The sequence below is a fragment of the Equus caballus genome, chromosome 23 (assembly GCF_041296265.1).
Source record: "Equus caballus isolate H_3958 breed thoroughbred chromosome 23, TB-T2T, whole genome shotgun sequence".
NCBI classification, from domain to species: Eukaryota; Metazoa; Chordata; class Mammalia; order Perissodactyla; family Equidae; genus Equus; species Equus caballus.
In genome coordinates, this window is record NC_091706.1 from 35,484,589 (window position 1) to 35,746,927 (window position 262,339).

Genomic DNA, 262,339 nt, shown 5'->3' on the forward strand with positions numbered 1-262,339 from the left:
CCTAACCCAAGAATATTACCAGTAAGTTACACCTACCATAATCTGGAGTTAGCTTTATTTTCCAACTCCACTGTTGTATTATATTCTATTATGTGACTATACAGCAATTTATCCATTTCCTGTCAATTGTTTCCAGGTTTTGCTCTTATGAGCAGCACAGAGCGACCCTTCAGCACTGCGTTACTGCCTGAACAGAAGCTGTTCTGTTACTGGCCTGACCACCCTCTCTTACATATTTCTCAGGCACATTCTTGCAGATTCCCTTACATGATTCTGGCTGAATATTATACTAACATCTCTTCTCTCTCACCAAAACCAACCTGTACCCTATAAGGCTGGCTTAATCAAGGCAGGCAACAGGTATTGCTGAAACAGTATGTAGTGTCAATCAAAGTAAAAAGAGTTTTACACAATGGTCGAAAGTTGAATGCACCCGAAATGCCCATCACCGGATGGACTGATAAACAAAATGTGGTATAGCCATATAGTGGAAAATTATGTCACAGTAAATAAGGATGAAGTACCGATACCTGCTACAAACGAGTGAACCTCAAAAGAATTATGCTGAATGAAAGAAGGCATTCACAAAACACCACACATTGTATGACTACATTTCTGTGAAATGTCCAGAATAGGCAAATCTGTATAGACAGAAAATAGATTAGCTGTTACCAGGGACTCCTGCAACCAAAGAGAGTGACTGCTAATGAGTACATTTTGGGGGTGATGAAAATGTTCTAAAATTGATTGTGGTGATGGTTGCACAACTCTTTAGTGAATATACTAAAAACCGTTGAATTGTACACTTGAAATAGGTGTGTTGTATGGTATTGTCAATTTTATCCTAATAAAGCTGCTATTAAAAAAACTTAAAGGTTCATTTGTGCCTCAAAATGGGGTGGTGCCAGTGTGCATTTGCAGAGAAGCACTGCCCTCTGGTCCTGCCTCCAGCAGCTTGAAGTCCTGGCCTTCTGAGCGGAGTTAAGTTAGAATCCACGATTTCCTGATTAAGCCATGCATGGCCATGATCATAAAGATTACAGCTTAATAAAATCTTTGCTTTAATCTGTTTCTATGTTACTTTTCAGCAAGATATCTATCCATGAATTCTATGGAGTTCTGCCATTTTCTTTTCTGACTCTAGTAACTGGACAGAATTTAGCAAGCATGTGACTGAAGTGGTGAGGGTTTTGATTTATTCAGATAGATGGCTTGCAACTTTCGCTCTCCCTGAATGTCTGGGTATGACTGATTTTACTTTTCTTTTATCTTAACACAGGACTTACCAATTTTATTCATTCTACTTTAAGTGAGCCGTTGTTGTTGCTATTTAATCCAAAATACCTTTTAAAAAAAGTAAAAAATTTTTCTAAGTGTAGTATTGTAGAATCTACTACAGTTTCTAATTTAACTTTAAAATTTCCTCAGTTTTCAATTTTGTTTAGTCTCATTCACTTTATGGTAAAACAACCACCATAACAGCAATAATAATAATAATGTGTGGAGCCCTTACTGTCTGATGGGCCTTGTGTTAAAAGCACATTGAATGCATTATCTCATTTAACTTTGCAAAATAAACATTGTTCATATGCCCATTTTATAGACAAGGAAAGCGAGGCTTGGGAAAGTTAAATATTTTGCTTGAGGTCATTGAGTCAGGAAATGGCAGCCCTGGTGCTCAGTTCAGATCTGACTGACGCTCAATCCCATGCCCCTCTAAACCAGGGATCTGCAAACTTTTCCTGTAAATGGCCAAGTAGTAAATATTTTAGGCTGTACAGGCCAACAGACAAATTCGAGGATATTTCCTAGGTACTTCTATAAAAGAGAAAACAAATTTCCACAAATTTTGAAACTTGAATTTCATGTAATTTTCACGTCATGACATATTCTTTTATTTTTTTCTATTAACCTATTACAAATGTATAAACCATTCTTAGCTTGCAGGCTGTACAAAAGAGGCATCGAGCTATAGTTTGCCAATTACTGATCTAAAATAATATGCACTGCCTTGTTAAGGTGAATTACATGAAGCTTTGCAAAAATAGCTCATCTCTGCTATTTTAAACTCAGTTTGTGAATCATTCACCATTGCAACTAAACCCCTGCCCTCAAAGAGTTAGGTAGCACAGTTACCACTGTACTAATATTCAGAGGAAAGTCTGAAGCTGAGAAGCTTATACTGTGTCTCCAAGGGCACTGATACCTGGCCTAGGAGAGACTCCATCTAGGCAGCACTCCAGTCTCTGCACTGTGGCAGGAACCCTTGTAGGTCAGAGCAGAGCAGAGCAGATAAGCGAGCTGTCTGGATTCCTGCAGCTCAGCTTGTAGCAATAACCCTGCCATGGAGTGGAGTCAAGTTGGCCAGCCTGCAGGCTTTGAATAGTGGTTTTCTTTTTAATTTTGTGGGAAAGTGAGTTACAAGTGACTAGACCGTAAGCTAAACCTTATTAATAGCATTGGTTAATAGCTTAAGATAATGAATTCAAATAATATTACTGACAGCCTTTGAAATGAAAGTCATACTCTCTAAAAACACTAAACTGTACCTATTTCACCTACCAGCTACCTTCAATATTCTGGGGAAGGATATTCTCCACAAGCAAAATATTTAACTTTCCCAAGCCTCGCTTTCCTTGTTTATAAAATGGGCATATGAACAACGTTTATTTTGCAAAGTTAAATGAGATAATGCATTCAATGTGCTTTTAACACAAAGCCCATCAGACAGTAAGGGCTCCACATGTGCCATGTGTGCCATGACACAATTCCCTATTCCTCCCCTTTGCCTCATTTTCCTCCTTTGAATAGTTAGACAGTTGCCATGAGAAAAAGTAACGACTGTAGCTATATCCAAATCAGAGGAAAGCTAAAAATAATGCTAACTTGGTTTCGTTTTTTTTCCTCTCAATTTTGCAACTTCCTGCAAAGGAAAGAACACACTAGTGGCCAGCAACAGCTATTGGTTTGGAGGAAAGGAAACTGAGGGTTTCAAAATTAAACCAGTTCCTCTTATCAGGCTGTAGCTGGTAAATAAACAAACAAATAAAATATTTCTTAAGTGCTTAATATTTATCAATTCATTTGCTATTTTGCGTTAGGCGCACATAAATTTAGTGAGAATATCTCTGAAATGCCAGAGGTCAATGTCTTTTATTCTTGTGAGTGCTTTAGTTAAGATAGAATATCAATATTCCAGTATCATATAGTCCTCTGTTAAGATAGAAAACCATTGTAAGGACATGAAATACTAGTCCTTCCCCAGAATATTGAAGGTAGCTGGTAGGTGAAATAGGTACAGTTTAGTGTTTTTAGAGAGTATGACTTTCATTTCAAAGGCTGTCAGTAATATTATTTGAATTCATTATCTTAAGCTATTAACCAATGCTATTAATAAGGTTTAGCTTACGGTCTAGTCACTTGTAACTCACTTTCCCACAAAATTAAAAAGAAAACCACTATTCGAAGCCTGCAGGCTGGCCAACTTGACTGGTGTACTTATTCTTTCTAAAATATACTATCAGGCAAGGAGCAGGCGGTGAGCAAAACTAAAAGCATAGTGTGCAATGAATGATTTATGTTGTAATAGTTTAGGAAACAGTCTAAATAATATCCTCTTCTTGTCACTAGAAATTTAAAAGCGACATTTGTGGCTTTAAGTTTCACTTTCTAACTTTTATAGTTTTAGGGAAGTGTATGCCAAGATCCACAGGCACCTGCTCATGATTTCTGAAGTGTAAATAAAAGACACAGAAACAAAAATAAAATAGCTCCATTCTTCCTTCCTCTTGCTCCAAATCCCCTCAAAGAGTATTTAATTGCACTTAACTGAAATACCATGCTATCAGCAATGCCAGGTCTTCCTGGCTTCAACACCAGTATCTGTTGAGTCCCATAGCTGTCTCTCAATTAGGCACCACAATTTCACTTAGGGAGGAAGATTCATGAACTTTCTTTAGGCTGGTTTACTCTCTTTCCTCTTATTATTTTAACGTTTCCATTCTGCCCTTGAGTCTTAGTGTAGGCTGCTCCAAATACACGGCAGCGGATATTTTCAAACCACCCAGCCACTTCTGTCACCAACCTACCGCCCCAAGTAACTCAAAGGAGTTTTCAAAAGCACTTTGTTTCTCAGAGTTGTTTTTTAGTTATGTTAAGAGATGCAATCACCAACCACCCTGAACCAGTCCAAACCCCACCACAAGAGCAACACCTCTGCACAGATGGGCTGAGAAATGTCCAAAAGTTACGTGTACTTCATTTTAATGTTAAGATCCCCACCCCAGGAGGGGCTTATGCCTTATTAGCATAACATGGGATGAATATTTGTAATTTGATGAATATTTGATTTCAACTTACCAAGTGAACCCACTTTGGTTCAGTAACACTTCCATATCTCAGAAGCAATAATTCATAATCATAGTTAATCACATAATCTTCCTTCAGGGAATTTCTTTCACATCAGCATCCTTCAGCACACTTACTCCTTCTACCATTTTTGTGTGTGTGAGGAAGATTGTTGCTGAGCTAACATCTGTTGCCAATCTTCCTCTATTTTATGTGGGATGCTGCCACAGCGTGGCTTGGTGAGTGGTGCTAGATCTGCACCTGGGATCTGAACTGGTGAACCCCAGGCAGACGAAGCAGAACATATGAAATTAACCATTACACCACCAGGCCAGCCCCGCTTCTACATTTATTTTAGCCATCCTCCCAAATCTATGTGTATGATAATTGGAAATTTCCTGAATTGGGTACTGTATTACCTATCCCCTCCTCTTTTAACAATAGTTGAACCTCTGATTTTTAAGCTAGGTCCATGGCCTCCAGGATAACAACTAAGCTTCCTATTCTACCTTGTAGCTAGGTATGGGTCATGTAATGAAGTTCTTGCTAATGGACTATATGAGAAGTGCTGTGTGGCAGTTTCTTGAAACCTATCGTCCTTCATCTTGCTGCCTGGGATGCAGCAGTGATGGCTGGAGCACTTGTTGATTACTGAGACTGTCAGCCACACCCTAGAAGTAGGGAGCAGGGACCTGGAAGCAGCCTGAACGCGGAGGAAGGCGTGGTATAGAGCTGCAGGAGAGGAAAATGAACTTTCATGTTGTTTAAATTTATGCTCATGCCACTGAAATAAGTCCTAATCAATAAAAGCTTTTATTTGTTTAACCGTCTTTAAAATAATATAAATAACACCTGAATGCATTCTAATTGGAAAAAATTCAAACAGTACAGAGGTACGTGGGGTAAAAGTGGAGGTCTCTTTCACTCTCCTCACTCCCCTTCACTGGGGTTATACATCCACTGTGGGCAATTTCATGACAGTAGTCCAGAAGCTTTTTTTGCCCAATACTATCTCTGCCACTGTCATGATAGTCAGACATTTTTCTCTGCATTTGTATACAGATGTAGCTTTTGTTTTTAGTATAAATAGGAACGTACAAGTAGGCTTTGTTCTGGGACTTGCTTTCTTCGCTGAACAACATGTGCTGATGATTTCTCCATCTCAATAGAGTTAGAACTACATCATTTATTTTTAATCACTTCATGGTATTCCTTAATAGAGATATATTCTAACTGTTTCATCATATCTTTGTAAGAGTCATGTAGATTGACTTGGCACCTCTCCAACACAAGCTCAAAATGCAAATTCAACAGATTCTCAAGAAAATACTCTGATAAGCTAAAGCTTGTACATTTGGCAATAAACTTTATTCCTACTCCACCTTCGTATTTTAGAGTTGTTAGCTTCTCTTAGTAAATTAGCTTAGTTCAGTTGTGAAATATTAAGGTTTAAATTCAGTTAATTGTAATATTAATTTCTTGTCAACAGTTCTGGGCTATTTACAATTAATGTGATTCTATGCACATACTGTATTTATTTTACAACAGGTCATATTTTAGATTGTGTTCACTATGCAAAAATTTACATATGTACTTCCATAATTCAATTGTAGTTAGTGAGTTTTTGGCAGCAGTGTACAATACATGGATTAAAATTCATTTATGAGCTGCCACTTAGAGAAAAATGTTTACATATTGCAGTTTGATTATAATATTGCCACTTTGTGCTTAAGATATAAGTTAAGTCTTCAAAGTCCTGAGTCGCACTACTGGCAATTATTAGTAGACAGAATATTAATCTATATATTTTTACATCATAATGGTTCTTTTTACTTCGTACATTTTTGTTTATGAAATGCTCTAAACCACACAAGCTAGTGATGATGATGGCAGAAGAAAGCTTTAGCATACTTCCTTATGCACTAAGTACAAAGTATATAGAGAAATGGTATTTATATAAATATGTATAATTACTGGAACATAATCACATTGTTAACATGGTTTGCTTTGAGGGAGAGGAGATAGGGAAGGTAATATGAGTGGCAGACACAAAGGGGAGGGAGAAGCAAGCCATCCCCCTAAAAAGAAAAAAAAAAATGCTTTTAAAAATAGCGTGTGTAAAATACAAAAATAAAAAACGCATTTATGAAAGAGTCCTGTTTAGGTAAAATTGTATATGAATATTTGTATGCGTATACTTATGCATGTGGAAAATTGTAATAGAAGGAGCGAATAATATATGTATACTGACATAGAATAACAGTAATAAATGTTGGGAGGCGATAAAAGCAATTTGCTCATAATGCATGCAGTCTGATTCCATTTCAGTAAAAACCAAAACAAAAAATGCCTTTATATGTACAAGTATATATGAGTGGGTTTATATGTGTATATGTATGTGTATGCTGACATATGCCCGTGGGAGCAATATGTTTGGAAGGATACATGTCATTGTAATAGCACGGACTACCTCAGGGAGGTGGGCTAGGTGACAGGGGCAATGGGGAAAGAGGAGAAATGTTTACCTTTTGTTTTTTAGATACATCTTTATATATTACTGGTTACAAAAGACATCCACAATTTTTTAACAGGAAAATTAAGCATTTTTCAGTAAATAAGGTATGTATCAACAACTTTTCTATGGAAGTCAAATTTTAAAATATCTATCAAGATATTAATTGTACATGCCTTTTGACCTAGAAATCCTACTGATAGGGGTTTACCTTACATGTATGCATATGCAGACATTTATGACATTCACAGTGGTATTGTGTTAAAGGTACAATGTTGGAAACATCCTGACTATCCACCTGTAGAGGAATAGCGAAATAAATTTGGCTCATTCATACATTGGAATGCTATGGTAGAGTAAGGGTTTGCATTGTATTTACATAGGAAACTGCTAGAAGTGCCTTTATTTTGAACAGCCTCCATGAAAAATTTGGACAGAAAGAGTCTGAATGAAGCATTCTGATTAACAAGAGAACATAGTCTATAAGGCAATGTATTTTATTTCCACAAGTGTGGTAAATTTATGTACAGCTTAATTGAACACATTTCATTTCCTGTAACATACATACCCTATAGATTAAGCAAACAATTACGATTTCCTTTAACCAACATGTTTATAAGCTCTGTGGTCATTTCGTGCTTTAAAGTTAAAGATTACAATCCGGGAGATTAAATAAAAACTTTGAAGTTAACAATTCACCTGCCTGGAGAGCTACTCTCTCTTTTTCAGTAAACATTGAAGAGAGGAATTATTTAATGTTATAACAGAAACAGAGCACACAAATGATAAATATTTTATAACAGTGACAGAGCAGACATAGCCCTTTGCCCTGCCTGGACAGTGCCCTTTGTGCACTGTTCTTCTGTGGTCACCTGAATGTGAACATTCATTTTATTATCTTTACAGTGCAGAATAATAGCCAGAACAGGACTTTGAAATCTAAAAGAGTTGGGATCAATAAAAGCCTGTCTTTCCAAGGTTTGCATCAAATATCGTCGTGACCCATAATTTCTCTTTCAATAATAAGCAAAACAGAATCAAAATTTTAGGTTTAAAATATTTTATTTCACTAATACAAGAATCACTAAAAAGATATGTTTTTAAGTAGAAAAAGAAAAACAGAATAGTATGTAGAGTGTGGTTCTGTTGGGAGGGGAGGAACAGAAAAGTGAGAATGGTTAATATAACAATCTCTATTTTTAGCACTTCATTTAAAACTGTGTTCACATCAGTGTATTTTATTGCTTATTGCTTTCTGAGCAATAAGTAGAATTTTGCTCATCAATTCACCATTAATTTCTTATCAATCCATTGCTATTTTCCCCCCTGAAAGAGAAAACTTCCTTTTAACTTAACGTATCATTTTGAAACTGTTTCAAAATAACAAAAGTTACAAAAATAGTACAGAGATTCCCACATGCCCTTCATCCTATTTCCCCTAATTTTAAATATCTTACACAATCACAGTACAATTATCAAAAGCAGGAAATTAACAACCACGCAATACTACAGACCTTACTCAGATTTTGCCAGTTGTCCCACTAACATCCATTTTCTGGATCTGGTATAGGATCTCACATTGCACTTAGTTGTCTTATCTCCTTTGTCTACTTTAATCAGGGGCATCGCTCAGTCTATCTTTCATGACCTTGACACTTGAAAAGTACTGGTCAATTATTTTGTAGAATGTCCCTCAACATGGGTTTGTTTTATGCTTCCTCAGGATTCAACTCAGGTTATGCATTTTGGCTAGGAATACCACAAATTGATGTTGTTACTCTGTGCATCACTGCAGAAGGCACATGATATCCATACATCACTTTATGAGTGATGTTAACTTCAATCACTCGGTTAAAGTGGTGTCTACTGGGTTTCTCCACCATAATGTTACTATTTTCCCCCATTGCAGTTAATAAGTACCTAGTGGGGAGATACTTTGAAACTATGTAAATATCTTGTTTTTCATCATACTTTACCCCTCTAATTTTATCATACATTATTCTTTTTCAAAATTTATTGAGGCATAATTTACCTAGCATAAAATTCACACATTTTAAGTGTACAATTCAAGAGTTTTAATACATTTCTACACTTGTGCAACAATCACCACAATCTAGTTTTAGAACACTTCCATCATCCCCAAAAGATCCTTTTTGTCTGTTTACAATCAACCTCCTCTCCACTTGAGGCCCCTGGCAACCATTGATCTGCTCCATGTCTTTGTTTATACAATACACTGATTTTTTCTCATTATTTATTTGCTTGATTTTTTATCCTTGTTCATCTGCACATGAACAGACAGAGATAGTTAGAAATGAGAAGACTTAAATCTAATACGTTGTTTGGTATTTGACACAGGACACTGACCTGCCTGGAAGTCGAGAGAAATGGCAAGTCATTCGTTGACATCAGATTAAAAATGGACTTTGGATATTCCATATGTTAGCAGGATCTGAATGATCCAGTTGCTTTAGATCTTCAAATAATTTGTAAAAGTTATCCCAATTAAATTCTTTCTCTCAATATGTAAAGTCAAAGGCATAATCTTTGAAAGCCTTTAAGAACTAAGTAATTTTGATATTATCATATCAACATGCCCTGGAAAAACATTAAGATTCGGAGGTTTTGTTTCTTTCTTTTGTTTTGCTTTGCTTCAGCTTCTTAGTTTTATAGATCTTCACTCCTAGGTTTGCTGTTTAAAACTTTCATCCAGAGCCAATTTTACTAACCCAGTGCAATATAATTTCAAGGACATTATGTCTTTCCTATACTCTTCTAACGAGCATGAAAAATCTTCATCATTTTAGAGCTGCCCACTGGCAGCATATGGGCCAAATGTAGCCCACAGGTATGGTTTTTGTAGGAAGCAATTTTTAAAAAATCAGGACATTTTGATTTTCAAAAATTTGTATATCTGGCTTCTCTTTAAAAATCCTTAAATCTAGTGACACAGTGCCCATGTTTCCGTAGCTGGAGCTAAGCTATGACATGCTACCTGAATAGAGCGCATGGTCTTCAGTTCATCACGTCCCCAGCTGTTCCCTATTCACTGTCACCGAGATTACCTCCCTCACTCATGCTCTGTGACTGGTCCCATTGTGCATCTGAGTTTGCTTATCGTAGGTTGAAACCTGAACAACGGTTGCTAGTTTTTTTAAAAAATTGAGCCATACCAAACAGACTAAAGCTCACTAGTCTTTATTGTATAGAATGATGACTTTCTTTTTTTTACATAACCACAGATTTGTATATAGGAAAATTTAACTCTTTTTCATCCCTCACCTACACATACACACAATACGTACCACTATCTCTATCCTCAGACTTCCAATGTGTTTAGCTTGGTTAGATTACTATTTATTTGCACATTATTATGACATGTGTAAATAATATTCACACTGGAGCCTTATATTGTCTCACGAGAATTTTTTCTTCCCTACTCAACTTTTCATTTTCTCTGAAATTAGTACTTTTCTTGTTTTCATTCTTTTAGTTTTGTTTGCTTACTATTATATACTTATCACCAACTCATCTCAAACTCTTAAACACTTGTTTAAATATCCTTTTCATATGTTCAAATGGATCAGGTATTCCTTTAATTTCACGTTCCTGAAGACATCTACCCTGGGATCTTAGGACACCTTGCTCTCGGACTTCCAGCCTCTAAAACTGTGAGATAATCCATTTCTGTTGTTTAAGGCTCCCAGTGTGGGATATTTTGTTATGGCAGCTCTAGCAAAAGAATACACCAGTGTTTCAAACTTGTACAATAATGCACCTTGGAGTGGGTCTATTATCTGGGCACTGAGTAGCTCTTACAACTGCAAACTCGTGTCCTCTCCTTGAATTTTCTGGAATTATTTTATTGACGATTTCCTTCCTTCTGTTTTCTCCGCCTCTTTGTGGAACTCCTCTTATGCAGCTATTGAACTTCTTACTGTGGTCCTCGAATTTCCTTTTCTTGTTTTTACCTCTTATTTCCCATCCTTATGTCTTTGTGCTCTACTTTCTGGGAGAGTCGCTCAATTTTATCATCCAAACTTTCTTTGAATTTTTATTCCACTATCGTACATTTTTTCAATTTCCCAGAGCCCCATTTTATTCCCTGAATGTTCCTTTAAAAAATAACATAAGAGGCCAGGCTGGTGGTGCAGTGGTTATGTTCTTACGTTCCGCTTCAGTGGCCCGGGGTTCACCGGTTTGGATCCAAGGTGCGTACGTGGCACCACTTGGCACGCCATGCCGGGGCAGGCGTCCCACATGTAAAGTAGAGGAAGATGGGCACACATATGAGCTCAGGGCCAGCCTTTCTCAGCAAAAAGAGGAGGATTGGCAGCAGATGTTAGCTCAGGGCTAGTCTTCCTCAAAAAAATAAATAAATAAAAATAGCAATATTCTTCTTTCACGGGTGCGATATCACCTCTTATCCTTCTGTGGATATTGATAATAGTTAGTTTTCTGATCCCATTATAATCTTGGTTTCTTCCAAGTTGCTTTGTTTGTTTGTTTGATTTAGTGTATACCTTTCAGGTTGATGATTTTCCATAGATGTCTGATAATCTTTGGTTGTCAACTCAAATTTAGGAGTGAGGTACCAAAAATCTTCTTAGAAATTCTAATCCATTGGGCAAGGCTTGTTGACTGCCGGCTTCAGTTTTGGGCCATCTGGCTGGGCCATTTCGTTGGGGCACTCTTGATGTTGGTATCTTTATGTCTTTCCTCTCCAGGTGGTCAGATACCAGAGAAGAACATTCCAATCTCCAGTGCTCTGAAATTGGAATGGAGGTAAAGACTTAGCATTTTATTGGGTTATAAATGTTTCCAGAAATGTTCACTGAAACCACGCCTCCTGTGTACAGTACTGAATCCCATCCCCAAGTGTGCCAAATGTTCCCTGGAAAGTGCTTCTCTCTATTTTACCCTATCCAGCCTCTGCCAAGCTGGGAGAGGGACAGTTATCTGGCTTTAAAGGGTTGGATAGGGGACCTAGGGATCAAATCACTTCTTAGACTTACAAACCAGTCCTCCTGTTTTTAGCCTCACTTTTAGCCCCATTTCCAGGGGTACTTGACATTCCCAAGCCTTTTGGGAGGTCTGTGGTGCAATCAGGTACTGTCTAGCTTTCTCCAAGGCAAGTTTAAGGATCATCTTTCTCAGAGCTATTAAATAAGATACCTCTAGTCTATATGGCTTCTAAATTCCAAAATCTTGTTCTTGTCTTCTCTCCTAATCTCATTTTCATTGTGGGTTTCTGCCTTAAAAAACAATTCCTTTACTGTCATTTTATTAGGTTTCAGGAGAAAGCCAAAGTAAACGCATTTATTCAATTGATCACTTCTACTCAGAAGTCAATTTTGCATTTTTACAAGGGAACAAAAAGCTAGCTCAGGAGTGTCTGAGGACAAACAGACCTGCTTTATGATTTTGCTACTGGCCATCCCCACACTCAGTGTATCTGGTCAACAATTGTGTCCATGGAACAGAAATTACAACTCTAACTGGTGCTTTTATCTGAGTAACCACAAGTTCATCCACTTTTATTTATTTATTTATTTTGATGAGGAAGATGGTACCTGAGCTAACATCTGTCGCCAATCTTTCTCTCTCTCTGTTTTTTTCCTCCCCAAAGCCCCAGTACATAGTTGTGTATCCTATTTGCACGCCCTTCTAGTTCTCCTACATGGGACGCTGCCTCAGCATGGCTTGATAAGGGGTGCTAGATCCACACTCAGGATCTGAACCAGTGCATCCCAGGCCACGGAAGCAGAGCGTGCAAACTTAACCACCATGCCACTCGCAGTCCCCCAAGTTCATTCACTTTTATGGTTCACTTGTCAATTGAAAAGGAAACTCTAACTGCCAGTAGCTTTAACTATTGCCAAAGGGATCTTGTAAAACTCTTCCTATTTTCCTGGCTTTAGTCTTTGAATACTAATTTTCCCCCATCCTTGATTTTCTTTGAAATAACAAAGCCTACAGTTTTTGAGCATGTGCTAGGCATTGGGTTAGGCACTGTTACATGCATTATCCCATTGAATCCTCCCTGGGACCCTATAACGTTCACATTATTATCCCTATTTTACAAACTGGGAAACTGAGGCTCTAAAAAGTTAAAGATTTTATTCAACTTCACACATCTATTAAATGGTGAAGTTAGAGTTTGAATCCAAGCGGGCCTGACTCCCAACCTTTTTCCACTCCACTACTCTGTCTTAATGACAGCTTCTTTCTGGGCTTCTTGAGTGTTCATTGTCATGTCTCCGGCTTGTTTAATTATGTTCCCTTCTCCTTTTGCAGTCCACTCCATGTACTATATGCCCTACGTCAGTGAATGGCACCCAGTTGCTTCAGCCTTTGCTAATGTCTACACCACCCTCCTTCTACCCTATATGTGGCTACATTCTTACCCACCATAGACATCACTTCCTTGGGGAAACATTCCATGACCTTCCAAGGATCGGTTTGGTGCCTTTCATGCGTTCCTATAGCACACACAGAATCCTATAACACATACAGAAGCAGTGATTACCCTGTCTAGAAATTACCTGTTTATTTATCTATCTCTTAACTACATTAAACTATAGGCTCCTGAGGACTGTAGCAATATTCGTCTTATTCATGTGACGTGTCTATAGCCTAGTTCAATGCCTGGCCCATAGCAGGTGCTCACTAAATATTTTGTTGAAACAATGAATAAATAAATGAAGTTAAACATATACCTCTGTCTGAATGAAAAGATTTCCTCATTTTAAATAGTGCTCCAATGGTTTTTTATTTTTATGTTTTTGGTGAGGAAGATTGTCGCTGAGCTAACATCCGTACCAATCTTCTTCTGTTTTGTATGTAGGATGCCACCACAGCATGGCTTGTTGAGCGGTGTGTAGGTCTGTGCCCCAGATCCAAAACAGTGAACCTCTGGCCACCGAAGCAGAATGTGAAAACTTAACTACTATGCCACAGGGCTGGCCCCTCTAATGATATTTTAACAATGTCAAACAGAATTTCATAAAAGACAAGTCTTTGTTGCTTTTCATTTATTGCTCAAAACACAGATAATATTTTAACTCCAATCTTTTAAACTGTAGTATGAATATTAATCCATGAAGTAAACTCTGACAAGTTCTCAAAATACTTATTGAATTTTACCGTGTAATTTTAAAATGTGAACTTTTATTTAAATATAAACTGAAAGGTCATCTTAGTCTCAGATAAAAACCTATCATGTTTTGAAGCCTTCCATTTTAATTGAAAAAATTGTGCTACATAACTATAAAGTCCAATGCAAGAAATATTCAGAAAAATATTTTTCATTTCCAGTTGTTACTGTGAATGGATCTGTTGTAACTTTTCTTGGGGCCTATGTGATAAAACTTCTTATCATAATTCCTGAGGAAATAGAACCTCATACAACTGTTATCAGAATTTATGCAAAATGTTTCTCAGAAGATGTGGGGTTTTTTTCCAGCAAACAATCAAATTAAAAGTGCAGATTCATGGGATAAAATATTTAAAAATGGGGTGAAATAATAAACTGTTTTCCTGACAGACCCTAACCTTGTACATAGCTTTTTAAAAATTGCAAAGAATTCGACTGCTTTGTCCTGACACCCAATGCAAGTCTTTCGAGCGACTGAGAGTCCTCCTGTGGATTCAAGTCGGTAGGAGAGAAGGTCTGGGGAGGCCACAGGCAACCTTTGAGCTACCATTTAGGAAAGTGATTCAATGGTCAAATATTAACTGTCCAGGTATACTCATACTACAGCCTTATGTAATGAGAAGGAACGGCCTCCAACGAAAGCCACAATATGGATGAATCTCACAAGCATAACGTTGACCAGACAGAAAAGATTCCACATATACAGACTTCAAAAGCAGATCAAACTGATCTATGGTGTTAACAGTCAGGATGTTGGTTACCCTGGGGAGAACTCGACTGGGAAAGGTTACAAAGGGGGCTTCTGAAAGCTGATATTGTTTCCTTTCTTGATCTGGGTGCTTGTTACATGGATGTGTTTACTTTGTTAATTTTATCAAGCTATACTTTCATCATTGTTTACTCAACTCTGTGTATATATACACTGAAAAAAATTGCTAATTAAATAAAGCATCAACTGTACCATTTTCCAACAATCTACTCTTGTCTCTAAGAGCTCTTAATATAGCAAGGAGAATGCTCTGAGCTATCACCTCCCTAAATGTGGCTTAATGGCAGGATATCTAAAACTATAGCAACAAGATGCTGAAATATACGTTTCACTAGGATAACCAGATACAACAAATATGATATTCCAAAATCAGATCACCATATGCAGAATTTACCAAGGAAACTCTGAGAACCATTTCCATGACTCTTGGATCCTACAAGATTTTTGAAGACATTTTACTGGAGAGGATGTTGACAAGGAGAGTTCCCCTTTCTGTCTATTGGGGTGGGCGATGGTAAATGAGGAGGGGTGCCATTTCCTTCCAAGGCTTCTAAGACACCTTTCAGAGAGTTTGAAACGACAATTTTCCTGCAGCTAAGAGATGCAAGGATGCTGCCTGACTCCTGACCAAGGATACTAAAGCGGCCCCAGCACCAAAATAGAGATTGTGTTGGGATCAACAAGGATTGCCAGGCTAAGGAGTTTATTAGCATTTTCAATGGATCAGCTGTGGGCCACATGGAAGAGATCCAGCCATGGGTCATTTGGGGTCATATCCAGTAGGGTCACTTAGAGAGCAAAGTACACTAGCAACAGGAAACTGGAAGGGGGCTGCACATGAGTCCCAGGTGAACACTAGGAATAGAAATAGAACCAGGTAAAATGACCAATAGGAGATAAGTCTCCATGAAAACAGTCTTCCAAAGGACCCAAGAAAGCCTCAAGAAAAGAGTCAGCTTTGATTATCTGCCAGGCTCAGAAAGTGTGAAGCCAGTTTACAGAAGTATCAGTTCTATAAGAGCTTTCTTGTACCTTTTCATTCCTCCAGCCCCAAGAGGTCAGAAACTGGCTAGCCAGCTGGGGTGAGAGAAGAAAAGAGAAGTGGCTCAGTGGAGACAAGAAGCCAGCCATGCATCCTTCCCCTTCTTTGCCACCGCAGGCTGCCAGCCTGAAGCACACCCCAGCTGGGGGAAGATCTTAGAGATAAGATGATGTTTTGATTAATATCTTGGGCTAGACATTCTGGCCTTGGACTTGAAAATATGTTTGAAACTAAGAACTTTTACCTTAGAGTAAGAGAAAAGTCATGGGACCTGCCCACATTTCCATATGGGATTGGCAAGGATTATCCCCAGTGAATGCACTTTGAAGAGGCAGTGGGAAACCATAATAAAGATGTGTTTTGATTCCATCTACTAGTCATACATCCACTGTATGGGTTACATGGGAATTTATATTAGTATACTCAGTTTTTATTTTTGCTTTTTTTAAAGATTGGCACCCGGGCTAACATCTGTTGCCTATCTTCTTTTTTTTCTTTTTCTTCTTCTTCTTCTCCCCAAAGCCCCCCAGTACATAGTTGTATATTCTAGTTGTAGGTCCTTCTGGTGCTGTGTGGGACGCTGCCTCAGCATGGCCTGATGAGCAGTGCTAGATCCACGCCCAGGATCCGAACTGGTGAAACCCTGAGCCGCCAAAGCTGAGCACAGAAACTTAACCACTCAGCCATGGGGCTGGCCCCATCAACTCAGTTTGTTTTTTGGGTTTTTTTTCTGCTCTATCTCCCCAACTGCCCCCCCCCATACACAGTTGTATATCTTAGTTGCAGGTGCTTCTAGTTGTGGGATGTGGGATGCCGCCTCAACGTGGCCTGATGAGCGGTGCCATGTCCACACTCAGGATCCGAACCCTGGGCCGGCGCAGCGGAGTACGTGAACTTAACCACTCGGCCACGGAGCCAGCCCCCAACTCAGTTTTTTAAAAGTCTCCTGCTGAACAATGATCTAGTCCTGGAAAGAGAACCATTTCAGGATCCTAAATTTACAGCATGTCTGCCCGTGTGGATTACCTAATTTACCTGCCATTTCTTCAAGCTATCCCTCTCAACTCTGTCAAAATAATCCAAGCTAAAACTCCAACTGATAAAAACTTTTAATCTTATACCTTTCTGGGATATTTCATTTTGTTGGATGACTCTCAAACAATGGTTCTCAAACTTTGGTATGTAACAGAATCACCTGGAGAACTTGGCAGACATACAGGGGTCTACGCTTCGTCCTACTTCAGTGAGTCTGAGCCTCCGTGTTTGTTCTTAGTGCTCTCTCCAGGTAATTCTGATACTTCCAATGTTTGAGAACTTTTGTCTTAAAAGACACAAATTGCTAACGGGCAGGTCATAGGTTTGGGGGCAAGGCATTCATGTCGACTGGATCTAACATCCATATTCTATGACGTACTCTCCACCAGCACTACGCTGCTATACCACTATAAGAATTAGCGTAGATCACACAGTTGAATTGTGCCATGGTATGACGTCCAGTCTATGGTCTACCCAGTCAGTTGTGTGCAAGGACCAGGGGCCATGGAGCCAGGCAAGTCTGGCCAAAAAACCACCACGCAGCTTGCTTTTCTCTCTCCTGAAAATGTCCTGGTGCTTGTTATGGTACCTGAACTGTTATGGTGATAGGTGGGGGCATGGAGTGGGCTGAAGTGAACTGGGAGGATATTGGAGAACACTGATACGGGGAAAAGCATTTCAAAAATTCACGTGAACTTAGGTCCGATGCTGACAGATGTTGGGCCAAAAAAATTTCGAAAGATTCTATAAACCTCTCTGGTTTCTGCCCATCTCCAAATGGCTTAAGGTATTTAGGGAGATTGCAGTTACTTAAAGAGAGAGACTGCACTCTGCCAGCAAATTACTTAAAGGGTGAATACAAATCAATAAGAAAAACTCTACGGCTTTAATAGAGAAGTGGGACAAGATAGAAATAGGCGTGAAATAAAAATACAACTATGTAGTTAACTATCATCGAAAAATATTCAACTCATCTAACCAATAAACACATAAATTAAAAAATTTCTATTTTTAGCTTACTAAACTTGCAAAAATGAGAAAAAATAATCTCAGTGTTAAGGAAGGTACAGTGAAAGAGTCTCTTCCACATTGTTTATAACTTGGCCTCAACTAACAAGAGCCAAAATTATATTTGTAATTTTTATTTTTTGTCTTTAACTTGTCTTGAAAAATTTTCAGATTTACACAGCAGAAACGTCTGCATACTCCTCATCTAGATTGACTGTTTTTTTAATTTATTATTGTTATTTCAATCTTATGTTAATGTTATTCATATTATCATTATCATCGTCACCATCATTGATGACCATCTGAGAGAAAGCTGGGAACATCATACTATTCTACACCTTTACCCTGAATAATTCAGTGTGTATCTCCTAAGAATAAGGACGTTCTCTTATGTAACCACAGCGTAAATATTAAATTTAGGAAATGTAACTTTGATACAATACCCTCGCCAAATACGCAGTCAAGATGCAGATTTTGCCAAATGCCCCAGTAACATTCTCGATAGTATTTTTTTTCCGTATCCAAGATCCACTCCAACATCTCTAATTGTCTTTACTTGCCCTGTCTCTTTAGTGTCTTTTAATCTGTGCCAGTTCATCAGCCTTTCTTTGTCTTTCATGATACTAACCTTTTTTAAAGATTGGCAGTTGTTTAGTAGAATGGCCCTCAATTTAAGTTTGTCTACTATTTCCTCAAGATTAGAGTCAGGCGTTTTTTTTGGCAGGAGTTTTATAACTTTTGACCTAATAAATTCCACTTCTGGGAATCTGTTATGAGGAAATAATAGTAAACACGGAAAAACAATTTATTTGACTTTAAAGTAACACAAATAGCGAATAGCAATAAAACGACAGCCCACATGCTCTGAGAGCATACTCGATATCTAGCAATTTGCTCTGTCCTTTATGTGCATTATCTTACTTCATCTTTTCACTAAAACAGGTATGCAGCCTCTGTTCACTGCCTACCCAACAACTCTTCTCCCCTTTGTCCCTCTTCTGTTTCGGCACCTCAAGAGAACGAATCAGAGTAGTTCTAAGCCAATCACGATTACCCACTCCTGTCTCCAGATACTCTTTCCCAGCCTCCCTTGCAGCTGAGGAGAAGCATCAGACCCATTTCTGGCCAGTGAGCTGTAAAGGTCAGTTTCCTGGAGGACTTCTGGGAAAGGCAGAGCCTCACGTGGAGAAAGCCTTGGCCTCCTTCCGTCTTCCTTCTTGGAGTGCTAGTGTGTGCTGCGGCTGCTTGGAGTGATGGGAGCCATCTTGTAGCCTTGAAGTCATAAGAGTGACAACTAAAGACCTAAGTGCTGAGTATGGCAGAGTGGAGGGATGGAAAGAACCTGGTTAACTGATGGCATTGTTGAGTTGCTGACTTAGTCCTGGACTACCTTCCTGTGGTCTACTTGGATAATACACTTAGAGATTAAGCCACTTTTATTTGGACTTAGTAACTTGCTTTTATAGATATTTCAGATAATGATAATATAAATAATTACATGTCACTTACTTTAAGAGTTTTACATTATTTAATCTTTATAACGATCCTGGAAAGAGGTGCCACTATTAACCACATTTTCCAGGTAAAGAATGTCAACCGCAGCCTGGAATGGAAGCTCACCACTGAGTCCACCCAAGTGTGGAGCAGAGCCCAACTTTTCCTTCTGCAGGGTCAGCAGAAACTGGGCGGAGGAGAAAGTACAACATTTAGTGGATGCCTGGGAAATTGCCAATGCATAAGAACAAACCAAGGGATGAGTAATTGATTCTTTGTTTAGGGAGAAGAAAGTAAACTGATGGGAAAAAGGATGAATAGAGGGGTCTGAGAGCAGTCAGGAAGCGAGCCAGGAGTCAGGAATGTGGCAGGGACTGTGTGTACGCGGGGCACCCCAGCAAGGGGCAGAAGTAACCAGACCAGAGCACCAGCACCTGACTTTCTCTCCCCATAAATCCTTCCTTTCTCTATGGAACATGACTTTGGGAAAACTGCCTAAATCCTTCTGTCAAGAACTATTTATTTCTTCATTAGTGTCCAGTGTGTGTGCTCAGGTTGAGGAAGATGGGGATGGCAGTGCCAGATCTAGGAGGCCTAATCCTCACCATCCTGTGCCATACTCCACACTTTGTCATTGTGGACTGCCAGGTGACAAGAGGTATCCCCAAGAGACAATCACCTAGACGCAGACACCCCAATCACCATTTGGTGGTTTTCAATACCCTATGGGACAAAGTCCAAACTCTTTGTCAGGACCTCACCCTCAGGCCCTACCCACCTTCAAAGCGGCACTTCTTGCCACCTCACTCTGCGTGGCCCCTGGGCTCCCATTGTACTTTTAATTCCTAGGATGGGCAGTGGTGTCTCCTGGCTCCCTGCCTTTGCACATAGCGCTCGTTCTCCCTGGTACATCCTGAATGCACGCTTTTCTGCTTGGCGAATGCTTCCTTGTCATTTAAGACCCAGTTCCCATGTCAGCTGTGGGGGTAAAGTCATTCTTCCTCCACGTCAATCTCTCTGCCAACACCCTCTCCACAGAATAAATCATTTCCTCTCTGTGCTTCCTCGCTCCCACAGAGTTTTGTGCAGCAAAAGTTTTCTCATTGTCACATGAAACTCAAGCCTCTTCTTTCCTTCTTTACAAGTGTCTCATTCCTGGGAAGTCAGGGAACAAGTTTTGTCAATTGTTTTCCCCTAATATCATTTAGTACGGAGCCTGCCCTTGGTAACCACTTGGTAAATGTTTAGGGGATGAATAGAAGGCACATCCATGATAAGGAGAGAATTTATTCATTCATTCATGAATTAATTGAAGGTCCTTCTAGTTATAAAATGCTATGGTAGAAATATTCCTATTGGATGTGAAATAGCACTGTATGTTAGAATATGGTCTAAATCCAAAATTTAAAATACTAATATATAAAGTATACATATAAAATATACATAATATGTGTGTGTGTGTATATATATCCCACCATGATAATTTTTAAGGAAAAGGAATACTTACTATTTGCATATTTACAGATTTCTTGTGACAATATAAGGAATAAAGTGGAGAAAATTAAGAATCTCAAATTCTAATGTCTGAGCTATAGCTGGCTTTAAATACCAACACTCAAATCTCAAATGTTTCTGTACCTGTCCACAGTTATAAGACAACAAGAAAAATATCTACGTGCTAGTAATAATCCATGTGCTATTTCAAATTTTATTTTTTTTAGGAAGATTAGCTCTGAGCTAACATCTGCCGCCAGTCCTCCTGTTTTTGCTGAGGAAGACTGGCCCTGAGCTAACATGCGTGCCAATCTTCCTCTACTTTATACGTGGGAAGCTTGCCACAGCATGGCTTGCCAAGCGGTGTGTAGGCCCACACCTGGGATCTGACAAAGCGAACCCCAGGCCACTGAAGCAGAACATGCGAACTTAACTGCTGCACCACCGGGCCAGCCCCTAGTTCAATTTTTCAAACCAAGAAATAAATACAAAACAGAGCTGGAAGATATTCACAGAAAGGCACAACCGAAATATTCAAGAAAATAGAAAAAGACTCTTACTTCCTTCTGAAAGCCACGTGAAACTTGGCCATTCCCATTCAAGTTCACTCTAACAAGTATTTATTGAGTGTCTGCTCTGTGTTCAACACTGAATCAGTTATTCATTCATTTATTCAACAAGTACTTATTGAACACTTACTATGTGCTTGGTATTGTTCTAGGTAATAGAGATAGAGCAGTAAATAAAACAAAAATTCCTATACTCGTGGAACTTATATTCTAGAAGCACAATAGATGGTAAACACAAATAAAATATATCGTATGTCAGATAGTGATAAATGCTATGGAGGAAAACAAAGTTGGAAAAGGAGATAGGAAGCATCAGGACCAGGGAAGGGGGTACTGGAATGTTAAATAGATCATCATGGAAGGTGTTATTTGAACAAAATCTGATGGAGGTCTTGAATGGTTTGGGGAATAGGAAAGGAAATGCACAAATGATCACAATTTTCTCTACAGTCCTATGGACCTCTCATTCCACTAGGCTGTGTTTATTGGTGATGACCTATTTAAGTAATTAAAGGGTGCTGACACAGTGAAAGAGATACTCCTTTAGGAAGAGGTGGGACTTGACAACTTGACTCAAACTTTGACGTATGGAGAGAGACTAGACGTGATGTAGGGTGTGGATGGCAGGAAGAATAATGTGAGCAGAGGAGGCCCCAGGCAGAGAACACTGCCTTCTCCAGGAGCAAATTGGAGATCTTCTATGCTTCAACAGAGAGGTGAGGGGTAAAGCAAGTTACGTGAAGTGGAGAAGCCACTATAAGCCAGTTGGAGAAGGTCACACATAGTCATAGAGGCTATGGCGAGCCACTGAAGCTAACTTAGCAGGAAGAAACATGATGAAAGAAGTATTTTAGTAAAATTAGTACAGTGGTAGAGTCAGATTCAATCAGAATAAGGAGAAGCTACAGGAAGAGAGGCCATTTAAAATCTTATTTTTGTTATCCAGACATTAATTTATAAGGGCTGGGCCAGAATGGAAGCACAGGGAACAGTGATATTTATAAAGGGATAATGTTTCTAAAGAACAAATGACAGGCCTTGGTAGATGATTAGATCTGAAGGGTAAAGAAGAGGAAGAAGTTAGAGCTGACACATTCATAAAGTTCAGAGAGAGGCGAGTGGATGGTGTCATTCTAAGACTAAGGACTCTGGGATACAAACAAGGTGTGACTCGCTCAGGATCACACAGTGAAAAGCTGAAGCCAGAACCCAGACTTCCTGCTTTTCCCCCACTAGATGACTCCAATGCTCTAAGCCTGACTAATGGGGAAATAGTGTCACCAACAGAAATGGGTGATTGTGGAGACATAGTGAGTTTACGATTGAGTAGAGGAGATGGAGAATTTTAGACTTTGATTTGTGGAGTTTGAATATATTCAAATGGGAATATCTGGGAGACAGGCAAAACTTTAGGACTGGAAATGACTCTGCCCCTTATTAGTTTGGGGAAGTCACTTAACCTCTCTGAGCCTGTTTTCCCAGTTGCAAAGTGAGGATAATCTTATTATTTAATAGTTGTTATTAAATAATTAATTAATATTTGTAAAGGGCTTGGAACAGGTCCTGATACAAGGAAAGTGTTATTTGATTGTTTGTTAAATAAAATAAGTAAGATGCAATGTAAAGAAAGAGGTTGGCTTTCCAGGAAGGTAAGAAGAAGAAGATGTGGGGAAAACCAGGGGAAAATTTGGAATGATTGACATAATGTCTGTCAAAGAAGTCACAGGAGGAATTCTATGAAAGTGAAAAACAAAAACGAATGCCACAAAGATGCAGAGAAAGAGGATGGCCAAGAGAGGTCATAAGTGGGAGGAAGGAGCCTTCCAGAGTGTGCTTTGGACAGAGGGGTGATGAGGAGAGAAGCTGGCCCACAGGGAACGAAGACGTAGTGAGAACATGGAAGCAAGGCACGTAGCTATTTTTGAAGTTTGCCAGTGATCTGTGGATGTATTCAAGAGCAGATAAAGTTTAAAAATAGACATTTGGCTAACACAAATGTGTTAGTGGATAATACAGCCATGGTGAATTGTTAAAAGGCTGTTAAGGTAATCTGGAGTCCTTTCTAATCATGGGGGAACTGACTGCACAGATGATGACAACGCTGGCCTAACCTTCAGAGTTTGGTGCCACATACTAAGTTAAATGCAGTATGAGCTGACATAAGATGGGAGATTTTATGATTCCTCCTCCCTCCCAAAAAAACGTTTCCTTGATTGCAGATTCTGAAAATTTGAGATGCTCTCATTACACTTTGTATTTGTGTGAAAATCAATATATTTTTGCTCTGTATGAAAGTGTGCATCACAAACATTCAGAAACTCAGCAAAGCCCATCTGAGACCCTTAGTACACAGTGGACTGAAGACTCTGGTGTAAAGAAATTTTCTACGAACCATCCATTTGTTCCCAACTTGAAGAAGTACTCACAGAATTGTTCTCTTAGTATTTTTCTATCTAAATGTTTGTTTATAAATCCCAGTTCAGCAAATCTGCTGAGGAGAATTCTGAAAGTCAGAAACTCCACATTTCAAAAAGCTTTCTTTTCTTTAGATTCTTTTCATAGTCTATGTAACTTTGGCCTATGAACTTCGTCTTATATGCTTAAAGGCATTGACATTGGGAGAGGCGGGAAGTTACCTAACCAGCTCTGAAGAATTACTAAACTCTCTCAGGCAGCCAAAACCAGAGAAAAGAAGGCCATCAGGAAGGAACCGACTTCAGTCGTTAGGCCTTTTAGTATTAGGCTGCAAATTGCAAACCAGCACTGTCCAACAAGAATATAATGTGACCCACATATGCGAGCTACATATATAATTTTAATTTTTTTTAATGCAAGCCACATTTCAAAGAGGGAAAAACAAACAGGTGAAATTAATTTTAATAATATATTTTATTTACCTAATATATGCCAAGTGTCATTTTAACATGTAACCAACATAAAAATTATTAACAAGATATTATGCATTATTTTTTCTGTACTGTCTTCAAAACCCAGTGTGTATTTCACAAATTCAGCACATCTCAATTCAAACTAAACATCATTTCGAACAGTCAATAGTCACATGTGGCTAGTGGCTACCACATTGGGAAGTAGTGTGACTCTGAACCAAAAATATCTTGCTTTAGTATTTTTTTAAGGGCAAGTTGACAGAGGCATGAAGAGTGCTCCAGTTCAGCAAAACTTAGAGCAAACCACTAACTTGAAATAAACACGGACTTTTCCATTCCAGTGAGCATTGGGACTTTTCTGATTTTTCTTGAGTTTGGGGCTGGGCTTCTTAAGAAACTTCTTAGTCTGAAACTGAAATGAACAGGGTTGCAGCATATTCTTGAGTCATAGGAAAACTGCGTGTAGTGTTTCCCCAAAGAAAAGCATTTATCCTTAGGGCGTAAAAGGGAAAAATTTTTTTTGATAACTTATGTTGATTCCTTGGATGGATTCATTGTGTTTAAGGTGCCTCAGGAAGGATGACGGACATATCGTTTGCAAAAGTTCATTTGTATCCTGAAGTTTCCCCCGGTTCGTTTTTTTTTTTTTTTTTTGGTTTGTTTGTTTTTTATCATCTGCCTTCTCCCAGGCATGATGTGAACCCTTCATAAGGCCTAGAGGAGAGAGTTCCAGGGTAGGTTTCCCCACCTCGCCAACTCTGCGGAGCGGGCGGAAGGCGCGGATTCCCCCTTCTTGCCCACGCGCTCTGGCAGCTTCGCAGCCTCAGGCAGATGGAGTTTCCGGCCTCGCTCCGTGGTCGCCGGGTCACCCGCCCGCGCTCCTTTCTGCCGGAGGTCAGGGCCCCGGGAAGAGCGCGCCGGCGGCCCGAGCATCCGGAGGGCAGTTCCGCAGGGTGTCCACACCCTTCTCGCCCGCGCTCGCTGCGCGCCGGGCCGGGCGCCGGTGGCTGGGCTCTCCGCCGCGGCCCGGAGCTTGGGCCCTCCCCCGGGGTGATTTCAGCGCTGAAGGTGGAAATGCGGAAGTTTCCAGCCCCGACTGACAGATGAGGCTCGCGTCCCGCGCGGCATGCGCTGCAGCGGCTCTGCGGCTCGCCGGGACCCCGCCGTCCGCACCCCGCGAGCCTAGAGGCTGCCGAGCCGCGGGTGCGCCATGGCCACGCTGCCGAGCGCGGAGCGCCGCGCTTTCGCGCTCAAGATCAACAGGTAAGACGCGCCCCGGGCGCCGGGGACTCGCGCCGCACCGCCCAGCCGGCCGACCGCTGCGCCGGGGCCGCTCCGGGGGCCGCGTCTCGGGGAGTCTGCACCTGAGACCCGGGCAGCGCCGGTCGGTCACCTGGACTCGCGATGGCCCGCGGCCGGGCTCTGCCAGCTCCTCCCTGAGAATCCCACCCTCCCGGTTGTCCGTCGCCACCAGTGTCCCTTCCCCGAGCCACCTCTCGGGCCACCTCCCCAACCCCGCCTCGGCCGCGCCGCCCTCGGGGTTCTGACAGGTGGAGTGGGAAGGGCGCAGGGTTGGCTGTGCTGGGCACCCCGGGAATTTCTTACCAACTGCGCCTTCCTTTGAGGGGCCTCTGAGAAGGAGGAAGAAAAGAAGTCATTGAAATGAGAGTTTTGCTTGGAGGCAGCTCCACAAGACTTGGGTTTCTGAGTAGGGCTCTTTTCCCTCTCGTTTTATTTTTCCAGAAAAAGTTTGGCTCCTGCCGACATCGCTATTTTTATTCCCTGGTCCAAAGGAGCTATGAAGTGGAAAAAGTGATTTTTAAAATTCTCCCTTTAAATAAACAAAACGGAATGGCCTGTGGCTGACGATTTTACGTTTATAGCACTCCAGCAAAGAACTGAGGACATGGATCTAACGCACCATCCAATTCATAATCAAAATTGCACAAACTAAATGTAAGCATGCTTACTGCTCAAAGTTCTCACCAGAGGTGCTTTAACTGCAGTTTTTCCTCCACTGAAAACTGCTGACAAGTATTTGGCGACATTTTTGTCTTGCCCTGAGAAATCTAGACTGTCTGGTTAAAAGATAATGTGACACTTGTCCTGAAGGGTCAACTTGTTATTCTGCTGCCCTCGCTGCTCCAGGATTTGTTAGTCTTGTTCTGCCGAGCCTGTGAAAGGCTGATTCCACAGTACATTTTTGTGCTGCTTGTGTGTGAAGAGGTTTGAGCAGCGAGGAATTAGGAGCCCAGAATAATGAGGCGGTAAGAACTTCCAGAGGGCGTACTGAGCTTTATTGGTGATTTTATTTCCACCCGCTGTGTAGCTGTGAGCAAACCGTTTCTCTTGCTTTAGTATTTCTTTATCCTTAAAATGAGTTAATTTATTAGCGTTTACTGTATATTAATGTTGGAAGCCAAAAGGTACTAGTCAACAGGGATCCGCTGTTGGGGATTTTTTTCTGCATTAGTTTCATGGCTGTTGCATGCCAGGAGGGGCAATTCATGCTGTGGGAGATCAAACTGAAGTTGCTGAGGGAGGTACCATTTGCCATAGCCACTGCTCTTCCATCCCTGTGAATTTTAGGTCAGGAAGTGTGTCTCGGACAGAAAGATGTTAGAGATTGTGGGTTGGGTGGAGTTAATCTGGGGAGAGCAGCAGGACCAAAACATCCTACAGGCAATCTTGACCAGGGATAAACATGGTACCTACCTCTAATGACTGTTGGGAAGATTAAGGGAAATAATATGTACAAAGTGCTTATAGTGGCTGGCTCAAAATAAATGTCAAGTAAATGTTAGCTATCCTCATCAACGTTACCATCAGTTTCATCATTGGCATCATCATCTCCATTATCATCATCTTTGAGATCCTAAGAAAGAAAGGTAGGAAGGAAAGCTGAATTTGGAAGACTTCCCATATAGAGACCAGTTTGGGCTGGGAATGAGATGCCAGTGGCTGGCTGGAGCTGTCTTGGGGCAGATAGTCTCCCTCATGTGTCTTTCATCTCTGTGCTGAGAATACGAAACACACTCAGTGGAACTGAATGTTTGATGGAATTGGACCAAGAAGAGCCCCACTCAAGTTCAGTAAAATATAAAATGTTCCTTAATCCTCAGGAAAGAATATGGGTTGGACATTGCTGTTCTAGGGGGTTCTGTTTTCCCTTTTGAAGCGTTTTTGTGTGTTGGGTTGGAGAATTATGCTAAGGAGCTTGGCAGAAATTGATGTTCAAAGGAGTAGATCAATAAGGACATACCTGGTATGAATTAAATAATAAAATTCACCATTTATTGTTCACTTTCTATGTCCCAGACACTTTGTTATATACTTAATGGATTGCATCATTAAATCCTTACAAAAATCCTGTGAGACTCATGCGAAGTCTCATACAGAAGAGGAAGATGAAGCTGGAGATGGAGTTGCACAAGGCCGTGTAATTTGTTCGAGGCCACACAAACAGCAGTGGCAAAACTGGGATTGCAAACTGCTCCAGAGACTGTGCTCTTAATTGGGCATGTGCTATTTTGATCCATGTATCTTAAGAATTTCCTTTAAAAGCAAGTAGGGAATTAATTTTTTTTTAAATCATCATTTCAGTAGCAGCCTTGGCAAATTTTTCTATGGTCTGATCAGTGTTTAATGTTTAGAAAAAACTAACAATGTGATGTTTTGCAATTTTGAAGTTGGAAAAGAAGATGCTTTCCCTTGCATGCCTACCTACTATTTTTTTAAACAGATCAACTTATGAAAGTAAGACAATGTTGAAAGACGGCCATTGGTACATTCAGCATGGGCTCATATCTTTTTACCTTCCTACTCAGAATGATACAAACTATCCCTTAAAAATGTTTGTGGGGTCAAATCAATGTGCCTCCTGTTAAGAAAATATTTGAGTCTGATAAATTAAAAAGTTTTCATTGTAAAGAACTCCCTTCTGCCTACACTAACCTCGAGAAAGAGTGAGCAGACTACCTCGCAGTAGGAAAAGAATGTCCCCATTGTTCCCAAATTCTGTGGCTTCCTGCAAGCAGCAGGGGCAAGGCCACAGTGCAGGAGGAACCTGGGAATGCCCACAGGTATCCATTCCCCGGTGATGGCCCTGGCTCTCTCCTACTCTCATGAAGCCCAAATGTCCATGTGCTGAAAGTCATCATATAGGACTTGTTTTGTTTTGACCAACAAGTGTAACTGTATGGCTTGTTACAGTTAAACATTTCTCTAGAACCCACAGCTCAGGGAGACATAAGAGAAAATATCCTTCACTGAATTTTTTTGAGCTGCAAGAATAAAATTTAATTTCTTATAAGTGTTATAAACTTGTCTTTATTTCAGGTTACTTGTTGCTGACTTCCTGTGAACAAAGGAAAGACTAGATCTGAATTAGGCAGTTCATAATAATGTTTGCATTTGGGATTTCAAGCCCCACTGCCTTAAATGTCATAATATAGTGCTTCTGTGAGCACCAGGTCTTATCAATTACCTTTTTTTCTTACTGGCATTTAGTGCTTTCATAGATTATAGAAGTTATTACTAATATTTTTAAAATTGGTTAAACAAAATCTTGGTTTCTTTCAAACACAGAATAGATGTAGAACTTGATCAAATATTAAAGTAAAATAAGGACCTTAGGTAAAGAGAACAGAAGTGCAGAATGCAGAAAAAACATTAATGATCTCTGGACCTTCAGGATTGAAAGGAATAAATAATAATGGCTTATGCTTATATAATGCTTACTGTATGGCAGGTACAGGTCTAAGTGTTTACATATCATAACTCATTCACCCCTATGAAGTAGGAACAATTGCTACTTCCATTTTGCAGATGGAGAAACTGAGCACAGAGAAGTTATGAAAATTGTCCAAAGTCACAAATAGCTAATTAAGGGCAGAGCTGGGACTCAAATGCAGGCAGCTTTGCTCCAGAATCCTCTCCCTTAACCACTATACCATGCTGGTTAAAGTATACCATCTCAGTTTTATTTTAAGATAATAATAAAATAAGTAACATTTATTGACTACTTACTGTATGCCAAGTATTATGCTAAGAACTTTATGTGCCTTCATTTCATCATTGTAGAAAAAAAGTAAAATATTAAGCCTAATAATCATCATTAGAGAGTGATTTTGTGGAAGATTAAAAGCAAGGAGCTAAGAAGACAAAATAAAGTTAAATAAAGATTGCATTTAAGAAAACCACAATCATTTTGGGCGTAAGTACCAAAGCAAGATGAAGATGTAGAGATCTTCCTGAGAAATATTTGCTAATTTTGTCTGAAAAGATGATGCAAGCATAAAAATATATGTATTCATATGTATGAATATGTGTCTGCAAAGAAACAATGCTATTCTTTCGTAGCGATGGTGGATGGCAGAGCGGGCTGGTGGTGCTTTGGGAATTGCTTCATTTGTCTGCTGTGTTCTACACCAAAGACCAATAGAAGAGGCTTCAGGCAATCAAACTCAGAATTTTGGTCTTTGACCTTCAGAATCATTTTCTTCTAGATTCTTGGAAAAGCTCCACTTGAACTTTAGCCTCTAGTGCTATTGAAAGAACCCTCTGCCAGGGTGAAGTTTTCTTTAATTGGAATTCTTTGAGCTCTGACGATTCACATGTATGTGTGAAGCTAATGTTTACTTCTACTTGGACCTCTGGAAAGAAAGTGTAATTACATCATGTGGTTACCTAGGGAGAGAAGGAGAGCTCAGGGGACCAAGTCTCCTGTCTTAGCTCCCCACACAGAGCTAGTGATGGAATGGGATGATGTTAAAAACACCTCAACTTTCCATCTTCTTGAACAGGGACCTTGAGAAGGCAGAGATGTGACATACAAGACTGCTTAATTCTTTTCGATGGCAAACGGCCAGGTGCTTATGCATGTTTTGATCAATAGTAAGGGTTAAAGCAGCAGGAATGTGCTATCCTCTTCCTACAAGTGTCCAGTCTAATTTCTTACCAATCAGCAGCCGCAAAGGTTCTCTTGGCTTTAGGGAAATACAACAGAGTTTATACAGTTGTGATTAACTGTGGGCCCTGTGCTTCTGAAGTTTGCACTTTAGTGGTATGGTTTGCTGCATTGACAACTTGGGGTACATAGAATCAAACCAGCTTGCTATCTCTGAAAGTATATATGAAGGCATATGTTTGCAGGGGTTTAATGAAATCAAACAAATTGGTAAAGTTAACGTAGGGTATAAAACCATTATATTGTGTCCCATTGCATTCAGATCAAATGCAGAATTAGAAAAGCAGAAATGGTACTGGCAGAGTTTCTTCTGCCCACTATTCTTTCCTTATGTTCATCATTAAAGATAGGAAAGTACAACAAGCTAAAATTTCTGCCACCCATAAATTATAGCTGTTAACATTTGATGTACATCCTTCCAGGCTTATAAAAATGAGATCGTATTGCACATACTGCTTTATGGTCTTTTTTTCAATTTAAAAATATGAACAACTCTCCATGTTAATCAATGTAGATCTGCATTATTAATTTACATAGGCTGTGTTAAATTATGTTGATTGGATATACGATTCATTGAATTAATTCTTTATTATTGGGTCTTAAGATATTTTCCAGTTTTTCATAATAATGTACAGAGCTTGATGGAACAGTCTTATACATACATCTGTATGTGTTAGTACAAATACTTCCTTAAAAATTTTTAGGAGAGGAATTGCTTGGTCAAAGGTCAGAAACGTTTTTCAAGCCTTCGATACACATGGCCAAAATGTCTCCCAGAAAAGCTATACCTATTTACACTCCCCCCAGTGATCCCAAGAGTCCTCGTTTCCTCACATTACACCCCCGCTGGGTTTTATCATTCTTTTAAATCTTTATTTGCAGTCGTGACCCCTTCTCTTAAATATCTCTTACCTCTTCCTGTTTAGCTTCTCTCCCAGATCCCTGCATGACCTCTGAAGTCATTCTTTGGGCATGAAAATAGTCATGCTTTTCTCCTTTTTCCTTTGCCTTATATATAATTGAAGATGGTGGTACCTCCGTCTTTCTCACTTTCTGCCTCTGCTCATTGAATATATGGGTTAATGATAAAGATAGATTGTTCCAGCAATTAGTTCTTTCTTGATTCTGTTTTAGACTCCAGTTGCCACGCTTTCACTTGCTTTTTACTTTGCTAAACAATCTAATCCGATCTACCTCTCCTTCACATAAATTCTAGCCCTTTTAAATAAAATGTCAAATAGAAAAAGCAGAATCCCTTTCCATTCAAAAGAAGGTTCCAGATGACATAACTCACTGTAAGTGTTTTCCCTTGGATCAGAACAAAGAGAGATGGAAGTCTTTCACACTTTTGCGAGTTCCTCTTCCTCTGGTGTTAGCTTTGGGGCTAACACAGCATATTAGTTTCACTCTGCTCAGAAACCTCAACAAAACGCTTCATGCTTTCTCCTGTCATTCTCCTCAGATAAAATTCATTGTTCTTTCATGTGAGAGGCCAAACATAAAAATAGCAACAGGTTACCTAATGATACTGAAGCAAAACGGGAACAAGATGAAGAAATGCAGAACTGTAATCAACCTCTTCTTTCTCCCATCTATTGACTTTCTGGCACATGAGTGAGTTAACAGGCCTGCAAATCCTAGGCTGGTTAGTTTGATAGTTTATTCATTCATTCATTCATTCATTCACTCCAGCTATTGAGGGTTTCTATGCTCTAAGTGCTGCTCTAGGCACTAGACAAGAAGTCATGGCCTTGCCTGCAACAGACAAGAGATTAACCCAAAATTATGGGCTGGAAAAGGAAGGAGACTTCCCTTGCCTCCTAGCCCTCCATAATGGAGGTTGTGCCTTCAAAATGGTCATCTTTAGGGTTGTGCCACTTCTTTTAAGGATAATAGCATTATCCAAAACATTTTTGGAGATCCTTTTAGAATTACTCTCAGAGACTGGATTACTTTTATTTTAAAGAATAAGCTCAATGGTATGAAATCTTTTTCCTTTAAGGGAGAATTTACTTTTTTTCTTACTTTAAAAGTTTCACAAATATGGAAAATACAGACGATAATATGGCAAGCACTTGAGGGTCCACTGCTCAGAATTGACAATTGTTAACATTTGGTGACTTTTGCTTTTGATATTTTTAAATGAAAAAAGATACAACTAGAATATACAACTATGTATTGGGGGGAGCTTTGGGGAGAAGAAGAAGAGAAAGAAAAAGAAGATTGGCAACAGATGTTAGCTCAGGTGCCAATCTTTTTAAAAAAAAAAAAGAAAAAAGAGTACAGATAAATTTGAAGTCAGCTTTTGTTCTGCTCTTTGATCCTTTTCTCCCTTCTCCTCCTTCAGAGGCCAGCACTATCACTAAGTTGTACTTTTAGTGTGTGTATGTACACATATCCATAAACAGTATATTGTATGGTTTCTGGAATGAGCCAAAGTTATTAGCAGTCAAGCAAGACTATTCAATTAGGTAATATCAGTCTGAATTAAAGATAAGATATGACTATAAAAGAATGTAGCCGTTTTTTAGATGCCTCTTCAAGTGGCTCTGAAAGCAATTGCAAAGAGGAGTTGCAAAAGTAATTTCAGGAAGACAGCTCTATCAGAATAAATTGCATAGCACTTCTTGTGTGAAATTATTTAAAGAAACCAGTTAGTTAGATGTGTACATTCTGGTAATGTTTCTCAATCGCTCCTGACATTATAGTCACATTACTCATTTCCCAGAATGGCCAGGAAATTTTTCAAAAAACTTTATTTTCTCCGTCATATAAACGTACCCATGATTTGCATTTGACCTGAGATAAGCAGTTGAGTTGATAACAGGTTTATTTTTAAATAATATGATTAAAAGCACAAAATAAAGATTTTGTCTTCTAGCCTGGACATTTGATTAGGGAAAGTATGTAGATTAGCAAAAGAGGGTGTGGTATTTGCTCAAAAGTCTGTATGTAAATATTTTGGCCTTGGTGTAACTGAATGGTTGGGCTGGATTCTCCCCTGTTTGTTGAAGGAGATGTAGTCCGTCCATTGCACCATACCTCAAATTAGACAAACTAGGAAGAATGGCCTTAGGTAGAAATGCTTTTCCCCAAATCTCTGCTATGCCTTGCTGCCACACAGGGCAGTACTCAGTACACAGCAAACACCTTCTTTGGTGGAAGTGTTTGAGTTCTGTGTACTCAATTCTCTGCTGTGTACAGTGAGCACTCAGGAGAAGCTGGGTTCTCATCAAGAAGTTACCATCTGGTGTCCAGGGTTGTTAGGGGGGCAAACTAGAGTTGCCTAAAAGGTGCTAGTCATCATGCAGTAATTTACACTAGAATGTTCCATCCACTTTCCCTTATGCCAGTAGAAAAACTCAGGTTCAAAGTCCACTAAAAATACAGTTTATCCAGTTTATCCTGCTATTTAACGTAAACGTTGTTTCAAGGCGAAGGTGGCCATCTGTTCTCTGTGGGAACAAGATTGTCATCTCCCTGTTGACGTTCTGACTAGTTTACTTCACCTACTACTATTGTACTCTTTTAGTCCAAATCACCACCTGTTCTCATAGTATTCCCTTAGAAGGGGTATCTGATTTACTCTTCTATCTTGTTCCCTATGCAGTAATTTCATTCAACTCACAAGAATTTCTTTAATTGCCCATGACTTTCTCTAGGCATATGAGAGACAAATGAAAACAAAGACAAAACCCAAAAACAACCAGGATGTGCCCCCAGAATTCAGCTGGAGTGAGCGGGTTGACATAAGAGAACACAGGAGGTGGTGTTGATTGTGCGGCTGGGTGAGAGTTGAGGGCAGGAATGTTGACAGAACTCAGAGAGGAAGGCGTGGAAGGCTGAGGGGTGAAGAGGTGAGGCTTCAACCAGGGCCTGGAGGACAGAGAGCTGACTGACAGATGAAACCGATGTACTGGGAGAGTCACTAGCAGTGTGCAAAAGTAGTCAGGGTAGCATCTACAGATGCTTCAAAGGGAATCAGCTGGACTTGAGAAGGAACTAAATATTTATTCATTTGCTCATTTCATGAATATTGATTGTAGCCCACTATGTGCCTGGAAGTGTTTGTTCTAAGTACTGAAGATAGACCCATGAGTAAGACAGACAAGGTTCTTGTTCTAAAAGAAGTGATTTTTCCATTGAGAAGACAATAAAGAAATAAACCAGGAAATATCAGATAAAATAAGTGCTGTGCAGAAAATGTAAAAGGGCCATGTGCAAGTGTGTGGATACTTCAGACAGAATGGTCAAGGAAGGCATCCCTTGGGAGATAACCTCTGGGCCAGGACCAGGCTGAGGAATTAGCAAGTGCCATGGCTGGGGCAGGAGTAAGTCTAATATGTTAGAAGAAAAGAGAAAGCCGGTGTGTCTGAAGTTGAGTGAATGAAGGGAGAGTGGTAGAGACGAAGAGAAAAGTAGGCAGGAACCAAATCATAACAAGGCCTTATATGCCATGGAAAAAGTTTAAACGTTGTTCTAAGTGCAATGGGAAGGTTTTTGGAGCAGAGGCATGAGGATGATGTAAAGATCACTTTGGTTACCACATAGAGAAACAAGAAGTAGAAGCAAGGAGAGCAGCTGGGAGGTCATGCAGCATCCACTCTGCTTACCACATTGAGAAACAGGAAGTAGAAGCAAGGAGAGCAGCTGGGAGGTCGTGCAGCATCCGGGGGAAAGATGGCAGCAGGACTGGAGAGTGAGAATAGAGGGAGAGATGCAGTCAGCTCTGGGATATATTCTGGAGATTGAGGGGACAGATTAGATGTAGGGTGGAGGACAATGAGGGAAATAGAGAAATCAAGACGTCTCCAAGGTTGGAGTTATGGATGGATATTGATGCTTTCAAGAGAGATTGAAAAGACTGGAGGAGCAGGCTTTTAGAGTGAATCAAAGGTTTAATTGGGGACATATGAAGTCTAAGATGCATATTAGAAATTCAAATAGAATTACCTACTATGCAGTTTTATTTAGGAATCAGAGACTCAGAGGAGAGGTCACAGCTGGATATTTAAATTTGCAAGTGATTACCATATAGATGATGTTTTAAAATAATGGAGGAAAAGAAAATATTGAAATTATCTTCATAAGTGTTTTTACCAGCCACAAAGCTATATGTATAGTATGATATCATTTTTATTGAAAAATAAATATATGTATATCTCCCTATAGAGATAATAGATCAAAACATATGATAGGGAGGGGACCAGAAGGACATAGGCCAGCATGTTGTAAGTATTATACTTTGGTAGTAGGATTATTGATGATTTTTGTTTTTTTGTATGCGAAATGTGTATATATATATGTATATTTTCGAAGTTTTCTTCAAAGAGTGTTTTTGTAATTGGGGAAAGTAACATTTATAAAAGAGATAACATCAAGATTTCCATTCTAGGAAGACTGGATAAAGATGGTGCCAGTGAGAAATTATGGAAATTAGGAATTAGCGTTAGTTCTGGGAGGATGATTTTGTACTTCTCTTATAGAGTTTTTAAGAGAATGTAATATTCTGCACATTGACATATATTTGTTCTCCCTCCTTGTGAGAGGATTTTACTTTTCACTTTGTTGAAGGTGATGTGGTCACTTCGAGGTGAAGCTTTAAGAGCCAGCCTGGGCTTTGTCATTTCATCTTTTCCTTATTCTGTACAAACAGCACCGTTCCAGACAGAGGCTGATGTGTCAGCCTGCATCCTGGAGTAAAGACAGTTAGGGCAGAGCCACAGCTGCTCTCTGGAGGTCTTTGTTTTTATAAGCCACTAAGATTTTTAGATTATTTCTTATCACAGCATAACCAAGCCTACCCTGACTAATATATATTTCTATTGGGCAGCTCGAGATATAGGCTTGGGGCTTGAATGATAAGACAGGATGCAAAATATTGATTAGGAAGTCATCAGTGAGGTGGGGATGAGAATGAAGAATGGACACATTTTCTAAGTGGGAAAGTAAAGTGGGAAGAGAAAAGGAATGGACCTGGGGAAAGAGTCACTGCCGTTTGGTACCAGAGGGAAGAACCACAAAAAGAGAGGAAGAATTTGGCCAAGATCTGGCAGACTGGGGTAGTATTAGAAAAGGAAGCTAACAGGGCAGTTAAAAAAGTCAGACGCCAAATTATGAGGACAAAGAAAGAGCCATTGGATTTGCCTTGGCGGTAGTCAGCGTAAACCTCTGAAACAGCAGTTTTAGTGGAGCTGGGGGAAGGAAGTCAGATTTCATAGGGTTATGAGGGGAGTCAGTGCAGAGGAAATGGAGGAAGCTAGTAGAGACCACTCCTTTAAAAAGTTTGGAAGAGGCAGAAGAGAAATGGGACAACGGTGACCAGAAGGTTCTAACTTTCACACAGATATAACATGCAATGCTGAACAGAGGATGCTCTGATCTTACAGAGAAAGCTCATGTTTTATTCCCATAAAATAACTCTTAAATGTGGATAAAGATATTCAGAATACCCGATACTGTCATAATGTATAACAGATTTTGCTTTGCACTAAGTAGCATTAAGACTCCAACAACAAGTAAAATATTCTATTTAGATATTCTCTTCCTGGGAGATTTTGAAACTCTCATTGGCACTGTCATGTATTATCTTTAAGAACATGATAATCCTTTCTATTTTATTATCCCTATATTTATCTTTATGTGTTTGAAGTGCAAAAAATTATAGCAAAGAGTACCGATACCAGTTATATTTTGCTCTTTAACAAACCACCTGTTGTGGGTTGAATAGTGTCCCCCCCCCCAAAAGATTCCTAATCCCTGGTACCTGTGAGTGTCATCTTATTTTGGAAAAAGGGTCTTTGCAGATGTAGTCAAGTTAAGCTGAGGTCATATTGGATTAGGGTAGGCCCTAAATCCAGTCACTGGTCTCCTTATAAGAAAAAATTCAGAACCACTGAGATAGTAGAGAAGAGGCAGTGTGAAGACAGAGGCAGAGATGGGAGTTATGCCACCACAAGCCAAGGAACACCAAGGTCTTCCAGCAACCACCAGAAGCTAGAAGAGACAAAGAAGAATTCTTCCCTAGAGGCTGCAGAAGGAGCATGGCCCCACTGACACCTTGAATGTGGACTTCTGGCCTCCAGAACAATGGAAGAATAAATTTCTGTTGTTTTAGGCCACTGGGTTTGCGGTAATTTGTTATGGCAACTAGGAAACTAATACACTACCCTAAAGTTTGGTACTTAAAACAACAGCAATTTACTATTTCTCATGATTCTGTGGGTTGGCAATTTGAGTTGGGCTCAGCCAGGCAGTTCCTGCTGGTCTTGCTGGGGTCATTCATGTGTCTGCAATTACCTGGTGGCTCAAGTGAGGCATTTAAGATGGCGGGGAGCCGTCTTAGGAGCCCAGATTGCTTCGCTCACAGGTCCAGGGCCTTGGTGCTGGCTGTCCCTCTTTACATGGTCTCTTATCCTGCAATAGTCTAGCTTGATATTCCTTAAATGGTGGAGGGAACGTTCTAGGAGGATGAAGGTAAAAGCTGCAAGGCTCCTTGAGGCTTAGTCTAGAATTCATACATAACTTCTGCCGCATTCATTGGTCAAAGAAGTCACAAGGAAACCCAGCTTCAAGGGGTAGGGAAATAGATTCAATCTATTGATGGGAGGAGCTGCAAAATATTTGGCCATTTTAATCTATTACAGCACCCAACAAAGAAAGTAATCATATCCCATTTCAAACTTCACATATTTAAGCAAAAGTTCTTGTCATTCCCTGCTCAGATCACAATACCCATTTTGCTGGTAGAGAAACTGAGAACAGATTAAATTGACTCCTTTAAAGTTCCCAGTGAGTCATACTTTGTGAGAGACGTTTTTGGCCCATGGAAGACAGATATATGTCTGGAAGAGGTAACCGCAGCCCTGCCTGGAGGCAGGTGAATGAACTTAATCACTTCTTGGGTTTCTCTTAAATCCCGTAATTGCTTTGAAGGAGCTCAGATTGCAGAGCTGTCTGGTTCACAGATGAAGCAGTGGTTTGAGGATATCAGGGAGAGAAAGTGCTTGAAAATTGCCATGTGTCACTCAAAGGAGCAGGATTTGAGGCTAAATTAGATGACTAGGAAAAGGGTCAGTGAGCTCTTTATCCTCAAGAGTTACTAAATGGACTTAAATATTCAGTGACTGCTATGGTCCAGTGTAAGTTGTGCTCTGGGAAGAACCAAAGTGAGTAGAAGAAGAGAATGGAGCAGGGAGGCAGAGAGACCAACCTGTCAGGAAGATATGTGCTATGGGCTGTCTTAGACGGATCACCCTTGAATCAGTTAGGGTTGCTTTTAGCTGCTGCAAGGAACAGACCTCCCCACTAAATAGTGGCTTAAACGAATTAAGGGTTTATTTATTTTTCTTACATAACAAGAATTCCAGTGTTTGGCAATCCAGGTTTGGTCTGATAGCCCAAGATATTACTGGAGAGCCAGGTCCCTTTTGTCTTTGTGTTCCACCATCCTTAGCGTGTGGCTTTCATCCTCATGGTCACAAGATGGCTCCTAAAACTCTATGCATTGAAAGAATATTGAAGACAGGAAGAAGAGGAAAGGCAAAAGAGGCATCCAGCCTACTTTGCTCCCTTTTAAGGAACTTTTCCAGAAACTCACATGATGACATTTGCTATATATCTCATTGGTCAGATCTGTGTTACCTCTACCTACAAGAGAGGTTGGTAAATGTAGTTTTTATTCACCCAGCACATTGCCATCTCCAACAAAATTAGGGTTGAGTTAGAAGGAAAGGGATAATGGCTATTGATAGGCAACTAGTGGTCTCTATCATAGCCCCCAACAATTGCTGGGGGTATGAATTAGTGACAGAACTTCCATTGTGGCATCATTGTGCCTCCACCCCATTAATACTTGTGGCAGATTCACGCGCATCTAATTCTAAGACCCTGGCCTAGTGAAGAGTGATAACCAGGCTTATAGGTCCAGTATTAACCAAGGTAACTTAGCTTTTGTAACAAGTAATCCCAAAACCTCAGTGGATTAACCCCATAAAGACTTATTTCATATTCGTGTCACAGTCTGACACAGCTCAGGTGGCTCTCCTCCAACCAATGACTCAGGGACCCAGACTGCTTCCACCGTCTTATGGCTCTGCCATCTTGTGACTTTCAGGTTATTCTGGCATCATGCAGCCAGTGGCCAGGAAGAAGAGAGAGTGAAAGACTGAGCATCCAGTTCTTAAATACCTCAACTCAAAAGTGGTACACATCACTTCCACTCACATTCCATTGGTACGGACCACTTCCAAGGTCCATCTATATGCAAGGAGAGCTAGGGAATATGCTTCTTGTCTGGCAGCCACATCTAGCAACTACTCTTCACTGTGAAAGGGGACCATGAATCTTTGGGGGTCAACCAGTCATCTCTGCCACAGGGTTCCAGTCACAAAAAAGGAGCTATTAACAAAATGTCAATAAACATATATGCAGGCCTGGTTTACTGTGCTGTTGGCAGATAGATTAAAAACATGTGGTCTAAGTCACAGGGATATGAATGTGGAGGCTATAAGGGAAGCAAAAACCAAAAGTTTTTGGCTGAAGTACCTGAGATTGTAGGAGAAGAAGTAAAAATACAAGGCATCATTACCCTGTGGGGCAGGGTAGCTCATAGTAGAAAAAAACAATTTAAAATCAAATTGCCATCGAGGACACGAGAAGTGCCATGTGCAGCCGAACACTTTCTAGAAACCCCACAGATTGATAAGGAGCCAAGTTACTCAGCTATTTTTTTTCTGAGAACAATTAGTTTTAAAATATTTTAGGAAAAACCACAAGATTAAGATATGTGGAAAATCCACAAAATAACAGCTTTTGAGTGACTCATTTAGAATTAGTATTTTATTTGACAAGTAACAAGATGTTTCTGATCTAAGAGAAGGAAGCATTCTAAAACATTCACTCCCATGTATCCAGCCTCCCCTCTGTGACAGGAGAATTCTTTGTGGGTTTTTCTTTTTTTTTTTTTTTGAGGAAGATTAGCCCTGAGCTAACATCTGCTGCCAATTCTCCTCTTTTTCCTGAGGAAGACTGGTCCTGAGCTAACATCCTTGCCCATCTTCCTCTATTTTATATGTGGGATGCCTGCCACAGCATGGCTTGATGAGCAGTGAGTAGGTCGGTACCCGGGATCCAAACCAGCGAACCCCGGACCACCAAAGCAGAACTTGCGAACTTAACCACTGAGCCACCAGGCCGGCCCCAGTGACAGGACAATTTCAGTGAGAAGCTCAGTCACTTTACTCTTCATGACTGGTTCACTTTGGGTCTGTTGAATCCTCTTGTTTTATGTGCCTTTTAATCATTTTCGTAGTCTGTGAAATCAGTCTTCCTCATTCATGTGTACAGTTGTAGTAATAACAGCTCACGAAGCCCTCACTGCAGAGAAGACAGCATAACCTTCAAGTTGGAATCTTGGAAGCTAACAAGTCAGATTCCCGTCCCCACTCCACTGACTCAACGGAAGCATCTTTCACAAGTTCTTTAACTTCCCTGAGTCTTGGTTTTCTCCTCTGTAAAACAGAAATAGTAATAATACCAACGTCACAGGGTCAAATGGAATAATACATATGAAAGTGCCACATAAATCAAAGCACACCACACACGCGTTAATGAAACATCTGTAGAATGGGGATAAGAGCCATGTTTCTGCGACTAGTCAATCAGGTAACGTACGTAATACACCCAGCACAGGGTCTTACACTTGGTAGATGCTCAGAGAAGAAAACTAAAAGTAAATATGGACAAAGTAAAATACACTGGAAATGAGAGATGGAGAAATGTTACAGACAGCCCTACAACAGCCCTTAGCTGAAGTAAAGTTTCGACTAATTTACAAAACCTGTCCCCAAAATTCACATGCACACGCACACACTTAATGATAAACTTGCAAGGAAAGAGATTTAAAGGCAAAAGGGAGATTTGGACCTAAATTTTCCCATGACCTCGCATTTTCTGAATACTGAAAAATGATAGAGGCATACTCTTTTATAGAAAATCCTGGCAGTTACGAAAGATGACGGAGGGCACATGGTAGAGCCACGTAAGTCATCCATGTCACATGATCACCATTAATGTTTCTATGGGGGTTGGGAAGGAAAGGAAATGTTGAAAAAGTAGCACCATTGAGAAGAAGAGGCGATTCATCCTGAAGAGCAACTCGAGTTACAGATTGGAGACCTACAGACATGTTTCCTATCCTTTCCTAAAATGAAAAATGGTGTCTTGTTACAAAAGCTATATATGTGAATTATAGAAAAAGCAGAAGTACACATAAGTAAAAATTTTTTACGTTTTTAAAGAAAATGATTTCTAGTTCTCTGACCTAAAGTTAATCGCTTTTAATAGCCTGATATATATATTTTTCAGAAACGTACACATACATGCATGTTTTCTACAAAATTGGAAGCATGCTTGTATACTGTTTCATAACCTGCTTTTTTGGGGGGATGGGGGGATGAGGAAGATTGGCCCTGAGCCAACATCTGTTGCCTATCTTCCTCTTTTTTTTTTCTCCCCAAAGCCCCAGTACATAGTTGTATATCCTAGTTGTAGGTCATTCTAGTTCTTCGGTGTGGGATGTGCCACAGTATGGCTTGATGAGTAGTGTGTAAGTCTGCACCCAGGATCCCAACTGGTGAACCCCAGGCCGCTGAAGTGGAGTGTTCAAACTTAACCACTCGGCCATGGGGCCGGCCCCCTGTAACCTGCTTTCTTTTATTTGAAAATATATCATGAACGACTTTTTATGTCACTAAATATTCTTGCATTACTTTTCTAAATGAATGTATAACATCCCATTGTGAGGATAGATCATAGTTTATTTAACTAATTCTCTGTTGAGCTACATTTATTTCCGATATTCACCAGTAGAAACAGCACTTCACTGAATAAATGTATGCATTCATCTGTACTTACATCTTTAATTATTCTACAGGATAAATGCTAGAAACAGAATCACAGACTCAAAGGTATCCATTGATATAGAGAGAGCTGCCTAGTTGTTCTTCTGGAAGGTTTTGCGTGATGTCTGTCTTTAAAATGAAGTTTACAAATGAAGTTTACAAAATATTTGAAAAATATGGCATCCCTGAACTTTACTTAATTCTTGGAGACAGTTATTGAAATATGATTTGTATTCAAATACGTATAAACTGGTAAGGTCTTTTATAGATGCCTTCAAGAAAAAATCAACCTCAAAAGATTGAACTGAAACCATTATTATGATTGACTCAGTGAACCTAAAGGTAAATTTGATTTGGACAAATACTATTAATTCATTAAGTTTCCTTGTGGCCACAGTTTTTAAAATAAATGGTAGGTAAATTTTTTAAAAAGTGTTTTTAGTTTTCTGAGTTTTCTGATAATTTGGTCCTCTTTGGGGCCATCCTCATATGAATTGCCAACATTTCCAGCTATACTCGAGAATCTATAAACTAGCCCTCTTAAGGCAGTTAAATGTATATTTTCTTGAAGAGAGTAAAGTTATATAGAAGTGTAATGTCACCTAGAAAAAACTATTCGTTTATTATTTACAATTTCTTTTGTATTGCCAGGGTTACATACTATTTACATTTGTTTGATATTTACTTCTCTGTTGTATCCCCTTATTAATTCATTAATTAACTAATTCATTCATTCATCCATCTATTCATGTGACAAATATTTCTTGAGCACATACAATGTGCCAGGCACTCTGTTAGTCTTTGAGGATATAGAAAGACCCTGCCCTCATAGAACTTGGGTTCTGGTGGTGGAAACAGATAAATAAATGCACAGATCAATGTATAATATCATGTCAGATGTTATGGTGACGGATGGCAACTAAACTTTTGGTGGTGAACACAATGTAGTCTATATAGAAGTCAAAATAAAATGGTGTACACCTGAAATTTATATAATATTACAAACCAATGTTACCTCAATAAAAAGTATATATATATATATATATATATATATATATATGTAATGTCACGTGGTGTTAAGTGCTGTTAAGAAGAATAACACAGGGTGAGGCATAGGAAGACACTAAGTCATTTTGAAGCAAATATTTGAGCCACACCAGGGTTCACATGCCCATTTTACCACTTCCTACCCAGCTTTGAGCAAGTTACTTAGCTTAGCTCACCTCACTTTCCTTATCTGTTAAATAAAAAGATAATATTCTATTCTATAGAATTGTTATCAGGATTTAATGAGACTATGTGGAAATTACTTAGCATATGGGTGTTCAATAAGTATTATTTCTCTTTCCTCTTATCTTTTGGAAAAGGGAAAGTGATTTGTTATAAATAACTGAATTCTTGAGATTAAGAAATTAGCAACTTCCTTATTCCATATTAAAGGAAGTGCTGGTAAATTCTTTGAAAAGTGTTGTTTTGTTTCTTGAGCAAAATTAAATAGCAGCTGCTCCTCTGCAGAGAAGGGCAGCTTGAGCCTCCGCATCAAGTAGTTCCGACGATGCAGGCTTTCGTTTGCCACTTCTCAAAGACAGCTGTCTTGGGCTGCTACACGCAACCTGCAAGATCTTAGAAGAGCTGTACATTTCATCTCTCTGGGTCTCAGTTTCCTCCAGATGGAGTTATATTAGCTGATTTCTAAAATCTCTTTCAGAGCTAACATCGCTTTGTCTGTCCTTTTATAAATTCTTCCCCTGCTAGATCCACTTGAAAGGATGACTGCGGGGCCCCAGACTGTCCTTGAGAAGAAATTTGGGACCAAAGCCTATCAAAAATGGTAGCAACTTGCCTATGACTTTTTTCAAAATTCTGTTTTACTAGGAAAAAATGGAAAGATCAACTGTATAACTTGTCTTCCTTGACAGAGGAAGACTGATATAAATTAGGAGAAACTAGGAAACCAGTGGTATATTTCTTGTCACGTAAGAAGGAAAGAGACACAATGTGATCACTAATAATTATTTTAAAAACTTAATTCTTGCATTTATTGAGCACTTTCTCTGTCCTTCACATGCATTACCCTGTATAACTCTCATACCAACCTAAAAGTTTAAGGATGTTCTTATTATCCCCAGGATGTTGGTTTGGAAACTGAGTCTGAGTGAGGTTATGCAGTTTACCCAAGGATGGGGGGTGAAGCTGTTCTGAGACCAAACTGGTGCTTTTAACTGCTTGCTCCGTGTTATTGCCAGCCATTGCTGCCAGCAAGCCAACTTTCTTGCTGAAATAAGTTTTCGTCATGGCCTAGCCATGGAATTTGTTGAAATTGTTCTTTCCATAGGCTGTAATATGTTTAGTTTCGCCTCAGGCGGGTCAGAGGATTAACTTTCAAGAGAGATGGACCACGTCCACTCTAAACACATCTAGAGGTAGGCTTACAGCATCTGAAAATCCTGTGGCCGTATCTTTTCATCAGAGCTTGAATACGATTTTATGGGTTTTTTCTTTCTTTCCATTAGAGTGCGCCAAAACGGGCTTGATTTTTCTCTGAAATAAGCTATGAAAGAAGATGTATTTTCAACCTAAAGATTCTAAGTTTTATTCACCCCGCCCCATTTTCAAAACTAGAAACAATTCACCAAAACTGCCCAGCCTTCAGTGGCTTAATCAGCTCGGTGGTATAACGCATGAAACTGGAATTTCAGATGGAGGAGAAAGTGTTTGGGATGTCGGGAGGTGACTTCTCCGTGTTTTGGTTTAAGAAATATATTTCCATTCACATCTTGCCCCTTCAAACCAACGCACGTTCCCACCCCTGAGTGCTGCTGACATTGGGAGCCGCACTGCCAAGCCCCAGGTAGACAGTCACTGTGTGTTCATTCTCTGGGAAGACGTCACAGTGTGGAAAAAGAGACTCTGTCCTCGTGATCAGACTTGGGTTCTAGTCTCTACTACCAGTGAAATTCGAGTTTCAGATACAAAGAAGAAAGATCTGATTGGTCCCCTGACGGTTCAATATTTCCTGGTTGACACATGTTTTGTTTAATGTCGAGATTCCCAGGGTGCCCCAGTTTGGACCACCACTGTGTTCCCAACTGCAACGCTGTGTTTTTCCTTCTTCCCTACCCTTCCCCGATGCCTCAAGTGGCTCCAGATGACCTGGAGTGGGTCGGGGTGGAGGTAGGGGGTGCAGTGACTCCATACATCTCATTGCCCAAATCTAGATGACTCTGACACCAACATGTTTCCCATCCCACCCTCTGGAAGAGTATGTCAATGAAAGAGGCCTCTTGGCCCACAATCCTCCTTTCTCCCCATAACTGTGTCATCCATCCTCAAAGACAATCTGTGCTACCTACTATTCCAAAATCTTAACTTGGTCTTTAACCTTAGCTTTCGAAGTTTTTTCACCACAGTCTTTGGAAGGAAATACACTACATTACAATCCAGTATTCTCTCTCTCTCTCTCTCTCTCTCTCTCTCTCTCTCTCTCTCACACACACACACATACACATGCCGAAACGAAAGTTTCAAGAAAACATATTCAACTTGTACTATTTCCAGTGCACCTTGATGTTTTCTATTCTTTTCTGTTCTATTGTATTTTTTAAAATGCTGGTCCAAGCCCACTAAATTGATCTCAGAGTAAACTTTAATAGGTCCTACCCCACCTTTTATACACACAGAGCACTCTCTTCTTCTCCTTCCTAGCACTTATCACAATCTGTAACCCTAAATTCGTGTGATTGTTTATTTAATGTCCCCCTGCCCCACCTGCCGCTAGTAGACTGGAGGCTTCAGGAGGGTGTGTTTTCTTCACCTTTACGTTCTTAGAGCCTAGCACAACACCTAGCATGTAGTAGATGTTTAACAAATATTTAGTAGAGAATTAATAAACTAATTAAGGTGCCAGCTTTCCTCAGGTCTTCATGGTTCTTCCGTAGAATTCCTTCACACGTCTTAACGCTTTGTTTGCTCCCAGCTGTGGAGGTTTGAATCTCAAAATTACTGGCGATGCTCCCCCTCCATAGCTCCTCAAGGCTGCACTGGTGTTTCCTTCCTAGTCCATCTGTGGTCGATCATGCCAGTGGGCCAGTGCCTTTGGAAGAAGGCTGGCTGCTGCCTCACCAAGGTCTTGGGGGCAGGTGCCTCCCTCCAAAGGGCTGATGGAAGGGCTCTCCACGGCCAGGGCAGCCCTCTGGAAGTCACAGCACACCTGGGTTGTCTGACTGCTCGCCTCTTGTTTTGCCTGTATTAGGTGAGTTTATCATTCTAGCTCATCCACCCCTTGATGCTGCTGTGCTGGTTCCTGACTTCATGTCTCGGGCCCCTAAGGCCTCACTTAGCCATCTGTCTACAGTGCTGTAGGCTATCTTCAGCTAACAGCATGGGTTATTTAGCCTTCTAGATATTTGCTTTTTTTAATAGGCAGCTCTTAAAGAAATCATAATCCATCTCTAATGATCTCTAATGATGAAATCATTAGCATCTTGAAAAACAGTGAAGAAATTGGAAGATTCTCTCAATAGCACCCAAATAAGGCTGACCTCCACCCTACTCCTTTCCCTAGCAGGCTCTGTTTGCTCTGTTGCTGTGAATAAAGGAAGAAACCATTATCTTGAAGCATCTCCTCTGTGCGGGGTATCAGGCGCTTCCCCCGATCTCTCTCATCCTCACACGGTTTCAGGTCATTGGCAGAGTAGGGTTGCATCCAAGATCTGTTTGATCAGCTGGACAGCACCAAGATGGAGATGCTAAAACCTCAAACTCATTAGAACGAGTGATATGGGACTTTGAGATAATTATTCAGACAATTTAGGCAAGCAAACAAACAAAACAACTAAAAGGGGAACCCCAAAAATGTTCCCTTTTGACCTATTTTTTTATCTGATAGAAGCAGGAGAGGCACAGGAAATGGACTGTAGGAGAACTTAAGGGATTATTTCCTATGGTAGAAAGAATGACAAATACATGTTTTAAACCTTTAGAATATACCTATAAAATGATTCTGTTTTCTAAGTGGTCTTGCTGTTGAATCCAGAAATTGTAGACATGTAATTCACTGGTAAATTACAAGTTTTTAAATAAGACTTTCAACAAGTCCAAGAAAGTTAGATAAAGGGTGGCGCCACAGAAAAAAAATGAGATTTACCAGCATTTTTTCTCTTTAAGATGAGTATTGAATTTAGAATTTCTTAATTGGAATTGAAGCTCACATGTGAATATTAAATAGTTAAAAGGTTTTAAATGACCTGAATATTCTCGCTTGACACTTAGTAAAAATATTTTCATGCTTATGGCCAAAATAGAATTTAGTCACAAATTAATTGGTATTCACGCTTGATGTATAGAAAGAAGTGTGTTTCCTTACTTATCGTACTATTAATTTAAATTTGCTGTTTGTTTTTTAATGTCTCTTTAAAGTCAGCTGGAGAAACAGATTCTGAGTTGCTATTTTATATCTTTTCACTGCTTCCACATTTTGTAAATTAATCAAATATGGCAAGTTAATGAGCCTGTGGAATTTCCTTCAATTTGCTAATCTTTTAACTGAAAGGGTATTTTTGACAGGAAATCTTTAATGGTGTCCAGTTGTCATTTTCTAAATATTCAAACAAGTTTTATGTCAGAGAAATCTTTGTTTCAAAAATGTGGCAGTCTCTGGGGAAATAAGTATTTCCAGTTTAAGTTCTATTGATAGTATTATCATTTATAAATAAACTAAAATAGTTCTAATTCCATTCTGTTGTCTCAATGTAAATTCTATTAAAAAGTTCTTTTCTGATCCTCTCTAAATTAAAAAAAAAAGTTGAGTAAACAAGCTGTGCAGACTTTGTGTTGAAACTTCAATACCTTCAAGAAAAAGAATCTTGGAGCCAGCCAGGTGGCGCAGCTAAGTTCGCACATTCCACTTGGGTGGCCCAGGATCGCCAGTTAGGCACCTGGGTGCGGACCTAGCACTGCTTGTCAAGCCATGCTGTGGCAGGCGTCCCACATATAAAGTAGAGGAAGATGGGCATGGATGTTAGCTCAGGGGCAATCTTCCTCAGCAAAAAAGAGGAGGATTGGCGGTGGATGTTAGCTCAGGGCTAATCTTCCTCAAAAAAAAAGAAAAGAAAAGAAAAAGAATCGTGTATTTAGTACAATACAGATAATCTGGTGGGTGGAGGGCTGCATTTGAGGTGATTGTTCTGGGGAATACCAGCACTGAGGTGTGACATACTGCCACACTCACTTTCCACTTTGGGCTTGCGTCCCTAGGACCCCAGAAGGGAATCCTCAGTTCTCTTGCTTTGGTTATTTTCCCCTACACTCTACTTGGCCTGTGCCTTTTAGGCAAAACTGGTCAACATTGCCCTGTTCTTAGCCTCCAACACTGAACTTTCTGTCATCATATAGCCTGACTCATTACCAGTTTTGTTTGGTCAATTTTACATTTCTTCCTTTCAAAGAAACACCATTCACCTATGTCAAATGCTCTTTTTTTACTTCTATTCTCTGGTTCAACTACCAGAGCCTGAAGAAAACTGGGACGTAAGTCATGTTGCCTTTAGATTCTCCACCTTCCTATTCCCTTCCCTCCACGGCTCCACCCACTTCCAGCATGTTCTGGGATGCTCATCTAGATGTGGTCTGTGTGGGTTCTATCCATACCTGTCTTTCTTCGTCTCCCCCAACCACTTTCAAGACCGGCCCTCAGCTGATCCATCCTTCAACACAAGTTGGTTTATAGCTGGTAAACCCGGAGTGGGTTGTTGCTCATAGACTTAGTTGCATTTTTACTGAGATAATATTGTTACCAAGGGCAGGGTCGCTGCCTGAGGAAGCAGAACTAACTCTGGAAAATAGGGACTTTCTGGAAACATAATAATCTATGGATGAGCATTTGTGGCCTGATATGGTTACTTTACTCTATGGGGCAGAGTAAGATGAAGGCAAAACTGAATGAGACTTACAGAAGGAGGATTGCCTCACTGCAGACAGGTAGCGGGGAGGTCCCACGCTCCCAAGTTGAACCCAATGCCCCATCTGCTTATTGCTCTCTTTGTACCTGGTTGTCTTTGTAACTATTGTCACTGCTGTAAACACTTTCCCTACCCGGAATCTCACAGGACCCAGTGAAGGTATGGAGAAAGGACCATTGAGAAGTTGCCCAGGATCTTGGGTCAGTGCCAAGGAATGGCAACCCTTCAAGTCCAGAGATAGCCCTATGGCATCACTTTCAGGAATGGAACTGCCTCACCAGAGTTCACAGCATCCCAGATTTGCCACATTGAGTTCTCCTCTCCAACAGTAGACTCTGTAGAGCAGTGCAAAGACAAGTCACTATCCAAGGCTTAGCCTGCCTCTCACCGCATCCTGTTCTTCCACAAAGGGAAATGGGAAGAGAAAAGTCTCTGATGCTTTATGTCCTGTCAGCACCAATCTAACAGCCTCGATAAAATTCCCTTCAAAAATGTAACATATGATATCAAACCTTTCTTCTCTGTTCCTGGTTCGTTAGAGTGTATCACGTCTGCCGTGCCATTTTTGGCCTTTCAAAGGATATACTGTTACTTTTAATTACAGCATCAAGACAATTCATGACATCCTGAAAGTTCTATAAAGTTGCCATTGGCTGTCTCCCTTATTTTAGAACACAGGTTTTGTAAGGAGGAGCTGTGCCTTGTGACAATGTAAACTTCTTGACTGTATTCCACATATTAAGGATCTTTTAAATTGTCATTAATGACCTGGCACAAGCATTTACCATATCTTTAGGAGCATGTAGGGTTCAAGATGTGAAGGCAAGTGAGGGCTGTGTTGTTTATTATTAAACTGACAGGAAACAGCCAAGGCTCATGTGCTACTGTTTGCAGTTGGGCAAAAGAGGATAAATTAATTGCTTTATAGAAATTCCTTTCTGCATTCTTTAGGGAAAATTTTTCCATGTGACCTAAATGATCAGACTGGGCAGTTTGGGGCTCAACAGCTTTGACATTGTCCCTTGAAGGAATGAAACAATTAAAGCAACTGATTTCCTCTGAGAAAAGGCTATTTATAATAATCTGTCTACTCTAAAAAATATTCACAGTAGACTCATCGCAACAAGACCCTCTAACACCACATAGTACTGGGTTTTTCATTGCTGAGATTCTCTTTTTTTTTTCTTTAATGCTTCCCTAAGTTTTAGGAACAAGGTTTACTTACCTAGAGAAACTATTGACCCTTCTACACTGAATCTCAAATTTATCCAAGTACTACCATTTGGGAATAAACAACACTTAAGTGGCCTAAGAATGAGAAGAACCAGTTCAAGAAATTGAGGACAATCAGCTGGTAGAGTTGAGGGTGTGTGTATAGTCCCAGGAAGGGGTTTCATGAAGAATGGAGAAGATCAACAGTGTCTGACACAACAGAAAAGTCAAGTTAGTACAGGACTGGAAAGAGGTCATTGGCCGCCCAATGAAAGGTCATCAGTGGCTGTACCCAGGGCAGTTTCTACAGAGGGGTGAGGGTGGAAGCCTGAGAACACCGGATTAGGGAGTATGAGGGAGTGGAGGAAGTGGAGGCTTGGTGGTCAGGGAAAGCGGAGAGATAAGGAGCTTGAGGATGAAGGTTTTCTTTTCTGATAGGACTGAATTGAGCAGGTTTCTAGGAAGAAGCAAGGAGTTGGCGGATGGAGAGGGCTGGTCAAGATAGTGTATGAAACATTTGAGGTGCAAAGAGCTTGAATAAAAACTTGAATGAAATTTCTCTTCCAGGTACCTCCTCTGCCTTCCCCATCCCACATCCCAGAAAAATATTTGGTGCATTAACAGATTTCAAAACTTCAAAGGGCTTCGCTTATGTTGTGCTTGATACTTGTTCCTTGGTGAAACATGAAGAGACAAAACTACACAAAAAAGAAAATCGTAGTTGATGAAAAATCAACCTTCTGTAATTGCTCTTAAATCTTTTACCCATTGCTAACGTGGGTATTTGAATTACGTTTGGAATATACTCCAAGCCTACTTACCCATGGAAGGATTAATGACATTGGAGCTGGGTTCAAAGTCTCAGCAACAAGCCAAAACCTGTTCTTTTCAGTTGCCAGGGCAAAGTGTAATATTCCTTCCTCGGAAAGCTTTCAGATGTTAAGCTTTCCATGGCTAAGCTGCTGGAAAAGGAAAACGCCAGAAATTTAATTCCTACGGCAACTTTCTTATGCAAGTTCCTTAACCTTTCTTAGCCTCAGTTTCAGAATTTGTAAAGCAGAAATAATAATACTACCTCATAGGGTTGTTGTGAGGATTAAATGGGCTAGTTATAAGAGTGCCTGTCAGACAGTCAGCACTCATTAAGTGGGAGCTCGCCTTGTTAATTGTAGCACTAGTAGTAGTTATGGTAGCAGGCTTTTCTGGGTTGTAAGGATTATGGAACTCTCACGTTACCTCTGTTAATGGTGGATTATTTTAAGGATACACCACAGAGTAAAGAGAACAGGAAACTACTGAGCCAGCAAATTGGGTCTGCAGATCCAAGGGCAGTTCTTTTTTTTTCTTTTTCTCTTGCCAACATTTACAAACTGCAGATTTCACATGATAATCTAGATTTCCAGTAACACTAGGCCTGTACTCCTACATGGCAGTGATAGCCTGGAGCTGAGTAGTCCCTCACATCTCCAGATGGATCTGTGATCCTGGGTTTGCCAAGGTTAGTGCCCATCCCTGCTAGTAGGCATAGGCCCAGGGCCTCCATGTAAGGCTCTGCACGTTGCTCACTGCACAAGGCACCCAGCTATGGGGTCCAATAGAAGTTGAATTCCTACAGTCTGCCAAGGGCAATTCTTAGCCTGGCAAGCTTGGGACTCAGGGTCTCCTTCTTTCCTTCTTTTCTCTAGCTGCTCCTCCTTCCTCTTCTGCTAGCCCTGTTGACACCTTTCCATCTCGTGGCTTCTGCTCATTCGTAGCTTCTTCTGCTTTACAGCTTCTGCCTCTGCCTCCTCTCTGTGTGTTTCCGTGCTTCTGCCTGCTCCACCACGCTTGGCAGGATCAACTGTTTGCCGGAGATCATAGGTGATGAAGCAGGATTTGACACAACGTTATCACTCATTGGAAAACAATTGCTATGTAAGTTAGCATGAGTACGTTGAACATAATTTCTTGTTAGATTTGCTTATTTAAAAAAAAATCCTATATAGACTTCCCTGCATAAATTAGGGCAGGCTTTATTGTTGACTTTTATTGTAGCCAATATGCATTTAAACTGACTTGTTATTTCCTAATATGAGGAAAACTGGGATCCCAGGGTGTCCCAAGACACAGAGTGCTTTATTCTGTCCTTGGGACAAGGGTTTGATTCAACATCATTTGTCTGAGACTAGCCTTGAAAGCCTGAATTTTACCTTCTTTCTCTCCATCCCTCCTGGAATAGGCCTGGACCCCGTTCCCACCGTGGCTTTTTGGTACTCCTTATCTTCCTCAGCCCCCTAGGCCTTCAGGGGGTGCTCTGGGCTTCACTTCCTCAATATCCCTGTATGAGATTAGGTGGAAAGGGATTAAGCTGATATAGTGACCTGACACCACAGGAGGTTAGGTTTATATAATCTTCTCTCAATGAACACTTCCTATATGCTTCAGAGTGGTGGGAATTACAAGCATAGCCATTGGTCAGGGACTTTTGCCCCTTTAAATCCTAGCACATAGATTTCTGCCCATTGTGCCTACTTAGAGCAACTTTTCTTTAGGAAGAAAGACCATAGTCAGCTTCCTTGGGCATTAAGAGAACTGAGTTCTCATCCCAGCTTTGCCACTTGTGAGACTTGTTAGCTTGTTAGCTTCAGACAATCCCTTAACGTGGGTGAGTGTTGGCTTGGCCCTTAACCTCCCCAAGCATCGTTAACTTGTCTTGCCCTCTTCATAGACTCCGGATGGGGAAAGGGAGCCTTCATAAGGCTCTGAAAATTATGCTAAAATAAGATATTAGTAAAGCTGGAGACAAGTTCTGCTGCCTTCTTGTGGGGAACACCTTGCCCTTGACCAAAAAGGATGTCACAGGAAGAGCTGCCTGGATGTTGGCTTTGTGCCCACCGTGTGGCCTCTCCACCATGTGTGATGGCTTCACTTCAGAAACAAGTTTTAGGTTTTTTTCTTTCTAAAATCTCATTCATGTTAATTACCATGCATTAACTTCACCTTCGCGTGTTTAGTGCACACTCACCTGATACAAAAACATTTGAACACCCTCAGGAATTATAACTACACACTCACGCATTGAGGAAAGAAGGTGCCGCCAAGATTTTGAATCGTGTTCAAACGCAAGAGGCTTTTAAAACACAAAGTATTCTAGAACTGCAGAAAGTTAAAGCGAAGTGTTCTTCCCTTGTTAAAGGTGAAAGGTAAAGCCATTTTTAAGAAAGTTCTTTTGCATGTGTGTTGAATATTAGGGAACTGCATAGGAGAGCAGTTCAATAGGAACCATGAGATCAACAGTAAGATACATTCTTAATGTAACAGCCAGCCCCAGGGCAGAATTTGCAAACCCTTGTAGGCGTCCGGGTGGCCGAAGAAGAATTTGGTCAGCAAGATCTCACTGAGAGATGCAATTCCATTCCACAGTTTGTTATGGATTCTGAACAAGACCGTCATTCTAAACCCTCATCGACTCTGCAGAAAATATGAGGCCAGAAAATGAATAACTCCTAACTCTTACGATTTGGTTACCGGCCAGTATGCTGGCTTAGCTGAGTGCATGCCTTCTGAAGCAGAGCCTGTAATTATTCAGCATTTACAGTGCAGTTCAGCCTACTTACATGAGCAATATTACCTTTCTTTTTTATTTTTTCCAGTGAAAAATCCTTCTCTTCCTTCTTTTCTGCTTTCTCTTTTCTTTTTCTTAACTTTTGTAATCTAAACTACCTTGAACTTGTTTGCATAGTGGTGAGGAGGAAAATATTTACTTAGGGTATCCTGGGAACCTTGACCTTCCTGCCTTAGGGATGAATCATTCCCCTGCTGGGGGAAGTGGCAAGTTACAGACAGAACCACGTGGATACATTCTCCTCCTAGTACCATCCGAGTGAGCACCATGTGTTAGTACCTGAGAGTTGGAGGTTGGTTTAATAGTGAGCTCGGTTTCTCAGCTGGTCATTAGCTATGAGTTCATAAGACACTGTTGCTTGATCTCAGGGTGTGCATAGGTGGACTGCACTTGACCCCCTTGGGCTGTTAAAAATGCACATTCTGGCTGTGCTCAGGCTCCTGAATGAGAATCTCTGGAGGTGGGGCCCAGACATCTGCACCGTTGACCAGCTCCTTAGCTGATTGTTATGTACACTGAAGTTGGAGGGTCACTCCTGGAAGGAAAAGGATTCCAGGACAGGATGGCCAAGGAGTGTTCAAAGTTCAGTAAAGTTAGCCTTGTTGGTGTGGTATTAACTTGAATATCAGGAAGTTTTATGTTAAAGTTTTCTAAAAAAGAAAAAGAAAAAAAATAAACAGTCTCAATACATAAAAGGAAAAATTGTCATATATACTCCCAATTATAAATACCCTGCATAAAATTCTCGGAGTCCAAACAGAATGTCTTTAGATCATCCTTATAATTATTTTGAGACTCTTTTGACTATTTTCACTTTAAGATAGCTAATAAGGGAGAGATCATCAATTAATGGAAGAATAAATTTCTTTATATACAATCTTCACATTTGCCATATAGCTCAAAAAAAAAGTTCATGTAACTTTGCCATTCACGTCCTCTAATCTGTTATCATTTCTCAGTCTTAGGAATAATTTATACCCATTGCCATAAATTTTGCTATACTTTTGTACAACATGTCTAGTCATTTTATTCTAATATTACACATGGGGAAAAATACTGCATAAGAAACTTCTTCTCCCCAACATTAGATGAGCTGGTGTTTTTGGCCAGTATTCTTAACTTAAAATACCTTCTTGGTCCATAACTCAGGTTTCACAATTTCGCCAAAACAAATGCTCTAGTAATTTTCATGTGAAATAACTGTTTAGTGCACAGAATGTACTCTCATTTATTGGGAAGTGAGTTAAGGGATTTTTACTTCTGCATAGACCACGTTAACATGACCAACACTTTAGTAAGGGATGAATAAAGGAAATTATTTTTATAACTAGGTTAGATTTTATTAAGGGTACATCATCAGGATTTTTATGGCAAGTTGGATGGAACACAAGATTGAGGCTCTTTCTCTCTGAGGCCGGCAGGAAAGAATATTTGCAGAAATGATAAAGGACATGGTGGCTTCCTGGAAAATGTTGGTGGAAGACTGGGCTTTGCTTCCAGAAAAGGATGAGTGTCAAAGTTCAGTGAGTGTGACTATGCCTGTCCAGGCTAGAAAAAACAACCTGGGAGAGGAAGACTTGGCTCCTTAGGTCAGAGCAGGCTCTGCTTCAGAACTTGACCTGGTTACCCGGTTCTTCTCTGCTTCAGCTTCCTTTACTGTAAAATGGGGGTATGACTTATCCCATGGGAGAACTGTTAGGAGGATGTTTTTGGCTTTGTAGAATGTGTATGATACTCGGAACTTATAAAGATATAAAATTTAGAATCTTCAGGGAGATTTCCTTTGCTCTATGAGTGGCTAAACTAGGTTAGTTGAGGTAGGGTCTGGCTACCTCTCCTTTTTGAACAATTTTCCCTCATTTCAGCCATCTCCTCCCCTCCTATGAAGGCTCCAAAAGATTCTCTTTCCTCCAATACCTACTGTCATGAAACACAGAAGTACCACGAGCTGAGAGCTCACTGGACAGGGCAAGGCTTGATACAGACAATGGTGGCAGAAGCTCCAGCATCAATGTACATTCGAATATAAGCTTCAGAAGGGCAGAGACTTTTGTCTCCTTTCCTCACTGTAGAACCTGGAACGGGTGGGTGCTCAGTAAATATGTGTTGAAAGAATAAATCAGTGTCAGATTTCTGGGCTTATGTCTCATCTTTCCTTTCTCTTCTTCTTGATTAAGAGATTCTCTTTATGCTACAACTTTCCTGACTTTGCTCTTTCTCCAAAACATTCCCCCTTCTAGTCTCCACGCCCCCTCATTTCAGAGCTTTTTCCTACAGTAAACAATAGTTAACCATTAATAGCTTAACTTAGGAACAGTGCAGTTTCTCTGCTTTAAGAAATGTTGTTCCCATCCTCCAATCTGAAATAAATTTTGAGAAAAGATGGAGGTGGTTTGGGACTGGGGGAGAAGGGAATGGGAGACGTGGTTATGTTGGGGTGCATTAGCTATTTGTACAAAGTGGCATATTTTACTTAAATCTGGCTAAGTAGGAAGTATAAGCATCACTAAATGAATGTCTGTTGGTATCTTGATCTTCAAATTAGCTAGCTAGGCAGGGTTAGTTAGGCTGAGGAAGGGTAAACAGATGGCGAAGTCCAAAGTCTCTGAAGGAAGATGAGTAAAAGTTTGGGGAAGACTGCAGAGAGAGCTGGAATTCATCTGCTCACAATAGACCAGCGGTTCTCAGACTTGAGCCTGCATCAGAATCACCTGGAGGGCTTGCTAAAACATGGATTACTGGGTCCCACACCAGAGTTTAGGATTCAATAGGTCTGGGATGAGGCCCAAGAATTTGCATTTCTAACACATTGCAGGGGACATTGATGCTGCTGGTCCAGGGACCACACTTTGAAACCATTGCAACATGGGGCAAACTCGAAGGTACAAGCAGCTTTACGGTCTTTAACTTACTCCAGTTGTCCGCTACAGGTTGAGACTGTGTTCACGGACAAACAAGAGCCCTCTATCAGTCACCTCAGCAAATTCCACAATTTAATGAAGGAAACTCACAAAAAAAGGAGAGAGTTGCAATCACCCCATTTCATTTTATAGTAAAAGACATTTGTACTTCACAGCTGTGATCACCTTTGGGTGGCAGAGGCCAGAAGGCTCTTGGGGTCTTACTGAAGCCACCTCACTAAGACACAGACTTAGTACCGGTAATTCACTGCCCTGGTCAGCACATCTGAAAAGAAATAGCCCCATCGATACAGCCTTGGATGAAAGTACAGCATGTGGCCGCTAAATGGCCAAGGAGCTGGCCATGCCCAGGACAAATAACTTAGATGAATCACAATCAGAGTGGAGAAACGAGGTGCTTTTTATCAGTAGCACCCAACAATGTCTGTTGAATCCAGGTGGATCAGGCAGTGGATGCAAGGACTCAAAGTATGCTGAGAACACAGTTTTATTCAGAAATTCCAGGAGACTTAGACATAAAATAATAATGATGAAAGGAGCCCTCAAGAGACACTTAAGGTGTTCAGGCCCATTCCTGTGTCTCAGCAGAAGAATTTAAATTATTCAGAAAGCTGACAACATAGTAGGTTAAAAATATGTGTGCGTACGTGATTTCTGTCATAAAATTCTGGCAAGCACGGCACAAACAATTTGGAAAAAGAAAAAAGAATAGATAAAACCTGTTATCCTGCCTCTCTAACATAACTGCGAATAGTACTTCCTTTCAGTCGTTTTCCTACCACATATTTTTAAATAGTGTACTTAGATTTAAACACTTTTTTTAAGGCTTGTGTAATCATAGTAACTAAGAACATGGTCTTTGGAGTCAGATGGCCTCGGGTTCAAATCTCGACTCCAGACATTTCCAGCCCTGAGTTTTGCATTTGTCAGATGGGGAAGATAAACTCAGTTTGTAGTGCTGCTGTGTGGATTCAATGAAACGGTACACATCAAGCACTCAGCTCAGGGCTGGGCGTGGTGTAAACACTCAATAAATAGTGGCATGATTTTCTGTTCTCACTCAAAAGCTGTGTTGACCTTCGATAATCCTAATAATTGAGAAGTTTTTCTCAACATCAAGAAGTATACCTATTTTTATTTCATGAGTTTGGCAAAATTTCATTCCATAAATTCTTCTGTGGTTCAGGCGCCACTTTCAAGAAGATCTTCTTTGACAAGCTTGTTAAGAGCACTTGTTACCTGGGTTTGTCTCAGAGATTAGACTCTTCAAAGATGAGTCAAAGCCAAAACATACGGATGACCTTTTGGGCTTAGAGCAAGAGGCTGCCTCAGTTGCTGTTTAGCTAGGTGTTGTGGCTTTGCTCCAAGACCACAGATTCTGACCGCACCATTGCAGGCACCACACACGGCCATCTGGATGATGGTTGCTAGGGAGATGGGTGAGAAACTGGGTGGAGAGGTGCAGATCTCTCACCCCTACTGGAAAAACAAACCGAGCTCAGGCCTGGCCAGATTTACATATGCAACCTGGACCTCTCATTTCTGCTCCATTTCTGTTTTTCCAACTGCTAACTTGACCTCCGCTGGAGTCCTATTTGGGACTGCAAATTCAGTATGTCTAAACCAAATCTTCAGCCTAACAGAAGGTGACAATACTGTCCTGAGTTTTAAAGTTGCCCTATAAATGAAAGGATTAACTTTATCAAATAGCAGCTTCCTGCCCACAAAGGGAAGAAATGAGCTCCTCAATGAAGACCTTGGTTTCGCTTATCAGATAAACAGATTCTTGACACTATGGAACAGTTATAGATAACAATAAGCAGAATAGCCACTCAGTTCATTAACTCCTTAAATTTGATGACACCATTTTGTACATTCTCTTATATTGCTGGTTAGAATGTTAATTGGTAAAATACTATGAAGGACAAATGCACAAACCCTTTGACCCATCAATTCCACTTATAGAACTTTATCCCACAGATATATTTATAAATGCATGAACTAACATATGTGAAATTTGCTGAACATTATTTTTCTTTGCAAAAAATTGGAAACAACAATGTTGTTTGGAATGTAAATTGCTACAGCCACTATGGAAAACAGCATGGAAGTTCCGCAACGAATTAAAAATAGAAATACCATATGATCTAGCAATTCTACTTCTGAGTATTTGTCCAAAGAAAATGAAAACACTTATTTGAAAAGATATATGCACCCTGATGTTCGCTGCAGCATTATTTACAATAGCCAAGACATGGAAGCAACCTAAACCTAAACCTCGTCCATCAAGGGAGAAAGAAAATGTGGTATATATATGCAGTGGAATATTATTTAGCTATAAAAAAAGAATGAAATCTTGCTATTTGTGACAACATAGATGAACATTGAGGGCAATATGCCAACTAAAATAAGTCAATCTGAGAAAGACAAATGCCATATGATCTCACTTATATGTGGAATCTAAAACAAAACAAAATAAAACACTGAGCTCATAGATACAGGGAACAGATTGGTGGTTTCCAGAAGTGAGGGGTAGAGGGGATGGTGAAATGGGGGAAGAGGATCAAAAGGTACAAATTTCTAGTTATAAAATAAATAAGTCATGGGGATGTCATGTACAACATGGTGACTATAGTTAATAATACTGTGTTGCATATTTGAAAGTTGCTAAGAGAGTAGATCTTAAAAGTTCTTATCACAAGAAAAAAAATTGTAACTATGTATGGTGATAGATGTTTAACTAGACTTATTGTGGTGATCATTTCACAGTATATTCAAATATCAAATCATTATGTTGTACACCTGAAACTAATGTAATGTTATATGTCAATTATTCCTCAATAAAAAAATGGAAATAACGAAAATGTGTAAAAGAGACTAGTTAAGAAATTATTGCCCATCTATATAGTAGAATACATATGCAGCTGTGGAAAAGAATGAGGGCATTCTTATGTACTGATCTATTAGGTGAAAAAAGCAAATGTATATCACCAGTGAATGGATAAACAGATTGTGATTTCTACATACGTCAGATCAAGTTTGTTTATCATGTTCAAATCCTATATATCTTTAATTTTTTTTATTTACATGTTCTATCTCTTAGTGAAAAAGGTACATTAAAATCTATCACTATAGTGGATTTGATATTTCTCTTCTGCAGTTCTTGCTTTATATATTTTAAACCTTTATTGCTTGGTACATACATATGTAGATTTTGCTCTGTCTTTCTGGTGGATTGACGTTTGATCATTTAGGAAATGTCCTCTTTATTTTTAGTCATGCTCTTGCCTTAAAGTCCTTTTTGCCTGGTGTTATTATAGCTGCACCAGCTTTCTTTTGGCTATTTTTGCATAACTTTTTTTCACCACTTGGTAAACGATTTATCTAGGCACTTACCCAAGAGAAATTAAAGACTACGTCCATATAAAGACTGCTCATGAATGTTCATAGCAGCTTTATTTGTAATAGCCAAAAACTGGAAATAACTCAGACGTCTATCACCAGGTGAATGGATAAACAAATTGTGATAGATCTATGCAATGGACTACTCCTCTATAATAAAAGGGATGAACTATTGATACACACTACAATCTAGATGCATCTCAAAATAATTATGCTGAGTGAAAGCATCCAAAAAGGAGATATATTGTACGATTCCATTTATATAAAATTCTGCAGAGCAGAGGAAACCATCAACAAAACAAAAAGACAACCTAACAATTGGGAGAAGCTATTTGCAAATCATATATGTGATAAGGAGTTAATATCCAAAATATGTAAAGAACTCATACAACTCAACAACAAAAAAACAACAGCCAACAATCCGATTAAAAAATGGGCAGGGGCCAGCCCCATGGCTAAGTGGTTAAGTTCGCACACTACAGTTCGGCAGCCCAGGATTTCACTGGTTCAGATCCTGGGTACAGACATAGCACTGCTCATCAGGCCATGCTGAGGTGGCGTCCCACATCCCACAACTAGAAGGACCCACAACTAAAATATACAACTATGTAGTGGGGGGATTTGGGGAGAAAAAGCCAAAAAAAAAAAAAAAGATTGGCAACAGTTGTCAGCTCAGGTGCCAATCTTTAAAAAAAGAAAAAAAACTGGGCAAAGGATCTGAACATTTTTCCAAAGAAGATTTAAAGGTGACCAACAGGCACATGAAAAGATGTTCAACTAAATATTAGGAAAATACAAATAAAAACTACAATGAGATATCACTTCACATCCGTCAGAATGGCTATAATTAACAAGACTAGAAATAACAAGTGTTGGAGAGGATATCGAGAAAAGGGAACCTTCATACACTGCTGGTGGGAATGTAAATTGGTGCGGCCACAATGGAAAACAGTATGGAGAGTCCTCAAAAAATTAAGAATAGAACTACCATATGATCCAGCTGTTCCACTTCGGGGTATTTATCCAAAGGACATGAAAACACAAATGCAAAAATATATTTGCACCACTATGTTCGTTGCAGCATTGTTCACATAGCCAAGACTTGGAAACAACCTAAGTACCCATCAATGGATGAATGGATAAAGAAGATGTGGTATATATATATATATATACACACAATGGAATACTACTCAGCCATAAAAAATATGCAATCTTACCATTTGCTACATGAATGGACCTGGAGGATATTATGCTAAGCGAAGTAAGTCAGACAGAGAAAATCAAATACCATATGATTCCACTCATAAGTGGCAGATATAAGCAATAACAATAACAACAAACTCATAGATACAGAGATTAGATTGGTGGTTACCAGAGGGGAAAGGGAAGAGGCAGGAGGGCAAAAGGGGTAGTAGGGAACATGTGTATGGTGACGAACGGTAATTAGTCTTTGGGTGGTGAACATAATGTAGTCTACACAGAAATCAAAATATAATGATGTACTCCTGAAATTTATGGAATGTTATAAACCAATTGTTACCAAAAAGAAATTCTAGAAAATGCAAACTATGGATTAGTTTGCATCAAAAAGCAAATTAGCGGCTACCTGGATCGGGGGAGAGGAAAGGTTGAGAAGGGGCATGAGGAAACTTTGCGGTTGCAGTGATAGTTTTATGAATGTGCACATGTGTCAATCTTATAAATTGTGCACTTTAAATATGTGCAGTATATTGCATGTCAACCATACCCCAATGAATCTGTTAAAAAATAAAATATGTCTCTTGTAAGTAGCATATAGGTTTTTAATGTAATCTGATGATCTTTGTCTTTTGGAGAATTTAATCTGACTATATTTAATGTAATCACTGATGTATTTGAGTTTGTGTAATTCTACTGTTTCTTTTCTATTTTTCAACTTGTCTCTTGTTTCCATAGAAATTACAATACATACTTGACTTAGAATTCTAATATTAATTAGTACTTTTACCATTTCCCAACCAATGCAAGAACTTTAGAACATATGAACTCTATTTACCCCTCCCGCCTTTTGTGTTATCATTGACATATATTTTAATTCTACATACATTTTAAACTCCACATTATTATCATAATTATAATTATTTTGTATAGTCACCATCATTTAGATTTACTCACATATTTACCTTTTCATTGCTTTCAGCACTTCTGTGCTTCCATCTGAGATTACTTTCCTTCTGCCTGAAAAACTCTCTTTACTATTTCTTTTAGTATGGTTCCGCTGGTAATAAATTTTCTCAATTTTTGTTTATCTGAAGAAGTCTTTATTCAACCTTTTATTTATGAAGAATATTTTCACTGGGTAGAAAATTCTAGATTTGTAGTTTTCAGCACTTTAAAAATGTCATGGCATTGGTTTCGGGATTTTACTTTTTTGCTTGAGAAGTCAATTATTAGTCTTATTATTACACTTTGAAGTAATGTGTCTTTGAAAGTAATGTGTCTTTTCTCCCGATGTTTTCAAGAACATTTAAAAATTTCTCTGATTTTCAGCAGTTTTACTGGGATGTGTCTCAGTTTGATTTTCTCTGTATTAGTTCCAATAGGGGTTTGTAGAACTTTATGAATCTGCATCTTTGCTATTTTTTCAACAACATTTCTTTAAAGATGACTTCTACTCTTGTTTTTCTCTCTCCTCCTCTGTTGGGACTTCGGTTTACATATGTTAGATCTGTTTCTTTATGTCTTAACTCACTTTTCTGGAGAAATCCTTTCTTCTTTAAATAGTTACAAACAAAAAGCACTCGATATTTCCAGGTGTTCTTTTAGGTGATTCTGCTGCCTCATCAGTAGGTGGTGGTTGTGTCAGGAGAGAAGCTAACTTACATGATGACATATAAGGGCTGGGGACATGCCCTAGAGAGACGCAGAAGACAGTGAGTAATCCTTCTCTAGGCTTCCTGTGGGAACCCTCAAACACGTAAGCCATCTAATAAATATTCTTCCGTATTCAGAGGAATTTTCCAAGTGAAAGGGATTTGGGACTCCCCTGTGAGGAAGAAACATAAGTTCCACATCTTGTTAATAAGGGGCAAACTTCTCTTTATAGTCATGTTTCCACCTGTTGAATCATCTTGACTGAAGTTATACAGTTATGGCATGTCTGTTTATGAGAAGAGATGGAAAATATGAGAAACTCTAAAACCTGAAATGTCTATCATAAAGCCTCAGGCTGACGAACTTCTGAGGAATTCATTCTAGACTTCGTTGCTCAAAACATGTATATGTAAGGATGGAGTTCTACATATATTTGTAGTTATATATATTATATACGTTATATAATTTGTGTATATGTGTGTGTATATATACATATATATGTACACATACAAAATTTGCTATAGAAATTCATTTTGTAGCCTATTAAACTTAAAAGTGTACTTTAAGAGAAGTATCTGAGTATGCATCTCAGAAAAAGCCTTAGATCATTTTTATGTGGTCTGCTCCAGGAACTACTACTCCCTCTCGAGCCAGCCCTGTGTTCTTAGACCTTATCTGTACTGTGCACTGGATCCAACCTTGTGTTATTTACATCATTCAGAGCTGGTTGTTCTATATACAACACATTTTAAAACCTTTGTTATTGTTTTTATACTACACTGCCCTAATCTTATAATTCAGAAAGTTTGGAGGGTAGCATTCTTTCACTGCTCACTTGGTGTAAATCACTTCTACTCCTGAACAATGGCTATTTTGCAAGGTTTAATTATACCGTGTGCTTGTGGCTACATCCACATACATGCCACCCACAATTGTCTATAATTATTATTTATTGCTAGCTGTGTACTTTACCCTTTGTGTTTGTTGAGTGTTTCACAGTCAGGTCTTAGTTACTAAGAGTAAATTGTATGTTTTCTTTTCTTTATTTCGCCCCTTTCACTATTGTTTAAAACATGTCACCATTCAGGAAAACCCTAAAACTCTTTAAATATGTATAGGCAAGGTTTTTTCTTGAATCACTTGTAAAATGCTTCCAACCATTTTGGCTGCTGGCCATACCAGCATGCAGTGAAAGAATTTTCTTGTAGGGATAAAGCCAGAGAGAAGCCTTCCAGGGCTGTTTGGTCCTAGCACAGCTGCTGGTGTAGATCACAGGCCTGATTGTTCCACTTAGAGATTCTTGAACATCTTTGCCAGTTAGAGCTGGAAAGGTGCCCAGGAGATCATATAGCCCAGCCCCTTCATTTTACGTGTAATGAAACTAAGACTCAGCCTGGTTAACTAATGTACTTGAACTCAAACAGCTGGCAAATGGCAAGGCTCAGGTCTAAGTCACTGAATTTTTCGCTCTTCTTTTTTTTCGCTCTTCGAGCTACATCTGTTGCAAAGGAACAGGGCAGCCTGAAGGTTAAAACACTTGAAGTGAAAGTATGGAATTCTAATGTCTAGATGTCTTGAAATGGTAAAAGAAAAAAAAAAAGAAAGCTTGAGATGCATTGTCCTCTTTTCCATCAGCCCCGCTCCTACTGATTTTTTTTTCCAAAATATGGTTCAAAAGTCCCCTTATCCCAGAAGCCTCCTAAGCGTTCCTAGGCTGAATTAGTAACTCCCTTCCCTTTGCTCACAAAGCACTGTGCCCGTTCCTGTATTATAATACTTACCATATGTATTGTAATTTTTTATCCAGTTATCCTTCTGTCCTCCTTCCTCCCACACACTGGGCTCAGCTTCCAGGAGCAGCAACAGTATCTTCTTGGACTTCAATCCCTAGCACTTGGCAGAGAGCCTGGCACTTTGTCTGCCCTCGATGTTTTATGAATGAATGAATGAACCAACCACTCTCTCAAAGTCATTCACTATCAGTGAATCTTAAGCTTTATTGGGCATAAAAATCACCTGGAGTTGCTGGCAAAAAATGCAGTGTTCCAGGGCACACCACAAAAGATGCTGATTCTGGACTAAGGTAGGGTCTAGGAATCTGCATTTTTATTAAGCAGCTGATAATTTGATACAAATGGTCCATAGACCACATGTGGCAAGCTCTGCTCTTTCATTAGTTCCAAGGGTACTTAGTCCCAACTGTATATACCACAATTATCTGTCCATCTGAATAAAAACATAGAGCTTGGCTACCCACACCCTTCTACCATTCTGACTCCTGAGTATGGCTATTGACATTTTAAACAGACCCCAAGTCTCCCTCCCAGGAAAATTTGTAGAAATAAAGGAGGTAATATTTATAAAGCATTTTGAATGATCAGAAGAAGGGTATCTTAGTTCATCAAGGAAATATCATGATATAAATCTACATCATGAAAGTTCTCTTAGACATGTTGAGTTTGGTCTGAGACTCAAATGCAGAGGAAATAAAACCCACATACAGTGTCTGCATGGACCCAAGCCTGTATGAGCTCCTGCCCTGGCTGCATTCTCTTATTTGTGTGAGCAGGCTTCCCCCTTCATAGGGCCAGTGTAGAGAAGAGGGTTGATTTAGACACGGGGATGCTAGATGTTCTTTTGTGAGTGAAGTTCCCTATCAGTAAACTTGATAGCTGATGTTTACATATTTTTTTTAAATTCCAAGTAGTGCATCTGTGCCTGCATGCTACTTTATATGTACACATCTTTTTTCTGAAATGAACTTAAGCAACTTTACAGGAGAAAGAGCTTTATGGGCTAGTTATTAAACTACATTTATTTAACTATGAAAAGGATTTTTGATCCTTGTGGTATATTTGCATACGTATTGTTAGGTATTTGTGTTCAATTCCTCATATTACTTTTTACCTGCCACTTATTTTGTATGCATGTTTCCATGGTCAACCTAATTCGCAATTCAAATAAAATCGTATTTCACCTATTTTATGCTATTGTTTATCAGTGTTCTCCTTAGTGTTGGATGCTTTGGTTATTTTCAATTATTGCCTATTATATAGAGTTCTTCTGCTCATTTTGCTCAAATTATATTTTTGTTTGTATGAATTCCATGGGGTATATTTTTCAAAGTGAGATGATTAGATAAAAGAGTGGTGACAGCTTTATAGTTCGTGTTGCTTATTACAGTATTACTTTCCAGAGACCCTGAACCAATATACAACCCCACAGCGGGGTAGGGCATGCTGGTTTTCCCGCAGCTTGGCTAAGATGTAATTTTATCATTCCAGCCTCTTTTTGCTAGTTTGATATGTGTATAGCGCCTCTTCAGAGATATTTTATTTTGAAGTTCTTTAAGTGATACAAAGCAATTTTTTTCCATGTGGGATGATTCATTATTTTCCCTTTAAGGAGAAACAATTCATCTCCACATTTGACAGTTTTGAAGGGACAGGCTTAATTTCCTTTTGTAGAATTGATCCTGTAGGGATAGGAAATAGGATCCGCGTTAGGGACTGGGGCGGGCTCGACGTGTCGGGGAAGATCAGTTGCATAGCTCTGAACGAGGAAACAAACGGAGAACTGCAGCAGAAACGCCAACTGACCCTGTTTAAGAAGGACTGGAGAGCAGAGATGTTCTGATTTCATGGTGAAAATAGTCTTGGGGCTTTGGCGTAGGACGACAGATTGCTGCAAAAGGAAAGCAAGAACCTATCCTTCCTGCCATTCTTTGATTCTCTTACAATGCCACTTCCTCTCCTGAACATTTCCAGATATCCTCATTTCAGGTAGAGCCCTCTGGTCTAGGACAGGAAGGTTTTTAAATGGCCATGAAACTAAAAAATGTTATTTGAGAGGAGCTGGAGGCAGAAGTCTCAGGAGCAGTCAGTCACGGCTGTGAAAAAAGTCAGCTCCATCACAGAAAAGGGCCTTGTGCTTGGTTGTCTCAGCCCTATGTGACTAAGGTCATCTTCTTAAGTAAGCAAATAAGTGGTCACCGTGCTGGTTTGGTTTCCTGTGATGCCAAACCCAAGATACTGTGTTGCTTATGCAAGACGGGGCTTTTGTTTTGGACAGTGGTCTAATTTATTGATTTTTAAAAAATTGGTGACTAGCTTGTAATGAAAATCATCCTATTGAGCACTTGGAATCAATTCTGAAGGGTTTCCTCCATTCCCTGCTGTTATGCTAAATTTGGTAATTTTTGACTTAATTCTTGTGTCAGTAGAATAGTTACACACACACATCTGTATCTATATCTATGACCATCAGTTTTATTTAGAAATAATTCACATACCACATTCACTCATTTAACATGTACAATTCAATAATTCTTAATCTAGTCACCGAGTTGTGAATCCATCGCCACGATCAATTTTAGAACACTTTTATCACTGCAGAAAGAAACCCCATTCCCATTAGCAGTTGCTCTCCATTTGCCTCCAATGCCCCCAGCCCTAGGCAACCACTAATCTACTTTCTGTCTCTATATAGATTTGCCTGTCCTGGACATTTTGTATAAGGAATCATACAATATGTGGTCTTTTGGTTTAGCTTCTTTCACTTAGCATAATGTTTTCAAGGTTCATCCATATCGTGGTATATATCGGTCCTTCTTTCCTTTTTTATTACTGAATAATATTTCATTGTGTGACATACCACATTTTGTTTAGCCATTCATCAGTTGATACACATTTGGGTTGTCTCCACTTTTTGGCTATTATGAATAAAGCTGCTATGAACATTCATGTGTAAATTTTTGTGTGGAAGTATGTTTTCATTTCTCTTGGATGTCTACCTAGGAGTGGAATTGCTGGAATATATGGGAACTCTATGTTTAACTTTTTGAGGAACTGCCAGACTGTTTTCCAGAGTAGCTGCATAATTTTACACTCCTTCCAATAAAGTATGATGCCCCAATTTCTCTATGTCCTCACCACACTTGTCATTGCCTATCTTTTGTGTTGTAGCCATCCTGGTGGTTGTGAAGTGGTATCTCATGCAGTTTTGATTTGCATTTCCCTGATGGATAATAGCTTACTCCTTATCCTAGTATTTTCTTACACTTAAAAAAAAATTAAATAAGGAAAATGTCTCAGGAAATTAAGGAGTACAATTAGTATGGGCTGCTTTAACTTCCTCTGGGATCTCATGCATCACTGCATCATAATATAAGGGGCCACCACTGGCATGCTTGTGCTCCAGTCATTTTCTTCCATTCTTGTATCCATTCATCATTCAGAATTCTGGGAAGGAGAGAGAATTGTCCTGTGTTGGGTTATGTGCCCTCCCCTTTGACCCGTAGTTATGCCTAGTCAGCGTACAACGTGAATGTGTGAATCCTGAAAGGAAATTGAAGTGCTCTTGGGTTGGGAGAATGGATGCCACAGTTGGGACCAGAATAGGTTTCCTGCCTCTCACCACATTGCCAAGTTTGGGAGCCGAGCAGACAATGTCAGAAACCTCATCATGGGCCGGCCCGGTGGCACAGCAGTTAAGTGTGCACGGTCTGCTTCTCGGTGGCCCAGAGTTCGTCGCTTCAGATCCTGGGTGTGGATATGGCACCCCTTGGCAAAAGCTATGCTGTGGTAGGCGTCCCACATATAAAGTAGAGGAAGTTGGGCATGGATGTTAGCTCAGGGCCAGTCTTCCTCAGCAAAAAGAGGGGGATTGGCAGTAGTTAGCTCCAGGCTAATCTTCCTCAAAAAAATAAAATAAAATAAAAAAAGAAATCTCATCACACAGGGTAGTTAGTAACTATGCCCTAGCACACAGTATAGTGGAGGAAATATAATGATTTACTTATAATATTTAAATTTTATATTTTAAAATTATAATTTTTAAAATTTATATAGCCCTTTGTTGGGTACACAGCATGTTTCAAATATATGATCTCATTTGATCTTCAATAATCTGTTAGTTTCTAGCTATACTCTATAGTGGCCTCATTGTGGTTTAAATATTCTTGGGCACTAGCCTAAGAATCCAACCACCAACAACTGATTTAATGAAAATATGTGGTCTGAGTTCCAAACAAATGACTAACAAATGAGAGCCCAAAAGTCAATCTGCTTCTAAGCCAGGGAGTCCCTGGTCAGCAGCTCATGCCAGCAGGTGTGAGTACACAATGGAGAACGACTTTCATGTGCCCGGTTCCTGGCTACCAGGGATGTTGACTGTGGGCCCAGCAGTATCAATATGGGTGACTCAAAGGATCACTCCGCTAGGAGCAGTTTGGAAAAAACACAGTCCTTGGAACTCCAGGTAGCATCTAAGGTGCCTGCGAGGAGGTAGAAGTGTTCATATAACATCCTCTAGCATTTTCTGTTACAGCAGGCAGCCAACCAGAAGGGTCCAATTGCTTAAAATGAGAATGGCTGCATCAAAATGGCAGTTCAGGGTTTAAAGGACTCTAGTCAGAGACCAGATGTCCTCATGCAGAGCAATGCCTCTGAATGGCCTGGAAAGAAGGAGTCAAGTGCCCTGGATCTTTTCCTTGGATCTCAAACTCTTCCTTTTCCTAATGTTGGGCAAGAACCAGGATTGTAGGCATCCCAGCATCCATGAACTTCTCAAGAGTATATATGATCAGACGAAAGCTTCAGTGTCCACTCACAGGCCACTGAGAACATTTTAGTCAGTTCTGCCAATCGCCAGCCAAGGCATAAGTTTTATAACATGGTGTCAAAGATGGTATCTGTAATTGTGATGATTTCTTAAAATAACCACTTCATTTAGATTTTTCTATTTTAACCTCAGGTATTCTTCAGCGGAAATAAGGAAACAGTTTACTCTGCCGCCAAATCTTGGCCAGTACCATCGACAGAGCATAAGTACCTCTGGCTTCCCCTCTCTTCAACTAGTAAGTATGAGTTGCGGGTTTGCTTAGAGAATGGTCAAGTGCAGAAGTACCCAGGGTATGCTTTTGCCTCCTAATTCTCCTTACATCTTCCCACTGCCACCTTACCCCTCCAGCCACCAGTTCTTAGCTCTGTGACTGCTTTTTGACATTAGCCAATTTCCCTCTCTCCCTCCCTCAACTAGGGCTCAGAGTGCAAAGTGGACCTCCACGGGTGGTGGTTCTGAAGTCTCTGGACTTAGTGAACTTCCAGGCTACTTGATTTCACCCAAATTATGGTTCATATTTGGGGGAGGGGGGAAGGATTAGCCTGGAACCTTACTACCATTTGTAACATGCTTTTATTGGAAAACTGTATTCCAAAATCTGAAAAGCCAAGTTACAAACCTTAATTTTTTTAAATCGTTTTCTTGGAAGCGTAATTTACATGCAATAAAATTCACTCATTTTTAGTGTACGGTTTGATGAATTTGGCCATTTATAGTCATTTAACCTCTACTCCATCAAGACATAGAGCAATCTCTTTGCTCTAAAAAGCCCTATCACACCACTTTGCAGTCATCTCCTCTCCCAACCTGAGCCCCTAGCCCTGGGCAACCACTTTTGTCATCATAATTTTGCCTTATCTGGAACTTCATGTAATTGGAATCAGACAGTACAAACCTTCATTTTTAAAACACACTCTCTTTTTTAAGTTGAAGATTGTGTACATTTTTATATTAACAGCAGTTGTCGAGCGTGCATCTATGTATTATATGATTTGAGGATTAAATGCCAGAATATGTCAAGTGGGATAAATCTGACTTAAATGAGATGGTTTGTAAAACCAGAAGTGGGTATTTACTTCCTTTGTGAGAGAGCTTACGGCCTCCACTCTACTCACTTCCTCACGCTAGCACAGCGATACTTTCTTGCTTGTTCTAGTGGTTATCTGGAGGAGTTAGGTTATTTTTTGTTTCTCACTTATTACTTCAAAACCACTTCTGCTCTTAGAAATTCTGTAACCTTCCACTCGGTTTCCTGTAGCCGCCATTTTGACTCCTGTAACAATTTACACGCCGTGTAACTGTGTATCTTTTAAAGGTATGTTTATTGGAGTAATTTGTGATTATTTCAGTAGGATAATTTGGGTGTTGTGTCAGTGATGAAACAATAGTCCTAAAAAATGTATAGAACCTTTTACTGCAAGACGCAACTTGCGATGACATTCATCAAAAAATATTTATGACTTCGGTGGCTTGCTAGACTGCACTTTTTATGTATACTTTCTTGTCTGTGTCAAAATTGCAGATTATAATAAAGCACATCAAGTGCATGATGTCCATGCTTTCAGAGATATTAGATAAGCTTTAAACCATGAGGATTAGGTGTGCTTTTTGGTTTAATTTGGTGCTAATATACATTTCATTGAAAACAAAAAAAAATTATTTTTACATTTCTGACTCAAATTGTATTCCAAAATCTGCACAATTCAGTTAAAAAGTTACTGGATACACTTTTATATCTTGAACAAGAAGGGGAGGCGTGGTTGGCTTCTTTCTAAGTTAAGATTGTGGCTTTCTGCAGTAGCTGTCTGGAGAAATAGTGTGGACATCGTTATTCAGAGGCTTTAAGGAAGTTTAGCCAGCAAGCTTTAACCCCTTCTCTGCACGCCAGCTTTGACCTTAATGCCGCAGGCTTAAATTTCTGCAGGAGAAATCTTTTTTTTTTTTAAGTTACAAAAAAAAAAAATTGTTTAATATTTTCAGGTGTTCTTTTGGTAGTTATGCTGCCTCGTCAGTAGGTTTTGACAAAAGTGAGTTTTGGTGAATTATTTCCTTAGCTAGGTAGTTAAGTTAACATGTGGCTTAACTTCCAATTTTCTAACAGAAGATATCAAAGTAACAAAAATATTTAACTACATAAAAATCACGTGTTCCTATCGGTCATAATTTATTCCTGGTTCTATCTGCAAATGAATACCCTTTAAAATATATTGCTCCTGGTTGTTCCAGTTTAGTTTTCTGAATATCTTTTCCCAGATCTCTTTTCCAGCTTCAGCACAGTCTATTGCCCCTGTTCCTTCTCTTTAATTGATGGAAGAGCAGGAGGCGTGAGGGAGCCAAGAGGCCTGAATTCATTTCTCCTTTTTTTTAACGGATGGTCTGCTTAGGAAATCACCCTAGTGTTTACCTGCTTGTCATGTTGTAACCTCAGAATGAAGTGGCCGTTCTTTCCCTTGTGTCGTCTTCCCGGTTGAAGGTTCCTCCAACAGAAATCATCAATTTACATGGTGATTTCCCTCTACCTTACGAAAAATTATTTCATTTCGTAGAAAGATAATGGGAGAGGAGTAGTTTATCATCCAAAGACTCTCAACCTGAAGCAGCTTTATAAAACTTTTTTTCATTGAGAAGCCATACACTGTTCATTGTATTATTTTGGACAATTAAAAAATAAGATTAAGAGCATTTTGACCTTTGTTTCTCTTACCTTTGTTTATATAACCACCGTTTCAACAACTCCACATGCTGATACAAATGGTTGTTTAATTTTTAAAAATATTTAATTGATGCCAAGTTATTTAAAACCCAATCCATTGTAAGTTTGTCGTTGTTTTGTGAGAGGTAAGAACTTGAAGTCAGATGGATCTCTGGTGAAGCATGACTGCCACTTATTAGGCGTATAATTTGAGGCAAGTTACTTAACCTTTATGAAGGCTTTAGTTTCTTCATTTGCAATATTGGCATAATAATGCTACCCCATTAGGGTTAGTAAATAATGATGTAGTAGTTGCTGCGTAAATAGTGGCTAATGTTGCTGTCTATGTATTTGGCACTATGGAGACACTGTGGGAGGTTAAAAGGAGATGGGAGGTATTGAGTCTGGTAGGTGTTCAGAAGAGAGAAAGATCCATTTTATAATAGTAGGTAAAGGCTTCGTAGAGTAGGCTTAGAAGACCTGAGAATGTTCTTGGCCCTAGCTACCCATCAGATCGCCCAGGACCTTTAGAAACATACCTGTTGCCAGGTCCACCGTAGAACAATTAAATCAAAATCCTAGAGATGGGGCCCAGGCATTAGTATGTGAAAGTTCCCTGGGCTTTTATCATATGGTCCAGGTTGAGGATCCTTTAAAGAGCCTACATAGGTAGAAGTATTCCAAATAGTAGGAAGAAAATACAGAAAGGTAAAATTTCTTTTGTTGTTCTGGTTGCTTTGAATTTCAGAAAGTGTGGTAAGCAAGGACCACTCGCTAACTCTATGGACGGAGCCTTATGTAAATATAGTGGCTTCTGTCATAAATCTGATAAATCAAATGAGAGGAAGGGTGTGTTTGATTTTGTTTTGTTTTGTTTTGTTGGGTGTTTGTTTTTTAACTCTAATTGTAAATGTTAGTGTGGTGATTGTGTATACATGCATTTTCAAAACAGAGAAAATATCCATAAATTTTGCATTTTTGAAGAGGATTCACCATTTACGGTTGGTTTTTTAGACATGATGACAGAATGTCTTCGTCCTATTTGACATTCCTGTCAGAGTCCTTTGTGACCAGTGCCAGAGAGAGTGGCCTTGTATGTAGAATCGCCCATTGGCCTTGGCATTTTCCACTGCCACAGCCAGTGCACAGATTGGCCAGACAATGTCAACAATGCATGGTTGCAATGCCAGAAAATGCCCTCCCCTGATGCCAACCACATACCTAGGTAAACAAGTCTACATTTGATGTCGTCATTGAAATGAAACTGTAAAACACTAAAACTATTTTCTGAGTATTCAAAGTAGAAAGGGGAGTGAAACATACAAGAGAAGAAAGTGTTGGGAATCTATGCCTTGAGGTAGAAAGGAGGATTTGAAACACTGTGCACATGGTTAATAACCTTAATCTACATTTTTATAGAGGGAAAAATCCTATTTTTAAAGATGAGAATGGAAAAGTTTGAAGTGAAATGGAATGAACCAGCTGGACCATAACAGCTCTGGCTGAAGAGAAGGATGTAAAAAGCCACATCCTGGATATGTACCAAACGCCATGGTTACATGACATGTTTGTATGTAACATTTACGTAAAAAAAAAAAAGAAGAAGAAGAAGTAGTCTCATACCTTAGAAAGCCTTCATTTTTGCTGTGTTTAAGCTTCTGTGAAGTAAAGTAACCTTTTTCTTTTACCACTAAGGATAATCTAAATGGCAGATCACTTGATATATGTGGTCCTCTTATTTTTCTGATGCTATTGTTCTTTTGTGTTTCCATCTTTCAAAGAGTTGGGCTATTCGTAGGTTTCACTGATTTCACTGGAGGAGACATGATGGAAAATGAAGATCTCAACATAGCTTTCATGCAAATTCACAGTGGAAGATAAAATAAAGTGTGGCACCCTGCATGCAGAGCAGGAGTTTTGTTACTGTCATTGTAAAGCGGGGGAATCAAATACATCTTGGTAAAAAGAGATTGATGGCCATGATGGCATGTCAGCATTTTCCACTCAGTGGCATCAGTGGAAGATTGCCATTGGTGGAAGCAGGGAAGTGTTGTTTAATCTAAGCCATGAAGTACTTTGAAATCACTGAAGCCAGAAGGATCTTACTTTCTTCAGCTCTGCTATATTTAAATAATGGAGAGCTGAGAGGATTGTCTTAACCATTCATTTGTTCAAGAAATATGTATTGGGTCTCATTCTATACCAGGAACTGCTCTAGGAGATGGGGATATAGCAGTGAGTATAACAAAGGGTCTAGCCTCATGGAACTTACATTCTGGATTGCAAGACATCGACAAATAGGTGAATGTAGACTATATCAAGGGGTAGTAAGTGCTTTGAAGAATGAAACTGGGGAAGGGAATAGAGAGTGACACAGAAGAGGGCCTATGGGGTCATCTATGGAGGCTTCTATCTGGAAAGGAGACACTTGGGCAGAATTCTGAATGAACTTGACAGGTATGTGAAGGAAGAGTATTCCAGTCAGAAGGAACAGCCATTGCAAAGTCTTCAAGGCAAGAATGTGTTGCACGCTCCAGAAACAGCGAGGAAGTGGAGTGTGAGCTGAGCAGAGTGGGTAATAGGAGATGAGACCGTGAGAAAGCAGGGCTTGGTCGTAGACCTCAGAGATCACGGAAGAACTTTGGCTCTTAGTCTGATTAAGATGGAAAGCCACTGGAAGCACAGGCCCAGCATGCTGTGACTTGTTGTAAAGATTGCTTACAGGGTCCTTTTTATAAGGCTCACTGATGCTGCTATGTGGAGAATAGACTGGAGTAGGGAGGGCAGTTAGGAAGTTGTCATAATAACTCAGGAAAGTAGGGTGGTGCTTTGGTATAGGGTGGTGGCAGTAGAGGAGGTGAGAAATGGTTGGATTCTGGATATATTTCAGAAGTAAAGTGGATAGGATTTTCTGATGGGTAATATGTAGGGTATAAGAGAAAGAGAGAAATCAACATTGCCTCCAAAGTGTTTGCCCTGGGCAGCCAGTGGGATGGAATTGCCACTTGCCGAAACGTGGAGACTTGGAAGATACGAGAAGAGCAGACTGGCAGGAAAATTGAGTTTGTCTTGAATTTATGTTTGAGTGGCCTATCAGATCACCAAGTGGTGATGTTGAGGTATAATTGGAAAAATCAACCTGCATTTCAGGGCAAAAGTTCAGGGCTGCACATATGAATTTGTAATAAAAAAAAAAAAAGAGAGAGAGAGAGAGAAGGTATTCAGAGCCTAGGCATGGATGAGATCATCTAGGAGTAAATTCAGATTGAGAAGAGAAGATCTTTTAGGACTAAACCCTGGGACACTGCATAGAAGGAGGAGAGCCTAGAAAAAGTGATGTTCCTAAGATGGAGTGACCAACTGTTCCAATCTGCCCTAGACTGAGGGGTTTCCTGGTATGTGGACTTTTAGAGACAGAGACACACGGGGACAGCTGGTCAGCTTCCAAGTGAAGAAAGTGCTTCAAGGAAGAGGAAGTGATTAACTGTGTCCAAAATGCTATACATAAAGCAAGACTGAGCAACAGCCATTGAATTTGGCAATGTGGAGGTCTTGGGTGATTTTGACAAGACTTCTATTGTGAACAGCCACGTAGATTTGAGAACCACCCCCCCTCCATAGGGGTAACAGTGTACAAGGGTACAAGACCAGTGCAGGTCCTTTGTAATTACCTGTGTGATTTGGGTCAAGTCATTTAACCTTTCTGTTTTTCAATATCCTTATTTGCCAAATGTTGTCCAGATTTGTTGTTTTAATCTGCCACCAGCATGCTACCTGCACACTACACTGTGCTAGAGCCACAGAGATTAATTTTAAACAGATATGGTTCTGATACTGTAGGAATTTTCTATTTCAGAACAAATCTAATCCTACTCTATGTCAGAACTAGCCTTTGATGTGCATTAGGAGTCAAGGAAAAGCTCAAACTCCATTAATTAAAAAATGAATATTTGACTGTGAATAAGCTTTTAGGGTATGTATAATTTTGTTGTGTATTTCTCATCTTCTATTGACCATGCCTCTGAAAAAAATAGGTAGAAAGAAAGACAGCACAAATCTTCACTAGAGAAGGGTTGAAAAATTGGTTGAGGGCTGCAACTGTGTCTCCTCAGCCTAGTGCTGGACTGATGTAGGACCCCAGTGAGTATTTGTTGGATGAATGAAAGTAGGTGTATTCGTGTGGGTTCAACCAGAGCAGCAGAGCCAGTAAGGAATACTTATGCATGCATATTAAGGAATCGATTACAGGGAATTGGCTGACCCCCTGGTGGTGGCTGGCTAAGCAAGCCTGAAGTCCACAGGGCAATCAGGAAGGCACGATCACAAGCAAGCTGGAACCCCAGGGGCATGAGCTGGAGCTTAGAGTCTCTGAACTTGGAGAAAGCCTCCACTTCTTCAATAAGGCATCCAACTGATGAAGTCAGGCCACCCAGGATAATTTCTGTTTTGATTAACTTAAAGTCAACTGATTAGGGACTTTAATTACATTGATAATATCCCTTCACAGCAACACCTAAATTAGTGTTTGATTGTATCAATAGAAGGTGTGTGTGTACTATAAAATAACTGCAGCCTCCCTTCCATCCTCCAACTCTGGCAAGAGAAAACTCTTGTAGCCCACCTTGTCTGGAAGCATGCTAGGAAGGGAATTCAGGAGTGTGGTTCAGCCCAGCTAAATTGACACACCACAAAACCATCACCATAGATAAAGCCTGGTTTAGGATAATTTGCAGTCTTAACTTTTGGGGTTTTTTAAAAGGAGTTTTTAAATTTTTTGATTATTTGGGGTTTTTCTTACATTATTTTTAACAAATGATAAACGCAATGTGATGATACATGGTATAAAGTGAACTTCTTAAAATTACTTTGGATCATACCATTTAAAGTAGTCTTCAGTCTCCACTGACTAGGAGACCACATGTAGCTCAGCAGCAGAGAAAATAAAGTAGTTAATTTTTATGTTTGGCTTCTAAGTGCCCAGGGGCCCAAGTCCTGCATTAGGGACTGACTTTACAACATGCCCCCACCCCATTCCCAAACTTCATTCCCCCACGAAATGCAGTGCCACTGTCACTCTCTTCAGTGTTTGTTTTCTCCCTTTGCTTGTCGCTCAGTGGGCACAGTGTGTGTTTGTGTGTGTTGATTCCCTCGTAATAAAACCTGCTCTTGAGATTAAGACTTCAGATAGTTTAGAGAACAGAAATCTTTTTTGGTTCCTGGTTGTTATTTGAATTTGCAAAAGGAACAACTTGCTTGGAGGCCAGGTTAACAGTAGTTGGAGTCTCCACCCACTTGCCAACGGCAAAGCAAGACTAGTTTACATCATATTTGGAATGAACAGTTTCCTCCCTTCTTGGTCTCAGTATAGAAAGTGTAGAAGAGACTAATTATTACAAGCCAGCTTGTGTGTAGCGCTAGAACCATACCCGCTATTATTACAGTTTGCGTTTGTAATCCATTCAGTCCTGAAATAGATTCAGACCTCAAGCATTTACGACTTTGTGATCAATTGTGTATATTGCACCAGGCATATTGCTGCACAATTAGTACACAGTGATGATACTGTGTTCTTTATCATAGCTCCACCTCCAAAGGTAGCATTGAATGTGGCAAATTCACCATCTCATGGTTGACTAGAGATCCATGGAAAGATGCATGGGAGTAGCTACGTGTACTCTTCTGTCTCCTTAGGGCCCAACTCAGTGACTTGCATTCAGCAGATGCTCAGCAAATGATTGCTGAATGAGGGAGTTGGCCATCCTTTTCTCCCTTGGTTCTTGGACAGGCTGGCCTGTAGGTAACAGGTGCTGCTATCAGCCAGGATTTTCATCATTTGTGGCTTTGAATTTCAGGGACATGACAAGTGTAATACTTTGGCTGCATCTGAGTCTTTTTCTCTCTGATGATTTCACACAAATGCCGTTTCTCTGTGGAAGCTTCTGCTTCCTAGTTAGTAGTACTAATGTGCTTCACATTGCTTCCAATGGTGCTTCAGTATAATCTTTAAGTGTATATTTCCAGTGCCTCTGCTTGAGGAATTGATATTCTTCATGATAAATTTACATTTATTATTCCATTAATTAATTATTACTATTATTACTTTGAGCAGCCAATCTCATGAGCTCAGAGTGGAACTTGTGGGTAGTGGTAACTGTAGTTTTTGACTCCCTTCCAAACACACTTGCTATTGCCTTGGGTTTTAATTATTTCTGGAAATACAGATTCCCTGAAAAGCCCACAAGAGAAAAGAAAATAATAGTGGTTAAGAACGTGAGCCAGCCTAGGTTTGAATTCCAGATGGGCTACTTCCAAGCTGCGTAACCATGGGCAAATTATGAAATCTCTAGCTATCAATGTCCTCATCTGTAAAATGGGGATAATGAGTGTATACCTTGCAGAGTTCCAGTGAAGAATAAGTGGGATAATGTGTATAATGACCTAGCCAATTTCTTGATACATGGTAAATGCTCAATAATTATTAGTTCAATGGGTATAAACTTTACATAATAAGCTTGGGCATGCAAAAAATGCAGTTTTCTTCATTTCAGATTGAAGTCATTTGAGTCCCTGACTCTGAACTCGGTGCTGGCTGGGGATAGGGAGTGGGAGAATCCACTTTCTCCTTTGCGGTTGGTCTTATGTAGGTGTCTGCAGTAGACTTATCTGTTCTGTGCATAGACGATGCCTATCATCCCCTCTGGTAGAGGTCCACAGTGTCCTTTGCAAACTCTGTCCCCACCTGGCTCCTGCAGAGGCTGATCTCAGCTCCCTGGTCTTATTGCTTCATTTTGAAAGGCACCCCGTAAGGACTATGGTCCTCTCCTTAGCTGACCTCCAGGTCCCCAGTCAGAACCAAGGGAAACTTCCTTGCCTATGTCACATCACGTGGGAGGTGTGGGGACCTAGAGGAGTGTCTTTGCTCTCTCCTGCTGAAGGGTGTCCTGTTGCCTTCTCTTTTGCCCCTTTTGGCCCTGCTGGTGCAGGCACTATGTAAATCCGCCACTTTCAATAATCTCAGACCAGAAGGATGGCGTGTATTTGCTCAATTCTTGGCTTTGTCCTCTCTCTCCAACATGTCACTCATATCTCTTCTACCACAAGAGACAACAGGGGTAGGGAGGAGATGGGGCAAGCCACATCTCCATTCTCTAATCTTGTTTCCTTTTGCCTCTTCAACAACACTTTGTTCCTCCTCTCCAACCTTACATCTAGTCTGGTGTCCAGTTTCAGGGTGATGAAAAGCTGCTTTTTTAGCACTTCCTGTGGATCTGTCCTTGTTTCATACCAAGGCAGTGCAAGTCAAGAATCTGGGGTGTTTGTTCTGTTGGTCCATTGGGGGTCAGAGGTAGAGAACAATACCTGTTTGGGCCGATGACCCCAAAGAGTCTGTCATAAATGAACACCATGGAGCTGCTGCTGTGGTTATGATGATGATGATGATACAGCTCAGCTTGATCTAGGTGATTCTTTTACTCTCTTAAGGCAGTGGCTCCTAAGTCTTTATATTTCACAGGCAATTCACAATATTTGTTGAATTTCCAATTTTTATTTTATTGACTAAAGAAAACTATTTTTTGAATTATCATCTACTTCTATCATTTCTTTTATCTCCTCCCTCACCCACTGTGGAAGGATATAATTAAAGAGCAAAAAAAAATCCTCTTAAAGCGAGTACATTTAAGCCACATGAAACCTCAGCCGGTTGCCCTTAGTTTTCTCATATAACTGCAGTCAAGTGAAAATGTCTTCCCGACCAGCACCAGTCAGGTTTCAGCCACCAAGTCTGGTTCACTGTGGGCTGTGACTACAAAGGAAGTGCTTTCAAGAATTGACCTATAGGATAACTCAGGCCAGAGGAAACCCTGTGCCTAAATACTCAGACAGAAGGAATGTTGAATTTGCCCGAATTTCTAGAAGATTGCCTCAAACTCACTACTTCAGTGTGTTTGGGTAAACATGGCCTCAGAGAGCTTTTGCAGGAGAAATTATAAAAATTCAGCAGAGCTCTGTGATCTCATTTTGGATCTCCTCAGGATTCCTCATCAAGATACAATTAAGCAGAGAAAAACTCTGCCTTGGGGTGTGATTTTAATTACTCCTCATGTTCTGACTTGACTTTCCGTGCTGCATTTCTTTTCCTTTCCATGTCACTGCTTCTGTGTTTGACAGCTCCTCTAAAGACAGCTCTGCTTAGTTGTACATAAGAGTGAGACACTCACTGTGTGGAGAGGGGGCGAGGCAAACGCCTGCTATCGCCTTCGTGCTTGTCCTGAAAACCCTGTGGGAATCTCCTTCTTCTTTTCCCTCCCCTTCCAGCCTCAGTTTTATGACCCGGTGGAGCCGGTGGACTTTGAAGGACTTCTGATGACACACTTGAACAGCCTGGATGTGGAGCTTGCCCAGGAGCTGGGAGACTTCACTGAAGACGACCTGGACGTGGTGTTCACCCCAAAGGAATGTCGCACTTTGCAGCCCTCTTTGCCGGAGGAAGGGTAAATCGTTTTCTTAAAATGTAGATGGGATTGTGGCTGTTATGACTGTTATCAGTCGGGGGGAGATGCCCTAATACTGTGAGTTGTTTTAAAAATAAATAAAGTTACTCAGATCCATTAAGATATGCAAGATGACTGTATGGTACTATCACCTACACATAGATAACTTTTTAATTGGTTTGACCAGAGTGTGGGGACTAACCCAGCTAAAGGGATGCAGTGAGACAAAGTGGAATGCTCAAGAAGAGGTGAAGAGTTCAGGCTCTGGAGCCAGACTGCCTGGGTGTCAGCTCAGTGACCTTGGGCAAGTCATGTGACCTCACAAAACCTCATTTTTCCATTTGTAAAAATGTCAAGATTTTTCATGATCATCGCAGAAATGCCTCCATTCAGAAGCATTTTAACTGTCTCCATGTAAGAGACTGGATCAAATCACAAACATAAGTTCAACCCACATTTATTGAGTATCTACTATGTGCTGGGTACTGGGATAAAAAGATGAATAAGGCCAAGTCCCTTCCTTTGAAGGAAGTTTTGCCAGGTGGAAGAACAATGGGGAGAGCTCTGTAGAGCAAATATATGAATAGCTGCTTGGGGCTTGAGTTTCTACAGTGGGTGAGTCTGTATGTTTATAGATGCGGGCATTAGCTTATGGTGTCAAACAATGGAATTAGATCTAAATGACACTGTTGTTACTTCCATAGTATAAAAAGCAACATCTCTTTGGAGATTTGGAATGCGCTTTTATTTGCACTCATTTTCAAAACAAAATTAAGATTCACATCCTCCTGGACGTTTTCAACCTTCTCATCTTCCCCAAAAAGTCCCAGAAAGGAGATCATGAAACACAGTCCCTGCGCTCATTACTCTGGGATATTCCAGTTCTGTTTTGGATTTTATTTCATTGCACTTTAAGGTTGGATGACGTGATATGGTATTATTATGACTCTTTGCTCTCTTGTTTAGGTAGTTCTCATTCACACAGGAGAGCTGACCATATGCTCAGCTCTAACATTTCAAAAATACTCACTTCCTAGAAAAAAAAAACCATTGAGACCCTGGGAAAACATTTTCTGTTGTTGGCAGACCATTTATTCAGGTGTGACCTTTAACAAGGTAACATCTATTATTTTTCACCTTTGATAGACAATCATTTAATTTGATTTCTTTTTGTAAAATTTTTGGGTAATTGTCTTCAAGTGAAGTCAGAATCCTGGAAAAACTTGTTTAAAATTCAATAAATGTAGAGGTTGAGAGATTTTTATTTTTTGAAATTTGATAGAAGAGGTCATTTTTTTCATGGTGTCAGTTTTTGAGTATAATATTGCCTTGTCACCAGAGGTTATAACTAACACACTTTCTGTCTGATGACTTTAAAACAATCTCTCCTATTTCAATCGCTGCCAAAAAGTCTCCTGTGGAATTAAAGCCCAGGAAGGTATCCTCCTCCTCATCAGAGTAAACAACAACCAACTCCTGTGGAACCCGAGTGCCTAGCCCAGCACTTGGTGCTGAGCTGTGATGGTGTGGTGGTCCTAAGCCTGCACTCATACGTGAACTGCCTGGGTTTGAGTCCCTGCTCTCCCACTTGCTGGGTGACTTTGAGCAAGATCTTTAGCATCTCTTTCCTCTGCAAAATGAGAATAATAATAGTGCCTGCTCTATGGAGCCGAGTGAAATTAACTGAATTAAGCCATGTAAAGTAATTACATCAGTGCCTGGTGCATAATAAATGGTGCCTAAGTGTGAACTATCATTATGTTGGACTTCTTATGTGCCAGGCTCTCTTCTAAGCACTTCACACACTAACTTATTAATCTTCATCACAACTCTCCGAAGGAGGCACTCCACTGTTGCTATCACCACTTTAAGGTGAGGAAATGGGCACAGAAGGGTTGAGTGACTGGTCCAAGGTCACGTAGCTCAAAAGGAATGGGGCTGGGATTTGGGCAGCCAGGGTCCAGGGACCACATGTCTCACTTTTATAATATTTCATCTAATACTAACAGCCAGCCCACAAGGTGGGTCCTGTTCTTATCCCCTTTTCACAAACAAGAAAATTAAAACTTATAGCTTCTGGACCTGTTTATCTCTAGTCGCAACACATTTGGAAAACAGCAAGGAACTTTGCTACTGTGGGGAATTCATTATTTCTGATTTCAAGACTCCGAAGCACTTGGAGACTATCTCTCATGAGCTGCTCCTGGGCAGGTAGACAAGAACCAGTGAATTAACAATCACTGGCCAGGGCCAGTGCTTGTCAGCTCTCACAGCCTAAGACAACTGTTTTCCATAGCTTTCAAAAAGGAAAACATGCGTGTCCTAACAAGGTTACACATGAGCAAAACGTGTGCCCAAATTACCCCTGTGAGGAATTGGTATTTGTGCTTATTTTTCTTGTTTTGTATGTGATTACAGCTAGTTCTACCTATCTTATGTCAGAATGCCTTCAGGAATAGGTATAGTTTAATATAATTCTCTATCATAAAGAAAACCCACAAAGCATAAAATGCCACTGTGTTTGTCTCATCAAAGTAGAAATGCTACTGCCTCCGGAATACCTCAGACGCTTGAAAGAGTGGGTCAGCATGCTGTAGCGTTCTCATTCGACGTGGATTTGAAATCATGCTGTTCTCCTGGGTGGAGAATAAGGGATTGTTCTGTTGTTTTCACCCAGTAATGACATGTTTTTATTTCATTTTCCACCTCATTAGAGTTGAACTGGATCCACACGTCAGGGACTGTGTTCAGACCTACATTCGGGAGTGGCTAATTGTGAACCAGAAGTAAGTTCATTTTTTTTTCTCTTACATATATATTTATTTTATACATTTTTTTAATTAATAAAATTTTTTTAGAACGGTTTTAGGTTTACAGAAAAATTGAGTAGAAAGTACTGAGAGTTCCCATATTCCAACCATCCACCCCCAAAGGTTTCCCCTATTATTAACATCTTAGGTGGATTTTTTTTGCACATGTCCCCAGATAATTGTGAATATTGATTTTAGGGTTACAAATAAATTTTAGCGAGTAGACGAATTTGCAAATACAAAATCTGTGAATAATGAAGATTGACTGTATCTTGTCTTATCCCCTGCTTAAAAACTTTCTGAGACTCTCTACTGCTGCTATATCAGATATAAACTCCACTTGCATGCCTTTTAAGGGCTTTAATAATCTGGCCCCACTCAGTCTACTAACACTTATTTCCCTTAACTCCTGGAGTCATTTTCTTTCTCTGGGCCTGCCTCTTCTCCCTCACTATTACTCCACATAGCCATCTCAGTCCTACCTCTACACCTTTGATCTTGCTGTTTCCCGCCTGGGCATGCCCTCCCTTCAACTACCTACCAAACCCGACCTATGTCTTAAAGGGCAGATCAAATTTCTTTTTTCTTTATGGAGCTGTCTCTGACTGATTTATCCTTTCTTGGTTGGATCTTACTTTAGTGTTCTTCATTTGTTACAATTGATGAGCCAGTATTGATGTATTATTAACTAAAGTCCAAAGTTTACAATAGGGCTTATTTTTTGTGTTGTACTTTCTATGAGTTTTGACAAACGTATAATGACATGTATCTGCCGTTATAGTATCATGCAGAATAGTTTCTCTGCCCTAAAATTCCCCATACTCTACCTAGTCATCCCTCCCTGGCAGTCACTTATCGTTTTACCATCTCCATGGTTTTGCCTTCTTTCTCCATGTCTTTTTGTGGCTTGGTAGCTCACTTCTTTTTTTGCTGCATAATATTCCACTCTATGGATTTACCACAGTTTGTTTATCCATTCCCCTATTGAAGGAGAAAGTTACATTTCAAACGTAAAGAATAGAACTGTTTTGTTTTGTTTCCATTCTTCTGAATTCTTAGGGGAAAAAAATAAATAAATTGAAACTTGGCCTCACATTCAAAGGTAACATTTTAATTTGTGACCAAGAAATAAATTACTTGCTAGCCTTCTAGTCAAAAAGGCCCTTCTCTCCTGGGTTAATTAAACATTCCATGACATTGTCCTGAGCTTTTCATCCCAGTGCCACTGACCTGGACAGCACTCTCTCGTGAGAAACATCTACACACAGTAAATTCTCAACCTGTATGTGTGTATCTGTTGGGCATCTGGATGGGGGTGTCCACAGATTGGGGGCATATCCCACTAGAAAAGTATCAGAGAACCTTTGACAAGACATAGTAGTTTGAAATTCTGATATCCTCACCTCTTCTATAGTCCAGTAAGAATTACTGTTCATACTCATCCCATAGGATAAATGATGAAAGACTTTGGGGATTGGGTTTTATCCAGCTCCTGCAAATGTGCTATTGAATTTGTGCTGATGTTTTGTGGAGTAATGTCAGGATGCATACTATTTTCAATAGCTGAGAAAGAGAAAGTATTGCTTATAAAAAGTAATTAAGAGAAAGTTAGAGGTTAATCCATCATCTGTCCTAATTTCTAATGCGAATGGAAAACTAAGTTTGCCAGGCAGTCAAATAAGGTTATGCTTTGCTGGTAATAAATAAAAGATTTCAGAACAAGTTGTCCTCAAGCTTTTAAATGTTATAATTAGAGATACTTTCTGGATATTAAAGTTCTAAAAAAGTCTGAGAAGGAACAATAAATAGAAAGGTCCATTTTACTACATTTAGTTATTTTCTCTTTGGGACACTGCACTTTTTCATTTCTCATGGCAATTCCCATCGGGATATTCTTTTTTTCTCTCTCTCTCGTACAAACTCAAAAGAAAAAAGGACTCTTTTTTAGGATACTCATTGTAGAAATTTTAGAAATTATAGGGAAACAAAATGAGAAAGCAAAAATCACTCAATTTCACTACAGACAGATAACCACCATTAACATTTGATGTGTGGCCTTTGAATCCTGTTTCTTTGTATATAATATTTGTATAAAAACTAAATCAGATTATAATACTATTTTGTAGCATGGTTTTTCAGTCTTCAAAGTAAGTGGTGAATATTTCTCCTTGCTATTAAATATCTTTCCTCAACACAATTTTTAATTGTTGCATAATATATTTACACTAAAATTCCTATAACCAGTTTTAATGTTTAGGTGATTTCCTGTTTTTCAGTGTTATACCCAAATACAGCAACATTCTTGTGCACCTCTATGACTCGTTTCCTTTGGAATAAATTCCTTTAAGAGAAAATTCTGCATCTAAGGGTACGCACAAATTTAAGGGTTTGGGAATAATATATCAGAAAGATTGTCAACAATGTATGCATGAATCCTCAGGAATATTGATATTATCATTTAATAAATTTCAAATTTTATTTGTAAAAAGGCTGTCTTTTATTTACATTTTCTTTGATAATTAGATCAGGAATCTTTTTCCCGTATATTTGTTGGCCGTTTGTAATTTTTCTTTGGTGTTCTGCTTATTCATGAAATTTGTGCATCTCTGTTAATGTGTTTGTCTGGTGGTGTTTATCTTTAGGATTGTTTTTATTTGTTAAGGATATTACCCTTTGTCTATCATATATTATAAATTCCTTACCCAGTATGCTATTTGTCTGTTAATATTGTTTATAATTTTTTAACATTCAAAATTACTTATGTAATAAAATCTATATTGACAATTTCCCTTATAATTTCTATTTTTGCTATCAGGCTTAAAACTTAATGCACAAACCTAATACTATTTACTAGGAATTTTGGATTAAAATGTGAATCCAGACCGTTAGCCACTTGGTGGTTGTTCTGTTCCCTTCTGTGTCTTCATTTGTGTTTATCTCTTCTGTAGGAACAATAATTATCCATATATTTATTCTATGCTAGTTTTTGTGTCTTTGTTTTCATAAAAAACAAAGCAATATCTGTTTTTACTGTATGTTTGGCAACATACTGGAGATGGGGATTGCTATTGGCCCCATTCTCTGCACTCTTGTGTAACGGACCAGTTCCCTTTGAGAAGTTAGCTAATGGACACATAGAAGTGTGCAACTTCGAAACTCACTGCCAGTTTCTGGCAAGCTTTGACTAGTGTTTTACTGAGAAAGCACCTTTTTCTACCCCACAGTTTGATTCTTTGGTACTGTGAATCTGATACTCAGAACATGAAAGCTTCAATTCCTAGCACACACTCCTCCCAGAGATCATTCTGCCCTTATATGCATTTATAATATTTACTTGTGGGTGGAATCCAATACACTATTGCCAGATGCCCTTCACCTCTCAAACCTACAAGATTTTCGGCTCAGTTGATTTCTACGAGTTGTTTCTATATGGTTGCAAAATTATGGTAGAGAGAGGACAGAAAGGAAGGTGGTGGTTCTGGTGGTGGTGCATATGAGCGAAACCAAGTGGAGCCTGTGAGTGGCTTCATAGAAAAGCCACTACCATGAAGAAGGAGCATTCAGACTTCTGGCCAGTATAGACACTGACTGTTCAGGGCCTGGCAGGAAGGAAAGTACAAAGTGCCTTCCTTTGGGTTTCCCTTTGGGGAGACAAGCGAGGTACATCCTTCTCTTTCCAGCTCCATCTGGTCCACAGAGATTCTGTCAAGGCTCAGGCATTAAGTTATCTGTTAGTCTGGGTGAGTTTCCATTTTTCTCTGTGACTTCATAGGCGGTTTACTGAGAGGTTGGAAGAGGATACAATGAGGGTTGCTGGCCAGTTGTTAATTAGTGATTAATTAGCTCTCCTTTGAATTTATTATTTTATATGTCAAATAATGCATGCTTGTTTTGAAAGAAATCAAGTAATATAGAAGTGTATTAAGTAAAAAGCAAGTCTCTTGCCTCACTACTCACTTGCTACCCGCCCTTCTCTTCAACCCACTCTTCACTGCATAGAAGTTGCTGTGTAGGCTTCCAGATCTTCTTTTCATGCCCTCACAAATATATATATGGATATTTATATTTTATATAAATATGTATGTATGCAAATACACATTTGTAAATATGTATATCTGTATTACATGTATATACATAATATAATTTTTTTCAATAATATCCTTGACATCGTTCCATATCAGAGATCTATCCCTTCCTTTTAAAATGCTACCCGGTGTTCCAGGGATGACGGAATGTATCATAAGTTATTGACTCTTTCTCTATTGATGGACATGGCAGTTGTCTCCATTTTTTACAATTGTAAATAATGCCACAATGAACATCTATGTATATTTGCCCCTACACACCTGTGAATATTTCTAAGGTAGAAATGGAACCAGTGTAAATGATACATTCTGATAAATACTGCCAAATTCTCCAGAAAAAGTTGTGCTAACTCTCCCCATTACCAACGGGGCATGAAACTGCCTTTTCCCTTCATATCTTTGCCACCTGGATATTATTAATTAAAATAAAATTTAAATTCCTCCAATCTTATTCTAATGATCATTTTAAACTAGAAGCTATTATATCTACTTTCTGAATACTGTTTCCTGTCCCTGAGTTTTCTTCCTTTATCTATTCCAAAATCCCAGTTAAATATACACTTACCATACAACCTGAAGTCCCACTCCCAGACATTCACCTGAGTGAAATGAAAGTCTACGTTCATATAAAAATCTATATGCAAATATTTACAGAAGTTTTATTTGTAATTGCCAAAAACTAGAAACAACCCAAATTGTACTCAGTTGGGTAATGGCTTGGGTAGTGAATAAACAGACTGGTATATCCATACAATGGAATACTACTCAGCAATAACGTGGAACAAATTACTGATACATGCAACAACATGGATGAATCTCAGAAGCTTTATGCTAAGTGAAAGAAAGACAAAAAAGATAACTGCGTAATTCCAGTTATATGACATTCTGGAAAAGGCAAAGCTATAGGGACAGAAAAGAGATCAGTGGTTGACAAAGTCTGGGGGGTGGAGAAAGGAGTTGATTGAAAAAGGGCGTGGGAGAATTTTGGGGGTGCTGGAGCTATTCTGTCTCTTGATTGTAGTGGTGGTTACAAAACTGTATGCATTTGTCAAAACTCACAGAACTGTAATCTCAAAAGAATGGATTATAATTATACCTAAAAATCAATGGATGGAAATCTAGGATAGTGCCTGGCATTAAGTAAGTACTCATTAAATGTAAGGTCTATTACTTTGCTCTGGTGAATTATATTATTTTATAGAATGATGGTCTCTCTGAAGCAGGAGTAAGTGAATTCAAGTCCTGGCCCCACCACGTACTTGCTGTGTGACCTAAGGCAAATTATTTCTTTATGCCCCAATTTCCTCATCAGGAAAATAGAAATTAGAATAGTTCCTACCTCATAAGTTTTGTTGTATGCAATAAATAACATACGTAAAGTACTTTGAAGATTTCTTGGCTTATGGCAATAATCCAATAAATATTAGCTATTATTTATGGTATTCATTAAGTACTATTACAGAATATGGCTCTATTATCCCTGCCCAATTGACAAATAATTTAAATTAAATCAATTGGTAGGATCTTATATGCAAAGGAGAAAAACAAGGGACAACTCAGTATTGTTGAAGATTTCTTTTAATTTAATGACCCAGGGTAGATTTCACATCGTAGGCACTATAAGTTATATATTTGTGGAATAAAGATAAGATTTGGAAAATCATAAGACTTGTGCTTTAGGACTTATCTAGTTCCAATTCAGCCTATCCAAAATATTCCTTTCAAGTGAAATAAGATCTTCTGAAGACTTCAGAAAAAGCACTTATATCAGCATGTCAGAGGAATGAACCAAAAACTTTGTCCCATATATTTTAATGCACCATAGGGGGAAAAAATTACTTTCCTCTGGAGGGCCATAGTTAATGAAGCCACTTCACCTTCTATGGACATGTCTTTGTCATCCATAACTACGCAGTCAAGCACTGATTTAGTTAGCTCTTTTATTCCTCAATTATCTCCTTGCTGATATTACATTTCTCGATAATATCTAGGGATAGTCTTTTATGTCCTTGCTCTCTGTGATAATGGCTTTGAATCCCACTTAGGGGGCAGGGGAGTGGAGTAATGGCCACTTGTGTTCCCTCCCACTCTCATAATTCTCCAGGCATTTGCCACTCAAGTTCTATAATTGAGACTTTTAAATCAGACAAATAGTGCTGCCCATGAAGGAGAGAGGAAAGTTTTATATTTTCTTTTGAATTTAATAGGAAAGATTAAACTACAGAGAAACACAAAATGCATGAGCTCCTTTTGGAGGAAATGTATTTTCCTACTTGAAATGCGTGTGTTGCTTAGACTGGAAGATGCCTTGAATGAACTCCATTCTCTCTTTCGTGTCTATCGCACAGTTTGGCGTCCTTGCTCTAAAAGTAATAGTGCTTTTCTCTCCACGACTTTTGAAAAGGGCCATTACCTAATGAATAGAATGTTGCCATGCTTACATGTTTATCTCATGTCATTTCCATATATTTGATAATTTTGTATGGATTGATGTTTGCTGGCACCTTTTGGGTCATATTAAATATTTTAAGCATTATTCCCTCTGTCATTTTCTCTAAATGAACTACGGAGTGATCAACTTAAGAATGTGTTTGATGTCTTGGTGGAGAGTTAGAACTCTTAAGTAATTAAAGTTGTTTATGTGCTGTTTATTCTTGGTGTATTATCTGAAGCGACAGTGAAACATTTCATGAGTGTTATGAACAGCATCAAAAAAGCCCTTAGACTTTGTCTTTCATCCTGGGTGATTAAGGTAATTCTGAGGGAAGGTCGTGTTCAAGGAGAGCTGGGATATCAAGGAATGGGGTATCATCTGTTTTATTACTCCATATCTTACTCCCAGTGAACTGGTAAACAATTAAAATTCAAACACATCAGTGCCTATAATTCAGTTACTCCCAAAACACCATAAAAATGTCTCCCTGATCAATAATTGCTTATTATGACATGCATTTGTTGTGCTGGCTGGCAAGGTGCTTAGCTGTTTGCTTTCTGTAAGTGTGGAAAGCAAGCCAGGCTCAGCAGTCAATGCAGTTACAGAGAGCAATCCAGCTGCGGAATTCACTGAGCTGCTCTTGACCTGTTACGCACAGACTCCCTTCCCCACAAATCCCCCCACCAAATGAAGCCCAATTCACAGGCCAGTGCTTTCCTGAAGCCTTCCTCGACCTGGCCAGAAGTAATTGCTCCCTTCTCTGAGTTTTCAAAGCCTGTTGTTTGTATTCCTCCTGGAAGCTTTTGTCATGCTGTACATTACATTCTAATTACTCCCCTGCTAAACATGTGATCTTTCTCACTAGACTATGACATCAATGAGGACAAGGACTCCTTTAAAGCTAGGATTCTTGTGTATTCCTCTTTGCATCCTCCTTAGTGCCTTATTCTCAGGAGACACTTTATAAACATTTGTTGAATGGAAGAGTGAATGACACTAGCAAGTAAATATCCATAGCGTGTTCCTCTAAGACAAGCGTGCTCGGATCTCTCAGACCCAACATCTTCTTTCTGCGTGACAAATATTTTGTAATGCCACCTTTGTAACCCACAACTTTCTCATTTTTAGAAGTCAATAAAATGTCTCAACTGTTTTATAAAGGAGAAATAAACAAATATATAAACTAGCGTGTATGTAAATATGCAGATGCTTGGCCACAACTATACCGGAGAACATATTGAAAGAGCTGTTTGCACCTGCAGGAAGAATCATTGTAAATATAGCACCTACAAGAGCAGACTGCAACAGGTGTGCTGTATAGATGACTCAGATACCGCAAACAGCGCTGCTATTAGTAATGTGATTTTTCAGAATGGGGGAAACTCTTGGTAGAGCTCTAATCAGCACAAAGTTTAATTTCCCCTACATTGATATGGTAGTTGTTTCCCTGAAAAATTCAGTGCAAAACTATTTTGCATTTATTTGTAAGATGGGATAGAGGTTTGGCTCAGATATTTACAGACTGGTTTTTCACCTCCATGAATGTTCACAGGACTTTTGATATTTGTGTTGGATGCGGAATTTGGGATGATCCTTTGTTGTGTGTGATGCCCCCTGTATTGCCCAGGCATCGAGACAATCGAAAGTGGAAACATGAATTACCCTCATTGAGAACCATTGCTACTAAGACATCAGAAAATTGGAATCCCAAAATCCAATCCAACCATAGTTTTAGCAGCACGCCTGGGAAAGGAAATCCACAAAGACTTCCTGGAAGGGGTGAAATGAACAAGTTTAATCAGGACAACAGCTTCATTTAGGTGTTTATTTGTTTTTTGGGAAAATTCTACATGTGAAATCCTAAAGTGAGCACTTTTCAAAGTTCTACTTTTATTTTTGGTAAGAAAGTAAATTTCCCATATAAAAATAATTTAGTTCAGCAGAAATAGGATGGGAGACTTTAAATGCAACATATCGATAAAATAAGGGTATCTAGATCTATAATACATGCATTGGCATTGCATCTAATGGTATTGTCATTGATGCTAATAGTAACAGCTATCATTTGTTGAGCTGGTGTATGATTGTCTTGGTCGAGATTCCCTGGAAACTGAGCCTGCCACAGGGATTCAGGTGCACGTGATTTTCAAGAGCATGCTCTTTAGGAAAACTTGTCAGGGAGTGAGGGAAGCAAGATAGGGAAGCAGAAGGAGTCAGCTAAGGATCAGGGCTCAGATAAATTCTTGACCTGATACACAGGCTGCTCTGGAGGGATGACACTGCAAAGTTGTCCCACTGTCCCACTTGAGGCAAGGGGTTGGCACTGTTGTACTTCTATACTAGTCAGGTGTTGGTTGCCACCACTGGGCTAGAGTGGGAGATTGGGGACTGGAAGGGGGAATGGATTGCTCAGACGTCTCTGGGCATGACGGTTCCTACACTTATAGCAGTAGAATGGATGCACGATTTGGTAAATGGGACCCACTAACAGTCTTTATTTCAGTTCCAGACACCTAACATATGCTATTTTCCTTTTATTTTGGAACAATCTCAAATTTACAGAAAACTTTCAAGTATAGTACAAAACCTTTCCCCTCCTCCCCCAAACCATTTGAGAGTAAGTTGCTGACCTAATTTTCCATTACCCCCGAAAACCTTAGTGTGTAATTCCTACAAACAAGGCCATTCTCCATCATAGTTAGTATACAGCCATCACATTCAGCAAGTTAACATTGATTCATTATTACCATCTAATCCTCAGACCCCGTTCAGTTTTCACCAAACGTCCCAAAAATGCCCTTTAGAGCAAAAGGATCTAGTTCAAAGTCATGTGTTGCATTTAGATGTCGCGTGTCTTTAGTCTTATTTACTCTGGAACACTTCCTCAGTGTTCCCTTGACTTGCATGACCTTGAGATTACAGGCCAGTTATTTTTTAGAAAGTCCTTCCATTTGAGCTTGATTATTGTAAATGCTCCATTCCTCATCAGGTTTTCAGTTTATTTATTTGTATCAATATGGAATCATAGTTTCCTATTTTATTCAGTATGTTTTAATCCATTTCTATAATTTATTTTGATGCTCAAGCTGTCCTCAGTTTGACCAGTGTGAATCCCTTCAGTGAACTCTCACACCTTTTTGATATGTCCCCAGCAGTCATTGATCACATCTTTGCTTTCTGCCACAAGATATTCCAGGAGGATCTTACCCTTTCCTTGCCTCAACCCTGGAATTAGTCTTTTCTCCAAGAAGCTGTGATTCCTTTTAGTGGAAATGGTACTTAGAAGCCAAAGTGTAGGTGTTGGATGTGCTCATTGTTATTAAGGTGTTGCTCCTCCCATGTCTTCTCAGTGACCAGACCTAGAGTGTGTGTGTGTGTGTGTGTGCGCACTGAAAACCATGAGTTCTTGTTGATGCATGCAATCTCAATCCATCATCACAGTATTCATTCTCGTTTTCTTCCTCTCCATATTCTTAACTCTCTTCTCAGTGAAAAATCTGGTTCTTAATATGATTCCTTACTTGATTAATCTCCCTGTATGTAACCGTTGCCAGCACCCTCCCCATCCCCCACACAAGGGCCCTCCTCCTTATATTCTGACTCTGACACCCTGCACCAGGCTTGCCCCTCCTGCATGGATGTCCTCTTCAGCCTGCTGTGACACTTAGTGCCAAGCCAACACTCCATGGGGACATCCTTGTCACGTTGCCTTGGCTATTGACACCTCATGACGGGCTTTTCCTCCAAGTGCGTGCCCTCTTCATTCCACTCAGAATGTCTACTCGTTCTCACATGCCGGGCTGCCTCAGGCTTGGATGCCCTCCCCACACCATATGGGGTCTGCTTCTCCATGCCAGGCAGCCCTTTTATTTTTATTTTTTTATTTTATTTTTTTTTTAAATTTTTTAAAAGATTTTATTTTTTTCCTTTTTCTCCCCAAAGCCCCCCAGTACATAGTTGTATATTCTTCGTTGCGGGTCCTTCTAGTTGTGGCATGTGGGACGCCGCCTCAGCGTGGTTTCATGAGCAGTGCCATGTCCGCGCCCAGGACTCGAACCAACGAAACACTGGGCCGCCTACAGCGGAGTGCGCGAACTTAACCACTCGGCCATGGGGCCTCCCCAGCCAGGCAGCCCTTTTACATGTGTGCCCTCTTCACCCTGTTTGGCCTTCAACTTCCCATTCTGGGACTCCTCAGCTTCTCCCCACCCTGAGGCATGGATGCCTACCTTGTTCTGATGGTTTTTGCATCAAATTGTACAGGAAGGGACAGGAAAGAAAGGGAAAAGGTATGGGAAGGAGAAGAGGAAAAAGAAAAAGAGGAGCATGTATTATTTTCCAGTCCTTGCGATAGGCCTTCAAAATGAGCAACGTTTCCTTCCATTTCACCCTTGAGGAAACTCAGAGAGATTAAGTCTCTTGCCCAGGGTCTCATGGCCAATACATAAGAAGCCAGTCCCTGAACCCAGGTCCTGGACTCTAGAGCCCAGATTCTGTCTACTCCACCACACTGCCCCTACAGAGAATGCTCTCAAAATATGTTTAGTCTTTGTCCTCAAATGTGTAACAATAGTGTTTGAAGAAAATGAACGCAGCTCTCTTGAGAAGCAGTAGATTGTGTTCATTTCTTAAGAGTTGCCTCTCCACCACTTGGTTGCTTCCCCATCTCTCTCTTGTCTGCAGATAGGCTCAACAGGAACATGGCTTTCTTTGGCTCAGTTGCCTGGGTTGGGCAATGAGGCTGGGACTCTGGTGGCACTTAGCCAGCAATCTCTCTACCTACCCAGTGGTGGTTTCTGCCTTCTGTGGCTGGCGCTTCTGGAATGAGTCATCCTTACATGCTTGCCAACCCCTGTCGTCTCCTCCCCAGCCAGCTTTACCCTTGCTGCTGCAAGGGAGCTTTGCAACTTTCTGAAATTTTAAAATGGAGAAGTAGAGGTTAAATCTAGAATGAGGAAGGAGAGAGAGGTTTGCTCTGGTTTCAAACGTACAGTCATGGAATACGTTAGTCTTAATGCTTTCCATGCCCAAAATTCTGAGGCTTGGCACGTATATTGGTTAGAATGTGAATACTGCAAAATGAACTTTTAACATTGTTCTGTAACTCAGTTTTTTTAAATGCCCATTTGTCAATGTCTTTGGGGTCCATGGAAAGAATTCCAGAAAACATTCTAACAAAACAGAGGACAAAAAGGAAAGCATCCATTTGCATCAAGTAGCAAAAGAATGATAGCCAAATCAATTTAATTTCTCCCAAATTTAAGCATCTTTTGAGAAGAAAATTGATATGAATATTTTCAGTTGTCATGTGTGAACTTTTCATTGTGAAATCTTAAAGATGGAGGAAATACCCTAGAATTCACCTCATGTCCATGCCTCACCTATTAAGAAAGAGAGGCGCCAAGAGAAGTGACTTGAGGATGACAGAGGCAGGCTCACAGCTGTAGTTGTGTGTGTGTGTGTTTGTGTTCACTTCTAAGGAAACAGTCGTGGAAATAGGTGCATTTTATGAGACAAGAAATAAAGCTAAAGCAGATAGAGTTCTGGTTGCCAAGGCACATAAGGGCTTAAGCTTGGCTGCTTCTTGATTCTTATTTCTGGGGCTCTAGCAGCCTTCCTTGTAAGGAGACATGTGACAGTGAACCTGTGACATCGATACCCTTTGGAGTGTACAAGCCCTAAGAAAAGCAAAGGGCAGATACTGAAGTGTGATATTTGAATTTTAATTCACTGTTTGCTTTCGATTATAGAACGAATTTATGTTAATTAATTCCTTTGGGATTTTTCCCCTAAAAATTAGATTTTTCAGGAAAAATAATCAGTGTTTCACTGTGTCGCAATTACAGGAGTAGTATAATCTTAGATTGGAACTTAATATTTGCTACTTGTTTCAGTTGGGTGGTTTTTCCCCAGGATGTTATATCACATGCACCTTTTTCTTTGAATCCTTAGGGAGAGTCCAAAAAAGTCATTTTATGCATTAGGAAAGCCTACCCATCCAGCACACACATACACGTTGCTGCCTAAATTTATACTGGTGAAAATAACTTTAAAGAAGCCAACATGTTTATGAAATCCCATGTGGGGCTTTCTCTCAAAGATCTCTGTTAATAGAAAATAAATATTATAATATAAAATAAATTTTACTCACACATGTATGTACTCCTTTTAACACTGCCATTTGCACACTTAGAGCAACTGGAACCAAAGTCATTTTCTTAAATATTTTAAATAGTTGTTGCTTCCAAGGAATTATTTAAAAGGGTACCCCCAAATTCTTCTTGTTAATTGATGTTTATGAAGAACATGATTTATATTTTAAATTGTGTTTACTTTGCTGCTGTGTAGGGATCGCAAGCCAGAAATTATGCTGGATGTTTCTCTTGAAATCCTTTCTAAATGTTTAGTCTTATTTCCTTATTTAGAGTGCACCTTAGTCATTTACTTGTTTTTTCAGTTCCCCAATTTCGCCTGCTGTTCACCCAGCCCTGTCAATGCAGCTTTGGTCAGGGCAACGTGAACAGCCAGGATGTTGAAGATGGCCATGTACAATAAACCTTGACTTTTATTAGTCACCAAGACTGTCTTGTCTCTCTTCTAGGCTATTTCTTGTCTCCTTTTGCTCAAAACAAATTGCTCGTCTTCAGAGCACAATAAAATCCAAGGACAGAGTCTTGCTCTCCCTCAGATGATACTGGGACATCTTATTTTTTCTTTAATTAATTCAATCAACTAAAATTTATTGAATACTTGTTCTGTGCCATTGTGCATAACCCAACACTTCACTCCTCCCAAAGAGTGATAAAGTCTGTATTAGGATCATTGCTACTAACTCTCCTACATTTCCTGCTTTGTCTCTCTCCCATTTGATCTGCCTAATAAATCCTAACCTCATTTCATGTCCATCTATCAATGTGCTCAATGGCTTTTCTAATAGTGTGGGAAATCAAACAAAACAGGTGCAAGTTTGTGTGGTTGACCTTGCCGCATGTTCTCCAGGAAGCCTTTGAGTCATAAAAATGGGGAATACACACATTGGTTTCTATAGTTATTATTTGACAACTTATATCTATTGCTTTTTTCATAATGGTCTAGTTTCTTTCTCCAGTGACAGTGCTAGACATTATATTTTAAGCTCTTTCCATAGCCACGCATTTTTTAAACCCAGTTTCAATGGAGTGTATGGAGTGGAGATTGAGAATGTTAGCAAAGATTTTCAGTGTATAAATCATTTATTTCTATTTTTTCTTAATTATGTCCTGCCTTTTTTATTCATTATTAAGAACATGGATGTGGAGATGAAATGTTTGCCTCTATTTTTGTCTTCAAACGATCTTTATTTGCTGCTTCTGCACATTGCTAGATTTATTCCAGCCTCTTACACTAGGGTCATAGTTTAGCTTCAACTTGGAGCCAAATGCCCTACAGCTGAAATGACCGCACCTCTGAAGTGGCATTTTCCCAGGCCATTCCTTGCCTTTAATAATGAGCCAGCCAGGAGGCAAGCTGGTGTCTCATTACAAGAGAGCCTTGTGTCAGGGCTGGTGCATAATTGGATGTGAGGAATTACAATTGGTCATCTCTTTGCAAGATCTTTCAGCACACTGTCTATACTTAAGCCATTACTTTTATTTTTAATTTAATGGTTTTGCACGTCTCTCTCTCTCTCTCTCTCTCTGAATTATATAATAACAACAATAAAAGAAACCAAGGAAGTTCGGAGATTTGCGGCTTTAAAAAGACTGGATCCCGAAAAGATTTTCACAAGACGCTTCAGAAACAGACGTTTGAGTCAGAAACCTTGGAGGGCAGTGAGCCCAGTGCCCAGGTATTTCCTATCAACAAACATGGTTACCAGGTTACTGGGCTGTTCTGCCCATGGCATGCTGTCAATTGATTTTTTTTTTTTTTAATCTAGAAGAAAGGCTAGACTGAGATCGGTAGAGTGGGAGGAACTCCACTGTCTGAGTCAGTGAATTTTTTTTTCAAACTTGTTTGTAGCTACAGAAATTGGTGTTCAAATGAAAACCTAGAAGCTCAATAATTAAAATAGATAAAAGTGGAGGGGTTCTAATTGCGGGGAGGAGGCGTTGGGCCATCCCTATAAGGATTCTTGTGGAGACTCGGTGGTGCCCCTGAACAGGCTGCAGGATGATTAAAAGCTTTGCACTGACTAAGACAGACTGCCTGGGTTCTCTTTGTGACTCTACCTCGTACTAACTCTATAGCCCCAGGCAGGATTAGTAAAGTCTCTGGGCTTCCGTTTCCTCCCCTGGAAAACAAGGATAGTAACAGTAACTAACTCATGCAGTTGTTTGAGTATTAAATGAGTTAATATGTGTAAAGCATTTAGAATAATACCAGCTCACACTTAGTGCCCAGTAAATGGTGGCTACTGTTATTGTTGTTGTCATTATTAACATTATTACAGGAGGATTACCGTTTAGTAGTCAGTGCTCTCTCTCCCTGTGTTCACAGCAGCATTATTCACAATAGCCAAAGGTGGAGACACCAAGTGTCCGTAGAGAGATGAATGGATAAAGAAAATGTAGTGTATACATACAATGAAATATGATTCTGTCTTAAAAAGGAAGGAAATTCTGACACATGCCTCAACATAGATGAGGCTTGAGGATATTGTGCTAAGTGAAATAAGCCAGGCATGAGAAGTCAAATACTATATGATTCCACTTATATGAGGAACCTAGAGTAGACAAATTCATAGAGACAGAAAGTAGAATGGTGGTTTTCAGGGATTGAGGGGGGTGGGAGGACTAGGGAGTTGTTGTTTAATGGGTATAGATTTCCAGTTTTGCAAGATGAAAAGAGTTCTGGAGATTGGTTGCGCAACACTGCGAATGCACTTAACACTGCTGAGCCGTACACTAAAAAATGGTTAAGATGGTAAATTTTCTATTATGTATATTTTACCACAATTTAAAACAAAATTTTGAAAAGTTAGTAATTTAGTTCAACCTGCCTATTTTATAGATGAGAAAAATAAAACAGAGAAGAGGAAATTTGTCTAAGTTTGCACAAAGACTTTTTCTTAAACAATATAGTTTTCAGCTTTCAAGTGCCCCCACAACACAAGCATCTCCCCAAGCTGAATATAACTAGAAAGTTTTAAAATAATACCTGTTTTCCAAACAACATAGTCTCTACAGCCAAGCCAACTACTTAATCTGAGCTCCATAGAAGAATCAGCCATTAATTTTAGAGCTGACCATGGCAGGCTCACTGAGGCCTACATATATATCTGTATTCTGTACTCTATGGGAAATTTAAGGGATTTTTCTTTGGTAATTTTGACTAAGTTCAGTTTTCACTGTACATGATGACCAACTAAATTGTTCCTTGTAACAGTCAGAAAGAAGCCACGCTAGGTATTTCCACAGAAGAAATTTAACATAGGGAATTGGTTAAACAGTTTTTGGAGGACTGAGAGAACCAAAAAGGAAAATGGAAGCCATGCAGAAATGGTACCTGCAGGAAACCGTGCATCCCCCTGGGACAGCGGTCCAGGGCAGTGGTTCTCAAACTTTAGCTTCATCAGAATCCCCTGGAGGGCTCGTTTGAACACAGATTGCTGGACCCCAACTCAGAGTTTCAGATTCACTAGGTCTGGAGTGGGGCTTGAAAATTTGCATTTCTAATTAGCATTTCCCAGGAGATGCAGATGCTGCTGCTCCTGGGACCATGTTTGAGAACCACAGGTCTAATGGGAATCACTTGGAATTATCAGAACGTAGATGCTCACAAGATGGGCCTCAGAGCTAGGACTCAAATCTCTGAGGAGGGAGCAGGGCCTAGCCTGTGGTATTATCTCAGGATCTCAGAGGAAAGATCTCACAGAGTCTGGGAGTCTGAACTCTGACCTCCTAGAAGGAGGAATTGTCCGGCTGGTTCTGGTACCTCCAAGGAGGTAAGAGGAGGATGGTCCTGGAAGTGCAAAAAGAAGCTCAAGGCTAGAAACCAACTGCCGCTACCAAGGTGAGAGGAGCTGTCAGCACAGAGGAAGAAGCCAGTCCCTTCTCCCTCCTCCAGCCATCCACTCTCTCTAGCACCCCTATTGGCAGAACCTAAAGGGAGCAATGGCAAAGACAAAATGTGATTTGCTAAGACCCGGGCCCAGCATGACAAAGCAGAGTATAAAAGTGTAAATTTGGAGCTGAGAGACAATAGGTGGATGACCGGCACACCCATGAAGCACACTCGTTCCTCCAGAGGACTCAGTTAAGTCCTTGGCTGGGTGTCAGAGTCAAGTTATACACATGTGTGTTTAAGTATTAGACTAATACTCATCACAGAGAGATGCTCAAACTGTGAGATGACCAGCAGCATCTTCCATTCCACTCTCATTCTTGCGCCCCTTCCTATTGAGCGGAATGGTGAGGCCCAATGCCTTAATTTACATGAGTTAAATATATATATGATATGACTCTACGATACACATATATTTCATAAAGATTAAATCATATACATAATATTATATAAATTCCTTTTTCATATTAATAATACAATCTGCTGTGATCATCTTTCTCTTCCAGTGGATACATTTTTTTTTTAATGGCTGCGTAATGTTCATTGTATGAAAATTCTAAAATCTCTTAATGCTTCCTCTTTCAGAGGGGCATGTAGGTTGTTTCTATTATTTTGTTATTACGAGCAACATTTCAGAGATGCTCTTGTCCTCACATCTTTGTTCACTTGTCCAGTTATACCCTTAGAATAAATTCTGGATATATACATCCTCTCCAGATGAAAAATATGTATATCTTTAAGGATATATGTATATCTTGACATCCTTCTAAAGAAATTGGAAAATCCAGTTCATTTTCCCAAGGCTCTCATATATTCTAAAACAAACAAAAGTGTTAATAATTAAAGTATAAATATTGATTATTGCTAACACATTCAGTTTAGGTAAAATTTATGATCTAGCAGAGTAGCATTTTTATGAGATAGATAGATGGCACAAAAAATATATATTGTAGAGGGCCGGCACAGTGGCATAGTGGTTAAGTCTGCACACTCCACTTTGGTGGCCCAGAGTTTGCAGGTTCTGATTCTGGGCACAGACATACACACCATTCATCAAGCATGCTGTAGTGGCATCCCACATGCAAAGTGGAGGAAGTTTGGCATGGATGTTAACTCAGAGACAATCTTCCTCAAGCAAAAAGAGGAACATTGGCAATAGATGTTAGCTCAGGGCCAATCTTCCTCATCCAAAAAAAAAAAGTCTATATTGTAAAGAAACTGTATAGTAGTATGTCCATTTGGTAGAACTTTAGGATAACATTTACCATTAATTGTATAGATGTTTATAATAGAACCATCTATATTCTTAGGACATATTGTTGATTACAGTTATATATTCTTTGCCAAGTCTTTGGCTGGTATGCAGTTCCCAATTTCCAAGACATTCCTAATGGAATAAAACATCCACTTTGTGACTGATTTAAGACAGTTTTTTCCGAACACACCGCAGCTAAACGTGGACCCTGCTCAAATAGCAAATTCTTTTGCCTTTCTTTTGTTCTGGTGCTTATTGGTCTAACTAAAGTCCCGTAGAAAAGTGTTCCCGTGCTCACACGGGAACACTACGTCTTTGGAAACATGGGAACATTATGTCTTTGGAAACATAATATTCAGCTTTGGAGTTTATATAAAGTTTAGTTTGGAAGGCTCCTCACAGATCATCTTATTTTCCAGTTTCAAAAACCGAGTTCTGGAGCTGAGATTCGGATGAGGTCCTTCTGTTCCCTAGTCCCGTCTCCTTTTGGCACCACCTTGTGCAGTTCTGTTCTGCTAGGGCCTGAGGCATGAGCGAGCTTCATCAGAGACTTGGCTCCCAATCTCCAGAAAAGAACACGTCAGTGCTCTTTTCAAACCTTCGCTCACGGATGGGTTTATCTACCTCCGATGAGTAATTACCTGCTTCCAGGTGGGAAGAGGATGTTTAATTTTTGGATACTCAGGCCAGGACACTAGGATGTCATTCTTGTCAAACGCTCAGCCTGTTCAGAACCTCCTTGAGGCGGATTCTGTCGCCCCACCTTAGAGCAGTCTTGAGACGTCCTCGATGCTTTAGTTCTCATTTTAGACCCCCGCTCTCTCTCACAAAGCTGTCTTTTCTCACAGACAGGCCCCCGCTGCCGCTTAAACGTGCTGTGTGATGTGTCTGGAAAAGGTCCCCTCACTGCCTGCGACTTTGACCTCCGCAGCCTGCCGCCTGACCAGCGTCTGGAAAACCTCCTGCAGCACGTGAGTGCCGAGGACTTCGAGAAGCAGAATGAGGAGGCCCGCAGGACCAATCGGCAGGCCGAGCTCTTTGCCCTTTACCCATCAGTGGATGAGGTGGGTGCGACCATCTCCATGCTGGAGAATGTCAGTGAAGACACAGAGAGTCTCGAGGAAGATACTATTACTGTATAGCAATGTCCGGATGCTTAATTGTATGATTTCTGGGGCTTTTTCACTGAGGCAAGCCTGTATGATAGCAGAGCCAATTACCCACCCTCATACAGATGAGATTCCAATAATAACTAGAATTTTCATAACACTTTAGAAAACACTTTCACTGATATTGTCTCATTTAGTCCTAAAAACATTTCCGGGGTCTACATGCAGTAATCCCACTCAGCGAGTCAAACCATTCTGTTATTTGGCGGTGTGTTTACATTGAATCCATCAAGACATGTATTACTTAAACCTTGATGTTCGTTAGTGCTTTGTTAAGATTTTTTTTTTTTTAATGGTCGCTATGAACAACCTGAGAGACTTGCTTTGAAAACATTCCAGGCTGACATAATCATAGCTGTGCTCCAAATGCATAGAATCTTGGGACCAGGATTATCCACTTCGTTATCTATTGGAACTGATCCAGAACAACGTGACAGGTTGGGCTTTGCCTGTGGTCATTCGCTGGGGCACTTCAGATGGGATGATGGATGACCATCGTTCAAGCCTGTGTAGCTCCTTATACTTTCTATGAGTCTCCCAGTCTTCTCTTGTGCATGTTAGAATATCGTTGCTCCTCGGTCTTGGCAGAACAAATTACTGTAATATCTCCACTGTCCAAATTTTCTTAAAAGTTTAGTTGCAAGAAATAAGATTTGGAGAAATTTTGTGTAAAAGATATGCCATCCATCCATGCCTCTAAGTATTGAAATTTGATCTTTGGATCAAGCAAGACCGTTAGGGACTCCGATTCTCACACTGTAAAGCCCGCCTCCCTACCCCCGAGAACTGGGTCCGCTGACTTGCCCTTTGATGGGCTGACCACTGGTCAGCAAAAAGGACAATAGAGGAAACAGTAGTCCTGAGTATGATATCATGTCCACTGTGAAAATATTATTAAGGACATTGACCTGCTCATCATCCAGCACCCGCTTCAATGAGGATCCAAAGGGAAATTGTCCTTCAAGCCTTCTGACAAAGAAGAATTGTGCTTCCACTGGGAAAATATGTACACTTAGAGATTCTGCACATCTTGTAACTGACTCTCCTAAATTCTTTACTTAGAGTCAAATTTCTGTTCACCTCTGCTAAATCTAGTGGCTTGCTTATTGGTGTCCTGAATTTACTTCAGCTTTCTTTTTTTTTTATCCATATTTTTCCAGCCACCTTGGTTTTCTCATCTATTTATTTTATTCCCAGGGGCTTCAAATCCTTTTTTTATTGTCAGTGGCCACAAATCCTTTTCTGAATGAGGCAGATTAAAAATAAACATGAATAAGGTGGGCAGTGTTATCATCTCCATCCTTCAGATTGCAAAGTAAGAATCAGAGAGGTTAAATAAGTTATTCAAGATTCAACAAGCAAATTAAATTATAGAATGAGGCTCCTAACTTATTAACTTCAAATTTCATGTTTGCCTAGTTATCTGCATGTCTACCTGGTGTATATTAGTACAGGTAATGGAAATCCAAAGATGTTATAAACAATCACATCTTATAACTTTTCAGTTTCCATCTATAGCTTTAAAACTTTTTACCAGATTTGTCAAGAAATATTAAATGTGACTGATTTGACCTTCACTTGCGTTCCTCTTCCAATTCCATGGGAGGGTGCCAACATGTAAGAAAGAGACCCAAAGTGGACACCAGAAGAGAGATGACAGTTAAAAGGTGAAGAAAATACTTCCAGAGAGGCATCAGCTCGTTAGTCTCCTCATGGGATTAAATGGGAGGATATCCACTCTTGAACTGATCACAAGAATGACTCATAGACTGTTTTGAAGCAACTCTGTTTTATGGTCTTTGAAACACGGCAGAAACTCATGTTGAGACTGACAGGTGCTATAATCCAACAGAGGTCCTAACGGGGCCTGCTTTATTAGTGGAGGGGAATGCTTTGTAATTAGTGTACCAGTTATTTGTAAATTGCTATGTCTAAAGTGCTTGAGGCCCCCTATACCAGCCCTTGAAGATGTTGAACACACAGAGGTTGCATTTGTACTTGTAATTTGTACTTTCTCCAAAGAAAGTCCTGTAGAAGAAAGGTAAATTTCTGGCCTACCATGAAATGATTATGAATATCGATTTTTTGACAAAACATTGATGAAATTATTTATATCATCATTCCTTTATTTCCCGGGGAGAAAAGTTGACTCTTCCATCAAACTGGGTACAGATTTACCAAGAAGGTGAACTTTTCTGCTATAAAACGTTATGGTTGCTGTGGGGTATTTGGCGGGAAGCTCCCATCATTTACAGCCCAGGAAAATACAATTAGACTGCAGACCACTCACCAGTGTTTCGATAGCCTACTGCAAGAGCAGGAATTAATGTTTTCAGGCACTTATACTGTTGAACTTAGCGTACGTGAATATAATTAAGATACTGTGATAGTTCAGATTTGCATATGAAAAGTTACAATGGCGACCTGATATTTCTCTTTAAGTCTTTAGTCCCTCTGTGGTAAAATAGACAGGTATATCTCTTAATTTGTCATTCCTAAGCTTTCCTATACTTAGAACTTTAGCAAGTTCTATTTGGACTTGTCTGTATAAAACCTATAAATTCAACCCAAATCTCTGTCATCTGTTTAAGAAAACAGTGAACTGAGAAAGGTGCTCTGCATTAGGATTGATGGCTTACAGCCTTAAGTGAGCTATCCTGACTCAGATCTCAAGGCTGAAACTCACATATTTACTAGGAAAGCCCTTGGCAGGAGAAATATTAGGAATGTGTACTTAGAGCCAGCAAAAAAAAAAAAAAAGAAAACAATAGGTATAAGATTTTGCGATGCCATCTGGTGGATGTTACTAAGCCATATCCATTTTCACATTTCCTTCCTTCCTCCCTTGGTCTCTTTGTCTTAAATGCTTGGCTTTCTGGAAGGAGAAAATGTTTGCTGGACATGCTGACTTGGGAGCTTGGCGGTTGGTTAATAAACTCTCTTATAAAGTCACTGTTATTCTACTATTAGAAATAAACCAAATGCAAGTTGTCTTGAGCAGTGGATGGCAGCCTTCCCTTGCCTGGGTTAACTCCAACTGGAATTCTTCATGGAAATTCACTAATGATTTCTTTTCCAATGTGATTAATAGGAGGATGCTGTGGAAATACGTCCGGTACCAGAATGTCCTAAGGAACATCTGGGCAACAGAATATTGGTCAAGTTGCTGACCCTGAAGTAAGTATCAGCAAATATATTAACCACCTCCCTGAGGTTTGTCTTGTCTGTTAGACACAAACTGTGTCTTTATCACCAGAGCTTGCATGAGGGAGGATCTCCCAACACTGTCAGCAGTGGGCAGCTGTGAGGCAGTGGAAAGAGCAGAGTTCAGAGTCAGCTGGACTCAGATTCTATTCCTACCAAGTCTTGGACAGTCTTTCTTTTGTAATAGGGAAGGCTAACACTAAAATTAGGCATGGAAAGTAATTGAGCGAAATGGCCTACATTAAGAAAAATTTAACAGTGAAAGCCAGTGGTGTGCTGGAATCAGCTCTAACTCCTGCGAGCTGACTGTGCGCTTCTCTTCCTAACTCTTTATTCAGTCAAGTCACGTTGGTAGCTTGAAACTGGCCATGGTAGAAGTATTTACAACATAGAAAGCAGAAAATGCTACAAATTAGAGCCTATTTTTTTTTTCTCAGAGACTTGTTTGCTAAACATTTACCAGCACGCCACTGTTGAAACACAGTGAAAAATGCAACTAATACTCAAGGCCAGGGGACAGGAGGGAGTAGTGGGGACTGTAGCAAACTACCTTTAGGGCAACGCCCACTACTAGCTAGGGCAGATTCTTGCCATTCAAGTAAACAAGCCCATTTTGGTCAATAGTCTGATTTTTTTTAAGAGAAGCTGAAAATCCACATTTTTCTGTATAATTTCCTGACTTCTTAGATATTTTCTTGTTTCCTTTTTCAGTATCACACAATTCAAAGCATATCTGCCATCTGCATTCATCTGTGAGCCAATTATTTGCCACATTTACTTTAAAGCAATTCTCTCCAAACTTTTTTTTTTTTTGCTGAAGAAGACTTGCCCTGAGCTAACATCCACTGCCAATCTTCCCCTTTTTGTATGTGAGCCACCACCACAGCATAGCCACTAACAGATGAGTGGTATAGGTCTGCCACGGGAACCAAACCTGGGCTGCCAAAGCAGAGCACGCTGAACTTAACCACTAGGCCACTGGGGCTGGCTCTCTAAACTTTTTGATTGTTTACTTTTACAGTAAAAAAAACCCACATGTCCTCTATACGTGTGTATTAATTTTGTACTTGCATATTAAATATTGTATATATATTATGAAACATACATACATGAGAAATTTTAAAGGATGAACCAAATAAATCCAAATAAATCGTAGCATTTTCTTCCTGCTCTCCCATGGATTGTCTTGCCTACCCCTGGAGTGCTCGCATACCTCTCATTTCTCTTTGCCAACTGCTGCTTTTGAGAAGTAGTTCTTCCACTTCTTCAAAGCACAGACTCTTTTGAAAATAATAGGTCATCAATGCCCTGTGGAGGCAAAGGTACATAAGCATGACATTTTTTTCGTCCCCTGTTAGGAAGGTCGTCCATCTCTTGAAGTCCATTCATGGACCTCTAGGCAGCACCTAGTTTGCAGTTAGGGCATCTGTGGATTCAGGCTGTGTCTCAACCCTGGGGACTCCTCTAGGATTATGAGTTGTCCCTTGTAAAGGAAGTTGTTAGACCAGTGGGTGTCGAAGTTCCTACCTGCCGTAAACTTCTGATTCTAAGGTTTGGCCTCCGCAGCTCCTCCCCGCAGGAGGTAAGCCAGCAGGACTGCACGCACACTTGTGGGGGCTCTCTTGAAGTTGCAGCCCCCTCCTCTAGCCAGTCCTCCCAGCAGGGGAGAGAAGCAGGGCCTTTGGTCTTGTACACAGAGAGGAATAGTCTGTAAGCCAGCTCTGCAGCAAGGAAGGCTACAGAACGGCCAACTCCAGCCCCTTTGAGCTGACCCGGGGTGGGAACCCCCAGCCCGTCCGCAGGAGGCCTGAGTGGAAGTGGCAGTTCCATTCCCCTCTGCGTTGCTCAGGAAGTCCCCCCTATTGTCTGAGGCCCTCACCATCCCCACAGGAAGCACACCAGGCCCCTTTCAGATGCAGTCACCGTGCCCTTCAGGATTGGAGGAATTCTCCCCTCTTTCTGTCATCTTTCCAATAAATAACCAGCAGCTGTTCTCACAGGTGGGAAAACGCGGCCACTGAGCTAGATGTGTATTATGAAAAAACAAATCGAGTCACTTGGATTTCTCTTGATGAAAATTGTGAAGTGTAGCTTCTAGTGATTTCTTCCTGCAACTGCCAAAGCAGAAATTAAGTAGAAAGGAGGTGTTTGCTCAATGCACTTGGCCTGCTCAAGTGTCTTAAGTAGTATTCATGCCAACATATACCTGCAAGAGGAACGACGACCTGAAGACACTGTCCTAGCTAGAAATGCTTTGAATAACTGGATAAAGGAAAGAAAGCAAGTTCTCAAAGGTGAACCTAGAATGTTAAAATATGAATAGTAAAAATTTGATGATAATGTTAAAGAAACTCATTTCCCCATTGACACTGACATGCAGAATTCTATTCATATGACTATCGATTTTATCAGTTAGAGAGTTTTTAAAAAATTGTTGAGATCTGTAATGGTCACTGTTTTCTTTTGCGAAATCTTTAAAGCCTCAAGCTTACGGAAAGAATTAGGCTGGTGCAGATGCTGCAAATGTTTGTAGCAGCAAGGAAAAAAAGAGATGACAACAAAGTATTTTTCTGTTTTGTATTTTAAGAGGGGAAATATTTCGATGTAAAACTTAATACCATCTTATGCAAAGTACCCTCGGCTTGAAGGAGTCTTCTTGGTGGTGAAACTTTAGTGTGTGTAAAATTTACCCAGGAAGCTTGTTTTAAATACAGATTTGGGGAGACCTTCCACCACCATTTCACCCAAGAGATTCTGGTTCAATAGATCTCAGGAGGAACAAAGAAAGCTACATTTTGACAAATTCCTCATTTGCTTCAAAAATGCTAATTTCTAGGGACTAACTTGGAGAAACATTGGAGGAAAAACTCAGGTTCTGTGATCAGAAAGGGCTGGGCTCGAAACCCAAGTGTGCCAGTTCCTAATCTTGTGGGCTTTGGCAAATTACTTTATCTTTCTGAACCTCAAAAATGAGGATAAGGTCTGCATCATTCTATTGTTGTGAAGCATAAAGGAATTGACATGTGTAAAGCATTTATCACAGCACAATTGTATGCGACAAAGATTAATTCTCTTTTGCTTTCTCTCAACCACAGAGAACTTAACACTCAGTACCTACCTAAGTAGATCACAACAATATTCACACAGTTAAATACAGATCAACCATGCCAGGCAGTAGCTGGTGAGCCTAGACATAGTAAAGCCCCTATTAATGTGCTACTACCTAATGATAAAAAGAATAATCATAGAATCCTTGACACTGTTTGTTGTGGCAAAATATACATAACATCAAATTTACCATCTTCACCTTTTTTCAGTGTCTGGTTCAGTGGCATTAAGTACATTCACATTGTCGCGCAACCATCACCACCATCCATCTCCAGAACTCTTTTCATCTTCCCAGACTGGAACTTTGTACCCATTTAATAATTCCCATCCCTCTCTCCTCCTGGTAAGCACCATTCTGCTTTCTGTTCCCGTGAATGTGACTACTCTGAGTGCGTCATAGAAGTGGAATCACACAAGACTTGTCCTTTTGTAACTGGTTTCATTTAGCGTAATGTCGTCCAGGGTCATCTATGTTGCAGCTTGTGTCAGAATTTCCTTCCTTTTGAAGGCTGAATAATATTCCATTGTATGCATATACCACATTCTGTTTATCCGTTCCTCCTTCCATGGACACTTGGGTTCCTTCTACCTTTTGGCTATTTTGGATAATGCTATTCTTGACATTGTTTTTAAAGTACAGTCACACACATTATCTTTCACGGTCCTTGCAACAGTCCTGGGAAATGGGAGGAGCAGATGTCTTTTCCTCATTTTACAGATAAATAAATGGAACTGGGAAAGGTGAAAAACCTAATTAGGATCCCAATTAGCAGGCGGTGGGAGAGGGACCAAAGCCCTGTGCTCTGTGAGTCGGCCATCATTCTCAACTGGCTCATTTCCAAAGAAGCCATTTGACCAAGTGACTCTTGTCTGTGCTTACCTCTGCCTAAATATTCTTCTGAAAAGGTCTTCTTTTTAGACAAAGCTATCCAATGATAAGATCATCCTCTCACACACACCTTGAAACAAAATTCCGCCTAGTTTGCATGACTTCTGTGGGAACAGTGGTCCAGGGCCTGATTACTGGTGCTCTCAGCTGGCAGTGTCCAAGGTCATGGCAACTGTTAAGCAGAGAAACTTGGAAGGTGCACATCTGTGTTTCAAGTGCTCCTGTAACATGTGGCAGGATTATGCTTTGGGGATGCGTTCTCTTCAGACCCACCATTTCAAGGGAGAGGAGCAATTAGGGCTAACAAGAGGGCTCCTCTTTCAGGCTCTCCTTGGCTCCACCCACTTCAGTGTTTATCGACAGTGCTCAGTCCCCTGCCCCGCCTTCAACTCAGCACGTCCCCCTGGCAGGGGAGTTAGAGAGGGCCAGACATTTGCCCATGTCACAACCCAACTTTCCTCTGATGGTCCCAATGAATTCTAAGGAAAAGCAACTGAACTTTTTTTTCACTAGCTGGAAAGTCGCATCCCTTAGAATTGAGTAAGAGGGATTCCTATTCCAGCACTAAAACGTAAACTGTAAACAAGACCTTTACCTAAGACAGAGACTCTACCCTCTGAAAACACAGCAGCTGCGGTGATTAGAAGCGCCATGTTGGATCCATTCTACCCTACTCTCTGTTGCAGGGCCGCCAACAAGAGTTTTTTAAGAGAATGTGGCATCCACCATGATCTCAAATGATTAGGAATCTTCATGAATCTCCCATATTTGTCCATTAACATCCTAGTATGATTCTCATATGCATGGAGTTATCCAAATATTTCTGGAAACTATTTACATTTTTAACCAGTTTATAGATCCAAGCACTTCCAGAAAATTCAAAATTACCTCAGTTAAAACCATATAGATTTTTCTCTGTTTCTCCGACAGGTTTGAGATTGAAATTGAGCCTCTCTTTGCCAGCATTGCCCTCTATGATGTCAAAGAAAGGAAAAAGGTAAGAAAGCAAAAAATAACCCATCCCTGAGGGCACACATATTGTTCATGATTCTTTGGGTTCATGTTTTTAAATCTCACCTCTAATGCAGCTAAAACGCTCTCAATTTGAGAGCAAATGACCTTTGATGTGTCTAGTTCTATTGCCTTTGCAGTTTTTGAAGGAATGATCTGGGAACATTAGTCATTTATGTTCTTTGGAGAATCTTTACGGGAAAGGCCTGCTGGAGATGGTGGCCTGGTTGGGATAGAGAGATAAATGAAATAGCCGTGTATGAGATTACACGTCAAACAAAGCGATTTAAGTACATTTTTAACAAGCTCAGATATGCATGTGATGTTTCCTTGGTTTGGGAGTTTTTGGCATTGTGAAATAGCCTCATCGTGAATGGAAGGCGTCTTGTGCAGTAAAAGTCCAAAATTGCCACAGGGTGAAGACTTCACCAACTGTAATGTGCTTTTAATTGAAAAGAACTCAAGGCCCTAAGACTTCTCCATGAGTGTTTTAATGTTTATTTTGTGACTCCTAGAGGAGGGCGAAAACAGCAAAACCAGAGAGGGATGGTTCTGCCCCCCTTTACCCACAGCCATTCAGCGTTTAAGGAAGTGTGTATCTCTTGAGTAAATATTAATAATCACTGAGATTTGCATTAGTTAGGGCAGGTTAACTGCTACAAAAAGAGACCCCAAATTCCATAGTGGTTCTCCAACTTGGGCATGCATCAGAATCCTGGAGGGCCGGGGCCAGCCCTGTGGCGGAGTAGTTAAGTTTGTGCACTCAGCTTCGGTGGCCCAGGGTTTCGCAGGTTTGGATCTAGGCCATGTTGAGTCAGTGTCCCAAATGCCACAACTAGAAGGACCCACAACTAAAACATACAACTAAGTTCTGGGGGGATTTGGGGCAAAAAAGCAGAAAATAAATAAATAAAAAGAAGATTGGCAACAGTTGTTAGCTCAGGTGCCAATCTTGAAAAAAAAAAAAGAGATCCTAGAGGGCTTGTTAAAACACAGGTTGCTGCACCCCACCCCAGAGTTTCTGATTCAGTAAGTCCAGGTTGGGCCTGAGAATGTGCATTTCTAACAGGTTCCCCAGTGGTGCTGAGGCTGCTCATCAGGGGACTACTTTTTTTTTTTAATTTGTCACTTTATTTTTTTTCCTGCTTTTTCTCCCCAAATCCCCCCAGTACATAGTTGTGTATTTTAGTTGTGGGTCCCTCTAGTTGTGGCATGTGGGACGCGGCCTCAGCATGGCCTGACGAGTGGTGCCATGTCAGCGCCCAGGATCCAAACCAGTGAAACCCTGGGCCACCGAAGCCGAGCACGCGAACTTAACTATTCAGCCACAGGGCCGGCCCATGGGGACTACATTTTGAGAACCGCTGGCTGAAAGAAGAAATTTCTGTCTTTGTTTCTTAACAATCCAGGGTGGAGGATACTGGGTCAGCAGTGGTCTGCTCCACTGAGTCATTCAGGAACCTAAGCTGGCAACAGCTCCTCCATCTTTAATATGTGCTCTCCCAATGTCACTCTTGACACTGCCATTGCAGCTCCCAAAAAAGGGAAAAGATGGTGATGGAGGCCACACTTCATTGCTCACAATTCATTGGAAAGAATTTAGTCACATGCCTACTCCTAAGAGCAAGGGAGGCTAGTGAATGTAGCCTCTGCCTGGGCAGCCAGTTTTCAGCTATAGCTCTATGAATGGTGAAGGGGATACCCAGCTATATAGTGGCTCTTAAGCAACACTTCACCAGTGAGCCAAGGACCACTCATCACGTCATGCTTTGGCTCAAAATCTCTAATGAATCCTCACTACCTACAACATTAAAAACAAACTCTTTAGCTTCCATGCCTGCCTTTCTTCAGGATGGCTCTCATCTGCTTTCTTTCCTCCAGAGCCTATGCAAAGTCAAGCTGGATTAATCTCTGTTAACTAAACTACTCTCTCCCTGTACACCGTCGCCCTCCAGCTCTGCCTACCAGAATTTTCTTCTAAGGCCCATCCGTTTCACATTCCTCCTCCGTGAGAAGCATTCCCGATCACACCAACTGGACGTCATCTCTCGCCCTCTGGAATTTCCACAGCATTTTTTTGTATGAGTGTAGTCACTCATATTTTACTCTGACTGTAGATAATGACATATTTGCCTTTTCCTTCATTCTTGATTGTAAACTGAGGGCAGAGGCAACGTCCAGCTCTACTTCCTTGCAGTGCATAGCACGTCACTGATATTCAGGAAATACTGGTGAGTTGATAAAAAATTTAAATGTTTCAAGGAACATCTCTCCAATGGCTCCAAAATATCTAGAGATTGTGACAAAATATGTATCAGATTTTCCAGCAGCCACTAGTCATAAACCACATCTATGATTACACTTATTCCTTTGGCGAAATTTCTTTGTGGTTTTTTTTTTTAAACTCGTTACTAACAACTGCAGACCATGAGCACAACAGGTCTAACTTATTTTTCATTTTGCTGCTCATTTACAGATCTCAGAAAATTTTCACTGTGACCTGAACTCTGACCAGTTCAAGGGATTTCTGCGTGCTCACACGCCTTCTGTTGCCACGTCAAGTCAAGCGAGATCTGCGGTGTTCTCGGTCACCTACCCGTCCTCAGACATCTACCTGGTAGTCAAGGTAGTTGAACACGACCTCATTTGCACATTCTGGTGCTCCTGTTGTTGCATTATTCCCCGCGCATGTTGGGGGTGAAAGAGATGTCAGAACGCGTCAACGCATCCTCCATGATGTTCACTTCATTTCCTTCTTGACTTACTCCTTTTCCTTTACAAGCAAATTGTGTCAGATACTAGAATGAGTATGGGGTTTGGAGTCATAAAGTCCTAGGTTTGAATCCTGGCTTTGCAACTTGGTGGTTCTATGACTTTGGGCAGTTACCTAACTTTTCTGAGACTTAGTTTCCTCATCCATATAGTGGGGATAACACCGCCCTCAGTGGGCAGTTGTGATTACAGAATAAAGCCTGGCACGTGATAGGCGCCCTTCCTCCTAACCAAGGAAAGTGCCCTCAGCTGTCCAGCTCCGGGAGGCTGCTGTGGAGAAAATCTCGGATAGGGTTTCCTAATGATGTTCGTGTTTTCCCAGAGACCTGTAGTTAAATGTCCCAGAGTCCAGGCTCTGACAGTCTGAGGTGTGGGCTCTAGTCTCCAAGTTTCACTCTCCCTTTTCATCACCATCTCACAGACTGAGTAGGTCTAGTGAGAGTCAAAATCTGAGGGGCAATTATAAGTAGAAGGACCTTTCATTCTTACAATCTTCACTGTTGTAAGAAAACCAGACTTTCTCTATACACCAAAATGGCTGGTTAGAAGTTAACAACAAACATTGAGTGTTTTACCTACCTGAAGCCAAATAATCAGTCTCGTTGACTCTTTACCCAAAACTGAAAAAAAAAAAAAAAATACAGGTGTTTTGATTTCATGTACACCCGGCATTCCAGGCTTGGAACCTTTTCTAGTCACCACAGTGTTCTAGGTCCATAATCTCATTGATTCCTGCATGATCCCATGGGAGCAGCATATAGATTCCAAAAACCTCAGGCGACTTGGAGGTCACTTAACAAGTGGCAGATGTCTTTCCATTCCAGCTTCCTTTACACCATTTTACAAAGATTCGGAAAGGTCACTATAGCTTGAAGGGAACTTATTTAAGTTTATGGAAAATATAGTTAAAATTCTATTGCTAAAAGACGCATCTATTGTTGTCAAACAATGGGTGTCCTTTTCATTGCGATATTTCTTAGACATATAGAAAAGTCAGCTTAAGGCCCATCTAGCAGCCCTGTGGTTAAACTTAAAATTGGCTGTCAGCCTGGAAAACCAAAGAAGCCAAAACTAGTTCTATACATCCAAATGTTTCTTCAAACTCCACTTCTCAGTGGATGACTTTGTTTTGGCTAACCCATAGTAGTCTGCTAGATATCAGCAGCTACTTGTGGGTTACTGTTTCTTACTAAATATATTCCAGAATTTTCAGATGTGTAAATGGATTCATTTGGCATTAATAAACATTCTCTAAATTGTCTGGATAGAGTTAGAAATTTAAATCTACTCAGTAAGACAGTCCCTAGTCTGCTTCTGATTTATTTTTCTTTAATGCCATAGTTGTCACTTCTTTCCCTCTAAATATATAGTAAATGGTGTTACAATATTTAGCACGTTCAGGCAGATGCCGTTCGATCAAGAGGGGCTTCTTTCTTTCTTAGTTTTATTCTCAAACTGAACACCAGGCTCTTAACTGTATTTTAGGTGGAGTTAGCTAGTTTAGGTACGGCATGTAATATTTGCTTTAAGGGCTAATTTCAGGCTTAAAGGTTTTGTTTCTCAATTGAGGGAGGGAGAGTAAGGATGAGAGTGAATCTGATTTAAAACTTTAAAAATAGACGTTCCAGGCATTGAACCAGCCCCTCCCCAATAGGGCAGAGAGTAGCCTCTTTATCTTAAAAAAATTCCCAGGTAATTCTGATATGCTCCTTTCCCTGCCTGCCATGGCTATGAGGACTCACACTTCCTTTTACTCATAAACCGTGAAAGACCATACAGTGGGCTCTCAGAGTAGCCTGCGGCTCCTTCTCATGAAATACCTGCAGTTTCTCTTATCCAACTTGCTGAAGGAAGTAGTATCTGCTGGTCTGGTCGAATCTGGCCTCTCCTGCTTCCAGGTTCTGGAGAGCCCTCTCCTGTGGGTTCCACACTATACGCTACCAGTGCATTAAGCCATAGCATTCCCATTCCTCGCTTTAGGGTCCTAATTAAAAGGTTCTTTATCTCTATTCAAAGTTCATTTTAAAGACCACGTTTTTGTCTATTGACTTCGTGGAAAAATTAGCTTCCTTCCAATTGCTCTATATGCTTCTGACTATGAGCATCAGGAGAAAAGGACCAGGTTTTTCATGTTCACCACCTTATCTCCCCAGCAGACACCACATGGAAGGCACTCAACAGATGTTTTTTGAATGAATGAATGGTTTTTGAATGAATAAGTGAAGGATTGCTGAATAACAGGAATACCATTCAGTCTCTAGCGCAAGTGTTATGCGTCTGTGTTCCCAACCCGGGATATCTCTCAGGGGGCTCAGCTTTGTCTTCATGCTGTGACAATTGGAAGGGTTTTAAACTTCCTTTGTGAGAAGAGGGACTTCCTGCTTGTAGTCTCCTTGAGACAGATGTCCATTGAGCAACCCCACGCCACTTCCTTTGAAACTCCGGTAAACACCCTCCATCACTACGGTATTTCTGATTTAAATTCTTTGCACCTGATAGAGCCTATTAAGACTGTGTGCCTATTGCAATATGTTGACCCAAATTTATTCTTCAAGGATCACCCCGACTAATGACACAGGCTAATGGGACTTAATCTACTGGTTTTTGTCTTCAACATCTAAGTTAAATTAAATTTTCTTTGAGCAGAGGGTTAGGAAATTTCCAATTTCTGCTTCTCTTTCTCTTAAACATGGTGCCCAGATTTATGGCCAGCCAGATCCTTTACCTGAAGGAAAATGGAAGAAGATGCTTGACAGTAATAGCATTCATTCATATGACCAGCCAGTTAGCAAAGTAAAAAGCTGCCCTAGCTTACTGCTTTCAAGTTCCTTCCCAAGTCTGTTAAGTCAAGAGAAGCAGCCCTAATAGGAAATACAGGGGAGACAATTATAGATAATTTATTCTGTTCATTTATTCATTTTGTGGAAGGTTTTAGTCCCCAACCTGACTTTTACAGTGGCCATATCTCTTTTTTACATTGTAAGCAATAATAAAGAAAATGAGCTTTTCACTTCCTACATATGTCTCATGGGTTTTGTTTTATAAAATAACTTTTATTGCATTTTTTATTGTAGGCATAATACATGTTTATTGTTTAAAAATAGAACACACACATAAGCAATAGGAATAAAATAAAAATAGTACGTAATCCCCCATACAAAGATAACTACTGTTAACATTTGCTGTGTATCTACTATCATCCTTTTAATATGCCTTTTTTAAAAAAATAAAACTGTATAGTACTCTTCAGACTAATTCTTTTAATCAAAAAGCATATATCCTGGGCATCTCCCAATGTCATCAAATGTTTCATAAAACATCATTTTGATGGTTGCATAGATTCCATTATATGGATGTGATTTTTGTGCTTTCTTTTAATGTTACTTTTGTTGGTAGATTGAAAAAGTCCTTCAGCAGGGAGAGATTGGAGACTGCGCAGAACCCTACATGGTTATCAAAGAAAGTGATGGTGGAAAGGTATGATATTTTGAGTATTGCTAAATGATGACACCTTAGAATAAGCAGGTATTTTTTCAGAAGTGTTCCACAAAATAGTACATGAGGTTTAATCCATAATATGTCCCCATATGAGACACTAATAAATTGTATTTTAGAAAAAGAAGAGAAACTGGTCATTGATGATAACTTTTTAAAGAAATAAAGGATTGAACTCAACAAATGATGATGGACACACCAATGTCTAATTACAAAACTTGGCTAGGACAAACCCATATTCCCCTTGTCTTGGTTCTGAGGCTCTGACCCAGCTGGTTGGGAGGGCCACAGCGAACCCACGAAATTGAATAGCACCAGAGCTCTCCTGGCCTTCCTCAACAGCATGGGCCACTGTCCTTTCTGGTATGGATATTTGGATATTCGCTGAGATGACTGTATGTCATAAATTCATCAATACAACATAGGTATTAAGCCTATGAAAAGGACGTCTTTTCTCAGCCCACATGCAAAGGTTTCCAATATGATTTTTAAAACATGGCCTTTCTGGAATAAGACTTGCCTAATCAGCATCATACTACGAGACTCATAAGTTTCAAATAAGATTTATTGAACTTGGGACTTTGGGTGTTTTTCAAATCTACCTTTTATTCTGAACTTAGAAAGAACACCTTGGGAGTGTTAACAGGCTAATAAGGAAGCTGTTAGGAAGCTTTATAGATCTTTCTGGAGTCTTCCAAGGCAAGTTTTGAAAAACAGGCTCTCTTGGGAGCTTGGTAGATGATATGCAAAACTTTTCATCCTAAGATTCTCTCATGTCAATCCAAGTCTTGTAGCTAGCCCTAAAAGAGGCGTTTGTTGGTTAGCTGATATAATGAGCCTTGAACCTTTTTTCTCAGCTGAAGGTGTATTTAATAATTGAATGTAGCCTTTCTTCAAACTTCTCCTTTTCTAATGTGTATGTCCTGATCAGCTAGACCTCTGGCCCAAGTTGTGTCGTTTTTCTGCCTAGTCCCTCTTTTTAGTCAGTAGGTGGGGATTTTGAGATGGCTGTCATATCTATGGCAGAGGCAGTTGGCTTGGTGCTGGTGCCATATTGTTTGTTTCTGCTTGTGTCTTTCCATTCTCCTCTAGAGTAAAGAGAAGATTGAAAAACTAAAGCTTCAAGCTGAATCTTTCTGCCAACGCTTGGGGAAATACCGGATGCCCTTTGCCTGGGCTCCCATAAGCTTAACAAGCTTCTTCAATGTCTCTACCCTGGAGAGGGAGGTAACCGATGTGGACTCCATGGTTGGTAAGATTTTCAACTGCAGTGGGAAGGGGAGGGCTCCCCAGAGTTCCAACTCTGAGGTCAACTGCTTATTAGTGGGGCTGGAGGTCCAGTAAGGTGTTGGGGTGGGAAGGAAGAGGGAGATAAATAGGATGAAACACGATTATGACTGGATTCCAAATGCTTGACTGTACGGTAATCCCCGAAACAGTTATGAATGTTTGTGGAGCTTAAATATACTCTTACAGTAAATTTTTAGTTGGGATTTTATGGACAGTTTGACGCTTTAAAAAATTAATTTTCAATAGCCACCTCCTCTTAAAAGTAAAATTCTTGAAAATAACAAGAAAATGTAATAACCATCTATAGTGTGTTAAACGAAAGCACCGTGGTTGGCTCCTGACCACAGTTGGCTCCTCAGCATAAGAAGAGCCAGTGTCACGAGGGCTTCAAAAAGCAAAACTCAGGTTCCCCAGCAAAATTTCCAGTCCCTTAAAGTTTATTTTGCCAAGTGCTATGAAAAAGTAGATGCCAAAAGAATATCTAGTTACTGTTCCAATTTATTCAGCATATTTCTCTTTTTCGTCACCTCACCCTTGATCTGAATCATTAATTTTCTAAACAGTCTGGGTATGGAACTGTTCAGGAGAGTTACTGAGGTTTCAAGTCGACCCACCCCCACCTGTGGCAGAGTTTCTATTTTCCTAAATGTCTTTGGATCCAGCAAATATTTGTCTACAGTCACATTTTCTCGTGACATTTCTCGTGCATTCCTTAGCTCTGCCACTTCTGAAATGTTGCCTTTAGCAGAGGAGTGGACGAAAGGGTATTTTGTTATTGCCGCTGCTATTCTTGAGTTACTGTTGTGTAATTACCAGTCAGAACTCCTAGGTTATTTCTGATTTACCTCACTTTAGTGCATCCTGACCTTCACACCACAGTGTTTTTTTTTTTTAAATGCCAACTGTTATGTAGACTCGGGTAGCCTTGTTTGAAAGAGTTATGCATAGAGCTTAGAGGACATCATAAAGGCATAGGGTTTGCTGGGGCCTCCGAAATCTTTGTGTCAAAGATAATTAACCTGACTACAGAGGCTGACTCTTAAGAAGCAACCAGAAAATGCAGTGTATTATACTGAGGCAGAATGGCAAGTTTAGGTAGGCAATGGTAATGAGAAGTTCCAATTCAGCATCATAGCAAGAATTAAGGATAAAAGAATATTCAGAGTTGCCAATATTACAGTTCTAAACAATTTGACCATTCACAACAGAACCCCTGAGTTTTGCAGTGTAAAAGCAAACAAGATCCCCACCTAAATCTCCAAAAAGGGTAAGAAACAATCAAGCAGAGCGTCAGGGTCCCCGTCCGGATTTGAGTGTGACTCAGGTTTCCCTTTAGGCAAGTCAGCGAAGGCAGAAGCTCGGTTCTGCAGCGTGGTCCATACAGAAAGAGCAGGAGAAAGCTCAGATTCAGAATATACTCCGGCTGACCCCTAGTGTGTTTGGGTCCCAATCCCAAATGCCTTCAGGGGCATTTGAGTGCTTGCCTCTCCCGATGGAACGCAGATGTAAAAATAAAACAAAAGCAAACACTGTTGACTAAATAGAGCTTATCTGCAGACCCTGTTCTGGCTGCACTTCTGGACTCCTGCTGGGTGGCATCTGGCCCACCCTGACCTCTATGTGGGAGGGGACTACTGCTGTTCATGGCCTGTCCACTCCAGTCAGAGAAGGATTAGGGGCTCCAACAGGGGGACTAAGAGAGATAGGACCAGCGGAGGGAAATTTTTATTTAAAACAAGGATGGCCATGTTCAATGTTCTTGCTCAGTGACTTTAAATACACATATGGTAAAGTTAATAACCGCTGCGTATTCAAACAGAAAGGCGTACATCAGAATGACAGTTGTTTTCCTTAAAGGGAGAAGCACTGTGGGTGAGCGGAGAACTTTGTCTCAGTCTAGAAGGCTTTCTGAAAGAGCCCTCTCCTTGGAGGAAAATGGGGTTGGCTCCAACTTGAAGACCACCCCCATAACCGTTAGCAGCTTTTTCAAACAGGTATCTCTCCACACTGCAGGGTGTCTGGATTCGTCCCCATGATGGCATAGGTGTTGGAGCCCAAAGGGGGCATTGACGTAGTGATTAAGAGAACAAGTTAATTAACCTCACCAAGCCTCAATTTCATTATCTGCAAAACAGGGATGGTGGTGCTTGCAGTTGGGAGGGTGAGATGACATGAGGCATATGCAGCTCTTCTCAGAGTGCCTGCGATACAGCAAGTGCTAAATGAGTGTTAGCTTTCTCAATTGAGAGAAGGATCTGTTCCCATTAATACAAACTACCCTATTTGAACTATCACAGTCAATTCACTTATTAGGCTAAGGAAACAGTCTGGCTGAAACACTGTTTCCCCCTTGATCTCAAGGTTTCCTGGCCTGGCTGTTGTCCTTCTCGCCTCTCTTCCATGGGCAGGCTTTCCCGGGCTGCCCACTTGCTCATAGAGGGCAACCATTGCAGATGGCGCTCTTTGTTAGCTCAGTGAACATTGAGGCCTTAAAAAACAGACTTTCCTAGAGTAATCAAATTCATGGGACAGAAAGTACAATGACAGAGAGTGAGGTGATGGTTGCCAGGGGCTGGAGGAAGTGGGGAATGGGGCGTTGTTATTTAATGGGTGCAGAGTTTCGGTTTTGTAAGATGAAAGAGTTCTGGAGATCGGTTGCACAACAATGTAAAGTACTTAACACTGTTGAACTGTGCACTAAGGAATAGTTAAGACGGTAAAGTTTATATTATGGGTGTTTTACTACCAAAAAAACCAACCAAACAAACTTGACTTAGACTTGGTTTGATTCTGTTTTAGAAAATTTTCCATAGCTCACATAGTCTTCGTGGGGCATTTCAAGGGGTTATGTTAACAAACCAAACGCAGAAGGGATGCTGAGGGTCTGTGCACCACGCCACATAATAGAACTAGCATGGGACAGGAAGGATTTCTGTTTGGGATGCCCCCCTTCTGATTGTATTACCTTCAGGGGTAAAGTGCTTGACTTAATGAAGTCTGAGTTTTCTCATCTGTGCTTGGGAATAAAACATACTTATCTACCTATCCCCTTACCAGGCTGTTGCAAGGATGAGAGCTCTCGCCCACGTATTCCTTGGCAGAGCGCCTGTCCCATGACAGCACATGGAGGGTGGTATTTATGCTTAGCCTTCTTAGTGAAGACAAATGTGAAGAAAATGAGGATAGGAAAAAGAGAGAAAGAGGCTTTCTCCATCTTCAAATCTTTGAAGAAGGAAGTAAACTTATTCTGTATTATTCCAGGGAGTCAAATAAGCATCCGGTGGGTTTAAATTATAGGAGAAGAAGCTCTTGGCCTAGACCTCTAGCGGTAGAACAGGCTTCCTTAGCATGCAGTGGACGCCCCATCCCCAGAAGGATTGATGAGTGGCTGAGTGACAGTGAGTCAGGAGTGGTAGAGAAGGAATATTTGACAAGAGGTTGAACTAAATGATTCCAGAGTTACCTAAAATCCTAATTTCTATGAAAGGCATGCTAGAATAAAACTTAAAGATAAAAATCTTCCAAGAAATTGTTGGTCCGCACCCCAGGGGTCAATGGTGCTTCTACACTAACCCTGACTGTTTTCTCGGCAGGAGGGAGATCGCCTTAGTGATGAAGATTTATTCAAGTTTTTAGCTGACTACAAAAGATCTTCATCCTTACAGAGAAGAGTCAAGTCAATTCCAGGTGTGAATGGCTTGTCTTTATCCTCTTAAGCTGTGCCAAAACCATGTATGATTAGACACGTTATCTAATGTTACACTTTATAAAACCAGGTTTATCAAGTGAAATGTGGGATTTTTATATCAGGAGTTGAGAGTTTGAATTGGTCTACTTTTTTTGAAAATCTATTAATATTTTCTATTTCAATTAAAGGATTGATTCTGTAAGTAAACATCATGCGTTAGGTCTAGTTTCTCAAATAATCAGATAATTGTTTGAACAGAGAAGCCTCTTTTATCAAGTAAAATACAGAACTCTTAGTGTACAAAGAATAGTGACAGTGAGATGCTTTGGTAGAAGATAAAGGCACCTTATCCTCAGTTTTAACAGCCCCTGTTGTGCTTTCACAGCACCCTGGGGTAGCAGGGAACCCAGTTTGAAAACCACCAATAGCTACTTAACTATGTACTATTATAGTGTGGTAGTTCTAGAAGGGACTTTAAAGATCCTCTAATGTATTTCTACTCATTGTACAAGTTCTTGCTTTTCAATTTTGAGAAACTACATCTCAAAAGTTGGCATGACTTGCTTTTTCTCCACCTATTGGAAATTAGCTGGGAATTCTAAAACTCTTACACTCCCACAACTTAGCCTTATTTTCATCAAAGAAATACAGTACAACAATCTTTCTTGATTCCCTTGTAACATGACAATGTCTTTACTAAAACAGTCCTATTTTCTCTCTTTAGGCTTGCTCAGACTGGAGATTTCTCCAGCTCCAGAGACAGTCAGCTGTTGTTTGACTCCTGAAATGCTACCAGTGAGACCCTTTCCTGAAAACCGGACACGTCCACACAAAGAGATTTTGGAATTTCCAGTCCGGGAGGTATATGTCCCTCACACTGTGTACAGGTGAGAAACAAAGGCTCTTGGAAAACCATTGAACCCACATTTAGAGTTTCGTTTGGGTAATGCTTTCATCATCCTTCAACGTATCTTCCTACGTCTGTGGGAAAATGAAATACGATGTTTGCATACCTATAGATAATTGCTAGATTTCTTTCTACAATGGTTTACCTAATTTTCGTTAACAAGAAAGTATTACTTCAGTTATAATTGGAACTTAGGAATATGGTGGGCGTATTCCTTCCAGAAATAAAAAAATCCTCCTAGGCATTACCTTAGTTTTCCTATGTACAAGAAGGACGTATTAGGGAAAGAGCAATATAACCAAAAATGTTCTCAGTGTCTAAAAGACCTGTTTTTAGTTCAAGGCCAGCTCTAGCCAATAGAATTTACAGAAATGATAGAAATGTTCTATATGTGTGCTGCCCAACACAATAGCCACTAGCCACATGTGGCTATTCAGTGTTTGAAATGTAGCTAGTACAATGGAGGAACTGAAGTTTTAATTTTATTTAACTTTAATTAATTTTAATTTAAATTCAAATAGTAAAAAGTGGCTGGTGGCTAGCAAATTGGACAGCAAGGAGCTAGCCCATGAAGGCCTATAAGGTTAGGCCTCTCCAGTTTCTCGGAGGCCCTTCATGTGGGGGCTGGGAGGGAGCTGGTCACCATGCATCTGCCAAAGGCATTGCTACTCACATACTTGTAGTTTTTATTTTGAAAAGATTTTTTTAAGTGAAGAGATGAATGCTATAACAAACACCTTTCTCCATCTAGAAGTTACATGTTGTTTATTATATCTATATATATTTACACACACTCAATCACAATACATACACAATTTTATACACACACACCTGTAATCATACTGATTAAGTTGAAGTCTCCTTTATCCTCAGTCTCCAGGCACAGACTTCTACCTTGCCTCGCAAACATCACTGTTGTCATGAACTTACGTGTGTCCTTCCTTCCATTTTCTCTGGTTTTACACATACACACGCACACACACTCATATGTATGTACGTATCTGAGAACACTTAATACTATTATTTTTATATATTTAAAATGTACATAAATGGCTTCACATTCTTTGTGTTATCCAGCACTTTTCAACTAACAGTATGATTTTTTTCTTTTTTGAGTATGACGTGGATTCGTGCATTTTATTGATTCAATGTGTTACATTCAGTTACAGTCATTATCCTTTTTAATGACTCAGGTTTTCACAAATTTAACCAATGGGAATTTCTTAACAGTATATATTTTAGAAATATTAATATTGATTTATAGAGAGCTTTGTCATTCTTTTTAATTGCTGTATAATATTCCTTTGTGTGAAGAGGCCGTGTTTTATTTATTTCCTATTTTTCTATTGATAGACATTTGTTTTTTCCAATTTTGAGCTATTACAAACACTGTCCAGTGAGAATTTTTGTCTTGTCTCTCTGTGCACATGTGTGAAAGTTTTCCTAAGGAATATGCCTAAAAGTGAAATTACTGCGTCACACATAATACAGATTTTCAGATTTATTCATACTGCCACTTGTTTCCAAAATTGTACCGGTTTGCAATGCTTCCAGCAGTATAAGAGAGTTCTGATTCCCCCAGATCTTCACTCAGTGCTTTCCAGTATGATGTATGTGTATGGGGGACTGAAATGCAAAGAATTTCAGAACTCACCTAATCCTAGCACCGCCACCCCCACTTTTCCAGATGCACAACATTGAGACCCAGACAGGATAAGTGAGTGGTTCATTGAGGTCAAAAGTTACTGTAAGATAACAACAAAAAAACAAACAACCCGATCAAAAAATGGGCAGAGGACATGAACAGACATTTCTCAAAAGAAGATATGAATATGGCCAATAGACACATGAAAAGATGTTCATCATTGCTAATCATCAGGGAAATGCAAATCAAAACTACACTAAGATATCACCTTACACCTGTTAGATTGGCAAAAACATCCAAAACCAAGAGCAACAAATGTTGGAGAGGTTGTGGAGAAAAAGGAACCCTCAAACACTGTTGGTGGGAATGCAAACTGGTACAGCCACTATGGAAAACAGTATGGAGATTTCTCAAAAAGTTAAAAATAGAAATACCCTATGACCCAGCCATCCCATTACTAGGCATCTATCCTAAGAACCTGAAATCAGAAATCCCAAGAGTCCCTTGCACCCCTATGTTCATCGCAGCATTATTTACAATAGCCAAGACGTGGAACCAACCTACATGCCCAGAAACTGATGATTGGATAAAGAAGATGTGGTATATATACACAATGGAATACTACTCAGCCATAAAAAAAGACAAAATTGGCCCATTCGCAGCAACGTGGATGGACCTCGAGGGTATTATGTTAAGCGAAATAAGCCAGTCAGAGAAAGACGAACTCTATATGACTCCACTCATAGGTGGAAGTTAGTGTATTGACAAGGAGATCTGATCGGTGGTTACCAGGGAAAAGGGGGGGTGGGGGGAGGGCACAAAGGGGGAAGTGGGGTACCCACAACATGACTAACAAAAATGTACAACTGAAATCTCACAAGGTTGTAATCTATCATAACATTAATTAAAAAAAAAAAGTTACTGTAAGAAATACAGACAACCATCTGCACAGTTAGAAATGGACCTCTTCCTTCCAATATTGGCGAAGTACACATGCATTTCCCTCATTTAATCCTTTCTGAAACAGCTCTTGGTTTTCCATTCTCATTCCTTAAGTACAAACTCAGCCCAAGTCCCCCTCCTAGATAGATAAGCATTCCAAGGGGGTAGTAGTTTCAGTTCTCCATTCCCTAAAGGGAGATGAAGGCATGATAACGTTTGCTTACGGATGCTGTGTTTGTATCTTTTTAGAAACCCTATCCTATAATTGGGAAAAAAAAAAATGCTTGTGGCATTGGGATAAACTTGCCCCAAATGAATTCTATAGTTATTCAACTTCCCTTCAGCATTTAATCACCCATGGGAGGCGTTTACAACTCTCTGTACTCCTTGCTGCAAACATTATCCCTTAATTACATCACAGCAGGACTCAGAATGCATTAGTGCACGAATGATTCAGAAACGGAGGAGTGCTAAGGAGGACAAGTCTGGACGGATTACTATGGACCCAACTTGGCATCATGAAAAATAGTCCCACAAGTGCAAAGTCAATATTCTTTAGCTCTACTGTACACTGTAGAAATGCCAAGGCCATCCCATTAAAAACCAGGTCTCTACTCTTAGCATGATAGGATCAAACGCTTCCCTCCAGTTTGGTTCTAGCATCCTTTCTTGGCACCCAGGCCACCATATTTTATAGCTCATTTAAGGAAGGAGGGGTATAGTGAACTTGGTTCAGAATTTTACTTTGTGAAAACATCAAGGAACTTAGGGAGAGAAACTTAGGGAGCATCTTGTCTGAATCTCTTGTGCTGTTGTTAAATTTTTAGTATTTCTTCTCTAGTCCTTGTGTGCTTTATAGTGGTTTTGATTAGGTTGGTCTTGACAGTAACCCAATCCTAGACTAATTCTCCCCTTTCCTACACCTCAACTCCCATTTCACAAAATGGAAATGGAAGGGGCCAGCCCGGTGGCACAGCGGTTAAGTTCGCGCATCCCGCTTTGGTGGTTCGGATCCCAGGCACGGACGTCCATATTGCTCATCAAGCCACACTGTGGCAGGCGTACCACATATAAAATAGAGGAAGGTGGACACGGGTATCAGCTCAGGGCCAATCTTCCTCAGCAAAAAGAGGAGGATTGGCAGCAGATGTTAGCTCAGATCTAATCTTCCTGAAAAAAAAAATGGAAATGGAAGACTCAAGTCAAGTGTGAACCCCAGATCAAATTGATAAGTTGACTGAATTTGCCTTTGGTGACCTAATCTTTTCATTTCTGTCAGTTTTCCCCTTTTTGTTTCTTGCCATCTCCCCCTACCTGAAAACACTTGTAACCTCCTGGCTTTTCTACATGCTCCCCCACCCCACCCTGCAAGTCAAAGCCGCTATCCAAGCAGAGATCCCTAAACTTGCTTACATTATGGAATCAATAACAGGTGTGGGCTGAAGTCTTCTCTCTCCCAAGAGGATTGTTATTTCAGTAGAGACAGCAATTCCTGCTTCTTTTAGGAAAGTTTTCTCTGATTTAGTTGAATCCGGGATGTCATTCTAAGGGATTGGCATGGGAGTAACTTTCCCTGTTGACACTGCCATTTCCACGGCTCCAATCCTGGTCACAGCTGTATCCCTTTAAGGAAATCAAACTAATGAAAATTAAGATTTACAGAGCAGATAAATTCGGGGATAATTGTCTTATAGAGGATTCCCTTCATGAATTTGAAATACGACATGAAATTTTAATCTACCCGGAACTTGTGGAGAATACACCTGTTGGGCCAAGCAAGGAATGCCTGCAGTGACAAAGCTAGGATTCGAATTTCAAATTTGTGTCCTTTTAATATAAACAGCAGAGCTCCCGTGGGTGGAGGGAACTATTACACTGGTCTAATGGCGGATGTTATCTGGCCTTGAGTGTGAGTGGTGGCCAGAGTCACACACTGCAGGATTTTAACATGGGCGAGGCTTCAATTTAACACCGTATGAGTAGAACTCAGCCTCCTTTTGCCTCTCCTAAAGGAGCATCTGCCATGGTGCCTCAAATAAAATAGCTTGGGATATGCCGAAATTGCCTTCCTGCCCTCCGTCTCCCCATCCTCCCACCTCTTCAAGTGACTCCTTCGATCGTTCTGCCCCTCCGGGCGCCCTCAGTCAGGTCTGCCAGCTTGTACCTCAAGGGGCACCGTTCACCTTGCATTCTCTGTGGATGCTGTCCTGGTGCCTCTGCCTTATTCAAATTTCTTTAAGGAACAATCTGGATCAGTGACAGGGGCGCTGCGCCAGACTCCGGAAGTGTCCCCGTGAGCCAACGAGGGTTGGTCATTCATAAAAGAAACACTCAGAGGAAAGAAATGAACTTCTAGAGCCTGAAGTGCTCATTCCAGGAATGACCAGCATCCTCCAAACACCCCCGCACTGCCACGTGGCCACGTGCAGCCTCTGTGGGTTAGAGGCATGGAGTCAGACAAATGTTCCCAGAAGCAGACCCAGGCCAGAACTTTTTCAAAATCACAAGCAGTAGGACAATAATTCTGAAAGCAGAGCAGAACAGCTGGAAAAATTAGGTTGATAAAGAGGATTATCCAAATCTGAGTTTGGCATTCCTTTCTCCGTGCCCAGATTAAGAAAATACTCGTTGTTAGCCCAGGAGCACATTTGAACCAACTCCTGGCTTATTTTCCACACGGCCCAGTGGTTGGTAATGGAGACGCCAGCTGCCTTCTGGTGGCAGGCAGAATGAAAACAGCACCGGCTGGGGCCAAAACCCAGGGAGACCTTTGAGGGCATTTTATCCTGTGGCTGTTAAGGGGGTTGTGCGGAGATCACAGGCGCTGAGGTTGTAATGAGCTTGTTAAGCTCCTCGCCATCCCCTTAACTGGTGATTACATTAGAGAAAGCCACATAAAGTGCGTTTTCATCTCTCATCCCAGCCCCCGAGAGCCGCTGAGGTCTTTTTATCCAATTATCAGACTCGCCGTGGAGGACCGTGCTTGCCGAGAACAAGCATATCAGTTAGAACATGATTTCTTTGATGGATAATTAGCTGTTTTCAGGCCTCCTCCTATTTAGCCGAATGTTCTCAGACCAGAAGTCTGCATTCTCAAAGCTCGCCTGGTATCTGGTCTAACAGGGAGGTGCCTCCCATATCGCAGTGGAGTTTTGAGGAATACTACCAGACTTGCATCCTACGGGGCAAAAAGAACGGCATAGGATAAATGTGCGAGCTCATCTTGAGTAGCTGTCGGGAAGTTATAATTTAGTGAGTAGGATTTGTAAGGAAAGGAATAAACCAGAAATAAGTCTGAACAAGGTGGTTAGGAAGGTATCCTTGAGAGGGACCTAATTTGGTCCAAGGAGATGGACTCCCACTGTAATCCTGGTTGGCTCTATGTCCAGACTGGATCGTCTCAGTGCTGGGGTGGGAGTAGGGTGTGGTTGTGCATCGGAGTCCATTGCGGAGCTTTATAAATGTACAAGTGCCCAGCCCCACCTGGAGGCTCCCATTCAGGAGGTCCGGGGGGTACCTTGGGGGTCTGACACCCTCCTTTAAGAATCAAAGCTTCCCTTCCCTTCCATGGAGTTCCTCGTAATGAGTTCCTCTACTCTGTGGAGTCATGCAAAGGTCCACAGTGAAACTCAAGGGAGACAGCCATGCAGCTTCATCCACCTGCCTTGGGAAGCAGTCCCCATATATGCTGGGATCTCAGGTGAGATGGATTTGGCAAAGAGCAAGTACTTGTCTATCAAGAATCTGTAACACAACAGGAAACCTCTCCACGTGAGGACAATGTTGTTTATGGCATAATACTCCTCAAATGCTATAAATACTCCAGTGTTATTGCTGGTTAGTGAGTGGTGGTTTATGATGATTGGCCCTGGTCTGTGTTACCATCAAAACAATGTCTTACTTAAATAACTATGACAACAGTAACTCCCTATTCTTATTTCTTTAATTGTTTGAATTTTATTTATTTTGGGATGGATAACCTATTCTAATGGCTCAAAATTTTTGAAGTACAAAAGTGCAGAGTGAGAAGTCTACCACTCCTGACTTCCAGCCATTCAATTCCCCTCCTTGGAGCCAGGCTTTAAAATATGTGTATTATATATATACATGTATTTTTTTATTCATTTATTTATTCCACAAATATTATTGCATGCCTACAATGTGCCAGGTACTTTTCCAGACACTGGAGAAATAATCATGAACAAAACAGATGAAAATCCTGTAAATTTCACAGCTCAGTCCTATTTTTGACAATTAGAGGCAGACATTTTTACCATTTTCTTATGTATCCTGGCAGAAATAAACTATGTACAAGCCAAAACAACCCTGAATTTTACCTTTCCTCATGCAAGTATAGCACCAGCTTCACACTGTTCTGCACCTTGATTTCTTGTTGAACACTCGGTTGTGGAGAGCACTTCTGTATTATACAGACAACTGCCTCGTGCTTTTGAATCTCATTGTGTATCATGATTTATTTAACACCATACTGACGAGCATGTAAGATGCTGCCAATCTTTTGATATTACAAATCATGTTATGCTGAAAAATCTCAGGTAACCTGTTACACATGTGCAGGCATATTTATTGGATAAATTCCTGCTTTTCACCTTTTAAAGGAATGTTTAAAGAACTCTGTCTTAAGTCTAAGCCAGCCTTGAAACCCAGTCCTTGGTTTTACTAGATTTAGCAGGCAATTGCTTGTGGAACACAAAGCTTATTATAAACTAACGTTTTATTTAGGAACAGCAGTTTAACGCAGGCAAAATCTAATCATTTGAATTAGCCAAGAAATGGAGACAAAGGCAAAATGAATTCCTGGTTCCTGAATGGTCCAGATGATTTAGTCCTCATACTTGACTTCGCTGTGGCGAGTTGGTCTCAATAATAAATCAGGAACACAATCCCCATTTTCCTGATAACTCGCCCCAAAACCCAGCCGTCCTCCTCCTTTTAGAAGAATGGAAAAATTCAGGAGGGAGTCGCTTACCTAAGTTACTCAGCAACCTTGCAGGTTTTGCAAAGCTATTCTTTCAGTACCACATTCAGTCACTTGAGGGCACACTTCGCTCACTTTCTAGATTTAGATGCGCTTGGCCGTCTTTCCATTACAAAGCAGTCATGATTTATTAAAGGAAAACAGACATTTTATTTTTGCGCTTGAAGCACAGGACCAAAAAAAACTGAAGAGTATCTCAGAGTCCCAAAAGATGGCTGTGGTTGTTTTTTGCAAATGAATTTTATGCTAACCTGTCAGCTTCTGCTTTCTTTCGTTAATGAGCCATGACTTTAGAAATCTGGAACTTTTTTGGAAGATGTAGTGGGGAGGAGGATGGAGAAATGTATCCTATGATGGAGGGAGAGAGGGCGAAATCTCGGTCTTGGAGGGTGTTGTTCACTGTACACATTTACGCGTTCACCAATCCTCCCTCATAGACAAAGCAAGAGAACATGGGTGAGGCAGGAATGAAATGGTGTTCAGGGGGTTCTGCATATGGCGTGGCACTGATTGCACAAGTCACAATCTCTCCTCAGCCTCTTTTATCCTCTTGTGGTGGACCCAAGTGGACTCATTCCACTTGAGTCCACCTTGCTTTCGTGTTACTGCCCGTAAACAGCTGTCCTAACAAAAAATCCTGCTCCATCCCTTTGATGGTTGGGAATGTCATTTTTTCCGTAGATCCTCTACCTAGAATTTAGCAGGAAGGTTCCAGAAGCATCCTGTTTTTACATGGGAGTGTAAGGTTGGTGGGGGGCAGAAGCAACAGAGAAATGATGGTGAAAGTAAGGCAAATCTGGGCCTGTGTCCGGTTATGATGGTGAATAGTTTGCCTAGGTTAGAAGGAGCCTCCTAAAATTCAAAAAGCCTTCTTTCTTTGACTTCTATACTTTTGTTAGTTTTTTAATTATTATTTTAAAATTAAGTCTTTGAAGTGACTTGTCTTTTTTTTTTTTTACTTTTTTTTTTTCTGCTTTATCTCCCCAACCGCCCCCGTACACAGTTGTATATCTTAGTTGCAGGTCCTTCTAGCTGTGGGATGTGGGACGCCGCCTCAATGTGGCCTGACGAGTGGTGCCATGTCTGGGCCACCGCAGCAGAGCATGCGAACTTAACCACTCGGCCACGGAGCTGGCCCCGTGACTTGTCTTCTGACAAGAGATCTTTCAGGGAAATGTTACCTTTTATTTCTTTTGCCATTTAGGGGAGAAAAATCTTCCTTACTTTTTACTTTTCCATCCTTAGTTTTGACCTTTTTGTGTACTTTATAGATCCCCAAAGGTCAGCGTTCATCCACTCTTCCCCTGAAGTGTTTGGCCATCTCTAAAGCAGAGGTATTTTAACAGCTCTCCATTAATGGATGTCCTATGGTTTCAAGGCCTTGGACAGGCTGCCCTTGCCCTCATTCAGCAGAAGTCAAAATGCCCTGGGGCGAAATGTTAGATGCTGTGTCAGGGTCTTCCCAGGGGAAAAGTGGGTTTGGGTGAGAGCAATGCAGGCTGGCCCCACAGCACAGAGTACAATAGAACTATGAATAGGGAAGGACTGAGTTTGGAGTAAGGTAATTTTTCAAAAACATGGCTAATCAGACAGATGTCATATATCTTTTATCATTAAAAAATGAATTTCATTTGTCCACTGACCTGAACACCAGAAAGGTTATAAAACTTCCAAAAAATGTGCTGGTTCTGCCTCATTTGTTTTACGTTTTTTGTTTGACAACCTTCAAAATGTAAACTGAGACCCATGCAACTGTGTGGACATATAAATATTATGGTTTAATAAGGATAAAATTAGAGGAATGCAACTTAATGGCTTGTTTCAATAATTTTTAAGAGATTCCCATGCCAGGCTAATAATTATACATTTAGCAATAAGACTATCTCAAATCCCATTTCTCACCTTTTCCTAGAGTTAAGTTTTTTAATATTGAGCCTGTGGTTCCTTTTGTGTCTCTCCACCTACTTGATGGGGTGACCTGGGTCGTGTTTTCTATCAGAGTTCCAGGACTAGTGCAGCAGCTTTTCTGAAATTCCCTCCCTGTGTTCACAGATAGGAAGCAGACCAGTTTCTTCATCTTATTAATAGACTTACGTTTCTGTTATGCCAAGATGCCAGTTAATGTCATCAAGGATGACATGCACAAACATACCAGGTACTCTGTTAAACTTTTGAGAAAACTTTAAAAAGGAGACACACTCAGTAACCTTAGAATTCTGTCTCATTCTTCAGCTCAGAACTGGATGAATTTACCTCCCAGAGCGGGGACGCGGGAGCTATTCTTCCATTAATTTTACCCTCTTCCTTTTCTCCCCTCTCATACAGATCTTCTGAGCTTACTCGTCCTTCACTTCACTCCCCTTACTGTTAGGGTGAGGACTTGGCTCCCCTCGTCCCACCTCTGCAGAAATCTGCCTGTGCTCCTCAAGCTCGGCTCATCTCGGGCTCCGAGTTCTGTTCTCTCTTGTCCTTCTTCTTGCATCATTGGCCTTCACATTCCCTAGTTGCAAAACTTTTTACTTCACAATTGTTGAGCTGAATGCTGCCAACGTACACACCATCCAGGACACTTCGATGCTCCTGTAATTCTTTCGTAACATCAGTGAGATATTCTTACTGGGGAGAGGAAGAGGGAAGGGAGATGACCCATCGTAACCAGCCAAGCCATGGGGAAAGGAATTGGTCAATGGCTGCTTCCTCTTTCACAGACAACAAACATCAAATTAGTGGTCTCTCCTTATTTTGTGAAAAAGAAAATTAATAGCACTTATGCTCTCAAACCCCCCCCCTCCTATAATATTTTGAAACCAGTGAAATTTTGTTTAGACTGAACATAAAGAGCAACCTTTATGGGGCAAAAGAGTTTTTCCCGAAAGGGATACTATACTGAGCCTGAAGACAAGCAGCTCTGGTGCTCAGGAAAGGACACAGGACCAGAGCCAGGAGGTGGGGCCTCAGTTTCTTCCTCCGTAAAATGGGATAAACCTGTGATATTTGGGAGATTAATAGAGACTTTACACATGAAAGTGCTTCATGAAATGGAAAATGCTCTACAGTATACATGTTGTTATTTAAGTTGCGTATATGCTGTGGATCCCTGACCTGATTATAAACTCCTTGCAGAGACTCATACTGATTCTCCCTTTGGGACCTAACACTGTTTTGCAGATGGTCGAGCTCACTGAGTAAATGTGCTTTGGTATTGGCATGTGGAAGGGAATGAGGCCGTTGATTTTGCTGATTTTCCCGGTGTTTTGCTCTGGTAGGGGTTTGGTGGCACCATGTGGCCACCAGGGGGAACCAGCTGCACCCCTGATTTCTCTTGAACCCTGAGATGCTGATTCTCTCCTTGACAAGGTCCTGGCAGGCCTGATTTGCTGCCCCACCGTGCCTTGTATGGTCTGTCTCTGCCTTAGAGTAAGCTTTAACTAGGGAAGGCATTACTCTAGTGAGAAGATTTTGATATGACCTCATCCTTGGGGATTAGGTTGGCCCTGGAGAAATCAGTCTTTCTATAGTCTTGTTTTGAGAGTGAGTTTAGCCTGGTCTTGTGCAGGTCAGGAGGGCAGACAGCTCTGTGACCAGCTTCAACACCCGTCTCAGCTGGAAAAGAGAGCTTGCTATTTCCCTCATGCCCCTGTAGGGGGCGCCTTTCTTACTCATCCGTCTCCAAGGCGTGAAGATTGTCTCCAGTTCTTTCAAGTGCCAGAAAGAAGCTGTCAGTGGAACTGCCCATGGGTAAATCATGTAATATTTTTTGATAATCATATTCTAGTCTTTCTTCACTGTTTTCCCTCCCTGGTCCTGGAATTCAGGCTGGGCTCCATTTGACAAGTTATATTTTATGCAGATGAAGCTGACTCTTTGTTTGTAGGGTCTACTCAGTAGGCAGAGCAATAGTCACTGAATGGGAATGATAAAGTGGAACAGAAGGGGAACTCGTGAAGGGTAGAAAGTTCTCCTCTTTATGCCCAGGGTCTGTTTACTCATCAGGACAGGATGCTGGCCATGGTTTCTGGATAAAGATGTTATGACAGCAGTTCCCCGGCCAACTGTCTAGCAACAGCCAGTGTCTCCTGCAAACCCCACATTTTTATACTGTACCCAGTGTTTCTAACACCCATGTAGAAACGCTAATGGTAGTTAGAACCTTATGCAAATCAGGATTTGTCCAGAAATTTAACATTTACCCATTAAATGATTCCACAGTACCTCCCAGCGGTTCATGTGTATGTTTGGTGGATTTGGGGTGTGTGACTGTTTGAAGAAGTAAGTGGAGAAACAGCAGCAGCAGAAAGAGTAATATTTGATATTGCTAAATATAACCCCCAAGGCAGGCCTGAGCAGACGTGGGTGGGTGGCCATCTCCAAGATGGATGAGACCCTGGGGAGCAGGCCTTAGGGCCGTGCTGCTCCTTCAAGGAAACTGGTTTCCGCAGGAACTATGGCACATGGTGTGAGCACAGAATCGTTGTGTTACTGAACGTGGTCCTCCCCATGACACCCTTGAGGGGAGAGGGGCACAGGAGCCCAGAGAGGGAGACGCTTCTTCTATGTGCTGTCTAATGTCCTCTCCCAGAGTTCAGTTGAAACTAAGCCAAACTCTAGCGTGAAATTCCATATCCCAGGTCAGCAGCCAACCAAGTACTGACTCTGTGTGTTTCTGGGTCAGGGAGAAGTAACATCTGCAGCAGGGACTGTTACTCAACCCTCTGAGTGGTCTGGGGATGGGCACAGCCCTGTGTGGACTTGTCACACTGATGCTAGTGTGAGGAGTGAGAAGACATCCGTTCTCCTCCTTCATCTCTCTGTCGTGGGACAGATACCTTTCCTTTGGAAACCTTACACGCCTAGCAATCCTTGTCGCCCTGTGAATAATGTTGATGCAGTCACCTAACCAGTAAGTTTGAGCCCTGACCATATGCCAGGTGCTCTGCTTGGCTCACAAAGAGACAAGGAGCAACTGCCTTTCTTTGTAGGCAAACCCCAGCCTCCTAAGAGACACCAGAACCTCTCACTCCCACTCTGATCTACTGAATGACATACGTGCAACTGTCCTGTGGCCACCTTGAGATCTTTGCAAGTTCTCCCACCTCCCAAACCCAGACGAGCCTTCTCTCTCACCAAGTACCCACAGCAGGTATATGTTTATGCAGGTCGTTGGGGCATCTGGACAATTTCTTTCCTGGTAGGTCTGCTGTTTCCCCCATTACTTTGTTTTCCAAGCTGAACCAAGGCTCTGATGATATGAAAACCCTCAGGAAGGGTAAGGCAAGCATTTTAATGATAGTATTGTCTTATTCATTAGCCGCATTTTTGAATGGGTAGAGGACTAATAAAGACTCAGCCCCAAACTGAAAGGAAAAAAAAAAAAATAAGCTTCAGCAACAGCAAAAATTGGAAAATTTCTGGTATGTGTATATGTTTTTGTCAGCTGGCAGAGTTGTTTTAGGAAACTATTTGCAAAGCCTGGAAAAAATGTGCTCCCTCTGTCCCCTGAAAGAACGTGCAGGTCGCTTCACGTCAGCCCTCCATGTGACAGTTCTGTCTGGTGGTCTCTAAAAAAATGCGGCCCAGGCCAGATTTGGCATTAAATTGGCATTTAATATCTTTAAACTTGAATTTTAGGTTTTTTACAAAGCCAAATAGTATTGAAATGTTTGTTTTTACTTGGGGGGGAAGCTTCCGTTAAAATTTTGCTGTTTTAGGGGGAAAGGAAGGATGTTTGTAGTAGGGACTTTTTAGCATTCTTCTTATCTTTTATCTGACCTGTCACCAGCCTCTTGAAGAGACATTAATTAATTCAGTTAATAGGATCAAAACCAAAAAAAAAATTATTTATTCATGTTTTTACTAATTCTAAAGTTTTTCTTACATAGTCGAAGATTGGATTGACTTCAAAGAGGCTATTTTGATAAGACTATTTTCCTGTAGGTAGTCATTCTATAACATTCCTTAGACCAGGAGAATAACCCTGAGATCCAGTTCAGAGGAAGAAATTTTACAAGGGTAAAGCCATTTTTTAAAGGAATGTCATGTTTAAATATCAGTGAATACCTGGCTTATACTTTTTAAAAATGTACACACTTGTTTTAGTTATCTGGTGCTGTGTAACAAAAAAGTTTGCAGCTTGAAACAAAATGGTTATTATCTCACAGTTCATGTGGGTTATCCGGCTGTGGCTTAGCTGGGTGCCTCTGACTGAGGAATCTAAGGCTCCAAAGGCTACAGTCAGGATGTCAGCCAAGGCCCTGATCACCCCCAGGGTCAGCGGGGGGTGGATTCACTCCCGAGCTCACTCATGTGGTCGTCAGTAGGATTCAGTTCCTCTTGGACTGTTGGGCTAAGGACTTAGTTCCTCACTACCTATTGGCAAGAGGCCTCTTTGAATTCCTTGCTATATCGATCTGTCCATAGGGTAGCTCACAACATGCCAGTTGGCTTCCTCAGAACGAGTGAGAGAGAGAGAGAGAGAAAGCAAGATAGGAACCAGCCTTTTTGTAACCGAATCTAAACATGGCATCCTGTCACTTTTGCAGCCCATGCTTGTGGGGAGGAGATTACACAGGGTGAGAATACCAGAAGGTAGGGATCATTAGAAGCCATTTTAGATGCTGCTACTCCAGATCTTAGCCACACTACAGAAAGTGGCGGGGCTCCCGTTGTGTGAAATTGAAGGAGTGTGGGGAGCTGGGAGGGTGACCGAGGGAGAACACATTACTTCTGCGCATGCTCAGCACAGGGCTGGCTATGGAGAGTCTTCCAGTCGCCCTGGTCTATTTCTAGGACATCGGCGACACATCGCTCCCCAACAGAAAAATAACCACTTCTTGACAGACCCTCAAAGGTGAGAGAGTCCCTCTGCCTGCCCCTCACTAACCCATACTCCAAAGAAACAAGCCTGCAATGTGGACATTTTTTTTTTCACCTAACTGAAAGCAGATTCCTCAAATTTTCTTAGATTCACTAGTGGGGAAAAACCTTAAGCTGAATAGGGTCATTTTTCCCCTTGCCCAGCACCCCAGCACTTATCTACCCCGCTTTCCTCTAACACCCCACCACACACTCACCTCCCAAGCGTCTGTAAATCCGTACATATATAAAGTGTGCATCAAGGCCCCTGAGTGAAATAGAAGATGTAGCTGTGGAAGGGGAGTTTGCAGGATGTCTGAAAGGTGTATTGCTAAAGCACTTCCAGTCTCAGCCTGTGTAGAGTAAAATGCATTCTTATTCAACATTTTCTAGTCATCAAAAAAAACCCCACTGAAAATAGGGCTCTAATAAACCAACTGGGAGCTGCACCTATTTAACAAATTTCTGAGCCCTCCCTATATGGGAATCACAAAGAATATTCAAATAACTTGGACCTGAAAGCCACAGCATGAGTTCCATGGGGGTGGCTGGGAGTTGGAAGAGATGGTGTTATCCAGTGGAACTTTCGCCTGTTTTGTCAGTGTCAAGTTTAAGAAAGTTCCAGACAAAATTATGGAATAAAAAAATTTGGATTTGAGTTCATTCCCACTTCCCCTCGTTTTGTCCCTCTCCTTGACACCCTAAGTATCCGCATCTTCCCCAGAGCAGTGCCTCGTGGCTAATAATTACCATCCTTTTTATCCCCTTTTTCCACTCACACCTTCAGTCCATAAATCCAACCTCTTTATAAGAAGGAAAGGAAGTAAACTAATTCTTACTAATGTGGGAGTGAATGATATGTAAACCATCGTTTAATACATGATATTTAATACATTAAATCTGCTAAGCAGTGTTTCAAAAGAATATTTGGTAACATGAATATCTTAATTGGTAAAGTTTCAGTGAGTTCAACAAAGTATGGTTAAAAGAAAAGTTTTAAGCACGGTTGGAGAGAGATTTATTTTTTTCTTAAAGCTGCCAGTTTTCTCCAGCAGGTTTCAAATGCTTATGAATTGGGGCTTCTTTTCAATAGGAATCTGATCCAGATAAGACATAAGATCCTAAACATCCCAACTTTCCCTTTGGGTCTTTTGCTACTGAAAACTAGTTGGACTTTTCTTAAACAAGCAAGAGGGGTTTAAGGAGAGCTCAGGTGCTTTCATTTGTCGTTAAAAGGTGGCGTCTCTTCACCCAGCCTGAGGTCCTGCTTTATTTAACAGGAGGGATGCTGGTTTTCCAAGCTCTCCCTTAAGAGGAACTTTGATCTGTCTCATAGAAAGAAGGGATGGGAATTGATGTAATAGGAAATGTGCTCTGCAGGTATGTGAGCATTTAGTTGTTTATGTTCAGAGACAAATTACTAGTAGTTATAACAGTTGTACTATATAAAAACGCCATATCTGATGTTCAAATGGCAGTTCACCGATTGAGAAAGCAGAGATTTTTTTTCCCAAAAAAAAAAATCTTTAGAAGTGGTATAATAAGAGGTATTGCTGCTGTTTTGTTTTTCTCTCTTTCTCATTTGACTTCTGTTTATGAGTGCAGTTTTTTTTTGGACATAAGACTATAGAGGGAGAATATTGGTCATTTATTGTAGTGTTTGTAAACAATTTGGTAATATTCTGTCTCTGTCTTCTTAACTGTGTTTGCTTTTTGTGGGGGCGGGGGTAGAGGTCCCCAACGTTCTGAACACAGTAGCAGCATTTATACAGAACATTGCAGCCTAGCCCAAGGAGCCCAGAGGTCACTAGGGGGCCAGCGACTGGAACAACACGCCCGGTGACTGCTTTTAATCTTGTGCCTTGTTGAAGGGCAGGCAGCTTTGCGTGGACTCTGGTGCCCTAGAACAGGATTCATGCTTTTTTTCTTGCTCTGATTTCTGATAATGGAACCTTCTCTTCACCCTACACATCAGGGGTTTTCTTTCCATTTCGATTTTTCACTGATTCCTTGGTAAGTTTGTACTTTGATCTAACCTAAAGTATTAGAGACAGGAATAAACACAAATCATGTCATGAGACCATATACTGACAAGACAGTACTTGGCAAATGTTTTATTTTGATGCATTTATTTATAAACCTTCCTGTTCTAAAAAGTATCTGAGGCAGCTTATGGAGATTGTATAAGAAGGTATAAAATATCTGAGTGAAAGTTAAATAAGGAGAGGGAAATCAATCTGAACCTGGGTAAGTTTAATACACAGACTGTATCTTAAGGTCTTGACAGTGCCTTAAAAAATCACCTGCAAATCTGACTTTGAGCTTCCTAGCAGCCAAGCGAAAAAGGGAATCACATTGAACTACAAGATTCATATGTCTGCCAAATTAAAAACTGACCATTTCTCTTGGATCAGTGCTTCTCAAACTTGCAAGTGTATTTGAATCACTTGGGTGTTGTTAAAATTCAGATTCTAATTCAGCAGGTCTGTGGTGCGTCCTAACTGGCTCCCAGGTGATGCTGATGCTGCTGCTGCTCCCTGGACCACTCTTTGAGGAGCAAAGCCTTAGCTCACTCATAAGCAAGTATTTAAAATATGAAGCTACATTAGGTTTGCAGGTTTCCTAGGTAATTCTAGAATGCCTCAAATATTTGAGCTCTGAGATTTCTAACTTTCATTTGCTCTTGGCATATTTAAAACATCAAAACCTCTATTTAACACCCAGGGACAGTACTCACTCATCTTCTAAGTTAACTATGTTATTTCAAACCTTTTTTAAGAATCTTATAGTTTGTTTAGGGGGACCTACTTTAGCGCTTGTAAATAACATAATAAAAGACCACATTATATTAAAGTAAATCTGACTGTTGGCCGAAGAGACTGTTCACTGTTGTTCCTAGAAGCAGCAGTGGTTATGGGCACGGGATCTAGCTTCAGGGCACCTAGATTTGAATTCATTTGCTGTGTTACCTTGTGCAAGTTACGCGTCCTCTCTGTGCCTCAGTTTTATCACCTGCCCAATGAGGCAAATAGTAGTACCTGTCATAGCTGCTTACAATAGTGCCTGCACATAGTAAGAATTAAACAATATGAGCTATTTTATTACATTTAAAATAAATTTGCCTGGCATTGAAGTGTACACACAGATTAAAGACAGATAAAGGGCGAGCCACCGAGACACACAGAGAGACAGAGACAGAGAGAAATTCCCTACATAATATATATCATTGATTAACATATATGGTCGATTCCCTAAATAAAATATTAAGATTTCACAGTCCTGCAGAGTGCTTAAAGTTGCATTTTAAAGTACGCTCAGCTGTTTCACACAATCCTGATAGGAAGATAATCTTCATTTGTATGATAATTTGCAGTTTACAAGGCACTTCTTAAGTATCATTGCCTTTGAGACTTAACTCCAGCATTTTTATTACAGATGAGGAAAATGACTTGTCCACCTTACATTTGTAGGGCATTTTGTAGTTTGTTAGAGAACGTTTCCATCCATTGTCTTATCTGGCGAGGGCCGCTCATCACATCTCTCCGCACAAGCCCATCTTCCCTGGTATAGAAGCCACTGAATCACAGGCATTACTGATATTCAAAAGACAGTGGAGGGAACCCAGGCCACGAAGTCAACAATTTTTTCCTTTTCATCTCCTTTTTTCTTTTTTTAAAAATCATGTGTTTGATATTACTACTTTATTACAGGTTCTGTACTAACATAGCAGAAAGAAAACCAAAACTGACACCAATTCCATTTCAAAATTAAATTCCTTTTTTCATTTCCCCACATATTCAGTGTTTGAGTATTTACAGCCCCTCATACATACAGGTTTACATTCTAAATTTTCACTCAACGTTTTACTATGAGTATAAGCCATTTAACTCACTTCCATCTCACTTTCAAAGAGATACATAAGCACCAAGGATTGTTTGAACTTGAACAACCACGGTTAATCTTTTGGCTCCCTTTGGGATTTCCAAGGCGCTGTAATATTCTCAGAGTAGAGAAAGCCAGGTTTCTGGCTTTGTGACGTGACTGAGTGGTCCTCCACGTACTCCTTGGCAGGTGTGGGAGTGAGTGACACAAACATGTTTTTATTCAAAACATGGTTTACGTTGCCATTAACCAGCAATGGAAGATACATAAGCATTTGTATCACAAAGAGTTAATCTGCACCACCACTCTTCTTAACCAGGCTTTTTCACAGGAGAAATAACCCCAACTTCACGAATCTTACCCTCGTATCCTATTTTCCAATCTGTTAAAATCATGGTCAACTCAAATTTTCAGTAGTGATCTACTCACCATGATGTCTTCCATCACCTTTGTCAGAGGAAGCCCACCTGCCTTGATGAACACAGCATCCTCCAGCTTCTGCTCCAGCAATTTTAGCTTCTCATTAAATTTTTCCCTGTTCTTCATCCCTGCAACCAGCCGACACTGGAGCTCAGCAGCCAGCCAACGGAGGCCTTCGTTCCTCTTATCCAGCTGCTCAGCTCTCCTCTCGAGGCCCTCTCTCTTTCTCTCCTGCTGACTGACTTGTGTCAGCAGCTCAGCTAAAGAGGTGTTTAGAGTTTCCACTTGTTTAAACAGGGAACCAATGTACCTTTTGCTATCATTCACTTGCTCCTTGAGCTCCGCTCCCAGCTGTAGAAGCCCCTGGGAGAGAACATTGATATCATCTTGGCAATAAGTGACACGAGCAGGTTTTTCTCTTTGTTTCCTTGCACTGGATAAAGAATAGGCTAAACTGAGGAAAAGCCAAACTGATGTTTTTTGCATTGTGCCTTTGGAAGATTTCAAGGTCCCTTAGGTTGACCTGTTTTCAGCAAATGAAATAGGAGATGGTCTCGAGATGGTAAAGAGAAGAAAGAGTTGGGTCAACAACTGGATCTCAGAATGACCAAATTCCACAAGTTAACCTCTAACTTCCTGAAGCTGCTCAATTACAGGGGTTTAAAAATAAGTTAGGGGGATGTTTCTGAATCCGTGGAAAGAATTTGGAGTTTCCAAAACAGTTTGTAATCAAAAGAAGCCGTCTGAAGTGGCTCCGGGAAGAAAATTATTGATAAATACCAAATGTCCTGTTCTATGTTGGGATGCATCCAACTGAAGAAAACCATTTTTGTCTGCATTCGGGGAAAGAGGAGGGTGTCCTGAACGCCTTGCACACACACTGGACCTGTAGTTACTAAAGGAGCTTTCAAAACAGCTTTGCCATAACAAGTGGTTCCTGTTTTGCTTATGGGCTATCTTCTCAAAAAAAATTAGGTAACATAATTCTTCGGATTTTCTCTAGCTAATATGATGCACTTAATGTATCACATGTAAAACAAATGAGCCTGTTTATCAGTTTGTTAATAATTACTCTTATCTGCTTTAGGCTCTGTGGGTTACTAACCAAGCAGACAGATCTTCCCTCCCAAGAGGAAACGTTGTTATATCCTTATATTCTTTTCTTAAAAATCTTGCAGATTTAACAAAACATATGACAGTATTCTTGCCAATAGGAAATAAGATGATCCTTGGGAAAAGCATCTTAAAAAAATTTTTTAGGCAAAGTCATTTATCCTCCCTGGGAGTCAGTTTCCTGACCTGCAGAAAGGGATGTTGGACTCAATTCTCTAGAAGTTTCCTTCCAGCTCTGGGCTCTGTGGAAAGTGCATTCAGTATGGGCAGAACATTGAATGCCCACCGTGATGATATTTAAATACAGGGGTCAGCAACCTCTGGGGAAGCAGTGTGCAAATGGTTGACCATTGTTGGGGGGTGTGGGAGACAGGTAGGCGGTGCCCCTGTATTGGGACATAGGAGAGGAGTGTGGTGGCAGCGAAGTTGCTTATCCAGTCTGACAGGGCTACTCCTGTTGTGATTTACCCAGCTACTTCAAAGCCTTTTCACAAACTCTGGCTCTTTGTTTCTTCAAGCCCCGCATAAAGAAAGGTTGATTGGTATCTTTCCAATTAATTCAAAGATGAAGAAACCGAACTATATCAAAGCTAAAGAGATCCTTCCAAAAGTATCCTGCATTGCAGCGGGGCGAAATATATGAAGCGTTCGTCACAGCTTACAACTGAAAAAGAGGAAATAACCTAAATGCTTCTTTTTGGAGACTAGTATAAATTATAGTACCTTCATAATATGGAACATTGTGTGGTCATTGAAATCTTGTTTATTAAGAATATTTAGTCACGTTGGGAAATGGCCATAATTGGACAGTATGACATAGAAACAAGATAAAGCTTTGTATATACGGTATGATAAAAATGTTTAATGTAGAGAGGGAAAAAAGACTAGAAAGAAACGTCCTACTCTTAACAGGAGTTTTCCTCAGTGCAGTGGGATATCAGGTAGTTGCTATTTTATTCTTTTCTGTACTTTTCAGTATTCAAGATTAAAAAAAGGGATATATATTATTTTCATAATCATATATTACTTTCATAATCATATGCATATATGATAATCATATGGTTATAACAGAGAGAGAGTGTATGTGTGTTAATGGAGTGGACCAATTCAATAATGTGGTAGGAAAGATCTCTTTGAGGATATGACATCTGAGCTGAAACCCAAGAGATGAGAAGGAACCAGTCACTTAGAGAACTGGGAAAACTCTCCCAGGCTGGGGGGACAGCTGGTACAAAAGCCCTGAGGTAGGAACAAGTTTAGAATGTTTTAGGCCTTGAAAAAAGGCCAAGGTAGGGAAGTGATGAGTGGGAAAATCAGAGAAATTGCCAAGGGCCAGATCACGTAGGGCCTACGATAAGAAGTTTGAGAAACCGTTGTAGGGTCCTGACATAATCTATTTTACAATTTTGAAAGATTCTTCTGACCAATATGTAAGGAGTAGATTGTAGGGAGCAAGTGTAGAAGTCAAGAGATCATTTGGGAAAGCAATGCAGTGATCCAGGTGAGAAATGAGGGTGGCTTGGAGTAGAGAGTGTAGGTTGGGGTGTGTCTCTGACTTAGCTCTGTGAAGGAAGTAATCATCATCTAGCTATCAGTAATTAAGTTCTTACTCATTAATGTTCACTACAGCCCTATGAGGTAGGTGCAATTATTAGCCCCACTGGGGCTTTGAAAAGGCTAAGTAACTTGCCCAAGGCCAGCTCTCTGGCTCCAGAGCCAACATCCTTAACGGCTGCCCAACACTGCTGCTCAGTAAACATCAGCTGTGCTAATGGGGGTGGTGCCAGCGCAGATGAACAGGAATGAGCAGAGAGGGGTCTATGTCCCACACACATCCTCGTACCCTGACTATGAACTGCCTTCTGTCATCATTACTACATCCATGACCTCTCCTGATGGCATCTGAGGTTCAACTCTGTCTACTTGCATCAAGTTTGACAGAGCAAGATTTGGAAGGTACCACTGAGACAGCCATTGATAGGTTCAAAACAGCACTGAACCGGATCCTATGCCTATTCTGTGGCTAGCTCACAAAGCGCACTGTCACTTTACCTCTCAGGGGCTCAGGTTTCTCATCTTGAAAAGTGCTTCCCATCTTGCACACCCCAGAATCCTATGCTAATCCCTTCTTTGTGCCTGGGGAGGCCATCTACACTTTACTGGCAAGTGAAGCTTGTTGAATATTCTGCCCATCATCTAAATTTAATTAACTTCCTTTTGATAAAATCATTGTCTTGTGTTTATCTTCTTTTTCAATTGAATGTAAGAAGTAGTCATCATAGTTGACCATTTTCAGCCAGTTATAACCCTGTTAAAAGAGGTCAACAAGAGGACAGAATGGTAGCTAGAAAGAGCTGGAAACATAGGCCAGCAGATGGGGGGAAATGGCAGTTGCTGCTATGCCAGGGTAACGATACTCCTTGTCAAGAGGCAGGATGGCCTAGAGAAGTCACAGGACACAGCAACTCAGATCTGTTCCCAGCACTGTCACCCCATTCCACCTCCACTGAGTCACTCATAAAGACCAGGGTAAAGTAAAATGTATGAATGCTTTTCCTCTGCCTCCGTGGCCTTGGAACTTGCACATGCAACGTGTTCTCGACAGTTCCAAGTATCATTTTTCCTCCTGGAATACCTGAGAGCATTCGTTATCGTGGAAGATATTTCAGTAGAGAATCCTTGTGCTTTGATTGATCCTTCCTTGATCTACGGTGTTCTTCTGTAGCCAGATTAGTTTATTTCAATGTTTTCCCAAGTGATTGCTCAGAATATTAAACTCATGAAATATGCCATGAAAGAATAAATAAATGAAATTATTTCCGAGGTCAAAACCTTTGGGGAAAGGAGCAGTCTTTCTACCTCTAAGTGATTCACAAGGCGCATTAACCTGTTTATCTTGGTTTACCACCATCTTTCCCAAAACGGTGTTTGGTCACCCACCCCCGCCCCCTCCACTTCCCCACACACATGCTAATTTTTGCAAAGCACTTGAGTTCTGTGGAACAGACTGGGTGACGCTGGTTTGTGGTGTGGTTTTCAGTGACCACTAGGCTAATGGAATTAGTCTTAGCTTGATACCTGGTGTAAGACTAAAGGTTTTATGACACTCGGTGAAATAAGTATCTTTGTTTTTAACGATGATAAGTTGCATGAACTATATTACAGAATAAAATTTCAAACTCACTCTGAAGGTGAATCTAAACCGGAATATGATAAAGAAGTAAAAGATCCAGTTTCCAGGACTAGGCCTTCTAATCTAGCACACGTTTAGCTCTGAGGATTGCCCCCATTGCAAAGTGATCAGAAATCTTCTCGATTCCTCTTACCAGACCAGAACAGGGATTCTTACCATGAACCCACCTGTACCTGGTAGTCCATGAGGATGCTCGCAATGGCGCTCCCTTGCACATTAGCTTTGTAACGTGGCTGCCTCTTTATTTGCACATCTGGTACTGAGTGATTTCCTTGAGACAGTCTGCGTGGTCCATCAGAAGCAAGCCCCCTCAGCCCATTCATTTGGTCTTGTCCAGGGTTGTGGCTATCAGTGTTATCCCTGCTGATATTATCATAGCAAGGAAGAGCTGTGGGGTAAATCCATGGATTTATGCAAACAGTGGTCCAAAAAGACCATTTTCACACACACGTGCGCACACACACACGATGGCAGGATCAATCTGGTCATCACAACGAAGGGGTTAGAGTTGGCACAACAGAGTCAGTGGTGGCCTAGTCCTTCTCTTTCGGATTTCCAGTCCCTGACTACCCCAGACCTCATCAATTAAACAGATTTAAATTTTCCATCGTCTGTCTCATATTTGAGTATTGACTTCACCCTTTTCCAATGGAACATACTTTACATTTGAATATGGACCCAGTAGGTGGCATTGACTATATCTATTAAAGATGGAAACTTGCTAGGTATAGTTGCATGGATCTGTAGTGCACAAATTCACGTGTATAGATCAGTAGTTCTCAAAAGGGGGAGATTTTGCCTCCTCCCCCAGGGAACATTTGGCAATGTCTGGAGACATTTTTAATTGTCACAGCTGAGTAGGGAGGAGATATTACTAACATCTAGTGGATAGAGACCAGGAATGCCTCTGAACATCCTACAGTGCACAGGACAGCCCCACAACAAAGAATTGTTCAGTCCCAGGTGTCAGTAGTGGCGAGGTTGAGAAAGCCTCTTGTTGATTAATATGCAAATCCTTATAAAGTGTTATGAGAACCTACATTCACTGAGGGAAAATCTAGTCACCTGGCCCTCCCTTTTAGTCGCTGCTCTCCTGGCATCTAGTTTACACAAAGCTTGTTTTGTCATCTTGGAAGCCTTTGGGGCAAGAATGTGTCTGTTTAGGGAGAACGTGTTACCTAGGAGTTAGAATAGTGGACCAAGAGTGAGGAAGACAAGACATTTTCCCAAAGAACGTGACACTAACTAATTGAACCAGCCTTTGGTGTACTGTTGACACTCAACTGTTAATGAGACCCAGAAAATTAAGGTAAGCTTGTCCCTGAGAGATGCCATGAATAACACATGAAAACTAAAGTATGAAAAGGCCATTCTTGTCATTTTAGTGGAAGTCTTATCTGAGAGAATATAGCTTAGTGGTTAAGAGCATGTGTCCAGGCTGCCTGACTTCAATTCCTGACCATCATTTCCTAACTATATGATTTGGGGCAAGTTATTTAACACCTCTGTATCTCATTTTTTCCTCATTTGTGACATGGGCATGATGCCAGGATAATAGTACCTACCTATAGGATAATTATGAGAATTAAATTAATAGATATGAAATATTTAAAACATTGCCCAGCTCAGGATAAGTACTATATAAATGTTAGTATCATTATTGTTTCCTTAAGTCAGGATTATGATTCATGGGAAGTATATACATTCATTCTTTTGTTCAGCACCTACTATGTCCCAGGCACTATTCTGGCTGCTGGGGATATATCAGTGAATCAAAAACATGAGATACAAATCCATGCCCTGGGGAGCTTACCTTTTAGCGGGATATACTAGTAATGGTGAAAAGAGAAAGAAAAGATACACAAAGTTATAGTTAGCCTAGTATCTGTCCTATAGGTGTCGAATGGATGGATATATTATTTATATTGTTGTTGTGTTATTGTTATATAGCTAATTGGGCTTGGAGTCTTGAACTGTCATCTTAGATAAGAAAAGAAAGTTGAACCAAGACAGAATGACATGCCAATAAGAAATTGAAACTACTACATAATGATTAGAAACGAAAAAGAGGAAGAAAGGAAATTAAGCCATCATTTATGGCCATGAATTTTCTTTAAAATGAGCTGAAAGTTTTTTGCTTTCTTGTCTTTGTATCAGACATACCGTTACCTCTAGGCAGGCTGCCACATTCTGGGGCATTAATCTTCTCAGCTGTAGCAAACACATCTTTGTAGGCAGCAAAACAGAGAACAGTGTTGGTTATTATCAGATGACCGCAGGTGAAGAGGAAGAATCGACAAAACTCACTCCCTCCTCCAAAAATAATTCACTTCTGGAAGGAAAACCTCCTTCAGAATAATCACCTCATGAGCACAGGCTGCAGCGTTTGCTGAAGAACTTGCTTCAAACAAACTGTACACCTTATTTATTGGTTCTTCATCTTCTCTTTTCCAGAAACCTTCTCTATGTCTACCCACAGAGGCTGAACTTCGCTAACAAACTAGCCTCTGCCCGGAACATTACAATAAAGATCCAGTTCATGTGTGGAGAGGATGCTAGCAACGCTATGCCGGTAAAGAGGGAAATAAACATTTGCTTCAAACCAGGGGGTGCTGAACGTCCCTTGTCAATTCGCGCGGACCAAATCCAGGCTCATCAGTGTACAGAGTATGTCTATTCATACTGATGCTACTCAGCATGTGCAAAGGCCTTTGTGACTAGTCCAGTCTTGGTCCCAGGATACTGATGGGGAAACGGGGTCAGGCTAAATTGAACTTCTCTTTCCTAACGTATTCTGTAATGAGCTGTAAAATTTGGAAATACAGTTCATTTTAGAGGACTGAAAAATATCGTAAAGTCTTTCCGCACCACCCTAACAGCATAAGAAGTAGAGAGGCAGGCCCAATGTGTCCGCCATGTTTGCTGTATTTCCAGATGTGCACTGAGTACACATCTACCCAAGCCCCCGTCCACATCTGGAGATAAAGCACCACCTAGCAATGATAAACACACGCCATCTCAACATCTTTTAGGAATGGCCCTTCATCCTGAGGCAAAATATAAATCAAATAATAAATATGTAATGCAGTGTTCTCTGAGGAACCCAAAATGCCAGAATTTCTATCTTTTTAACCAACTGCTACTAAATAAGATGGGTGGTTAGCTATCACTATTTTCCATAAGTTGTAGAATTCAGTTACTATACCTTTCTACTGAAGTAATTTTTTTCTAGTGCTCCCATTCTTCAAATATCTACTTTTTTTCTTTTTTTAACCATCCTCCTAATGACCGACTTACCTTTGCAATGCAAGGTATCCTCTTGTAACGGTGGTGGGAGGGAAATCCTAGAGGAGGACACCCCTGGTTCTCTCTGCTCTGCCCCTGGCAAGTCTGCCAGGTCCAGCTGTGCAGGTCCTGAGTGCAGCCAAGGTCCCCAGGCAGGGGGCCGCTCTCACCAACCCTTGGGACCTGGCATGGGCATGACTGCATTTAGAGGAAAGGGCTCACTCTTTGCCCAAAGGTAAGTCCACTTGTAAAATCATTTACCTGGACTGAATCAGGCCCAAGGAGGGGTCGTTTTCTAAATAGCACAAACGTGTGGAACATTCTGCCCATGAAGGTTCTGCTCACCCAAGTGACCAAGCCCATGTCTTTGGAGGGAAAAGAACCTGGACCAGTGATCTCTCGCTGAGGGCAAAACTCTGTGACTTTGTCCAGCAGTGTAGACCTCTAGGCAGTGTGGCAGAGTGGAGAGAGCACTTGTTTTCCAGTTTCACAAACCTGTGGCCCTTGGTCACTAATATAGCCCCTTGGGACCTCAGTTTACCCTTTGTAGCCAATTCTTCTGCTTCCATGTGGTTGGGCCAGTTGTAGAACTCAGTACTCTTGATTTAAAAATTACAACCCCGTGAGACCAGACCTTCCTATTGGGCAGGTGATAGCTGATTTGATATATCCAAATATCACCGTTAATTTGGTCCTTTCTATGTCGTTGAACAGATCATCTTTGGGAAATCCAATGGGCCTGAATTTCTGCAGGAAGTATACACAGCCGTTACATACCATAATAAGTAAGTATATTTCCGAGTTCTAAACATATGCCAAGATTGTTTCACTACCTCCTGGCTTTTCTGAATCCTCTAGGTGATTCCTCCCAACAATTTTTGTAACTCAGGAACTAAGGGCCAGAAGAAATCCATGCCAGTTCTGAGTCTATGTTGGAGATGAGCAATTTTTTAGTTATTTATTTATTATTTTTTTGGTGAGGAAGTTTGCCCCTGAGCTAACATCTGTGCCGGTCTGCCTCTATTTTGTATGTGGGTCGCTGCCACAGCATGGCTTGATGAGTGGTGCTAGGTGTACGCTTGGGATCCGAACCTGCGAACCTGGTCTGTCAAAGTGGAGTGTGCTGAACTTAACTGCTGTGCCACTGGGCCAGCCCAAGATGCACAATTTTTGCCATTAACTAAGACTGGGAGAAGAACATATCTTCAAGAACCTAATGTTCTTTTGACTTTTCTGGAGCCTTCTATTCTAGTATGAAATTGAGAGGTTTTATGGTGTTAAAGAAAGAAATACATCTCCTAACTTGCTTTGAGATGCTGGAAGGGGCCAGAAACAAAATCCAGCACTCCTTTTTCAGTCTTGTCTGTTATACATCTCTCCTCACCTGCACCACTACCTACTTTAAGAAAATCTAAATTGACCAAGGAGAAATGGAACACTCATTATTTGTGGATAAAGTGAGTCACAGAACTTTTAAAGTATCTGGGACTTCGTAATTCAGTAAAATCAGGTTCCTTTTCCTGCTTGCATCACTCGTTTCTCTAAAATCCATTGATGAGTGCCAGCTATGTGCCTGTTCCTGTTCTTGGGGTAGAGATATAAAAGGAGGTCACAGCAGGACTCCGAACCTCATCCTCTTTTCAAATTAAGTTGTTGGATTTTTCCGTTGCGCGCAGAGATTTTTTTTCCTGACAAAGCCTTTAGTTTGTAAGCAGTCTTATGTAAGTGAAGTGTATCCAGTGATATGAGTTTCGTCTCAAGGCCTTCCAGCTTAGGAGCAGAAAGATGTAAGATGACAAGCAGAATACCAAGCAGGCAATTCTGAGGAGCACGGTGTCCGTGGCGTTACAATTTATAGTCAGGGGAGTCATCATTCTCGCTAAAAGTTATTTGTGTATAATGTGCTTTCGAAACAGGTCTCCTGACTTCTATGAAGAAGTGAAAATTAAGCTCCCCGCGAAGCTCTCAGTTCATCACCACCTCCTGTTCACCTTCTATCATATCAGCTGTCAGCAGAAGCAAGGAGCCTCCGTGGAAAGCCTCCTAGGATACTCAGTGAGTCACTGTCAACTTGCCGATTCACAGGGCAGTTGTTGGTACATCGAAGGTCCCTGCAGAGATAAACAACCAAATTCTATTCATTTGCTTTTTTCCTGTCAAAACTAGCAAAGTGTGCCAAACCAGAGTACAGCAAAGAGCAGAGATGACTTAGCAAACAACAAATTTCAGGAATGGAGAGCTAGTGGGTGAGGGATATTGAAAGAAGACTCATTTACAGGAAAGCATTGTAAAGTCCATTATTTCCAAATGTTATATATATGTACTTCACATATAAAACTAGCTCCTTTTTCCACAAAGAGAAAAAAGTTATTTCTTTTAAAAAAATTAAACAGTAAAATAAATGTTGATCTTGTTCAGACACACAAACATTGGCTATAAAGAAAAATGCTACTACTTTGGCTCTGAAAGCAGTAAATCATTGATATTACCATCTCAGGAGCTCTCAGGGAATTTAAAATGCAAAGAACTTGATGGAAATTACTGCCAAAAAGAGCCCTGGTCAATATCTAATCATCATTTAGTTGTATTTGATTTCTGTGAGCACATAAAATGCCAGAATTATATGCTGTAATAAATACCACTTTATTCTTTACGTCATCTGTTTCAGTGGCTGCCAATTCTCGTAAATGAACGTCTTCAAACTGGATCCTACTGTCTCCCAGTTGCCTTGGAAAAGCTGCCTGCCAACTACTCCCTGCATTCTGCAGAGGTAACCAGCAAGCTGGCCATCAGCTCTTTCCTGTCTACCCAAGGTCTTGTACCACCTTCCCAGATCCACTTTCCGTTCCCTTAAATATGGCCGAGGATGCTCAGCATGTTTTAGGGGAGCAGTCATCTGTCAGCACATGGCATTTTCTGAAAGCACTTTGTTCTGATAGGATGGGAGAAGTAACTGGCTGTGAAACCTCTTTCATTGAGACATCGCCAAGTCAGAATGTTTGGTAAATGCAACCCAAGGCAGCATTACCTTGCAGTATCTACAACAAAGGGATTCACAGAATAAAGTATGATAAAAGGGGAGGCAAATAGAACCCATTTGTGATAACAGCTGCTCTCATCACAGTCCTTATAAAAGGATCCCAGACCAGATTCCATTAGTTTCTCCTCTGGGTCAGTTGTTACCGCCCCAGGTGGATGGTGGGGCTTTTATTCCTCTAAAGATCCCAATGTCAATAGTTTTTCCCTCCTCCTGTTTCCTGCACTGCCTGTTGCCCATCCACTCTGTTGCAATACACCCATTTAAAGGGAGCCCAGCAGACTCTCCATTCTGACTGCACCCACACCAGCTCTTGCGCTTCTCAGTCTGGTTGGCATAGGTTTCCATCAATAAGTATTATTTTGAAGCAAATCCCAGACATCATATCATTTCATTTATAAATATTTTAGTGTGTGTCTGAAAAAATAGGGCTATTTTTTTTAACCATCACAATACCATTGTTATACCTTAAAAATTAATAATAATTTCTTAATATCTTAAAATATCCAATCAGTGATCAAATTTCCAATTATCTCATTCATGTCATATGTTTTGTACAGTTGTTTGTTTGAATCTGGATCCATATACAGTCCACACATTGCTATTGGTTGACATGTCTTTTAAGACTCTTAATCTATAGATCCCCATTCATCTCTTTTGTTTTCCTTGCAATTTTCAAGTTGAAGAATTTCCCGGGAATTTGAACTTTGTTCCAACTTCTATAATCAACTTTCTTCCCTACTCTGACTACCCAGCTCCCATCCCCAGGCTATCCTGTTGTTCTCGTATTTCCTTTTTTTCCCTGGAGAGAGAAGCTTTCTTTGCTCTGGGCCACAGGCAGGTGCCTGGCTTTAGACCCAAACTCCTCTCCTCAGGACCACCTGGGATCCACCTGAGTATGTTCACAGACATTCTCTGATTACTCTTTATGATTTGGACACAGACCCTCGACAAAGCCCTCAAAACCGCCTTTTCATCATCAAGCTGCACCTTCTAATTTCCTAGATGCCCAATTATCTCCTTAATGCTGCAGAACAAACGTGGGTTTTTGAGACAAACGAATTATGATCCAAAATCCAGATTCTACCACTCCCTAACTGTGTGACCCAGTTTGTGACTCTGTCTTAGATAGTTCCATAGGTCCCCACCCCATGCACTCATGCTACCCTTGCAAGTACAGCATGCTTCCTTCTGTTAAAATGCAAGAGACACCAACCGCACTCAAGTGGCTGGGTCAGGCTAGGTGCTTCTCACTCAATGCTGTATGAGGTCTCTGGAGGGAGACAGTTCCGATGGGAATTTAAGGCAAGAAATGGTCTCTAGGGACTACAGAGCTATTGAAATATAAATGGTATAAAAGAGTCATTTTGAGTAATTAAAGCAGGAGCCTAACAGGACTGCTACTCAGAAACATTTTGTTAAAAGGGAAAGTAACCGCAGGCACTCAAAAGCATTAAAATTTCATGTCTTATGAAGGTAGTCTATGCTTTGTCCTGACAGTCCTGATAAGTGGAAAAATCACTGGGATATTACTTTATTTCACTTTCTAGAATCAAAATTATCAATGCTGGATGGGCGCTTAAAGACAGATCACTCAGTTCAAATTCCTCCTTTCAGCGTAAGAAAACCAAGGCCCAGAGAGGTTGATTGACTTGTCAAAGTAAAAATAACTAGTTTGGTGCAGAACTGAACTTGAACCCGGGGCTCCTAACTCCAAGCTCAGTTATAGTAGTTTTCCAGGGAATTTTATATTTGTATAACTCTGACATTTACAGTCAAGTTGCTTTGCTCTGCTTGTTAGTAATCAGAAAAGGGGATTGAATTGCTAACTTTTTTTTTCTTTAACACAGAAAGTCCCTTTACAGAATCCTCCCATTAAGTGGGCCGAAGGACATAAGGGAGTATTTAATATTGAAGTGCAAGCTGTTTCTTCTGTCCACACCCAGGTAAGGAACATCAAGATCCACTTCACACAGAGCCAGAAGGCTAAGAATGAAGATGGCGTGCAGCAGAGAACCCTCTGATGAAAGAAAGTCTTTGTGCATGAATAAAACAAAAACAACCTTTAGTTCTTTGTGGGGACTTAAAAGCCTGTTCAGGTTTTATTTGTCGTTGAAATGGAAAGCCCTATGAAAATATTGAGCACCCAAATGAAGGAACCCAGTACCTGCACTGTTGGCTGAGAAATTGTGCGAGGAGACTTCATTTGAAACATCTTCCTGCTGCTGTCTCGTATCCCTCTGTAATTCTGCCATTTCTCCAGCTTTTTTTTTTGCCTCGTCTTTCTTTCCCTCCTTTTCCTGCCACTGTCTGCATTTTGCATCTGCATAGACCCCTCTGTTGGCAAGGTGTTTACCTGGTATGCTTGGCTCAGCTCACCGAACATCTCAGAGTCCAAATTCTTTTTCTGTCAGTTAATAATTATTGAGAGGTTCCATTCTGAGCACCCCACTCCACAAAGCAGTTCATACCTTGATTTGGAACGCCCATGCCTTAGAACCTCTGGTCTGAAACACTGGGTAAGAAGTTCCGCCTAGAAGGAGCTATTTGATTGTGTTTCTGAATCCACCGGTGGACATTGATGGGGTAAGACCCATGAGGCCTGCCGTCTGCCTTCCCAGGACAACCACCTGGAGAAGTTCTTCACCCTCTGCCACTCCCTGGAGAGCCAGGTGAGCTTCCCTATCCGTGTGCTGGACCAAAAGATCAGTGAGACGGCGCTGGAGCACGAGCTGAAGCTCAGCATCATCTGCCTGAACTCCTCGCGCCTGGAGCCCCTCGTGCTCTTCCTGCACCTGGTGCTGGACAAGCTCTTCCAGCTGTCCGTGCAGCCCATGGTCATCGCTGGCCAGACAGGTAGGAGACCCCCGGCGCTGGGAGGAGGAGGCAGGCGGTGCCTTGTCTTATGAAACATGATTGTCCAGAAATCCCAGGAGCGGGAACAATATGACCTTCCTTTCTATTGACGATGTGAGTCCAAGTCCAGTGCTATTTTTTTGAGACTCTGTGGATGTTAAAAAAAGAAAAAAAAGAAAGAAACATTAAAATAGGATGCTCAAAATTATGATTTTGTTTGTTTTTTGGTGAGGAAGATTGGCCCTGAGCTAACATCTGTTGCCAATCTCCCTCTTTTTGCTTGAGGAAAGATTGTCACTGAGCTAACGTCTCTGCCAATCTTCCTCTATTTTGTATGTGGGATGCACCACAGTGTGGCTTGATGAGTGTTGTGTAGGTCCATGCCTGGGATCCAAACCTGCAAACCCTGGGCTGCCAAAGCGGAATGTGTGAACTTAACCACTACACCACTGGGCCAGCCAAAATTATAATCTTTAAAATAGATTTATTGAATGATTAGAGGTAATCTATCAAATTCCATTCCCAGTGATTGATGGATTTATTTTACTTCTAATGTTTTTTTTTTTCTTGACTAACAAGGGAAGAGAATGTTTTAAAGAATTAAGATAACCCACATTAAATGGAAGGAAAGGAACTCTCTGAATTGAAATTCAAAATGATCACTTTTCTTATTGAGATATAGTGCACATACCTTACAATTCACTAAAAGTGTACGATTCAGTAGTTTTTACTATCTTCAGAAGGTCGTGCAACTATCACACTATCTAATTCCAGAACATTTTCATCAGCCCCAAATGAAACCCCTTAGCAGGAGCTCCCCATTCACCCCTCCCCTCAGCCCCTGGCAACCACTCATCTATTTTCTGTCTTATAGTATATTTTAAATGCTGGTTTTTAACAAATTAACACTAAATCTATTGTGTGAGACTTCCCTTGGAAATAATGTAATGTAAGACGTGAGTCCAGTGGTTCTCCTGCCTCCTGCAGGGGTAGACTAGATGCTGGAGGGCATCTTTGTTTGACACATTTTGAACTGGGCTTCTATTGTCCTGTGCTCACGAGTCCAGCAGAGGTCATGGGTACTACCCATGCTCCCACTACTGGCTAAGAATTGCAAGCTTTGCAATAATAGAGAGCATATCTGACCTCAGAGGATTTACAATATAGCAAAAAGCAAGCAGCACAGGATGCAAGTCCTCAAAAGGACACAGCTAAATATTGCGCGGTTGGGGGCATGAAAACATACATCTGGGAGGATGCAGGAGGCCCCCAGGAAGAAGGTAGTGTTTAAGATAGCCTTGAAGGAGGGGTAGAAGAAAAGGAGCTGAAATGGGGACAGTGAAATGAACATGGGAAGAGCAGAGAACCAGAAAAGCATGGGCGTGTCAGGAAAGAAGTAAGTAATGCAGTTGGGCTGTGGAATAGGAGTAAATCGGGGACAGTGGTGGAGGGTGCTTGCTGAACTCTAGGCTTTCAGAGCAAGGGAGAGCGTGTCTTCTTAATCCCTTGGTTTGCTTTGTATCCTGGGATGCATCGTTGTGGTTCCACAGAGAAGACACCCTACACTGTAGGCTAACATTTCATACGTGTAGCTGTCACCTCTCCAGCTGGATTCCTGCAGAGCCATGACCTCTACCCTCCCTAGATTTCCTCCTGTGTCCCCACACATGTGGCACTCTGCTTTGTATGCTCCAGCCATTTAATGTGGAGTTGTTCACTAGACAACACGTTCACACGTACATTTTGAGCCTCTTCTCCATAGCAAGTTGCCACCTTGTCATGTGGGGATGACAGGGTGTTGGGACACGCAGAATAGGTGGAGGCCCCTAGACTATAAGCATTTATTCAGAACCTCTCTGTGTCAGGCCCTATGAAAGGCGCAGCAGGGAGACAAGAAAGAGTGAGAAATGCACTTTGCCCTGGAAGGACTCCCAGCCTGCTCAGAGAGACACAGTTTCCTACCGGAAACAGCCAGAGAACCATGTGATTTGGTTTTGCTTGAACCCTGTACTGAGTGGTGCCCGAGGCTTCTTGGAGGAGACAGGATTGTGCCAAGCATCGAAGGGTTGTGTGATTTAACGGGTAGGAGCACGGGGGCTTTTTAAATGAGGATAACAGCATGAGCAAAATTGCAGAGGTGAGAAAGAACAGATGTGATGGGGACAATTGGATCAGTGCCTCCTCCTAAGGAAAATTGAATTTGAGGAGAAAAGGGTACAAGAGTGGATAGGTAGCGTGGCGCCAAACTGTGGAGGGCTGCAGCTCCAAAGCGAGACAGTGTGTACAGTAGATCAATCATTTGTGTGGGTCCACTGTGGGAATAACATAAAACACTTTTGTTTTTAGATTAATCCATACGCCAAGATGCGCAAAAGCACATCTCAAACCATAGTGTGCGTGAATCCCCTGAGCATCTTGTTAAAGTGCAGATTCTGACTCAGGAGCTCTGGGGCGGGGCCTGAGGTTCTGCATTTCTAACAAGCTCCCAGGTGATACCCATAACGTCCGTGCAGACCCCACCGAGTAGGGCCAGTTGACCGAGTGGTTTAGAGAGGGGAGGATGTCTGGAGCATCTCGTGTCTTTGTTGTGCGCTGGCGGGAGGAGGAGGATGAAGGAGGAAATGTAAACTCGCTTGCGGTGAGCAGAGCCGGCCTGCTGGAGCTTCCTAAAACAGCTCACCCCACCCCAGGCCATCCTCTTGACCAGCCTAGTTCTGTTGGTCCGTGGTCAGGACTCCTTGTCATTGCCCGGGAGAGCGTTCTACCTCGGGTTCATTAAGGACTGACTGTGGCACCGCCCATTTTTCTCTTGCTTCCTCAGCCAACTTCTCCCAGTTTGCCTTTGAGTCCGTGGTGGCCATCGCCAACAGTCTGCACAACAGCAAGGACCTGGGCAAGGACCAGCACGGCAGGAACTGCCTGCTGGCCTCCTACGTGCACTACGTCTTCCGCCTGCCGGAGCTGCAAAAGGACGTGCCCAAGTCAGGTAGCGTTGTAGCCCCGAGTGTGGGAGTCCCCAGGGCGGAGCATCCTCGCCCAGGCACCCCGGCCACATAATTCACAATAATATAAAAAGCCCGAAAGTTAAGTTTTGTTTTTCAGAATGACGCAAAACTTACATGAGTGCTGAAATTAGAAGTGTATTTCTAGATTTTTCTCTCTTGTTTTCTTCCTGACTCTCTCCCCTTCTTTATACTCTAAGCACTTATTTTTTCTGCCTGTGTGGTAGCCCCTCACCAGTCTTTTCCCAGTTGGTAATTTCTGATTCAGTTGAGGATCTCTTTTTTAAAAGATAGAGGAGTGACAACAGGTGTCTAGGATTCCAGGATAATAATGATAAAGAAAATAATAGATGTTCGATAGCAGTGGTAAGCAATGGTTCCTAAACTTTTCATTTTGAAAAAAGTGTCCGTTTTCTTATTTACCCCAAACTAAACTTCTGAAATAATAATAATCCATTTCTCTACTCTTCTTAATTATTTACGTAGGTTTTGCATATTTACATAGCCCTAACAAAGAAACTTGGCATTTTTATTAGTCCATGCAGCCTCATTTCAAGTAAACCTGTAATTTTGATTGAGTTTTTTAAAATATTGGTAATATCTCAAACTCACAAAATCACTTTTGAAGACATATACATACTTAAAGGTGAAAAACATCGATATATAGTATATACTTATCCTCATAAGGTTCAGATGATTCCTTGGATTTTCAAATCTCAGAAAACCTTACTGCATGATTTAAAAAGTTGTCATCATTTAAATATTAATAAATTTAAAAATCCACATTTCCAGCTTGTCTTGAGAAATCAGAAGCTATGGCCACCCTGGGGGCTGTTTCCCTGTGGTGATAATAGTCTGGAGCTGAGTAGTAGCCCCTACCTTTGGATAAAGCATGTGCTTCCAGTTTACTACAGTCCTCACCACTCCCTACTGCCTTACACCCTATCTACTTACCCTCTAAGTACTGCCTCCTTGGTCTCCCCTAGGCATTTGATAAGACCTAATTCCAAGACCTAATCTACTGGGTTTTCATTCCACTATCTACACCATCCCTCTTCAGTTTCTTCTCAAGCCCAGTAAGTGACTCTGATTCCCTTTCTGTTGACATGTCTGTACCTCGTGGGGTGCAGGTGGCCCCACCGCTCTCCCTGACCCTCGCTACCACACATATGGACGCACGTCTGCTGCCGCTGTGAGTTCAAAGCTGCTGCAGGCCCGAGTGATGAGCAGCAGCAACCCAGACCTCGCAGGGACACATTCTGCAGTAGATGAGGAAGTTAAGAACATCATGTCTTCAAAGGTAGGGAAGATGTCAAACCTGTCAAGATGGAAAGTTTTCATTTTTAACTAACACTTGGAAGAACAACACGAAATCACCCACTACTGACGCCCAGTATGTTGGTTAAATGCTTTAATGCACAGCTTTAGCGTTATTAATGTTCTTTCCTTTGGAAGTGATTGAGACCATTCTGAAAGATGCAGAGGCAGGATCTGTTCAGTTAGTTAACGCTGGTGGGAAGTTTTTCCGGCAAAGCTGGTTTTACTGCATGGAGTCAGTGATACCATGAATTTTATTTTCACGGAAAAAAATTTAGCTTTAACTTCTTTTAGTGCCTAGAAAGGTTGTTTTTTATTATGTTGGGTTTTTTTTTTTTTTGAGGAAGATTAGTCCTAAGCTAACATATGCTGCCAGTCCTCCTCTTTTTACTGAGGAAGACTGGCCCTGAGCTAACGTCCGTGCCCATCTTCCTCTACTTTATATGTGGGACGCCTACCACAGCATGGCTTGCCAAGCGGTGCCATGTCTGCACCCAGGATCCAAACCAGAGAACCCCGGGCCACCAAAGCAGAATGTGTGCATCTAACCGCTGTGCCACCGGACCAGCTTCCTGTTTTGTTTTTTAATATCTGCCTTTTACATTCATTAACATTCATAGACTGATTTTCCCATATAATAATCCCAAAGAGCAAAGCCAGATTTTATAAATAAATAAAAACTGAGATCCTAAGGGAGTTGGTGACTTGCCCTAGATTGTTTTTCCTTCCATGAATTCTTTGCTTTTTCTTGATAAACTTTTTATTTTATAACAGTTTCAGATTTATAAAATTATTGTGAATGTAGTACAGAAAGTTTTTGTATACTCCGTAGCCAGTTTCCCTGTTATTAACATTTTACAGTAGAAGGATACATTTGTCACAATTAATGAACCAACATTGATATGTTATTATTATTAACTATCAGTTTATGTTTTATTCAGATTTTTTTCCCCTAATGTCCTTTTTCTGTTCCAGGAGGCCATCCAGGATACCGCATTATATTTTATAGTCATATCTCTGTAGATGCCTCTTGGCTGTGACAATTTCTTAGACTTTCCTTGTTTTTGATGACCTTGACAGTTTTGAGGAGTACTGGTCAGGTATTTTGTTGGATATGTCTCATTAAAAAAAAACTTTTAGGGGCCAGTCCCATGGCCAAGTGGTTAAGCTCACACGCTCTGCTTCAGCAGCCCAGGATTTTGCTGGTTCGGATCCTGGGCGTGAACATGGCACCACTCATCAGGCCGTGTTGTGGTGGCATCCCACATAGCACAACCAGAGGCACTCACAACTGCAATATACAACTATGTATTGGGGGGGCTTTGGGGAGAAGAAGAAGGAAAAAAAAAAGATTGGCAACAGATGTTAGTTCAGGTGCCAATCTTTAAAAAAAAAACTAAATTATGATATAATTCACATACCATAAAATTCGCCCTTTTCAAGTATATGATTCAGCGGGTTTTTTTCACAGAGCTCCCATGAATTCTTAGTCTGAATTTTCTTTCCACTTATCTGTGGCCTCAGGGTGGCTAATCTTTTAGAGTAATATTTCCTCTGATTAAGGTAAATCAAACTCTCTAGTTTTGACATAGTTTCCCTTATAAAGTCCACCCACTTGAGATAGTATGTTGTGACAAAAGGAATCTGGAGACCAGGGTTGGGTCTCGGCTCTGAACCCACCCAGCCGTGTGGTCATGGGCAAGTCAGTTCCTGCCCTGGGCCTCATTGCCCTCACCTCTGCAGAGGTTCTGGACATTGGATGAACTTAAGCATCATCTCTGGATCCACTCCAAGAGATTCTGAGGATTTATCAGTTGCACATATGAAATTGTTGATATTCTAACCTTTTCAACTTACAGAATCAACCCAGGGATGTGCTGGAGCTGGCTTGTACCAGTTTCTGAAAGCTGATTATTAAATTTTCAGGAATTTTTTGAATTAGTCGTTAAACGTAGACATTTTAAAAAATTAAATTATATAAACTAACAAATAAGTTATATTAAAGACAAAGGTAATCTAAATGCAATGTGGTATCCTGGCTTGTATCTTGGAAGAGAAACAGGACATTAGTGAAAACACTGGCGAAATCCACATACTCAGTGGTTTAGTTAATGGTAATGTGCCAATGTTAATTTCTCAGTTTTGACAAATGTACGGTAATGTGAGATATCAACATTAAGGGGAACTGGGTGAAGGGTATATAAGAACTCTGTACCACCTTTGCAACTTGTCTGTAAATCTAAAATTATTCCACTTTAAAAGGATAGTACTCAAACCTCATCCTTTCCTAATTATTTTACATTTTACTATTATCTATGTTCTTGAGGTTATTTATGTCTATTTGCATCTGTATGGTGGAAATACTATATGATGGTTTGCTACTGCACATCTCGTCCCAACGCTGTGTTCAGTCATATCCTGTTAACTTGAAATCAGCCGTGATGGAAACATTTACAGCACAGAAATTGACCAATGCTACACATGAGCCCCTCCCTGCCAAGAGCTGGTTGTTAAACACTTGCCAGCACACCATGGTTCAACTTCACATCTAAGGTCCCTTTCAGCAATATCATTTTCTGGTGGCCCAGAGGAGAAGTGGTCTGCACTTATCACTGACATCCTGGATCGTTACAGTTTCCTTTAATAAGACAAAACATTGAATTTCTGTGTGGACTGTGTTAAGAATTTTCCAGTTATTTTGTAGCAAGGGGAAAAAATTTTGTCCAACTAAAAGAACAGAGTATAATCCTTCCTTTCAGAAATGGTTTTTGGCAATCTATTAATTACAGCGTTGAGACTGGGCACAGTACCATACTAACCCACAGAGAGGCACTGTTCCCACACATTTTTTCCTGCTCTCCCAATAAGTCAGAGATGCTTAGAATATTGAAGGAACTATTCAGCATCTCCTGGTACTTCACTAGGTTTTAATTCTAGGTTACTACACACCAAAATGTTAACAGTGATTCTCTCAGGAGCAGGTGGAATTAGGTGTAACTTGACTTTCTTTGCTTTTATATTTATTCGTAGCAATTGTTTTATCTTTGTAACCAGAAAAAAAAAAGATATATATTAAAAATGAATTCTGAGGGTGTGATTTCCAGGCTGCTGGCTCGTCACTCCAGTGGGCCACTGTCAGTGGACTGCTGAGTCATGGTTTGTCTATTTCAGGTTACTGATCGCAACTGCAACCGGATGTCTTACTATTGCTCTGGCAATAACGATGTTCCAAGCTCAACCACAGCCCCAAGGCCAGCCAGCAAAAAGGTACTGAGCAGAGCAGTGTTAGGATAATTTGCCCCATGCCCTCTCACAATGATTGGAAAAAGACACCATCAAAGTGCTCTCCTACCTTGTTCCAGTCCTCCTAACACACACATACACAAACACGCACACACATATTTGCAGCCTGTCCATGATCCTCCATGTTTTGACCACCTGATTACCTATTTATCAGTGGTTCTCCAACCTTACCATGCAGAAGTACCTGGGTGGCTTGTTAAAACTGACTGCTGGACCCCATCCCCAGAGTTTCTGACTCAATAGATCTGCAGTGGAGCTCAAGAATTTGCATTTCTAACATGTTCCCAGCTGATGCTGGTCCCGGGACCAGGCTTTGACAACCTCTGTATGAGCTTCTTGTTTACAATTCTCCAATTGTAATCACAGCCTGTGTGGTCTGTGAGGTGAGGGGGAAAGAGCTGTCTGTCACAGTTTTCTCCTCTGCCAGGCACCCAAGTGTTGCACCATTTTAGTAACTACTTTAGTTAAGGTCTTGAATGTCTTTCAAGACCCCTATTAAAATGTAAATATGCTGATTGGAAGAATAACAGAAGAAGCCATTTGCAACAGCTGACACCAAAGGGAAATGTTTGTTAAAAAGACAAGAAGGGAAAGAGCGCAGCCCAGCTCACTTTGAACTAGGTGAGGGCAGGATCAGTAGGAGAAGGCCCTGCCAAACGCGCGCTCCAGACTCTGCAGCAATCCGGGCACCGTATGTCTGGGGAGAGGTACCAGGAGTTGTTTGTAAAGGAGAAATGAAAGAACATATGACTAGGTGCTGAAAATAAATTTTTCACTTACTCTAAAACTTAGCATGGGGCTTTGCAGTGACTGATTACAAGCGCCATTTTCCTTCTTACAAACCATGATTTGCCTCCAGCCTGACTTCCTTTGAGGCAGGGCCTGATTTCTTCCGGGCACAGTCGTGTTTGGTTCTGCAGTTGCTTTGTTTTGACTATGTTTCTGGTCATTTCTACGACCCGAAGAGAATCATTTCATTTCAGAGGGAAGTTTAGCCAGTGTTTCCTCACTAGCCCCACAGACAAGGTTTAACTGCTTAGCTATTTTCTATAACCTCTGGAGCAAGGTGTTCTTGTCATAATGTTGCCCAGTAAGCAGCATAAATTACTTTAAGAAGCAGCTTATCCCCCTCTAATCTCTTCTTGCCATAAGACTCTGGCAGTCAAACTGACCTATTTTCCAGAGGTTACCTTTGAAGCTGGTGGAGCGTGTCTTTCCTACAATGGGAAGATCCGGCTGTAGCTGAGTTACATCTTGTGTACACTGAGACCACCTGCCAGCTTACACTCAGCCTCATGCCTCTCCCAGATAGGCGAGCTTCACGTGTGTCTCACAACCACAGACACGTGTGTTAACGTGTATTAAGATTAGAGAAGTTTGACTCACCTGGCAGAATGAAGTGGAACCCTCTGACGAGCTGAAACACTATGGCCTGCTCCATTCCTCACCACTGACTGTCTGTGGATGTGAATAGTTAGAATATCCAGACATCTGCACGTAGATTTTCCATTTGTCCCTTTTAGTTCAGCTGAGCAACTCAAATTTTAAAGTTCACGAGAATTAGTAAATTGGGTTGCCTGCATACTGTCCATTGTGGGTAATTTAAAGGTTTGTCAATGGCAATCTTTGCTATAATCAATTTTTGCTTTAGATGTTGAGTTTAAAACTTAACTGCCACATAAGCCAGTACTCTAGAATATCACCATAGGATGTTCAAGTAGTTTCAGCTTTCTTACCCACACAACAATAAAAAGTTAGTTCATCTGTATTTATTCTAGATTTTGTGGTCATTAGATAAATGAAATCCACAGAAAATGCCCAGACATGATTTTTGCCGTTAGTTAGGGTGACCACCCATCCCAGTTTGCCCAGGACTGTGGGGGTCCCTGGAAGGCAGGATTTTCCATTTTAAGACCAGGTAGTCCAGGCAAACTGAGATGAGTTGGATGCCCTACCTTTAGTCTTGAACTTGCCAATCAACACTGTTGTCAGGAGCATTAACAGGTAGCCATATACATTAGGGAATGGGAAAGATAAGAAAGGTGCAGAAGTCACCATCTGCCACATTTGCTGTCAGGCAGTCAGATGACTTGAAGGGAAGTGACATAAAGTGGAGCTGAGGGACTTTCAGGCATCTGACCCTGGGACCTAAGAATTTAGAAGCTGTGAGTTCAGGCTGCTACCACCGTGACTTTTAATGCAGGTGATCTACTCATAACCCCAACTCATCACATTTCCTACAAAACCATCATGGATATAAAAACAAGAATCATCCAGTGTTGAAGGGCATTTAGATACCATCTAGATAGCGATTCTCTAATCGTGGTCCCCAGACCAGAAATGTCAGCATCACCTGGGAACTTGTTAAAAATGCAAATTCTCAGGCCCTGCCCCAGACTTACTCAATCTGAATCCAGAACTCTGGGGGTGGGGCCAGAAGTCTGTTGTCTTCACGAGCCCTCCAAGGGATTCTGATACGCATTCAAGTTCAAGAACCACTGCTACCAAACAGCTGAGTTTATGGATGAGAAAACTAAGGGGAAAGAGAGGAATGGCCTGCACAGGTCACACAGAGCATTTGCAGCATGATCTGATACTGCAGATGGTCCCAGGTCTGACTGCTACCCCAGAATCAGCTTCACTCCCATCCTAGGCCGTCCTTCAAATCTGGTGATACCACCAGCCTTCCCCTACCTGCCTAAAATGCCCTCCGGTCTCAAGTATTTCAGCATTGACCGTCCACTTGTGGTCTAGGACATCTGGGACACATGCATCAGTAACTAACAAGCTATTACGGTTGGTAAAAAAGGAAAGAGGTTTTGGTGTATAAAGCATTTGGCATCATAGTCTGGTTTTTGTGGTTGTTATGTAGCATTTCCACGAGGAGCTTGCCCTGCAGATGGTCGTCAGCACCGGGATGGTGAGAGAAACAGTCTTCAAGTACGCCTGGTTCTTCTTTGAGCTTCTGGTAAGATTCTTGCATGTTTCTATCTATGCTCAATAGGGCATGAAAAGCACATTGCAGAAAGGCAGTGAAGTGTCCCATATCAGGAGTTGACATTTTATCCACTGAGTTGCTCCTGCTGAAAACCTGGGATCATTCCTTGGAATCCAACTCTCCCTCACCCCTCCATCCATCTTCCGCCAAATCTTGTTGATTCTGTCTTGAAAATCTACGTCCAGCCTGTTGCTTCTCACCATTTTCACTGCTCCCCACCTGGCCAAGCCACCATCATCTTTTGCCTGCCTCTCATAATAATGTCCTCTTTCGCCCACCTGCATTCATTTTTGCCCTCAGTCCGTCCATCCTGCATCATAGTAAACAGATAATGTCACTTCCTTCTTTAAAACCCTTCAGTGACTTTCAGGGTACTGGAAATAAAGCACAAATTTTTATCGTGGCCTAAAAAGCCCTTGTACCATTCAGTTTGCCTCCATCTCTAACCTCATCTCAGGCCATATTCCCCCCTCATTCAGCCTCATTGTTCCCATTTTGGGTCTTTGACAACGCCAAGGCCTTTTCAGCCTCAAAGCCTTTTTCAGAGTCTCTCCCCAGTTCCCCACCTTTCATCCCCCCATGCATGTACTTTTTGGGTTCTTTAGGTTTCAACTTTAATGTCACCACCTCCGAGAGGCCTTTTCTGACCACCTTATACTGTAATATGTCTTCCACTCTATTCTCCTTTTAAACACCCTATTTATTTCCTTCCTAGCACTTATCACAATTTATAAATGTTGTTCTGTCTTGCCTATTAGATTTCTAGTATATGGGTCTGTCATCTTCACTATCCTATCGCTAGCCCAGAACACAGCTTGGCATCAATACAAGCACCAACTAATATTTGTTGGGGGGCAAAAAAGTGAAACTCTTAAATCTGTTTACCTACAACTTCCATCCATTCTCTAGCAGAAAATCAAAAGGTACAGCCGTATTCCTTAATTTTAAAATAAAGAGAATAATACCTATTTTTTGTTTAATTATTATTAGAAGTGAAAGGATTTTACCATAAAGCCACTAGAGTAAGCATTTTGTCGCCATTGATAAATGGAGATGCATTGTGATATGATTTTAAGTGAAAAAAGGTATAAAAACATAGACACCAACTACGTAAAAATGCGCAAACAATCCAGAGAATAAGGAGCAAATTGAGATTTAGTAATAGAGTTAGCTTTATATTTACTGAGTATTTTCCTCTGTGACATTAAGGGAATAATTTTTTTTTCTTTTTTTTTAAGAAAGAGAGGTGGTAGGATCTCCCCCTGGGCTCTGGTTTATCTATGTGAGTTCAAACCAATAAAAAGGGACCAATAGTGAACGATAGGACATAGAGAACAGGGAATCAAAGGACACAAAAATAAAACACATACTGAGGAGGAAATGGGAAGTGATGAGCAATGAGGTTAAAAAGAAGCCAGGCCAGTGCCATAGAAATACATCCAGGATTCAGTCCTTTAGAGTTTCACCAAGTTCCGAGCCCTAGCTTGAGAAAGATTTTGCAGGAGAGGTGTCTTTTCGAAGCACAGTCCCAAATCCCCACCAGAATCACCTGGAGGTGCTTAGTAAAAATAAAGCAGATTCTTGGGACCCTCCCTAGAACTGAGTGCAATGAAGAGGGTCGGAACCAGCAGTGTGCGTTTACCTGTCTTCCTGGGTGACTTCTAAGCTCACTGAAGATCCACTGGTCCACACCACCTCTGCTCTATGAGACTTAAACAGAGCTAGGGATCCTTCCAGATTTGTACCCAGCCAGCACCAGGGCTCTGCATTCTAAAAGCCAAGCTGATTAAGATGAGAGGCTGCAGCTCACAAGTTTTGGGGCAACCACATTGGCAGTAAGACATGAGCTCTGTGCTCTGGCAGGAAGTGGACTGGCAATAAAACTCTGGAGGCATGAGAAGTATCAAAACCAACACTTCAAGCCCTGTACATCCTGCTTCTACCCACCCATCCCACCCACCATCAAGTTTCTCCATAGGGAAGATTCCCTTGGGATATAATCCATCTATAGATAATTCAGACAAAGAATTCGAAACTGAATTCATCTGTCAAATTTGCAATTAAAAAAAAAAGACAAGAAGCAAAAACTCAAATTGATATTGTAGAATCTCATAGAAGAAAGTCCCAAAGGAAAGCAGTCTCCTGATTCAAAGATGTTTTATATCATTTACTCACACACATATACACGTTCTCTTCACCTAAGCACTTTTAGGTCTTATTTAATAGTTATATATTATAAATACTACAGTTGTTAGACTGGAGAACCGAGCTCCTAGGGTGGTGGTTCTCAGACTGCTCCCTGAAGGTTCCAGTAGCAGCTCTAAGGACCGCATCTCTGAAACCGCAGTAAACCCTGTGAGATAACCCCCCTGAGGAGTTATCCCCATTGCTCAGTAGGGGTTTGCCCCGCTCTCAGCCCTGAGGAGCAGAGCCTGAATTCCACAGCTTGTAAATCCAGGCTCTTTTCCTCTTTGCCTCTCCTTGGAAGCTCAAAGTTACAAAACATTTTCTTAGCCTAACATACTAACAACATGCAAAACCTTTGTATTCCAAAGTTGACTTTAATGCAGTGCTACAATGATTATTCCATTCCCAATCAGAACAAACTCAGCATGGCTAGGCCTGAGTGGCTCCACGTGGCATCCTAGAGCTCTCCTTTGAAGACAGGTTTGCATTCTCTGCAGGCGTAATGATGACTCTGTCCTTCATATAATCCCAATAACAGCTGACATCTCTGAAGGAGAAATTATAACATCTAAAATGTATTGAGCATATTATTCTGTACACGTCCAGCACCATTTGAAACATTATCTCATTTAAGGCAGGAGTTTTCTATCATCCCCAATTTACAGATGGGGTTGGAGGAGGGTGGAGGCCATAAGGAGAAGTCTCTAAGCCCACCAAAGGCTTCAGCAGCACCGCCTCTCTGCCCCTAACCGCAGGAAACTAAGAACCATGGAAAAGGAGAAGATTGCTTTTGATCGTACGCATTTATTTACTAGCTCTAGGTGGGCCCAGGAGAGAAAGCAAAAGCTAAAACTAGTAGCCCTCCTTACTACTGGAAGTCTCTTATGGTCAATAGATGAGATAGTTGGAAAGAAAGCTCCTGCTGATCTGAGCACATGGAGGGAGTTGGTCAATATGCAGGTCACACAAGACACTGATTACCAGGGCTCTGCAGGTTGCAGGTCAGGGTCCTGGTACGACAGCGTTGGCATTACTTAAAGGGGTTAACTGAAAAGCATTTATCAAAGGGACTCTGCCCAGGGTGTACACAAGGTTATAAGAGCAGATAAGGGTTGGTGAAGCACCCTGGGAGCAGCAATTGCTGGAAGCCTTTATCTATCCTAGCTCTAAAGAAGCGAGGATAGCAAGCAGTGTAACTGGGGCTGAGAGACAGCTGAGGCAGAGAAGAGGGCCCACATCCTAGCAGCTGGAGTCTTAGAGAAACGTTGTCCCTGCTAGAACCATGCGGCGGCAGGGATGAGGGCCATGGAGCAGGTAAGTACCTGGACCTCTCTGTTCTCCTGCCCAGTGAGCCCTGCTGGTGCCTCCCATTGGCCAACTCCAACCAGAAGCCCAAGGACAAGGAGTCCTGAGTGATGTAGTCCATAGAATTCAGCTTCCCAGGGTTCAGGGATAGACAGAGAAGGGCAAGAAATGGACCTAGGGGCTCGGGCGGAGGCAAGCAGAAACTGTCAGCCCCAGCCAGAACTTCACAAGGACACTGATCTCAGACTCAGACCGGTGCCCGGTCCTCCACACATTGTTTGTGCATTTGCCTTATGGATGCCCAGGAAGTTATTTTAAAACCAAAGTAGTTTTTTACCAAGAAGCTTGAAGAGAAAGAAAAGACAGCCTCCTTGGGTTTAGCCAACAACCTAAGCGGTTTAACACCCTTCTGCTGTGTTAATGTCCAAGCGCTAATGAACAATCACTTTGGCATTAGAGCTGTTGAACACAATCCTTGGGCGAATTTCACACTTGCTAATGAATCAATCCCTGTGCTTCTAGAAACTGCTGAGCCAGACTTTGAGGACCTAGAGGTAAATGGGTGACCTAGTTTACTTGGAGCGTGAAGTTCTGCTCCAAGTGGTTCTTTAGAGCTAACCCTCCTTTGAATGGGCCACCAAAGCCAATACGGGGGAGAATATTTTCCTGCCTTACCCTATCCTACAAATAATGGGCCAGACATGCACTAGTATTTCCGTTGGGTGTTCCTCTCTGGGGATCCGAAGAACACAGTAGCTGGCAAGTTGCTGACAGTCTGGAAAGAGGCCATTAGTTGGAAGTACAGTATTGTGAGAATTATCTATTTGGTTGTTGGATGGCCAAACTAAGCAGGCAAGAGGCGAGTACAATAGTGAATTCTAAAAACCTGATGCTGGAGTGGGTTAACCCCCAGAACATCCGGATTGGGGTAGCCCAAAACAAAGAAGTCCTGTCTTCCTAGTTCCTTTGTTAGGAGTCTAGTGAGAGAGACATTTGGGCAGACAAAAATGGGATCCAGTTCCCACCCCTCATTCAGGTCCTTCCGCCGAGTGTATGAGACCCTGTGGAGTACACACACGTCCGTGTGTCCTGAGCCAAGAAGGACTCTGCAGCAAAGAGGAATGGTGATTCTTATACTGGGCTTTAGGATTTTATATTCTTAGGTCTTCCCCATGCTGGCCCTGGCATTATCTTAAAACACAAAACACACAAAGGGTGTCTGTCTGTTTTTCTCTTCTTATTTTACCTTCTCTTTGTTTTTTACCTGTTTGTCTCAGTGCTAATGAAAATCGCCAGTGCCGCATTCTTAGAAATCTACTATTAGTGCATGAAAGTTCTCCCATCTAGTTCTTGGGAGTGGGGGTCATTTTTCCCATACAACTTTGTCCCCTATTCTTCCAGCCCTGACCTAGGAGGTCACCTTCATGCAAATGTGGACAGTTCAACCTCCAGGGTCATTTCTTTTTTGCGTTGACTCTCTGATTAGCCTGGACACATCCATAAAAATGACCTTAGAGGGTAGGCACCCAACCACCAGAACTCCCAGTGTTTCCCATCAGACCGTTCCTGATAACTCTAAGCAACTTCCAACAGGGGAAAGAGGCAACCTCAGACTGTATCAAAGGAAGCTGTGTGGACCCACAAATCTCCTGGCCTCAGGAGGAAGTCCACAAAATAAGCATAGTCTTGATTTACAGTCGTGGTAGGCATTGAGCTGGTGAGCTGGTCGTCATACAGGCAATCACCAATTAGCAGACAGATTTTTATTTTAAAAATATATATATGTATATACATTATGTACAATGTATGTATTAAGTTTTAGGATATGTGTGTATAGTTTTTATATGCATTTTATTAGTCTTATAGAACTCAAAACATAATTTCTCCTAGAGGCAATGTTCCAAATAGTGGTTAAGTTTGCAGCTAGCCTACTATAGAATTGTTTTTGGGAAAACTGTGCTCCCCATGTCAGCTTGAAACTCAGAATGAAAGAAACATTTCTCCATGTTCTCCTTCCTATAGTTTCAGGGACAGAAATGACTTCTGTTCACATCAGAAACAGTATCATAAACAGCTCCTTTCCATTGAATGTGCTGTGTGCTATGACTGATGCCTAGGTGGCTGTGGGAGCCCAGCCTCGTCTGCCTTCCTGGACCTAGGCTGTTGAGAGAAGGGGAGGCTGATGACACCGTAGCTAAAGAATTAAGCTCCCTGGCTTTGTCAGCAGCAAGAAGGAAGCCCCCTGACTTGGGGTCAAAAAGAGGACACCCTTCCCGCTCTGCCACCATGGTAACCATTTCTGTGTCAGGAGCATGTTTTAGTCCAGAGCCTGTTGGGCAACCAGCAGCGCAGATCAAGTGTTAGAAAGTCCATTGTTAAGGAGCTTTTCTTCCAGCCTTTTCCCCTTTCCACAGCAGACAAGCAGGTCACCAATTTCCATGTTGACATTTCTCCCATTCCTTCTGTAGGTGAAAAGCATGGCCCAGTATGTACATAACATGGACAAACGGGACAATTTTCGGAGGACTCGTTTTTCCGACCGTTTCAAAGATGACATAACTACTATTGTTAATGTGGTCACCTCGGAGATTGCAGCCCTTTTAGTAAAACCTCAGAAGGTAACCGTGTCATTTACTGTTTACTTTCTAAATTTTTTACCTTGAGCGTATGTTATTTTCACAATCAGAGAGAAATGAGCATCATCTTAAAACAGTAATTAAAATGTAACTAACTATATGTGGCAACTAAATGCTTATATTCTCCTGGACAGGACCCTGGGACAGGGCTGGGAGATTGCCATAAAAAATTGCAGTACGAAATTGCAATAGTTTAAATTATTGTATCAATGTAGATATAACAGAGAATATTCTTATTCTTAGGAAATACACCCTGAAGTATTATGGTGCAAATGGGAACATTTGCAACCTACTGTCAAATGGTTCCGGAAAAGAATTGTATGTATGGAGGGAATGATAAAGCTAAACGTAAAATGCCAAGTGTTAAAGAATCTGGTGAAAGGGCATACAGGAGTTCTTGTACTATTCTTGCATCTTTTCTGTAAGTTTGAAATTATTTCAAAAGAGAAAGTAAAAAAACAAAATAAGAAAAGTTTAGAGGGTAACTATAAAAGTTGAGGCAGCCATGGCAATTATTAAAACCTTTATCATTGTTAAGAATTTGTATAATACCAAGAAGGTTTCCATTTGGTTATTTCTCTTGGCAAACTTTGAGAGAGCAGCAGTGTTATCTCCATTTTGGCAGGCATGAAAAATGAGGCACAGTGAGGTTGATCAATTTTCCAAAAGTCACACCGCTAGCAGCACAGCCAAAACTGAAGTTGCTGAGCCCAGAATATTCAGACAGTTACATAAACCATCCAGGAGTGGCCCACGTGGAGGATGCTGGGAGCACAAGGACTTGCCCCTCAGTGATACTGTGGAAGCTTCTCTGTCAGGTCTCCATCCACCCCAGTGGCTGGTCAGCTTGGCCTGAATTTGCAAAGTGCACGTCATAACAGGAAGAATGTATTTTCAAATCATATTTTCAATAGTGTCAGAGAAAATTGATTTATCATTCTGAGAACAGAAGACATAATCATGAAAAAATGAATCCCAATTGCTCTGAAGTGCTGTAAAACCCCTCATAAATATGAGCACTGAGAAGTATTAAAAACAAAAACTCTGGCCTCAATTCATGCAAGAGTTCACTCTGCCGTGTCTAACTCTGACCTCTCTTAGGCTAAGAGCGCTGCCTAATTGGAGAAAAAAATTTCTTAGGTAAAAACAGATTCTTTTATCCTGATTAGGTTTTCTGCAATAATCCTTATGAATTAAGAATCTGTCTTATTGAAGATAGTGAATACATTTCAAATTGGTTTTACCAAAATAGTAATTACCAGAATCAAATAAATTATGGTAGAGCCAGATGAAGAAATACAAGGCAGCCATTAAAAACTAGTTTTGAAGAAATATTACAAATGTAAGAAAATGTTCATAATATAATATTGAATGAAAAAAATTAGGACCCAACATTGTACTCGGAGAACGAGCTCAATTATATACGTATAAATATACACACAGGAAAAAGGACTGGAAGGAATGTAACTAAATATACGGTAGATAAAGAATTACTTGATTCAATCTAACACTCCTGGCATCAATTACGGGCTAAATTGTATTTGCTACAATTTTACAGGGTGACCTGCTTTGCTCAGTGTCTCTTAGAAGGACACTGGCTGAAAAGAAGGACCTGTCTCTCCCAGCTTTCCCACCAGGGACCTGGGAGTTCATGACTGGGGCTTACCACAAAATCATTTGAGTGTTTGTTTGTATGTTTGTTTTTAAGGAAAACGAACAGGCGGAAAAGATCAACATCAGCCTGGCTTTCTTTTTGTATGACCTTCTCTCACTCATGGATCGTGGCTTTGTGTTTAACCTCATCAAACATTACTGCAACCAGGTGAGTGTTCCCTGATAGCCATGGTGTCCTTGCTTCCTTCTCATCTGATGTGGCGCTCCCTGCCATGGGATGCTATCGTATTCATTCCCAAGTTAGACAGTTTGACTCTTGTACATTCTGGGTTTTGTGGTCCTTTCCTCACGTCATTGGTTTTGTGTCGTGGACATCCCTAGACACACTCCTTTCATGGGTTCCTGGAGCATTTACCAACCCAGCATGGAAGGCTCAACAAGTAAATCTATGGGAATTGAAATTTAGTAGTGATATGATCTGCCTTTTTCAGTTTAACATTTAAAAGAAATTACATGACTGTAGCATTCAGTCTTTGACCAGGTACAGAATTCAAAGTATGACGTCTCTTTTCACGTATTAGGGTAATTAATTAAATTGTGGTTGTGAAATTCTGACTTTAAAGAACTCTGATAAAATCAGTCAAAGAGACTGAATTTCACTGAGCACAAAGCAAATATTTTATAATCCAAGAGCATCTTATCAGTGTGATCTCCCCAAACTTTTAAATGGAATTCTTCTTTTGTCCACTGTCCCCCTCAAACTGTCCCAACAATAGCAATATAAGTAGCAGTTATTATTGTTGCTACTCCTTTTCTTCCATATCCTACTCTAGCCACCAGTACCACTATCGTTGCCATCATCACCACTTTCTGCCACCGTTGTCATCGCCTCCCACTCCCACCATCACCATCTCCATCATCAGCACCTCCACCTTCACCATCACTGTCGCCACCACTGGTTTTCCCCTATGGATCAGGCACTGTGTTAAGCACTTTATAGAAATTGTATCCTTTAGTCCTTGTGAGGTGTTATTATCAACATTTTGCAGATGATAAAAACTGAGGTTTAGAGGCGTTATGTAACTTGTCCAGGGAGGAAAGAGCCATGTCTACCTAACTCCAAGGTACAGTGGACTAGTCACTCTGTTCTGCCAGAACTAGCTCTCTGTGGTTCATCCCTTAGTGACTTAAAAGTCATTCAACTTCTATGGGTCCCATTTCCTCATTTGTAAAATAAAACGATCTCCTCCCCCCCGCCCCCCAAAAAAGATCATGGCTTTCCTAAAGAAACTCCTAATAAGGAAGCTGACTTATAAAAGAGAATCCTAAGGAAATTTCAGAAGTCCCAGAGCACCAACATCTTGTGCACCCTGGCATCTTGACCCTGGTGGATCTTCTCTTTCAGATTCCACCAGAATAGAGCGGTAGAGGACTATGCCATTCCGCTTTGCCATCCCTCTTAGGTGTTTAGGATTACAGGTTGTTGGATGGATTGCAACTGTAAATTAATCTGTTTTTCAAACTTTTAAGTTGGGCATATGGAAAGAAGATGCTAGAACAACACTATAGGCCCAGGGTTAGCTGCTGTTAAAGAAAAAAGTTACTCATGACACTTGTTAAACAGTAAGCCAGACTTCATTCACGACTATTATGATAGGTATAAGGACTACTGTGATGGGGTTTTGCAGTAGGAGGGAGAGATTGGGCTCAACTCTGAATATAACAAGGAAAAGGGAATTTATAGCCAAGGAGCAGGGTAGGGGTCAGTGGATGAAATATTACTGAGAACAAACACCAGGGGTAGGGTTGGATTCTGGCTAAACCAACCTAACAGGATTCTTACTGAAGGCAGACATGCTGTCTGACCATCGCCTGAGGGGGTCAAGGGTAAGAAATTTGGTCAGATATTGAGGGTGATCAGATATCAAGAGTGGGGATTCTGGCTAAAGTGATTTAGCAGAATTCTTGCTAAAATCAGGCCCTTGAGGAATGCCCAAAGGGCAGGCCTGTTTGAAAAAGAACCTAGAGGACCTTGACTAGAGTGTGGTCAAGGGGAGAATCTTTGTCACTGCTCACATGTGGGGAGTTTTCATTACCAAAAGGCAAAGAAAGCAATCAGACTAGATATTTATCTGCCCTGCAAAGGCACGTTTTAATTTTCTCGTTCTTTCCTCGCTTTTTTCTTTCCGTCTCTTTCCCTTTTTAATCCTTTCCCTTTCTTTGAAGTTAGAGCGTACTTGTAATTTACCCTCTTTCTCTCCCTCTTTTCCTCTCTCAGCTGCCAGAGACCCTTAGACTAAGAGACCTGTGTTCTAATTCCAGTGATGCCATGAAACCCCTCTGATTTTGGAGAGCTTCCGCATTTGGGGAAGTAGCTTCCTGGTCTGCAAAAAGACAAGGCTGGATTAATTTACTCAGGCTTTGGCATTCTGATTCTCTGCTCTATGTCTGCCAGAGACATCCACGGATATTACTTTGCACAATTGGTAGTACACAGGCCTAAAAAGATCACTGACCCCAGTCAGTGGTGATTTAAGTCATTGGTCCCAGCTACCTAGATACAGTATGAACATCATACCTGAGACAAGTTCTAATCTTCCAAAGTCCTCTGATTTTGTCCTTTTACGTAACCTGATTCAAACATTCCATCATGTTTTCTGTCATTTACAGACTTTGTGACCATGAGTATAAATAATCTTAGTCTTTTATTAGTCTTAACAATAGCCAAATCTAGTTTTTCAATTGCTCTGTGTCACTTTCAATCTGCCACTAAGTTAGCACCCATGCTTCGGAAGGGCCTCTGAGGCTACCACTGTGGGTCCTGACCTTTGGAGAGGATGTTTCAGAAAGTGCACCTTACTCTATTCTAAACATCACTCAAATTATTTTTGAAATTTCTGTCTTTAATGAAGTCTCAAGGGACCTATGAAAGGTACCTACAGTGTGGCCTTCTTTCAAGTGCACATATCTTATGCTTTCAAGTTCTGAGAGCTGACTTGACCCAACAACTCTTTGTGGGTGGTTATTCAGTGATAGGTATAAGACCAAGTTCTAATCAATTTGCTCATGGCCCCATTGGTCCAAAATCAGCCAGTAATGCACATTGGCCAAAGTGGGGGTTCTTGTTACTGTTCTTTCACAGCCATCTTATGTTTATTTTTTTCATAATAAGTAATGGTATTCGTTTCAAGTAAATGTCTAACTATGATTGATTCTGTAGGCAAAATGCCAGAACACAATGGTTTCTCCTAAAATGGCTGAAAATATGTGCTCATTTAAATTATATAGTTTATAAAACTACTCTTAAAGTGCATGAAGAGGAGGCATGTCTATTTGCAAGGACGCGATGCTCAGTTTCCTGTGCTGGGACAGGAGAGTGTTTATGAGGATGTACTGAGAGGCTCCGTCCATCAAGACCCTCCTTTCCTTACTTTGCCTTAAGAGAAGATGCCTCTGAGTCGCAGGCCCTAGAGTCTGGGTCCTTCGGTTGTCAGCTTACCTGAGGGAGGCAAGAAATGTCTTCCCATCTGTCGCCTTTGTTAGCTTCTCATTGCTTATTTCATGGTTGGTTTGTTTTAAGGAAGATTTTTCCTGAAAACTCTCCCAGCTTTCTCTTTCTTTCTCCTCTACTTCCTCCCCTCCAACTCTGGGCCAAACCCCTGGGCTTTTTTGCAAAGACTACATACTTTCCTAAGTAATTTGATGCCTTCATCTAGGCAACTGGTTTGAGAACTTCCCAATGGGGCCTTTAATTAGAGAACTACAAACGAACGCTTGTGGCCTTAAAGTCATCCTGTCATATTCCATTAGTTTTGTGTGGCCCCAGGTGGGGTCAACTCCTTTCATTTAGTTTCTCAGACACAGTGGGGTTTTTGTAAAATTAATTATATTATGTTACACTGGAGACGTACCTCCAGGTTATTTTCACCACAGGCTTGCCATGGTACTATAGATTTGACAAGGGTCAGGACAGGAATCCTCGTTTCGACAGCTGTTAGTCTAGAATTATTAAAGGGAACAGTAATAGAAGAAAACTTATTGGGCTTCCGTGTAATGCAGAGTTTGCCATCCATTGCACTGTCCCATTAATTTTTATTAAATTGATTGCCTGTATCTGAGGAGAAAGAATATTTTTGTGTCTGTCAACCTCAAAACCATTCACCTTACAGTAAACGTTTCTTTCCTCTTCTCATTTTTCTTTCCAGCTGTCAGCCAAGCTCAACAACCTTCCAACGCTCATTTCCATGAGGCTGGAGTTCTTGAGAATCCTCTGCAGTCACGAGCATTACCTCAATCTGAACCTTTTCTTTATGAGCACGGATACTGCTCCAGCATCTCCCTGTCCCTCCATATCTTCCCAGGTAATCGGCTACTGGAAGAATTATTCAAGCTATTTCATTTAATTAGCTTAGTTTAGTCGTTTATTCCTATATAGGTCGGTCTTCTTAATCAGAAGGCAAATCAAGCTCTTTAAACCAGATCAACTGATCCAGATACACACCCTATGCTCCCTGAAGTTGTACCATCTAACTAATCATTTTCAAGCTAGGTGATTGGTTTCTTCCTAGGCTCAAGGGTCCCTGCTGAGACCAAGTAGGACAAGGAATCTATATGTACTATGAAAATTTAGAAATTTGTAGAAAAGTCACGTATCTTCCTTTGTCTGACATTAGTCATCTTTCCACTTTAGCTTGACAGTCTCCTTTGCTCACTTCCCTTTTCCTAAACCCCAGCACTATAAAATTTATGAAATTGCAGTTTTCTTTATATTGCTTCCAAAATGATCTAATAGTGGTTTTTAACATGGACATTATATCGTTAAACTATCCTAGAACTTTCTGCAGATATTGTTATAGAATGGAATTCAGCACAAGTCCACCTTGAATCACATTCCAGATAATTTAGCTCTTGAAACGCTAAAAATATTTCATTATAAATTAATCAAATAGTTTGTTTTATATAGAGTGTATTTCTAACAAGTCTTGACTAGCCAAGAAAAGTAACATTTGTATTAATATTTAGAGACAAGGCTTTGACTGACGTGGCCAGTCTTTTTTTGCGGAACAATATTTCACTAGTTTCGGTGGGCCCCAAATTCTACAGGATGGTAAGAGGTATTATCCAAATACAGGATTCCAAAGTTAAATAAGTTTGCAAACCCTGTGTTAACAGGTTTCTTTTTAGGACATCATCCAAGAGTTTCTAAGTTGTTAATGTAAATTGTAAACGCCCGAGGGGTGAGGAGGAAGTGGGAGTCATTCCTAAAGTGATGCGACTATGGAAACCTTTTTCCCTCATAGATGTCTCAAGGGACTAGTGTCCTCTAGAAAAACTTTAAGGAAATGCTGTTGTATCGTCACATTACATTTACAGGTAGCTCAGAGCGGCAGGAAAGATTTCTCAATATTAGGTTCTATTTCTGTTGCATATTCCTTGATCCTAGCACAAAGGTGAAGTCTTGTCTTCTTAATTAAAAAACAATCTTAGCCATTCATGCCAGATGACATGATCCAGATGTGAGTTACATGACCGTCTTCTGGAGGAAGATTAGCCCTCAGCTAAGTACTGCCAGTCCTCCTCTTTTTGCTGAGGAAGCCTGGCTCTGAGCTAACATCCGTGCCCATCTTCCTCTAGTTTATACGTGGGACGCCTACCACAGCATGGCTGCCAAGCAGTGCCATGTCCGCACCCGGGATCCGAACCAGCGAACCCCGGGCCGCCGAGAAGCGGAACGTGTGAACTTAACCGCTGCGCCACCGGGCCGGCCCCTGAAGTCTTGTCTTCTTAATTAAAAAACAATCTTAGCCATTCATGCCAGATGACATGATCCAGATGTGAGCTACATGACCGTCTTCGTGTGAACTGGGGAAGATCTGGCTGACAAGGGGCAATTCCAAATATGCTAACTCTGCCCCACGTCCTCTCCCACAGCTCCCTTCCAACGCCCCAGAGAGTTAGCAACCCAGGGGCCAGGCCCAGCCTGCCCAAACCATAAAGGGTTTCCAGAGACACTGTAGATTCTCTTAGGGAAATATAAAGTGTGCCCCCAAGATAAGAGCACAGGAATTTCCTAGGGCTAGTAAACCTGACACTTCCCTGCCTGACGCCACTTCTAGTTCCAGGCCAGCAAAATTCAGAGAATGTGCATAAGCCACACACAGAAGTGTAGCTAAGTACACAGGGGCCTCAGATAAAGGGGGCAGATTGTTATGGAGGCATTTCTGCTCACGGCCACACCATTGGATTCAGTTCCTGTTTCCTTACATTCAAATGTTAGCCTAGGATTGTAATCTTCAACTTTTCATTTGGGGTGGGGAAGGGAGCGGTATTCATTTATGACAGAGCCTGAGTGCTTTATTTTCATCTTTCCCAACTGGCAGCCCTCCATCTGTGGGAATGGGAAAGCCAAGTGAACACTCGATACCTCAGTTTCCTCATCTGTCATGTGGAGATACCAGTGGTACCTGCCTCACTGGGTAGTGCTCACAAAGCCCAGCCGTAGCATGTGCTCAATAAATACTAGCCATCATGATTTTAATTCTAGTTCTTGATACTCATAGAACTGCTCCTTGCATTTCTGTAGAACTCAAGCTCCTGCTCCAGTTTCCAGGACCAGAAGATCGCCAGCATGTTCGATCTGACTCCGGAGTACCGCCAGCAGCACTTTCTCACTGGCCTTCTCTTTACTGAACTGGCTGCTGCCTTGGATGCTGAAGGGGAAGGGTATGTTTCTGACATTTAAAATGGAGTATGAAGCAAAAAAACAAAGATGCTCCTTACTAAAGATTGCAGTCTGACCTCTTGTGCTTGGTGAAATACTCTTTCACTAGTTCCAAAGAGTGGACGCATCTGTGTTTTGAAAAAATGGTACCAACAGGAAGGTGGAAAGGCATGTGGGAAGGAGAGAAAGCATAAAATGGCTTTTTTCAGCCACTTATTCACTGAGAAGAATTTGCCAATGCTAGTAAAGCAGGCTTCCCAGGGATGCTTTGATTAGTAAACTCCTCAGGAACAAAGCAATTTTAACACATGCCCCTGGGTAATAATCTGTGTGCACACAGAGGCAGCAGCAAGATGCCACTTGGCTCAATGCTGACAAAGGAAGTGGGTGCTGATGAGAGGGCAGTTGGACTATGTCCAGGTTGGGTTTCTTGCAAAGAGACCGTCCCAGACTAAGAGAGATGCCACAGGTCCAGGACTTATAAATCCTTTCACCTCTTATAAACCCGATCATCCAGGGGCATGTGGCAGTATCTAGCCTTGAAGTCAACAGACAGGGATGGTGGCAGACTACCCCCTTCTTCTTTCTTTCTCTCCCCATGCTCCATGAGCCATAGGATCAGAAAACCATTGCCTACCTGATTGGACAGAAGGAGACAATGCCTTCCAAAATATTATACATTCCATTCGGCAATTACTGAATGCCCACCATGGGGCAGACACAGTTGAGTGTTGGAGTATATCAGAGATAGTGCATAAAACAGACAAAATGCCCTCCCTCATAGAGCTCACCATTCAGGGACTCAGATCCCAAGATCATTAGGATTGGGAAATAATTTAGGTTCATCCCTTTGGTGTTCAAATTAGGCTTGCAGAATTGAAGGAAGTTGCCCCAAGTTACGTAGCAGAACCAAATCCAGAGTCTGGTCTCCTGAGTCCCTCGCTAGGTCCCACTCTCCACACCACAAATTCTGCCTGCCTGGGGACTATGCCTATAACTCATACAGTCTTTTCTTCCTCTGCTAAAGAAGTTTCTGGAATAAAGTATACTGGTTAATGGCAGCGTTTCTGTATGTTACAGATTTTTGTCTAATTGGAAGTTCTCAGTTCTCTCAAAGTGCTTATAACTTAGTGAAGGAAACAGGACATCCATGCAGGAAACAATTATAGGAGCACATCCGAGTTTGCGTAACTGCACTGACAAATGTACTCTAAGCACTTTGCCCATACTGATCTTGCCTAAGTGAATGCGTGTCTCTGTCACCTAGAAGGGCAGTGTGGAAATCTCATGTTCTTAGCTCTAAGTTCTGCCTCCTTCCAGAAATTCAGGTTCTAAGTGTATCCTTAGAGAGCTTCATTTTCCAAGGCTTCCATTTCGTCTTCTTCTCTCAACCCTAACTAAACTCCTCTCAGTTTTCTCAGCAGAACTTTCTACCCTATAACTAACATAAATTTCCAAAGCAACACCAAGTGCCCTGAGTCATATGCTGAGAAGGAGATTTGAGCACCTAGAAAATTGCCTTCATCTGCAAACACACACTTTTTCTTGATTGTCCTTTAATAGCACTGCTTTAAGTGATGTCTGAAAGTACTCTTTGGTATTTACATTAGCAGTAGTTTCTACTTTCCATTTCCTTCTAGTGAGATGTCTAAGGAAACAGCCCAGACATCTGTTTTGATTTCTTGTTAAAATTGTTCACATAATTTTACTAGCAACAGAGTAGAGTATGTTCAGATGTCATCATGTAATTATGTTCAATCAGATAGATACACTCTTCAAACACACACACCCTTGGTACCTTCTCTACCCCCCAGACGGTAACTAATTAAGAGTGTCATTCCTTTGGCAACGCAATAATCCCTGATTGCTGAGTTGTCAGTTATTCTCCTGGGAAGTCATTAGAAATACTGTCACAGACTTTACCATGTGGGGCTAAAACCTCAGAAAAATCTTATGCTTTAACAATACTTGCTCTGGATCAATACTTCCTTTTCTGCCAAGACAATTTATAGACTCACCAACACCTGCGCATCTGTGGTGCAAGGGCCAGTGGCACACATCTCAGTACCTGGACCCATGCAAGGAACCATGGCTCCAGTTTCTCATGGATCTCCCTAGAACCGCCCTGACCTCGAGGTGTCCACAAATGTCCACATATCATTAAATCCATAGTGTTCTACAAGCATGTGGGAATTATCTAGCATCTTTGTGTTACGCTACCAAATATTTAAAGAATGAATTCCTATCCTAACACACTCTTCCCATAAATACAAGAGGAGATAACACTTCTCAGCTTATTCTGTGTGGCCGGCATTACCGAAAGCAGATAAAGACATCACAAGAAAGCTGCAGACCAATATGAATATAGAAGTAAATATTCTCAACAAAATACTGGCAAACTGAATCCAACGATATACAAAAAGGATTTATCATAGCTAAATAGGATTTATCACAGGAATGCAAGATTGGTTTAACATCTGTAAATCAATTGATGTAATACACTATACAAATAGAATACAAGACGAAACTCGCTTACAGTCATCTCAATAGATGAAGAAAAAGCATTTGACGGAATTCAATACCCCTTCCTGTTAAAAACACTCAGCACATCCTATAGGAATATAAGAGAATTTCCTCAATCTAATAAAGGGCATCTATGAAAAACCCACAGCTAACATCATATTTATTAGTGAAAGACTGAATATTTTCCTTCTAAGATCAGGAACAAGACAAGAATGGCCACTCTTGCTACTTCCTTTTTTTTTTTTGAGGAACATTAGCCCTGAGCTAAAATCTGCCACCAATCCTCCTCTTTTTGCCGAGGAAGACTGGCCCTGAGCTAACATCCGTGCCCATCTTCCTCTACTTTATATGTGGGACGCCTGCCACAGTATGGCTTGCCAAGCAGTGCCACATCTGCACCCAGGACCCAAACCAGCAAACCCCAGGCCGCCGAAGCGGAATGTGCAAACTTAACCACTGCGCCACCAGGTTGGCCCCACTCTTGCTACTTCTATTCAACCCTGTAGTGGAAGTTCTACCCAGGGCAATTAGGTGAGAAAATGAAATGAAAGTCATCCCTATTGGAAAGGAAGAAGTAAAACTCTCTCTATTCACAGATGATATGATTTGTTTATAGAAAATCGTAAGGAACCCAGTAAAAAACTATTAAAGGTAATAAATGAGTGCAGCAAGGGTGCAGGGCACAAAATCAATGTATAAAAATCAATTATATTTCTATACACTTGCAATGAACAATCTGAAATGAAATTATGGAAACAATTCCATTTGAAGTAGCATCAAAAAGAATAAAATTCTTAGGAATAAATTTAACAAAATAAGTTCTAGACTTGTACACTGAAAGCTGTAAAACACTTTAGACAGAAACAAAGAGATCTAAATAAATGGAGAGGCATAATGTATTCATGGATCAGAAGATTTAATATTGTTAAGATGGCAATACCCCCTGAATTGATCCACAAGTTCAAGGCAATTCCTCTAAAAATTCCAGCTGGCTTCTTTACAGAAATTGACAAACTCATCCTGAAATTCATGTGGAAATTCAAAAGACCCATTATAGCCAAAACAAACTTGAAAGAGAACAAAATCAGAGGACTCACATTTCCCAGTTTCAAAACTTACTACAAAGCAAAAGTAGTCAAGGCTATGTGGTTCTGACATGAAGATGAATGACATCTATAGTATATTGATCAATGAAATTGAATTAAGAGTCCAGAAATAAATCCTCACATTGATAGTTACTTGGCTTTTGACAAGAGTGGCAAAACAATTCAATGGGAAAAAAAATGTTTTCAAAAAATGATACTGGGATAACTGGATATCCACATTCAGAAGAATGAAGTTGGACCCTATCTCACACCATATATGAAAGTTAACTCAAAATGGATCAAAACCCTAAAAGTAAATGCTAAAACTATAAAACTCAGAAGAAATCATAGGGATAATCTTAATGAAATTGGACTAGGCAATGGTTTCTCAGATCTGACAGCAAAAGTACAAGCAACAAAGAAAAAATAGATATTAGATTTCATTAAAATTACAACTTCTGTGATTTATAGGACATCATCAAGAAAGTGAAAAGACAATATACAGGATGGGAGAAATATTTGCGAATCATAGATCTAATAAGGGATTTGTATCTAGAATATATTTTTTAAATCTTACAACTTAATAATAAAAGGACAAATACCCCAATTTTTTAAAGGGAAAAGGATTAGAATAGACATTTCTCCAAAGAATATATGACCAATAAGCACATGAAAAGATATTCAACATCATTAGCCATTAGGGAAATTCATATCAAAACCAGTTAAGGGCGGCCCCATGGCTGAGTGGTTAAGATTGTGCGCTCTGCTTCAACAGCCCAGGGGTTCACAGGTTTGGATCCTGGGCGTGGACATGGCACCGCTCATCAGGCCATGCTGAGGTGGCTCCCACATAGCACAATCAGATGGACCTACAATTAGAATATACAATAATGTACAGGGGGGCTTTGGGGAGAAGAAGAAGAAAAACTGGTTAAATACCGTCTGTCTTAGTTCCTTTGGACTGTAATAACAAAAGTACCATAGACTGGGTGCTTATAAACAACAGAAATTTATTTGGCACAGTTCTGGTGGCTGGGAAGTTCAAGATCAAAGCACTGGCAGATTCTGTGTCTGGTGAGGACCCACCAGATCATAGATGGCCATCTTCCCTCTGTCTCCTCACATGGCAGAAGGGGGCAAGGGAGCTCTCTGGGGTCTCTTCTATAAGGGCACTAATCTCATTCATGAAGGCTCTTCCCTCATGACCTAATCCCCTCCAAGGCCTCACCTCCAAACACCAGCATTTTGGGGATTAGGTTTCAACCTATGAATTTGGGAAGGACACATTCAGTCCGTCGCACCTTCATACCCACTAGGATTGCTATAATAAAAAAGACTGATAATAACAAGTGTCGACAAAGAGAAAATGGAACCTTCATCCACTGCTGGTGGGAATGTAAAATGGTGTTGCCACTGCTGAAAACAGTTTGGTGGTTCCTCGAAAGGTTAAACATAGAGTTACCATATGATCCAGGAATTCTACTCTGAAGTATCTATGCAAGAGAAATAAACCTTATATGCACATAAATATGTGTACATGAATATTTATAGCAGCAGTCATAATTTTTAATAGGCAAAAATTGGAAACAATCCAAATGTCCACTAATTGATGACTGGATAAATAAAATGTGATATATTCGTACAGTGCAAAATTGTTCAACAATAAAAAGGAATGAAGTACCCATGCTACAAGGTGATGAACTTTAAAACATGCTAACAGCAGCCCCACGACTAGGACACAGGCAATGTCTCTGGATTCTACGCACTTCTACCCTGTTTTGCTTGGTTTTCCTATTGTCACCCATTGTTTAGGAGCATTCTGGTCAATCTCCCTTCACCATAACCTCTAGCTTTCTGTGTTGTGCCAACAGGATCAGCAAAGTGCAAAGGAAAGCTGTCAGTGCCATCCACAGCCTGCTAAGTTCTCACGACCTGGACCCGCGTTGTGTCAAACCAGAGGTGAAGGTCAAAATTGCTGCCCTTTACCTGCCATTGGTTGGCATCATTTTGGATGCTTTGCCGCAGCTCTATGACTTTACAGGTAATGATGCCTTCTGTTTCCTTCTTTGGATTGATGGGGGCCCCTGCCAAATGCCCCACTGGAATAAGGTTTGTCCTTAGCTCTGGGCTGCCACGCCTGTGTGAGTAATTCTCCATGCCAGTGCTCTCCAGACCTGTTTAACACAGGCCCCAATCGGTATTTTCTTAAAGAAGCACATGGCCCTGTGTATGTTTTTTATTTAGAAATTATTTATTTGTTTATTCATTCATTCACTGGTCTGCTGGTATACAATGAACTTTGTAAACCGTACACCACGAAAGATGAAATAATAATAGAATTTCTCTCTTTAGAGATTGCTGCTCTAACGCCTTGAAATAAAAGTGTTCCTTCTCTTTTCTTTTATGAATGGTTAAGCAAAGAGGCAGACTCAGATGAACCTATACAATCGTTCCATGCCAAAAAATATCATGGTGTCTTTCAGGATTAGGAAATTCTGCCATGGCAGATGAATTTTGCCTTTGGCACTAAGGCTGGTTCTAAGGTTGGAAGTCAGCATCTCCCACTTAGCAGCAAGAGGAAGGGATACCTTGTCTGAAAGGGGATGGCGCACCTCCTGAGTTTATTTGCATATTATGGTGTGGATTAGGGGATGTAGACAAATGAAACTACCCGAACCTGAGAAAAACAACCCCATCCGCCTACCTCGCCCCAAAACACACACATGAAAGATTCCGATCGCTTCAGAGTAGTTCTTGCTTTTCCCTCAACTCAAGGGGAGTTCTTAGAAATTACCATGCCACTCTCTTGACTGATGCCGGACGCTGAGGGCTGCTTGCCTGAGCCCAGCATCCTTGCAGGCAGCTATCCTTGGAATCTTGGAACTATCCAGGTTTTCCTGCTTACTCCAAATGCAGAGTTGCACATGTGACTACGTTACCATTGTGGTGACAATTTTTAGCTCATAAAAATGAGCCCCAAAACATAGGCAAGGAAATTAAAGAAGGAAGCTTGGACACAGGGGTGAGTGGGCTGTACAGTGAGATGCACAGAGCTTCCTCCGGTAGTGCCCGACTGGAGGGCAAATTGAGAACAGAGTTGTCTTCAAAATTTAAGGATGCATTTCAGAGCATGGCAGGTGACTTGCAGGCCATATTTAGAATCTTCACCTGGAAGTTTCTAGAAAGTTTCATTCGAAAACCTATGACTTGTTTGTTCCCCAAGCAGGATACCACCTTAGCACACATTCTCCAAAGCTTCCTTGTTGATTAGAAATTTTCCAAATCAACCACTTTGGATCAGAACCTTTCAGCACTTGGTCTTTGAGCCTTTTAAATCTCAGTGGTTTCTTTCCGTATGCAATGAACTTTATGGCCATGATGTAGCTGACAAGTGGGAAGACAGTTAAAGTATTCTATTATTATAGGTAATATTATTACAGTGCATCTATTACATATGGAATCTTTAGATTGATAAACTAATAAGAATATGGTCTTTAAAAAAAGATACAGCTGAATTTAAATTCCAGCCAATTTATTACTATACCCTTGGGTATACTATATACCCTTGAAAAATTCCCCAGCCTTCCAGTGACATCTCTTCCCTTTCCTCAACTGTAAAAATGTGTTAACAATGTCTACATTTTAAGGGTGTGATAAAGATGAAATGAGAGATCACCTAAAAAGCATTTAATGCAGCAAATGTTTATATCCGTCCCCCCTTTTCCTATAACCATGACCCTACGCGTATTTAGGGGAAGTAAGAATGCATCCTCAAATTAATCCTGATAATGATATCATTGTATAATTTCTATGTGCTATTCATTTTACCATTTGTTTCAAAATCCGGTTTCCTTAAAAAGCAATGGTAAATTATTATTTTAAAAAATTGAGTTCTCAAAAAAAATTGAGTTCTCTTTTCAGAACTTTGGTAGATAAAAATACTGTTCGCATTCTAATTTTTCTGAGAAATTGAAGGTCCAAATACTTAAAATGTTGACAGGTCTAACAAAATATGAGTTTTTAATTAACCAGTTGCAAATGTTTTAACACACTTTTCTAAGAACTGCTTAAACAAATACTCTTTCTGTGTGTGTAATTGGTGGTATTCTTAAAAACCAACCTTTTAAATGGTGGGTGCTTTTTTGTTTGCATACATCTAGATCTATGTATAAATATAGATATGTCTATATTACATAGATACAATAAACTAACATTCATCCCAAACATTTGAAATTTAATAAATTATTGCTGAATTTGTGATAATAGCTTATTATTCAATAAAGTACCTGTTTAAATCTGTAATTATAGGTTCATTTCTATTTGGTCATTATTTAAAATATATGAATAAATTTTTTAAATATTGCAAGTAACAGGAAAGTGTTATGAAAGCTTTGAAAATTTTTATTTTTATAATTTGAAAAATTAGTTTTTGCCTAATCTTGTGCTGGACATTTTGGCTTTTTTATTGGCCGGCCTGCATTTTCCTATGGATGGTAGCAGATAATGCTAAACATTTGTCAGGTTTAAAATTACTGTGCTGACTTAGTGACTAATAAATACCAGTCATACATTGGGTATTGGGTAGGGGACATAGAGAAACACTACCTTTGGCTTGACATCACCAAAGGTTTTTTTTAAGAATTTTTCTAGAGCAGTTTTAAATTCAAAGTAAAATTGAGGGGAAAATACAGAGATTTCCCATATACTTCCTGTCCCTACACGTGCATAGCCTCCCCTATTATCAGCTTCCCCCACCAGAGAAGTACATTTGTTATAGTTGCTGAACCTACACTGACACAATGTAGTCACCCAAAGTCCATAGTTTACTTTAGGGTTCACTCTTGGTGTTGTATATTCTAAGGGTTTGGGCAAATGTATAATATGTATCCATCAGTGTAGTATCATACAGAGTAGTTTCTCTGCCCTAAAATTCCTCAGTTCTCTGCCTCTTGATCCCTTTCTCCCCACTAACCCCTAGCAACTACTGAATTTTTTACTGTCTCTGTAGTTTTCCCTTTTCCAGAATATCATATAGTTGGAATCCTACAGTACGGAGCCTTTTTAGATTGGCTTCTTTCACTTAGTAATATGCATTCAAGTTTCCTTCATGTTTTTTCATGGCTTGATAGCCCATTTCTTTTTAGAACTGAATAATATTCCATTGTCTAGATGTACCACAGTTTATTTATCCATTCATCTACTGAAGGACGTCTTGGTTGCTTCCAAGTTTTGGCAGTTATGAATAAAGCTGCTATAGACATCTGTGTGCAGATTTTTCTGTAGACCTAAGTATTCAGCTCCTGTGGGTAAATACCAAGGAGCAAGACTGCTGGATCATATAGTAAGACCAATGATGTTTTTATTGCAGCTGCAGATGCCCGTAGTGGAAAAAATCGCTCCAATGGCTCAGATGAAGAACAAGAAGGGACCAGTGCCATTAACCAGAATGTGGCACTGGCCATAGCTGGGAATAATTTTAATTTGAAGACGAGTGGAACAATGCTATCTTCCTTGGTATGTTGGTGCACATTTCTGTGGTTTATTTTTTGTTTTGTGTCTTTTCCCATCATCTTCTGATGGGCTCATTCTTACATTCGCCCAGAACCCAGCATCATAGAGCAGGCAGTGAGATTTCTGCCTCCTTGCTCGACGCTGGAAGAAATCGTTGTGGGGCTGGCAACTGTGGAGGGAAATGGCACATGAGGCGGCACACAGTCAAACAGAGTCTGGCAACCGCAAATTGAGTTCAGGCAATCTCAGTAGTGCCAAGTTCAAGGCTCAGAAAACCAGGAAAGAGGGGAAAATCTGAGACCACTGCAAAGGAGGTCAAACCAAGGCTCCCTCAGGTGGAAGGCTTGAGCTATGTTTGTTCTCTGTGTTCATCATTCCTACTGTGTCTGCCTCCAGAAAAAGATTGAAGGGGGCCAGTCGCTTGGTAGAGCCCTTCTTAAGCAAAAGACTTCAGCCTTTCTAGGTCCCCAGGGGGCCTAAGCAGAGTTGTTTGTCTCTGTCCTTCTGCACAGACTCTGTGGGCTTAAGGGGGCGTCCTCCAGGAGTACAACCTCTGATTCATCTGAGGTGGATCTGTCTCTGTTCCTCAATGAGCTCTGGCTGTCCCTTTGTCAAGACCGCACTACATCCTCCAGCTTAATTTAACTTGGCGTTTCAGTGTAGGGTATAGATCTGCAGAGAACTCAGTTCTCTCCTGGGAAGGCAGCATCTAGACCTAACTCATCTTTACTGGAAGACTTTCTCCTCTTCCCTCCGGCACTTAGTAACCCCCATTCCCCAGCACACCCCCATGCAAGTTGGAGAGCAAGGAGGTAAGAAAGAGAAAAGACACTTGAGATTTGACATCACTCATCCTATAGTTTGATCAATATTGTGTTTTATGACCTCCTCCCCCTTTCTAGTATCCTTCTTACCAAAGTTAGGGGCTTGAGGCAGGGGGTGTCTTTTCCATGGTTATTTGCCTCTACTGGAGACACTCAGATTCCCAAAGTTAACCCATTGAAGGGGATTCTCTGTGAAGTTATAGTACACCTAAAGATTTCATTTCTCCTCGTCACCCTACTCAGAAAAACCAAAGTTAGAGTAACTTCATAAGCCCTCTCATTCCCATCCAAAAGTAGCAGTCCCCTCCCACACTCACGACTACCTCGCTGCGGTTTCCCCGCTGCATTCCATTGGATATTAGCTGCGCCACGTGAATCAAGGGTGCAGCCACATATTGTTCTTTGGGTTAATTTGATGAGTAACACAAAGTGTGCTCAGCCCTCTAAAATGAACACTCATGGCCAAAGAATTAAAGCAAGTAACCCGAGCCCCACGCCCTCCACCCTAGGAAAAGATAAATTGTCGTTAAAGGCCCGTTACAGAGGACTCCGCAAAACTATGGATTTGATTAATTTGTTGAGCAGCTCATGACCCTTATATTAGACTTCGGACTCTGTGACCAAGAAGCTAAATCTTGAACAGTTAGGGTATTTCTGGAACCCAGCCAGGCTAGTCTTGGGCTATAAGTCCAACCCTTCAGTGTCCAGCTCGAAGGAGAAATACTTGGAGATCTTAATTAGCAGCCTGGAAGGGCCTCTGTATCATTGGAGATTGGGGGGGGGGCGGGGGGCAGGGTCAAGGTCCAGAGTGGACCACCAGACCACACTACTCCTGAGACAGAGGGCGCCTACAGTTACCTGGCGGAAAGCCTGGTTCAAATACTGCTCCAGGCGAGCCCCTTTGCTGAGCAGCCCAGCTCAAAGAACACGGCCTCCCCTGCTCAGGAAAGGGAGAGATCCTGGACGTAGTTCCCCAGCTAAGGAAGCAGTACAGTTACTGTGTTCTAAGAGATTAGCACCCCTTAAGCTTTCGGTGTTTCTGCTGCTCAGCTTCTTCCCCCGCGTCCATCTCCCAACCCGCCTCTTTCCAGCCCTACAAGCAGTACAACATGCTGAACGCCGACACCACCCGCAACCTCATGATTTGCTTCCTCTGGATCATGAAAAATGCTGATCAGAGCCTCATTAGGAAGTGGATTGCCGACCTGCCATCGATGCAACTGAATAGGATTTTAGATCTCCTTTTCATCTGTGTCTCGTGTTTTGAGTACAAGGTATGTGTGGGGCTGCTCAGCTTTACCCCAGCTCTTATCTCCCAAGTTCAGTCCTGCCTTGTCACTGTTCCCCTGGATTTGGGCAATGGAAGGATCATTAATTTTTCTTATTTCTGTATTAAAATCCATAACCTATTTGCATTATAGATATGATAATTCCACAGGGAAAGCATCTCTGCCTTCCACAGAGAGAACCCTATTCCTGTTAACAGGCTTTCAGCCACAGGAACCCCTAGAACAGCGTCTCCATGTAGCACATGTCCAAACTGGCTGCTGTCATTGTGGGGCATTCTGTTTTGAGGATTCTCTCCATGGGCAGAGATCTCACCAAACTAAATGTCCTTCTGCCTCTCTCCTGTCCAGGGAAAGCAGAGTTCTGACAAAGTGAGTACCCAGGTCCTGCAGAAGTCGAGGGATGTCAAGGCCAGGCTGGAAGAGGCTTTGCTCCGCGGGGAAGGGGCCAGAGGAGAGATGATGCGGCGCTGCCGGACTCCAGGTGTGTGAGATCGGCCCTTCCCTGCTTTCTGCTGGGGAGTTTTGTACCCTTCATGGGAAGGAATGTCCTCCGACATGCTTTGACACCGTCACTTTCTGAAGACATGACGGTAATAGAGACAGACAGGTTCTAGAATGCTGTGCATGATGTATGTCATCATAGCCCTGTGCCTCTAAGGAAAAGCTGCTTTCCTGAGATCGCAGGAACCCTGGAAGTGTCCCCAAATGGTGTCTTCTATGTAAAACTTGTTGGTAAAAGGTCACCTTCAATAATGTGAGTCATAGGATGAGACAGAATGGTGTCTCCCTCAAGGCTGAAGCCTCACTGTGGGACATGTGACTAGTCTATCTGGAGCAGTCAAGAAACTGGATAGTTCTGGTTCGAAGATCATATCCCCAAATCATTCAGGGCACTGTTAGAATGGAACCAATCCCCCCAATCGTCTCAGAGCATTCCAGTTCTCCAGGGACCCCACCACACCAGGAATGATTTCAAAAAGGCTGCGCTCATCACTGTAGAATAGAGTGAAGCACTCAGCTCCCCTCAGTCTTATTCACTGTGCTCCAAGTCAAACAGAGTGATAGCTCCTTCTATGCAATGGGACTCAACGGCCGGGAACTTGGAGGGAGCTCAGATTTTTCAGTGGTTGTTGGGCACCCTCATTCAACACCCATACTCTCCTTTGCAATAATTCAATGAGAACCCCCGATTTCACCAGAACCCTATGTTCATGAGAAATGCGGTCACCAACACTCCAGAAAGGCAGGGCTTCTTCTAAAGCTCTAGCCTGTCAATCACGGAGCGGGCCAGCTGGGACGTGGTCACGGGCATGTCTCCTACCAGCATCCAGCATGGACTCTAATTAGCCGGAGAAGCGGTGCTGAGTCTCCTCAGTTAGCCTGTTAGGGAACTTCTGGTTATCTTGAAAGGTTTCACGCTAATCAAATTCCTCTCGTGCATTTCTTAACTCCTAGGGAATGACCGATTTCCAGGCCTAAATGAAAATTTGAGATGGAGGAAAGAGCAGACACATTGGCGGCAAGCTAATGAGAAGCTAGATAAGTGAGTAACTCAGCAACTTTGTGCTACTTTTACCTAAAGTCCAAAACTATTTTTCCCAGGCTACTTGTATTACTGAAATAACTACATCCTTCCAAGGGTAAGAAAATGAAACATCATTATCTGTGTAAATTCGGGTCATCCAGGGACCCAGGATAATTAAGGTATAGGGAGTTATGATTTTCAGCTCTGAAACATTTATCACATTGATAAGCATTTAAAGAAAACTAATATTTAGCAATCTCAGAGAGCTTAACCAAAGCTGCTGATGGGGGGCAGGACAGGGTACCACCTCATCATTTCAATCCATATTTCCACTCCAGGAATGTATACAAAGATCTGTATTCAGGGATATTTATGTCAACATTACATAAAATTATTTTTTAAAAATTGGAACATTCTAAATGCTTAAGATTAGGCAAATATGTTATGAAATATTAGGTTGGCATTAAAATGTTTTGAAATCATTTCAATGACATGGGAAATGCTTATGATATAATATTAAGTGAACAAAGGCAGGATAGACACTTGGTTTTAGAGTATAATATTAAATCTCTAACTACATATAGTAAATACATTTTTAAAAGACCAGAAGGAAATTTAACAAAAAATTAACCATGGTTTTCTTTGGAGAATACAAGTAATTGATGTTTTCTTCTTTATGCTTTGCTGTATTTACTATAATAGATATGTATTATAATGTATATTATTATCATAAAAAAATTCTAGAGAAGTAAAGAAAAATCCTGCTTGGATTGCAACATATGCTATATACGTATTGCTATATATGCAACAATTTGGATATATGAGGGCTAAAACTAAATTGTTTGAAAAGATAGCACATGTCTGCTATTCCTCTTGGCAGCAGGTAGCCCACTGAATCTTAGGGTTCACTGAACAAAACATTATATGGCTAAAGACAAACCCCCACACACACGGCCAGATGTAAGTAGGGTGACCCCATGGCGTATAAGGCACTCATCATAAGGGGTGGGCGTGGGGCAGATTTGACTAGCACTGTTGTTTTGTAAGTAAATATAAATTACTGTCTTTGTTGTTAACATAAGAATGAATCTTTCTGGTCCACTTATGGGACTTTTGGGAGTCAAATTTATTTTAAAACATGAAGGAGATAAACATTTTTTTTATAGGTATTACTTCGAAAGCCCAGTTGCTGGTCTTATGGATAATGTGTATTTGCTTTGGGTATTTTATTCTTGCTCTAAGTTCCCTGAACTGATTTATAAGATCTTTGGTTCTGGGAGTCTGTAAGTTCTAGTTCAGGCAATGAATCGCCCCCACCTTCAAAAAAACGTTAAAGAAATGCGAATGTAGTGGGGTGCTACCAAACTGCTCAGATGAGAAGGCCGTCCACTCTGTGCGACTGAAAGAGCTGCACAAAGCGTGCTCTGCCTGGGCGTGTACCTCAATGTTTTGGGAAACCGTTCCCTTTGGTTTGCAGAAACAACACAACATGGAGCCTTTCCGTGCAGGCTGACCCGATTCTCTCTAGGTCAGCTCTCAGCCCTGAGCTACACAGGGGCTGCTCACTGTCAGAGCCAAGAGTCACCAATGGAGAGTCTCAAGGGCAATGTTGTTTGCTTTGTTTTTTTTTAAGAGAAACCATGGTAAAATTGTGACTGCTCGATTTAGCTACTTGGAAAACTTTTTGTAATTATAATAGAAGTATCTGTCACTTTTTTCTTTCAAATCACTTTTCAATTATTTTGGTTCTGTTTCTTTTAGAGCAGCAATTTCAACCTGGGCTGCACATTAGAAACACCGGGCGGAGCTTTTTAAAGCGTCCAGGGCCCAGATGTACCCCAGACCTATTAATAAAGGGTCTCCAGTGGCGGGACCCAGAAACTGGTATTTGGTCAAACTCCCCAGGTGATTCTGTTATGCAGTCAGATTTGAGAACCACTATTTTAAAGGAGTAGTTAGTAGGCTTTCTAAAAACCAGATTAGTGGTGGTAAGGGTTGCACAACAATAGGATGTACTTAACACCACTGACCTGTACACTTAAAAATGGCTAAGACAGTAAATTCTATCTTCTGTATATTTTACCACAATAAAAAAACAAGGAAATAAACCAAATTAGGACACTCTAGAGCTGCACTGATGCAGTACAGTAGCCACAGTAGTAATAATAGGGGAAAATACAAACAGGTTTTGAAGACTTAGGACATATAAAAGAATGTAAAATATCTCATTAGTAGTTTTTAGATTGGATTTTGAAGACTCAGTACAAATATAAGAATGTAAACTATCTCAGTAATTTTTATAGTGATTATACCTTGACCATATTTTTTGATATCTCGAGTTAAATAAAATACATAAAAATTAATTTCACCTGTTTCTTTGGTTTTTTTCAGTGAGGCTACTAAAGATAGAAAGAGACATATGTGGCCCCTATTATGTTTTTGTTAGCTAGCATTGCTCCAAATCTAAGCCTACCAGTAAATTAATAAAAAGTAGCTTTTCTATTTCACTTATTTTACACAAATATCAATTGAAGAATGAGAAAAAACGTAGAGCATCTTGGGACCAGAGAAGCTATCCTAAGCGTGAAAACATTTAAAATACAGGGAAGTATTTATTCTGAGCCCTCAGTGGTATGTGAGCAGCGATCATGCCCACATTCTTGGGTGAAGGGAACCCAAGAAGAGCTAAGTGGTGAGCCTGGGCCAAAACTTTGAGCTCTCAGCACGATGCCCCAACCTCTGTGCTAGCATTTGGGCCACTGGGACATCTTGGGAAAGTCAGTTCTTCACATTTCCCTTTCCTGGCAACTAAATTTAGATGATATAAAATATCCATTTCCAGCTTCCCTTGGATTTTATGAAAATGGAGGAACTGGTGCATGAAATGATCTGATGCCTTAAAATGATACCTAATAGAGAAGTAGCACCAGACAATTTCGCATTCCCTAGTGGGTAATAATCGGTAGCGTCCAGCAGGATGTTAGGAGGCCTGCCCCACAGGAACGCAACCTTGCTTCCCATTGGAAAAGGAAAAAAGGCCCACACTTGACTGTGCAACCCCAAGGCAGTCTTCAGGGAGTCAACAGACTGACTGTTCTCTGACCCAGTTCTGGAACATCACCCTTTCCTAATCCAGCAGCATCACTATTTGCCAAATTCACGTCCCACCGAGTCTCCCTCCCTCCAGCTTGTTGCAGAAGCTTCCCTTGGCTCAGATCTAGAGATAGTTCTCATGCATGAAATTCAGGAATGGCCCTGAGGCTTTACACAGCCATCTGATTGGCTAGCCTAATTGTAACCAATAATTGCTTTTCTACCCATTTTGTTATTTTTATAATTGTCATCATTATTCATAATAATGGGGATGAGGATGGCCTGGAGACTTTACCTAGAAAATCTTTTAGCCAGATACTAATCATAAAAAGGCCCCTGCACTCCTTAGTTACCTGTAGCCAGCTGCTTTGTATTCACTTCAAGATTGACTATTCAGACGATTCCTTTATGCCTTTTTCGTAGAGTGCCATCATTGGGGTATGGCTAGGTTTGGCATGCACTTTACTTTGACCTCTTTTTTTTGTTTCTTAGAACAAAGGCAGAATTAGATCAAGAAGCCTTAATCAGTGGCAATCTGGCCACGGAAGCAAATTTAATCATCCTGGATATGCAGGAAAACATAATCCAGGTGAGGACAACAAACACCTGATCTATTCAACGTGAATATGTTTATTGGAATTTAATAAAGAATTCTTTATAGAAACTTGTAAAAGAAAGAAACATGATCCCAAAATGACTTCTTTTAAAAAATGAAGTTGGGCAGTTTACTGTTTACAGTAGTGTCTACCTTACAAATTCCAGAGATACCGAACATTCTTCCGGCTTCTTGGACGTGCTGTTCTCTTGGAAAGAGTCAGCTGCTTGACAAGCTGACCGTCGTAGTTAAATCTGCCTGAGTGTGTACCACATTTATGATGTGGATGGTGGGCTGATAGTTCAGGATCTAGAATAGGGATGGTAGCTGGGGTTTTTTGATGGGTCAACTCTTTAGAATTACGGTTGATGTCTTGTATGGGAGCTAGGATTGTGACTGGACTACGTAAAAAAGAGTGTGTCTGTTTTGGACAGAAATTAGTAGGGGAAAGTCATTTGTACCATGAATTTGCCATCCCTGTTTTAGAAAAGCACAATTCCACTGTGAACTTTGCAGTAATCCAATTCACCATACTAATTTCATCTTCTAAGTGAATGTTTCCAGAAATTCCCTAGGTGATAATAGGTTTTTAATTAACCTGAAAAATGAGTCCTTTCATGTTTCCAATGAGAAATCATTTATTAGAGTAGATCTGGTATTGCTTTTTAGGTCTAGAAGAAGAAATATTTTTGAAACACAGTGGAACCTTAGATATCCGACTTTTAAGTTGTCTAAAGTCAAAGTAATTACTGTACAAAAATAAAGACAAAAAAGTCTGTGGTATCTTTGATAAGTTAAATATGTGGCATCACATTGATTTATCTTTATACAACACTGCTTTGAGTGCTATGTACTTAGCACCCTGAAAATGTATTTGCAGTTTTCCAAGAAAGCTGACATTTATTTGTCATTATTTCTGGTGGTGTTAATCTTGCTGTCTCTGATAAATAAGCTTCTATTTAGAAACATCACTGCCACCAAGCAGCCCCTCTTGGACTGGGAAGCCCACAATTGTGTATTGAAGCCCACAAGGGAAGCTGTGCCTTCTATACAAAGAAAGAACATTCTGCCCAGAATGGGGGAAGGTGTGCCTTATAAGTTAGTTTAGCAGCACAGAATAGGCATAAATCTCAAATCAATGGGGAGTTTTGGACTAAAGTCATCCGGAAATGGGTCCTCAGCTCTCATAGTTGGATGATATGTGTGGTGGCTTATCAATCCCTTAAGATCTTAGACCAAGAGAGATGGGACATCAGCATCACTGTGCCAATTGTCGAAAGTGTCTACTTGGGTCTTCACCTCTCAGTTCCCTGGCACAGCATAGGGAATCAATGATGCTGTTCTTCCATTCCTCCAGGCAACCTCGGCTCTGGACTGTAAAGACAGCCTGCTGGGAGGTGTTCTAAGGGTCCTGGTGAATTCTCTGAGCTGTGATCAGAGCACCACCTACCTGACTCATTGCTTTGCGACACTCCGTGCTCTCATCGCCAAGGTAAACATGGGATGCTTGTTTTCTTACTCTTAATTAAGGGTTAAGATCCTCGTCTAGGTTCACATTTCTCTCTCCAAATGCACCAAAACTTGTAGAGAACTGTATTAAGTGACATCGTGATCGGGGCCAGCCTGGAGGCACAGCGGTTAAGTGTGCACGTTCCATTTCGGGGGCCCGGGGTTCACTGGTTCGGATCCTGGGTACAGACATGGCACTACGTGGCAAGCCATGCTGTGGTAGGTGTCCCACATATAAAGTAGAGGAAGATGGGCACGGATGTTAGCTCAGGGCCAGTCTTCCTCAGAAAAAAGAGGAGGATTGGCAGATGTTAGCTTAGGGCTAATCTTCCTCAGGAAAAAAAAAAAGTGACATCGTGGTCAAAGTCTTAAGTATCCCTGGGAGGAAAGTACACGCATTGCTCTTCTGTGCGAACTCACCGTGGAGAGGAAAAACAGTGGCTCTCACACTTGAAAGGTGGGCTGAACTATAGAAATTTGGAATGGCCACTCACTGGAGACATGAGAGCAAAAATCAATTGAGCAACTTTGCCTTTCACCGTTTTTCTTTCATACCTCATCTGAGTGAGATTAAAGTCCTACACAACTCCCTCTAGTAAGCCTTACAAAATGTCATGTCGTAAAATGCCAGAAGGTTTAGAAATGAATTTCTCGTAGCCTGAAGAATATAGATTTTCCTCAGATAAAATGGTCTCATGCAGATTACTGTCTCCCCCTTTGTTAAACATCTCAGTTGGTGCCTTCTACATGGGATCTTCACGCCGAGAAAGTGGAATTCTTCCGCTCTCCCCTATCAGGATCACTTTCTCTTTCTTACTCACCAGTAATTTCCAGGGAACCCAGTAAACTCAGAATAATTCCTTCAGAGTTGTGACTTTGTCGGTGAATGCAACCTGGCTAACAATGCGGTTAATTATGCAGCCCAGATCTTGGTGGTTCATAATTAAATCTACTCTGTTGCTTCCATCCATCTTCTGACTCAAGTAGCTCATTATCTTTATGAAGCAGTGCATTAACTCTTCTGGGCTTTTTGCTTATCCAAGCAGACATTTACATAATTCAACAGGCATCCCGTCCAGAAAGCGTATGAAAGTGCCAAGTGATGCCTGATGACTCCTTGTGTCTCTCCTAGTTTGGCGACTTGCTGTTTGAGGAGGAAGTGGAGCAATGTGCGGACCTGTGTCAGCGCGTGCTGCACCATTGCAGCAGCAGCATGGACGTCACCCGGAGCCAAGCCTGTGCCACCCTCTACCTCCTCATGAGATTCAGCTTTGGAGCCACCAGTGTAAGAGCTCAGACCAGTTGGGTGACCCAGAATCAACAGAGAAAGTCAATGCAAAGCATTGGTTGAGGAGAAGGTTGCAGCATTGCAGTTTACTTCCTGTCCTGTGTGAAGGGAACAGTTGAGCATGTAGATGGATAGTAGGTTTTGTTTGAATTTGCATCCAAAAGTGAATATCAAGACTGGTGAACGCAGTGGTTTCCGTCCACGTTTCAATAAAAAAAAATGAATAAATATATGTAGATTAAAAGTTGTCATCTGTGGGAAAAAATACAACAGGCAAGTTAAGAATTCAGAAGGGTTTGTCCTGTTTCTAAATTCTGATTGACTTGTGCTAGAATGGCTGGTGGCAAAGAATTTGAAATAATCAGTCTCATCTAGACCTGAGTTCTAATCGAGGCTTAGAAGCCTTTTGGAGTTCATTTATTGCAGGACAGTCAACCTCTGCTTTAGTTTTTCTAGGCTTTGGTGTGTTCTTTTGGAGTTTACATTTGTGGTCATGTTCATGAGCATGCTCAAGTCGTATTAAAGGCTTAATTGGCCCATGGAAGAAAGACAGGGTCCTCAGAATGTCTCAGGCACAACTATTTAAAAGTTTTTAGGACATTCCTCAGAGGACTTAGGATAGCTATATTTTTTCAGGGGCCTGAAAGGAAAGGAGAAACAAATTCACTGCCCGCCTGTAGTCCAAGATCTCAGAAATCCTGGCCATGGAGATCCTATTCCTCTTTGCAGTTTACGTAAAGTCCCAAGAAGAGGAATCTTAGCACCAAAGGAGACATCCTGTGACTCAGCTTTGTAGGAACCTTCCAGCCGTGCAGCATGGCTGCAGCCCAATCCTCAATGAAAATTTAAAGAGTTGACAGATTTATGTCAGAGCAATATCCATTTAAACCATTTAAACAACAGTATGAATCTTGTGCAAAGTTTAGCTCATATTTCATTGAGAGAAAAGAAATAATTGAGACTGGGTAAAAGAAATGTTGGAGAGTTATTGGTGTTCTGGCGCTACTGCCTTCAATTGTCTACTAGCTGAGTGCCTCTTATTTGTTCCTTCTTCTTTTTTTCCTGACGCAGAACTTTGCAAGAGTGAAGATGCAAGTAACCATGTCTCTGGCATCTTTAGTGGGCAAAGCACCAGACTTTAATGAGGAGCACCTGAGAAGGTCCTTGAGGACGATTTTGGCCTATGCAGAAGAGGACACCGCCATGCAGTCCACTCCTTTCCCCACCCAGGTAGACTGAAGAGCAGCCTTGTCTCATGCATGGGTTTGGGATCAATTATAAACTTGTATGTATATGCATATATATGTGTATATGTATAATACTAGATAATTATAGATAAAATGTATAACAATTTACATACGTGGTTATATATTCTATAAATTATATTAATATACGGAATTTATATTTATATATAAAATTCTGATATATAATTATATAATATATTATCGTGTATATTATATGGAACATCAGTGGAGGTCCTAAGCTGCCTCCTACTTGATATAAAAAGCCCTGATGTTCCAAGAGTACAGTTTAGGGCTTTTCAGGTTGCACATAACTGACACTAGTTCACAGTAATTTAAACAAAAAGGTTTTGGAGAGGGAAGACACTATAAAGATTCAGGGCTAATTCATGGATCCCAAGGGCCAACTCACATCCGGGCCTCAGAGGCGCCTGGCTCTGCAAAGGCGAAGACCACGTAGACTGCCCTCTACCTGCCACCTCTCCTTGCAGCCAAGCCAGTCCACGGTGGCCCCTTGAAGTTTCAGTGCAATCCTAACTCATTCCCGTGGACTACAACCAACTTGTTTGGGGGCATACGCTTTTTTGCAGGTGGAGGAACTTCTCTGCAATCTGAATAGCATCTTATATGACACAGTGAAAATGAGGGAATTTCAGGAAGATCCTGAGATGCTTATGGATCTCATGTACAGGTAAACTTTTCTGATGCAACCAACAGGGTATCACTTGAAGGTCTAGGGTTTGCCACTGTGGAGGTCTTATTAATGTAATTATCACAGGCAGCGTGGGCACACTGTTTTGGACAGCATCCAAAACTGTATATAGAAATTGGTGGAAATGAATTATTCAGAGTAAGTTGATTCGTGTACAAGTTTTCAGAAAGATCTCCCTAATTTAAAGTGAGATAGCTTGGGGCCGTCCCTGTGGCCTAGTGGTTATAGTTCCATGCACTCTGCTTGGTGGTCCAGATTCACAGGTTCTGATTCCGGGCATGGACCTTCTCCACTCATCAGCCATGCTATGGTGGCATCCCACATACAACGCAGAGGAAGACAGCACAGGTGTTAGCTCGGGGTGAATCTTCCTCAAGCAAAAAAAAAAAGAGGAAGATTGGCAAGGGATATTAGATTAGGGTGAATCTTCCTCACCAAAAAAAAGAAAGAAAGTGAGATACCTATTTTATAACTCTGTCTTCCACTTCTTGTTCTGATATGATGTCATAAGAAGGGTAGTACTTTTGTCTTCTGTTATTTTGAGGGAAAGGAAAGGAAGAAAATTACTAAAGATCTATTAAAATAGAAATCATTTTGTCAGGTCTTTTTTTCCCTCTAAAGCTTAAACTAAATGTTATTTCTTGGCATCCAGCACACCCTAGACATAAGACTAAAACAGCTGAACTGATAAATATTTGCCTTTTCTCTCGTTTTCTGAACACGTAGGCAAAACCCTCAGGGAGAAAAAATTTTTAGAAAAACAAGTGGCCATACACAAATAGTGTTATTAACCATTTGTCCTTGAAATTTTCTCAATCTGTCTTCAGAATTGCCAAGAGTTACCAGACCTCTCCTGACCTGAGGCTGACCTGGCTCCAGAACATGGCAGAGAAACACACCAAGAAGAAGTGCTACACAGAGGCCGCCATGTGCCTGGTGCACGCGGCTGCCTTAGTGGCCGAATATCTGAGCATGCTGGAGGACCACAGCTACCTGCCCGTGGGCAGTGTCAGCTTTCAGGTTGGGGACAAGTTCAGTTTTTCCTTTAGAGCAGTGGTTCTCGACTGGGGGCAATTTTGCCCCCCACTGCAAGGGGCATTTTATAATCTCTGGAGACATTTTTGGTTGTTACAACTGGAGGTGGGAGGGGATGCTGCTGGCATCTGATAGATATAAGCCAGGGATGCTGCTAAACATTCTACAATGCATAGGACAGCTCCCACTACAGAGGATTGTCTGGTCCCAAATTCCAATGGTGCCAACGTTGAAAGAATCTGCGTTAGTGTATTCATTATATTTGCCTCTTCTTATAGTTTATTTTCTTGGTTTGTCTTCTTTTTAATTATTGTTTATAATAAATGTAGAGTCGATAGGCACTTTAGATATTCCCAAACACTTTCACATCCATGACGTCATTTGACTTTCCCCATCAACCAGTGAAGCAGGCAGATAGGGAAGGTATTATTACTCCCATTTCACAGGTAAAGAAACTGAGAGGGCAATTTTTCTAAGGTCATTTAAACTCTTTCTCAAAGACTTGAAGTTGACAGGTGTACTGACAACCGTGAAAGTATTTTCCAAACATGGGAGAAATGATTTCCCTCGTGGTCTGTTCCTTTGATTACACTCCCCAGCTCTGTAGTATCCCACTCTCTAATCCGGAATCAAGAACCACACTGACCTGGGAAGGGGAAAAAGCGGCTGAATCAATACTTTCTTAGGATAAGCTGAATATGACCCATAGTTAGCAAAGGGAAATTGTCTGCCAGGCCTGAAAGTTGGCTTAGGCCAGGATGCTCAGTGGCCACTTGGACTGTTTTTGTTGACTAGTTTAATACAATCTTTAGAGAAAATGAAAGTTTTATGGTACTTTTTTTTTTTAAGATTGGCACCTGAGCTAACATCTGTTGCCAATCTTTTTTTGGTTTTTTCTTCTTCTCCCCAAAGCCCCCCAGTACACAGCTGTATATTCTAGTTGTAGGTCCTTTTGGTTGTGCTGTGTGGGATGCCACCTCAGCATGGCCTGATGAGTGGTGCTAGGTCTGCACCCAGGATCCAAACAGGTGAACCCTGGGCCACCAAAGCAGAGCCTGGGAACTCAACCATTCAGCCACAGACCAGCCCCTATGAATACTTTTTTTAAAGAGACATAACCTGTAGAAATGACCATCCCTGAAACCTTGAAAATACAGTCCAATATAGAGCCCTTTTCAAGCCAGACTTGCAAAGTCATTTACAAGTGTTTGTATTATTCTTGTTTGAATTTACATGACTGACCTTATAAAAGGGTTTGTTCTTATTATTGTCTTTTGACACAGTTTTGTGATGCTGTGTGAACCAGAAAGAGAAGACAATTCAAAGTAGCTTTCCCAGGCTTAGAGAATAAGCCACTCAACTGTTACTGGTGGGGCCAGGAGCTTCTGATTTCCTAGAATACTATTTACCTGCCAAGCTGGGTATTGCTCATATTATTAACTCATCCTCTCTTATGGTCTTCAGTAACAACAATATTTATTCTATCACTTCATTCTCAGCAAATAAATTTTATTCTCAATTCAGAAATGTTTGTTATAAAAGCCAAAATGAAACTCTTATCCAAAAAGCATAAAAATATCACATCTGATTTTGAACCTCATAAAAGTGAAGAAAGTTATAAAAATCATTTTAGATGTATCTGCTTCTTTTATCGAACTTATTTTGGCCATTTGATATTATCAAGGATCAATTTTGTAAGTGCTACTCTTTAAATTCCCAGAAAATCTTTAGGTTTATCACTTAATGTTGAATCTTCTTTTTTTGTTTCATTAACTGAACTATTTCTTAGCATTCTTTTATGACTTTTTCCAAGTTACTATATTTTATTTGTAATATGTTTACTATAAGTACTATATTTATATTTATTTTATCTATTAATGGCATTTCATTATTGACTTTCATTCTTGGTAAACTTGAAAATTCTAATTTCACCTAGAATTCAATTGATTTGCTCATAATAAGTCATGCCAAGGTGAGATAGAATAGTTATTCTAGAGCCAACAGGAAGACTCCACATTGTTCCCATCTGGGGGCACATAGCTCTATTTTTTCATATATTTATATCCATTTATTCATTCTTTTAGATGATATTTATTGAGCGTTTATTCTGTCCTCATGACCTCTACATTCTAGCCAGGGAGAGTGATGTCATATAATTAATTATTCTCTTCCTTATTCAATTTCATTTATGATAAATGCTATAATAAAAAGGCACAAGATACTGTAAGTGTTTGTAATGCGACCCAGCCTGGGTCAGAAGGATGAGGAAGGGGAAGGGGAAAGAGAAGGAACTGTGAAGTGTGAGGTCTTCATGACACACAGAACATGGTGAGTTAGGTGTCCTCAGCTACAGAAGAGAAGCCACATTATGTTGATGCTTATGAGCCAAATCTTTTTGGAAATGTATACTTGCAAGTGACAGAATACCTAACCCAGACTGACCTCAGGTAAAAGTGAATTTATGAGCTTGCATGAAGGAGGTGAGCCTGGAGTAGCACCTGCCAAACTGGACCTAGGGGTCCAAACAATGTCATCAGACCTCGGTGTCGTCATCACTTCCTGTCTCTGCCTTCTGTTATGTTAGCTTCGTTCCTCACAGGCTTCCACATTCACTGAGAAATATTTAGGTTTACATATTCGCAGATTCAACTTTAGGAGAATAGAGAGATGCCTCATTTCTAGCAGTTGCAGAGAAAGTCTCAGTGCATCTTATTGGTTCTGATGGGATCATGTGATCATCCCTGAACCAATCATAATGGCCAGAGAAATGCAATGCTCTGATTAGCTGGGCCAGAGTTGAGGTCCACACCTGGAGTTATGGATGGTTCCCCAGGAGGCCTTACTTTGTAGAAAGATGAAGGAATTCTGGGCAGCATTAACAACAGATGTCCAGTATTGATTTCTTAAATGCTGTGTGCTTTAGTGTTCAACCTTGTTCTGTTCCAATAACATTGAATTTTTGGAAAAGAATTACAAACTGGAGATAAATAAATCAGTGCAAGGAAGATAACTTTGAGGCCACTGAATTCCAAGGAACTGAGATCGTTGAAATTCTATGCCCCAGAGTACAATATTTATTCCACAAATGTAGATATGGCTACATTCTCAGATATTGCTGTTAGTTTTACCTCCCTAATTCTGAAGCCAGGAAAGTCTGCCCAGGATCTTTTTCCTCTAACTACAGCTAAGAAGGCTACATAATTTCAATGTGTTCCTCTACGTGTAGAAAATTGCATACAATTCTAATAGTATTTATTTCTTGGGTTATTGGATTCTTCTAACTGAAGCTCTTGCACTGTCTATTATCTCCAGTTCAGAAACATCATAATAGAAAGACCAGGTTTGGAAGAAAGACTGGCCACAAAAGATTCTGAGAGCCTCCTATATTCCTAAAACTGCTTTGCAATATTGGATGTGAAGATATAGGACTGTGACAACTCTCTCTTCCTTGATGCTAAGGTTGATTCACTTGATCTTGATCCAGCCAGGCCAGGAGGCAGACAGATTTTCCTTCACAAGTTGACTGTGGTTGATTGGTAGTGGCTGACTAGAGTACTATACTAAGAAGAATTTTGAAACTATATCCAAGCTTCAGGGGAAAGAGTGCTGTAATTGGTTAGTTATGCCTGCCATGAGTGCAGGAGTAGGAAGGAGTGGTATGTGTGCTACCTGTTTGTAATCCATAAACTAGGAAGGTTTCCCATTTCTTTTATGCTCCATATGCATTTCTTCCACAGCTGTGAAATAGGTCAAAGAAAATGACTCTTGACTTGTCAAGACTATGAGAGTCACTGCCAGGGCCAGAGCTGGGGTGAGGCGAGTGAAGCATGGAAGCCACAGAATTTAAGGAAGCACTCATTCTCAGGGTCAAGCAAGTTCAAGATCACCAGTTATAGACCCGAGAGGGAGTGCCTCCCTAAATTTGGTGCCCTGGGTTTCTCATTTGGTTCCCCCAGCCCTGGCCCTGGCCACTGCATTCTCTGCTAGAGACTTTAAATCCTATGGTTTATGTAAAGTGAAAGTCTATAGAAAGAAACAAAATGTTGTGGGGATAAAACAGTAACTGCGGCATTGCCATAAACATTTCCATAAAGACGACATTGTCGTTTGCTGTTGTCACATAATATGGCTGTTCACCTGAAAGTCCAGGCAGTGGTAGCAACTACTTCACAGGAACATCACTCAGCTGGTGAAACAAGGAGTCTGGTGAACTGCTAATTGGCCTTTGCCTTATAAAAACCATGACCCCTGTTGGATGTCCCTTAGGTCATTTCACTAAAGTGACTTGACTGTTGTTACATTGAGGTGAGTAAGTCTCCTTCCTAATAGTTAAAAAAAACATTGTGAGTTTTGAAAACCAGTTGCTCAGCGCGCCCTCTCACAATGAATGGCAGCCAGAGCCTCTTCCGGGTGGAACTGCAGACCTTGTGTAATCACGGGCTTGGTGTGGATCTTTGAACGTGGGCTTCTGCATCCCTACTTTTGGGTTCTTGTGGTGCTTTTTGTTAGACTGATTCCCCAGTTCTCTGGGCTTATCCTGTGATCTCTTTCAGAATATTTCTTCCAACGTGCTGGAGGAGTCAGCGGTCTCTGATGACACCCTGTCCCCTGATGAGGATGGTGTGTGCTCCGGCCGGTACTTCACCGAGAGTGGCCTGGTGGGCCTCCTGGAGCAGGCCGCGGAGCTCTTCAGCACGGTCAGTGACCACAGCGGGTCCCGGGCCTCTGACGTCCGGCTGAACTCCAGTGCTGTGAATGCCCTTCTTAACAGCTCAGCCAGCCCAGCTTCAGACAACACGTGCATGGGTGTGCAGGGCAGGGGGTGGGCCGGGAGCACTTTGATGTATGCAAATTGTGTCAGCTCTCTGAGAGAGATGAGAAAGCCTTTCATCAGGGCAATATTCTGGTTTTGACTTCATGCTCATTGGCTGGGCAGCAGTTTCACAGTATTATTTTCATTTAATAGGGGTGGAAACTAAGCCACAGAGAGGTGAAATGGCTTGCCCAGGGTTACACAGTAAATGATGAGACATGTTCTCATTCCCTCATTTTCCCTCTCATAGAGAAAAATATTGGGGAGGAGACACTGGGAGGAAAGGAAGGAATAAATAGACAGCATCTTCCTTCCTAACAACTAAGTAATCCCCAGGATGGTCACAGAGCAGGACCAGCTCACAGAAATGTGGGAGCGGAAACCACTGAGCTGCCCCTCGTTAACCTAAGCTGGGTCTAAACACTCCTAATAAGGAAAAAATATATAGATTAAGGCAATGAGATTCAGGGCAGAGGAGAAAGTCCCTTGTCTGTTTTCATGTTGATAATCTCTCTCCTCCCTCCCATTTTAAGCCAAGTGAATACTTACCACTTCACTATATTTAGCTGATCCAATTTTGTTTTCACTCTTATAGTTTTCCTTCTTTTCTACTTTTCATTTCCAAGTTTCCACCCTTCACCCCATATGTATTTTAATTACTGTTTTAACTATTTTCTCTCTCTTCTTTTTTTTTTTTGTTTTCCTGTTTTCCATTTCAGGATTTAGAAAAAGTCCAGTATGTGTTCATTTTTCCTAAAATTTGAGAAAATGAACTAATTAGAATCCTACTAACTCTTTTCAGGCATACATTAAACATCTGGCTACAGGGAGACCTCTGATGACATTAAATATTATATAACATTAAATATTGAATATGAATTTGTTCTTAGTCCCTGCTGCCAATCTCCTGTCCTTTTGTCCTCCATGAAAACCCTTTTCCCTACTTATCATCATCACACAGGACCATGTAGCATATGTCTAGTTCAGTTTGAATGCCACAACCATCCCAAAGAAGCTCAGACATCACTCCTGCTCTGTAAAATGTTGTGATGCCAAAAATGAATCCATTCTCCACCTCATAGTGAACTCTGGCTGCTCTTCTTAAGTTTCCAGTGGATTAAATTCTCTTTGATTTTCTACTCCTCTTTCCAAGGGAGGATTGTATGAGACGGTTAATGAGGTCTACAAACTGGTCATCCCCATCCTGGAAGCACATCGAGACTTCCGGAAGCTGACTTCCACGCATGATAAGCTACAGAAGGCCTTTGACAGCATCATTAGCAAGGTAGCTGGGGATCCTGGCCAATAGGTCCTGTTACCTGGCAGCAGGTGACCCTGTGGTGCTTGGCCCTCCTTCCTCTCTAGGGAGTGATTTCCCTTGAGCACATCATTGCTGTAGCTCCCACCTACCAAACAGAAACGGGCTGGGAATAGACAGAGGACCAGAATTCAGACTTTGAAAGAAGGCTACTTGAATTACTTTACAACCAGGAAATGTGAGAATCTTTTAAATTCACTTAAAAGAAGTCCTAGAAAGCTTTCATGGAATTCCTTTTGTTATTATTTCCAAAGCTTATTCCCATAAACATTACATGTTTAAAAGAGTGATTTCTCTTTAAATTAGTCATAGGAATAAAATGCCTTATCACACAACAATAAAAGACTCTTGCCCTTTGCAACCCAGTGGATCCTCATGAATTACATAACTAAGGAAAGGTTTTCTTGTTTTGTTCATCAGGGTCATAAGAGAATGTTTGGAACTTACTTCCGCGTTGGTTTCTATGGATCCAAATTTGGAGATTTAGATGAGCAGGAATTTGTTTACAAAGAGCCTGCAATTACCAAGCTTCCTGAGATCTCTCACAGACTAGAGGTAAGAAAAGCGATTCTGTGCTTGACATTGCATACTTTACAAAAACAAGTTAGAGTGAGTCATTATGAAAAAACTGAAGCGTCCTGGATTCATCATTGATCTCTATATAAATTTTTCCACATTGCATTTATGATATGAAGGTTTTAGGTGAGATCACGAGGTAAAGAAAGATTTCAATAGTTTTCCCCTAAGATTCTGTGCATGCTTGTCAAAGGTTGTAAATAATATCATGAATACTTATTTTCAAGACCATCCACAAGTCAGTCAATCTCATCTGCTTTCTTATAACCCTCTCCAAATTTTAGCAGCAGTTTTTCATCTTGAAGGTTATCATCTTGACTGTGAAGTAATCTGGCCAAATTACCAAATGACCCCTAGAAAAAGCTGTGGCCATTGTTTTGGTGTCACTGGACAATAATCCCACTTCTGACACAGAGATGCTCCTGCTGATCCAAGGAGCGCCCTCTTGGGATAATCAGAGTCAGTGTCCCATCCCATGGGCTGGCAGCCCAATCCAACCTGCTGTTTACATTTGATCCATAATGTAGCAAATGTAGCAGAAGAGAGCAGCATGTTCTTGGAGAAAAGGCAGGAGAAAAAGGGAAACAGCATAGAGAAAACAGAAAAAAAGACACAGACATTGAAAGGGCCAAGCATTATGAACTCAGGAGGAAAGTCAAGGGATGCTACCAAAACGAAACCCTCTCAGGCTGAATATCTGGGGTCCTCTGAACTGCTGACAGTGATTAACCGGAGACTCACTCCTTACACTTTCTTGCTATTGCTTTGAATTTATGCCCTTTCATGGCTGTAAACCCTAAAACATATTGTTGCCAAATTGCTCCTTATACTACCCATCCACACTAAGTAAGACTTGAATCCTTACTTGACTCAAAGAACCATGGCCCAGGGTGGTTGGGTGACTTGCCCAAAGTCATTCAGCTCATGAGAAGGAGAATTAGCAATTGACACCATGTCACTTGGTTCCCCACTATCGTTCTCCCTGCTTAGAAATAGAAGTATATATTTTGTCTTTCTGTGCACTGTGGTTTCTCAAATTATGGGAAGCCTGGTGACCTTCAAGTTCCTAGGGTAGAGAAAGCAAGAAGTTAATAGTGCCATACCCCTGGAGCTGCTTCAGGAAATATGATGACGTTGGTTGAATTAGAGGCAGGCGTCCATATTATAGGGAAGCGTATATCAATTTGCATGCTGGACTTCCTTATATTTTTATTTTTGTCTCAGGAAATGCTGACCTTGCCTCATGAGCTCAGAGGAACTTTCCATAATCAATGAGCAAATTCTCCCGACACTTGTTCCAAACTTACGCCTCTTCTGAGAGACAGAGTTACATTATATTAAAATAACCTTTATAATCATTTGGTTCCTCTCACCTAGGGATTTTATGGTCAATGTTTTGGTGCAGAATTTGTGGAAGTGATAAAAGACTCCGCTCCTGTGGACAAAACCAAGCTGGATCCAAACAAGGTATGGGGAAATTTGCAAAAAATAACCATCCGGCTCTGATTCCCTTTGTCCTACCCCAAGAACATAAGATGACCTCCTTTGTCTGGGCTCTCCAAGTCGTTTAAATGCAGCCAGACTTTTTTGTCTAGGGTTCAACTACTGTTTGGTTAGATCTTAAAGAAACCATACTCAGAAGCAGGAACTGTAATAGAAGCTACCATTTATTAAACACCAACTGTGTGCCTGGCATTCCTTTAGGCCCCTTACACACATCATTTCATTTCATCCTTCAACAGTCCTTTGAAACAGGTGGTGTTCTTCCTATTTTACAGATGAGAAAACTGAGGTATAGAAAGGTTAAGCAACTTTCCAAGGTCATGCAAGTGTCAAAGCCAGTACGCAAATGAGGTCTGTCATCCTCAGACCCTTAATCACTGCTCTTTACTGGCTTTCCATAAAAACTTTAAACTCTCAATTTAAAACATGTTAAAAGATGCAGACTTCTCACCGACAGCGTTTGGTGGTACCCTTCTTTAGGCTGCAGGTGTTCCTTCCAGCCAAGGGCAGGGTCGCTGTGCTGTTGGGGGAAGGATGGAAAAGGCTTGGCCTTCAGTGTCCTCACTTTTCACATGAAGGCGTATTCTGTCTCTCTCTAGGCTGGGTGTAGTACAATACAGTTCTGACACTCACCACCCAGAGTTAGTGTCACACTCCACAAAATGCAGGCCCAGTCCCCCACAAGACTGCCCTCACTTCAGACACCAGCCTCAAGTGGGTCCCCCAAGCCACCCACACTTCTGACCAGACAGCTGCAAATTTGGGGGTTCCCACGGTACCTTTCAGGTTATGTAACTCACTAGAATGACTCACAGAACTCAGAAAAGTGCTATACTGACAATTACAGTTTAATGATAAAGGGTACACGTAGGGCAAGGTCTGGGAAGGAGCCCAGAGCTTCTATGCCGTGTCATTCTGGAATCCAGGCATGTCACCCTCCAGCAGGTCAATATGTTCACCTACCAGGAAGCTCCACTGAGCCTCGGTGTCCAGAGTTGAATCAATCAGGGTAGGCATGACTGATGAAATCATCAGCCACATTATTCAACTCAGTCTCCAGCCCCCTTCCCCTCCCGGAAGGCCAGGCTAGCCCAAAGTCCCAACTCTCTCATCACATAGTTGGTCTTTTTGGTGACCAGCCGCCCCATCCTGAAGCTATCTAGGGACCCACCATGCATGATTCACCACATTAGAGTAACAAAGAGAGTCCTATCACTTGGGAAATTCCAAGAGTTTTTGAGGCTCTGTGCCAGGAAACAGACAAAGAGTAGATATATTCTTTATTATACCGTGGGGGGATGCCTTCCTGCTCAGTCCACCTCATAGACAGATATGTTCATGAGAGAGCTTTCTGAGCTGCTAAAATAAGGCAAGTTCAAGGTCTTATTAAGGCTGGGGGACAGAGGAGCAGTTGCCATCTGGCAGGCCTGTAAGAGGAAGAGTCCAAACTCTTCTCTCAGTTCTGTCCTCCAGGATATTAAGAAGATGATGCAAGGAAGGGAGGAACTGGCCAAATTTAAGAGTTTGTTTTTCTACATATTTCAGAAGACTTGCCCGCTTTAGACACATTCCCTAGTCTAGGCTTGAAGCAGTAACTGTGGTAAGAGCTGAGCTGAGCTTCAGACAGGAATGTTTGAGGTCCTTGAAAGATAGGATTGGCGGTGTGCCCACAGTGATCTGTACACAGCTGTGTAGAGTCCCAGGGACGTTCCTGACACAGGGTGCTCTTTTCCCCTCTTTAAAATCCCCAAGGGAGGCTGTGAGAGTTTTAAATGAGAATCTGAAACCAGAATTACAATCAGATTTCATCACACTAAATAGTGCCTTACGGTCTGAGGTCACTGACCTCACCCATCCATTTCAGTGGGTGGGGGTGCTGCAGAGTCTATGGTCATTGTCATTCTTCTTCTTTTTTTTAATTAAAGATTGGCCCTGAGCTAACATCTGTTGCCAATATTTTCTCTTCTTCTTCTCCCCAAGGCCCCCCAGTACATAGTTGTATATTCTAGTTGCAGGTCCTTCTAATTCTGCTATGTGGGATGCTGGCTCAGCATGGCCTGATGAGTGATGTTAGGTCCGTGCCCAGGATCCAAACAGGCGAAACCCTGGGCTGCCAAAGCAGAGCCCACAAACTCAACCTCTCTGCCAAAAGACGCGCCCCCCCCCCTTTTTTTTAAAGAGGCCTTCTTTCTTAATAAATGCCCTTCTTCATAGTGTATTTGTGTGTGCACATGTGTGTGTGCATTTTTTTAATGAGGTACATGCAGTAAAATTCACTTTTTTGGTGTTTAGTTCTTTGAGTTTTGACAAACATATGTAACCACCACCAGCACCAAGATATAGACAAGTTCCATCACCCCCAAAATCTTTCCCCATGCCCCTTCGTCATCATTCCCTCCCTCTGCATTCAGCCCCTGATAGTCACGGATGTGTATTCTGTCTTGGTAGTTTTCCCTTTTGCAGAATATATGTAAATAGAATCATACAGCCTTTTGAGTCTGGCTTCCTTCACTTAGCACAATGCATTTGTTATTTATTGCTTTTTATTGCTGAGTAGTATTCTCTTGTAAGGATCTACCATAATCTGTTTATCCCTTCCCCACTTGAGGGACATTTGGCTATTTCTCGTTTTTGTCTATTGTGAATAATGCTGCTATAGACATTTGTGTACAGGTTTTTGTGTAAACATAAGTTTTTATTTCTCTTGAGTACACACGTCAGAAGGGGATTGCCAGGTCATATAGTCAGTGTAATTTAGCTGTATAAGAAACTGCCAAGCTGTTTTGTCAAGTGGTGTACCATTTTGCCTTCCCACCATCAATGCATGAAAGTTCCCGCTGCTCTAATCCTTGTCAGCACTTGTTATTGTCAGTGTTCTTTAGTTTAGCCATTCTAATAAGTGTGCAGTGGTCATGGTTGTTCTGAAAAGGAAAGTCCGTCTCTTCTGAGGAGCAGTTTGCAAACTTTCATACCAAGTTTCAGTCGCATCAGTTAGCTCTGTGAGCAGGGGACCTGACTTCACACAGACATACTCACCTCTCCTTCTCGCACTCGTTTCTCTCCCTGGGGGTGGAGAGGACAGACGGCTGATGGCGAAGTCTCACCTGATGCTCTCAGCTTCTGTGGCTTTTGTGAACTCAGAGGGGCAGGGCTGCTGCGTGGTTCCAGCACGCCTCCCCAGTGTGTCCTGGGTGGTGGTTTGCAGGCTAGCTCATCTCCTCCTCTCCCTGCCTTTTCCCCCTCAGGCCTACATCCAGATCACTTTTGTGGAGCCCTACTTTGATGAGTACGAGATGAAAGACAGGGTAACCTACTTTGAGAAGAATTTCAATCTGCGGAGGTTCATGTACACCACCCCCTTCACCCTGGAGGGGCGGCCCCGGGGAGAGCTGCACGAGCAGTACCGTCGGAACACCGTCCTGACCACCATGCACGCCTTCCCCTACATCAAGACCCGGATCAGCGTCATCCAGAAGGAGGAGGTGATGGCCCCAGGGGAGTGAGCTGGGGACTGAGGCCGCCATTGAATGAGTGGGCCTGCGTGACCTCCCGGGGCGACACACAGACCTCCTTCATGCTCCTTCTTGGCAGACTGGAGTGAAAATCTAAAAGGGCCACGCTTGAAATACAGCGAGAGGTGTTATCCTCTCACCCTCGTGGTGCCAGAAATCCTGTTCAGGCAGCTACATGTTTTATAGCACTACTTTATATGTAAATATTTTATATTTTAAAGTTATATCTTTAATATAAAATATTTATGTAATTTTAATATTTATATTTTAATGACATATCTTATGAAATATGTATTTAAATTTTGAATATTTTATACTGTCTTTTTACATATTTAAAAGCTTACATATTTAAAAGGTGATACAGGCATAGTTGTTAATTATTAGAGACAGGAACAGCAAAGAGTAGCTCCAATGAGTCGGTGGTGGTGCACTGGAGGAAGGGCACCATGCACGGTAGAGAGGAGGCCAGCTGACTTCTGGTCCCAGCTTCCTCCTGTGGCTTTGTGCAAGCCACTTATCTTCATTCAGTTTCCTCATCTATCCATTGGCAGGAAAGATCCCTTTCTCTTCTCTGGTTCTATGTAGAGTGCAAGACTTCTAATCCATTGTAATGAGACTGACCAAGAAAGTATATCAAGGAGCCAGCCCTGTGGTGTAGTGGTTAAATTTGTACACTCTGCTTTGGCAGCCTGGGGTTTTGGGTTTGGATCCCAGGCGTGAACCTACACACTGTTCATCAAGCCATGCTGTGGTGACATCCCACATACAAAATGGAAGATTGCCACAGATGTTAGCTCAGCCACAATCTTCCACAAGCAAAAAGAAGAGGAAAATTGGTAACAGATCTTAGCTCAGGGCCAGTCCTCCTCACCAAAAAAAAAAGAAAAAGAAAGTATCCCAAGCCACAGAGTCACTCAAAATTAGACATACTATAAACATTTTATTTTTTAAAAAAACATAGATGTACATTTATTTGTCATTCATTTTATATAGGGCCTCAGCCTTCTCTGTGATTTTGGGTTGGCTGGTCACAATTAGCATTGTCTTGCTTGTATAAACCCCACCCATAATGCATTGTCCATGATTACCAGTTTTGGTTTCTATAAAGCAGAATGAGAGCTTAAAGATCTTTGTTAAACAATGGGAGAGCAGAATCCTTCTGGATTTTTATTATTTTTTTGCCTCTAGCCTTTTACAGTTGTCTTGCGCACACTTAATATGACAGGAATCTTTATAGCAACTCACTTTCATGACATCTAGCCCAAGCATTCAGCGTGGTTTTCATAGAAACAACTCCTTTTCTTTCCACACCTGTAGTTTATCAGTTTATGCATTATTTAATTAGATTAGGTCATTAAAATAACAAGTATAGCATGCATAATCAAGTTGGTGAACAAACACAGATAAATTATGGTGAGTACACACCTCATCGGGCAGGAGCAGAAGTCCCATCAACAAGAGTGTTGAGCAACCACATCAGAGAGTGGGGTTCACAGAGGGCAAAGAAAGCCTGAATAGTGGCTCAGTCAAGAGGAGATTGGTTTAGAAGGCATCTGCTGTGTTCTTATTGTTTTGGACTTTTGAACACTAGGACATGTAGGCATAGCACAGAAAGAAATTCATGGTCCCAGTAAGAGTCCTCACAATTTTTCTTGGCCATCGGTAGTTCCCTGAGAACCTCAGTATATTAGTTGGCTGGGGCTGCCACAACAAGGTACCACAGACTGGGGGGCCCAGACAACAGAAATTTATTACCTCACAGTTCTAGAGGTCAGAAGTCAAAAATCAAGGTGTCAGCAGGGTTGGTTCCTTCTGAGGGCTGTGAAGAAAGGATCTGTTCCAGGCCTCTCTCCTTGGCTTGTAGATGGCCACCTTCCCTCTATGCATGTCTCTGTGTCCAGATTTCCTCTTCTAATAGGGACATAGGTCCTATTGGATTAGGTCTCATCCTAATGACCTCTTTTTAATGTGGTTACCTCTGTGAAGACCCTCTCTCAAATAAGGTCAAATTTTGGGGGACTGAGGGTTAGGAATTCAACATATGAATTTTGAGCGGACATCACTGCACCCATAACATTCAGGAAGGACCATACCTCAAACCACCAGAACTTAGCAACTAGTAGATTGACCCTTACAAGAATTCTATTTACTAGGAATTCACCTTAACGGTGAGTTGGAGAAGGCACACACGTTGCCAAAAATCTTGTTTTATGGTGGAAGAAATTATTGGAAGAATATCTTCAATATTATGGAAGAAAATATTGAATGCTGTACTTCCAATAGCTTTCCCAATTATAAGTTGAGTAATATGTTCAATAATAGGAAAGGAAAACTAACAGTGTAGAAAGGACATGGATTTTGAATGTAGACATCATTTTGATCAAATTTTGATCTCCCTACTTACTCCCTGTGTCATTTTGTGGCACTTAATTAACCTTACAAATCCTCCTTTGAGTATAAAATGGAGAGAATGCGGACATTGTTTAAAGGAGAAAATAATAAATGTATGTAAAGTTGCTGGAACATAATAAGTTCTCAAAAAATGTTAAGCCCTTCCTTCTTAACCTATCCAGATTATTTTAAGTTACTCTGAAAGCCTCCTTAGCTGCTTCTTCAAATCCAGGTGCCCTCTTCATCATAGCTCCAGGTTTGTCCACGGCTTATCAGACCACGCAATAATTTCCCTACACTTGTGTCTCATGTTCAGTTTGTTTTGACACCAATCGAAGTTGCCATTGAAGATATGAAAAAGAAGACCTTGCAGTTAGCGGTTGCCGTTAACCAGGAGCCCCCTGATGCCAAGATGCTTCAGATGGTGCTGCAGGGCTCCGTTGGAGCTACTGTAAATCAGGTGAGCAAAAGCAGCCAGTGGCAGCTCCTCTGGTTCTTGGTACTTTGATTTTAATTATATGTCTGCACCCTCCCTCCTGGAGGTTGATGAGGAGTCTGATCAGCACACAAGTGATGTTCCTAAACTTAGACTGAACACTTGTGAGGTTTAGAGGACTTTGAGGAGGCCTCTTCTGCTTCATGTAGCAACCCAAGGTAGAGAAGAAATCCTGGAGATGAGTGGACCATGTCTAACGAGTACCGTTTTCTTGGAGAAGTCTTCACTCGGCCCCAGACCTGGCAATATGATCCAGATCGGGGGTCCTGTGGAAGAGGGCTTCATCGTGCCCAATTTAGGCAGAGTTGTTGCAGGCCTGGAGACTAACTGAAGAATGCCTGTAGGAGACAGGGGAAACGTCTACAACATCCAAGCCCTGGGTCAGTCACCAAGGAACCCAGCATGCCAGTGGCCTTGCTAACCAGGAGTGACCTGAGATCAGGCTCCTTAGGCCACTTAAAACTAGACTGGACCTTCTCAGATCTATTTGAATCCTAACTCCCAAGCTTAGCGTGCAACTAAACCAGTCTCAGATGGAGGGAGTGCTAGCTTAGTACTCTCTGTTCAGTGTGCCTCCTTAATTTCAGAACTAGGTCTGCTCTTGTCCACCTCCACACTCAAAAACTCAGTGAGTACCATGACTCTTCCCTCGCTCAGCACAACTGGACGCCCCTGCAAAAACTTGTGTCTATGTAGCATCAAGGGAACAGAAATAGCAGAGAAGAAAAATGACTATTATATTTCCAAGACCAGAACATATTAGGAAGCTTTTGCTTTTATAAGTTCCTTCCATTAATGAAAATGGAAGACTTTCTAAAGGCACAACCATGGACTACCTATGTACTATCCATATATCTGACTCAAGCCAGCATGAGTTACACAAAATGGTGCTTGCCATTTGGGCAACTAGAAAAGTGAATATGAATGGATGGATCAAGACAATCCCCATTTTCAGAAAAGCAACTCAAAGCACATTTTCTTTGATGTAGTAGTATTACCTTTATATATGAAGGAAAACCTATTATTAGTATTTAATTAAGAAAATACATCTATACTTCTGAGTATTCTTCTAAAACTACAGACTCCTCCTAAGGAATCAAAGTTTTCCTGAGATGTTCAAGACCCTCCTTGATTTTTTGTTTTGGTCAAACTAACTTCAAAATTAAATGTTCAAACTAAAAAGTCACTCCAACATTTTATCTCAAGTAATTTAATTTTTTTCTAACGTCAGTATTGTTTTTACTTTTTCCATCAGGGACCACTGGAAGTAGCCCAAGTATTTTTGGCTGAAATTCCCGCTGACCCAAAACTCTATCGACATCACAACAAGTTGAGATTATGTTTTAAGGAATTCATAATGCGGTAAGAAGGACAATGACTGGGAATTCAGTACAGCTGTGCTTCTCAAAGTGTGGTCCCCAGATCAGCAGCTTCAGCATCACCTGAGACATTTGCTAGAAAGGCCAATTCTTAGGCACCAACCAGACCTACGGAATCAGACTTTCCAGAGGTGGGCCCAGCAACCTGTGGCCTAACCAGCCCTCCAGGGGATTCTGATGCATGCTCTAGTTTGAGAACCCCTACAGTAGAGCAGTACTACTTACAGTCCTGATACATAGCTTCAACTGTAAAGTGCTCTCATGTTCACCATCTCACATGTGCGTCACAATCACATTGTGAAACAGGTATTATCACCATTCTCGTTTTAAAAAAGAGGCAATGGAGGTTCAGAGATGGGAGGTGATTTTACTTAAGGTCACACAGCCAGTTAGTAGCAGAGTTGAGTTCAAACCCAGGTCTTGTGAATTGAAATAGCCCACACTTCCATCCACGTACTGATATTCCACTGATGTGTAAGAGTCTCAGAGGCTCTTGGCATTGGCAGTCTTTGTAATTTCCCATATCATGCAAGAAGCTATTTTTGGAAATGTAAAGATAGACACTGCCTCAAATTGGGAGATAAAGGCAAGATTCTAAAACTGGGCTTTTTCAAAGGTACCATCTCTCTGGCAGTTCCCATTGTCAGGCAGCCCTCATTTCTGCCCATGAATTGTGCAAGGGAGCTGGCTCCAGGAGCAGCCTGTCCAGCCTGGATAGGAAGCCAGTCTTTGGGCAATGTCTTGCAAGCTATTGCAATACCAACAGGTGTATTGGGTCTCCTGTGGCCCTAAAAGGAATGATTATGAAGAATGTGATGGCATTTCATCCATAAGAGAGAAGGACATCAGAAAAATGTGTACCAATATTTCTTTTCCTGCAGAACCTTGGAGCAGCATGTAAAATATGGGAACATACTACAGATGGGGATAAAGTAGGCTAAAAGTTAGAGTTTGCTAAATTCAGTGAAAACTCATCAGAACGCTAGTTTTGGGTGAGGTTAGAGATACCTCCTCCTTCACACGCTTTGGTGAGATGGATGCAAATTTGCTGTGTACAGAGACACCCTTGGTCCTGCAGTAAATCGCAGCTGCTTAGTTATAAGGAGTGTCCATGTGGGCATATGCACACATACATGCACACAGATTATGTTTATTAATGTTTTGGTATTTGAATTGTTTCCTGTATTTGCTAGCAATTCTGACATTACACAAAAGCTAGATTTTCTTTAGTAAATGATGCATTTTCATAGAACAAAAGGCTAGAAAAGTATTGGGGAATTTTTAAAGATCTATTTACTTTCCACACATCTTCAATTAAAATTAGTTATGGTTGAAGGTCCCTGAAGTTGGCAGTGGCCTGGGCCTCTCTGGCCCTCTGAAAGGACCTATGAAATGTTTAATGAGCAGGTACTATGACCCAGGTATGACATTAGTTGTGGGAATACAGGAGCTGGGTGTGCCTCTGTTCCTGACAAAAGGATACATATCTGCATGGCCAAATAATAACACAAGGCAGCACAGGCTAAGAACTGTTAAGAGTGCACTAAATATGGGGCCGGTCCCGTGGCTGAGTGGTCAAGTCTGTGCGCTCTGCTTCGGCAGCCCAGGGTTTCTCTGGTTCAGATCCTGGGCGTGGACCTGGCACCTCTCATCAGGCCATGCTGAGGTGGCATCCCTCATGCCACAACTAGAAGGACCCACAACTAAAAATACACAACTATGTACCAGGGGGCTTTGGGAAGAAAAAGGAAAAATAAAATCTTTTTAAAAAAGTGCACTAAATATACGGTTATAGAGTTCAGAAATCTAAATAGTCAGTTGCAGGCTGGAGTGGCTGGGGAAGGCTTTGTGGAAAACATGACTTACACTTCATCTTCAACATATAGGTGGAAGAATGGAGATAGCGGGAAGAGGGAGCCATTACTGGTAAAGTGACCGACATGACAAGACTCAGGCCGGGTGTCCACAATGCCCCTGGGCTCCTCTGAGTTGGCAAGAGCAGCGTGTTCTCGTGAACATGCTAGGACAAGGAAGAAAGACAGTAGTGTTGGTAAATGGGGCTCTGAATAGAGTTTAAATGTAAAAGGAAGCTTGTTAAGAGAAGCCGTGATTTTTCTTAGTTAAAATGTACTTATAAAATCATTACTGAACACACATTTCTAATTAGCTCTAGCCCCAGGACAAGTGACTACAAAGAGGACTAGGGCTGAGTCAAACTGTTCCAGGCAAGACACCTAACCGGCAGCAGGTTTTCCAGGGATGGTCCTTTAACAAAGTCATGCACTAGACTTTGGATGGTGATTCTATCTTTCTCCCCAGATGGCCTGGAAAAATACTGGATTTCCAAAAGCAAATTCACCATTTAAAACATTCTCCAACCCTTCTATTGTTGATTCCCATGGGAAATCAGGCTATCAAACCAACTTCTCAACTGCCAGTTGGGGTGCCCCATTATTCTAGGAAAGCCACAAGAATATCTATCAATGCTTCTCAAACGTCACTGTGCAAACAGATGACCTGGGAATCTTGTCAATGCACATTCTGATGGAGCAGGTCTGGGTGGGCCTGAGACTCTGCATTTCTAACAAGCTCCCAGGTGATGCTGATGCTGCTGGATGGGGCTGAACTTTGAGGAGAGGCTGTAAAGCTGCTTGATTGCCTCCCTCTCACATGTTCTCTTCTTCCTCACCACCCCCCCAGTGGCGTAATCCCTCAGGCCATGCCTTTTGTCACTCACCTCTTTTTCCTTCGCTTTCCTCCCTGCAAAACAGCAACCGTGCTCTAACTGCTTCCCTCTTGAACTGACTATAGATGTCAGTTCATTCATTCATTCAGCAGTCACTTACTGAGCCCATACTGTGTGCCAGGCACCGGGCTACACACGTGCAAGGATGAAGTCCCAGTACAAATGGCACAAGGCTACAGGCAAACCATGCTGCTGCTCACTGTGTCACCTCCGAGGGCAACTAGAGGTTGACTTCCCTTCCACTTTGTTTCACATAGATCACAGGTGGTGGGAGAGATTGTGGTGAAGTTTGCATAACTGTATAAATCCGCTAAAACTCATCAAACTGTACACTTGAAATGAGTGACGGTGATGGTCTGTAAGCTAGACCCTCAGTACAAGCAGGTGAGGAAACCTTCCTTTCCCCGTTGCTTAACTGCTTCTCAAGTCCATTAAAGTTACAGGTTGTTAATGACTAGGGTGAATTTTTTTTCCCAGCAATTTTATTGAGAACATAGTGGTTTATAACATTGTGTAATTTCGGGTGTACATTGTTATTTATCAATTTCTGAATACACTTTATGGTGCTAACCTCTAGTAATCTAATTTTTGTTCGTCACCATATATATGTGCCCCTTTGTCCCTTTCGCCCACACCCCAACCCCCTACCCCTCTGGTAACCACTAATCTGTTCTCTTTAGCCATGTATTATTTATCTTATACATATGAGTGAAATCATACAGTATTTGTCTTTCTCTGTCTGGCTTATTTCGCTTAACATCATACCCTCAAGGTCCATCCATGTTGTTGCAAATGGGACAGTTTTGTCTTTTTATGGCTGAATAGTATTCCATTGTATATGTGTGTGTGTGTGTGTGTGTGTGTGTGTATATATATATATATGTACACCACATCTTCTTTATCATTCATCAGTTGATGGGCACTTGGGTTGCTTCCACATCCTGGCTATTGTGAATAATACTGCAGTGAACATAGGGGTGCATAAGTCTCTTTGGATCACTGATTTCAAGTTCTTTGGATAAATACCCAGCAGTGGAATAGCTGGATCATATGGTAGATCTATTCTTAATTTTCTGAGGATACTCCATACTGCTTTCCATAGTGGCTGCACCAGTTTGCACTCCCACTATCAGTGTACGAGGGTTCCCTTTTCTCCACACCCTCTCCAAAACTTGTTGTATTTTGTCTTGGTAATTATAGCCATTCTGACAGGTGTAAGGTGATATCTCATTGTAGTTTTGATTTTCATTTCCCTAATAATTAGTGTTGTTAAACATTATTTCATGTGTCTATTGGCCATTTGTATATTTTCTTTGGAAAAATGTTCATATCCTCTGCCCATTTTTTGATCGGGTTGTATGTCTTTTTATTGTTGAGTTGTATGAGTTCTTTATATATTTTGGAGATCAACCCTTTGTCGGATAAATGATTTACAAATTAGTGTAACTATTTTGTCAAGTTATTTGCGCTGTGAATTTTCTCCCCCAGCCCTGCTCTCAGACAGCTGCGGTGGCGCAGGGGGGGAAGATATCTGGTGTTGAATAGCTCTCAGGTTTTCTCTGGAGTGAGCTCCCACTTCTCAGCAAATTTGGGCTGTCCGTCGATAAGCCCAGATTTCCAAGGCGAACACAGTGAGCCTTGCAATGCTAATTGCTAATACTGGAAATATACCCTTGCCAGGTGCACTGAGCTAGGTCCCGCCGCTGGGCAGTGGCCTTTCTGACTCAGCTGTGCTGGAACCAGATACAGCCATAACGAACCTGGCAGGCTGACCTGCTGCGACTGATGCTTATCCAGCCAGGCCTGGGCTCTGCAGATGGGTGCCAAGTTGGGACCTCAATCCCTTCCTGCCTTTTGCTGAGATAAGAAAAAGCGCCTGACGGTTTCAGAAGCCAAGATGGAGAGAGACAACATTCTCCTTCCCTCCTCTGCAACCTGTGCCAGTTTTCTTCTTCTTGTGTTTCTGTCTTAGTCAGCGTGGGCTGCTAGAATGAAATACCTTAGACTGAGTGGCGTGAACAACAGACATTGATTTCTCACAGTGCAGAGGAGGGGAAGGCCAAGATGAAGGTGCCGGCAGATTTGGTTCCTGGGGAGAATGCCCTTGCTGGCTAGTAATGGCCACCTTCTCACTGTGTCCTCACACAGCAGAGAGGAAGAGGAAGCAAGCTCTCTGCGATTTCTTCTTACAAGGGCACTGACCCCATCATGGCCTGATTTAAACCTAAATTCCTCCCCTAAATACCATCACATGGGGGTTAGGGCATCAACATGTGAATCTTGGGGACACATACATTCAGTCCATAACATTACCTGCACTTTCTTCTTCCTATAAAGACTAAATGATTTTTAAATTCATTTTTATCTTTAAATAAGAGAGCAGTAGGCAGACGCCATCACAGGCTGCCTTTAAGAGAAGCAGTTTCGGATGTCCCCAGACAGGGCTCCACTGCACGTGTGGTCAGAGTCAAAAAGCAGGGGATTGAGGGGTGGTGCGTTTAAGCTGGAGCTAAGGTCTGTGAAGAGGCAGGAGAGGGAATTTGCTCAAGTGGCCAAAGGAAAACCAAATGCGCATGGAGTAGGTGGAAAGAGAAGCAGTAGGTGGAAAGAGAGCTGAATATTTGGTGGGAAAACAAGATCTTAACTATCATGAGGGCTGGCTCCGAAACAGGTCAATTGTGGGGACACATGAATGACTTTTGTCACTTTTCCAGGGTCACAGAGACCTGTATTAGTGGGCCAACGACGCTAGACAGAAAATTGAGAGCCCACCTTACACACACGCATGGCTCTTCTGCCTCTTCATGCCCTCTGCAATGATTTTAGAGAGAAAAAACCCCATTTCTGTTACAGTGTGATTCCATCCTCCTCTCTTGGGCCTCTCCCTCCCAACTCTCTCCAACAAGCCCTTGGTCCTCAGGGCTTGTCCTTGCCCTCTTGCTTTGGGAAGGGGGCCCCGTGCCCAGGGGTTATTGGGACTGATACCAAATTAGAAAATATTATACAATCACTGGAACCCCAGGGCTCGGCGACTCTTCAGGACAGAAGCCCAGGGCCTGGAGGAGGTTGATGCCAGTGTAACGTGAACCAAGCATGAAGGACTAGCCTAGTCTGATCTGGGGACCCCCTGCCCCCCGCCTGGGTTCTAGTGTGTTCAGTAGGCCCTCAGAGCCTGCTTCCAGGTGTCAGATGTGAGACTGGACGCCTTCCCAAGCCCGTAGCCCAATCTGGCCCCACTCCCTTCCCACATCTGGCCTTAAAAGGAGGAAAAAGAGCCACCGTACCTTCCCCCAGGGAGGCAGCCACACAGGCCCCACCAGGGGAGGTAGAAGTGGCTCAGGGGATGGCAGGAGGGCCCAGCCGCCGAGCTCCTGGGGTGCCCCACAGTGCTGTGCACTCTCGGTCTCACGTGCTTCCCCATCTGCAGTGACGGGGGCACACTGGACAATGGGCTGTAACCCCTACTTGGCTCCAGGAAAAGCAGGCAACATTGACTGGGCGGCCCTCCCCGGTGGCAGTGGCTCAGCTAAGTCCTCACACACCTAACATGGTTTCATCCTCATAAACCCGTTTTATAGTGAAGGAAGTGAGGCTGAAGGAGGTTATGATTAGCCCAAGGTGACACAGCATATAAGTGGCAGAACCAGGATTTAAACTAGTCTTCCGTTGGGACAGGCTGCCCTTGGGATCTGGGGTTTGGTAGAGGTCAGGCTGGGAGCGAAGAAATGAAGGGGACAAGGTTAGAGAAAGCCACTGGAGTGTGCCTGGCGGAGGTGGCTATGCCCATGGACTCTAACATCTACTGCAGCTCTTCCTGTGGGGAGGCCAGATATTCCTTTGGTGTCTGGCTCCCAAATAAGCTTTCCTTACCTTAAGGGCCTGGAGCATATACATGACTCCCGTCATGGCGGAGGGGGGGGGGGGGCCAATTCCTCTCTGTCAGATTCTCCGCTCATTCCAGTAGCCATGTTTTTCAATGGACCCTGAGTGGACACTTGCTAGAAGGTTATCAGGATGAAGCTGAGAAAGGCAGAATACTACAAATTGGGGAGAGACCAAGGCCATATGCCTGAATTTTAGCTAGAAAGGTCAGTGCCCTCCGTAGGCAGTATTTGTGGTGTTGGGGTGAGGAGTGTGGGCTCTTGAGCCAGGTTGCCTGGGTTCAGCTATCTACTCTGCCTTAATTAGCTGTGTGACCTTGGGCATGGAGCCTCAGTTTCCCCAACTGTAAAATGGGAACAATAATGGGAACTACCTCTTAGAGTTAGTGTCAGGATACAATGAGTTAATACACAGAGCTTAGAATAGGGCCTGGCACATACTTAACCACTACGCCACCAGGCCAGCCCCTAGAGATTGTTTTATTTGTGGGTTGGGCATCGCCATGATATCTCCAGGGTTCTTAACCATTTTTTTCATATTTTTAACTTATATATCCCTTTAGTGATTTCCTTAGATCTGTTGTATAATTCTTTCTAGTTCTCTAGTTGTATCTAGTTGATTGTTTAACCTGTCCGTTGAGATATTTCTCTTTGTCTTAGTGACTAGGTTGTAAAGGAAAGAGACTTAACAATCTGATTTCGATATAGAGACTGTCTGCCTCTCTGAGGTTTGTACCATAAGATGCAGTGGGGCTGCTGCGACATTGGTCCGGGAGTACCAGGATCCTGGACTTCCATCTGACTCTGCTGTGTGACTCTGGACAGGGCACCTCACCTCCTTCATCTTAGTTTCATCAACTATGAAAAACAAGGGACTGGAATATAAAATCTCTCATAGGCCATCATTCTCACAGTGAACAAATAGTTTCTGCATTCAGACTGAGCCGATCAGGAATAATAATAAAAATGTGTTCTAAATTTTAGCTATGTGCCAGCACTGTGCTAAGCATTTTATATGTTTAACTCACTTAATCTTTACAATAACTTATGAGGTAGGCTCTGAGCATTTAACCCACTCTAGGGCACATAGTGAGCAATCAGTATAAGCTAGCTAGCTCTTATTGCTTCTGATAACAGAGACTACAGAGAGTTTAATTAATCTCCCAAAGTTTTCAGAGTAGACATCCCCAAGTCAGCAGTCAGCTTCTTCAGGCCTCTTGTAGTCCGCCAGTGTCACAAACCTGGGCCTTGAAGTCATCCTGAAACTGATATTATTTTATATATGGTGGTAGCTTAGAACTATTAGTTAAGAAGCAATAAAAAATATGAAGGGGTGATGTAGATTTCTCAGGATTCAAAGGCTGTACGTCTCCCCTTCTACCTCTTCCTTGAAGGGTTTGATAGGCAACCTTAAGTATCCTACAGTTTGCTTCAATTAATGTCAAACTTAAAAGATAGGTGGAAATCCAGTTAAGCTCCTGGCTGAGTTAAATCAGGTCCTTCTTCTACAGCAGGGTAATTCTGTGATGAAGCTGTGGTCGTAGGTTTATTTTTGCCTAGGCCAGGTAGCTTTCCCTGCCCCGTAGTCACGTTCCACTCTCCTTACCTTTGACTGTCATCCTGAAAATGTGTCCAGTGGTAATAGGGAGGATTTGGTAACCAGGTCTGGTGAGTCCCATAACTTAACCCAAAGCTAGCACTACTGCTAGGAAAACAGTTTAAACCACATTCATCACCAGAATCCTATTCATCTGAAAGACAATAGAATTATTACTAATTATTGCATATCAGCAAAGTTTCAGCTATTATGTTGTCCCTTCCAGGCTTGTTGATTTGTAAGTTCCCTTGGGTAAAACAGTATAAAATAAAAGGCAAAACTTTATCATGTTTAAATAATGTAATTTTCTTCTTTGGTATATACCATATTATGTGGGAGACCATGGAAACACTAGGCTGTCCACAAGTTAGACAAACACGATGAGCTTTAAAGATTTTATCTTTAACACCCTGCAGTGTTGCCATGGTGGCGGTAGGTATAGATCTGTTTTCATTGATTAAAGGATTTGTGTCTGTTTTCAATTCTGGAAAATTATCAGCTATCTCTTTGCATATTGCTTCTTACTCATTTTCCATTCCCTTATAGAGTCTTTCTTTTTATTATTATTTTTTAAATTTTTTTTGGTGAGGAAGATTGTCCCTGAGCTAACATTTGTGCCAATCTTCCTCTATTTTTTGTATGTGGGACGCCACCACAGCATGGCCTGACAAGTGGTCTGCAGGTCCGCACCTGGGATCCAAACCTGTGAACCCCAGGCCACTGAGGCAGAGCATGCAAACTTAACCACTGCACCACCGGATCAGCCTCTAGAAATTCTTTTAGATGTGGGTTGGGCATCTCCGTGATATCTCCAGGGTTCTTAACCATTTTTTTTATATTTTTAATTTTTATATCTCTTTAGTGATTTCCTTAGATCTGTCATCAAGTTTATAAATTCTCTAGTTGTGTCTACTTTGTTTAACCTGTCCATTGAGATTTTTCTCTTTGTTTTAGTGACTAGATTTTAATTTCTAGAAGTGCTATTTTGTTCTTTCTGAAATTTTCCTGATCTCTCTTCTCTTACTGTCACATTTTTTTAAATCATGGATTTTGTATCTTTGATTACATCTCTCTATCAACTTTGGTCTGCACATTGTTCTATTATCTCTAATTCTTATTGGCTAATTCTTCTGCTTGTTGCATTTATTGGTTCTCCCTCGTGTTGTTTTCCTCCTATGGTTCGTAATTTTTTCTCGTGAGCTCATCTTTGGCAAGGGTCACTCTTTCTGGGTGGTCTCTGGGCCCTGATTGAGAAAGCGTTCCTCCAGAACTTTACGTTTATTTTCAGTCTGAGCCCTAGGGATTTCAATAATCTTGGTCTGTTTTCCTTTTTTTAATATCTCACTTTGGAGTACCCACAACAGAGGAATGCAAACTTGTAACTCATACCCACATGTGGTGCAAGCCTAGAATTTCAGTTTCTCAGGGTGACTTTCTTTCCCATTAATGGCCCCAAACTGATAGCAAGCTTCCATTCTACCTGTCTGGACCATTTTCAGCATTTTTCTAGACGCTTTTTCTAGATGGAGTAGCTTTTCAAGGCTCTGAACTATATGCAGGTGGCCTATCCAGAGGCGCTCTTGGCCCTGGCCAAGGCTGCATCACTTATCTTGTGAGGGCATTGAAACCACTCCACCTTCCCCCAGCCTGCAGGACCTATACGCAATCTTAAAGTCCTAACGGGCAGTCCTTGTGACAGCTGCCATGCCACCAGCTCCTGCCTTCACTCTGAGTGTCTTCTTCCTTCCTGGCACCTGGGATTTCTCTTTCTCTTTTAACAAAGTTTTGCTGTGCTTTCCCAGCACTTCCATGCTGTCTGGCAGGAGGAGGCTGGATGGCATCTGCTCCACCTGTCATGTTGCCATAAATCCCAGAGAGTTTTGTAAGTGGAACAGGCTCCATTCTGCAATGACCTGAGTTTGAATCGTGGGTCCACTACTTCCTCACGGCGTTATCTTGGGCAAGCGACCTAATATTTCTGAGCTTCAAGGACAAAATAGAGATAAACGCTGACTTTCTGGGTTTGTTGGGGAAATTAACCAGATAATGCATGTAAAACTCCTTGAATAGTGCCTGGCACATAGCAAGTCAGAGCATCAACATCAGCTAAGCAAGCTTTCAAAAATACAGATTCCGGGGTGCTGCCCTTTAGATTCGTTAAGTCTAAGGTAGGGCCCAGAAATCTGCATTTTGAAAAGCTCCACAGGGGATCCTGACAGGCCATCAAGTTTGCAAACATTCCTAGGGGTACTCAAGAAATGTTAATAGTGTCAGCAGCCCACATTTCTAAGCACTTCAAACTCCTATGAAATAAAACCTCATTTTCCCCCGACCCTGGTCTTTGCATCCTAGATGCGGTGAGGCTGTAGAGAAAAACAAGCGTCTCATCACGGCGGACCAGAGGGAGTATCAGCAGGAACTCAAAAAGAACTACAACAAGCTGAAAGAGAACCTCAGGCCAATGATCGAGCGGAAAATTCCAGAACTCTACAAGCCTATATTCAGAGTTGAGAGTCAAAAGAGGTAAAAACCGGGCAAAGGAGGATAAGCATAGGGCCTGGGGCCCGGTGGACAGCGCATGCTCTGCTGTGCTCACTCTGTGAGCTGCGGAACCTCCAAGGGGTGGGAGCGGGCCTGCCCACCGAGTGCGATTGGTCCTGCTCCCATCCTTCACCTCCTGACCCTTGTCCTTGACCTCCCCAGACCCTTCATGTTGGCCTTCTGCCAGCTGTCTTCCCAGGGCCGAACCTGAAGGGATCGCAGAACCTTCACTTATTTACTTATTTACTGAATTCCCCATGACTGATAGCCTTCTCTAGTGGGTGATTTTTCCCCCCTCCCTCTCTTTAAAAGGCTAATTGATCTTCTTACCTCTGTTCTCCCTCCCTCCTTAATTTCAGAGACTCCTTCCACAGATCCAGTTTCAGGAAATGTGAAACCCAGTTGTCACAGGGGAGCTAAGAAAAGCTGTCTTCATCCGTGAAGACGGAGGCCCCGCAAGTTGGAAAAGGACTTGTTGGTACTTAAAACATCGGACATTTGCCACGTAGGACAGACCACATGCTCCCTGATGAGACAGCGTTCCAGAAGCTTTGAGATCTAAGTGACCATGGGCATTACACCCAAACAGGGTGTGAAGAGATTTTGGCTATACTGGGCAATGCAGCTGGTGGAGGATGGTTAATCAGGGGCACCTATGTATTTATTAAAGCATGTTTTTTTTAACAATATTGTACAAAACAAGGCATAAACAGCATCTCCTGCAGAGTGGTCCGTCATTGTCTACCCAAGAGATGACTTCCTCTGGCCCAGATTTGAATTTACGGGATAAACCCAAATTGCAGGAGGGAAAATGGAAAAGTTGCCCACCAACCTCTTCAGAGTAAATGTCACTGATCCCCTCTATATGGGAAAGGAGGGTGAGCTTGCAGGAGTGCAAACATCTGGGAGGGGAGGCCTAACTAGAAATCTAAAAATCATGGTGGTTGGAAATTTGGGGATAGATTATTTGTGAACTCGTTACCCTTTTGGTAACGGTGGACTAATTGTTGTATAGTTATTTTTGCTTTATTGTTATTGTTATGTTAATTTAACGTGTTTATAGAGGAAGACACTCAAAGCACTGATTTATGAGATACATGGTACTCTGAGTGGTCAGCCAAAAGTCATAGATGCCGCATTTACTTCAGTTGAAATGATTCTCCCATAATGCTTTGCATTTTTTCTTATGCTCACTCTTGCTCACTCTTTTTCTCCTCCTCCTGGGACCAAGTTTATTTTTATAAAAGGATAGTATCTCTGCTCTCATTTCAGAACATTGTGCTGTCCATCAGCATGTGTACATTACCTACAGAATATATTCAGCTTTGAATTCTCTTGACAATGTACTTTAGGAGAAAGATGAACAAAGTTATTATTTGAGAATTAAATTATATATTTTTAATATGACTGATTGCCCTGACTGGTACGAAAAATGTAATAAGAATTGTAAGCAAAATGTTTCCCTTTGCAACTCGTGTTTTTATTTTGACAATTCAGTGTTTTGTAAAGTACTTAACAGAAGAAAAAAGATGCATAATCCTGGCCTTGGTCAAACACTGCTATCCAGGGGCATTCCTCATATGCAATATTTAATCTTGGTAGTCCTGAGAGAAAATTTAATTTGGATATTCTAGAATTTTTTATTTATACCATCAGGTATGCATGAATTTATATTCTGAAAGAGGAATTTTTTTTAATTACTAAAGTTGAAGTGCCAAACTTTTTGTTTTTTAGGCCTTTCTAAAGTGTATTATACACCTCACTGCTTTCTTAAATGAGTGCACGTGACATTCTTTAATTCCGAATGTTATTCAGCATCTTCTGTGTGGGAGATACTGGGTGAGACCAAAGTCAAAAAACATTGTCACTGCCTTCCAAAGTCACTCAGTTTAGTGAGGAAGAGCATCAATATGTCTGTAGCCATAACACACAGCAGACTGGGACAGTCCTTGTGGAAGTAACCTTCTCTAAGTAACTCAAAGATGCCCATTATTATCAATCCCTATTACATTCTGCACTAAAACAATAAGGATTAGGTGCTAAATTTACTCTCTCTTGTGCCACAGTGGGTACCTCTGGCTTCACAAGTGCAGGAACTGTTTACCGCTGCATTCCCATCCCCTAGCCCAGTGCTCAGCACACAGAAGACAATAAATGTTTGTCGAATGACTAAATGAATGAATGAGTGGGAGTAGACCTGCTTCTAGAACAGCACTGTCCAACAGAAATATAATGCAGGCCACATATATCATTTTAAATTTTCTAATAGCCACATTAAAAAGAATCATAAAAATAGGTGAAATGAATTCTAGTAATATATTCTGTTCAACTCGATATATACAAAATATTATTTCAACATGTGATCAATATAAAAAATTATTGAGGTATTTTACATTCTTTTTTTCATACTGTCTTCGAAATCTGTATGTATGTATCTTACAATTACAGATTGTATACTTTACACTTATCAATTAAGACCAGCCACATTTCAAGTGCTTAATTGCCACATGTGGCTAGTGGCTACTGTATTGGATGGTGCAATTCTAGAAGCTTCCAACTTTTATAACTTGATGCCTCTGATCTGCAGGCTCAGGATAACAAAAGTAGTGGGAATAGCGTCCAGAGTGAGAGTGACAGAATTGTGATTGAGAGCCTGTGGACTTACCTAGAAGTGACTCTCGTGGAGTTGGGGAGTGTGGCCTTCTCATAGGGGTTTTGTGTGCTCATACTCTTTCTGAGCTAACCCTGGCTCTTTCCTCAATTCCGGATAGTTTAGTTGTTCTTTAAGTAACAGTTATAAATAAAGTGGAGGCGTTGCTGCACTTATTTAAATAACGGCATTAAAGAATTTGGACATTGGTCCTCTGACCATGTAGTCTAAATATGGGGTTGAGAAAGAAGCATTTTAAACATTCTGAAGAATAAAGCAAATTAGGCCTTTTGTTTTCCAAAAATGAGAGAACCCTGATATGCCATGGGAACCATCTTGATGTTACTTGGGAAAACCCCCCTATGAAAGCTTCCTGGAAAAATCTTCGGATTAGCTTCATGCCTCTTCTCCTTCAACAAGGTCAAGTGTGCAACTGTCACCATCTTAAGAATTTCAGGAACATGAAACATGAATATACTGCATAGACCTGATTAAGTTTGTCATGCTTCACATTGTCTTAAACGCCATAATTCTATTCCGTAAGGAGTCCTTTCCACGACAATAGATTTGTTTTAAAACGAAAAACTTTTTGAGCCAGCATTGGTAATTGTGGTTGCAGGTATGTTCTCAAAGACAGGGAGCATTCCTTTGTTATCTCAAATGTTGTAAAGCTGTTATTGATTAAGTATCATTTTGCAAAAAACCCTAAAGTTTCTAATATATTCCAGAATGCTGGGTATGTCCACAGTATCCAGGGTATTCTTTCTTTAGACTTCAGGCAATGCTTCCCAATCTTTTTCACATCATGGGTGTAAATGCTATCTATGGAGGAATAACAACCCCCAAACTTAGCTTAAAACAACCAAATATCTCGCCCAGTTCCTGTGGATTACGAATTCGAGGGTGGGTTAGATGAGCAGTCTGACTTGAAGTCTTGCAAGATGTTGGCCACAGCTGCCATCATCTGAAGCCTTGACTGAAACTGGAGGATCCTATTACAAGGTGGCTCATTCATAACATTGGAGAGTTGGTGCTAGTCTTGATGGGGAGAGGCCTCAGTTCCTCTTCATGTGACTCTCTCCCCAGACTGCATGAGCGTCCACGGCATGACCACTGACTTCCCCTAGGGTGGGCGATTCAAGAGAAACAAGACAAAGATGGCAGTGTTGTTTATGACCTAGCCTCAGAAGTCATGCTCCCTCATGCCTGCTATATTCTGTTTTTTAGAAGCAAGTCACCAAGTCCAGTCCACATTCAAGGGGAGTTAGGCTCTACATATTGGATGGAGGAATGTTAAATAATTTTTTAACATATTTTAAAATCACCATAATGAAACACATTAAAATTTTGTATTTGTTGTCTCACTGGGATAAACGGACTAAGATACTTGCTGCTAGAGATGACCAGCCTTGGAGCTCTGGCTGCCCTGAATCCCTCCCTAAGGGCTGGGGCAAGCAACCCTAAGTAATATCTGTAACCCAGCCCACAGTGCACCATGGCACACCACTTGGGAAGCCCTAGCCTACGGGTAGTCCTCAGTTGGCAATCTTTTGTAAGGGACCGAAAAACCAAACTCAATTTGGTGTTTTTAAAGAGGGTGTAGAGTTCAGTGGCTCACTTAACGGAAGAATCCAGAGGTAGCATTGGTTCAGACGCAGCTTGATTCAAGACCCACGCACTATGTCCTGGGTCCATTTTTCATCTCTGCTTCCTTTTGGTTGGCTCCATCCTCAGGCTTTCAGCAGTGGTCCGTGGAAATTCCAGGCTCATCCATCAGGGCGAAGGCAGTCCTGAGCTTTACAACCTCGCACCACCAACCTCCATAAAGAAGAGACGTTCTGCGTTCCAGAATTCCCAGTGGAATTCCTTGGGTTCACTCTGATCGGAGTGGCTCACACTCACGAGGGTTCTCCCTTCACACTGGTAGTGAGGTCAACATCAACTCAGCCCACATGGCTAACAATAGAGGGACTGGTAGTTCCTCAAGGAACTGGGAAGAAAGGGGAAAGGAAGCAAAATAAACCACGGGAGCTCACTGCAGAACATTTTGCTTTAAAGCCAACACATTCAGAAGAAGGAATTTGGGTGGAGATCAGGATTACAGTTTATTTCATATCATACTCACAACCACTGAGCTGGCAGGACCATCCCCAGGAGGGGAGATGACGGGGACGTGCAGGATATGAAGGAGGACCTGGAGCTTATCGCATCCTGAAGAAGAGTGGGGACTGGGGTAGATGCGGGTGGCATGTTTTGCTGTACCAGTAATTCATCCTCTGGAGTGTCTTGCCAAAAATGGTGCAAACGATCAGGAATCGGAACCACAGAGCTGAGGGCAGGGAGGGGCACTGGCAGAACAGTGAGAGCAGCAGAGAAGTGGAATAAATATTAGCTTCAACTGGGAAAAGTCAAGCATCAAGGTTGTGTCACTGTCTCTCTAGTGCCTGGCCCATAGTGGGCACTCAATGAATGTTTGCAAATAACCAAAGTAATGAATGGGGGTGGCCATCAGTGGTGATTTCTGCCGACTGTTCCTTTTCTGTGGCTCTGGGCTAAAAGCACCTAACGGAGGACAGATGATTAGGGACAATTGGCCCCGGAGGAATGGCTTTCCATTCACTCTTGATTTTACCTATTATCATTGCCTAGGCAAGAATTAAGAGGATTTTTTCCCCTTTTCTGATGACTTCTCTTGAATCATCCTAGACCTTACCTTTAATAATCTTAAATCCAACCTCACAGAGCCTGATTAAAAACCCAAATCTCTGAAGGTCATAAGTTTTCGGTCATAGAATTACTCGAGGCAGTGTGGCATAGCCTGGTTGAAAAGTATTTGGAGAGCTGTCCACCTACCTGGTCTCTAAGGCCTCGTGTGTAGCACATCTTAGGGGAGCATTGCTTTTTCTAGAATGATGCTACTGGGTCCAACCTAGTTCTTAGTCTGATGATGATCTTTGAGGCATTAGCTTGATAGCTAAATGGCTTCCTCCTTTACTATTTTCCTCACACTTTGGAAGATGGCAAGTCACTGGTACAAGAATAAGGGAGTGATTTTCAAGGTGGTACAGCTCTAAAGGGTGCAGTCAAGAAATAACCTCTCTTGTCCCTTATCAGTTCCTTTATGCAGTAAGAGAACAGTACACGGATGAACAAATTGTTCTGTTAGCCAACAGGATTATCAGGATGATTAGTAAAACAATTTTTTTTTTTTTTTTTTTTTGAGGAAGATTAGCCCTGAGCTAACTACTGCCAATCCGCCTATTTTTGCTGAGGAAGTCTGGCCCTGAGCTAACATCCATGCCTATCTGCCTCTACTTTATGTGTGGGACGCCTACCACAGCATGGCTTTTTGCCAAGCGGTGCCATGTTCGCACCTGGAATCTGAACCGGCAAACCCGGCCCACCAAGAAGTGGAACACACGAACTTAACCACTGTGCCACCCGGCCAGCCCCTAGTAAAACAATTTTTAAAAAGACTATGTGACTGCCAAACATCTCTGGACCCAGGATCAGAAGTCCCGGTTTCTTCTTCTTCCACTTTCTAGTCCTGCACCTCTGGCCAAGTTGCTGTACCCTTCTGAGCTTGAGGTTTTTCCCTGTAAAAAGAGGGATAAGAGTTGCTCGGTTTTCTTCCAAGCGGCTGAGGGAATCCAATGAGATAGTTAATGCACGGAACGTGTTTTAGAAACTGAAAAGTGCTGCCCCGAATGTAAGGAAGCACCATTTACAACTGACACCTCCAGAAAGTTTAGCCAGGCCCCTACACGTTATATCCGTGTATGCGCCGCGGGCCACATCAATCAAAAGCAGGTCAAAGGTGCAGGCAGGACAGAGACCTGACTTACCAGAAAATACATGCCTGGTCTGTTCAACTTGCAGTGCCAGTGTATGCTTGTCGTCTGGCAAAGGCCAAGCAAGGGCCTTCAGGGTAGAAGAAAGAAAGGGTAGCAGCGGAACCGAGAGGGCACACAGTGGCGCCTGGAAACCCAGTCCGACCTGGCTTCCCTTCTCCTCTCGTGCAGCATGTCTCCACTGCATTCCTCTGGAAGGTAAATACACGGATTCCAACAGCCCACCTGGGTGTCCCCCAGCCTGCAAGTGCTCCCTGAGGGTATCAAAGCACACCGACTTCCACTTGAAACAAAGCCACCAAGCGGCAAGTTTCCCTGCTAGTAATAAGGAAGAAAGACAGGACTTGGCAGCCGTGATGGATTTGCAATAATCAAGCTCCTGTTTCTCGTTTAGAAGCACGGGGTTTGTCGGTATCCTCGCTGCTTCACTCCATCGGATGCAGCCGCGACGCGAATGTCTCTAGATGCATGTTAAGTAAAAAGTTTCTAAAGAGGATTGCGTGGAGCCCAGCAATTGATTAAGAAACTCAATGGCCCTAATCCACGGAGAACTGAGCAACTAGCAAACGCAGCAGTTTAAATCAGGCTCAGGGAAATCCAGCAAACCCCCCCAGGGTGTTAATGCGCATGCGCCTTAAGATGTGAACGCTGCTTCCGCGTAAGGGCTGCGTGTAGCTGGGAAATGGGAAGGGACGGTCCAGTGCGACGTCAGCCGAGGGATTCGGGGACGCTCAGTGGGCCTGTCTTCTCAGGAATTGTGAAGCTGCAGGACAAGGAGTCGCAGTGGGAATCAAGTGAAGTAGTACCGTGGGAAATGAGCATAGTCCTAAAATCTCCTTCCTGGGCCCCCTCCCACTGGAGGAACCGGAAAATGCAGCTAAATGTGTATTTGGAATGACAAGGTGAGAGGAAGGGGAACCTTCCACCTGTGCCAGGCTTGGTTTCCCCTGCCTGAACTGTGATTCTCATGGCAAGTCCACACAGCTGAGAGGGCAAGTGGGACAGCCTTTCCTACAGATGAGGGAAGACCGAGTCCCCGCCCTAAGAGAGTACCCGACTCCAGCGGGGCACATGTGTGCACACAGCTATGGTGGAAGTTTGAAAGGGCCGCCCCCCTCCATTACATCTGAGCTCCAATTTGGAACCTAGCCACAGGTTAATCCCACTCCACACTTGCTTTTTGAAACTTTCTCCCTTGCCTTCCCAAGCCCTCTCCCGCCCCACCTCCCCCCGCCCCCTCCCCCCCATTGGCCTCACACTCTCTAGTTTTATCTGTGTCTTAGACTGTCCCCTCTACTTGTTTGGAAGTTCCCTGAGTCCAGGAGCTCTCTCTCTCTTTTTATCAGTGAAGAGATTGAAGATCAGGAAGTTCTTATCCAAGTAGACAGTAGCCATCCTGGGTAGTTAAGACAGACTCATTCCAAGTTTCTTGCTGTGTTTCTTGTAAACTAGACACTAGAAAATTTAAACTCTCCTTCAACTAAATGATGCCAAGGTGGTTGTTTTGCAAGGAGCTGGGCAAAGTCATATTAATAGAGGAAATATAACTTCTTCAAATAACACTAGATTGTGTTGTCACTGGGCTATATGAAAGCTCACTAGGTTGAAGGTGCTTGTTTTTTAGGTAATGAATGAGAAAATCTACGCTAGCTCTCACTGTGGGAACCTGCACTGTGATCTGATCACCCACCAAGATCTCCTCCACCTATTCGACTGAACCTTGTCTTTCAGAGCTGATGGAGCTGGCCCAGAAAGGCCCACAGCACCAATGAAGGCCGTAAATGCTGGAGCTTGCTAGAAGTAATCAAAGAGAGGCACTAGGTACTGAGGCAAAAAGATGGGGTTTCCCAAGAGAAGGACCCTGGATGAGGGTGTGAAAGAAGGAACTGTAAGATGGGAGGATGGGAGAGATGGGGTGGGGGCACACTGAGGAGAGAGGTCAAGAGATGGGGCTGTCTGTGTGTGGGAATCCTTCCTCTGAGATCCTGTCTGCCATCTTCCCTGGAGTGGGATAGAATCAAGTAGGATAAAGTCACAATTTCTGGTCCTTCTTCACTCAGCTGTTCTGTGAGCTTAATTGCGTTTTAGTAAAAGAATGCGTTCTCCTCAACCTCCATGGTAGGTGGATGTTGCCGCGTGAGGACATGTAAGCCAGCCAGCAAAGACCAGGACTGACTCCCTGGGCACAGGGAACAATAAAAAGAAATCTGATCCCCACACCCTCCTCCCCCTTTGCAGCAAGAAATGCCCATAGGTGACTAAAAAGAAGGTGTCCTCCTCCTCCAGGACCAAGGTTTATCCCCGTAGGCCCAGACGTGGTCTTGTATGATTATTGGGACTTCATAAATATTGATAAAGACAAGCATTTCCATCAAGTTATATGGCCCACCTTATCCACAGCCCCTTGTTGAGAGCCTGCTCTGCCCACAGTCTCTGGAAGGGGCAGTTGTCTCTTCTGAGTGGCCGGGTTCCTGCTCCTCCCCCTAGGCCATGGCTGACTGAGCAAGGAAACAGTGTGATCCCTGAGTGGTGAGGCACAGCCTCAGGCCCTGAGTTTCTAACTCTCATTTCCACTTTCTTGAGCTGTGGTTACCCTCATTTCTGTGGGACTTCTGACTCTACCATAGATCTCTCTTTCTTATGAGGTAGCTTGGGTGGGTTTCTGCCTCTTAGCACCACGGGATCTCTGCCAGGACCTGACTGCTCATGGGAATGCTGAAAGGAGGAGATGGAGGTGAAATGGATAGCCACAAGACTGTCCTGCTCCTCCCCTTGAACCAAGATGGCCTTGTGAATTGCTTTGGCTCACAAAATGCAGCCAAGTGATACTGTCTGAGTTCTGGTCTAGATCTGAAAAAACTTACCAGATTCTTCTTTCACTCTTGGAGCTCTGAGCCATGGTGGACAGAGATCTGGCTACATGGACTGGCTACATAATTTGCAGGGCACAGTGTAAAATGAAAATGCAGGATCCCTTGTTTAAAAATTATAAGAATTTCAAGGGGGCTGGCCCGCAGTGGTGCAACGGTTAAGTTCACACATTCCACTTCGGTGGCCCGGGGTTCGCCGATTTAGATCCCAGGTGCAGACATACGCACTGCTTGGCAAGCCATGCTGTGGTAGGCGTCCCACACATAAAGTAGAGGAAGATGGGCACAGACGTTAGCTCAGGGCCAGTCTTCCTCAGCAAAAAGAGGAGGATTGGCAGCAGATGTTAGCTCAGAGCTAATCTTCCTAAAAAAAAAAAAATTTCACGGCAGTGGTAACAGAGCATTAAACCAAGCAGGGGCCCTTCTGCGTGTGGGGCCCTGTATGACTGCGCATGCTACATACCTATGAAGCTGGCCCTGCTGGCCACCCTGACGGAGTGACCTCATGGAAAGAGAGAGATCGCTGGCCAGGTGGTAGCTGTTTCAGACATCCCAGCCGAGGTGCCTGACACGGGAGTGAAGCCGTCTTGGATTTCCAGCCCCAGCTGAGCCTCCTGTGGGGAGGTGTGAGTGCATGAGTGACCACAGGTGAGACCAGCAAAGAACCACTCACCTGAGCCCAGCCCAGATTGCAGAACTGTGAGCAAATACATGGTTGTTATTCAAGTAAAGCTCACTAAAGCTTTCAATGACAAGTGGGCATAGTCCTTATGGCCACTTCTTGGGATGGTTTGTTATCCTGCAGTAGAGAACTGAGACAGAGGAAAGAGAATTCACAGTGACTGACCCCCGCTGTGCTCCGGACCCTATCGGGGTGCTGTGCGTGTGCTGGCTCATCTGCTCCTCACAACCACCTGGCTGTGGTCCCTCCTTACGGGAGAGGCTACTACAGTTCTGTGGTGAGGGATTGGCCCCACTGCTCCACAGTCACTAAGTGGCAGAGGCAGGATTTGAACCTGAGTCCGACTGATTCCACGACCCACATAATATCCCTACAATGAAACAAGGAAGGATCCCCAGAAGGTGCAGGGACCTCAGAGACTACTAAGTAGGGATCTGATGCAGTCTTTCCCAAGTGTCCTCACAAATCCCACAGAGGAACTGTCAGACAGGGAAATGAGCCTGGTGAGAAAGATCCCTAATGGGCACCGTCACGTCACAGCTCAATCATCTTCTCCCATAATTCCTATGATCCTGGGTGACCTAGAGGTATCCTACAAGGAGGCTTACTCTGGTTTTCTGATAGGCATGACACTAAGAAAATCTGATGTGGTTAGCTCCGGGTAGTCACCACTTCTTTATATGTGGATTATCCCCCAACGAACGTCCGGCATCTGCGGTCATCCGGGAATGCGTCCAGGCAATGATCTAGCGCTCAGAAGGAACAAGAGCTAATTTCAACGGTAAGCCGGAGTTAATTAAGAAGCTAAAACAGCTGTCCCTGTGTGATGACATCTAACAAAAAAAGACTTGCTATTTATATTATTCACTGTTTTGGCTTTTCTTTACCGAGCCTTCTTGAGTGTCATCAAGTGGTGAGTGAATGTGGAGGTAGGTGCCTGTCTGTCTGCCTGTCTGCCTGTGGGTGGTGAACTCATTACCGTAGGTCAGCCACGAGACCAAGGCTAAATGCTAAGTCAGCCTTCAGCAAAACAGTGGCATTCCCTCGCACGGAGAAGATGCTGGAAGGCGGTGTGGACTAGTGTTTATGAGCACAGCTCTGGAATCAAAGATACTGGGGTTCAGTTCCTAGTCCTGCCTCTTGCTCATTAGGGATTACAATGGACTGAATGTTTGTGTCGCAAAATTCATATGTTGAAACCCTAACCCCCAATGTGGTAGTATTAGAAGATGATGCCTTTGATAACTCGGTGATGTAGTGGTTAAATTTGTACACTCCACTTCAGCAGCCTGGGGTTTGCAGGTTTGGATCCTGGGTGCAGACCTACACACCGCTCATCAAGCCATACTGTGGTGGCATACAAAAAATAGAGGAAGATTGGCATGAGTGTTAGCTCAGGGCGAATCTTCCTCATGCAAAAAGAGGAAGATTGGCAACAGATGTTAGTTCAGGGCCAATCTTCCTCACCAAAAAGAAAAAATAGATGGGGCCTTTGCGGGGGGTGATTAGGTCATGAGGGTAGAGCCCTCATGAATGGGATTAGTGCCCTTATAGAAGAGACCCCAGAGAGCTCTCTCACTCTCTTTCTGCCATGTGAGGACAAAACAAGAAGTAGGGTGTCTACCCTCAGAGGCAGGACCTCACTAGACACTGAATCTGCCGGCACCTTGATCTCAGGCTTCCAGCCTCCAAACTGTAAGAAGTCAATTTCTGTTATTTCTAAGCTACCCAGTCTAAGCTATGGTACTTTGTTATAGCAGCTAAGACAGAGACGTTGGGCAAATTGATGAACTTCGTAATCCTTAGTTTCTCACTTGTTTGTAAAATAAAATGTGTGCAGACTAAACGAGATAAAGCACCTGACCCACTCAGGAAGGGGCCAGGCCTAGGACAAGGGCTTAATAAATGTCAGCCATTGTTTTATTTGATTAACCTTGGTGCTTTGACTCCACCCTGCTGTGCCCCCCCCCCCCGCCCCACCCCGCCCCGCCCCCACGCATCCTTTTGTTTCTGAAACCAAAGTGGGTTCCGTCCTGGTGAGTTAAATCAGACTCTCAACCCAGAAGCAGTTGTCTCACAAAGTAAAGTATATTTGCGGCAAATAGGAGGCCATGCGGAATCATTTCCAAAGTCATGGCGTCCCTGAGCGAAGAGAAGCAGGGACCTTTTATTTCAGATGGGGAATGAATATTCAAGAGGAACAGGTGGTGTTCGCTCGCAGAGGCTCAGATGAAAAACATGCTTCCGCATACACTGCAGGTTTCGGTAAGAAGGCCCAAGCTCCTCCTGGAGATATCTTAGCATTAAACATAAGGCAAAGGTCATAGGCGAAGCTCTCTGGTGAGGCTTGGTCTGCTCCTGGGAGGTTGGTGATTGCATCTCCTTAACATAACAAAAGGAAAAAGAACAATTTGGAAAAACAATTAAATGCCTCTAAACCCACCCTTGAGCTCCTCGGGCCAAGTAGCTGGTAGCACTTTGTCTAAAAGTGTTTGTGTGTAATTTCTCTGTCTTCTCTCCACTCTCCCATCGTCTGCCCTTGTCTCATCCTCTCTACCCATCCCCCTTTTTTGCTCTCTCTAGCCCCGCATTCCTTCACCTTCTTACCTGAACTGGGGTTGAGCGTGGGGCAGATCAGAGGATAACAAAAGGCAGAGAGACCTTGGTGTCAGGGTGGCATGCAGCTCTGTGGGGCTGTCTAGACTTTCCCGTCTCTGGGGATACCAGTGTTCCAGGCCTTCTAACACTAGGAGAAAGCGCAGCGATCATCCGATGTTGTCCAAACCCCTCATTTTATGGGTAAGGAAACTAAACCATAGAGAGGATGTTTAAGTGCCCCCCGCCATGGCATTAGACAAGGCTGGGCAAGAACCAGGTCTCCAGGATTGTCATCCAAAAGAAAAGAAGGCTGACCCCATGTTTCCATCTCAGCCGGGATCTTCTGTCTTCCCAAAGCACCTCACCTACTTTCTTGCCCAGCAGTGGAAATATCAAATTGTACCAAGATTTTGGCCATGATGGACACTCCTCTGTGCATACTATGATGCTTATGTCCTGGGCCATCAATAGAAATAATAAAGAATAGTTGCCCTTTTTTTGAAAGCTTACTATTTTCTAAGCAATGCGTTAAGTATCAACTTATTTAATGGATTTTTGTGTGTGTGTGTGTGTTAAAAATTTTAAATTTGCAGCATTAGAATAAATGTCTGACTTCTGAGCCAAAGTGAGCAAAAGCAAAAAAGATGCAAATGTCTTTCCTAAACTTTTTTCCCCCAAATTAGCTCCGGCATGTTGTACAAGTCACCTTTTATAAGCCCCATTTCTCGTCTGTTCAGTGTGGTTATGAACGTCGACAGGGCTATTGTGAAGTTTAAAAGCACGTTTGTCTGACACTAAGTATTCAATAAACAATAATTATTATCAATCTTCCATTTTGCAGTTTGGGCAGGGGTTGTCAGAGAGTTTGGGTGACAGGTGAGAAGGTAAAGGACATTATGGAAAATCTGAAAAACTGTAATAAGGGTAATATATTTTAAATATATTGTTTTCTTTTATATTCTGTGAATTCCACCCCCCCCCCATCAGTTTGAGATATCTCTATGCCTTGGGGAGATTGAGATTTTTATAGCAGGAATGCAAAGAGAAAAAAAAGTACAGGGCCGGCTTTCAAGTTTTGAATTTGAGTGTCTAGAAAGACAGTCTTTAAAAGTCAGAGGCTGTAGAAAAAGAAAAGGATTTTCTAAATTCCTGTTGCTCCCATTAACATACCAAGGGTCAGAATAGCGGCTCTGAACTCTAACCCACTGATAGAACTGAGGTTTGACATAAAGGGTGTCCTTGCTAAAAAGAAAAGACCGGATTTTTTTCCAATCCAGACTAAGAGAATGCCCGGAGAAGACAGGACAGAAGTTGGAGGGAAAAATGTGAGTAATATGTGTCCTGGCTTCTCCAGGCAGGGCTGAGATGATGCGGGTGGATAAATTGAAGGAAAAGAACCCTGAACAGACAGGGAACCTGTGTCCTGTTCCTCATTCGAAACTCGGCCAAGGGACCCTCGCACAAGTGGCCCCTGCCAATATGTAGCACTGAAGAATGAAAATAACAGCAGGGGTCTTTCGCCATTGGGTTTGGAGGAAGCAAAGGTGCAAGTTTCTCTGGTTGTCCCACATCTGGGTTCATCAAACACCAGTCACCTCTGCCATCCTACCTGAGTTCAACCCCAGCGAAATCAAAGTCGTAAACCCGAGGTGCACCGGTGGGGAAGTCAGTGCCACATCTGCCCTGGCTCCCAAGATTGGCCCCCTGGGTCTGTCTCCAAAAAAAGTTAGGTCATGACATTGCCAAGGCATGTGGTGACTGGAAGGATCTAAAGATTACGGTGAAACTGACCATTCAGCACAGACAAGTCAGATTGAGGTGGTACGTTCTGCCTCTGCCCTGGTCATCAAAGCCCTCCAGGGACCACCCAGAGACAGAAAGAAGCAGAAAGACTTTGAGCACTTTTGTGGAAATAGCACTTTTGATGGGATTGTCAACATTGCCGGACAGATGTGGCATTGATCTTTAGTCAGAGAACTCTCTGGAACTGTTGAAGAGATCCTGAGGCTTGCGCAGTCTGTGGGCTGCAGTGTTGATGGCCACCATCTCATGACATCATAGATGACATCAACAGTGGTGCAGTGGAATGCCCAGCCAGTTAAGAACCACAAAGGAAGATATTTCAATAAAGGATTATTTGACAACACAGCATGGTTATCAGGCAAAGGGGCTGCAAGAGTGCTTCTGAGCCTCCTCAGCCCCTGGCGGGGACACAGGAAGCATCAAGACATCTCCATGTGTCCTCGAGGATGAGGGTGCAGCTGAGTTGAGAGTCAGGCTGCCATGGCAAGGGATGGGCTGGCCAGCCTAAGCTAGTGACCAGATGAGGACGTGGCTGAGGCACAGAGGCGTCTGCAGGGCCACCAAAGCCAAGATGGGGACTAGGAGCAAGTCACAAGGGAAAACCTTTAAGCTCTGACGGACCCAGAAAAAGCCAGTTTCCCCAAGCATAGACATCTGCAGTGCAGTCAGCCAGGTACCCAGAGACATTGCTGAAAAACTTCAGCACCAACTCTCTTAGTCAGCTCCAGCTGCCATAACCAAATACCGTAGACTGGGGGGCTTAAACAACAGACATTTATTTCTCACAGTGCTAGAGGCTGGAGGCTGGGAAGTCCAAGGTCAAGGTGTGGGCCGATTTGGTTCCTGGTGAGAGCTCTCTTCCTGGCATGCTGACAGCCAACTTATCTCTGTGCGTTCACATGGCCTTTCCTTGGTGTGCGCAATGCAGACAGAGGGAGAGCAAGATCTCTCTTCTTAAAGGCCACTAATCCTATGATTAGTGGGATTAGCCCCACCTTTGTGACCCCATCTAACGCTAATTACCTCCCAAAGGCCCCATTTCCAAATACGATCACATTGGGAGTTGGGGCTCGAACATATGAATTTAGGGGGACACAAACATTCAGTCCATATCACCAACCCTGATCACAGTGGGTAAATCGGCAGCTCACTCTCCTATTGCCACACGATCACACACCTGCCACCTCAATACACCAAGGCACCATCTTGGGAAGGAGGGCAGGAAACAACACAAGATTAGCCATTTACCTTAACACAAAAACAAAACAACTCTTTAAACCAAAACTTCTTTCCTATCCAAAGAGACTAAGATACAATTAATGGTCAGTGTAGTGGAAGCCAATGAGGAGGATTGGTCAATTGTAGAAAACAAGCCACATTTATTTTGCACACTGATGTAGTTTGCCGAATTTTTGACCCCGTTATATGAAGGGGAAAAAAAGCACCCATAACTCTACGGTGCTAAACCTCCATTACATCTTTAAGGTATTTCTTTTCTACCTGTTTTGCATGTGCATGATGATTTTAAGTAGCTGCAACCCATATCATTCACGTAATTTTATATGACACTATTCGTAAAATTCGCCAAAATCACTTTTCCGTACTGCTATGTGGTCTCCCTAACTGTCAGTGTTAGTGGATGCATATGCTGTTAGTCAAAACTCTTGCAGTTGCACATAACATAAAGCCAGCTCCAGCTAGCTGAAGGACAAGGGAAATTTAATGGGAAAATTCTGGGATTGCTCACTGAACTGTGAGAACCAAGCAGCCATGGGAACCTAAGGATTGGGGGCCAGTAGCTTGATATCACCAGATTCTTCCCTTCCCATTCTCCTTCCAGACTCTTCCATGTGCTGGGGGCCATGCCACCTGAAAATGGAGGAGTCAGTCATACAACTCTCCACCAAAAAAGGAAGACAAAATCTTTTCGACAGGAAAATCTAAGGGAAGCCCTTTGAGCTGGATTGAACCGTGTGTCCATCCTGGACCGATCACTGTGATAAAAAAGAAGGGAGACAGTGTCCTTTCTGAGTTGATTTTCCAGTCCTTTAATGGGGAGAAGGGGGAGGGTGGCATCTGTTAATAGAAGAATGGTGGTATCTAGAACACATAATTGATTTAAACAGCCTATTGTCTAACATTTAGATTGTATCTATTTGCTATTGAAATTATGCTATTTAAAGTTATTTGCATGTCGACTTCCTCTTCTTTGGGATTTTTTACTTACGAGAGAAGGGAATTCATGTTTATTGGTCCCCTCTGTGCCAGGAGGTTAGCCACATTAGGTACATTTCCATTAGCCACTCTCTCCACTTGGGGAAGGAGTGGCTGAGGGAGGGAGATGGCTCACTTAAGGTCATTCAGCTACTAAGTGACTTTGCCTTGAAAACCTGCATCTTGGTCAAGATCAACAGATCAGTGCAAATTGCAAAGGGTAATACTTCCTAAAAGGATATAAGAAAAGCTACGTAGGATAAAAACATGTTAGATCTTTGTAGGGACTACAGCTGAAGGAAAAGAGGAAAATCCAGATAGTCTTCCATTCCCCCACTATAGCAGCTCCTTTCTTCTCAGACTGACAGCCTGGGGTCTTCCTGACCTTCAGCTCTCCCAGAAGGAAGTTCGTGACAACATTGTTTTCAGAAGCCAATAGCGTATCCTCCTGTTTCTACTTGCAAGAAAATAACGGGGCTCCCAGTAAGTATAATTGCTGTTCACAGTGATTTATTATACACCCGGTGCTCCAGATGGCCCTTCATATGGAGATTATTTTTCCTGAAAACAGAAAAATATGGAATTTTTTTCCTGCTCATCAGGTTATAACAGGTCTCCAATCCACTCCATCAAAACTAGAACCAAAAACTTTGACAGAGTTCCCTTAAGACAGAGAGAAACACAGAAAACACATTCCATCTGGTAAATAATTGCTGGGGTTGCATTCCTGTGCATTCAGGCAGGAGTGAACTTCTCTACGGCATAAAGCTGTGAAAATGGCTGGGCCTAATGGGGCGACGTGAGATAAGATCCCCTTAGACCTCTCCTATCCTCGGATTGCAGCCTCTGGGGTGCTGGTGCATGCTAGACTCTCCGCTCACCCACACTCGGATGAACTAGACAGACGCAAGATTATTCCAAGATGACTGAGAAGTTCACTCTGAAGTACAAAAGGTTGGATGGACTCATGCCGCCAATATTCCACAGGAATGAAGAGGAATATTTGCCAAGGTGGCTTTCAGATGCCCATCGTGGCAGAACAAGGTCAGATGTGGTTCTAAGTTACCTGGCTTCTTCCTAAAGAGCAGGTAGGAAAATGTATCTAAAAGGCCAGATCCATGTTGTGATGGAATGCCTGGGAATGGGAAAAGCAGTCAGCAGTAAACAGTGAGCTACCAAGAGGATTTCAATAGTAAATTTGTAGTTATGATTTTCATTCAGAGCTTTCCACCAATGGAACACACTTCCTCGTAAGCTCCCTGCCTCTGGAAGCATAGGCAGGAGAGAGAGCCAGGCATCACAGGTGTTGTGGGGGAGATCCAAGAATTTGGGGAGCTAGGCTGAAATTAGGGCTCACAGACTCAAATGCCTTGAGCCAGACAGTTAACTTGTATAAAATATTAAAGCATTGGGAAGTGGATTGAACAGAGGACTGGACAGGCACACCTCACCTAAAGGCTTTCAAACTTTATATTAAAAAAAAAAAAGGCAGGGCCAGCCCCGTGGCCTAGTGGTTAAGTTCATGTGCTCTCCCTTGGTGGTCAGGGGTTTGTGGGTTCAGATTCTGGGCATGGACCCACACACGGCTCATCAAGCCAGGCTACGGCAGCATGCCACATGTAAAGTGGAGGAAGATTGGCACAGATGTTAGCTCAAGGCCAATCTTCCTCACCAGAAAAACAAAAAAAAAGGGCATTGGGGGCTGGCCCTGTGGCCAAGTTCGCGTGCTCCGCTGCAGGCAGCCCAGTGTTTCGTTGGTTCGAATCCTGGGCACGGACATGGCACTGCTCGTCAAACCATGTTGAGGCAGCATCCCACATGCCACAACTAGAAGGACCCACAACGAAGAATATACAACTATGTACCAGGGGGCTTGGGGAGAAAAAGGAAAAAAATAAAATCTTAAAAAAAAAAAAAGGGCACTGGCCTGACCAAATAAAACATCTCTGTGGGATTTGGCCTGTGGATCAGGGGTCAGTTTGCCCCTCCTGGACTTAAAGATCCTCAAGCCTTTGACTTCTGGGTTCTGTAATGTTGTATGTGGAAATAATGCACTTTTATGTATTAAGAGCCAAATACTTGTGTTAACCTTTGTGGTAGGAGGCGGAAGCGTTGCCTAGAAGTATAAAATATGGTCTCCATCCTCCAGGAACTCAAAATTATTTTTAAACAAGATGTGAGCATACAAAGACAACTAACAATGCCTGGCAAAATTATTTAAGGCCTAGAGCCACTCAGAGGAAGCTAACTTTTATCTGGGTTGGTCCACAAAGAGACACCGCATAGGAAAGACTTGATTTGGGCTTAAAAGGATAAACAACATTGAGATAAATGGAGAGTAGAGTTGTCAGGTGGTGAGAACAGCACCAAAAAATAATGGCCAAGAGTTGGGGCAGGCAGGAGGTCCTTGGATCCTTGTGAAAAATCTCCCAACTTCTTCCCCAGACCCTAAAACTGGCTTCCTGTCACTCATTCTGTTCAGAGCCTGGGTCCCGCTCCTCCTCAGCCTCCACTTTCTCTCTCACCGAGAACTAGAAGCTTTTCCTGGGGCCCCAGTTCTCCTAGCTGGGCCCCACCACCTGTGGTCAGAGCACGTTGAGCTCCCTTCTATTGCCTGCTCCACATTCCAGCCCCGCTGCCTGTTTGCAGACTTATCAACAGGCTACTAATCAGCCGCCTCTAGGACAATTACTCCTGATGCTGAACCAACAAGGCAAATGAAGTCAATTTTCAAGTGAAGAGAGTTATTCTAAAAACCTGAAGATTGAGTCTTATCATGGCGATCATTTCATAGTGTACATAAATGTCAAATCACTGTGTTGTATGTCTGAAACTAACACAATATTGTATCTCAATTACTCTTCAATTTAAAAAAAGTGAGAAAGCAGAAACTCTTCAGAACTTGGATTTGTCTTTGCAACTATGTGGTATTTGTCGTCCACGCGGTGGTGTCCTAATTGCCATCAGTGGCTGACAGTGACTTATGCGCACAAGGTGCCAACATCTGTGCTGAGCTCAGGACTCGCATGCCCTCACCTGCCTCCTCACTACAGCCGCTAAGGAGGGTCGTCTTTGGTGATGAGTAAACTGAGGCTCAGAGTCCGAAGTCATACACTCAGCGAGGGGCACAGTTTCAAACCCCCATTTCTCGTAAACCAACTACAACCACTAACTATCACACAGCGCTACTTCATGCTCCTGCACCATTCCCGTGGATGTGGGAAAACACACTCACTGCCCAGAGGCATCTGCTGCTCTACCCTGTGACGTCAGATCCCCCACCTCCCAAAAAAGCACTCATTTGGTGTGTGAATTCCTATCACCTCCTCTTCAAATAGGCAGCATTCTCCCCACATTAGAATCACCTGGCGCACTTTAAAAAAGCACTAATGCCTCAGACCCTAGAGATTCAGATTTAATTCAGACACTGTTAGCTGTGAGATCTCTGCAGGTGATCCTAATGGTTGAGAGCACAGGCAGTGAATAGTGGTTGAGAGTAAGGGGTTGTGATCTGGTTTCTGTAACCATGAGCCAGTGACAGCAGCTGAGTGAGCCGTTGTTTTCTCACCTGTAAAATGGGAATTCCAGAAGTGTGTACTTTATAGGGCTGATATGAGGATTAGGTTAGACAGAAAAAATGATATGTGATGATGGTGAGGTCCCTGGTCCTACCTCTAAAAGCCTCATTGATCCATAAGGAGACTGAAGTTTATAGTTTCTCAGGCAAATACACCACTGGTCCCATGAGAAAATGTATTCTTCCTGTTTTCCACTCGGATCTGCTGACACTACAGGGTAGAGGAGGGGGCTGGGCAGGCGCTCCAGGCAGATGCCTTTCAGAGTCAGACCACTAACCCACGGGTGTGAAGTGACTGGGATAATGCTGTTAGGAGTGCTGAAATCAGAGTGACTTGGAGAGAAGATGCCCCAGGAGGGGCGCTGGAGTTAATTAAAAACAACTACAGCTATTCCTGATAATATGGCACTGGCCAAACAGATCCATCTGTGCCCATTTGCAGCAGGTGGGGCGTCAGTTTGCACCCCCGGGAGCTGCACCTACAGCTTTACCGAGCCAGGCCAGTGGCTCTCACTGCTTCACACAGGAGAGCTGAGAGAGGCCGCTTCCCTTCCATCAGAAGCCGAGGGTTTCAAGGACATTGGCCGTGAGAGTGAAGGGGTCTGCAGACCACATCTAGACTTGTCAGAAGCAGAAGGGCAGCTAGTGGTTAAAAGTTCCCATCTGTTATTATGAACAGACAGCCCAGCTCTGCCTCAGACTGGCTGTGCTTCCTTAATTCACCTCTCTGAGCCAATTCCCTCCCCTGTAAGATGTGGATAAGTTATCCACCCTTTGAAGTTGTTGTAAGGATTAAAAGAACAACAAATGGGAGCCAGCCCTGTGGTGTAGTGGTTGAGTTCAGTGTACTCTGCTTCAGTGGCTGTGTTTGCAGGTTCGGATCCTGGGCTGGACCTACACCACTCATCAGACATGCTGCGGTGGCAACCCACATATAAAGTGGAGGAAGGTTGGTGCAGATGTTAGCTCAGGGCTAATCTTCCTTAGCAAAAAAAAAAAAAAGAACACTGAATGTAGAGCACAGTGCCTCCACTCTTAGCACTCTGGACATGTCTGCTTTTGTTTGATTTTGCTATTCAACAAAGAAGAGCCTCAAGCACTGTCTGTCCCTGTGCCCTGGAAAACCAGTGACACTAGAGCTCGACAGTTCATCTAATCCATTACCTCATTTGGACCCACAGTCACAAGCACTGAGAATCGAGTTTGAAAGAGATAGTGAGAGGTGAGATAAAGGGTGTAAAATGACAAGAAAGGTTGAGGGCGTGTTTCTGGTTTGTTCTCAGGGAGCATGGGGCTGATGGCTTGCTGCGTGGGGCACAGAGAGGTGACACGGGGCTCTCCCTATATTGCTGGCTGCAAGAGGACCCATTGATCACTGGGCAGCGTCCGACCCAGTTAACAGCGCAGAAAATGATGATGTACTTGGGCCAGGAGAGAAGGACTTTCTGGATTTTTCTGGGCACGGCCACTGTCAGTGTTTCTGAGAAGAAGAATCTGGCATGTGGTTCATCTCACCTTGGCGTTTGCCATAAAGGAGTCAGGGAAAACAAAAGGCCTCACAAGACAGTCACGTGGCCGTGGTTCGTCCCATGACAGGCCCAAGTTTGAGGGGAGAGGGGCCCTGGAAGCCTGGACTGGTCCTAGATCAACTTTGGTCCTTGGGCCTTAGGGAGCAAACGTCATTAATCCATTAACCCAGTTTTCAGCTGGCAAACCCTCTCTCCACTCTCAGTCTCTGTGCTTTGGATGAAACTAACTTTATCGCTGTCTCCAGGGAGTGGGTGTGGTATTGAAGCCTGGCCAATCAGAGCATCACATTCTTCAACCCAGTGATAGGTTCAGAAATGGGCTTGTGACCCTATCAGAGCCAAAGAGGTACAACGAAAATCTGTTTTTAATGACTTTCTTGAGCTATAACTTACATACCATAACATTCATGCCTTTGGAGTATACAATTCGATGATTTTTGGTAAATTTACAGTGTAACGATCAGAGCAATTTGGTTCGAGAACATTTCCGTAATTCCAAAAAGATTCCTCATGCCCATTTGCAGACATAAGGAGACTTTAGCTGAGGAGTTGGGAGAGATTCCCACATTCCTTTCGGCTGGGCCTGTTTACAGTAATGACAACAAAAGCCTGGAGCTACAAGGCGCCATCACATAGAACCTGAGAATGAAGCAATAACTGCAGAAAGGGGAACCAATAGACGGAGAGAATCTGAGTCCTGAGGTCATTGGCTGAGACGCTGATCAAGCTGAACCTGAAGCCGGTGCTTCCCCTGGACTTTCAGGTACATGAGCCAAGAATTTCCCTTTAGTCTGAAGCCAGTTTGACTTGGGATTTTTTCCATCTCTTGCAGTGGGAAGGATACTAAGTGACTCCAAAAATTATTGACTAGACGCTAAGGACTAAAGTGGAAACCTTTATTAATTAGATATGCAGATAAAAAGGCCCATCTTCAGATCTGTTGTCATTAGAGAATTATTTTATACATGGCCACAGAGCCATTTTACAAATGAGGATTCAGCCTTGCCGAGGTAAACTGCTTAACCAGGATACATAGCAGAATCTGAGTAAGTCCTTGGCTCTGTGTAACCCTGAATTTGATCCTTTCTTCCTCAAATCATCATACCTTTTATAAGATATTTAATATGTGAAAGATCTTATTCTAAGTATTTTGCAAATAATAACTCACTTAATCTTCACAACTATCCTATGGGTAGGTACTGTTTATTATTCCCATTTTACAGATGAGGAAACTGAGGTGTAAAGAGATTAACTTGTCCAAGGTCACACAGCTTGTAAGTAACAGAGGCAAGACTTGGACACAGGCACACTGGCTGCAGAGGCCATGCTCTTAAGCCGTGCACTGGACTGCCTCTAGTAAATTTTTTTTTATTTTGAGGAAGATTAGCCCCGAGCTAACATCTGCTGCCAAACCTCCTCTTTTTTTTGCTGAGGAAAACTGGCCTTGAGCTAACATCCACGCCCATGTTCCTCTACTTTATATGTGGGATGCCTGCCACAGCATGGCTTGACAAGCGGTGCGTAGGTCCACACCGGGATCCAAAACAGCAGACCCTGTGCTGCCAAAGCGGAATGTGCAAACTTAACTGCTGTGCCACTGGGCCAGCCCCAACCTCTAGTAAATTAAAATTAACCTACCATCAGCCTTTGATCAGAATTCCATTGGTCTTTCATTCAGAGGCACTGCCCTTTTCTGAACTTTTATTCATTATAAAAATAAAAAGCAAACAAAAACTGCAAATGTTTTCTATATTCTATAAGCTCTTCAGTTATGTAAGAATTTTTATCTAGCTAATTTCAGAGTCATAAACTTTTGAGCTTCTTACAGCTCTCGTTTGCCCTTCTCAATACACAGTGCAAGTAAGGACTACTGGCAGCAAAAGTCTTATTTTATGCCTTCCTGTGATGGAAAAACTAGGTGAGTGCTCTGCCGTGTTAATTTTTAACTGATATTTAATGATATAGTAATTGATATTTAATATTATAATCTAGTATGAAATTTTACCTTTCATATCAGTCAACTAACAAAAAACATGAAAGACCTGGAATTTAACAGCCCACTTATAGAAACAAAATATACACATATTAAAAGTAACATAAATCAGTGTTGTCTGATTTCTTTTCTTTTCTTTTTTTTTTGGGTGAGGAAGATTGGCCCTGAGCTAACATCTGTGCCAACCCTCCTCTATGTTTTATGAGGGATACTGCTACAGCATGGCTTGACCAGGGGTGTATAGGTCTGCACCTGGGATCCGGATCGTGGATCCCAGGCCAATGAGGCAGAGTGAGTGAACTCAACCACTATGCCACCGGGCCGGCCCCTTCTCTGATTTCTTGAAATCACAAGACGTGTGAACTGCTTCAGAAGCTCTGAAATGCGACTTGAATGTAACCTCCTGTATTCTTCTACATTTTCACATACATTATCTGAGTTGATCCTTTCCTAAGCCGTGTGGTTGGGCAGGGATTATCAGGTGAATAGACACTGTCGTTTTTAAGGCAGTACCATGGAAAGCCTTCATTTCTATGTGGGAGAGTGACACGGTCTTTTAGAAAGTCAGCTGGCGGATGCATCTAGGATGGTTGTGGGGGGGATTGTAGACAGGGAGAGCCGTTTAGGAGGCTGCTCTTACAAATACCTTAAATATATTTCCTCTATAAATATAGGGAGTCTGTACCACCTGGACTGAAGACTGACTTGGATCTCGGGGCCAACAGAACTTTGTTCCAAGTTCCAAGGCCATCGTTGGAATCAGTGGGTCATTAACAGCGCACTAGAGGGCACTGAGCTAAAGGTGGTGGCAGATGCATGGCATGTGCGTGCTGGAGGGTAGGAGTGTGGGTGGAGGAACTGATGGTGGAACCTGCACGAATTATTCTGGGCAAGTCTGCTCAGTCTTCAAATGATGGAGGTGGGTCACAGCCGGTCTGCTCGTGATCCCTCATGGCAGAAGGTGGCCTGGTACCCACAGGAGGCTAGGGGACAGAGCTCAGCAGCCCCTTCCAGTTTTATTTTTTGAATTCTTGTGGAATTTGCATTTCACACCCTAACAAAGGGTGTGCCTCCTTGGGGATTCATGAAAACTTGACAAGAAATCAGCATTGTCCCCATCAAACCTAGGCCCCACTTTTCCAAGCTCTCATTTCCAGGTTTCCTCTTCCGTGGCTTTGCGTGGTTTCATATTTATCTCGTAAGGAATCAGTCAGTGTGGCCACTAACTCCCTTCAAACTCAGTACAAACCAGTTCCTCTCCTGCACAGGTCCCTGCACATATGGAAGCGCACAGGGGCACGGTTTGGGTAAGTTGCATGCATTTTGGTTGGGGGTTTTCCTGCAGTCAATGGTCTGCCCTCACCCTGTGCAATGCGGCAGGAATGTGAGGCCTGAGAGGCAAGGAGGGCAGAGCTGCTGGGGAGGGAGCGGCTTCACAGCCGGCAGGGAGGTGAGGGCCTCACAAGTAACAGCAGGTTTCCTCCGCCTTTGCTGCCCATTCATGCTCCAAGAGGAAGAAAAGAAACAAGGGAAAACTTTCATTCGCCCTCAGATTATTTTATTCCAACTTGGAGAGAGAAGGCCTGGATTTGAGCCCTGTTTCTGCCACTTCTGAGTTGTTTGAACTTGATAGTGAGCTGATCTGTTACCGCAGCTGTGAAGGGAGCTCCAGTAATGTCTTTCCTGTCTCATTCACAGGATTATTGGGAGAATGCATGAGTCAATGGCTACGGAAAATGCTGCACACCTACTCTGTGAAGAGGGAAGCGCCAAGAACAACTGCCACTTTCATTTGGGGTCAGGATTCTTGATTCCTGCTATCTGTTGACGTCTATAATCTTGGTGTTATGCTTACAAGGGAGAGCCTCAAGCGGTATTAAGTATATTATTTTAAGAATGATGTGGCTTCTGGCATCATATTTTGAAAATCAAAGATTGTAATTTTAGGGATAATGGAATACTCAAAAGGGAGTATTCTGTAAAGCTGAGGGTGTATGGTCAGCAGAGAGATATTCTTTACAAACAGTGGACTACGAGTTAGGAGATGGCCTCAAGTCCCTCCCCCGTCAGTGATCTTGAGCCATTGTGGCAACACATTCTGGGCCTCGTCCCCCCCCATCTGTAAAATGGGGGTGTTTGACTCATTGTTTCTTAACTGGGGTGAATTCTGGAGTCACCTGGGAAGATCCCCAAAGGCAGAATTCTGGTTTTGTTTCTTGCTGTGTTTCTAAGGCATAGAAAAGTACTTGGCACAGGGTAAATACTCAATAAATATTTTTTTAATGAAGAAATAAAACTTTTAAAAAATTCACAGAGCAGGATCCAGTCCAGAAAGCTCACATCGTATGGGCTAGAAACTGTACATACATTTTGTAAAAGCCCTCTGGATCATTTTGCCAAGCACTCTGGGCTTAAGAACCACTAAACCCAACAATCCCCAAGGTTCCTTCCCTGAAGAATTGTCAGATTTAGCAAAGAAAAATGTAAGACATCCAGTTAAATTTGAATTTCAGATAAACAATGAAAATGTTTTAGTCTAAATATGTACCATGCACTATTTGGTTGTCGCAAAACTTGTAGAAAGATGACTAGGTAAGGCTTCTGCTTAGGCTGATGGTTAGAGGCAGAGGGTGGCACCTTGAAACTGGCCCAGATTTGGGAATCAGACAGATAATCTTGGTCTGAGTCTCTGCCCTGATTGTGTGATCTGAACAAATTGCTCAACTTCACTGGGCTTCGTAACTCGAGTGTCTATCCTGTAGAGCTGCTGAAAGTATTGGAGATATTACAGGAATGATGGTAGCAGGTATCTGATAACGTTTAGCTGTTTTTACTGTTGGTTTGAAGAAAGAAAGTCAGTATCAATGAGACCTTTGTTGACACACTGTCAACTAGCAAACTGGCATTCTGAAATGACCAAGATTATAGGTAATAGTTCTGGGCAGACCTGGGCAAAGTTAGAGGGAACGCTGATCTTCTTTAGAACAATACCTCTATGTGTGGGGGAACAAAACATACTAAAAATTAATAGATTATCCAGAATAAATAAAGGAAGGAAGTTCTTTCGTTTCATTCATTATAAAATGTCATTTGCTCAACTGACTTTTTCTAATGTCAAAGGTAAACATTTGTTCAGGTTTTACAGGGTCACTATACAGAGGGATAGACTATTATTTGGGCAGTGGAAGTACTTCAATCCTAACCTTGTTTCCCTCTCTTCTAGGTTAAAGACACAGTCTGTTTCTAGAGCTTCTGTTGTTTCTAGAAATTTCTAACGCATTTCTTCTGTTTAAAAAATACACATGCAACAAATATGAAATATTCATTAAAAGGAAACGGTTCTCTCTAGAAAAATCTATTTGGACAAAAATCTTTAGATAATTTCATTATCAAATGTGAAGAGCTACGGCTGGAAAATAAATTGACCATTACATTTTCAACTGAGCTACTCGGATATCAACTGCATACTTTAAGCCCCCTGTTGTTATTTCGTTGTCTATCCACCACATATTTATTGTTGAGCCTGTATTATATACTGGAGACTGTTCTAAGTGCTTGGGATCCTTAGTGAACAAAACAGACCCAAATCCTTGCCTCTGTGGAGCTTGTCTTCTGGGATAGAGAGAGAAACAGAAGCACCCTAGATAAGTGAGTTAAGTAGGATACAGATGGCGCAATCTGTTGGTGATGGAAGGAGCCGTGCTGATCTGGGGGATGAGAAGAGGGGCGTCAAGCACAAATGACCTAAGGCAGGAGCCTGCCTGGAGTGTTCCAAGAATAGCAAGGAGGCCAATGTGGCTGCAGTGGAGAGAGGACAGAGGGAGTAGAAGGAGAGAAGACCAAGTAACTATTATCCTAATCATGATAAAGGACTCCACGAATCTAACTTCCAGTTTTGAGTTTTAGTTTACTTACTCTGTGACTACAGGGAGATCCTGAACTGCTTACCTGGAATGGTGGTCCTTAACTTGTAAAACATGGGTAGGTTAGAGATTTACTTCACAAAACTATGACTAGAGGGAATCAGTATATAGCTTAGTGATGATGTATGTGCTTTAATGGATGGATCTGAGTTCACAGTCTGACTTCCTTACTTGCTAGAGGTGTGCCCTTGGGCAAGTTCCTTCAACTCTCTGTGCTTCAAGTTCCATCTCTATGAAATAAGGCAACTAAAATTACCCCCTTTCAAACTGTGAGGGTTAGAGGAGAGGGTCTGTGTAAAATGCTTAGCACAGAGCTTGGCACATAGAAAGTACTAAATAAATATCATCATTATTTCTTGAAAAGTATAATTAGGAGGATTAGGTACTTTGAAATATCTATTTAATATTTAATATCAAAACATGTTTTCAGTAAAAGTGTCTTATTATTGTTATTACTAGTGGTAGCGAGCCTCCAAGATGATCCCCAATGATCCCTGTCTCTGAGTATTCACACCCTTGTATAGTCCCCTCCCACATTGTACCAGGATTGGTCTATGTGACCATAGAATATGGCAGAAGTGATGGTATGTCACTTTTGAGATTAAGTTATAAAAGACACTGTGGCTACCATCTTAGTCATTCATTCTCTCTCTCAATCATCACTTGTTCTGGGGGAAGCCAGCTGCCATGTCATGAGCAGCCCTAGGGAGAGGTATCCCTTATGGAGAAGTCCACGTGACAAGGAACTGAGGCTTTTTGCCAACACCATGTGCGTTAGGGCCTCCTTGGAAGTGAACCCACTAGCCTTGGTCAAGTCTTCAGATGAAAGCAGCCCTCACTGACGTCTCGACTGCCGCTTCATGAGACCCTGAGGCAGAACTATGCAGCTAAGCAGATCCCAGATTCCTGCCCCTCAGAAACTGTGAGATGATAAATGTTTGTTGTCTCAAACTTCTAAGTTTTGGGGTAATTTGTTTATGCAGCAATAAATAACTAATACAATAGTTTACATATATATATAAACAAACAATAGTTATACATATATATAAACAGACAATAGTTTATATATATAAACTTGTAAGTTTATATGTTTTAATTAACTTTTGAATGTAAAGAATTTATTGGACCTGAACTTATTTCTATCGCTTTGATTTTTAAAAATCACTGGTGATCCTTGGCACCTTAGGAGCATTTATTTTTTACATAGTTGTTATCAGCATATATATTGGTGTATACATTCTACCTTGTATTTCATGTTTAGAATCATTTCATATGTACCTTTTTATTGGCTCTATAGCATTCTTCCCTACTGCTATGTCGCATCATCTCAAACATTCCCTGTTGTAGGACATTTGAGTTAATTTCAGTTTTCAAAATAATAACAAAATAATAACTGGTACAATAAAAACAGTGCCAATTAGCTGGGCAATGTGCTGAGGGTTAAATAGACAAGCTCCCTGTTCTTAGGTACATAGAAGACAGACAGCACAGAGGGGGCGAGTCCTAAGGCACACAGACTACCCACAGATGTTGAACACATGCATTCGTTAGACAAGCAAACTGCCCTTTAGGCCGACCTAAGACGGTGAGTGTAAAGAAGCTGGATGAACTTATTTGTTAAGATGATAATAATAATAATAATAGCTTTCGAGAATGCTGTGATTCCTGGAGAAATATAGGAATGACACTAGACAATAAAACCTTGGAAAAATCCTATAAGCGATTGCCTTGGCTCCAAGTCTCAAAGCAGAATTTCAGAGAGGGTACCCCTGAACTAAACCATTGTCCCCAGACTGTGTGTCTGCCCCTTCCCTTTTCAGCATTCTCCTCCCCTCCTTTAGCTGTGCTTTGTCAGGCTCCACAATTGTGGCAGGAAGAGAAAAGTCGCCTAAGCCCTTCTTTGTTGAAATTCAGCTCTATGTTGTACGTACCAGGTCTCCTTTGAACACAGCGTTCATTAAAAGGCTCCATGTAACCAGATCCTATGAGTAGGAGCCATCATTTCTCCAACTTGGGTGTTTCTGGTGCTCAACTGTTGACTTTACTCACCTTCCTAACAGGGTTTTGAGGGCCACCAGGTATGCAAGCCACCTTTACATTTAAAAAATAATTCATGATTGAAGGGAGCTACACTTAATATACCAGTGAGCACTGGACATAACTAACTCTAAAACTTCATTAGTCTATGCCTGTGCCCATCAATCTATTGAACCAGATGTAGCCCTGCCAGTAGGGGGAAAAGTTAACACTTCTTTAGTGACAAGACTGAGGTTGTATTGACATCAGCATTTCTGATTAGGTTTCAGCTGTGGTAATCCTCAGTTGAATGTGGGGCAGCCTCCTTCCCTCCCCTTCGTCCACGGAAGGCTCCCCTCCCCGGTCAGCTTCACTCACACAACCTTCAATTTTATCTGCCATTAAAAGTTTGCCTGATGAAAGGGCTTTGAGGCTGAAAAGACAGCCCAGTTGTTTGAAAACTACTGAGTTAGAGAATGGTGCTTTGAGGTCAAGGTTAAAAGGTCACTGGGGGGGTTGGCCTGGTGGTGTAGCATTTAAGTGCACATGTTCCACTTCGGCGGCCCCGTGTTCACTGGTTCGGATCCCAGGTGTGGACACAGCACCGCTTGGCAAGCCATGCTGTGGTAGGCGTCCCACAAATAAAGTAGAGGAAGAGGGGCACCGATGTGAGCTCAGGGCCAGTCTTCCTCAACAAAAAGAGGAGGACTGGCAACAGATGTTAGCTCAGGGCTGATCTTCCTCAAAATAAAAAAAAGGTCACGGGATCAGGTTTTCCTTGCCAAGGGAGAAAAAGCTTCAGTGGCAATGACTCAGTGCAAAGTTATCACTAACATAATTTTAAAAAACAAAAAAACCCGTAGTGCACTTGCTGTCCTTGCTGGAAGTGATCAATGCTGGGTTCTACCTCTGCACTCCAGCAACCTGTGTTCGAATCCTGCCTCCACGACTTAGCACTGTGGCTTCCTGCAGATATGTGAATCTCCCTAAATCTCCATCTTCATTTCTGCAAAATGTGGATAATAGTCACACCTGCCTCACAGAAGAAGTAAGTTCTCGATAGGGGTTATCAATTATTAAAATGATATTGTTTTAATTATAATACTTTGCATCTCTTTCAAGCCAAAGGCTATCATATTACAGTTAATTTTGTATATGGAATAACTCCCCTAAAAGACAGGTAGTTTCTTGAGATTCCTCATGTTTATGTCCTATATAAAGCTTAACCCAGTGTTTTGGGCCTAGTAGGCCCTCAATAAACACTTGTTAAATAAATAAATGTTCTAAATATACTGGGTCTGCAGAGACAGGCTTGCACACATAATCCCTCCACTTAGCATCCTAGGAGAATGTCATACACCTTTTGAATGCTCTATAAATATTTTATAATAGTAACAATGATATAACAAAGATTATAATTATGAATAAAGATTACTCTTAGCTCAAATTTCCTAAACCCAAGGTTATAGCCTTAGGTTCATGTAAACAACATGTAAAACTTATTCATACAGGCTTCAGCCTAATGCAAACTGAACTCTGACTTACTTTGTAAAATATCTAAAGCCAATGTATCCATGAGTCCTTTACCATTCAAACAGTTGTTTCCAGGAACCAGCAGTACAGGACTATCACGTTATAGGCTGGAAGAAATTAGGTCCTGTTTTCTTTCTAGATTTAGATAATAATTATCTTATGTGTTTTCTGACACAGTCAGCAGCTGGATTATTTTATATTCATTTCCTAAGCTTTGTAATGCTTACAATTAAGTGGCAAACCAGCTAGTGAAATCGGAGTTATGAGCTTTGGGCTATAGAGCCAGCCTTGTGGGCCATTGCCTTCTCTGTGTCAGCTTTCTCCAGCGAGGGAGGCTGGAGCGCTGTTTCGGAAGAGGAACCACAGAGCCACTGGCAGTACGTAAATCTTCCAGATTATGAGTCACAGACTACTGTATGTAATATTAATAAAAGTTCCTTAAGAAGAAGACTCCTTGGCGGCAGTAAGACCTTGGGCAAGGGTGAAGGAACACACAGCTTCCCTTAGTAAAATCTAGAACCTCCAAGGTTGGTGTTGGAAAAGGCTCTGTGGGTGGTGGGTCCAGCTGTCTCAACCACACCATCCCCTCGTCCCCCAGTTCACCCCTTCTTTGAGGGAGACACACTTACGCCCAGGTTGGCACATGCACACTTTCTCTTTCATGCACACACACATTCTTGCCTCGTGTCTTGCCCTTAATATTCTGGCACAAAGACAGATAAAACCCCTTCCCTCACATCTCTAAAATATTTGGGAATGACAAAAACTTAAAAACGCTCAATGATAACTGGTATACATCCATTGAAAAAACAAAACACAAAAAAGGGAAACAAAGAAGAACAGGAGGAAGGAAATAACTTCCAGGACCTGCCCCAATTCCACTTGTCCCAAAGGTCTGGTACGACTTTGGTGACCTCTTGCCTGGGTATCCTCCTGGCTCTCTCCTGATTTATCTCCTTGCTGCCGTATATCTTACTGGGCCTGAGTGCACTGGGCACTCAGGGCACCATGTTCCCACCTGCAGCATACTCAAGGCCCATTCTGGTCCAACTCAATCTTCGAGGTTTGATCCTTACTGTCACTTGACGAAGGAAGCACAGTAGATTCTATTTCCATTTTACCAACAAGGAGCGTGAGGCTCAGGGAGGTTCAAGAGTTGGCTGTGGCTATTTGCACACAATTCCTAGTCTATGGCAGATGACTGATTGCACTGCGTAAAGGTCCACTATGCAAATGGTCAGCTAGGGTGCGTCTCAGAACCAGGCAGATGCTCTTTTTTTTTTTTTTTTTTGGAGGAAGATTAGCCCTCAGCTAACTACTGCCAGTCCTCCTCTTTTTGCTGAGGAAGCCTGGCTCTGAGCTAACATCCGTGCCCATCTTCCTGTAGTTTATACGTGGGACGCCTACCACAGCATGGCTGCCAAGCAGTGCCATGTCCGCACCCGGGATCCGAACCAGCGAACCCCGGGCCGCCGAGAAGCGGAACGTGCGAACTTAACCGCTGCGCCACCGGGCCGGCCCTTTTTTTTTTTATTTTATTTTTTTTATTTTTAAAGATTTTATTTTTTCCTTTTTCTCCCCAAAGCCCCCCGGTACATAGTTGTGTATTCTTCGTTGTGGGTTCTTCTAGTTGTGGCATGTGGGACGCTGCCTCAGCGTAGTCTGATGAGCAGTGCCATGTCCGCGCCCAGGATTCGAACTAACGAAA

General features: G+C 41.6%; 1 protein-coding gene, 1 long non-coding RNA gene and 1 pseudogene across 4 annotated transcripts; all 3 read left to right on the top strand.

Moving 5' to 3' along the window:
* The first annotated feature begins 25,412 nt into the window (after positions 1-25,412).
* DOCK8 (dedicator of cytokinesis 8) lies at positions 25,413-232,582 on the top strand. 3 transcript variants are annotated; one of them, NM_001309171.2, is made up of 48 exons: positions 25,413-25,577; positions 69,890-69,992; positions 80,766-80,941; positions 83,656-83,727; positions 97,975-98,098; positions 102,418-102,633; positions 105,830-105,915; positions 110,870-110,936; positions 113,427-113,576; positions 117,119-117,199; positions 118,310-118,469; positions 120,365-120,501; positions 122,101-122,194; positions 122,920-123,082; positions 148,603-148,720; positions 150,148-150,218; positions 151,350-151,488; positions 152,102-152,203; positions 154,321-154,416; positions 155,092-155,326; positions 158,148-158,312; positions 159,459-159,628; positions 162,817-162,912; positions 165,821-165,916; positions 171,907-172,056; positions 173,783-173,896; positions 177,894-178,049; positions 180,272-180,411; positions 185,889-186,058; positions 189,386-189,531; positions 191,444-191,626; positions 191,990-192,122; positions 193,097-193,184; positions 196,752-196,848; positions 198,212-198,346; positions 199,496-199,648; positions 200,723-200,881; positions 201,483-201,583; positions 202,432-202,624; positions 207,193-207,336; positions 208,606-208,737; positions 209,191-209,325; positions 210,724-210,813; positions 214,095-214,331; positions 217,069-217,212; positions 218,504-218,610; positions 229,204-229,374; positions 229,752-232,582. In NM_001309171.2, the coding sequence occupies exons 1-48, from the start codon at positions 25,525-25,527 to the stop codon at positions 229,810-229,812; spliced, it is 6,309 nt and encodes a 2,102-aa protein (NP_001296100.1). In that variant the 5' UTR covers positions 25,413-25,524; the 3' UTR covers positions 229,813-232,582. The 3 variants fall into 3 exon arrangements, with proteins under 3 accessions (NP_001296100.1, XP_070104174.1, XP_001490272.2); XM_070248073.1 differs by lacking the exon at positions 25,413-25,577 and adding an exon at positions 26,468-26,581 and having other exon boundaries at positions 229,752-230,852; XM_001490222.7 differs by lacking the exons at positions 25,413-25,577; positions 69,890-69,992 and adding an exon at positions 70,892-71,072 and having other exon boundaries at positions 229,752-230,852.
* A 10,955-nt stretch (positions 232,583-243,537) lies between these two features.
* LOC100057373 (large ribosomal subunit protein uL11-like) lies at positions 243,538-244,145 on the top strand (annotated as a pseudogene).
* Positions 244,146-250,920: 6,775 nt separating this feature from the next.
* On the top strand, positions 250,921-256,601 carry LOC138920363 (uncharacterized). Its single transcript, XR_011431421.1, has 6 exons — positions 250,921-251,929; positions 253,022-253,084; positions 253,834-253,961; positions 254,428-254,466; positions 254,858-254,956; positions 256,383-256,601. It is a non-coding gene; the product is annotated as an uncharacterized lncRNA (long non-coding RNA).
* Positions 256,602-262,339: the final 5,738 nt, after the last annotated feature.

Excerpts from the sequence above, each read along its gene's own strand:
- DOCK8 (NM_001309171.2), top strand. The coding sequence starts at position 25,525 with ATGGCCACGCTGCCGAGCGCGGAGCGCCGCGCTTTCGCGCTCAAGATC. Across the intron at positions 192,123-193,096 it reads GCGGCGCTGCCGGACTCCAG|GGAATGACCGATTTCCAGGC; the intron begins GTGTGTGAGATC and ends CTTAACTCCTAG. Across the intron at positions 196,849-198,211 it reads TGCAGGAAAACATAATCCAG|GCAACCTCGGCTCTGGACTG; the intron begins GTGAGGACAACA and ends CCATTCCTCCAG.